The following is a 288,358-nucleotide window of genomic DNA, read 5'->3' on the forward strand; positions in this document are numbered from 1 at the left end:
CACTGAAAACCATGGCTTTCCCATAAAACAAAGTAGTCCCTTTTGATTGCGTTGGAATATCAATTACATTTCAACATTGTCAGCATGAGTATTTTATAAAGATTATAATTTGAAAGATTATAATTCTGAAATATTCAGAACTGACAGAGCCTCTTTACGTTTCTACGGTTTTCTGAGCAAGCTTCTAAAATATTTGCATAAAGTAAGACTGCCACCTATTGGTCCCAATTTTAAGTGCAGGCTTATAAGTCAATATGGTGAAAAAAAATGAAAGCTTGAATTGTTTTCTAGACCTACTCAGTGCTTTTCTAGACCTACCCAGTGAAATAGTTAAAGCGACACTATAGTCACCAGAACAACTACAGCTTAATGTAGTTGTTCTGGTGAGTATAATCATTCTCTTCAGGCATTTTCATGATAAGGCAGTGTTTACATTGTGCCCCCTTGGGACACCTCTAGTGTCCACTCCTCAGATGCTGTGGTGTTCAGCATCTCCACGCTCTGCATGGAGTCACTGAACTTTCCTCATAGAGAGGCATTGATTCAACGAATTTCTATGAGGACATGCTATTTGGCCAAGCTGGCATTTGGCCCCACCTCCTTCCTGGTTTCAGCTAATCCAATGCTTTTAATCTACGCCAGGACGAATCGATCCGTCTAGGATATACATGTGGAGTCTTAAAAGGAATTTGATTTGTTTGTACCACCTAAAATACAGTCTTCTCACTACTGCTTTCATCTCACAGAATACTAATTTTTGGACATTCCTACTAATAAAATTTCAAATTATGAAACCAAATTAAAGCAAAGGAAGGGGCAGGAACATGTTAAATCTATGTATTCAGAAGTCATAACTATATGTGCATGCTGGATAGAAGTACTGCAATTACTTCCTCACTAAATACTGCTATTAAAAGCTTGATCTCGATACCGAGGATTGCAAGAAGTGGTACACGGTCTCAAGATAAAATGTTCTATTTTTATTAAAGGGTAATTCTAAGCACCACAACAACTTTGTGTCATTGCTAACATTATGGTGCAGAGAATACGCTGCTCCCTGCCCAGATTGGCTTATAACGGCAGCAATGAGTAATAAAAGCTCCCCTGGATTAATATGCTATTAAAGGAACATGTATTCCTGACACTATAGGGTTTAATTCTTTAGCTTCTGATTTTACTCATATTTTCTACCATGCCTCCTGCCTGTGGTGTCTATTAAAGTGGTTTTCATTTTGTTTGTAAGCAATATTGCCAAGGTGTTAAACCACGGATGCAAAAAGAATAAAAAGCAAAGGCTTAAGGCAACTTCTGCTTGCTTATTAGTAATAATGGCATCATGCTGCAGGTCTGGCTTATTAGTAATAATGGCATCATGCTGCGGGTCTGGCTTATTAGTAATAATGGCATCATGCCGCGGGTCTGGCTTATTAGTAATAATGGCATCATGCTGCTGGTTTGGCTTATTGGTAATAATGGCATCATGCTGCGGGTGTCGCTTATTAGTAATAATGACATCATGCTGCGGGTCTGGCTTATTAGTAATAATGGCATCATGCTGCGGGTCTGGCTTATTGGTAATAATGGCATCATGCTGCGGGTGTAGCTTATTGGTAATAATGGCATCATGCTGCGGGTCTGGCTTATTGGTAATAATGGCATCATGCTGCGGGTGTGGCTTATTAGTAATAATGGCATCATGCTGCGGGTCTGGCTTATTGGTAATAATGGCATCATGCTGCGGGTCTGGCTCATTGGTAATAATGGCATCATGCTGCTGGTTTGGCTTATTGGTAATAATGGCATCATGCTGCTGGTCTGGCTGATTAGTAATAATGGTATCATGCTGCTGGTTTGGCTTATTGGTAATAATGGCATCATGCTGCGGGTGTTGCTTATTAGTAATAATGGCATTATGCTGCGGGGTCTGGCTTATTGGTAATAATGGCATCATGCTGCGGGTGTGGCTTATTAGTAATAATGGCATCATGCTGCGGGTCTGGCTTATTGGTAATAATGGCATCATGCTGCGGGTCTGGCTCATTGGTAATAATGGCATCATGCTGCTGGTTTGGCTTATTGGTAATAATGGCATCATGCTGCTGGTGTGGCTTATTAGTAATAATGGCATCATGCTGCGGGTGCTGCTTATTGGTAATAATGGCATCATGCTGCGGGTCTGGCTTATTGGTAATAATGGCATCATGCTGCGGGTGTTGCTTATTGGTGATAATGGCATCATGCTGCGGGTCTGGCTTATTAGTAATAATGGCATCATGCTGCGCGTGTAGCTTATTGGTGATAATGGCATCATGCTGCTGGTTTGGCTTATTGGTAATAATGGCATCATGCTGCGGGTCTGGCTTATTGGTAATAATGGGATCATGCTGCTGGTTTGGCTTATTGGTAATAATGGCATCATGCTGCGGGTGTAGCTTATTGGTAATAATGGCATCATGCTGCGGGTCTGGCTTATTGGTAATAATGGCATCATGCTGCGGGTGTGGCTTATTAGTAATAATGGCATCATGCTGCGGGTCTGGCTTATTGGTAATAATGGCATCATGCTGCGGGTCTGGCTCATTGGTAATAATGGCATCATGCTGCTGGTTTGGCTTATTGGTAATAATGGCATCATGCTGCTGGTCTGGCTTATTAGTAATAATGGTATCAAGCTGCTGGTTTGGCTTATTGGTAATAATGGCATCATGCTGCGGGTGTTGCTTATTAGTAATAATGGCATTATGCTGCGGGTCTGGCTTATTGGTAATAATGGCATCATGCTGCTGGTTTGGCTTATTGGTAATAATGGCATCATGCTGCTGGTTTGGCTTATTGGTAATAATGGCATCATGCTGCTGGTTTGGCTTATTGGTAATAATGGCATCATGCTGCGGGTCTGGCTTATTGGTAATAATGGCATCATGCTGCGGGTGTTGCTTATTGGTAATAATGGCATCATGCTGCGGGTGTGGCTTATTGGTAATAATGGCATCATGCTGCGAGTGTAGCTTATTGGTAATAATGGCATCATGCCGCGGGTGTGGCTTATTAGTAATAATGGCATCATGCTGCGCGTGTAGTTTATTGGTAATAATGGCATCATGCTGCGGGTCTGGCTTATTAGTAATAATGGCATCATGCCGCGGGTCTGGCTTATTAGTAATAATGGCATCATGCTGCGCGTGTAGCTTATTGGTAATAATGGCATCATGCTGCGGGTGTTGCTTATTGGTAATAATGGCATCATGCTGCGGGTCTGGCTCATTGGTAATAATGGCATCATGCTGCTGGTTTGGCTTATTGGTAATAATGGCATCATGCCGCGGGTGTGGCTTATTAGTAATAATGGCATCATGCTGCGCGTGTAGTTTATTGGTAATAATGGCATCATGCTGCGGGTCTGGCTTATTAGTAATAATGGCATCATGCCGCGGGTCTGGCTTATTAGTAATAATGGCATCATGCTGCGGGTGTGGCTTATTAGTAATAATGGCATCATGCTGCGGGTCTGGCTTATTGGTAATAATGGCATCATGCTGCGGGTCTGGCTCATTGGTAATAATGGCATCATGCTGCTGGTTTGGCTTATTGGTAATAATGGCATCATGCTGCTGGTCTGGCTTATTAGTAATAATGGTATCAAGCTGCTGGTTTGGCTTATTGGTGATAATGGCATCATGCTGCGGGTGTTGCTTATTAGTAATAATGGCATTATGCTGCGGGTCTGGCTTATTGGTAATAATGGCATCATGCTGCTGGTTTGGCTTATTGGTAATAATGGCATCATGCTGCTGGTTTGGCTTATTGGTAATAATGGCATCATGCTGCTGGTTTGGCTTATTGGTAATAATGGCATCATGCTGCGGGTCTGGCTTATTGGTAATAATGGCATCATGCTGCGGGTGTTGCTTATTGGTAATAATGGCATCATGCTGCGGGTGTGGCTTATTGGTAATAATGGCATCATGCTGCGAGTGTAGCTTATTGGTAATAATGGCATCATGCCGCGGGTGTGGCTTATTAGTAATAATGGCATCATGCTGCGCGTGTAGTTTATTGGTAATAATGGCATCATGCTGCGGGTCTGGCTTATTAGTAATAATGGCATCATGCCGCGGGTCTGGCTTATTAGTAATAATGGCATCATGCTGCGCGTGTAGCTTATTGGTAATAATGGCATCATGCTGCGGGTGTTGCTTATTGGTAATAATGGCATCATGCTGCGGGTGTGGCTTATTGGTAATAATGGCATCATGCTGCGAGTGTAGCTTATTGGTAATAATGGCATCATGCTGCGGGTGTTGCTTATTGGTAATAATGGCATCATGCTGCGGGTCTGGCTCATTGGTAATAATGGCATCATGCTGCGGGTGTTGCTTATTGGTAATAATGGCATCATGCTGCGGGTGTGGCTTATTGGTAATAATGGCATCATGCTGCGAGTGTAGCTTATTGGTAATAATGGCATCATGCCGCGGGTGTGGCTTATTAGTAATAATGGCATCATGCTGCGCGTGTAGCTTATTGGTAATAATGGCATCATGCTGCGGGTGTTGCTTATTAGTAATAATGGCATCATGCCGCGGGTGTGGCTTATTAGTAATAATGGCATCATGCTGCGCGTGTAGCTTATTGGTAATAATGGCATCATGCTGCGGGTGTGGCTTATTAGTAATAATGGTATCATGCTGCTGGTTTGGCTTATTGGTAATAATGGCATCATGCTGCGGGTGTAGCTTATTGGTAATAATGGCATCATGCTGCGGGTCTGGCTTATTGGTAATAATGGCATCATGCTGCGCGTGTAGCTTATTGGTAACAATGGCATCATGCTGCGGGTCTGGCTTATTGGTAATAATAGCATCATGCTGCTGGTCTGGCTTATTGGTAATAATGGCATCATGCTGCGGGTGTTGCTTATTGGTAATAATGGCATCATGCTGCGGGTCTGGCTTATTGGTAATAATGGCATCATGCTGCGGGTCTGGCTTATTGGTAATAATGGCATCATGCTGCGGGTCTGGCTTATTGGTAATAATGGCATCATGCTGCGGGTCTGGCCTATTGGTAATAATGGCATCATGCTGCGGGTCTGGCTTATTGGTAATAATGGCATCATGCTGCAGGTGTTGCTTATTGGTAATAATGGCATCATGCTGCGGATGTTGCTTATTAGTAATAATGGCATCATGCTGCTGGTTTGGCTTATTGGTAATAATGGCGTCATGCTGCTGGTTTGGCTTATTGGTAATAATGGCATCATGCTGCTGGTCTGGCTTATTGGTAATAATGGCATCATGCTGCTGGTCTGGCTTATTGGTAATAATGGCATCATGCTGCGGGTGTCGCTTATTAGTAATAATGACATCATGCTGCGGGTCTGGCTTATTAGTAATAATGGCATCATGCTGCGGGTCTGGCTTATTGGTAATAATGGCATCATGCTGCTGGTCTGGCTTATTGGTAATAATGGCATCATGCTGCTGGTCTGGCTTATTGGTAATAATGGCATCATGCTGCGGGTGTTGCTTATTAGTAATAATGGCATCATGCTGCGGGTCTGGCTTATTGGTAATAATGGCATCATGCTGCGCGTGTAGCTTATTGGTAACAATGGCATCATGCTGCGGGTCTGGCTTATTGGTAATAATAGCATCATGCTGCTGGTCTGGCTTATTGGTAATAATGGCATCATGCTGCGGGTGTTGCTTATTGGTAATAATGGCATCATGCTGCGGGTCTGGCTTATTGGTAATAATGGCATCATGCTGCGGGTCTGGCTTATTGGTAATAATGGCATCATGCTGCGGGTCTGGCTTATTGGTAATAATGGCATCATGCTGCGGGTCTGGCTTATTGGTAATAATGGCATCATGCTGCGGGTCTGGCTTATTGGTAATAATGGCATCATGCCGCGGGTGTGGCTTATTAGTAATAATGGCATCATGCTGCGCGTGTAGTTTATTGGTAATAATGGCATCATGCTGCGGGTCTGGCTTATTAGTAATAATGGCATCATGCCGCGGGTCTGGCTTATTAGTAATAATGGCATCATGCTGCGGGTGTGGCTTATTAGTAATAATGGCATCATGCTGCGGGTCTGGCTTATTGGTAATAATGGCATCATGCTGCGGGTCTGGCTCATTGGTAATAATGGCATCATGCTGCTGGTTTGGCTTATTGGTAATAATGGCATCATGCTGCTGGTCTGGCTTATTAGTAATAATGGTATCAAGCTGCTGGTTTGGCTTATTGGTAATAATGGCATCATGCTGCGGGTGTTGCTTATTAGTAATAATGGCATTATGCTGCGGGTCTGGCTTATTGGTAATAATGGCATCATGCTGCTGGTTTGGCTTATTGGTAATAATGGCATCATGCTGCTGGTTTGGCTTATTGGTAATAATGGCATCATGCTGCTGGTTTGGCTTATTGGTAATAATGGCATCATGCTGCGGGTCTGGCTTATTGGTAATAATGGCATCATGCTGCGGGTGTTGCTTATTGGTAATAATGGCATCATGCTGCGGGTGTGGCTTATTGGTAATAATGGCATCATGCTGCGAGTGTAGCTTATTGGTAATAATGGCATCATGCCGCGGGTGTGGCTTATTAGTAATAATGGCATCATGCTGCGCGTGTAGTTTATTGGTAATAATGGCATCATGCTGCGGGTCTGGCTTATTAGTAATAATGGCATCATGCCGCGGGTCTGGCTTATTAGTAATAATGGCATCATGCTGCGCGTGTAGCTTATTGGTAATAATGGCATCATGCTGCGGGTGTTGCTTATTGGTAATAATGGCATCATGCTGCGGGTGTGGCTTATTGGTAATAATGGCATCATGCTGCGAGTGTAGCTTATTGGTAATAATGGCATCATGCTGCGGGTGTTGCTTATTGGTAATAATGGCATCATGCTGCGGGTCTGGCTCATTGGTAATAATGGCATCATGCTGCGGGTGTTGCTTATTGGTAATAATGGCATCATGCTGCGGGTGTGGCTTATTGGTAATAATGGCATCATGCTGCGAGTGTAGCTTATTGGTAATAATGGCATCATGCCGCGGGTGTGGCTTATTAGTAATAATGGCATCATGCTGCGCGTGTAGCTTATTGGTAATAATGGCATCATGCTGCGGGTGTTGCTTATTAGTAATAATGGCATCATGCCGCGGGTGTGGCTTATTAGTAATAATGGCATCATGCTGCGCGTGTAGCTTATTGGTAATAATGGCATCATGCTGCGGGTGTGGCTTATTAGTAATAATGGTATCATGCTGCTGGTTTGGCTTATTGGTAATAATGGCATCATGCTGCGGGTGTAGCTTATTGGTAATAATGGCATCATGCTGCGGGTCTGGCTTATTGGTAATAATGGCATCATGCTGCGCGTGTAGCTTATTGGTAACAATGGCATCATGCTGCGGGTCTGGCTTATTGGTAATAATAGCATCATGCTGCTGGTCTGGCTTATTGGTAATAATGGCATCATGCTGCGGGTGTTGCTTATTGGTAATAATGGCATCATGCTGCGGGTCTGGCTTATTGGTAATAATGGCATCATGCTGCGGGTCTGGCTTATTGGTAATAATGGCATCATGCTGCGGGTCTGGCTTATTGGTAATAATGGCATCATGCTGCGGGTCTGGCCTATTGGTAATAATGGCATCATGCTGCGGGTCTGGCTTATTGGTAATAATGGCATCATGCTGCAGGTGTTGCTTATTGGTAATAATGGCATCATGCTGCGGATGTTGCTTATTAGTAATAATGGCATCATGCTGCTGGTTTGGCTTATTGGTAATAATGGCGTCATGCTGCTGGTTTGGCTTATTGGTAATAATGGCATCATGCTGCTGGTCTGGCTTATTGGTAATAATGGCATCATGCTGCTGGTCTGGCTTATTGGTAATAATGGCATCATGCTGCGGGTGTCGCTTATTAGTAATAATGACATCATGCTGCGGGTCTGGCTTATTAGTAATAATGGCATCATGCTGCGGGTCTGGCTTATTGGTAATAATGGCATCATGCTGCTGGTCTGGCTTATTGGTAATAATGGCATCATGCTGCTGGTCTGGCTTATTGGTAATAATGGCATCATGCTGCGGGTGTTGCTTATTAGTAATAATGGCATCATGCTGCGGGTCTGGCTTATTGGTAATAATGGCATCATGCTGCGCGTGTAGCTTATTGGTAACAATGGCATCATGCTGCGGGTCTGGCTTATTGGTAATAATAGCATCATGCTGCTGGTCTGGCTTATTGGTAATAATGGCATCATGCTGCGGGTGTTGCTTATTGGTAATAATGGCATCATGCTGCGGGTCTGGCTTATTGGTAATAATGGCATCATGCTGCGGGTCTGGCTTATTGGTAATAATGGCATCATGCTGCGGGTCTGGCTTATTGGTAATAATGGCATCATGCTGCGGGTCTGGCTTATTGGTAATAATGGCATCATGCTGCGGGTCTGGCTTATTGGTAATAATGGCATCATGCTGCGGGTCTGGCTTATTGGTAATAATGGCATCATGCTGCGGGTGTTGCTTATTGGTAATAATGGCATCATGCTGCGGATGTTGCTTATTAGTAATAATGGCATCATGCTGCTGGTCTGGCTTATTAGTAATAATGGCATCATGCTGCTGGTCTGGCTTATTGGTAATAATGGCATCATGCTGCTGGTCTGGCTTATTGGTAATAATGGCATCATGCTGCGGGTGTTGCTTATTGGTAATAATGGGATCATGCTGCTGGTTTGGCTTATTGGTAATAATGGCATCATGCTGCGGGTGTCGCTTATTAGTAATAATGACATCATGCTGCGGGTCTGGCTTATTAGTAATAATGGCATCATGCTGCGCGTGTAGTTTATTGGTAATAATGGCATCATGCTGCGGGTCTGGCTTATTAGTAATAATGGCATCATGCCGCGGGTCTGGCTTATTAGTAATAATGGCATCATGCTGCGGGTGTGGCTTATTAGTAATAATGGCATCATGCTGCGGGTCTGGCTTATTGGTAATAATGGCATCATGCTGCGGGTCTGGCTCATTGGTAATAATGGCATCATGCTGCTGGTTTGGCTTATTGGTAATAATGGCATCATGCTGCTGGTCTGGCTTATTAGTAATAATGGTATCAAGCTGCTGGTTTGGCTTATTGGTAATAATGGCATCATGCTGCGGGTGTTGCTTATTAGTAATAATGGCATTATGCTGCGGGTCTGGCTTATTGGTAATAATGGCATCATGCTGCTGGTTTGGCTTATTGGTAATAATGGCATCATGCTGCTGGTTTGGCTTATTGGTAATAATGGCATCATGCTGCTGGTTTGGCTTATTGGTAATAATGGCATCATGCTGCGGGTCTGGCTTATTGGTAATAATGGCATCATGCTGCGGGTGTTGCTTATTGGTAATAATGGCATCATGCTGCGGGTGTGGCTTATTGGTAATAATGGCATCATGCTGCGAGTGTAGCTTATTGGTAATAATGGCATCATGCCGCGGGTGTGGCTTATTAGTAATAATGGCATCATGCTGCGCGTGTAGTTTATTGGTAATAATGGCATCATGCTGCGGGTCTGGCTTATTAGTAATAATGGCATCATGCCGCGGGTCTGGCTTATTAGTAATAATGGCATCATGCTGCGCGTGTAGCTTATTGGTAATAATGGCATCATGCTGCGGGTGTTGCTTATTGGTAATAATGGCATCATGCTGCGGGTGTGGCTTATTGGTAATAATGGCATCATGCTGCGAGTGTAGCTTATTGGTAATAATGGCATCATGCTGCGGGTGTTGCTTATTGGTAATAATGGCATCATGCTGCGGGTCTGGCTCATTGGTAATAATGGCATCATGCTGCGGGTGTTGCTTATTGGTAATAATGGCATCATGCTGCGGGTGTGGCTTATTGGTAATAATGGCATCATGCTGCGAGTGTAGCTTATTGGTAATAACGGCATCATGCCGCGGGTGTGGCTTATTAGTAATAATGGCATCATGCTGCGCGTGTAGCTTATTGGTAATAATGGCATCATGCTGCGGGTGTTGCTTATTAGTAATAATGGCATCATGCCGCGGGTGTGGCTTATTAGTAATAATGGCATCATGCTGCGCGTGTAGCTTATTGGTAATAATGGCATCATGCTGCGGGTGTGGCTTATTAGTAATAATGGTATCATGCTGCTGGTTTGGCTTATTGGTAATAATGGCATCATGCTGCGGGTGTAGCTTATTGGTAATAATGGCATCATGCTGCGGGTCTGGCTTATTGGTAATAATGGCATCATGCTGCGCGTGTAGCTTATTGGTAACAATGGCATCATGCTGCGGGTCTGGCTTATTGGTAATAATAGCATCATGCTGCTGGTCTGGCTTATTGGTAATAATGGCATCATGCTGCGGGTGTTGCTTATTGGTAATAATGGCATCATGCTGCGGGTCTGGCTTATTGGTAATAATGGCATCATGCTGCGGGTCTGGCTTATTGGTAATAATGGCATCATGCTGCGGGTCTGGCTTATTGGTAATAATGGCATCATGCTGCGGGTCTGGCTTATTGGTAATAATGGCATCATGCTGCGGGTCTGGCTTATTGGTAATAATGGCATCATGCTGCGGGTCTGGCTTATTGGTAATAATGGCATCATGCTGCAGGTGTTGCTTATTGGTAATAATGGCATCATGCTGCGGATGTTGCTTATTAGTAATAATGGCATCATGCTGCTGGTTTGGCTTATTGGTAATAATGGCATCATGCTGCTGGTTTGGCTTATTGGTAATAATGGCATCATGCTGCTGGTTTGGCTTATTAGTAATAATGGCATCATGCTGCTGGTCTGGCTTATTGGTAATAATGGCATCATGCTGCTGGTCTGGCTTATTGGTAATAATGGCATCATGCTGCGGGTGTCGCTTATTAGTAATAATGACATCATGCTGCGGGTCTGGCTTATTAGTAATAATGGCATCATGCTGCGGGTCTGGCTTATTGGTAATAATGGCATCATGCTGCTGGTCTGGCTTATTGGTAATAATGGCATCATGCTGCTGGTCTGGCTTATTGGTAATAATGGCATCATGCTGCGGGTGTTGCTTATTAGTAATAATGGCATCATGCTGCGGGTCTGGCTTATTGGTAATAATGGCATCATGCTGCGCGTGTAGCTTATTGGTAACAATGGCATCATGCTGCGGGTCTGGCTTATTGGTAATAATAGCATCATGCTGCTGGTCTGGCTTATTGGTAATAATGGCATCATGCTGCGGGTGTTGCTTATTGGTAATAATGGCATCATGCTGCGGGTGTTGCTTATTAGTAATAATGGCATCATGCTGCGGGTCTGGCTTATTGGTAATAATGGCATCATGCTGCGCGTGTAGCTTATTGGTAACAATGGCATCATGCTGCGGGTCTGGCTTATTGGTAATAATAGCATCATGCTGCGGGTCTGGCTTATTGGTAATAATGGCATCATGCTGCGGGTCTGGCTTATTGGTAATAATGGCATCATGCTGCGGGTCTGGCTTATTGGTAATAATGGCATCATGCTGCGGGTCTGGCTTATTGGTAATAATGGCATCATGCTGCGGGTCTGGCTTATTGGTAATAATGGCATCATGCTGCGGGTCTGGCTTATTGGTAATAATGGCATCATGCTGCGGGTGTTGCTTATTGGTAATAATGGCATCATGCTGCGGATGTTGCTTATTAGTAATAATGGCATCATGCTGCTGGTCTGGCTTATTAGTAATAATGGCATCATGCTGCTGGTCTGGCTTATTGGTAATAATGGCATCATGCTGCTGGTCTGGCTTATTGGTAATAATGGCATCATGCTGCGGGTGTTGCTTATTGGTAATAATGGGATCATGCTGCTGGTTTGGCTTATTGGTAATAATGGCATCATGCTGCGGGTGTCGCTTATTAGTAATAATGACATCATGCTGCGGGTCTGGCTTATTAGTAATAATGGCATCATGCTGCGGGTCTGGCTTATTGGTAATAATGGCATCATGCTGCTGGTCTGGCTTATTGGTAATAATGGCATCATGCTGCTGGTCTGGCTTATTGGTAATAATGGCATCATGCTGCGGGTGTTGCTTATTAGTAATAATGGCATTATGCTGCGGGTCTGGCTTATTGGTAATAATGGCATCATGCTGCTGGTCTGGCTTATTGGTAATAATGGCATCATGCTGCGGGTCTGGCTTATTGGTAATAATGGCATCATGCTGCTGGTCTGGCTTATTGGTAATAATGGCATCATGCTGCTGGTCTGGCTTATTGGTAATAATGGCATCATGCTGCGGGTCTGGCTTATTGGTAATAATGGCATCATGCTGCAGGTCTGGCTTATTAGTAATAATGGCATCATGCTGCGGGTGTTGCTTATTGGTAATAATGGCATCATGCTGCGGGTGTTGCTTATTGGTAATAATGGCATCATGCTGCTGGTCTGGCTTATTGGTAATAATGGCATCATGCTGCTGGTCTGGCTTATTGGTAAGCATTGATGTATTCTGGTAATTATAACAGCCAATTGTCCAAAATTGGTCAGGACAGCCCTTATTTTGGCCTCGTCCTGCTTTTCCTCAATTTGCTATCGTATTGGGCACTACTAGTAACTTTCAGGGCATCACATGAGCACCACTAGCAGCCTCTCATAGTACTAGTGTAATATCGGTTTTGGCATTAACAGGTTTTATTTGCTCTTGCCTAGCGGTTATAATCTTTTAAGATAAAGCCGATCTGTTGTCATTTTAATAATATTCATACAGCTAAGATCACCAAAATGTAATACAAGTATTGTAGTGACGATACGGCCTTGGCATCTCTGGCCCTGAAGGTTGACCAGTACAGGCCTAGTATCGCCCGTGGGATTCTTTGCATTAGCCTGTACTTTTCCCACTAGCGAAAGCAGCGTCTCTCCTCACTGGCGATTTAGTTGGAAGTCCATGCTAACCAATTGTTAGGAGCATTTAGAGCCGGTGTTACGGGCAGTGGCCCTGCAATGTCATTCTTATTTACTATGTAGCCAGACTGGCAATTTATTGAATAAACAATTCCTAGTGGTACGGTGTTGGAGCTCATGGTTTACACCTCGGCTGGTGCAGGCCAGAATAATTGCACCCTCGCATATCAAAAGTTCCTGGGAGTTGCAACTCAGCTGTCACCTCTGCACAATGCAAGGGATTAGCATTTACAACATTTTTTTTTTTTAAAAGGTAGCTTGATTGTTAATCTTTATTTTGAGATGCAGGAATTGAGTTTTAGGGATGCTTGCAATTCATATGTCATAATGGTAACTGGAATGATCTATAATGGTGTTGGTATGTATATTCTTAAAGAAGGTACGGGTATTTATTTTGCCATCTTTAATAAAGATCTATAGATTCAAAAAGTGAATAATTTATTTTTTTATATTCAGAAGTGAAAACTATCTCTATGTCATTTGAATTCAGCTACTTTAGGAGGGACTCAAGAGATTTGTTAGGGCCATCCCAGATAAAAAAAAAACCATGTCATCAATATCTAAAATAAAGGACCAGGTTCTGTTTCCAAAGATGTTCTTCCCAAATGGTGGAGGACTTTCTGTTAAATCTTAAAAAGATTTGCATAGCTTGCGAACTTGGTCCCCATCATAGTACCCTGTTTCTGCAGATAAAGAGTTTAAAAACAGTATTGCTTAAAATAATGTGATTACCCTCATAAATAAAATCAATCTGTATATCTGACATAATATTCTCTTAGGTTAGTATATTTTTAAAGGGACACTATAGTCACCAGAACAACTACAGCTTATTTAATTTGTACTGGTGAGTAGAATCATTACCTTCAGGCTTTTCTCTGTAAACACTGTATTTTCATAGAAAATGCAGTGTTTACATTACAGCCTAGTGCTAACTTCACTGGCTACTCCTTAGATGGCTGTTAGAGATCCTTCCTGGTTCATGGCTGCCTAAAAGGCATCCAAACATTCAGTATCTCCTCCCTCTGCATGCAGACACTGAACTTTCCTCATAGAGATTCATTGAATCTCTATGAGGAGATGCTGATTGGCCAGGGCTGTGTTTAAATCATGCCTGCTCTGCCCCTGATCTGCCTCCTTGTCAGTCTCAGCCAATCCTATGGGGAAGCATTGTGATTGGATCAGGCCACCACTTCTGATGATGTCAGCAGACTGCTTTTTTTCTAAATCTAACAGCATGCAGAGTTACAGCTTCTGGCTTTTTACTATATTTAGGGAGGCATGAGGGGCCCAGGGGAGCTAGGTGGCGGTTGTAACACTATAGGGTCAGGAATACAGGTTTGTGTTCCTGACCCTATAGTGATCCTTTAATTGCCTGACCGCCATTATGGTGAGGATTAAGGTATAACAGGAGTGAACATCACAAGCTAGTAAGGTGTAATCTGAGTCCCATATGGGCTTTAAGGTAGGACTTAATTATTTTGACCAAGGGAAATAGAAGCTATACAAGATATAATTGGGTGTCCTAAATGCAATTTATCATCTTTGTGTATCTCTGGAAGAAAGTATATCACTGGGATTTTTAGATGACTCACTCAAGAAATGGTGTTTAGATTGCTACTGAGACAAATGATGGAGAGCACAACGGTATCATAAGACGTGCTTCTGCTGTGTACAGGCACTAGGACCCTGCAAGAGCGCTCAAAGTGTTCTTATTTAGGAGGGATAGTTCCTAGGATTTTCAATCCTAAAGTCCCTCTTTTCAAATAGCTCCATATCTTTGGTATGTCTGAGTGTATAACAGAGATCCAATGCAATAATACTCACATTATTGTGTCTTTGCTAAACACATTTTTTGTAATTTAAATCAGTCTGTGTAAGACTTAGTAAGTCACTTAAAATTTCCCAGAACAGCCCTGCCCTTGGCCACACCCATACAATTAAAGTGTCCCTCTATGTCCATTTTAAATGTTTGGAGTTCTGGAGACAGGCCTCTTCATTGGGCAGTCACACCCCATTTCGGCATGGGTCCATCCAGATGCTTCATTGGGGATGGCCTTGCAAGGTCTGCTCACCCATCACTATTTATTACCTCCCAATGTTGCTGCGGGGCCAATCCTTATAAATGGAACCATCTGAGATACTTTTAAAAGGAGCAGAATGGTATAGGACCCAAAAGGGATGGTCTCTTCAAAAGTCCTTTTGAGATGGACTATTGATTAATTAAAATATCGATAAATATGTATAAAGAATCAGAATTTCTGATCTATAATGTGTACTATATTATGGGGGGGGGGGGGGGGGGGTGGGAGAAATAGCCCAGAACTACTTGTATTGCTGTGTCTCTACCCCTTCAAAATCGACATTTAGCAAATTGCTTTTTGACCATAACCATATGCTATTTTTTTTATATAAAGAGTGAATAAAGCATTACGTACAAGGCATCTTTGGTACAATTAATATTTTTTTATTTCTTTCTTGGCAAGATAAACCCTTTTGCATAAATAAAGATATAGATTTATTAGCGGAGATATAATTGAATAGTCGTAATATTGTTTATATATTAGAAGTAATAAGTGACCTGTGCTATAATAGTTTAGCATAGGTATAGCGCCAACACCACAGATTTACGCAACTCCTTTGATGCTAGAAACTACTATACATTTTCTACATATATTCTTTGTACACGTTTAAGGAGTTTATTTTTTGACAGAAAACGTTGCAGGTGCAAAATACTGCACAAGGCCGTGCAGAAAAACTTCCTAAAGCAGTAGACTCGTAGTTTGAATGCAAAATAATATCTTGCATTTTAATACCAAAATGTTTTTGTTTAGTTTGGTTCAAACTTGTAATCTCAGTTCATCTTCAGCATTTAGGCATTTTGGCTGTCTCATTATTTGAATTGGCAAGGCTGGAAGATAAAAATAATTATATGCATACATAGAGAACTAGTCACAAATTCTAGTACCTTGAGTAGCATAAAGGTTACCCAGAAGTGAAGTACTTGTATTGAAACGGGAACATACCTGCATTCTAAGGAACAATGGGAGAATACACTCATCTAAAAAAAAAAACCACCAAGACAGCCTGTGATTATAGTATGAAATGTCAAACTACGATGACCAAGACAAAAAAAAAAAAAAGCCTGAAGCTGGCACTCAGGAGGACTGCACAAGGATAGACATGCCAAGTAAATCTCAGAATATGAATAAATAACTACCCATCCCTTGTAACAAGGTTTAACCAACTGCTACTACACATCATATGTTCAGAACAGATCAATTCCACTTCTTAAAGTTAGACCAACTTCATGTAACGAATCCAGTGGAGGATTCTTTACGTGAAGTTACTGGACTAGGCCAAAGAATATTCACTCTTCCCCTGAAGTCTTTTGTCAATGCTGACAAAAACCTCCGTAGAGATCAAGATGATACATTTTTTATGAGGGATCCAAATGTATCAGAAATGCTTGAATGTTGCTGATATGTTCTCTGCTATTCTTTCCTTTGATTATGGAGAACTAAGGTATAATTTGACATGTTTAGGTTTACCAGTTAAATATCTACAAAAACAAAAATATTTAAGTGCAGAGTATGTTTTCCTGGCACTAGAGTGGTCCTTTAAGTGCTTTACATTTCTGGGAATTGCTGCTGAAGAGCAAGAAAGTCATGTTATGTGTGTTTTTGCCAAACCTTGTTAAATTAATGTCTCATATTTGTCAGGTTATTTAGTACCAGTAGGGTACTAAAAGACCATGTCCAGTGTTCTTAAATGATTTTTTTTTTTTTTGGTACACTGCAATGTGTTTTTACTTTCAGCAAGGGCTGGTGAAGAATTTTTGGTTACACAGGCAAAGATTTTTAAACTCCCCTCCCACCACCACCAATACTTTTCTACCCCAAGTTTGTGTGGCTCTTACACAGATATCATGAACACGTCTAACACTCATGATGTCTATGTACGCAAATGACTTTAAGAAGGCCACCCAGCATACTTGAGCAAAGTAGCCACCCCTACAAAATATTGTTTGTTTTTCATCCTCAACCTGGGTGCCCTAGGCTTGAGGAAGCCCTTCTTTCAGCTTTTTAAAAAAAAAAGTAACAATTTATTTTTTGCGGATAAGAAAATAAATATTCTACTCTATGCCATCTTCACTTACATTGTATCAATCATTTTACCCCATTTATTCTGTTAAATGTAATGAAAGGATTTAGCAAATTTACATCAGAGGGTACAGATTGATCTGAAGTATGAGCAAAAGAAACATGTTTCTCCATCTCTCTAAAATGCTTTTCATATCCAAAAAGAAGAAAGTTTACCAGTGACTAACAAGTAGGCTCTCGGTTTCAGGCTGGGGGTAAATACAGTGATGTGGCTTTCTACATTGCATTCTATGTTTAGAGCTCTAAAATTAATATTAGTGGACTATAGGGATGAGCAAACATAATATTTTCCAGGGTTATTTACTAAAGGGAGAATTCAAAGTGAATTTCAAATTCAAGGCCAGAGGAGCAGAAACGTAAGCACGGGTAACGTAGAGAATTCTTCAAGTTTGGCTATTTGGACCTTAAATGTGAAATTCCCTTTAGTGAACTGTAAAAAGCTACATTTTAAAACTGGCTTTGTATAATTGTTACTCTTCAACAGCTTGTCTAAGGATGATCTACAACCAGAGGTTTAAGGGACACACATCGCTGAACTGTATTTCAGTACTAAATTAATGCTGGTCTATATAATATGAATGTTTGACTCCATTTTCTATTGTATCCCCCATGCAAACGGTCCTAAGATCTATTTAAATGTATTTTGTGTTTATAGATAGATATACAGCACCTCTCTGAATACATAAGGAACATAAATTCTACAAAAGAAATGTTGTCCTTTTAACTGCCCTACTACTTAAGGTCAACTGATCATTTATACTTTTATAGCTATTAAAGGATACTTCTCATACAACATGGCTTTTGTTTTAATTGCATAAACTAGTTATAGATGGAACGGATAATCTAGTTTAAAGTGACATCAGAAGTATATATACAGCCAGTGTGTTAAATGGACAGTGTACAGTGCTGTATTCGCGCCACCACACACATTTAAGTATAATAAATCTCTATTGCATGTTTCCGAAAAATGAAAATTTTAGAATTAAAATTTCTAAGGAGAAATACTATAAAGAAATTATGGTAAATCATATTCATAAGCGATTGCTCGCTTTATAGCACACAACCAAACTTGGCTTCCAGCAGCTGATAAACTATACTTCCCAGAATTCTCTGTCACGTATAGTTCTATAATGGACTGGGACTTAAAACGTTGTAAGCTACAACACACATACAAACACTTGCTTCAATGAAATAAGTATTGAGGTTTTTCTGTGCTTTTACATATGACACTGGTTAATAATGTCTTAGTAGTTTAACACTAGGCTCTTGCTTTATCAAATGCAGTCCTTCTTATATTCAATATTAATTCTTTGCTGCTCACAATTTCAATAAAAACACTTTTTATGCATTACCCAATCACACAGAGCAGTACGCGGATATATTCGCTTGTGATGTTGCACTGTGGTTGCAAAGCAAGAAAGTAAACTTAGTGGCGGTAACGCAATGAGGTAACAAATTAAAAAGAAAAGACTCTGTATAATGTGTTATTCTATGAACCTCCACTGGCAAATGGGAAATGCAGGTCTTTAATTAAATGTTTTTCCCCCTTTATATATGCCAGACAAAACAGAGTGAAATTTGCAAACATATTAAGCTAAATACAAAGCACAGCCCGTATATAAAATCGCATGTATAATAGTGCCTATAGCACGGAGAGCCTTGTTTTAAAGGGTAAGGTCACGTATATGGAAAAACTGTTATGAATCAAACCTTTCTATTCAATCTTCTCTGTTTATAAAAACCAAGAAAACATGTCTGTGACTTTATCAACTTCTAGTCGCCAATTCTTACACAATGATATGGATTAACCTCTGGTAAATACTATATTATATCTCCAGTGATGATTGTTGTTGCTTTCTCTGTATATATATATATTTTCTGCCATAACTTCAGCTTCAGTAGGTTGTTCTGGCTCATTAACTATATACAGCCAGGAAGAATCTTGAATCAGAAATTATATGCAAAGTATCATTTTTGCATACGAGTTCATATTCAGTCTATTCCACATTCTTCCTTAATCAGTCATTATATGTACGAAGGATGCTGGAAAAACTCCTCTCCTATGAAGTTGTCCTTCAATGTAGCCATTCTGTAAAAACAAATGGAGCAAAGAATCAAGTGAGATTATATTGTATATGTTTTTGTTAAACATATTCAGGGATATTTATTAAAGATATCTGAAAGTGACTGTTTTTGTCTATAGTAAAATCCACCCACCACATTTCGTAGAAATCTCTACTTCAGAAGACTAGTACAGTTATTGGGGTGGGGAAAATTCTGCAACTTTTACAGACATAAACCATTCATAAATCCGTTCTGTTGGTGAAAACATTGTGCATATTGAAAAATTAATTTTGGGGTGCAAAAAAAAAAAAAAAAAAAGCAGGAGATGAAAATATGATCCAACATGTTTAGGAAATTGTGCAGAAAATTAGCTGAAATTAGAAAAGATTTATACAATTTGATAAATCTCTCCCATTGTTTGGCTAAAAAGGCATTAAGAATGTTAAAGGGAAACTCCAGTGCCAGGAAAACAATCCGTTTTCTTGGCACTGCAGGTCCCTTCTCCCTCCCACCTCCCATCCCAGGTAGCTAAAGGGGTGAAAACCCCTTCAGGTCATTTACCTGAGACCCCACCGATGTCCCTCGGCGGTGGTTTCGGGTCGGCGTCGCTCCTGCCGCGCACACGCATTAGGTCTTCCCATAGGAAAGCATTGAAAAAGATTTTCAATGCTTTCCTATGCGAAATTGAGCGACGCTGGAGGTCCTCACACAGCGTGAGGACGTCCAGCGACGCTCTAGCAAAGGAAATCTTTGCTATCAACGCGGAAGTGCTCTCTAGTGGCTGTCTAGTAGACAGCCACTAGAGGTGGAGTTAACCCTGCAAGGTAATTATTGCAGTTTATAAAAAACTGCAATAATTACAGTTGCAGGGTTAAGAGTAGTGGGAGTTGGCACCCAGACCACTCCAATGGGCAGAAGTGGTCTGGGTGCCTGGAGTGTCCCTTTAAAAATGCCAGAGGGAACCCCCTTCACATCTGAGAACATGAACAGACATAGAATAGAGTAACCAATGGGCATCTTTTGAAAGCAGACATGTTTAAATGCTCACTGAAGCCTTTTGTACTGGCTGGCAGTAACTTTAGCCAAACTTCAAGAAGACTATTATGCTGTATGAACTCACCCCTACCTTCCCTAAAAAAAACTGGTAGATAATCTATCATTCGTGATCATCTTATACTTACCTTGGAGCTTTATTAATGACACTTTTGGCCTACCACAACTCTTTAAAGGATTACTCAGATCATCATAACCACTAAAGACCGTAGAACCAGGTCTGCCCGAGTCCTTGGTGGTTTTCTGACATGCTTCCAGCTTCTGTAGAGCTGTAAAAGCGGTCACAATTAATTGGCTGAGTGTCGGCTAACCGCTTTCAGCCAATGACTGCCATTCTGTGCAATAAAGTTTCCACAGAATTGATATTAGCCAGCCCAATGATGCTGCCGGAAGTGGAATTACACCTCCAGTAACAGAGGGGTTCAAAGCAAAACTCTGCAGATGCAGACTCTAGGCACCATCACTGAAATAGTCATGTGCTTGGAGTAAACCTTTTTTATTTGGTAACAGACTTGGGAAAAGAATATGAATATGAAGGTGGTGAGTAAAAGTACCTTTGCCTTCTGCTACAAAATAGATATGTTTGTTATACAGGTTACTACTGTTATAAATTGTAATGCTGTTTGATCCCTGAGGAAGTTCCATTTGGAATGAAACGCGTAGGACCGATTGTTCCTCTATTTTATCCTAAGCTGGTGGTGATTGTTCACCTTTTAACCAAAATAAAGCTGCTGAATTGTTTTACCTACATCTATTGGAGTCCTGTGTTACATCTACTACCTTGGAGAGGAAATCAGCCCCCCCAATAACCTCGGGGGAGGCACCTTTGAGCGCTATATACATCTCCATCTTGTGAGTGCACTCATTTGTGGCGCATAATTGATCGTATTTATTGTATTACACTATATTTTGTTTATGTTTCTTTTCTAGATCTGTCCAGCCGTATCCCATATATTTGTTTTGGTTTTCTATATACTGGTAATAAGGTCGTCCTTTGGGTAGCGTTCTTGGGAGGCTGTTTATTGTGATTCTGAGCGAAGTATAATTTATACTTAATATTCACTACATTTACTGACACTGTGGTGATCTACTGTTTGTTGTGTATTGGTTTGAAACATTCCTCTGGTAGTGGGGGAGAGGGATCTGCAAGCTGTGCTTTAACGTACCACTTGTACTAAGGTGCTGTGGGGACCTTTAATCTGTCTTGTGAGCAATGCAGAGGCCCTGCACCTGAGCCACTAGCTCTGATAAGCACAGCCATTTTGTCTCATTCTGTCTCCGCACTACTAGACTAGATAGTCTCTTGCCAATACTGCAGTGTCATGTTCTGCCCTTTGGGAAGATGGAGGAGACAAGTCAATCACCCAAGACAGCACCCATCCCACCCTGCAGCAATGACAGCAGCCAATCTACGGACCCAGTTATCTAAGAGCAGAGTAGGCAGATAAAAGCATTGCAGTCCTTCATGCCTCCGCTTTTCAATTTGGACAGAAATTCAATTAAGACCCTGTCGTGGCCCATTGCCAATCCTGCTACGTGGCAACTAAACTGGAGACTGCAAGCTTTCCTGACCTTCTTGCATATATGGAGGTAAAAAACTGGATCATGTCCAAGACTCCCTCTATACCCCAACCCTTGGAATAGGGTGACGACATGAACATTACTATTTTGGGGACTGATCACCTGGTATATGTTATTTTGTATAATACTTACCCACCAATTCTGGTCCTCCTCCTCTGTGATCACGATTATTTCTCCTATACTAAATGTTAACTCATCTTCCCGATCAGCTGTGCAGTCAAACAACGCCTTCACTCGTCGAACCTTTGGCTTGCTCTTGAAAGAAATTAAGAAGAAAAGAGTAGGATCAGAGCCCTTACTATGATTTCATTTTGAAGATATTTGTGCCTCTTTCATGCACTACATTTCTCAATTATACTCTGTACCAACCTCATGCTAGTTGTGTTACCGGATTGTGTTATCATACCTAAATGGCTCACTCTATAAATACATCAAGTTCAACAATTCCAGTCTTCCCAAACATAAAGATGAAAATCTAAAGGAAACTAAACTCTCGATTCTAGAGATGTAAATGTTTTTTTTTAATTGAAGCATCTCTAGCCTGAAAAACTTTCTCGCTAAAGATGGAATGGGCTGAATAATCTTGGCCAATGTAGAGATACAAACAAATGATACATTAAGGGGTTGCTTCTCACCAGACTCATTCTCCGAGGCATTGGTAACGGAGGCTCCAGACTGGTAACTGGGATATTATATAGCTCATGTTGTGATGAGCAAGGGGAACTGGTGTTACTCTGGGCAGATCTTTGGTTTCCTGGCATTGAATTTCCATCTGTTCTATAATCAACTGAAAAAAAGAGAATATTGGTACTGAACTCATTCTGGTCACTTATAACATAGCAAAATAGATGTGTACAAAGAAGAGATGTGGAAGCAATGGTTATTCTTTAGGCTAAAAAGAATTAAGTTAGAACTTTAACTACCTTTGCAGTTCAGGCTGCTTATTTTAAATCAACATATTAACTTATCGGGGGAAGGCAAGGACAGACGCCTTATACGTTTTGTTTTTTTACCTTTTATGGCACTTCATCAATAAAGGAAGCTTATTGTACTGAAAACATACCGTAACCACACTCTGTCAAACAATTTACATCAATATTATGATTTTATTATTTTAACACAAAAAAAAAATTTCTAGCGTTCTAAACCACAAATTTGGTAGTTGCGGCTGTTAAAAGGTATTCATGACAGTTGTGGTTCCATGTCCAGGTCATACACAACTAGTTTGGCTAGGTTGTGTATTACCTTGTGTATGACCTCGGTTAGTTGACAAGAATTATAACGTCTAGGTCAAACCTTACTACAAGGGGGAATAATCTCGTATTGAAGCAGTGAGGAGCCTTAAATGTAGGACGACCATATGGTGTGACTAAATTTCCATTCTTATTTGTTAAGATATGCGATTATAAGTAGCCTTATAAGATGTAAAACTATTTTTGTATGTGCTCTGTTTTCTTAATGTGCATTTGTGCTTTCACAGCAGCACCATTATTAATAAATGCATGTTCTGGGTGTGCCAGAAGCAGCAGTGGTCTTAAAAATGGTATAGCCATATGCTGTGACAAAATCTCCATATTTATAGGACATTATTTAAAATAGCCTTGTAATATTTAAAATTATATTTCTGAGTGTGCATTATTAGCCTAATGTGTATTTTGGATATATCTTGGTCTTTAGAGCAGCACAACTATTAAGAAATGCAAGATGCGAGTGTGCCCCCTAAATCCCTTTCTAACAAAAAGATTATAAAACACCCAAAGATAAATCTACATTTTTTTAAAGACATGAAAAGCTAACCCCATGAAGATATTATGATATTTCTAAACATACCTTTATGTGGCGTTTCTGGGACTTCATGAAGACTGCTGAGCTTTGGAGAACCAATGCTGCAAATATCACGTTATATAGTTATAGTAATATGTAGGCTGAAAAAGACTCACATACATCAGGTTCAGCCTTTCACATGTCTTTATTACTACTCCTGATCCAAAAGAAGGTGAAATCCCAGAATAATGAGAGAAAAAAATCTGTGTCTCCAACCTGACAGTCAGATTTCGCCTTGGATCAACAACCTGTTACCCCAAATACTAAATATTATATTATATCTCGTAATAGTATGTTTTCTTTCAAAAAAAGTATCCCCATATTTGAAAATCGGAACAAAATCTGATAACGCCCTCTCAAGGCAGAGAAATAAATATCTATTTGTTCTTGCAACAAAGTATGTTTTCCTCTGCTATGCGCAAAATCTCCTTTTTCCAATTCTAATTTTGATATTTATTGTCCTTTGTACAGTCCTATTTATGAGCAGGCTACCTAATATATATTTACATTAAGTTATATTCTCCTTCTTTGCTAAAGGAAACAAATTCAGGTTTTCTAGCCTTTCTTCAAAACACATTCCTCTTCTTAATTATGTATCCGACATTTGCACTCTTTCTAGCTTCATAACACCCATTATAAAACAGGTGAGCAAAACGGCACCATGTATAATAAAGTATTACTACTGATTTATAAAAAAGAAAAAATATATATCTTTGTCCTGCAAATTAATACATTATAAAAATGACCTTCCTGGCCTTAGCAACTCCTACCTAACATTCGATACTGTTGCCTGTGCATTTCTCACCCAAAAATGCATAACTTTGCATTAATCTACATTAAATATCATGACACTTGGCTGCCCATATTCCCCAAATTTTCCAATTCCTTCAGCAGTGAAGCAATATCATACCCACATCGTATTATCGTTTCTGACACATGATTTGCAATGCCTATTGCAAGATCATTAATAAACGGTTTGAAGATAAGTGAACCCAGAACAGGAATTCCACTTAGTATATTTATCCAACTTCAAACATTTTCATTAAAGGAACACCCAGGGCACCAGAACCACTTCAGAGGCATTAGCTCAAGCACCAGTGACAGGCTGAAAGCGTCAGCTAACACTCTCAGACTATCCCTGCCCGCGCATAGCAAGTAAAGTTTAAAAAATTTAATTTCCCTCAAAATGAAATATTCAAGGCTTAACATAGTTTAATTGATCTTCGGATTCTCCTATGTGTCTAGTTGAGTTTAGAGCCCAACTTAAACTGGACAAAATATTAGCAAGCAATTGTCAGAATCTACACCCAGCAATTATTAGATCTGGGTCTCAATGTTTTATGAATTAATTGAAATATGTTAAACTATGTTATGATATATTGAAACATAGTTCCATTGACTCCATGTACACAACTTTAACTATGTCAATAAGTGCATTTTTGTCCAGAATGCAAGAAATTATTCAACAAGGGGGAGGAGAATACAAAACAACACACGCACATTTCACTATTTTTGGTTGGCAATCTACCTGTGGAGAACTATGGAATGCCGAATTGTTATTTTGAACAAAGCCAACATTTTTGAATAAAATAATTTATTCAAAATATGAAAATATTGAAAAATATAAATATTAATAATTTTAAAATGTTAGCCAGAAATATTACATCAAGGCCTATATTGGCAAGAATTCTTCCTAAAATTATTTATTTATACTGTGCATAATCATAATTACCTTGGTCTTCTGGAAACAACTTCTGACTGGAGAAATTTGGATGGGGATGTGCAGCATGACCCGTAATCTGAAACAAAAATCAGTGTGACCCTTTAACCATGGCTAAAAAAACACAACCTCTTCTAGGAAAGTTTCTAGGTTTCAAAACGAAAACTGGCTTAAGTGTATGATCCCACCCAAAACTTAAATTTTTGCACTCACAGCAATTACCTCACACTGTGCTGTATAACTTAAAATATGGCGCATTAAAGTGACACGGCCACAGATTGTAATAATGTTATTTGTGATTCACCATTACAGGATACTTGGTGCCAACATCAAACCCAGGGCTTCCCATGAATCCATTCAAGCCCCAGGTCCAAAATGTATCTTTAGCACTTTTTTTTTTTTAAAGAGCTTTTACTACTTGTCACTTTTAAAATATTGTAAGTGATAAGAGAAAATGAGTGCCTGTTACATAGAATAACTTATTTTGCATGTTTTTAATTGCTCCTTATATATAGAGCCTTTACCAAAATGCTGGCTGGCTTGACTGGACGGGCTGTGTGGAATGACTGGTCCAGGCTCTGAAAGCGCCCTCTTGTGCTTGGTAGTCAGAGGTGATGTAGGCGTCAGCTTCCTTTGGGGAGGTGAAGGACTTGCAGGGGGCGGTGGTGGTGGTGGTGGAACACTTGGCACTTGGAGAAAAATGAAAATTAGTTTATGATCAGCAGATCAGAGTCTCCAAAAAATAAAATAAAATATATAACCAATGATTGTCACCTAGCTAGAGCTGCACTAATGATAAAAGTCAGTGAGTGCCAGTCTTCTCTTTAAAAGAACACTCCACTAACCAAATACAAAATAAATTTATATATTCTGTGACTGTCCAATCACAGTCTTCCTAATGCAATTCAATGAGAAGTCTTTGCAAGGCAGGTGCTCTGGGCAATTGCTGCCTCTTGAGTTTTGCTCCACTAAGCTAACCAAACCAGGAAGTAACAGGAACGGTTGTCTGAATGACAGCCAGGGCAGTGTAACAGGGTTACTTTGTAAAAGTGCCAATGTCCATTGAAATCTGCACTTTTTGCAAAAGAAAAATGACAGGACACACTCTGCTTTAAAGGTCTGGAGTGTCCCTTTAAGAATGTATCAGTATACAAAACACCCCCCTCATTTCATCCATAACTTTACAACCTCCCCCCTTCCCTTCACCTGCTGCTTTTGAGGTTTGTTTATAGCTGTAGTTATGTTTTAAACGGCCAGTAACATATGACGCTCACTACATAGAATTCTTGTGTAATCTATAGGAGATAAATAATATGTTCAACTTAATATTTCCTTTTACCAATTGAAAGATGAGAAATTAGCTCCACTTCTTGGATGTTCTTTTTATTTTTTTATAGAAGCCCTAAGTCTGGATAGCAAAGTGGAGGCAAAGGGTGAAAAATACTTGTAGACTCGCACTGTGGCATTTTCAGTGTTTGTAAAATAACATACTCCACAGACCCACTGTTTTAATGCGCGGCAAGATACCAGTCTTCCCAAGCTTTTGCTGTGTGAGTTGACAAAAGCTGGTGACAGAAATACTGCTCTTTTTTTAACTCTAGTCAAACTGGACTTTGTCATATATTTTAGTTGTTTTATCTTTTAGTTGTCAACGCAGTTTTATTTAGATTCTATATTTTCATATTACTATTTTTGCATGTTGGTTATAAGAGGCACTGATCTATTAATCTTATTTCTAAAATTATTTGAGACTGATACCATCGAGGAGCATACAATGACATATGAAGTTTACAATATAGTTGGCATCATTTTTATTTTTAACATAAGACAGAAAAATAAACATGAACGAATATGAGACGAACGTGCCCACTGTAAGGAAGTGGCAAATTTAAGCCTGTGGTTGGCATTGTAGTAACTAAGATCACATAAACATGAGCCCCCTTGGCCAGGTTGAACCTCACACCAAACCCATAGATATGGCAACATGATTGAACGGAGTGGTTTCCATGTCACCTGAATGGGCCAGGGCCACATCACCTTGTGGGGAAGCTAATTAGAATATGGGGGCTGGAGGCATACATCGCTCCCCTTTTCATTGCTGCTATTAAGCTTGGCACATACATAAGCGATGTTTTGTCTTTGTGACACACATACCTCTGATAGGGTTGCGAGGTGGTAGAGGAGGTGTAAATGCAGAGGTCGGAGTCAAAGTATTTGTTTCAACACAGGATGGTGTCACACAAGCATCATACCGTTGGTCCTGAGACACCTGGGACGCACGTCTTAAAAATGATGTGGGGGGCCCCCTTTCTGAGAACGGAGTGCCTGGAGACTGGAAACAGCTATACGGACGGAACTGTCGTTCCTTCTTAATGGGACCAAGCTGGGGGGAGAAAATAGACTTGTTTTTATGGAACTATATAGAACCTCTAGGATAATGACTTTCACATAAGATAAGCTGAGTTCTCTTTGGCCCCTTTGCTACAAAAAGAGAACATATTTGTAATATCTTTCAGGCAGCAATACTTAAAAGGATCAGGAGATCATTATCAGTCTAAAGGCCACGTTTAAGTGAACTATAGTGTAACTATTCTAGAAGGGTATGTGGAAGACAAGCATGTATTAATTAGGTTTTTTTTTTTATAAACTGAGTAGAATAAGTAGTAGTGTCTGGCTTAAAAGTTATTTTTAAGTGGTCCACAAATATAATACTTCTTAGCCCTACTACTTCGGAGAAAACTAAATAACATTAAACTTAGAAATTATTATAAAGCTCTCAGACTACATTTTGGATATATATGTAGAAGAACTTCTTTTGGCTTTAAATATGCCCTAATGACACCTAATGTCGGAGAATCTACATAACAATTATCAAAATAGCTGTAGCCAGGGGCGTGGTCTGACTGCCGACAGAGATGGCCGCCTAAAGCCGGAGCTCCGCACCAGAGGCTCGTAAATTAGCACTATAATCAGCACCAACCTGATCCAAACTCGCCCAGACTCAGCCCCAGCGAACCCTAAGCTGCCAGCCCGCACCGATCGCGGATGTCCAGCCGCAAACCCGCCAAAAAGGGCCAAAAGGAAGCGCCATCAGTGGCGGAGATGTTCACGGCCCAGAGACCGTCGCCTCGTGGCACTGCTACCGACACGGGCCCCAGTGAAACACACCAGCCTGAAGCAGCCTCCACTGCCGCACTGACAGACCCAGAGGCCTCTTCCCGCGCCATCCTTAAATCGCTGGCGGAGGTAAAGGGATACCTCGCAGCTGAAATCAGCCGCACAGCGGCGGAAGTGAAGGCAGAGATTGCCGCCATTGGGGCCCGAACAACCGAAACGGAGCGCAGAGTAGCCCAGATGGTCACTGCGCAGAACGACACCGCTAAGGCCACCAACACCCTCAAACAAAAAATTTCTGACCTAGAGATCGAACTGGAGGATATATCTAACCGGTCAAGACGCAATAATTTACGTGTTAGAGGCCTACCAGAAGCTGTGAGGGACGAAGACCTGGAACAGGTACTACTACAAACTTTCCAACAGCACCTGCCTAACATACCGGATTACCTCTGGCTGATTGACAGAGCACATAGAGCCCTCAGGGCCAAAGTCCAGTCCGCCAAGGGACGTCATTGTAAGATGGCACTATTTCCAGACAAAGGAAGCCATACTTAAACAGAGCAGAACAAAACCGTTCCAGCATGAAGACGCCGAACTGCAACTGTACCAAGACATCGCGCCTGCAACCCTCCTCAGAAGGCGGGCATGGAAACCAGTTACAGATCTGCTGCGCCAGAAGGGAATCAGATTCGCCTGGGGGTACCCCTTCAAGATCATCGTCTTTCATGGGCCCTCACCATCCATACTGCTACCTTCAACAAATGTCCGAGACTTTCTAAAAGATCTGGATATACTGCTCCCAGAGGATCTGCAACTCCCGGTGACGGGCACCACGGACCTGCCACCATTGCCAGCTAGCTGGGAAGATCGCGACTCCCAAGTGGACTGAGTGATCGGACTGTAGCAAACCAGTAATGTATTAACTGACTCTGGACTTGCACACGCATCATAGCAACCATTTTATTGAACGCAATTTAATCGCTCACGGTTAGAGCAAGTTAAAGGGGTTTTGAGGTCACATTTCGGCCTCGGGGGTTGAGGCTGAGACAGGGGATGTGTGGGAGGGTGACAAGTGGGGTCCACTAACTAAAGAAACATGGGTGGGAGGGGGCGACCAACGGGGCCCCAGGCAATACGTTACCACACATTGTGATAGGCCATAACTGGGACAAGAAAGGGGGGTAAGAAGCAACAGGAGGGAAAAAAAAATAAAAAAAAAAAAAATAAAAAAAAAATAATAAAAAAAAAAAAAAATACCAATGATAATAATGAAAAAAGCATAAAAAGACAAAAAATTGAAAAACAATAATAATAACTGAAATAAAAATAAACTGCATTGATGGGATGGAGGGAAATGCAAGCTTACAGGGAAGAATGGGGCGGGAAGGCAGGACAGTGTCCAGTAACTACAATAGACCGCTGTCCGAAGAGCGGGAATTTCGGGTCAGGTGACCTGGTGCTCCCGCCTAAATCGGAGACCGGAACGTTAGGATAAGAGAAAGGAATAGACGTTACCAAACATTCCAAGGGTGCCTCTTCCCCACCCCCATACTGCATAACCGCACTCTCCCGGAGGGCAGTAATCAGGATCCCTGTTAGCCGCACCTTAACAGACAAAACATGGGTGGTGTACATAGCCAGAACCCGGGAGACTCTTAACCCCGCACAAGGCAGCACACTCCCTGACGCCACATACATAATACATAAGCGGTTTACTCCAAGCTCCGACTGAGGTATCCCCCCCCCCCCCAGACCAGAAAACCGAAATAAGGCGTAGTAACGCAGAGCGCAAAGGGCTTGCTCAGGCAAGGAATATACGAGTGGACGACCCATCCCCCCCCCCCCCCCCCCCCGGGATACTCAGCAGACACAGGTTGTTTATTCTTTGGCCGAGCCTCGGCAGGGTGCTTATCGGCTGAGTTTCCCCCCCGTTAGAGGAGATACCCTCAGCGCGGTGGATGCCCACCCCCTATAGCTCCTGGCGACTGGTAAGACCCGGATAAGTTAAATTTAATTTATTGTTTCACTATATTACGCTCATTGTGAACTTGGTTGGTTCACACTGCATATTGTACTGTTTTAATTAATTATTCATTTGCTTCTTCGTAGGTTGTATTTTCACTACAACCTCCTCTTTCTACCTACCCACTTCAATCTCTCCACCCTCCCCTTTCCCCCGTTCCGCACGAATACACAAGCGACCTAGAGGAGATTGGCACCTGAGGACGCATCTGCTGGGGTGGACGGCACCGGTTTCGACCTGAGCGCGAGATAGACTGACACCTCGCCCTAGGTCAGGTAAGCGGACGCACCATACCCCACACACAGACATGGACCTAAAGATAACCTCACTGAACGTGAATGGGTTAAATGTACCCAACAAACGAAGACTACTTCTGAGAGAAGTGCGACGACAGAGGGCAGACGTCACATTCGTACAAGAAACCCACATACCCAACGGCTCCCACATAGCCTTAACTGACCACGTATATACAAGGGCATTCGCATCCCGAGCCCCATGGAAGAAAAACGGAGTAGAGATACTCATCCATAAAAAATGCCCCATACAGATCACAAATATACAAACTGATACAGAGGGCCGGTACGTGGTCCTGTCAGGCACAATTCACTCCAACACATATCATTTAATTAACGTATATGCCCCGAACACTCCCACTCCAGGGTTCTGGGCAGAACTCGAGACAAGGATCTCCACCCTCCCAAGGGGCATAGTGATACTAGGGGGGGACCTTAATGCGACACCCTGTCCAGCGACGGACCGGGGAGGCGGGCAACACCTCCCACGATCACAATACAGAGGGGGACAGGACAAACTCCTAAACAACTTCATACTCAACACGGGACTACTAGATCCCTGGCGTATCCACCACCCGAGTACACGTGATTACACGTTCTACTCAGCCTCCCATGCCACCTACTCACGCATCGACCTATTTCTCACAAACAAGCTGGGCATGCAGTGGGTCAAAAATTCTGCGATTAACCTAATCTCCTGGTCAGACCACGCAGATATTGAAATAACCCTTAAAACTGCGGGCGCACGCACACCATGGAAGTGGAGAATGAACCCCTCCCTTCTTAAGAACCTACAGGTCCAAGAGAGTGTTAGACGCGAACTAACACAATATTTCCAAACCAACGACACCCCGGACATATCGCCCACAACCCTATGGGCGGCCCATAAGCCCGTTATCAGAGGCCTTCTTATTAAGCTAGCTACACAACACAAGAAGCAGAAATACGACAAGCTTACGGACCTACTCAAGCAATTACGCAGAACAGAGCAGCAACATAAACAAAACGCTACACCCACAACATATAGAGATTTACAGGAACTTAGACGGATGATCAGAGAGCTGATGGTGGACGAGGTCAGCAATGACATGCGCCACACCAAAAGACTCTTCTACGAGAAGTCCAACAAAATGGACACCCTTCTCGCAAGAGCCCTACGACCTAGAGCACATAAAACCACGACAATCATCGTCAAAAACGCACAAGGAACGGTCCTTACCAACCCCAGTGAGGTGAACGATGAATTCACACAGTTCTATACACAACTATATAACCACTCCCCCACCCTGACAGAGTCCAATACCGAGTACATGTCGGAGCTTCAGGCATTCCTAGCCAGGGCCCGAATCCCGAAACTTACCACAGACCTGACAGAGCCCCTGGGAAACGCAATAGAAATGGACGAAGTAGTTGCGGCTGTCGCAGGGCTTAAGGGGAACAAAGCCCCAGGCCCTGATGGATTTGACGGCACATACTACAAGACATTCAAGGACGACTTAATGCCATACCTAACCAACATGTACAAATGCTGGACACAAGGCGACACGCCACACCAAGACCTCTCGACAGCAGACATCACCCTAATCCCCAAACCTGATAAGGATACCACCAGCATCACCAATTACCGGCCCATATCCCTAATAAATTTTGACCTCAAAGCTTACGCAAAACTACTAGCCAACCGGTTGAACCCGCTCCTCACAACATGTATACACCCCGACCAAGTGGGCTTCGTCCCCACGCGACAGCTGTATGAGAACACACGAAGAGCGGTGGACCTCATATGGAGGACGGGCGAGAAACAGACGCCTTCTCTGATCCTCTCACTGGATGCGGAGAAGGCGTTTGATCGGGTCCTCTGGCCCTTTCTCTTCACATTACTGCGCGACATGCACCTACCAGACACATTTATCAACGCGATCCAGGCCCTATATGCGAACCCCAGAGCACAAACACTAGTACCAGGAACAACACAACGCCCCTTTGCCCTTAAAAACGGCACGCGACAGGGATGCCCCCTGTCCCCCCTCCTATTCATATTAGCATTGGAACCGCTCTTGAGGCTCATTAGGGAACACCCGGGGATCCGAGGAGTCAGGGTAGCGACAGAGGAGTTTAAAGTTTCGGCCTACGCCGATGACATCATGCTGACCCTCACCAACCCGAAAGACTCAGTGCCAAACCTTCTTGACCTACTCGACGAATATAACCGCGTCTCAGGGTACAAGATAAACGTTGACAAATCGGTGGGCATGCCCATCGGACTCCCAGACTCAGACATCGCATGGCTGGCCAACACATACCCACTGAACATTAGCAGCCGCCCAATTAAATACCTAGGAGTGGCACTCCCCCCCGACCCTAAGGACCTGTATGCGGAAAACCATAAAAGACTGATAACCACACTGATCAAAGACATTACCAAATGGCATGAAAAACCCATCTCATGGATAGGCAGACTACACAGCGTCAAGATGAATATCTTGCCGCGCCTCCTGTTCCTCTTCCAGGCCCTACCGGTACGGGTCACTAAAGGAGACCTAAAACCAATTCAAACAGTAATAGACGACTTCATATGGGCAGGGAAGAGGCACAGGATAGCGAGACAAACCCTGTATACACCCAAAAGCAGGGGCGGTCTCGGGCTACCCCATCTCCACGCCTACTACCTATCCGCACAATTAGCGCAAATAATAGAGTGGCATTCGCCACCTGACACCCACCGATGGGTCGATCTAGAAACGATGATCATGAACACGGACCTACCGCAATATTGGATCTGGGTCCCCAGGCTGGACAGACCGGTTCTCTCTACGACCTGCCCAGCAATCCTGAACTCGATCAGGATCTGGGACGCCACGGCACACAAACACGCCTTAACTCACCCCATCTCACCCCTAACACCGTACCTACGCAATAACGCCTTTCCACCTGGCCTGACAGCTAGAGATTTTCAGGGAATAGAGAACACGGGCATCCAAAGATATCACCAGCTATACCAGGCAGGTACTCTCAGAACATTCGAAAACCTCGCCACCCTGGCCCCATTAACCACAAAGGACCATTTCAGATATATTCAGCTCAGGGACTTTGCGGGTAAGACACAGGTAAGGGAGGCCGCTCATACCAGACCAACATTCTTTGAAAAATTGTGCATATCCGAAGGACCACGTACCGGCCTAATCACCCTCCTCTACACCCAATTAAGCGCACCTACAGACAAGACATACACTCCCGCCTATGTCACACAATGGGAAACCGATTTACAACAAACACTGGAGGGGGGAGAGTGGCAAGATATCTGGGAAGCAGCAGCAAAAACATCCATCTGTGTACTCCATCAAGAACAATGCTATAAAACTCTTATGCGGTGGTACACCACACCGGTTAAACTGTACCGCATGGGTAAAACACCCATTGACACATGCTGGAGGGGGTGCGGGGAGAAGGGTACGTACCTACACATGTGGTGGACGTGTCCCAAGGCAATGACATACTGGGAAGGAATAGCCCGCCTTATGACAGAAGTACTACACAAAACACTGACCCCGGACCCTTGGTCCTTCCTGATAGCCAGACCAGTTGACGACCTGACCAACAAAGAACAAAGACTGTTCAATAAGATATCCCTGGCCGCAAGGCGAGCTATGGCACATACCTGGCTACAAACTGACATGCCACAAATAGAAAAAGTCATCCACAACATCAAAGAGGCACACCTTATGGATAAATTGACAGCACAAATAAGGGACACATATCCTCAATTCATCAAGACATGGGAGCCGTGGGAGGACTATACTGATAGTTGAGAATGACATAGACGAAGTGACGTTTACTCAGGACCACACGTTTTGGAGATGGCCACCGGTGCCGGCCACCCCGATCTCATGGATGCCCATTCCGCACGAACGCAACCCTGTACTACCCCCCCCCCCTCCCCTCCCTCCTCTTCTCCTCCTAAACTTCTCTACTTCTCACCCAAACCCACTCTCGGGTCATATCATAAAATTGTTCATGTCATGAAAGGGTGTATAAGACACAGTTACAAGGCCACAGGCCGCAAATGTATAGCGTATATTGATACACAGAGATACAGAAAAAAAAAAAAAAAAAAGGTCTACACGTGGACAGCAGCTAGCATCGGAGCTGGAACAGAGGCCGAAGACATATCCTCGAAAAAGACCGATTGTCCTTACCTCACAAAACAAGGATAGTAAACTAATGTATATTGAAAGATGAACCCCCATTACTGTTCATAATTGCATTGGCTAGACCAGTCTTGTGTAACCTGGCATGGAACATCTCATTTATCATTGTATATTTGTACCACTGGCAAGTAATTTTTGTCTGTATAACCATACAAGCATATACCCTATAAGTATGTTATATCAAATTGACATGCATGAACCTATAAATAAAGATTTAAAAAAAAAAAAAAAAATAGCTGTAGCCACTGCCATGGGTAAAGCTAGCAAAATAAAATCAAACAACACAATTTTACTCCGTATAACTTTGAAACCGATGTATGCATCTTGGACAACTAACCAACCTTTTCATCAAGATCATCATCACTCTCATACATGTCCTCCTGTCGCAGTAGCCATTCATATTCCACATGAACACGCATATTAAATTGATTATTTTGAGCCTGGATTAACTACGGAGATAAGGAAGTTAGTCATAGAAACATAGAAAGTGACGGCAGATAAGAACCATTCGGCCTATCTAGTCTGCCCAGTCTGCAAAATCATTAATAAAAACATTCAAGAGAATGGGTCCAAGTACAGATCCCTGATACTGCATTGACTGCAACCCACTGCCTAACCCATTTAACAATATTGGAATCCAAACTTAAAGATTGCAGTTTATTGATAAGCCTTCTATGCGCAACAGTGTCAAAAGCCTTAATTAAATCTTGGTAAGCAATGTTTACTGCACCACCGTGATCCATTTTTTTAGTTACCCAATCAAAAAAAATCAATAAGATTAGTTTGGCATGATCTCCCTGAAGTAAACCCATGTTGTCTCTGATCTTGAATTCCTTGTGATTTTAGATGTTCAACAATCCTATTCTTTAACATGGTTTCTATTACTTTTCCCACTACTGAAGTAAGGCTTACTGGCCTAAAGTTGCCCGACTCCTCCCTACTACATTTCTTGTGAATGGGCACAACATTCGCTAATTTCCAATCTTCTGGAACTACTCTCGTTAACAATGATTGGTTAAATAAATCCATTAATGGTTTTGCTAGTGCACCACTAAGCTCTTTTAATAGCTTTGGGTGTATTCTATCAGGTCCCATTGACTTATTTGTCTTTACTTTTGACAGTTGAAACAGAACCTCTTCCTCTGTAAACTCACATGTAATAAATGACTCATTTGTCATTTTTCCTAACTGAGGTCCCTTTCCTTCATTTTCATCTGTAAATACTGAACAAAAATATTAATTAAGGCAGTCAGCTAGATCTTTATCCTCTTCTACATACCTTCCTTATTTTGTTTTTAATCTAACTAATCCTTGTTTTACTTTCCTTTTCCTCATTTATGTATCTAAAAATGTTTTGTCCCTTTTTTTTTTACTGACTGTGCTATTTTCTCTTCTGTGTGTGATTTGGAAGCTCTTATAACTTGCTTAGCCCTTTTCTGCCTCATCTTCTAGATCAATCTGTCCTCCTCATTCTGGTTGTTTTTTATAATTAGTAAATGCTAACTTTTTTTTTGGGGGGGGGGGGTTACTATTTTGGCCACATCTGAGGAGTACCACAGTAGTTTCTTGAATTTTTTGCTTTTACTGACAAGCCTAATGCAATTTTCTGTTGCCTTCAGCAGTGCAACTTTTAAATAATCCCGTTTCTCTTGGACTTCATTTAAATTGCTCCAGTCTGATAATGAGTCCTTTACACATATTCTAATTTTAGAAAAGTCTGTTTTTCTAAAGTCTAAAACTTTTGTTTTTTGTGTGGTGTGACTCAGTCACTGTTCTTATATTAAACCACACTGACTGATGATCGCTGGATCCTAATCTTTCACCTACAGTAATATCTGATACCAAATCTCCATTTGTTAACACTAGATCTAGTATGACCTCTTTATGAGTTGGCTCCTCAACGACTTGTTTAGACATAATCAAGTAGAAGATTTATACAATTTAAATACATCAAGTGAGAATGGGGGTTCATCATTATTATTCATAGAGTAAACCACTGAATATTAGATCTTTCATAGATTATTTCTTACCAGTTCTTCACAGAGGGAATGCTTGGAATTTTTTGCTATATCCAAAGCAGTTTCACCAAGTTCATTTTCTAGGTTGGAAAGAGAAGTTTCCATAAGAAATCAAGTCCAAAGTTTCTTATGCTACCCATGTCTCCTCCCCCTTTATCTTGTGTACACTCACTTATCTTTAGGTTGACTTTGGCTCTCAAGAAGAGTTTCATGCTTTCTGTTTTGTTGTACATAGAACAGTAATGGAGTGGCGTGTTACCCTTTATGGTCTGTATCACCAGGTTTCCACTGTTGACAAACAAAATATCATAAAAATTTGCCAATTCTAACAGCTCACTGCTACAAGCCAGTTTAGAATGGTACTTTTAGTAAAAAAAAACAAACAAAAAACAACAACACATAATCAAGACAAGATATAGATGGTTGCTCACTGAAATGATTTTGTTATCTATTACAATAAAGTTAATGAAGTAATTCATGGGGGGGAAAGAGGCAAATAAAATGGTTATCTTGTCAATCGCAGCCATATGCCAATAAAAGGCTGAAATGTGATCACGGTTTATTACACCATTCCAATACTTTTTTCATTTTCTTCCACAAGAAAAGACCCAATATATTACATTAACCACTCAAGCTCAATATTTCACAAATCGCACTGATCAACCCATTAACAGAACCATTTTTGCTTATTCAACAGCCAAGATGACTTGATTGAAACAATGTCAACTAATTAACAAACACCTTGCGCATGAGCAAATGTTTACACAAATTATTCAAGTACTGTTACATCAAAATGCAAAAAAAAAAAAAACACACAACAAATGCACATATACAACATACATAAATTGTGTTATTTTAATGTGATAAAAGAATGCACATATAGATCAATGAATGCGGATTTGGAGCAGGATGATTGATACACATCACCTACTATCACCACTTCACTATAAAAGAAGTCAAACTTCTGGCCAGTTTTGAGTAGGTATGATGTCTTATGCCACCATTATACTACCTGTGCAGAGGGCTTTACTCATTTATAGTAACACTGAGCATGTCTATTATTGTTTTTCTTATTTAAATTTAGGGAAAGGAAAGAATAACATTTTGTTTCGAAACTTGTAGAAAGACTTCAGAATGGTTGAGATAGATCCATAAAAATGAGATGTGATCTATAAAATAAAGAGAATTTCTCACCTGTTGTGTACCAGGAAATCCACAATATGGAGTGACGTTCGATCTGATAACAACACTGCCAGGTGTAGGATAGTCTCTCCGAGCTCCTTTAAAAACAGAATCAAATGACTAGTTAGAGGGTGTATGCGTGAGGGACTGTTTGCACTCATCCATCTTGCTTTGCCCCTTTCGCATGCACTTCACAACCTCGGTCCTAAAAACCTCCCCTTTTTCCTTTCAATCTCACTCTCTCCTCTTCCACTTTCGTATGACTGGAAAAAAAAGCCATAATAACTGTAATCAGTGACTTACCTGTGCTGGTTGGGGTATGGGTTCCGTTAAGTCCACCTTTTCTGCATAGGCTTGAACCAGAGCATATATGTCCTTAAACCGAACTGCGTCCTGAAGGTCACACAGCCGTATGTGTGAGTTAGTGCTCCCTCTCTTTGTGTACATCCAGTGCACGTATTTGCAGTTTATAAAGTCTTTCCTGGTGGCCCTGTACATTACAAAGATAACATTTTAAACCAAAATATTAACAAAGCAAGACAGAATTAAAAAGTGGGATCCCTTAAAAAGACCTGGGAAGTTTAACCCCCAGTATTAACTATGAAAGAAATAGGGAAGATAATGTAGTAGTATTCACAGTTTAAAAACCCTGTATAATTTTTTTAAACTGACAAAAATTAACAGATGACGGGAGCGGGGCGGGGCTGGACCGCCATGCTGGCTAGCCGCGTGTCACAACAGCTCCTGATGGTTCTGGACTATATTCTAAGGTTAAACTGAGAAAATCTCATCCAGAACTAAAATAACCACTGAATATACCTCAAGTGACTATCTGGACTGCTAAAGTGACCTGTGCCAGACTCTCTGACCCCCCCCCCCCCCCCCCCTTTGGATCTGATACCTCACTCAGCCTGTGGAGTGGCTCTTTGGGGCAGCCTCATGGCGACTCCTGAGCTCTGTTTCGGCCGAAGCAGATTCTACTTGGCACCAGTGAGCCTCAGCTTGGAAATAGAGGTCTTCGGCAGCTCTTCACCACACACACGACTGGTTCTGATCTAACTCACTGGAGCCTCAAGCCTATTGGAAAGAATCACAACCCTACACCCTGGAGAGCGGTCTGCTGGCGCTGGAAATTCCGTAGGCGCCTCCCCGGGAACGCTGATCCCGGCTCATAGAAGCACCAGATCTGAGAGTATCGGATGTCGGCTCGAATGGAGCTCGGGGCTGGTGGAGCGGATCCTGATAGTCTTGTCAACATGCTGGAACTATTACACCTATTTTACTGTTGGGCATAGCGGAGGTCGAAGTGGGTTGGGAGTCTCTTGCAGGGGACTGTCAGGCTAGTGGTACCTTTACAAGAGCATTGCAGTTGCCAGTATAAAAGAAGCTACAAGCGTGTGCCTATAGGCATTGTTATTAATTTTAAGTATATCTTGGTCAGTAACCCTCTATTCAGCTTCACCATTATTAATGTGCAACTCGTGTTGACAATGTTAGACAGGTCTAAGTGCTCCATTTGATCAACTACTGCAGTTGAGCCTAACCACCCAGTGGTATTTACATTTTGCAAACAACTACAGTTCTATTATATATCTTTTCTCATTCTCTATCAGTTCATACAATAGAATTGTGTTCCTGTTGTTAAATATAAAAAGTGCAGTATTTTCTTTACATTTCCTGTCATACCTACAGCCTTATATGTATTGTCATCTAATCTCCTGTGAAATGAAAAACCAAGCTTGTGTGAGATATAATGCACAACAGAAATAAAGAATGTAAAATAAATAAATACATAAATAAAATCTACTCTTTTGACATATCTAAAAAAAATAACTGACGCAAATGAATAAAAACTTTAAACCATATACAACATGTATAAAGACTAAATTCACAACAAATTTGTGTTTTAGTGAATAACCCTGACATTTGTTATTCTATTTTGTAATGCAGACAGTATATGATTGACAGTACATTTTACAATGCCATTTATAAGGGGGGGGAGGGGGCAAATACTTTAAATGCATATTGCTTTTAGGAAGCCTGTAGACTTCCAGCATCTGTAATCGCTTATCAGTTTATTATTGTAACGAAAATATACCCCAACACGCAGGATTCAACACAACAGAAGACAACACAGAGGGGAGATACGTCTACCGGACCTTAGAATGGCCAGACTCGACGTATATGAGAGGAGTACAGAGTCAGGAGCGATCCGAGGTCAAGGGCACAAAGAGACAGCGTAAACTAAGACTAGCCGGGGTCTGGAACACAGTAAACAGCAAGCCGGCAAACAGAACAGATAAGGATAAAGAGATAACGTAGTCAGAAACAAAGCCAAGGTCAAGTACGAAGGAACACATCTTAACACAACAAGCGCTAAAGGGAACTGAATCATAAACCACGATAGGGCAAGGAACTAAGGGAAAAAGGTGAGTATATATACCTTAACATCTATTTTGATTGGCCCCTGTCATATCCACGCCCCCAAAAGGTAAGTGTATGGGGAGTGTGGCATGACAGGGACCAATGGGAGGCCTTTGCCAATTTAGGCTCCCACTGTCCCTTTGAGCGCGCCCGATAACCGCGGCGCGCTCTTAGAGTCAGGCGGGACACGTGACCACTTCTCGCGGTCACTGCCCGCCTTCCTGTCACAGACGGCGGATGAGCCGCGTGCGTCTCGTGCAGCAGCAGGACCGCGCGCGGCTTGAACAGAGGACCCCGGCCGGCCCCTGGAAAGGGTAAGTACCGCTACAATTATGTAAATAACAATGGAGCTCTGTACAACAGTACAGGAAGAGACATGCACGGATTTACAAATGGATCTGATACACTTTCCTCAACATTGGGAGTTAACCTTACTTTATCAAAATCCCAATTATATGTTTTAGAACACAACAGTTATTTAAAAATCTTCAGTATGAATTTTGATTTCATGATTAAATTGGACTTTACCAACATTTAAACCAAGGATGTCCAAGCTTGGGTTTCCACCAGTGAGCTACATGTCCCGGAATACTGTACCCTGGCACATTACAGCTGTTATATACTAGTAGTTATATCCGGGTACAGGGGAATAGATTCTTGCCCTTAAGATTTACAGTATAATGACAACATTGAAGAGAATAATTATTTATGCCAACATCCAAAAAGTGGACTTGGCAACAGTTCCACACAACAGGCTTGACGAAGCTGTTGTGTCAAATGTTGCCATGTGCACTTGTTGGATGTTTGCATGAATAAGTAAGTAGTTTTGTGCCAAAAATCTACAATTCTATTAACAGCTGTCATGTGTGACAAGGTACATCAGCAGTGTGCATTGTGCGGAAATTCTTTAATTTAATTATAGGGCAGAGAAAGTACGTACCTAATAATATATATTGTTGGTTGCTGAAAATAAGACATACCAAATATGACTTTAAATAATTTTAGGATTTCTGTTTAAATTCAAAATGCTTTTTTTGTGTGGTTTCCTTTAAAGTACAAATAAATAAAATACGGTAACTTGTTCTGCTTGTTCTAAAACAAACTGATAAAATCCGCTTCTAATAGCCATTTTAAGGCCAATGTCACAAACCCTCCACAGACAATACTAGGGTTTAATAGAAATACTATTATTAATAGCTGCATGCAGTTTGCACAAAGATTGTGTCATTGATCCCTTGGTACCCTATTTATCTCCATGGGAACAGTCTGTGATAATCAGACCAAGCAGCGATAACATGCTATGGCTCTCAAGAGCTCGAACGATGAATGGGACTAAAATATGCTTTTGACAGGAAGGCAAGAGCTCAAGGTCCAATACATCGGAATGCCAAAACCAGCGGCTCTAAATTTTTTGAAGCAAACAGAAAACAAGGCAATCTATATTAAAAAAAATATATATATATAATTATTGTTGTTATTATAATAATAACAACCTAGTCCCTCTCTTCTTTCGGTCTTTCAACGTGTCCTATTTGCTTCCTACAAAAATGTTGGTTCTTAAAGCTTCAATCCCTCTCCTCCTTGTCCCATGCGCCTCTGTTTCTGCAGTCACTGCTACTGTTGTCTAACCCTCCCTTTGCCTTCCATCCATCTGTCACACCTCCTGCTCTTTCTTGCTCTCCTTATGTCCCGTCATCTGCCATCCTCTTCTATGCACTTTTCAAATCCATTCCCTCCTCTAGTGGCTTCCCTCGCCCTCTTTTTTTGTTTTTTAGTTTTCATAAACTCAGTGTTGTGTACACAATCTGCTATCTTGTTAAAGCCCTTCCCTATTTTCCCAAAGTGTTTCTCTATATCCACATGCTAAACCGAGGACTCGGTCACAGAGAACAAATCATGAAAATCAAGGTTTACGTTTGCTACTAAAACCATTCGTGTTCCTTCCACGAGTAAATGTACAACTAGGTAGATTTATCACCTTATTTAATACATAATGTATGAATATATGCAGTTAAAATAAAACTAAATATTTAGGTCAATATCCAGATGAAAACATGAAAGGGCCAGTCTAAGAACCAAAACCACAACATCAAGCCTGATAAAAACCCTTATTTGTGATGAATTGTTGCTGCAGGGTTCCAAATAAGGGCACTGCTTTGGGAATTTGTTTGTGCCAGGCCTTCTTCTTTTTGTTATGTCTGCAAGGATATGAAATCATGCCCTGTCCCTTGCGGTCTTTCACAGTTTTACTATGTGGTAGGTGGTTACAATAACCATACCCCCCCCCCCCGCCAGCACTGCAGTCTCTCCATCACATCAATTACACCTGCGGGGCCTGGGGCTAGTATTCCCCTCACTCCACCAAAAGGGCAGGTCTGCTTAGTACTTCCTCTTGGATATGAAAGACCAGGAGAAAGTACTGCATGTATTTTTGTTAAAGGGATACTATAGTGCCAGGAATACAAAGCTGTAATTCTGGCACTATCGTTCCCTCTGCTTTCCCCCTCCCTCGCAGGTAAATAAATGGTTTAAACCCTTTTTATTTACTTACCTTATCCCAGCGCCGATGTTCCCTCTGACATCCTGTGACGAGCGAGCTCTAAAGAGCATGTATGGCAAATGCTGCACGCGCATAAGACCTCCCCATAGGAAAGCATTGAATTAAAGGACCACTATAGTGCCAGGAAAACAAACTAGTTTTCCTGGTACTATAGGGTTATTAGGTCCCCCCACCCTCCCTAATGGCCCCCTCCCACTGGGCTGAAGGGGTTAAAACCCCTTCTGCCACTTACCTTAATCCAGGGCCAGGCTCCCTCGGCGCTGGTGACCTCTCTCCTCCTCCTCCTCCTGCTGACGTCAGCGCCGAAAGAGCCGCACGCGCATTCAAAGCGCCCATAGGAAAGCATTACTCAATGCTTTCCTATGGACGTCCAGCGTCTTCTCACTATGATTTTCACAGTGAGAATCGCAGAAGCGCACCTAGTGGCTGTCATTGAGACAGCCACTAGAGGGTGGATTTACCCTCAGTGAAACATAGCAGTTTCTCGATGTTTTAAGCTGCAGGGTTAAAACTAGAGGGACCTGGCACCCAGACCACTTCATTGAGCTGAAGTGGTCTGGGTGCCTATCCTTTAATGCTTTCTTATGGGCAAAAATCTGATGATGGATGTCCTCATGCAAAACGTCACATACCAGACCAAGGGTCCGTTTCAATCCAGGAAGCCCTCTAGTGGGTGTCTGGAAGACAGCCACTGGAGGCAGACTTAGTGCTGCAATGTAAATATTGCGCTAGAGAGGGCCCAAATTCTTGGCCATTTTTTTTCTTGGCCATGGCCATTTTTACTGCATTCAAAGGTGTTTCCTGTTTACATTTACTTACACAGAAATTGTGGTACAAGTATCACATCTGGGTAAATCTTTTAATCTATACATTTGCTGGGATTTTGTCATCATAATACATCACAGTCTTATAGTTGACCCTGCCATGCACAACATCTTGTGCACTATATATTTTCTATATAAATTAATTTACCATAAATATCAAAACAGAATGACATTTCTACATAATCATTAGTAGATAATTTACTCACATGGGACTGTCTGTGGTCGGTTTGATGGCTGGCGATGGAAGATTAGCCTCTACTATATCATTGAATCCAGAGTTACCAACATTTTTGGCTAGCTGTGAAAAAATGCATTAGATAAAACGTTTTTAAAAATGCTATTTAGAATAGAATAAAAAAAATGTTAGTGACAGATCATATTTAAAGTGGCTCTGTCACGATTGTCGATTTTTTAGTAATACGATACTTTATCACAAATTTAATTACCAAGAGTTCTGAGGTTCCAAGTTTGTCCAAGGAGAGAGATTGGATTCGTGAATGATGCACACCTAGTTCTCTGTGAACCCCAGAACATTCAATGCAGGTTAGGATGCCCAGATTTATGGATAACCACATAGGATCTACGAGAAAAACAGAAATTAATAGGTGAATTTGTTGGCGCTTTTTCAATAATAAATAATAATAGACTTTTTCACCCAGGTTACTGGTTTTCATTCCTGCTATCTCAACACGTGATTTACCCGTCTTCTAATTACTTTAGAGGAAGGTCCCTCCAACATATGTACCAGTTATCGGTGCTGTATGAAGTACAGTAGGTCTTCCTAGGGGTCTGATCTATCCTTTCTAACTCTCAAAGAAAAGACGAAAGTCTGTACACAGCCAATCCATGCCCTTTCATGTTTTTTGTTTTTTTTTGGTGGGAGATTACGTGAATATATGAGGCCACATTGACAAATTTCGAAATGAAATCAAGGACTACCCCATTTGCACAATACTTCAATGAGCATCATCTCATTCACTGGAGGGAAAATTAAAAAATAAAGAGACCTGCTCTTATCCGCAAATGGACTGGAATTGTCTTCCATTCACTTGCAAAATTGTTGATTTTTATTTTTTATTTTTTTAAATCAATGAGACATAACCCGAGCACGAATTGTGTAGTTGGAGGAATTTCCGGTAAACATACAGCTCACTGGGCATATTTCAAGGGCAAAGTGTCTCATTTGGGGTGAATCTCATTGATTTATTTTGTTAATAACAGGACAACTGAGTATGCATATTGAGCCAGGTAAGTTATTTTGTGTGTTAATATGCACTGAATGTCCCTGGAGACTGATTGCGTATGCCGAATCAAACACATCATGCCTGGTTGCCAATTTATAAATACATGTTTATCATGTGACTCTGGACCTCCTAACAGCGGCCAATAATTATTTGGGTCTTAGTGTTTGTGTACTCACCTGGAGCACCGCAGTCACAACACACTGAATTTCCAGGCATACGTGTGATGTCTTCGATAATGGCCTTTGTTAGATCTTCGATGCTGTTCTCCTCACTTGGACGGGCTTCATGAAAAGCCATGTTTAGTGCTTCCTGTTTACTGTTCGTTAGTACAGAAATCCATCTAAAGACACAAAAAGATGATTAATTAATCTGGATATTAGGAATAATTTGTTTCAGAAAATCCACTGAAGACAATCTAGAGCATTTTGTCACTTACTAGAAGCCAAAATGTTATACATTATATAGACAGATAGGCTTTGCCATTAAATTCTGGTATAGATAATTTGGTACTAGTAATATATATATATATATGTTTAAAATGGAATAATGAGGAAAAAGGTGATTCTATGTTAAACTAATTTGAGCATACCTACCCAGAATGCCTTGTGGTAGTAACATTACTGAAAAGGCAAGTCTTGTGCATATCTGATGATCTCACAATATATTGAGTAGCTACTAACTTTAGGTGGAATGTGTTTTCAATCACTTTTTGCCTCACCACGATTTTCTTCTTTTATACACATACAGTGCTATAGGGAATATATATATATATATATATATATATATATATATATATATATAAACACACACAATAAACAAATACAATCCACAACTAGACACTGGCCTTGTATTGACCTTCATATATTTGAAAGAAGTTAAAAATAAGACATGTACATAAGTCCTGCCACAAAGATGATCAAGCCCTCACTAAATCAGTAGCTGAAGTCTGAGATCCTCATTTTAGGTGAAAGTGCTGCAGGGAAGCTAAATTAGATTCTCTCCATGGTTAATATATAAACATAAGAGCCTCGCCATGTGGGAGGCAGAGGGCGAATGTCTTTGACTGAAGTATGCAGACACTTCCTCATGCCATAAATGGCTTGTTTCATTTCATTAAAACGTTATCGTTTTTATTTATTTTTCTATTTTTTTCTTAAAGCAGTTCCTTTCATTGGGGGAAGCTAAATGGTTCTGGTAGTACGAGAAGGCTGGCAGCTCAGACAAGGTATTCACTATGCAGCATCTGACCATGATGCTACCAATACTCCCTTACTTGCCAATTTAAATACACCAATGTAAAAACCAATAGCAAGTGCTGTAGTTGGTTTAAATGGACATTCAGCTGAATTTAATAAGCTTTGTTGCATAGAGTCTGCCCCTTTTATTTTGAGAAACGGTAAGGTTTCAGTGTAAGAACATTACTCTTGTAGAGGGGTTGGCAACCTTCAGCGCTGCAGATGTTGTGGACTACATCTCCCAAAATGCTCTTCCAACCACACTGCTGTCAAAGCATCGAGTTAAATGTAGTCCACAACTTCTGGATTCCTGAAGGTTTATCTACCCCATGGGTCTATTTCCTCCTTAAAGTGACTGTCACTTTTTTGTTCTTTGATGATGACATTGTCACTGGGGATGCTGCAGCAGTAAGTTATGTCTGTAGAGTATCCCACGAGACCACAGGAGCATGCACAGATGCCTGATTCTAAAAAGCCGTCGTTCGTAACTGCTGTGGAAACTGACAAAACTTGCCAGTAGAAGCTCTGCCTTTTATCAAGTAAGGATTTTACCAGAAGACAAAGTAGTCTTAGGATATATTTGACTGTGTTGGAGTTTCAATTTAAATTCCAATACAGTCTTCATCCACATTTCATTAAAATGTTATTTTTAGGACCTGTTCATAAATATTTTTTTCTTTTAATAATACTACTAATCATTTTTTGAAGGGCTTTACATCCAGAGTTATCATGCATAGCATGGTGATGCTAATGTAATCCAGTGCTTCTCAGAGAGAAGCATGGGATTCATTGCTTCTCTAGGAGATGTAGTGAATTGGTGGAGTGTAGCTATTGCTGGGGCCTATTACTTCTGAACTAATAACTGCAATTGAGATTTGGTGTCTGCAGTGAAAGTCTGTTATGGTGCTAGCCAGGTGATTTCTGTGCAAAAATGGTCACTGAGCAGGCTACAGAGGTAATATGCGCCAGTGTCCCCTCCCATCCTCCCTCTGTGCACTCCTTCCACTTAAAGTGATTATATTTTTTAAAAGATTGGACCATGGAGAGGGAACCTGTGATGTTGGACACATATGGAATCCAGTGAAGAGTGCTTTGCTTGGTGCTGGATTCCAGGTAAGTTTTTTTTGCACGCTTATAGCAGCTCCATTTACAGCTGTATCCGCTTACTGACAGTTCCATTTACAGTTGCTATCCACTTACTGACAGCTCCATTTACAGCTGCTATCAGCTTACTGACAGCTCCATTTACAGCTGCTATCCGCTTACTGACAGCTCCATTTACAGCTGCTATCCGCTTACTGACAGCTCCATTTACATCTGCTTAAAAATGCTACAAATAAGAAAAAATTATATATTTGTTTATTGGATATTGTTTACTTACATAAAAACAGTATTAATGAACCCAAATACATACCTTTTATTGAATGGTGGATTTGGAATTTGGCTGAAGTTAGGTATGGGTGGAGATACCCCAAAAGAGTCAGAGTACGGACCAGTTACCCAACATGGGATATTGTAGTTTATTGCTGCCATTGTTATTAATTACACATTTTGCATTGTAATATTACTTTTTGCTACAGTGAAATCTGGGTTACAGCTATTGCTTCCACCACAATACTGCATTTAATACTTGACTTCAATATGTTTAAAGCTACATTAAATCAAAATAGTTTAGTGGTGGTATTTTCTGTGAGATTTCTGTATTAATTTGGGTCCTAGCAGCCAATACCATCATAATAAAGTTTATGAAATTCAGAGTGATCAACCCATGTAGGCTTAGCACGTGTACCTCCTACTTACGCAATACAGTCTTGCTCGTCCTCTGCCAAGAAGTGGTATGTGCGGTTATCTGGAAGTAATTGACAAAACAGCCTTGAGAGAGGTAGAAGGCCTAAGTTGCATGCATGTCTCTCCAGCAAAAAATAATTAAATATATAAAATAATCTATCATAAGGCAAAACACACATTCAAAATAACAAAATGGATCTTAATCTTCGTACCCATACATGTCCCTGTCCTATGTTTAACTCTGTCACTACAAAGTTCAGTTTGTTTAAAACTTATAGCATAACATCAAACAAAACGTATGCTATATATGTGCATTTCATATGCCATTTCATTTGGCATTTCTTTATTGAAATTGTTAAAAAAAAAAAAAAAAAACACTTTAAGAAGTTAAAGGAACACTATAGTCACCTAAATTACTTTAGCTAAATAAAGCCGTTTTAGTGTATAGATCATTCCCCTGCAATTTCACTGCTCAATTCACAGTCATTTAGGAGTTAAATAACTTTGTTTCTGTTTATGCAGCCCTAGCCACACCTCCCCTGGCTATAATTGACAGAGTCTGCATGAAAAGAAAACTGGTTTCACTTTCAAACAGATGTAATTTACCTTAAATAATTGTATCTCAATCTCTAAATTGAACTTTAAATCACATACAGGAGGCTCTTGCAGGGTCTAGCAAGCTATTAACATAGCAGGGAATAGGAAAATCTTAATTAAACAGAACTTGCAATAAAGAAAGCCTAAATAGGGCTCTCTTTACAGGAAGTGTTTATGGAAGGCTGTGCCAGTCACATGCAGGGAGGTGTGACAAGGGTTCATAAACAAAGGGATTTAACTCCTAAATGGCAGAGGATTGAACATTGATGCTGCAGGGGCATGCTCTATACACCAAAACTGCTTCATTAAGCTAAAGTTGTTCAGGTGACTATAGTGTCCCTTTAACCTCATTTAAAACACCTCTCTTGATACTTGTTTTTCTCTCATTTAAAATATGTTCTATATGTTTTTTTTGTTGTTTTTTTTTTAATTTGTATTTTTTTAACTTTAAAATAGCATAGACCGGGGGCGGAGCCTGGGACTGAACCCGACCAGACGCCATCTCTGTCGGCTCCCGCCTGTAACAAGCGTTAACCGCAAAAACTCAACACCAAATCGCTACACGACCACGCCACAACCACTAACCGACTCGGGGCACCGAGGGAAACAGGCGGATGCCCTTCTTTCAGCCCCCAAAGACCGGGAAAGCTAAGCGCAAAATCAAGGCCTACTACCAGCCGACCCTCCGCTCCCTGGAGACATTCCTCGGAGGCTACTGGGGATATAACGAACCGAGAGCCGAGGAGGTGAGCACCGCAGCATCCGCACAAACCCCTACGACAATGAAATGCCGCACACAGAAAGGCCAGCAGAACTCACCAGCAGAACAACCCGATATTGGGGAAATGCTGCAACGTCAGACACAATCCAAGATGGCCGCGGAGGAGGCCTCCTCCGCACCAACGCGGCCTGCACAGCCAGCCCAAGCTCCGGCTATGCAAAGTAATGGGCTACCAGCCCTCAGAGAAATAGGGGAACATAACTTAGCCACCGAACAAGACCTCCAATGCTGGATGCACGAGCTCCAAGAACTAATAGCCAAAGATATAGGCACCATAAAAGCGGAGGTGCGCCAAAACACGGACAGAGTGGGGAAAAAATTTGGATCGGTTCGGCATTCGGCACTTCGGAATTTCGGGACATCGGATGTTCTCTTGCAGCCGCTTAGTAGATCACTCCCTAATTCACACGGTATTAGGGAGCTATCTACCAAAAGGCTGAAAGACCTAAATTGGTTAAAACTTACTTAGTATTCGTAAATAATCTGCCCCTACTCGCTATACTGCGAGTAGGAGCATGTCTATTAAACAGTGATCAGCCTATGGCGGAAGTATCAGAGTGTCCAAATTGCCCGAAATTCGTCCAAATTGACATTCAGAACGAAACAAATTGCACATGTCTAATTAAGACTATATGACCACAAAATTAACAGAAGGAGGGGGTGATCCACTTCCCTACAAAAATCTTGACAATACTTTTAATGTTTGAGTGACAGCAACATTACGATTATTAAATCTTGGTGAACACACAATTGTAATTCCCTCTAGTGCTGCTCTCTACTTACTATAGAGATTTATATTCTAATATTTGGAGATAAAGTCACACAATTTCTATTTTGTGTGCACATTCCATTAAACTACTGTAGAGAATCATTTAGCTCTATTTCCCTTATATAACATAGGTCAGTGAATCTTGCAAACTTGGAACATAGTGAGCTTATCCCAATCCCAGGAGTAATCACAGTACATTGTGCCATCTTTTAGCAATGGTAAAACACTGTGGGGGTGGGGGGGTGGGGGGGGGTTTCAGTCACAAATTATAATAGATTATGGTAAAATCAATTTTAGTTTTAGTGCAGTTGTACATGTTTAAATGTATTATATATTATAGAAAATGTTATAAGACTATTAAGGCAACAGAAACAAGCCTAATGCAGTGGAGACATTTTATTACTTTGCAATTTAAAATAAAATTTCCTACTCTGAGCCTTGATCATTGAGGCAGCTGAGAAATATTAAGTGTTCCATCCAAAGGGGTCATATATCAGCTCGTAGGTGCGGCTACGATGACATCATGTTCCCTGATGTAACTAACAGAATAAAGGGTGTGACCTCATAATGGTTCAACAGCCAAACATTACATCATTAGTTGGGTTTTGGAATCTAATAGTTAGAAAGAGCTCCAATCAATAAGGTCTTTTGCAGGGTTAGTGATAATACATTTTATTAGCTGTTCCAGGGTTATCTAGTAAATTAAATATTAAAAGCATATTCAGCTTGAATGATTTTCTAACATGTGAAAAGCCGAATTGTGACATTTGCCCATTTCAGATCCCTCTGCCCACTTCTGATACTTAAAAAAACAAAACAAAAATGACATGTTTACCATACATAGTTTAAAAAAAAACAAACACCAAAACATTAAAACACAATAGTAAAAAAACAAAACCATGAAAATACACAACAGTATAAACTTAAAGAGATAAAAAAAATGGGATATCCAGAATATCCATATATGCCATTTTAGAAAACAGTTGAAACTTATATTCTTTCCAATTTTCTGTTTGTCTACCTGATTCAAAGAAACCCATATCTGCATACACATTATAAAAAATAAAATAATAACATTAACTATAAACGTACGGGATATGAGGTCGAAGCATTTCTTATCTTCCATATTTGGCTTCACTTGACATGTCAGGAGATTGAGCTTGGCTGGCTGACGGTTTGGCTGCAAAAACATAAAGAGGAGCCATATTATTGAACTATTTACACATCCCGTAACTGCCAAAAATAGGGACAGGGGATTTACCAAAAAACAAAAAAAAACAGAAAAGCATTTTTTGTTTTAGCTAAAATTCTGTAGAAAAATTTGAATGAGGGATGAGGGATTATATTCTCTACATTGTGGGAACACTTTTAGAAAATTCACAACCCAGATCATAAAGAGTGACTTATTTAGTTGTTTTTTTATTTTATTTAGGGGGCCTTTTCACAATAAGGAGCACATGTAACAAGTTCACGACAAAATGGATGCACATATAATACTACTTAGGTTAGATTCTTTTTATTTAGTTAAAACAAAATTGTTTATTTGTTTAAGTGGAAGAAGATACAACCCTGTCATAATCAATGCCAAGGAGGACAAATATTAGATGGGAAGACCAAACTCACTTGGATCGATAGGTGTTCCTTGAAAGTACACCTGTCCCTAGTAGCTGGCTAGCCTTTACAAAAACAAGAGTCCCAGACAGCCAAAGTGAAATAGTCTTTCTAAGGACAAAGCCTGACCCTCCCCCCTATCTGAATCCTACATACAAAGACAAGTCAGTTGGAACATAAACACACAATTTATTCTGGACAACAGGACAGTTCATTAGACTGGAGACAGGGAAATTGATAAATGGACCAATTACTGTTGCCCAGATACAAGTACAGGCTTTCCTTAGCTAGACATAATGACACTCAACATATATACTCCACACCACGTTAGGCCATCAAGGCTGAAAAACTGAAAGGATTTTCGCCACATGGAGTCCAGCTTAATAAAGGTTTACAAGAATTTTTCCAGATCTACCTTCATTTCAGTTTCACGTTGACACGCAAGATACAGGACAATACATAAATCTGTTACATATTAAAACACTACATCTTCTAAATGCCAAATAAATGAAGATGCCTGGCTTAACCTTTATTTTTCAGTTATGCCCTCTTTATTTCCAGTAACATTATATGTCATGACACCAAACTCTGTCCAAAAGAAGTAGGGTGCACCCTAAAGTGGTGGAATATTGGAGATATATTTTTGAAATTCTGTTCTCCTTGTTAAACATAATGGGCAAACTGACAACTGTAATACATAAAGTTTCTGCGCTATTTAGACTTGGGTCCATGGCTGTCAGAATTTATTGTACTGTCCTTGCATTTTCCCTGTCATCCCATAACACATATTCACGACACCCATGCCTTGTGATTTTCCAACGGTGAAACATTAAACAATTTCACTCATTTGTAGCAAATGTTGATGACTCATCAGGCAGAGATCCTATTAGACAAGCCGCAGGAACAGTTATTCTGGGAATTCTGGAAATTACCTCACTCCATTGTTTAAAGGTAAAGGCCACCTAAGGTAGAACTCCAGCTTTTGGGAAACTATGATTACCAGGATGCTTTGCCAGAAGATGTAGCGCTACATTTTAAAAGCATGCTTTATCTGACCTTTGCCTGCAGATGTCTAATATACCAATTAGTATGATCATTACTAAATATTTAGAGATACTCTGGTGAGTTCACGCTTTTCCAAATTTCATATTGGCTGCGGAGGAAATTTGTCATTTAAAGGAACCACTACAGTTTACAGTTATTGACTATGATGTAAGGGTGCAGTCCCTCGAATATTTATAAAACCACAAAAACATTGTTCTGCTGGCACCCACAGCTAAGCCCCACTGCAGTTTCGTATCCACATTAGCATTAGAAATCTGCCCGAATTTGGCTAAACCCACAACTCACAGTATATTAGATTTGGATATAGACTGTATGGGTGATGCAAAAGTAAATGCTATCTCATCCCTTTGGTACTATAATAGATATAGATTGCTAAGGACCAGTGGATGCCGTGATAGATTGCGAAGGACCGATGTCGACAATAAACCTTCTGCCAAAACAGTGACAGCATGGTTATACAGAGCTGCCAAAATAATAAAATAAAATAGAGCAGAACAGGACATGCTGTGAAAATAAATAACGTTGCTCACCGTTCCATGTGCAATGGTCAAGTAACAGTTCTTGACAGAGCATTTCCGTTTTTGCCAAACCTTCCTAAGCCTGTAAATGTGAAATAAATGTAATATAGAAAACGTATATTGAAAGTGAAAAGAAAAAAAAGAAAATAATATTATAATAGAATATATACACACACAAACTGCACAATTTTTATTCTTTTGCAGGTAATCTATACATACATACACTAAATAAAGGAACTATATGAAATTGCTCTCATCGCTGAACCATTACTAAAAAGAAAAATATGGTCTATGTTGCAACTCGAAAATGATTTTCCTGGGTTATTGCTCGGTCTAACTTATTAGCTGGAGTCCAAGGTTTCCTGAGCACATAGAAACCCGCTGAGACCATGGGATATGAAACTAAAACCGAGAAGAGCACGCTGGCACCCTCACAATGAACAGGAGCTAATTTTCACTCTACTTTGATGGGAGAACAGTTACAGAGCACTCAGTGGGCTTGCCTATTGGGGATCTGTCACTTCCCCGGATTTTTTTATATTATGTTTACCTATCCCCCTCTATTTAGCAAATGTGTTTCTGTGAGATCTGAAAAACAAAATTAAATGTAGAATTACACATGTCTATCCTTAAACTGGGTGTCTCCATCTGTGCTTCCATCTTAGCTTCCGTCAATCAAATGGTGCCCTTTACTGCCACTGGACATAGTTGGAGAAGAGGAACCTAAACAATGTTTCTGGTTTGCATGGTGTTCCCTGGCTTTGCCTGTACTGGACAGGATTGTGATGTCACTTGCACAATCTTTAGTACGCATTTTAAAAGAAAATGGTGCGTCACATTATTATTAGTATCATTACTATGAAAAATGTAACACGTTACAGGTGATTTTCCATGTGTTTCCAGAGTAGTGAGCAGAGATGAACTGAGCTGCCCTAATAGTCTGTCATTTTCGTTACAAACCAATTTTACAGAACAAACATTTGTAATGTTACAAGGGTGCAGGTGTGTTTGGTCACCACTTAGACTCGCCCTATAACACTGGTGAGCGCACGTATAAACTGGTTTCACATAATGTAACCTTCTAAACGCGTTAATTGAGGTAATGTCTATCTGTAGAAGTAAAACGTAATCAGCTCTCCAGCGGTCCAAAAAATTGGTCTGTGGAACCAACTAGTCTTTTTGGTCATAATGAACGCCAGGAGAGATATGAATAAACACACAAAAATAAAATCATATTAATGACAGTACAGAGCGGACGGAACATACCCATCACTTTTCTTGAACAGGAATCCATGTTTTTCTGTGCCGTACTGTATGTTTCCTTGTAGCTGATGCATGCTATATACCATTTGCCTACTGCTGATTGAATCCTAGGGACGGGAACACAAGCATTAGTTTCTACACCTGCGGAGAGAAACAAATTAAACCTCAAGTGAAGAAATGCCATGGAGAGACATCACGAGGTGAATCTTACAAACTATCTGGTACATCAATTATTCACAATAACTCTCATGTCACAATGCTAAAGAGACAGAGAATTTAACAAAAATCTGTCACACTTCTATTATAAGTAGGGAATAAAAATGCTGACCATTCGATAGATCATCTCATAATGGTTACATTTTTTTGACAAAGCTTTTCCTATGGGCTCCAGGGCAACCATCAGGACTAGAGATGTTGTGGACTACATCTCCCCTGATGTTGTGTGGGAAATGTAGTCCACATCTGAAGTTCCGATGGTTGTGTACCAACCTCTAGGATATCATGCAGTTTTTCACTGGGGGTATAGCTAAAAAAAATTAGCAAAACCTGCAAATCTCTGGTTTGCAGCTATTGCAAGCCCTCCTCTTCTAACCTGGCCCAGACTTTTTGTGGCTGTCCAATCACAGACTTCCCAATGCAGCTCAGTGAGAAGTCTTTCCAAGGCAGGTGATCTGCCTCTTGAGCTAAACTACCTGGAAGTGACCGGTTGGTGGACAAGCAGCTCTGGTGAGGGGGGGGAGGGTGTGTCAAAGTGCTAACTTATATTGAAATCTGCACTTTTTGTAAATTGACAAAAAGAGGTCACCCCATTCACACATAAAGCACTGCAGCAAGCTGGAGTACTTTAGCGGTCTGGAGTGTTCCTTTAAATAAACTGCATGCATCACAAACTAGAGGTCGCTTAGGCAGTAATGTGAAAGAAAAAAAAATATTCCATTTTATGAGAGCTATTAGAGCCCTTCATAAGAGTTTCTATAGTAAAGCTTTAAATTCCTGGTGCTTCTTCTATGGCCTTTGAAATCAGAATTGGAACAGTGCCAAGGATGCCCCCCTTGTTCCTTTTATTCTGTATCTCTCTAGAGATACTGGATTAGAACGCATCAGAACATTAAAAGTTTTAATGTCTTCGGTGAGTCATTTGAAGTATCTGCTTTTGCAGATGATGTATTGGTTTCTCTCACAAACCCACTTTTCTCTCCTCTACTTCAGCTACTGCAATTCTTTCCTTGATATCGTGATATGAAATTAATATTGAAAAATTGACTCCTCTCGTGAATAATATCTCCCTTCACTATTTAACATCAACATGCAACGTACAGATTCCCAGTAAGCTGAAATACTAGGAATTTATTTGAATCCAATTGCTCAGAACGCCTTGTAAAGACTACTCATTGAGCTGCATTGTGGATGGCCACAGAAGTCTGGATTGGTGTAAAAGGGGAGGACTTGTTAAGGCTACAGACACAAGATCTGCAGGTCTTGACAGTTGTTTTTAGGTATAACCCCAATGAAAAAAATGCACAATTAAATACATGCATGTTTTTATTGAGGTATAGTATTTATTTATATTTTTTTATCTTGATAGTGAAGTGTGCCTTTAAGCTTTCCTTTAATCCCATCCACTGCAATCGGTCATTTTCCCCTGGGCTGTACTCATTTGGAAGATCCCAGCACCCTGAGAGATTGTGGTTTATTTGAAGTAGCCCAAGTTAATAATTTTCAATCATTTTCTCTGAGTATTCATTTGATTCCAGGTGTTTTTATTTGTTTTAGTTCTCCAAATTAAAATATGGGCTAAAACTCTCAAATTTAAAAGAGGTTCAGCATTTCCCTCATTTTTGAATGCTTACTATGCTTACAAGACACAATGCCAAAAGCTTTCATCTCAAATTCTTTATCAATGCCTCTGCTCAGAATCTAGCACTTTGGGTCTCCTGACTTACTCAACCCTCACTTCACTTTACGATATTTCTTCTGGCCTGACCTATAAAGGGTCTGGAGGTCTAAACTGCTACTTTGTCTGCATGAAGCCTGTTATTGGCTTCCCTTTGATGACTTGCTATTGGTGGAGATATCTAACAGTCATTAATATATGATCTTGCTGTTCCCTAATTGGCTGATGTTAAGTACACCAAGCATACCTCTGTAATAATTTCCTGAGCCATAAAATTATAGCTTAGCAGCCCATGGCCTATTAAAAGAGTATGGTTTATGTTTCTATTTATTCATTTTTTTAAATTGTACTTTACTTATGCACAAATTACCATGTTAGAACTAGGATATTGATATCATAAAGAATAAAAAATGCAATCTCATTCTTATTTCTAACAGAGTGCACTACAGAAACCACAAGGAAATAATACATGGAGTTCCCATTTGTTCCGTATTTAGAAGGAGATTATTGACTTTTTGTCAGTGTAGGTAAAGCCCCTCTGAAAATGTCATATAGTGATATTTACAAAATGAGCTTTGTGAGTGGTGGAGAGAAGAAATGAAAAACACAAATAGGATAAAAATCGATTAACTTACTCTTCTGAACTTTGGAAAGCGAGGAGGAAAGATGGAAAAAAGAGCATAATATTAGAAGAGAAATTAGTCCACATTAACCATCTCCATGGCATTATGCTGCCATAAATTAGCCACATCTGACTGACGTTGTGAAGTCCTTTGTCAAATCATGGTGAGGCTATATCCCTTGTGAAACAGATCCTACGAACCTCTTGCTGCTCCACTCTGGCAGAGACAACAGGTGGCAGGGTAGGACATCTTTTATCCCAGAGGCTTAAATGCAGAAGACACAGTGCCAGAGTGAAAGCAGGAACAAAAGGTCTGTACCCTAACTAAGGCCTCAATTTAATATCGTTGAATAAGCTTTCCAAATTTTATTATTTTTGAATAAACTTCTAAAATGATCTACTATTATGAAAATATTTAACATTTTTCATTTTTTTTATATATTTGTTTTATATTTAAATCCAAAAATATTAACTCCTTTATAAAGCTTATCCCAACAATATTAATCTTATGCCAGATTCCAAGTTAAATCTAGAATCAAAAGAAATGTGAATCTTTGATTCCCCAGGGTTTAGGGGCATGATCGCAATAACGAAGCCTGTAGACACCTATATTCGTCCTTCTATTAAGAATGTCAGGAGGATCTCCAGGCCGATCTGCCAGGAACAATGAAACCGCATGTTGATAATCTATTTTGCCAACCGGTGGAGAGGTACCGGTCGACTACTCATAAGTTAACATATCCACACATTTAATTTATTATGTCATTAAAATATCATGTGAGACTTAGACACACGGTCAGCACAGGAAAGTCGGATAACATCCTATCCAGTTATGACAACCGACATGACACGCCAGTCACACATGGGGTACCCGCACCCAACATGACTACATACTACCAAACACACTGAACGCTCCCGCAGCCACACACGAGGAAAAAAATAAAATAAATTAGGCATACCACAGTTGAATGTTTAAACTTGCTACAATTACATATCTATGTTATATCTTAATTCATGTTATCAATGCTCCATGTTTCTCAAAAAGTCTCAATAAAACAAAGATTGACAAAATATCATGTTGCTATGTTGGTAGAGAAAAGATCAACAACGATCTAGAGCAGGTTAAGCTGAACTAGAGAAGAACATGATGACCACTGTACAATCAATGAAAGATGAACTAGTTTGTACAATTCACAAAAGTGAGAATTGTAAAGGATTTCCAACAGAAGTGCACATTTTTTGAAAAAATAAAATGAAGAAATTTGAATTCCTTTGTATGTTTATGCTTTAGTAAGTAACCCAAAAAGTTATACATATAAACTCCTTAAATTCTACGAACTTTATTATCATAATTTGTTACTACGGGACCTGTGTTAAGCAGCAGTATGCCTCGAATGGATAACCAACCACTAAATAACTGCACAGCTGACTCCCTCCAGAGCATCGGGGGCCGATCAAGTAAAAAAGGCTACATTTACTATTTCTAATAGGGAAGCAATAAACTATTAGTTCAGTTTTATATTCTGCTGGTACAAACACTGGTTTTAAACACAAAGTTCCATCAACGGTGAATAGAACACAAGACAGAACATGACATGAGATGTTTACCTCTTTGGGTTCAAGTTGCAATGTGTTCTTAAGTATATCTCGCAGAGAACATAACTGCTTTTTCTCGTCGTCCTGCCGGCTCTTGATCTGATGGTGAGATACAAATACGACAAATATTAAACATTTGTAAAAAAAAAAAAAAACAGGGAAAGGGAGGCATTATTGTCTTTAATTAACTTCCCTGAATCCCATTCATTCCGTACTGTGTGGAGATCAACTCTCCCCCACGTTATCTCTCGCACAAGACCAAGAGCAGAGCAAAACATTGTCCAATTCACAAAACTGAGAATTGTGAAGGATTTACAACGGAAGTGCACATTTTCAGAGAAGAATTGCCCAAGAAAAACTAATTTGAAGTTTTCCAGTTTGTTTGCACGTGTCGCATATTTGCTTTAGTAAATAACTAAAGTCATACATATAAACTCCTTAAATTCTATGAACGTTCCAAAAGGTCATGAATAGAATCATTTATATATATTTTTTCCAGTCTTTTATTTAGTAATCCGTCAGAGTGTGACATTTTCTTTTGAGTAAAGGGAATTAAATCAAGCTCGTGTAATAGCTACTGGATACTTTATTGTATTGGTAAGAGGGAATAGGGGAAATGCTTTGTTCATTGTGTGAAAGAGGCAAATATGTATAAATAGTGAATAGATCATGAGGTCACTCGGAAACGCTTTCTTATAAAAATTCTGCGCTGTATGGTGGGTGATGTAACAGTATATTAAAAACACATAGAAACATAGAATGTGACGGCAGATAAGAACCATTCGGCCCAATTATTCTGCCCAATTTTCTAAATACTTTCATTAGTCCCTGGCCTTATTTTATAGTGAGGATAGCCCTAGTCCTATCCCACGCATGCTTAAACTCCTTCACTGCGTTAACCTCTACCACTTCAGCTGGAAGGCTATTCCATGCATCCACTACCCTCTCAGTAAAGTAATACTTCCTGATATTTTCCCTTTAAAGTTAGTTTATAGTTTGATTGGCAGTGTGGTGCACACACTTTTCAGCCACTGCTGGATCATACTTGTCCCAGCCTCGTTGAGATTAGTGAACTTTTCTGCCATCAGTACAGCCCTATCTTGTTTCTGATATGCTGGGAGAAGGGCTGGGGTAAATGAGAAATAGGGTTAATCTCTGTAACTAGCTTCACTAAATGGATAGGAGATGCATTAAAGAAACACTATAGCTTTAGGAATACAAATGTGTATTCACAACACTATAGTGCCGTAGTCAATGTTTAGGTGACAGCAACACTCGCTGCCAGCTTTCTTTTTTTCCTTTTTAACCCCTTAAGGACACATGACGTGTGTGACACGTCATGATTCCCTTTTATTCCAGAAGTTTGGTCCTTAAGGGGTTAAAGTGATTTTTTAGTTACTTTTTCTCCCTCGCTGTGCTGGTCTTCAGCTGAGATCATCAAGATCAATGATCTCAGCCAATCCAATGCTTTCCCATAGGAAAGTATTGGGAGGCTGGTGCATATGCGCGGCAAAACACTGCGCTTTCTGAGCCAATCTGATAGAAATAGAGGAGTTTTTATTATAGGCAGAAGCACCTCTAGTGGCTGGTTAACCCTACAATGAAAACATTGCAAGGATAAAACGGGGGGCACATGGCACTGAGATGAAGTGAACTGGGTACCTATAATGTTCATTTAAGGACAACAGCTGCTTCCTCAGAGTAGAACTTTCACAAGTTTAAAGCGGCACTGTCATGCCGAATCCCGTTTTTTTTTTTTAACCCCCCTCCCGCCTCCACTACATCGGTGGGTGGGGGCCCTAATAAAACAATAAGGGGGGGGACTTACTGTCCTCCCCCCCTGGCCCCCACCCCTGCGCGGTGGGTGGGGGCCCTAAATGAACCCCCCCCCCCCATCAAGGTGACTAGGGGTCCCAAGCCCCTAGTCACCCCCCACCCAGCATGGGAAAATTGAACTTTCCCACGCTGTGTAAAATGACACAGAACACTGTGATTGGATGGTTTGAAATCCATCCAATCACAGTGCTCTGTGTCATTTTACAAGCATGGGAAAGTTCTTTGGAATTTTCCCACGCTTGTAAAATGACACAGAGCACTGTGATTGGATGGTTTGAAAACCATCCAATCACAGTGATCTGTCATTTTACACAGCGTGGGAAAGTTCTTTTGAATTTTCCCACGCTGTGTAAAATGACACAGAGCATGATGGATTTTTATTTGGCCTTTTGGGGGGCTGAAGAAAGAAGAATTTAGAAAAAAGAAGACGTCAAATGGTAAGTTTAATTTTTTTTTTTACAGGTTAGTTATTTTATTCCCCCCTCACTATTTTTAGGGTGAGGGGGGTAGGTAGGGGATAGAATGTTTTGGGTGGGGGGGTGACTAGGGGCTTGGGACCCCTTGGTTCATTTAGGGCCCCCACCCACCGCGCAGGGGTGGGGGCCGGGGGGGGAGGACAATAGGTCCCCCCTAATTGTTTTATTAGGGCCCCCACCCACCGCGCAGGGGTGGGGGCCGGGGGGAGGACAATAGGTCCCCCCCTTATTGTTTTATTAGGGCCCCCACCCACCGCGCAGGGGTGGGGGCCAGGGGGGAGGACAATAGGTCCCCCCCCTAATTGTTTTATTAGGGCCCCCACCCACCGCGCAGGGGTGGGGGCCGGGGGGAGGACAATAGGTCCCCCCCCTTATTGTTTTATTAGGGCCCCCACCCACCGCTCAGGGGTGGGGGCCGGGGGGGAGGACAGTAGGCCCCCCCCCTATTGTTTTATTAGGGCCCCCACCCACTGCGCAGGGGTGGGGGCCAGGGGGGGGGAGGACAATAGCCCCCCCTTATTGTTTTATTAGGGCCCCCACCCACCGCGCAGGGGTGGGGGCCAGGGGGGGGAGGACAATAGGTCCCCCCCCTTATTGTTTAATTAGGGCCCCCACCCACCGCGCAGGGGTGGGAGGACAATAGGCCCCCCCTTATTGTTTTATTAGGGCCCCCACCCAGGGCAGGGGTGGGGGCCAGGGGGGAGGACAGTAGGTGTCTCCCCCCATCTTTAACCCCCGCGCGGGGGGGGGGGGGTGTTTATTAGTTTTTTTTTTTGTTTTTTTTTTAATTCTTTATTTTTATTGTGCGTTGAGTGAATAACATACAAGCTCGTGGTGCCCCAATAGCATTCCCCGAGCATAATTTGCAGGCATAACAGTGGGAGCATTGAGATTATCGGCACATTTTGAAATATTAAAGTAAAGTTGCTTAGATCAGAATGTTAGTAAATACGAGTTACATTAGCATGGGTTATGATTACAAGAAGTTGATTAACATGTCTGACTTAAGTTAATAGCATGCTGAATAGTACATCATCCTAACCAGCTAATAAGTTGCTTGGGTGTACAGACATTTTTATACAGCAAGTATCCTAGCTAGGGATATTATTCAGATTAAGTAAAGGACTTCGTATATAAAGCCAGATCATAGCGAAGTTATCACCCTGATTAAGCAGAGTTTCCCAATCCGCTTCAGTGGGAAGATTTCAGTGTCCTGGCGGGCTCAAGGCTTGACAGACAGGGGCAGTCCTGTTTTTAAATCCCATACCTGCCCTGCTGGGTCTTGGTTGTATGGGGTGAGTGTCCTTCCGAGCAGGCTGCAGAGCGAAGTTGGTCCGCCGCTTATCATGTGGGTCTCGCAGTGGTGCCGAGGCAGGTGAATGGGCTTGCCACCCTTGGTTCTCCGCAGGCTGGTGTCTGCCCTGATCGGGAGCCGGGTGTATACTGCGGTGTGCTGCCGCTTGCTAAATCTTAACGGTGTGGGCTGGAGTGTTGGTGATTTCCGGGCAGTCCGCCAGTAGAGGAGCCTGTCTTGACGGTTTGCTGTAGATGGGTATGTTTGCTGCTTTGTGTGATGCATGTTCAGTGCAGCTGTTGTCCCTCGCGCACTGAAATCGTGCTGGTAGTGCCGTCTCTGTGCGGTTTGAGTGGGAGGCAGGAGCCTTGGTGGCTGTGAGCGCGTGTTGGGAGCAGGCCTTCCCTTCGCCGTCTGCGCACATGGCGCCCACCATTTTAGGTGCAGCGGCTGGACTCTCCGACCTTAATTGCGGTGTCACGGCCAGGGCCACAGGGTGAGGACCGGGATCACCTCCACCGGTCCAAAGGGGGGGGAACGGGGCCGGGTCTGCGCCGGTCTGCATCCCTAGCTGGGCTCCGTGGTGCAGGATAGTGGGGCAGCGGCCGTCTGCCCCACTCACCGCAGGAGAAGGCCCCATTTGGGGTAGCGTGTTGTCCTCCCCCAGGGGACTGAAGCTCACTGAGCCAGCCTCTCCCCGGGTCCCGTAGTCTCTCAACTTTGGGTGACTGTACTGGCGATCCATATTTTGACGGTAATATATCGTTTATACAGTGTAAATTGCGGTTGGTTGCAGGAGCCGCTCAGACATGCGACCATCCCGCTCGGCGGTCCGGCCCCGCCCCCCTATTAGTTTTTTTTTTACAGTGAGCAGCCACAGGCTGAAAGACCAGTTGGCTGAAAGACCAATTCAGCCTTTTAGTAGATAGCTCCCTGATACCGTAGGAATTAGGGAGTTATCTACTAAGCGGCTGCAAGATGCAGCCGCGGCAATGAATAGGATCGGAGTTTCATTCATTAGAATGAAATTCCGATACAAACAAAGTACCGAATTGCATCCTAACACCAATGGAGAAACAGTGCTCATTCTGTTAGGATGCAATTCGGCAGTTTTGCCGGCGTTCTGTCTAAGTGACAGGACGTTCGGCAATACTGACAGGAAGCATTGTGGGAACTGGGAGGAAAGCTAGGGATCATGGGAAAATTGCTCTGACCAGCGGGAATGAAGCACACTTTGCTCCTCCGCTGGTCTGAGCTGGTCAAGCGGATAAATCCTCCATAAGACAAAGAGTCCCTACTTTGTCTTATGATTTTAAAGAAAACTAAAGAAGACAGGAAGAAAAGAAGAACAGATCCCGAGAGAGGGGGAGAAGAGGAAGAGATTGAGGAAAGGTAAGTTCGGCATGACAGTGCCTCTTTAAGCATTTTCTGGTACATCTCTAAAACCTTAAGGAACCCAAACCATCACGGATAAAAGTCCCAATTCTGGCACTCACATAAACCAAACATCACCATATAAATACCCGGGTGCTTCTCAGCAAAGTAAAGAGCAACTCTCAAGGAAGAGATAGATAGAATATATATAACCCAGGTATTTATATGTCGCTTTAACCCCAGAAATGCTTTAGACTTATTATTACGAGATACAAATTTTTATTGTTTTTTTACATCTACATCACTGGACTAATATGGCTACAATCGCTACTTTAACACTCGTTATTTATGTTTTTTCCTAATGATGTCAGAGAGAGATTTCCAGCGACAGACCAAACCCATACTGCACAGACATTCTCCAAAACGGCTCTATGGAAAAAGGCGTTCCTCCATTTACATCCTCACCCATTCACTGGAAAATGTATTAAAAAATTAATAGGCTATTACTAAGGGAACCTACAAAAACGTGGGCAGTAAATCTATAAAGATTGCAGTTTTACTACTCATTTCGATGCTTCAACATACAAATATTCATTGGATGAAATAGAACATAAAATTCCCCTCAGTCCTCAGGACAGATTTACTTTATGTAACGGAATGAAGCAACAATCTTTTAGATATATAATTGCTGAACTTCTGTCCTGGAAGCAAGCAAAACCAGCTGCCAAAGAGAGGAGAACAGCATTTTTCCCAGCTTTTCCCTATTATCTCTATTTAAGAAATCCAATTTCTTGCTGTGATGTCTGGTGCCAATGTGAATCCTGACCTATACGAGAGGTAATCATTTGTCGGCTTTCTGGAAATTAGATCGTAAGGCACACAAAACACTGCCGAAGGATAATTCACGGGACACATTTACCATAGAGCAAACCAGTTAATAGATCGATTTGTTGAAACCTGATGGCTGATGGCTCTGCAGGACAAGCCTAGTAATTTTAGAACAGTAAGACTATAATCAATGTGTTAATAATAAAAAATATTAACACGATTATTCTCTAAAGTGAGAATTTTTGGCAATACAAAGTGAATTTTAAATTTAACGCCAAAACAACTGAAAAAAGTCTCCAAGTCAACGATACTTCGAGTTTTTCTACTTTGGACTTGCATTTGAGACTCACTCTGGATTCACTTTCAATTACCAACATTTATCACTTTAGTGTATAACCCTGTAAACTGAGGGGCTACTCCCTAATTCAATACCTCTCCTGCCAAAAGCGGGACAGCTAGGAGGCATGCTATTCTGGGGCAGCTTGTAGTGGAATGGTGTGGACTGGGGCAAGCAAGACATAAGCCAGTAATCTGATTTTGCTAATTTTGGATAATGAAGTCAAGCCCAATGCCCATTTCCAAGCCTAAACCTGTGCAATACGCATAAACATATTACAACACACCGCTCTGGTTCGACCTATGTAATCTATTGATCCTAGAGGACTGACCACTAAAGATTTGGTGGACTTGAGCCGAGTCGTACTATTTGTTCCACACTTGGGAGAAAGCTTTAATTTCTCAACCTGATCTGTGTCCAATGCAGATTGCTTTTCTTTCATATATGTTTAAATTGTACAGCAGTTATTCTTTAACAGTAACCACGCTGGGAATTGTTCTCTGTATGGGAAAAATAATCCAATGACACTCAATCAGCCCATATCAGTGCTAGTTGTATGTATTTTATACTATCGTTACCAATTTTGCAGACCTCTCGCCTTCCCCCCTGTTGCCCTTTTGGTGAGGGTTATTTTCCTCATGCTGAGCTCTACTTATAGCTTGGTTTGGGTAGAAACGCTAAATGCATTTAAACACTCACCCTCTTACTATGCCATATTACCGATTTGATTGCAATTAAGGGCTCCTAGCAATTGCGTTGATTTCACATGGAATGTTGTATGATCCTAATTGAAACTTGGGTACATGAAATTGCATATATGTCCATTTTGATTGCGTAACTGATGTCCTCTACGCAATTCACTTTGTGATATTCTCTTTTACCCACCAAAATAAAGAATTAAAAATTAAAATAAAAATGACAGTATGTATAAACTATATAGATGTTAAGGGCTTGGAAAAAATCCTTCTCCACTGATATAAAGCGGGACCTGTATCATTAAGAAACAGCCCGGGCTATGTCGAATTAAGGGATCCTTCAGAGGTTGGTGGTAACTTTCCTTTTACAGAATCCATCAACATGATCAATTATTCCAAAATGTACAGTCTACAATACCTGCAAATTCATATCAGACTGTCCATGATCATTTTAAGCCTCAGCTATCCCACCTCTGCATGGTATTTTAACTCATGTTGTTGCATGTTATTAGAGTGATTAAGGTGGGGGCAGTTCTATGCATCTTTACTCTCTGTAGGGCACAGGTGTTGGAAAGAGAGGGAATGGTTGTCAGCAATGGAGATACCCTAACACGCATCCTAAAGGAAACCGTAAATTAACATGTACGGTCCTAAGGGTGGCCGAAAGACAGATAAACGAAATGACTGCAAGCAGACAGAAAATAAACACGAGACAAGCTGAGGTTTAGAATAACAGGGATACATAGAATCGATAGTAAGGCCAGGGTCAGGATAACAGAGAGCAAGAATAGTCAAATATGTTGAGGTCAGTAAATCCAATACACAGTATAAACATACTTCAGGTAACAAGAACCACAATAGGGCATGCAGACAAGGACAACCAGCCAGTATATTTACCCTATACTGGGTTGTAATTGGCTACAGAGGACCATGATGTGACAATTGTGTATACATCATCAAAAAGTGCCACATACACTGACATCATAGGATACCAATGGAAGGGTTACATGCCATATATGATGTCATAATGAGGCACCAGGAAGCTGGGGATGAGTGGGTCTGCATCAGAACTGAGAAGAGACATAATTTCTGTGATCGCACAGCGCTTCAAAGGACAGTTATCATGACAATGGGAGGACGAATTACCCTCCTCCATGATAATATACTGAGGGAGATGAGATAAGTAAGATCCTCCAGTCATTAAGTTTTTAATGGTTTAAATAAGTTTTTTCTTTTTTGTTTCTCAACTAGTAATTTTTTTCCACATAGGCTTTATAACAATGACATTTCAACAAGCAGTTGAAATAAATCATGGGAAAACTTAAATATAGAACACTGAATTTTCATGAGACCGCCTATATTAAAAGGTGAAATCAGGTAAAATAGACCTATATCAAGTTCTACCTGAAGCCTAACCAGAGACAGTATATCACGTGCCTTGCAGAAAACTGCATGTTTCAAAGGATGCTCATTAAGCGGTGCTGGCTTTGTTATACAAGACTGATCACCATATTATCTACGATTCTTACACAGATGTGCAGAGTGTAGCACTTTACCAGACACTCCAAACATGAGCGTTTTAATAACTGGGACTATATTGAAATGGCTTATAATGAAGGCAATACTAAAACAAAACTTGTATTTTGATTTTTTTCAAAAGAATTCATGAAAAAAATAAAAAAATAAACTTACAAAATGTATATTTCAGAAAAGAGATCCCAGATAACATCATGAACTTATCTGGGATTAATGAATAAAAGAACAGTATAGCTAAGGATTAGCAAAATATTTATTACTTTGGTGCTATATCCTATGTAGTATATATAGAATTCTCTTGACACCAATATGCTTGTTTGCCCTAAAAATTTGGCTGTTTCAATCCATTCGACTGCTCACAGAAAGGACATTCGGTTACACTATTGCAACTGAATTTGGACCTACAGTTGGCTGCAATCTGAAATCAGGTAACTGTTACTATGACATGGGTGATTCAGCTATTGGAAAAAGATCAAAATTGCAACCAAATCGCCATCATACGGTTGGTCAAATTCCACCGATACAGAGCAGGGGAGTTGCAACTAAAATTCTAAGTCCCCTAATCCTAAATCAGTGTGTTTGGCTAGAACAAAGATGGGTTGTTCAAAAAGGTCCATTATTTGAATGTGGATTTTCCTCTACTTGCTATTGAGTAGCACATCAATTCTCATTTGAGCCATTGGTTGTGGTTAGTAGCTTGACACAGTTGTGGGCAACTGGCCATATGGTGTGTCGACAGCCCTCATTTTTCACTTGTGATAGGTGGTGTGTTTTAAGTAGCTGTGGTTGGAAGACATTTTAAATTTCTTTTCGGTGTGTGGTGGACTGCAAACCAACATTATCTACCAGCCAATGACACTTCAACATACACGACATACAAAATTTAGAGAGCTTCAAATATACTTCTAGACGTGCAACTCAAAACCTATTACTCAAGGGTCTTCAATGTACAAAATGTTATTGATGTATCCAATTGGACGCCATGGGATATCTTGGATGGACTGGACAATTAGTCATCAAAGGCAGATTTGAAAAGGAGTATTCTGTTAGTTATGGAATTATGTGTGTGTTTATTTGTATTGCTCAATGAGGTCTCCATTGCATACACAAAGACCAATCAGTTAATTATCAACGGCCTATGTTCAGTGTTGCAATCATTATTTGATTTGATTTGAATTAAATTAGAAAAAAAACAAATCGGAATCCAGCCCTGATTTTGAATGTTATGATAGATTTATTTATTAATTAATCTTGGTTTTCCCCTCTTATTTCTATTTTTTGTGACTTCTTTTAAAATTAAAGGTTTCTTTTAGCATTAAAAGTCAAATTAGGCATGTCCAATACCATTAAAACAGCTCTTTGTACACCATTTATATTAAGGCACGTATAACTCTTTTAAAAAAGACAACCTTTAATATTAGCCTATACTTTATTTTCATTTTATTTTATAACATCTGACATCAGTCGCATATAATTATTAATCCACTAATGCATTTTGCTCACCCCTGCGGCATTCAAAGTCTTAATTACATTTAATATTTTAAAATATACCACTTTGGGCTTCATTTGTGCTTTTGAAAATGGCAGATTTACTGTGCCCTCCTATCAGGTTAAGCCAATTATTATGACAATCTAGTTAAAATCTAGGAAAGAGTCTATTATAAGTGAAAGACTCAATAAACTGGAATTAATGAACAGAAGGTAACCAGTAATTCGACATTTTCTGTATTTTACTGTACATTCCAGATAGATTTTGGAAATCTAAATGGAAAAAGATAACTAGGTAAGAAGAAAACTGCAGATTTTTTTTTTTTTTTTTTTTTATCGAAATGTGATGTATTTATCATGGAACAGATTGACAGCAAATTAAAACCAATAGCCCCATCATCTATGCCCGTTTCCTACTGAACAAAAATCGGCTTTATTCTTTAATTAGTTTCCTGAACTTTATTAGTTCTATCTATAGAGTACATATTATACAAGTAAAAAAAAAATGTGATGTTTCTTTAGGGCAATCTCTTTCCTCTATTTCTTGTTTCTCTTCCCTCTCTGATAAAACTCGAAATAAATGCCCCGTAATCTTAAAACAAATCAACAAACAAACTTATATAATGATTTGGTAAATAAAGAGTTAAAAAAAAATTATACAAAAAAATTTAATGTTTGCAGGCCATGTTTTAATGTAACAAAGAAAGGAGGACAAAAAAAATAGATAGGGAATCAATCGATCTGAGTAATACCCCTCTCTAGCTTTTAGACTATTGAAGCAGCCCCATATAAACTAGTAGATATAAATTAAATATAACTTTTAATTGAGCTTGGGTTTAACATCCCTATATTTTAAACAGTGTTAGAGAACAGGAGGGGGCAAAAGGGAGATTAAAGCTAAACGGTGCTACTCCTGTCAGGTAATAGCACCCATGGCACAGGGATTTTTAGGGTGAAAATATATATATATTGTATCAATTTGCAGGAAACTCAGTTAGATAACGTATCCCCCAACTTCCATCACCCAGTACCAACGTGGTGCAATGGGCCACTTGAATGGATTTGCCCCCCAGGCCTAAAGCTGCCAGCCCTCCCCTGACACGCGCACACATATATATTTCTATATTTACAAAAACCTTACTAAAAGCAACCATTTGAGCTTTTTAAGAATTATAATACCCGTCATAAAAATTATACTCACACTCTGTAGTTCTGTTGTCAGACCCTCGATGTAGGATTTCAGTTTTTCAGTGGCTTTTAAACATTCCTGTAGAAAACTACAAATAAGTCATTATTCTGGATTCAAATCATCAACCTGGCTCTGTACTGAGTATGCTAACCAAGAGGCTAATGCACATTTTCTGGTGAGTCATGTGTCTTTAAATTGATGTTTGTGAAAGTACATAACCTTTTTACTTTTAGTAACTCAGTTTATACAGGTTTTTGTTTTGCCTCATGTTTGACATCACCTTCACCATCATATCATCATATGTAAATGAACTTCTGCAAAGGAAAATGTTCATTTGTATATGGTATAAGATGGGAAAATCATCCATATATTTTCTTTCTTCAGCTCTGTATTGACCGGCATAAATAATAAAAAGCAAGTTTTTAGTTGTTTTTTTTTTCTACTACAGGAACACAGTTTATATAACAATTTCCCAGAAGGCAGAAAAGTGTCCACTGATGGCCTTGCAGCTGTAGTTATCCAATACCTCCCAGAATTTCTGCCTGTTTTTTGAGAATTTAATAATTGAATCCAACAAAAACTGGAAAACCAAGAGTACTCTGAGTCCAACCTTGCATATGTCAAACCCATATGACGTAGCAATTCTCTGCAGCTCACATCACTTTTCAAAACAGAAAACTTCCCCTAACTCGGGAACGCCTTTCAAAAATGGCCTTAATGAGTCCCGTTATTCCCATCTGGCAGCAAGTAAAGCAAGGAATAGAATAAAACTTAAAGGGACACTATAGTCACCAAAACAATGATAGCTTAAATAAGAAATGTTGGTGTATAGATCATGCTTCTGAAGTTTCACTGCTCAATTCTCTGCCATTTAGGAGTTAAATCACTTTTGCTTCTGTTCATATTGCCGTAGCCACACCTCCCCTGGCTGTGACTGAAAAAAGGGGTTTCATTTTCAGCTAGGTGTAACTTACTTAGAAAGTTTGTATCCCCTGCTCTATAAATTAAAATGCAATTACATGCAGGAGGCTCCTGCAGGGTCTGGCGAGCTATTAACAGAGCAAGAGATAAGACATTCTAAATTAAACAGAATTTTAAATAAAGTACAAACATTAGATGACTCTTTACAGGAAGTGTTTATGCAGGCTGTGTAAGTCACATGTAGGGAGGTGTGGATAGGGCTGCATAATTTTAGTGATATAACTACCGTGTTTCTCCGAAAATAAGACCGGGTCTTATATTAATTTTAATCACAAAAAAACACACTAGGGCTTATTTTCAGGGTAGGGCTTAGAGCCAGTCTGTCAGCCGGTGTCCGCGCTGTGTAAGCCCACCAGAGACCCTCACATCTCCCTCCCTGTAATATTCTCCCCTCCCTCCCTGTAATACTCCCCCTCCCTGTAATATTCTCCCCCCTCCCTCCCTCCCTGTAATATTCTACCCCCTCCCTCCCTCCCTGTAATATTATCCCCCCTCCCTCCCTGTAATACTCTCCCCCCTCCATCCCTCCCTGTAATACTCTCCCCTCCCTCCTTGTAATACTCCCCCCTCCCTGTAATACTCCCCCTCCCTCCTTGTAATACTCCTCCCCCTCCCTCCCTGTAATACTCCTCCCCCTCCCTCCCTGTAATATTCTACCCCCTCCCTCCCTCCCTGTAATATTATCCCCCCTCCCTCCCTCCCTGTAATACTCTCCCCTCCCTCCTTGTAATACTCCCCCCTCCCTGTAATACTCCCCCCCTCCCTCCTTGTAATACTCCCCCTTCCTCCCTGTAATACTCCCCCCCTCCTTGTAATACTCCCCCCTCCCTCCTTGTAATACTCCTCCCCCTCCCTCCCTGTAATAATCCCCCCTCCCTCCCCCTTCTTATAATACTCCCCCCCTCCCTGTAATACTGCCCCCCTCCTTGTAATACTCCCCTATCCCTCCCTGTAAAACTCCCCCCTCCCTCCCCCCTTGTAATATTCCCCCACCTTCCCTCCTTGTAATACTCCCCCCTTGTAATATTCCCCCCCTCCCTCCTTGTAATACTCCCCCCTTGTAATATTCCCTCCCTCCCTCCTTGTAATACTCCCCCCTCCCCTCCCCTGTAGCGTGGCCAAGCTCCTCTCCGGTCTGCGACCCGGCCGGACTGACCTGGAAGTGCACACTCAGTGTGCACTTCCTGTCAGTCCGGGCGGGTCGCGGACCGGAGAGGAGCTCGGCAACGCTACAGGGAAGGAGAGGTGAGGCAGTGCGGCAGCCGTCTGAGCGCTCTCTATAGAGCGCTCAGGCGGCTGAGGCATTTAAAGGGCCGGCGGGCGCCGGCCCTGCCTAGGTCTTATTTTCGGGGTAGGGCTTATATTGCAGCCCACCCCGAAAATTCAGCTAGGGCTTATTTTCGGGGTAGGGCGTATTTTCGGGGAAACACGGTACTAAATGGCAGAGAAATGAGCAGTGAGACTGCAGGGGCATGTTCTATACATCAAAACTGCCTCATTAAGCTAAAGTTGTTTTTGTGACTATAAGGTCCCTATCTCAACCACTGCACTACAAGGGGAAAGATGTGAACCAGAACAGGTGCCAGATTTTTAAATGAAAGGAAAAATGTTTTCATCTAGATGATATTACCTCTGCCTACAATGTCTGCACAATGCTTCAGGAGTGATGTGGAATCATTAAACAAAGGGCAGTTAAAAGATTCAAGAAATGTTTCACCAATTTTACAATTTGTAGAGACAGTCCTCTCTGTAACGATATGTTTCAAGAGACCACTGTTTCACTACTTATTGGGTTGTTTACAATTTCATGACCAAAAGTTGCTTTATAATTTTCTTTATCATCGATCGAGGTGATTTACTACTGTAAGAAAGCAGCTTCCATGAATGTCATCATCATTTCGAAGATAATCTGCCCTACGCTGACTTTCACAAGGCATAACTGTAAGCAATATAAAAAAATATGTACGTGTTTTAAGGAAACGAGTGGAAGAAAAATGAAGTGCAGGTGCCTGGAGACATTTATAACAACACTGAACGGGTTACAGAGTTTCTGGTGTAAACGTTCAAATGTCAACATTATACGAAATAATGAGACTTCGGTGCCAGACAACAAACGTCAGGCATATATTTTACACTAGGTGGCAGCCCACTGATCTCCAGACACCTCTTGTAACTCTTGTAAGACCAATACTTTAACACATTGACACTCCTTACAGTTATACAACTAACTATGAATGTATCATAGGTATACACTGAGAAAAATTAAAACCACTCACAGGTGAAGTGAAGAACATCGATGATATTGTTACAATGGCACCTGTCGAGGGGTGGGAAATATTAGGCAGCAAGTGAACAGTCCGTTCTTAAATTTTATGAGTTGGAAACAGGAAAAATGGTCAAGTGAAAATATCTGAGTGACTTTGACAAGGGCCAAATAGTGATGGGTAGATGACTGGGTCAGAGCATCTCCGAAATGGCATGTCTTGTGGGGTATTCCAGGTAGGCAGTGGTTAGAACCTACTAAACAGGGGACAACCAGTGAACTGGCATCAGGGTCATGCCCACCCGCCCAAGGCTCATTAATGCATGTAAGAAGCGAAGGCTAGCCCATCTGGTTCAATCACACAAAAGAGCCACTGTAGCTCAAATTTCCAGCCCTTGTCTCCCAAAAATGATTTGTTAATGACTTTTTGTTTTTACAGGTTATTAGTTAGTACATAGCCTACTGATGAGTATGATGGCAGGGTAAGGATATGCTTACTTGCATTGGGAAGTGTAATGTTTGATGAGGTTCTGCAGCAAGTCTGCTCCCTTCTTACTTTTGATCTCGTTGACTTTTATTAGATACTGAAATACAATCAATAGAAATTAAAACTTAATACCGAAGATCCACAAAACAAAAACCCAATACACATGATATATACACAATCTATATATAAAAGTAGAGAGTTTTTTTTTACAGTAAGCCACACATGCATCATCATAGGCCGCTGAGTGCACATTAATATTTTTACATATTGAGAAATTTTACTTTTGTGGTCCATCTATTTTAACAAAGAACTTCCTGATCCCTTCAGCAAATATTCAAAAAACTTCCTCATTTACAAAATGCCCAAATGTCACAAAAAAAAAAAGGTCAAGAAGGGAGATTTAGAAGAATTAGTGTAAAGCATAAAGACGGATACGTAGAAATACTAATTCTGGAGCAAAGTTCTAAAAGTGGATCAGTTGGCAGAAACATGAAGTTGGCTGCTGTGGTGGTTGCACCAGTTTTACTCCAAAGTTACTCTTTATACCCAGGTCCACACAAGGAATGTTTATAGGGGACATATAGTGAGTGATCAAGTTGAATTAAGAAACAAATCATATGCAATGAGAGGCCTTCGAGTTTCAGATATAGTACATGTGGCGAAACCAACTTCGCCACTGTGAACTGGAGAAGCCTGGTTGCTCGCCTGCTGCCTTTAGATTATGGACCGGCAGCTAAAGGGTTAATTTTGCTGTGCAGACGGATTTATTTCTCCCTTTCTGCACAGCAGTTCGGTAGATTCCATCTACCGAACAAACAGCCATTTACCAACCTCCCCAGAGCCGTGGGAAGCCGGCCGGCGTTGTTAATGGGCCACCCAGAAGCTGGCATGTGCCTCCTATTGACCTCCCTGAAGCCGCGGTTAACCGCGGCTTAACAAGCGTGTGCCGGCAATTGACCACCCAGCAGCTGCGGTTAACCGCAGCATAATTGATTGTGACTGGGTGGTCGCGGTTACCCTCAGCTGCCACACGATGGAGGTGTTCTGGAGCTCCCCGGGCAGCCGGCGGTTGTCTGCCCGGCTTTCATGCACCAAACCCGGACACTTGTACGTGCAGGCACCGCTGAACCTCCAACTCCTGGTTCTATTCGTATGGATTGGGCGAATGCATGTAATTCGGTAGTTTGTTTTATGTGAATGCTTTAACCCAGACAGCAATGCCATGGAGCCTGTTCGTGTAATTAAAGACTTTCGCTCCATGGCAATTAAACTGTATTCGTGTGGTCTGAGTGCCATTCACCTAATAATGTGCACTCAGACCTGAGCTATATGGGGATATGTTAAATGTGTATATTTACTGTACCCTTTGTCCTATTGTATATTTTAAAGTGATATACTGTTTCTGTGTCACCACGTGCATAATTGAGTCTTGCCTTTGTCCTGGGAGATAATTGAATTACTTCTCTGATTATCTCCAGGAAAGAGGGGAGGAAGCCAGGATGCATTGTGGGTAAGTCTTGTGGCTGTGTGTACTAAAATTATACATGTCTGTCTGTTGTTTCAGTCTCCCATTTGGTCCCTTAGGGGAGTGTCCACCAGGTGGGAGACCTGCATAAATACTGGGCAGGTAGCCCTCAGTAAAACAGTTCCTGCTTAACCCTCAAAGCGATGTGTCGTCTCGTTCTTTGGGGGAATTGGATTGTATGCTGACTGCCAGGAGTGTAAGCGGATTGTATGCTTTTCCTGTTCGGCTGATTCCAGGGTTCGTGTGTTTCTAGTTCGGGAGTTGGTGAATTCGTACAGTTTGGAGTTCGGGAGATTGGTGATTGCAGTAGCTGCTGGTCTATGGGAAAGGGGATTATCGCCTAAACAGTTTTTATCCCCTTCTGAGCGAAACGTCCGCAACAGTACAAGTTAATGTAGTATTAAAGGGACACTGGGGTCACCAGAATCACTACAGTTCTGTTGTCTATAGTCAGCCCCCGCAGTCTTAGTGCTATAAACACTGCATTTTAAGTGTATGCATTGCTGCCTAATAACACCTCTAGGGGCAGTCACTCAGACGCCCACACGAGCTGCTTCCTAGTCCAGTGCTGCACTGTGTGACGCTGACGCGGAACTCTTCCCATAGATATGCATTTATTCAATGCATCTCTATGAGAAGACGCTGATTGGCGCAGCGTGCCATTTTGCAATATGTTCCAATGGAAAAGCATTGGATTGGCTGAGATCATCAAGATTGATGTTCTCAGTCATGGAGGAGGGGCCAGCTGTTGGCAAGACTAGCACAGCAACAGAGAAAAGGTTAGAAAAAAAAAAACTCACCTTTTAACGCCAAAGAGTCTGTCACCTAAACATCAGCACTACAGCGATAGCAATACATGTTTGAATTCCAGACACTACAGAGTTTCTTTTAAGGGAAACTATAGTGCACCTCTATCTGGTGGCTCCCACCCACTGTGCACAAGGGTGGGAAGGGTTAAAAAACCCTTCTGACACTTACCTGAGTCCAGCGCTGATGTCTCTCGGAGCTGGCTAGGGTTCCACCTCCACTCTTCCCTTGCCGAAGTCAACCGGCGGGGAGATGTAATGTGCATGTGCAATGATGGTTGTGCTCGCATTAGAGAGTCCCCCATAAGAAAGCATTTATAATGCTTTGCTATGAGTTTTTGCGTGACACTGGATGTCCTCATGCTTAGTGTGAGGACGCCCAGCATAAGTTAGGCGACCACAAGTCAGCTAACAGCCCGGAAGTCCCTCTAGTGGCTGTCTGGTAGACAGCTACTAGAGGTGGAGTTAACCCTAGCAGGCAGTTTCTTAAAAACTGCAATAATACCTCAACTCACCGACACACTCACAAGTAAATCCATGCAACTTGTGCTGTACCATCAAATGTCTAAACGTGCTGTTGCAATGATATCTTTCAAACTGCATGTGCTTTACATGGTAATGCTATTCCTTTTCGTGAGCTGAGAAAAATAAAGAATTAAAAAAAAAAAAAAATTATAATAATTGCAATAATTACCTTTGCAGGATTATGTGACCTGGTACACTGCAACACCCAGACCACTTCAATGAGCTGGAATGCTCTGGGTGCCTATAGGGTACCTTTAAGTTACGGGATACAATGAAGACTCTTAAAAATTAAGACACATTACATTATTGAATTATTTATATATCATGGGACATTGGCTCATATAAAAAAATGCTAGTAGTTGCTTTTAAGTGTTATATCAATAATGGGACACATCAAGTGTCATAGTCATTTATGTTCACTGCATAAATGAATGTCCATGTCTCCCTTTCTCCAATTCATATGAATTGTACCATCTTTATAAACATCGACAAATTCTGTAATACCTGCAGGCCTGGGCTGGCTTTCGCACATGCCAGGTAAATGTCCATTGGGCTAGTAATATCTGAAGGCTGCAGCGGTGGAACGAGTTGGCCTGTTGGCATCATCTTGTCCTTATGTATCTAGTAGGAAATCCAGTCCTTCCTTCCCTGATACACCGTCCTAACACAGCTTCACCTTCACCTTTTATCTAGCAGTTTTCAGATTTGGCGGCACGTCATGTAGTTAGCCTTCACATTACACTGGGATGTGTTGACTCCCCTAGTTCCATAATCTCCCCCGTCAGCCTATGTACCCTTTCTGCTGTTTCTACAAGTACTGTACAGCCAGCAGTTAATATTATCCCCGTCAGCCTATAACGGCAGTTCAGTGCTCCCAAATAATTATCACAAAAATAATTTGAACGCAGGAGAGGAGTTCACATACCAGTGAAGGAGTCCAGATGGAGGTAAGTAGCAGCTGTAAGAGATTTGGGAGGTGGTGAGGGGAGGTGGTTAATGTGAGATAGTGTTTGTAGGATAGTGTGAAAGAGTGTGTGTAGGTTCTTGTGAAACAGAGAGTCTATTTGTAATTGTGTGTAAGTTTGTGTGACTGTGTGTGCAGATTAGTGTAAGTGTGTTATTGAGAGCACATTACAGTGGAAGAGCCTTTGTATATATGTAGACTGGTGAGAGAGTGTGTACCTTAATGTCAGAGTTAGAATATTCCCGCAATATAATGAAAAGGTATGCATCTCAAAAAGTAACTGCTGTTTTATCTGCTATCTTTTTTAACCTTTCCAGCTTATATTAAAGCAGACATTTTAAAACGAAGTAAGGAGGTGAGCTGTTGTGCGGCTTCAAATGCTCGGGCCAATTTTGTGTCCCCGGCCAGCATGGTTCATCAATTATGTGGCTGTACAAAATCTTCTATGGCATCATGCACAGCACCGTACAAGTCTATGCTTAGATTTTTAAAGTCATTTTTTTCTTTCATAATGCATTAAAACTAGGAGTGGGTGCTCTGGATTAAACTCCCACCTCCTCTGGATTTTTTTCAGTACTCAAAAATGGAACACCATACATTTAAAAAAAAGAAAAAAAGCTGAAAAAAAAAAAGAAAAAACTACGAGAAAAAGAAACGCACATCCAATTTTCCCTTTTTTTCTGCACCTTCTGAAGGTAAAAATAACTGGTTGAGTTTCTTAACCAGTCCCGGTCCTACCATGATTTTCTATACGGTGCATGTCCCATAAAAACTTCCTAGCACAACTTGTAACAAGACAATAATGAATCTCTTTGTCAAGGTAAAAGTATAGGCTGCTTACCTCACACATCTGTAACTGAAACATTCTGCGCTCCTTCTCCATTTCCTCGGCAATCTCGCCACCTGCCACTTCATTTCTCACCATCCCATACTGCTTGGCCAATTCCCTCTTCTCCTTCTCAATTTTAGTGCTAATGGGAACAAATGTCGGTTCACTCAGCAGAAACACCATCCATACTGGATCTGTTACATATTAAGACCACTGCTCTACAAACGGTTTTAAAACCCCTCCATGGTTTATTCGTCAGGTGTTATGGGTAGGCGACCTTTAGCACTCCAGATTTTTTGGGACTACATCTCCCCTGATGCTTTGCCAGCACTATGGGAGATGTAGTCCACAGCATCTGGAGAGCCGAAAGTTGCCTGCTACTGCTTAGACAATAACTCCACAAAAAAGATTGCAAGGTATTTCTACTGTACAGTGAAGTTATTTTTTTTTACAATATTTAGTGTATTTTTTCTTTTACTTTTTTTTCTTCAAAACTTTATTTAAATACAACAGAAAAATATGCGTGCGTCACGTCATACCCGTCTGTCTCCAGGAGACATGAAGGATGTTGGGAGGTCTCAGAGAAGTCACTTTTGGAATTAACACCATTGAATAAAGAATTCCAAATCACCTATAGCTACTATTAACCGTTTTTTCATGAAATTATCGGTTTTCTTTTAAATTTGTATTTAAGATTTAGTAAATTATATCATAATCCAGTTCAGACAAGGCAAAGCCAAGGCAAGCATTGCAAATGAAGAGGATAAATAAAAACATTGTTTCATGTCTCCTCAACTCTGTATGTTTTTTCTATGCTGAGTGCCAGGTGCACAGGAGGTCTATAACGATGATTGACAGGGAGCTAAGATGGACGCTCCCACGTGTAGGATAAAGAGGTGCAGATACCTACATTTAATATTATTGATGACCTTCAATTTGTGATACATAACCTCAATGGCGAACAATGAGGGTTTAAAACAAATTGCGCTCTTAATTTCTTTTTATTATTATTTTTATCCGTTTGCATGTGATCATGAGTTATACTGCTAATAACATGAAAAATATTCATCACTTTAACGGCTCACGGTCACATCCTGTTAACTAATCAATCAAGAACGCAAAGTTGCCTCTGGGTGAATAACGGATGTGATAATTGTCGGTTAATTGTGATTACAACTGACAATTATCACCCCGGGGGTGAAGTCATGAGTTGCTGAATAGGAGTCTGACTGCGATCCTAACTTGTGGCTACAGAAGTGCAGTGTTTTTTTATATAAATTATATATTAAATACATTCATGCAGAAATACCTTAGAAAAAAGACTGATATTCCAATTCTATTGACCTGCTAGTGTATTTTATATAGACGTACAAATAATTACACCATTTCCGTCTAGCAAAAGTACTATGTACACCTGTAGAAATAATCAAATGGCAAAGTGTATTGCCCTATTTTTTATATGAAACTATGCTAGCTTTGTATTTAGTCTGTGCAGCAAGCAGTGGTTGTTAGGCACAGTAAATAATAACATTTTCTGGTCTCAATTACCGTGATCCACTATATACATGTAATAACAGAGTGTGCTGTGTAATGGAGGATATTACATATATATGCATCTCCTATTCACTTATATAACAACTCTCCATATTGGAATGTGAATGGCAAAGGAGGCAACCTTTGGTTTATTTGGAGGTATTGTGGACTCTCATGCATGCCCCCCCCCCCCCCCCCCCCCAAAAAAAAAAAACTAAAAAAAAACAAACAAAAAAAAACAAGCAGGCTTTTCATACTGGTAGTCCACATACAGTAAAAATACAGCGAGAAAAAAGAAAATATAAATTAAACACTATTTCTATTTCTCCTTATTTGCAATATGTGGCTCTACCTGGACTGAAATTTATTCCGATGTTATTTTTAAGATCTTTCATTCAACATTTTTAGGTAATGTTTCATTTTCTTTTAAATGTACCATAACAGGTGATTTTCAATGTCATATTCAATGGTGTAAATTTAAAGAAAGTTTTCCCGCAATACTCACTCTCCTCCTTGACACAGGAAATGGAGCTGGCTTAAGCTCCTCCTTGTGTCAGAGAATGTCAGGCATAGGAAATACACATAAGACTGTTTTAATGAGAAATTGATCAGAAATGAAAAAAAAACAGATTCTGAGAGAGGAAGAGAAGAGGAAACAATACGATTCCCCCTGGAACAATAAGGAAGTGGGAACATGACTGCTGCCGAAGATGGTGGGCAGGATCAGGGAAGATACAATGTTGCTAATGTTGGGGGTTTCTTAAAGAAGGGGAGAGGGAGGGGACTTACCAGTTGGCAGGATCAGTTGAGGGCTCCTGACTGTTTTCCCACCCTCCCTCCCTGTGTCTCGTGTTGTTGTTTTTGTGTTGTCACAGCTTGGCGTTTTCCCTGGACAGCGCAGAGGAAGAAAGGAACATTGGGGAGACGACAGCCGGCACGGAGCTGTTGGCGAGGAGCTGGCTGTCGAGGCTCATGGTACCAAATGTGTGTGAGAACTGCCTGTTGGGCAAACACCCAACAGCTGATTTGGACTGAGTTAAATTGTTAATTTAAATAAAGCTGTGGCCGTTGCCCTTATCCACAAGAATGAGGTGTCCCGTGCATCATTGGGGGGAAACGGGTTGTTGGTGGGGACTGGGTGGATCAGCAGTCATGAGAAAGGCAAGACCGGTGGACCGGTGACAGTGCTGCTTTAAGTATCCCGTGAAGATGAATACATGTGCTGCAAACCATAAAAGTACAAAAAAAAAAAATGAACACGTTTTAAACTTACAATTTGTTCTCATAGTCTTTCCAAGCTTTTTCAAAAGGTTTCTTCAAATCCTACAATAACAAAACATAATAAAATAAACATGATAAAACCTGTATCACAGTATAAAATACTGATGTTTGTGTTTATTCACAAAACCAATGTTTATTTTTGTAATAGTTTACGTCAGATTTATTCACACTTTATCTCCAGACAGATATAGATATATATTTTTTTATTTCAGTCACTTTATTAAAGTTCTATTTAGAAATTGACACAATTCCAGGTTATGTTTTATACTTTAAACTTTGAAATATCGCTCCTTGTAACGATTTGCAAATACCTTAGGAATACATGGAGATATCTCATGTTCGCGATAGTAAGGGAGTTGTCCCAGGAAAAGGTTGGAGACCTTGACAATAAGTGGCATGACCTACATACATTCTAATCTCCAGTCCTGAGCAGATTTCTTTCAATCCGATACCAAGCCACATGATTCTAAGAAGAACGTATTTCTTAGACATTCCTGTGAGCCCGCCCAGTTACACTAGCTTCTACCAAGGGGTGAAATAATTTGATGACTAGTAGACATACAAATAAGGCTAATATACATATCCTGAGTTAGTTGAGCATTAGTGATGTTTGCATATCTTGTTTATTGTAATACTACTCCTTCCCCTCCCCCCAAAAATACCCAATATAAAATCCATGTATATCTATGAAAGTCACCAAGACGATTACCAGAATGCCTATTTGTATGCAAATACAGGATTTTGTCACATATACAAACTAAAAGTGTTTAGCCCATTGCTAATATTCCAATGTATGTAGAAAAGATCTGAAAGTTATCAATTTGGAGAGTACGCACAAAAAATGTACTTCACTAGTGGGCTTGAAGGACGATTCTAAGCACCATAAGAGTTACAGGTCAGTGTAGTGGTTATGATGGAAAGAGGCAATTAGTGCGGTCACTGGCCCAGAGCTCTCAGAGAGTGGTCACTATCCATGTTGGCCGAAATTAATATTTTTAACAGAGAAGTGTAAATTTTGCATTGTCAGTGTTGATGAAGAGGGGATAGACTTTTGGAGCCAAAGAAAATCCAAGTTTTATTTTTATTAAAGTTCTCCAAATGAGTTTAACGAAAAGCAGAGGAATGGTACCCATTGCCTCTTTCCTCCTTAACCACTACATTGAACTGTAGTGGTGTTGGTGTTAGCCTGCCACGCAATATGACATTTCAGATACCAAATCAGACAAGTCTTATTGTCCAACAACATGTTACACATTAGCATCCGGAAAATTAAATGGTCTATTTACAAAAAAAAGTAAAATAAGATGACATTTTACATTATTCTTTTTAAACGGTAACATATGTTTTAAAGTTTAATTGAGTAAACTCAATGATGTCTTATTTACTGTGCGGTGGGAATTTGAGATTAATCGTCTACGGAGCAGTTTCATCATAGCGCACAGAATATTCTTGACTTTGGTGAAACACACAAGGGTTCTTTATCTCTCTTATAATTACAAGCTGAGCATTTACGTTAGATCAGCACATGTTATACAATATCTGCAATTTGAACATGTTACTCACCCCTTTAACTTCTTTCAAATCTCCTTTTACAAGCGCATTTAGGAAGTAATTAATGTTGTGATTAAAACTCTGCAGCTGTGTGAGAGAAGCATGCAAATTAATTTTACCAGTGTCAGGAAACAAATTTGGGTCAAGCTCAAAAAAAGGAATGAACATTCCAAAGTAAAAACACAGAAAAGGGAGCACTGCTTTAAATGGAAATAGAAACAGGGAGAAATAAGAAGTTCATGCAAATTAATACTGAAATAATTTTTAAAATGTGCATTTCAATTTTTCTTAGATCAAAAAAATACACACACACACACACACACACACACACACACACACACAAACACAAAGTTGGTTCAAGTAACCTTTGCTGGCACGCCTCCCTCCCAAGGCCAGGTTATTCTGCAGCACAATCCTCCGTGATGTCATTCCTCGTAACCACAGAGGGATGAAAGTCACAGAGGCTAGGCAGAGGAAGACCTTAGGATGGGGGTCATGCCACCATTGGACTTCCAATGCCAGGATGCTATGGGAGCGGACAACAAGCAAAATCTATGCACAGAATTCCCGTTGGTACTCCAGGCTGCTAATGATGCCGCTGGCAAGACAATTTCATATGTCTGCGCGTGCAACGTTTCAAACCGATATGCTGTACATACAGATTCCAAGCACCATGACCACTTCAAATCAATGAAGTGGCCGTGGGACTTAAAGTAACCATTTAATAGTGAGATATACTAATGATTAGCATTGGAGAACATACCACGTTTTTCATGGGTGTCAACAGCTCCTTGGACAGCTCGGCAAATGCATTAAAGGCGTTGCTCAGAGCTTCCTCGCCGTTGTCTCTGCAGTTTAAAGATAATCTTTCCAGGGTGGCAATGTAAACCTCTAGATGTGTAATGTGCTCTGTAGAGAAAGATGGTGTTTTAGTTTATTAAATACTTTAGTACATAATATGGGATAGTCATTCATTTCGGAAGTATGTTTTCCCACCATTATTACCCTTTCAGCCACACATTGTGCCTTAGAAAGTATTCATTTACTTATTACAGTTTGTGATTGCAACGTGCGCATCCCTCATTTAAGAAATACTTTTCATTTCCTGTATTACCTTCCCATGTGCCTACCTACAAACTTTGTATCCCCTGGCGCCCTTCCATTGTGAAGAGGCTTAGCTCAGTATAGAGTGCTTCCGGCTCTCACTAGGCAGTGGTGGAGTTGGGAAGCGGGGCCCGGTGCACCCCAGGTAGTAAGTCAAACCATTCGCAAATGATTTGACTCTACACAATGGGGGAACAAGGACACTCCTGACACTATAAACACCACGGTGCTTGGAGTGATGTTTTAAAATGTTTACATGGAAATTAGTATCTGGGTTTTTTATGAATTATAATTTATAAATGAATTAATAATATCAAGTTATGTAACCAGGGTATTGCTCTTGATTGGTTTCAAAGGGAAATGCCACTGCCCAAATAATAAAAAATAAAAAAATATTTAAAAAAAACAACACGATTAGTTAGTAGTTGTAGATATCCCAAGGAAAACATATATGCATTTAATTTTTTTAATTGTGGGAATATATATAAAAAAAAAAGCATGCAAAAGCTGCAGTTCTTTTGTCTGCAACCTTTGCAAGCCCTGCCCTTCTAACTCCTCCCACACATTCTGTGGCTGTCCAATCACAGACTTCCTAACATCTTAATGAGAATTATTTGCAAGGCAGGTGACCTATCTGGGCAATTTGATACCTCTTGAGTTTAGCTCCACCAGAGATAAACAACCAGGAAGTAACAGGATCAGTTTTATGACAGTCAAGGGGGGTCTAAACAAGGTTAATTTATAAAAGTGTAAAATTACATTGAAATCAGCACTTTTTGTGTAGTCAAAAACAGTGCTTTAGGTTTTTGAAGTGTTCCTTTAAGTACATTCTGGTGTCTAATGTTACTATCACTAATCTTTTCATTAAAAACAATTTAGATACACCTTCAAAAGATGAACAACTGGGGGGCGAGGCCGGACCGTCATGCTAACCAGTCGCATGCAGGAGAGGCTCCGGAGAAATCTGGCCTCTTGAGCTACAAAGAGCAGAGTTGTAAAAAAAAAAAAAAAAAAAAGCGAGCCCACGATATGCCCACGGCTGTGGTAGAGGTTGCAGGCCCCCTGGGGGGCACACAAAGCTTCGAGGACTGCGGCCTACTCGGGAGGGGAGCGAGGTGGACGGCCGATGCCGGATCTCCCTTCACAGCTACCACATGCCAAGTGCCTGAGTCGCTAGCCGGTCCTGTTCCCCCACCCCTTTGGACCGGGGGGGGTCATGCCAGTCCCCACTGGAGAAAGCCCAAGATGTGAGGCGTCTAGGGGGCACAGCGAACTTAAGGCCTACCTTGCAAAATAGCGGCGGCTCGCGGCACTTTGCCATCTACTCCCGCACCATGGAGACCCTGCGAGCTGCAGCCACGCCGTCCGCCCTAGTGGAAAACCGCAAGGAAGGGTACCTGAAAGATCCACCGACCACCTCTGTCGTGAAGAGAGAGACCCTCTGCCCGAAACAGACGCCCAATGATGAGCTGGGTGCAGGAGGCGAGCGATGATCCCAAGCCACAGCGTATCTTTGACAAGGGGACCTCTATAACCACCCACACGCAGGACAAGCGTGGTGCTCCCATGGACATTACGCCTGATAAAAGAAGGAGACCTACCGCAATCAGTAGAGCACCTGAGACACCCAGATGGACTGGAGGGTCCCCACTACCCCGATCGGGCACCTGACCTGCTGGGCTACCAGATAAGTGTCTCAGGGGACCAAGCACTTCTTGCAAGCACAGGGACACTCAAAACGCACAGCACACAGACTTTACCAGAAACAGCAGCCTCAAGTCCATAGCCTGCCGCCCAAGAACTAATGTGCCCTACAATAAATCGCACCCATATATTCTCTTCCCTAAAATTGCTCTCCGCCTGCTTCGCACAGAACCTAATAACGCTACGTGGGTCAACTCAACTCCAGTGGTCATTTATATGCTTGTTTACTCTCATATTTAATAATATACACATCTATTGCTTCATGGTTGTGACTATTATCCTGTACTACATGTATGCTTTAGCTAGTTTTAGCAAGTACAACAATACATTGATTTATAGTGATGTCCTCTCACGCCATAGGCATTCTACACAACATAGTGGAAGCTAGTCAGCTATGTTAAGCCTGTACTGAATATGTTCCTACCCTTACGTATCCACTTAATTAAAAAAAAAAATTGTGCACGTAACCAAGAATACCCCACTGTTACATATGTTTTATCCACTCATGAGGACTGCGGTTGGGGTACCTCACGCATATGTTATATTGAATTGCAGTGCAAAAAAATAAAATAAAATAAAAAGATGAACAACTGAGTTAACTTTTCCAGAAATCAAATCAAATCAAATCCTAAGGCTCCAAGTACCACTTCTCTAGGAAAATCTCCAGGCCAGGTATCTACTCACTGGCAGAGAGTAGCTGCTAACAAGTGACTGCTAGAACCTAAAGTTATGGATCACACTATTAAGAAGTGGGAAGGATACCAGGCATTGGAAGTTTGAGTAATTGGCCCTTAGGGATATCGGGTTTTTTAAGCGTACACATGATTTAGAGTTGCCTTTAAATGCCAAGAGATACAACTTACTATGACAAAAATTTTCAAATGGGCTGGACCAACCATGGTTGATGTGCCAACAACACCGGGGCTGCAGCGGAGCACCAACTACACCATGTGCAATTTTTCGCACCGGGGCCCTGGTTTTCTAGTTACGCATCTGTTTCGACCTACCTCCTGTGGCCACACAACCTATCCTTTGAATCTAAAAGCTTGGCCATGCATGTACGCCTAGCAGCACGTTCATCTATAGCGCCAACTTATTCAAGCCTTAGACATATAATGCAACTAGATTTGGAAGCCAAGGTGGCTCTTTTGAAACCGTTATTAGAATATTCTAGAGGCTCACAATAATATGGGGAATATAAATTATAGTTAGACCATACATCAATATTCCCTGAGGACAACGTTGAGAAAGAATCACTCTTTGCTATACAGGCGTTCTTTCAATGAGACACCAGTGACCTTTATTGAAGTGCCATTATTGGGGTTATTTTGGTCATTCTTCCACGGCAAACTGTTCCAGTGTGCTCTGTACAGGGATTATCACTGAATCTCTGAAACACGGCACAGTCATGCATATTGACAAAACTCAATTAAGTACAAATGTTTAAAATAAAAAAAACAAAAATATGCAGATTAATAAAAGTCACTTATGGGGGGCGTGGCCGGCAGAGCACTGGACCAGACGTCTATCTGTGGAGCTCCGTTAGGAATCCACAAAACAAAGAGAAATAAGCCGAAAAAAATAATCTAAGTCACAGCACGAGACCCACGAACCTCCAGAGAAAGAAATGGGGCGCAAAAATAGACAAAGAGTACGTCCCGAGCCCCCTCGGATGCCAGATATCAGGCTCTCCTTTAGCAGGCCTGAACCGCGGCTGCAGCCTAAGATGGCGCCCGAGGCCCACACAGACCCAGAAGCCTCCGAAGACTCACAGGAGGGAGAGGATTCGATTCCATCCTCCGCCCAGGGGGAGACCCCCCACACCTCGGAGTCAGAAGAGGACTCATCCCCATCCACTAAAGGGGACATTAAGAGGCTGTTAACGGACCTCAGGGAGGTCTGGAAGGCCGACCTGGCAGAGGCCCAAAACGAAATGGGGATTATACACCAAAAGGTGAGAGAGGTGGAAGAGAGAGAAACCGCCAGAGACAGCCACATACAAAGCAACAGCAGCCGAATAGAAGATCTCACCGCTCAATTAGCCAGATGCAGCGAGCAGTGACTCTGCTTGAAACAAGACACAGACAGAGGAACATCCGTATTAGGGGTATCCCAGAGTCTGTGGAGGGAGAGCAATTATTGGAGTTCACCAAGAAAGTGATCGAGGCTTTAGGAATCAAAAGCGGAGCAACCTCTCCCACCATAAAAGCAGCATTCAGGGTGAAAAAGTCTGCTGCAGTACCCAGCGGCGCCCCGAGGGATACAATTGCTCTCACAAGAGACATAGCGGTACGAGCCGCGATCATGGCCAGATCCAGGGAACTACAAACTATACAATATGAAAAATATGCACTGGCGATATACAGTGATCTCCCTTTTGCAGTGCTGGCTGAAAAGAGGAAACTAGCACCCTGTAGCGGTACATACCCTCTCCAGGGGCCGGCCGGGGTCCTCTCTTCTCGCCGCGCGCGGCTCAGCCAACGATAAGATCAGTCAGGCGGGCAGTGACCGCAAGAAGCGGTCACGTGTCCCGCCCGACACTAAGAGCGCGCCGCGCGTCTCGGGCGCGCTCTTAAAGGGACAGTGGGAGACTAAATTAGAATCAGTCTCCCATTGGCCCCTGTCATGCCACGTTCCCCATACACTCACGTTTTGGGGGCGTGGATATGACAAGGGCCAATCAAAGTGAACATTAGGGTATTTATACTCACCTGTTTCCTTTGCTCCTTGCCCTATCGTGGTTTCTGTCCAGTTCCCTTTAGTGCTTGTATCGTTCAGTTGGTTTTTTGGTGCTTGACCTTGGCTTTGTTCCTGACTCCGCTCTCTCCTTATCCTTGCTTGCTTATCCGCTGTTTTGTCCTCTGTGTACCAGTCCTCGGCTTGTTCTACGTTACGCTGTCTCTCAGTTCCCTTGACCTCGGCTTGTTCTAGACTCTGTCTTTCTTACCCGTCCTAGTCCGGCCATTCTAAGGTCCGGTAAGACGAACCCTGGTTTCTTGTCTGTTGACTATTGAACTATTCCTGCGTGTTGGGGTATATTACCGTGACATTACGATAGGGCCATGGACCCCGCAGGTTTAGGACAACAGATGGCCACTCATGAGGCTAGATTCGCAGAACAGGATCACCGTATGGATCAAATGGCTCAAGCCATCCAGACACTGTTATCCAGATCAGCTCCGGTACCTGTACCTGCGCCTCCTGTAAACCCTATACCAGACAGAGCTAATATGCCTAATGCTTCAGCACATCTAACCCCGCCACCTAGGTATGGAGGGGACGCTAAGACATGTAGGGGATTCCTTAATCAAGTGGAATTCCACTTTGAAATGTACCCACGTTCATTTCCCACTGATAGATCTAAGGTGGGTTTTCTTATGCACCAGCTTACGGATAAGGCACTAGAATGGGCAAATCCTATTTGGGAGGCTAATGGGCCTATGGTACACGACTTCAATAGCTTCCTCACAGCGTTTCGTAGAACATTTGACACGACTAAAAGGTCAAAAAATGCCGCCAGGGCATTAATGAGAATAAAGCAAGGATCTAAATCTGTAGCCGATTATGCTATTCAGTTCCGTACCCTTGCCTCACAGGTAGATTGGACTAATAATGGGCTTACTACTGCGTTTATGGAAGGTCTGTCTGAAACTATGTTGGATGAGGTAGCAGCTAAGGACCTCCCTGTACCCCTGGAGGACCTGATTGACTATCTTATCGATATAGATAACAGGATCCGTGACAGGTTATATACCAGGTCCAGAAATAGACGTTTTGTTCCCGTTAACTCACCTAGAGCTGAGACCCCCGAGGGATCTAAAGGTTCTGAGGAGGAACCTATGCAGTTAGGGGTTGCCAAACTTACTGACGCTGAAAAGCTTTATAGGAGAAAGGAGGGACTTTGTCTTTATTGTGGTAGGAGGGGTCATATGAGACAAGAATGTCCCGTGCGTCCGGGAAACTATCGCACCTAAGACCGTATAGAGGACTGGCCTTGGGTGTGACATCACAGTCCTCACATTTGCCTCTTAATAAATTACTTCTTCCTGTTTCCCTGCACCTTGGTAGTAACTGCATAGCAGGGAATATACTAGCCCTGGTTGATTCCGGAGCGGCCGAAAACTTTATTGATTCCAGTTTTGTCAAGGAGAATAACATACCCACCAGAGAGAAGGAGACACCCTTGGCCGTTGAGGCCATAGATGGTAGACCATTATGCTCTCCAGTTATCACACATGAAACTGTTCCACTTCATAAGTCTACAGGGGTGTTACACTCTGAGACCATTCGGTTTCAGATCATTACTTCTCCTTCCTCTCACCTCGTGTTAGGGTATCCTTGGTTACGTACTCATAATCCCACCATTGATTGGGAGTCAGGACAAATAGTTTCTTGGAGTGATTCTTGCCAAGAGTCTTGTATTGTTAAAATCACCCCTTTGAATTCTACTAATATACCTCCCGTGCCTACGGTCATACCCCCTCAGTACCTGTCTCTTAAATCTGTTTTTGATAAAAGGGAGGCTGAAAAATTGCCACCTCACAGGCCTTACGACTGTGCTATTAATTTACTACCTGGTACGATGCCTCCCAAAGGGAGAATATATCCTTTATCTCCTCAGGAGAATCTGGTTATGGAGGAATATATTAAGGAATCTTTAGAGAAGGGATTTATAAGAAGATCCTCTTCCCCGGCAGGGGCGGGTTTCTTCTTTGTATCTAAGAAAGATGGCGAATTAAGGCCTTGTATTGACTATAGGGGCCTAAATAAAATCACAGTCAAAAATGCGTACCCCATACCTTTGATCACAGAACTTTTTGATAGGCTTAAACAGGCCACAGTTTTTACTAAATTGGACCTTAGGGGTGCTTACAATCTCATACGTATCAAAAAGGATCACGAATGGAAGACCGCATTCAATACCAGGAGTGGCCACTACGAATATACTGTAATGCCCTTTGGCCTTTGTAACGCCCCAGCAGTTTTTCAAGAATTTATTAATGATGTCCTACGTCAATATATACATACATTCATTATAGTATACTTGGACGACATATTAATTTATTCTACTGATTTACAGACTCATCACATGCATGTTAAATTAGTGTTGAGAACTCTTCTGGTTAACGGTCTCTATTGCAAACTCGAAAAATGTTCATTTGATCAATCTGAAGTCCAATTCTTGGGTTATATAATCTCTGCCAAGGGTTTTCGTATGGATCCCAAGAAACTGTCTGCCATTATGGAATGGCCTCTACCTCAGGGTTTGAAAGCCATTCAGCGTTTTCTGGGGTTCTCAAATTATTATAGGCGTTTTATTAAAGGGTTTTCTGCCATTGTAGCACCTATAACCAGAATGACCAAGAAGGATGGTAATACTCATGTCTGGAAACCAGAAGCACTCGAGGCCTTTGAATTCCTGAAGGCTTCATTTGCCTCTGCTCCTATTTTACAGCATCCTGTCCCTTCACTGCCCTTTATTCTTGAAGTTGATGCTTCTGAGATAGGGGTAGGTGCTATCTTGTCGCAAAGATATTCACCTGAAAAGCCGTTACACCCTTGTGGCTTCTTTTCCAGACAGATGTCCAAAGCAGAGAAGAATTATGATGTAGGCAATCGTGAACTCCTTGCCATCATTTTGGCGCTCAAGGAATGGAGACATCTGCTAGAGGGTACTAGGGATCCCATCCTCATTTTAACAGACCACAAAAACCTCTCCTATCTCAGTGAAGCAAAAAGATTGTCTTCTAGGCAGGCCAGGTGGTCTCTGTTTTTGTCTCGTTTTAATTACATAATCACATACAGACCAGGTGATCGTTATACTAAAGCTGACGCTCTGTCCAGACAATTCGAGACTACTGACAAACTCGAGGTCGATGTTACCCCTGTCATTCCGCCTGACAGAATAATAGCTACTACTGTTCTTTCTATTTCGTCTTCCCTCTTACAGGCTATTCAGGCTAAACAAAACTTGGCTCCTGGGGAGAGGCCTGCTGATAAGCTATTCGTTGATATACCGGAGAGACGAGACATCTTGTCATTATATCATGACACTAGAACTGCTGGACACCCTGGTATTTCTAAGACATTCTCAGCAGTTTCTAGATATTTCTGGTGGGCTTCCTTGCGCAAGGACGTCACCGATTACGTTAATGCCTGTAGTACTTGTGCCAGTATGAAATCCTCCCACAGAGTTCCTTGTGGGTTGTTGCATCCGTTGCCCATACCCGAGAGGCCGTGGTCCAATATATCCATGGATTTTATTGTTGAATTACCTCCCTCTAATGGTAAAACTGTCATCCTGATGATTGTGGATCGTTTTTCTAAGATGGCTCATTTTGTGTCTCTTGTCAAATTGCCATCATCCAAGGAACTTGCCTCTATCTTTGCCAGGGAGGTGTTTCGGTTGCATGGTATTCCCACTTCGATCGTGTCCGATAGGGGTAGCCAGTTTATCTCCAGATTCTGGAGAACGTTTTGTACAGAGATGGGTATCTCCCTCTCGTTTTCTTCCGCCTACCACCCCCAGTCTAATGGAGCTGCTGAACGTGCCAACCAATCTCTAGAGCAGTATCTTCGTTGTTTCGTGTCCCACCATCAGAACAATTGGGCTGACCTTCTTCCTTGGGCTGAGTTTGCTCGTAATAATGCTGCTCATGAATCCTCCGGTAACAGCCCTTTTTACGTTGTTTATGGCCGGCATCCCGTGGTTCTTCCAGCTGCATTCTCCTTACAGGGCATGCCAGCTCTGGACGAACATTTGGCTAGTCTACGTAATACTTGGGAGCAGGTTCAGTGTTCTTTGGTGGCTTCAGCTGCTCGCCAGAAGATTCAGGCAGACAAGCATCGCAGGGCGGCTCCATCCTATGCTGTGGGAGACCGGGTTTGGCTTTCTACTCGCAATATTCGTCTTCGTGTGCCTTCTATGAAGTTGGCCCCTCGTTTCATTGGTCCTTTTCGTATCTTGCATGTGGTTAATCCTGTCTCGTATGCATTGGATCTTCCTAGGAATCTACGCATTCCTAACGTGTTTCATACCTCCTTGTTAAAACCCCTCCTGTGCAACCGTTATACTCGGCATGTCCCTCCTCCTCCTCCGGTTTCTGTGGAGGGCCATGAGGAATTTGAAGTGGCGGCTATAATTGACTCTCGTTTTCTTCGGGGTCGCCTCCAATATCTGGTACATTGGAAGGGCTATGGGTCTGAGGAACGCAGTTGGATTTCCGCTGACGCTGTTCACGCTCCTCGCCTTGTGCGTTCTTTCCACGCTCGTTTTCCTGCCAGGCCTGCTCCTCCCCGCCCGGTGGGCGTGTCTTCAGGGGGGGGTACTGTAGCGGTACTTACCCTCTCCAGGGGCCGGCCGGGGTCCTCTCTTCTCGCCGCGCGCGGTCCTGCTCCTGCACGAGCCGCGCGCGGCTCAGCCAACGATAAGATCAGTCAGGCGGGCAGTGACCGCGAGAAGCGGTCACGTGTCCCGCCCGACACTAAGAGCGCGCCGCGCGTCTCGGGCGCGCTCTTAAAGGGACAGTGGGAGACTAAATTAGAATCAGTCTCCCATTGGCCCCTGTCATGCCACGTTCCCCATACACTCACGTTTTGGAGGCGTGGATATGACAAGGGCCAATCAAAGTGAACATTAGGGTATTTATACTCACCTGTTTCCTTTGCTCCTTGCCCTATCGTGGTTTCTGTCCAGTTCCCTTTAGTGCTTGTATCGTTCAGTTGGTTTTTTGGTGCTTGACCTTGGCTTTGTTCCTGACTCCGCTCTCTCCTTATCCTTGCTTGCTTATCCGCTGTTTTGTCCTCTGTGTACCAGTCCTCGGCTTGTTCTACGTTACGCTGTCTCTGTTCCCTTGACCTCGGTTTGTTCTAGACTCTGTCTTTCTTACCCGTCCTAGTCCGGCCATTCTAAGGTCCGGTAAGACGAACCCTGGTTTCTTGTCTCTTGACTATTGAACTATTCCTGCGTGTTGGGGTATATTACCGTGACACACCCATAGCAAAGAGACTAAGAGACAACTCAGTGAGATACAGGTGGGGAGCGGACGGGTCACTTTTGGCAATGTCGGGAGAAGGACAGGTCACCCTCACCTCCTCTGAGGAACCAGAACCCTTCCTCCGCAGCCTTAATATACTAGCTGACAGACGACAGCAAACGCCACACGAGCCCACACCACAGAAGAGAGTTGACCCTAAGGGGCAAGACAAACTGACCCCAACGACTCAGGGCTACACTGCATCACGAGGGAGACTGGAATCCGCAGTAATAAAGGCCCTTCCACTACGGAAGCCACGGAGCTCGGGGAACACCACCTGAAATGACCCAGCGAGGATATACATCAAGAGAACAGCAATTTAAGCCGCCACATCAGAGCCGAGAGACCGCAGATGAAACTAAAGTCCAGAGACACTCTATTCCGATCCTAGACATCACAAGTTAAACTAGCAAATTTAACTCATTTCATTACCATATATTCTTAATGTATATAAGTGTGTGAAATATTCGTGATAAGAACCCATACACAGCATTACAAAATGTTTATGTTTACATTTTACTTTATTTTACTGTACCATACCCATATATTGGTCACGTTGTAAGATTTATGTGCAAATGCAAATAAAATGCAAATTTAAAAAAATAAAAAAAATAAAATAAAAGTCACTTATTAAAATATAGAAGTTGAAATTCAATAGATATGCAGACCACAACTAGGGGCGTTTACATTTTCAATCTATACAACCAAAAATGTTTAACATTTGCTAAACAACTGTATCGCAAAAAAAAAAAAAAAAAAAAGGTATATTGAGAAATGATGGTTAAGCAACCAAAGAAGCCACACAAAAAAAAAAGAAAAGAAAAAGTTAATAAATTGCTGCTTGCAACACTTTGATATATCTCGGTCATCCCATTTCTACTTTGCAGTTTGGGGGTCCTAATTTGATACACAGACTACAGTCCTATATTCCTTAATCCAGCTCTTGACAATCTGGGTCACTAACAATTACAACAAAACATCCACACACAGAAATTACACAATATCTACTGAATTAACTTTTTTTTTCCCCCTCTGTATTAAAACAGTCTTAATGACTTTCATAATCAGTGTGTGTGTAATCGATAAAGCAAGCCATAAATCACTGAAGCATGATTTATTTTACGCTTATAATTGGACAACCGTCCACAGATTTGTTTTTATTAATAGCAGCTCGTAGAATATACTTTTTTTTGTTTTACATTTGTTTTCTGTACGGTTGAAAACTTCCTTCCTAAACCCCCGTGTGCCTCCATAAACGTCCATGCTTTAATGCACAGAGCAAGGGTGTGCTTGAATGACTCATAGTAGTCTCATCGAAGAAGAGTTTTGTGCTCTGGGCAAAATAATAATAGAAGCAGAAGAAAAAAAAAAAAAAAAGATTACATAACTAAATGTGTTAAAATATGTGCATCTAAATGAACACACCTACACTTCATCAGATACACTTGTCAATCAATATTGTGTGTTTTGTAGGATATAGTTGCTCATCTTAAAAGAACGTTAACCACAGAGCTAGTTAATTAACTGTGCCAAATCTGGCAGCTTTATTTACGAGAATGTCCTAGAGATCCTCAGGGGGACTACTTTGCATTCACCTTAGAGACTCATTTCTTAAGAGGGTTAAAGCAAAAATCCAGTGGTGGAGCACATGACAGTTCAACATTTTTGAATATTTTATGCTAAAAAAAAACAAAAAAAAACTTCCTTAAATTGAAACCGTCTGGATTCCTACAGGAAGTTCCTAGTCATGCCCTCGAAATTTGTGTTTTTCCACCCACTATAGAGTATGCTACATTTTCTACGTTTTAAAGGAGTATTTATGTGGTAGACATGTGTTTACAAATGCCGGGCTCTGACACGGCCTCGCAAAAAGGAGTCTTATTAAGCAGACAGAGCAATTTTCGAGATGAATATCCCCTTCCTTCACCCCCGTGATGTGATTAGGAGACGCAAGCACAATCAGCACCCATGTCCAGGGATGTCTAATCTGCTCAATATAAGGATATCTTTTAAGAGGCCTCCACCACCATCCAAGATGGTGCCAGAGGACGATGCTGCCCAGAGATTTCAGAGGCCCCAAATAAGACAGTTTCTTACCTCTCCTCAGCCAGCCACAGTATATCAGTCTTCCGAGTCAGATGATGACTCTTCTCACCAAGCTTGGCGATCTTTAGAAGAAAGTACAAGCGGTGGAGGAGAGGGTGGCTTCACAAAACCATCAGCTCAGAGAGACCAAAAGCCAGCTGGAGGGTTTCACTAACCAGGTCTCACTAACCGGGTCCATGTGCTGAAATAGACAGTGCTCTCCCTAGGAACCCGGCATCGACGCAGCAATGTATGCATCAGAGGAGTGCCCAAAATGGTAGGCAGAGAAGAGCTGCTCCCATTTGTGCAAAAGCTCATTGATTCCATGGGTCTCAAGGGTAGCAAAATCTGATACTGCCCCTGTGGTGCCACCTAAATATATTATAGCGGTCACCAGAGACATAACGTTGAGAACCGCTATGCTGAATAGTTCTAGTGAAATAAGCACAGTGAACTTTGAGGGACACTCGATCAGCTTATACAGCGATTAGTCATTCTTCGTCCGCACAGAAAAAAAGGAAACTGTCTCCAATCGCCAAAAGGCTGCGAGACCAATCCATTAAATACTGCTAGGGATCACTGGTGGTCCAATGCAGCGAAGAATCGCTAAACCTCCCCTCCGCCGATGACACTGAGGCATGAAAGCTGGTTCGCAGGAGGAGGCAACAGCTCAAGAGGCGACACTGCCAGAGCCTGACAAATCTGGAGCCACAAGCTTTTAGATATCCAGTAACATGACAAGAAGTAGCTAGCAGGAACATCCCAAATTAAATACAAACTAAGGGCTAAGGTCTGACAACAAATGTGAAAGGGAGCTTTTTTTCATCAAGCTCCGGCCATGATCGCTACAATGCAGCCATCCGCCACATTATAAGGAAGGCCAATTCTTTATGGAAGGAAAAAAAAAAAAAAAGATTGGAAAACTGCTACACCAGAGGATCTCATAGAGCCATTTGGGGTTAAAATAGCCCTCCGGGTCTTCCGGAACACTTTTGGCATATTAACATCTACTCCCCTATTGAGGTCTCAGACAGACCTGGGCTAAGCGGTCATCCTACACCCAGCAAGTTCTTGAAACAGACTTCTAGCTCTTTAATACCACAGCCTTCAAAACAAGCTCAACTAAGACACTCTGACAAGTTTCCTCCAAAACTAGTGACACATTGGCTACCTACATTTGACTAAAGTGGCCTCAAGATTTATTATAACTTCTTCTGTTATCATGGGCTCTTCGAGCTGGACAAGCCATATCGGAGACCTGTTGGACGACAATTACTACATGCTGTATTCAACACAACATTTTCTTTCACTCGTTTGCCGTTACCACCAGACATATTTTTTGCTTTTTTACGGGCCACCAATTTGCCCTAAGCCATTACTTAGTCTGCAAAACCACAGCTAATTACCGTACTTGACAAGAACTCAAGATCTATTATTCTTACACAAAGCAATTACAAACACTGACTTTGCTTCCTGAACCCAGTCCAGAACCAACTATATTATCCTGCTCATTTAGATTTAAAATTATTATTTTGAACACGACAGTGAGCTGTCAAGCAAGTCCTGTAGCACACTGTAAGTCAGGAAATCATGGCACAAGAGGAGGCACAATTGTGTGTATGTGTACCACGGACATTGTTTTACACTTGACTAAGCTCTATTGTAGTGGTGTTGGTAGGTACTGTAGAGAGGGCATGTGCCCATAGCTTTTATCATGTGTACTACGAACAGAAAATCAAACCTCATCTCAACCCAGCAGATACGTCTTCATAAACTCACTCTGGCAGATGACATGTATGACGCATTAATTACTTGATGGATGCAAATTAAATCAGCTAATTACCCAGAGGCAGCCTGACACATCTCTGTGCTCTAAAATATTCTTTTATGAATTATCTAGCAGAAGCGTATGTCTCTTCTCTCACATGCCAGGCCAGAAACATTGTGCTTCACCTTCAAAAAACGCACCAAACCATAAGTTGGGACTAAAGTTCAACATACCGGGACATTGCCCCACTGCTCAGGGTTTATTTTTATTTATCTCTTTATTTTTATTATCATTGTTGTATACTGCTGCCTGAAAAAGTTAACGCCTCACTCTGTGGGCTGATGTACATGAGTGACTACTGACCGATAAGACCCCAGCGCCTGCTTGGAGCTCTCTGACCATACGGAGACAGGTACCTCCCCTCCGCACCCCCCGTTGCCCCAGGGTACAACCGGCACTGACAGCCCCAAACCGTATTTGATTAGATGGGGGAATGCTAACCCGCACAGCCCCCTCCCCCACTAAGGGAACATATCCGCCAACTGACTCACCCCCACAGCACAGTAATTCAACAACTTCTACCCTAGGTGTTACCTTGAGAAACCAGTACCCTGCCCGCCTTAAGCTCCGGCACCCCTCGGTCATGGTGCTGATGATAGACCGCACCACTTGACATATACCAACATAAGCGAGCATCCCCACAATTTATGATTTACCTATCTTCCCTACATAAGCTGCGATGCACTCCGGTCACCTTGCTCATTAGGTTACACCCTGCCTTTTATGTTGAAAATTTGGACCTGGCGGAAAGCCTCAGAGACAACCTCCCTATCTCCGATATTAAAATGTAAAATACATAATGTTGTTAATGCATAAATGGTTTACGCATGGAGGACAACCTCGGCTTACCTCTACCCTGGTAGATTTAAATTGCCTGCTATATCGCGACAATCCAACAGCATGTGTATATTGCTACTCTCAGTTGATATCCAAATCTAAACACTTACTACTTCGCTTGTATATATACTATAAAAATTGTGCACTAGTTCAATGCCATATCTGTGAACTGCTGTGATGTTACTAAGCTTACGTGTGCTGTGGCCGAGTAAGATGCTTTGTTACCCCATGCACTACAAAAAGAAAAAAAAAATACGCACCACAATCCCTAGGGTTAGTATAGTAAAAAGGGGTGGAGGTGTACTGTTTAGATCATTAGATCAACACCTTTATGTCTTTTCACTTCTGTCACAATGCAACCATAAACAAAAAATATAATATAACATGGAGGAAAAAAAATTACACTTTTGTTGTTTTTTTGTGTGTATCTTTGCATTTTCTAGGACACTGTTCTACTGGATTCCGCGTGGGTTGGAATTTAATTCAGAGCACATATCACTCCAACTGTAAACTTTTCCCACACAAATAAAACAACCACAAATGCAATAAAAGCGTACCGACCCTATCCCATACATGAGTACGCTGAGATGTATAAATCATGGCTGGCAGAAGAGCAAGAAACATTTGTGATTACAACCAAGCCACGCACCGTTACTTGCCAATCAATAAAGAATGAAAGGCGGCTGAACAATAGCTGTCAATCCAGAGAAACAGCGGCAAAATAAATATATAAATATAAAATAATGAAAAGTAAAAAAAAAAAATGTAAATGCTCCTTTGTGTCTCATCAATCTCGATCGATAAATACTTTTGGTAGACAGCAGATTCATTCAAAGATAAAAATGATTTGCTCCCTGTTATGTATTATTAACAAGAACTTATTAACGAGGTCTTTCATCAAAAGAAAGGTCATCAAAATTTTTTTTATATAAAATTAAAAACAAAAACACACATGGAGTATGGATCTATGATTTTGGAATTCTATTTTAAAGGGATTCTCCGGCCTAGACCACATTCTGTTTTTCTAATGTAGTATTTCGAGAACCCATTAAAATGTGAAAATATTAATAAAATCATACAAGTAGAAATAAAAACTAAAATGTACTGATCTTTTAATTTCCAACATGTGCTGCACATCTCCAGACTTTCATCATTTGGTGGTTCTGGTCCATCATATTACCAAGACAAAAGATTCTAAATTAGGACAATCTTATGGATACCACACTGTAAAGGGGAGTGAATATATACAACTTCTTTGTACAGGAAGAGGAACAAATAGTAAGGAATAAAGGCAATATACTTAATGAAAGAGATGAACAAGTTTTGTCCTAATCCAAAAATGTAGCATAGGTCATATACAAGTGCAGGACATGCAATAGCCCAGTGTAGCGTTTAGTAGCATGAAGCTATAAGGACTCCATCAGCACGTAACTCCAGACAGCAGTGTGCACCCTACTCACTCACGCTGTATCTCCTGAAATGGCTAAATGGGTCTCACAGCTACTGGAAGTGCCAAACACGCTTCCACATACATACAATAGAGAAATCTGGCGCAGCAGATGACAACTACAACGTAACAAAACGGCAGCCTATTTAAACTGCTCTTAGACTTTCATACAGTGTTCTATAGTGGTTTTGGTTATCCCTTTAGCACGTTCTTCTAAATTTGTGAATATTTCTTGCTTCTGACACAGCTTGTAATATTAACCCAATTTTTTGTATTTAGCTATAACAAAGGGTCATCAACCTTCTTATTTATTTATAAAAAAATTTGCCATAAAAGGATTCATTGAGATTTTTTCAAGTATGTCCCGGGTCCACAAAACATTGCATTGTTACAATTATATCAAGATTAAAAAGTTGGAACCTGATTTGTACAGATAACTGTAGATTTGTTTTTATACGTACATTGTTGTTTATTTTTAAATTGAGGAAAGATTCTATCTGTAATTATGTGGTACAACTATGGGCACCAGATTTGCCAACATTTGGGAGCAATCATATCTTGCTGGCAGTGAAAGGAAGTAAACCCAGTGCTCTGGAAAGATACAATGATGGTGTTATTATATTAAGATAAATGAGGGTTGGTGAATTAGTTAACATTTTTGCGCATGATAATTATATCTATTCTAGAGGTCATTGTGGGAATTGGCTCAATAATAATTCCAAAAGCTTCTAGTGTATGATAAGAAAGTACAAAAAAAAAAAACCAAGACTTAAATGCACAAAGGGAACTTTAACAAGACAAGTTTCTTGTCAAATGCATTCAGTGAATGCTGATCCACAAAAGGAATGGGGGCAGCACCCCTCTATTTGTTTAAGAAGAGAGAGGTAGAATACTTCTACATATCGTAGATCAAAGAAAGCCAAAAGCTAGATACCAAGATATGCTTTGCCAGCCTTTAAAATTTAAATGGGGATCTTACTTTGGGCCATCCTTGCCCCACACGTATGTACTTGATATGTAGTATCTTGGCAAATCGTTTTTTAGTGAACCCCCCCCCGCCGCCGCCCAAAAAAAACAAAATAACTACAGGTTACATTGACTGGGACGATTGTCTCACTTTGTAAATAATTTAGCTCTGTCTTCACCATTCAGTTTAAAAGATAAAGACTCTCTCGATCAAAATAAACAAACAGTAGTCAACAATGTAATATACCCAGAACACTGAAAGAGGAATTTGCATTAAGCCGCAACAAATTACTAGTTTATCTTTTCATTAACATACTGACATTTTTAAATTTAACCTGTCACTTGAAAAGAAGCACATTTAATTACATACAGAACAAGAAAAATATCTTCGTCATGTTAACATCAAAACAGACAGAGAAGCCACAGTTCTACAGATTAATTTGTTTACCTCCAAAAGCAAGCGGTAAGTATTTCAGCCCAAGAGGATGTTCTGAACAGACACCGATGTCAAGTGGCGGAAAAAAATAAATAAGCAAATAGCAGCATTTTGAACTATGACACTAGAGGTGAATGCAGCTAAGGGCACATGTATTTTACGATAAGATAGCGGATAGTGTAATGAAAAATGAAATTCAATGGAGGGTTTCAAATCTCTCCCCTTGGCTGCATCTGTACATGCCCATACTGATAAGGTGCGACTAAAAGAAATGATGGGCGAAAAGTATAATGGTGACCAATCCAACTTCCCAAAACACAGATTTTTCCAATTGGACTGCTGTAGATGCTTACAAGTACAAACATATATTATTTCTCTACATGGACTTTTATCAGATTGATACAAACCCACTTTGACTGTAAATGTAAGCAGTAATATACTGCCTGTGAAGCATGGAAGATTATCGTGCATATTCCTTATCCTTCTGGTGTAATCACATTGAATGAAAAGGATTTCTATTAACCAAGACTGAAAATATCCTAGCACAGGTTAGAGACAGAAGATGACTGTAAGCGATAACAAAAACAGTATAAGTTCCCGATGTATCAGAGTGCAATAACAAAAAAACTTTATCATTCAGCCTTGCACAAATCCAGTTTTCCGAGGGCTAGTGCATAGTATTTAAACCAGGGGTGCCCCAGATATTGTAGAACTACAACTCCCATGATGCTCTGCATGCCTTTAGAATGACAAAGCACCATGGAAGTTGTAGTTTTAAGAAATATGGAGGTCTACCTTTGGGCACCCTCATTTAAACCGTGTACTTGGAAAATGTTCTCATACGATCATAAAATATAGAAAAGAGAGATTTACTGCTTTCGTTTCACTTGGAAGAAACAAATTGCACTTTACAGAAAATTGCTATACTACAATGAAATGATAAGTGAATTATCCATCACAGATGGCAATCTTGTATTTCAGATTATGTCTGTCTTTAATAGAAAGAAAGTCGATGATAGATAGAAGACAGGTGCCAAACGTGATTGACGTGAGCTATGCTCGGTTTGAATATTTTCTCGTCTTTGGTAGTCCTGTAATTTCATGGTACTAGACTAGACATCACAATTTAATAAAGTAGCTGTGATATTATTCTTGCTTTCTTTAATAATTGGTCAGGATATGAGTATGCATCGGTTTCTGACAGCTCGTACTGCTACAGGGTAGCGGCTATGCCCTCTTCTGTGATTCTAGTTCCTGTAATTACATAGATATCCATCAAAGGAGAAGAATATATTTTGCAATACTTGGCACAAATATGATCGAGCTACAAAACGGATTAGCATTCTCGAAATGTATGCAAGTGTGAGAATGCACCATAATCTTCAATAATATTGCCTCCGTGGACGAAAGAGTACAGGAAAATATCATTTTTATTCAAGTCCATGATTTTCAGGGGACAATAAGAAGTTTCAAAGTAAAACAATATATAGTACCTGGCACTGTCTGATTGTATGGCAAAGGAACAAAGGCTTTCAAACAAATGAAAAAGATATTTGGCCATGTGGGTTCAATCTATCTTCGAGATTGCATTAGGCCATTGTGTCCCCAATAAATGGCCACACAGAGCATATTTTGTTCCAACACTTTATTCATTCACTTAACTAGTGATGCAGGAAGAAAAAACATTGATACACCCCGGGAAAGCATTTTTTTTCCCCTTGACTCGCAGTCTAAGACCAACCTACGTCCGTAACGGACTCGTATCTCCACCTGATGCTCAGAAATTAATAACCCACCTTCTCCGGCGCTATGTTTGGATTTTGCAGATTTCTTCATTTTGTTCAGTACAGTACGGTCAGCATCCAGTGCCTAAAAATTAAAAAGAGACAACGTTCAAATAAAAATGTATGAAAATAGGTTTAAAAAAAAAAAAATCCATATTTTACTATTACTTTACTACTGGAGACACTCAAATGTAAATCTTGAACAAACATAGGGATTGCTGGGAAGAGGCTTTGGAAGCGAACGCTTCAGATGTGGGACACTTTAGCCCCAGACCCCTACAGGTAGTGAAGGGAGAGGAGGATATTTGTGTTTGGGTTTTTTTTTTGTTCGTTTTTTATTTTGCAACATACAGCTCCTTTGAGAAGCATGGGGGAAAAAGATAGATCAATAGTATGGTGCCCTGCAAGTCTACTTAGGAAGAAGGATTGGTGTCGTTCATATGAATGTCAGGAAAGGTTGCTGAGGAACATGTATTTGTTGCATACCACTCTAAGAGTTCGGTAGGACGGCAGCATCACATTGTTTATCTGATTGTGTAGTATGTGCTTGCAGCCAGCCATGCTTTCTTTGAGATTCCGGACAGTATCAGTAGTATGCTGTCCATGGGTACAGAGGAGGAGACATGCCATAGAGACGCGTAATGTCAGAACATATCCCCACCTCTCTGTTAGTGCAGCGACAATCTGTCTTTCCTTTGGGGCTCATGCCCCAGGTTTTTCTAAAATATCAAACAATAGCTCTGCGTACAATTGACACAGATTTTGTAGAATAAAATTAACCTGGTAAAAAAATGTTACTGCGTTGTTAATAGATTAAGTTGCATAGTGACAACAAAATCTGGAAGTAGAAAAAAAATAAAATAAAAAATTTTCAAGTACACGATGCCTGGTGGTAAAACTGATTTCTTGTTCTTTTTAGTAGAAATTTGACAGGCCTCTCTGCCATTTTTATGTTAAGAAATGTGTCCAGAAAAGTGTTCCAGACTGTGTTAATGTGATAAGGGGTGTTAATTATAATGTTTAATTACTTGGCACTTCTGATAAAATGTCTTCGAACATTCAACAAATAATAGACATCTTGAATGTTCTGTAGCAAATGTAAGTTGCTTTTTCATCGTGTCGAACAACTGGCCTTTTCAGTCAAGCATATAAATGAGTTATGTTGTCAATCATTTGTGCAAAAGGATTTAAATGGTCACGTGAGGTTTATGAACGAAGCAGGAAGCAGACAGACTACCACAAACTGTATTACTTGTATCATGTGACACAATTAAACTAAGACAAATGTAAATAGGTTAGTGATGGAGAATGAATTATTTTACCTATGCAATGCTTAGTGAATATTCCCCTAGACATACAGAGCTAAAAATATATGCATTAACCTATGGATGTTTTGCATACGGAGACGTGGATTTAATAACCTATATTATCCTGTAGCAACAGATATCTGGACAAGCATCTCTTGATGGCTCCTTTGGTGAGAAATGGCAAGGAAATCGAGGTGAAGAATTAATAAAAGGCCCACAGGTGTAATTAGTACATCTGGAGATACCTTGCCTAACTCTCACCTGGGGCGCCAGAAAAGGGTAATTCTCATAAAAAGGTAAATAATGGGTTAAAAGGCTTATTGTCTTAGTTAAGTCTTTCCACGTCTGCAAGGGTTAAAAGCAAAAATTCTATCCCCTATCTGTTACCTCCCCTTTCTCAGTCTCACAGGTTAAGCTAACCTTCGCATAGTTTAGAGAAGACGTGCTAGACATGCGCAGTAGATTTCCTGTTATACGTAATGTTATATGAATAATTGTACTGTTGGCACTGAATGTCTATGATTGGTTTAGGTTGTCTTCTGTTGGATACACCCCTATGAAAACTGTGTCTGTTTCATTTATACACTGTACCCCACATTAAAAAAAGCACTATTTTTCTGGAACTTCATAATGACTGTTGTACATAAGACATCTGCAATTCGTTTAGCTCCGAATATGAATTCTGACAAATTTCAGGCAATTCGGACATTCGGGTACTTCCGAATGTCCGAAATGCTGAATTGCTGAACTGCCGAATAGGCGAAGTGCCGAAGTCCCGAAATTACCGAATTTCCGAACTGTCGAAGCACAGTATTGCCTAAGAAGGAATATACTTACCCAGTGGAAGAATGAAGAATGTTACACTGTATACAATTTTAAATAAAAAGTATACAAACATAGCCAGGATTCAGCTGTAAGCATTTGCAACACACATTCATATAAAATGTAAGTTACTTAGCCCCACCCCTGAGAGGTGGGTGGGGGCCCTAAATACCAATAAGGGGGGGACCTATTGTCCTCCCCCCTGAGCTGGGGGTGGGGGCCCTAAATAAAAATTTAACCCCGCCCCCCACAGGGGGCAAAAAAAAAAACAATTCATATTCACACATGGATTTGAATCATAACTCTGATTGGTTACTTTCAATCCACCAATCAGAGAGTTATACATCTAATTACACAGTGTGGGAAAATTCCAAAGAACTTTCCCACGCTGTGTAAAATGACACAGAGCACTCTGATTGGTGGATTTCAAGCTAACCAATCAGGGTGCTGTGACAGGTAAATGTAGAGACTTACCTGTCAGTCTCTTCATTTACCTGTCAGAGCACTCTGATTGTTTGGCTTAAACCCACCAATCAGCGTACTCTGAGCCTAATTGTAGGGCGGAGGAACGCTTTATAAGCCTTCCCCCGCCCTGCAGAGCTCAGTCTGCGCGGAGCCCTCCATGGCTGATAAAGGATTATTTATTTCTTTTTTATTTATTTTTTTAATGGATATTATGGATTTTTATTTGCCCTTTTTTGGGGCTGAAAAAGAAGATTTTAGAAGAAAGAAAACATCAAATGGTAAGTTTTTTTTACAGGTACTTAGTTAATGGGTCCCCCCTCATTATTTTTAGGGTGAGGGGGGTAGGTAGGGGTTAGATGTTTTTGGTTTGTGGACCCCTAGTCACCTAAGGGGGGGGGTAAATTTTTATTTAGGGCCCCCACCCGCTGCTCAGGGGTGGGGGCCAGGGGGGGGGAGGACAATAGGTTCTCCCCCTTATTAGTATTTAGGGTCCCCACCCACCGCTCAGGGGTGGGGGTCGGAGGGGAGGACAATAGGTCCCGTCCCCCCATTATTTTACTTTAGGGCCCTCACCGGCCGCTCAGGGGTGGGGGCCGGGGGGAGGACAATAGGTCCCCCAACCCTTTTTTTTATTTTAGGGCCCCCACTCGCCGCTCAGGGGTGGGGGTGCAATAGGTCCCCCTTTAGTTTAAATGACCCCACTGGCATGTCTCGGGATGGGGGACCCCTTTTTTTTTTTTTTAAACAGTGAGCAGCCACTGGTTGCTCACTGTTTAATAGACATGCCCCTACTCGCGTTATACCGTGGGAATGAGGGAGTTATCTACTAAGCGGCTGCAAGAGAAGTGGCGAAGTCCCAAAATGCCGAACCGAACCGCCGAAGTCCCGAATTGCCGAAGTCCCGAATTTCGGAATGCCGAACAGAAAATGTTCCCCATGCACATGCCTATTGTACATTAATTGTTCTCTGCAGTGAACATATACAAAGATTAAGGAAAGCAAGAGGTGTTACCGCATAAATCCATGGCAGCTTAAGGGTTTCCAGACCCTGTAAATTTTGCAGCCTAACAGTCTTGGTAAAGACTGCAGCTCCTATCTATAACAAGTAACAATGCCAACAAACTGGGCAGTAGACTGAATGTAATGTAGTCTACAAGTCCTACCTGTACGGGATATGGTTGTGGTTGTGGTTTTCTGTCTCACAGTTGAATGTAAAAGCTGAAAGAACAGGATGTGATCTTGCAGTTTTACTAACAGACTGGATATGTTTTGACTGGTAACTAAACTAAATATACCTGGAGGAAGTCTACAACTATTATTATTCCTATTTTTTTATTTATTAGATCGGTGAGCCATTTTTGAGGTTATGCCAAAATGTCAAAGCATTAATTTACAGAGTTCCAAACAATTTCTGAAATAAGCATTAGCACAAGAACTGGACACAGGACTTCCATGGTCGAGCAGCTGTATACAAGCCGATCATTAACAAGCACAATTGCAATTGTTGGCTTAAATCGCATGAAACACACTGCCTCTGGACTCTGGAACATTGGAACTGTGTTTTCTGGAGTGATGAATCATGCTTCATGAGCTAGCAGTCTGATGGAACAATCTGGGCATGGTGGACGCCAGCAGAATGCTACCTACCGTAATGCCTACTGTAACGTTTGGTGGAGAAGGGATAGTAACTGTTTGTTCCAGTTTGGCAGTTTCTCACAGTTGTCCTAGGCCCGTTACTTCCAGTGAGGGGTCATCTTAACCCCTTAAGGACCAAACTTCTAGAAAAAAAGGCTATCATGACATGTCACACATGTCATGTGTTCTTAAGGGGTTAAAGACACATGACATGTGTGACATGTCATGATTCCCTTTTATTCCAGAAGTTTGGTCCTTGAGGGGTTAAAGGGACACTATAGTCACCAGTACAACTACAGCTTATTGAATTTGTTCTGGTGAGTAGAATCATTACCTTCAGGCTTTTTTCTGTAAACACTGTCTTTTTAGAGAAAATGCAGTGTTTACATTACAGCCTAGTGATAACTTCACTGGTCACTCCTCAGATAGCTGTTAGAGATCCTTCCTGGGTCATGGCTGCCTAAAATGCATCCAAACATTCAGTATCTCCTCCCTCTGCATGCAGACACTGAACTTCCCTCATATAGATTCATTGATTCAATTCATCTCTATGAGGAGATGCTGATTGGCCAGGGCTGTGTTTGAATTGTGCTGGCTCTGCCCCTGATCTGCCTCCTTGTCAGTCTCAGCCAATCCTATGGGGAAGCATTGTGATTGGATCAGGCTACCACGTCTGATGATGTCAGCAGGCACTGGGCAGGTCTAAAGGAAACCGGGACAAAATATGCAGCTGCAGACTTGAATACAAGTAAGTTTTACTATTTTTAGGGAGGCATGAGGGGGCCTGAGGGGCTAGATGGTGGTTTTAACCCTATAGGGTCAGGAATACATGTTTGTGTTCCTGACCCTATAGTGCTCCTTTAATTAAACAAGATACAAATCTATTTTAAACAACATGGTGCTTCCATCTTTATGGGGGAAGGCCCTTTCCTGTACCAGTATGACCTTGCCCCTGTGTACAAAGTAAGGTCCTTGATCACATAGTTTGAAGATGTTGATACAGAGGAACTAGAGTGTCCTCCACAGAGCTCTGTTTTAACCCCAATGAACACCTTTGGGATTAATTGAAATGACGACTACGAGCCAGACCAACGTTGGTGCCCAACCTCACAAAAAAAAAAATGCTTTTTTGGCTGTATGGGCATAAAACAACACAATCGAAACTCTTAACATTGAGCAGAGTTAAATTTCCAGTGCAACCAATATTTGCAACGGTCACCATTAATTCAGGCTCTCTCCCAATATCAATATGCCTACAAAGAATCTGAGGAGACAGAATCCTTTTGTTTCTGTCTCCTCAGCTCCTGTTTCACTGTATAATTTTTTGATTGGGTTGAATTATATAGCAGCCTCTGCCTGCGAGCATAAATTCTACAAATTTTGTGCAAGCCAAAAATATGCATGTTGCAGCACTCCTGGGAACTCCCATACTACTCTGTGTCAAATAGTGCATTAATAATAATAATGGAAGTTAATGTCACTTAACTGTAAATTATAATGTCTGAACAGAGAGATACACGCACGTGCTATATACCCCTTTAAGGGGACGGCTTCTGAAGCAAAAGGCCAGAATGACGGAATATTTCCGTCATGTGTACCTACGAGGATACTTATTTAGACACATACACTTCATTAAAATATACAGATAATCAGAGAACACATATACACACACTTATACACAAATATCTACATATATTTCAGAAAAGGAAATGGCAATTTTGCTAGTTCGCAGAGTGCTAATCCTTAGAACTCTCTGGGCTCTATGTGTTTGCAATGCAAAGCTCTGAACAATTATTTTTTTTTCCCTAAGGGAAACTGGCAGTAGGACTGTGTGTCTTGGAGGAAGGGCAGAGGAAACTGAGTGGGTAAATATCAAATCTGATGCAATTAAAGACATCCTTGTGAGACTCCCAAACCAATAACTTGCCCGTTCTGGATTGTTGGAGGTGACAGTCACTGCGGAATCTTCACATTAACCTCTCCACTGCTGAATCCTGATTGGCGGTCAACAGTCTGTATGACAAATCACAGTCTGCAGCTTTTCTGGAAATGAACCCTGGCCATGCCTGCTATGATTGACTGTAATACTATTTATTTATTCTGCATGCAGATATAGAATGAACACAAAGATTCAGGACACAATGGAGTAAAAAATATCTATGAATTTCAAACTATGTTAATGATACGAACCCTTAAAAAAAGACACTCGGAGCACTAAAATCACTTTATTTTAATGCAATGATTTGGGTTCATAGATGTAGCTTGGGTTTAAAGCTTCTCATAGAGCCTATTGAATTGGCGAATCTCAGTGATTACCGCACATGAATTATATGCCTCAACTGCTGCTTTATGAGAAGCATTATTTGAGGAGACTGTCTCAGTGCTACAATAAAGGTAAATTTAAAAGGACACTGTAGGCACCCAGACTACTTCAGCTCATTGAAGTGGTCTAGGTGCAGTTGTCCCTTTTGCACTTAGTGCTGCAATGTTAAACATTGATGTTCAGAGAAACTGCAATTTTTACATTGCATCACTAAGTCTGCCTCCAGTGGCTGTCTACCAGACTGCCACGGAAGGTGCTTCCTGGATCCAAACGGACCTATGCTCCAGTAATGAATGCTGGATATCCTCACGCTTTGCATGAGGACATCCAGCGTCAGATCTTTCCCCACAGGAAAACAGTGATTCATTAGCGTCCACTTGTCGCGGGACGTTGGAAGTGTGTCATTTTAATTTTACAAAAAGTATTGGCACAATTATAAATTAACTTACCAACACCGAATGTCAGACAACCCAGCCTGTTACTAGCTGGTTGTGGTTGTTTAGCTTGATGGAGGCTCAACTCAAGAAGCAGACAATTGCCACGGGTAGGCAACCTTTTAGTAGTACAGTGCCAAAACAATTTCTTGAAGTCCCTTGGTGTGCCGGTCCTAATTTTTTTTTTTTTTTTTTATGGAAGTATGTATGGTTCAGTATTGTGCTTGTGTTATATATTGGTGCTGCAGTTGCTTTGTAACATTGTATTTCTGCGTATGTGGGCTGTTGTATGTTCATAAGTAGTTTGTGATATTGCAAATGATACTCAAGAATGTGGACTGTGTATGGGGGCTGCTTATGGAATTGTGTGTGTGTAAATGTCACCTTGTGTTTAGTGGTGTGTGTACATGTATGTGTGAGGCTGCTCATAGTATTACATGTGGGAGGCTGCTTGTGAGTTGTATGCGTGTATGTGGATTGCCAGTGGTGTTGTGTTTGTGGGGACAGTGTGTGTTTGTGTTTGGGCTTTTTATATTCTTGGTCTGAGAGGAAGGCTTGTTCTGCAGCTCTCTATTTAACTAGCAGTTTGAGTGGCTTCCCTGGAGTCCAGTGGGGACAAGGGGTTGCCAGGTACAGGGCAAGGGCAGAAGCAGATTGCTCTACTCCAGTACGGATTCCTGTTATCAAGTGCTGGGAGCAAGTGATCTGAGATAACTTCCTCTAAGTTCTGCAATGTGTAAATTGAGAATTGTCCCTCACCACCTGCAATCACTGCTCTGTTTGCACTAGCCGATATCAGGAGTCCCACTGGGACTGATGTATGGGTTGTATGATGTATACACACAACCCATTATAGGGTATATACACTTCCTGGTTGTTCTGATTTCCTTGCCCTGGCGTGATTTGTTACCAGAGTGTGTTGGATTAACTGCTTTCAAACTCTGCTTGTTTGACTTTTCTTGCTCTCGGTTATCCTGACCTTGGCCTGACTATCGATTCTGTGTATCTCTGTTATCATAGACCTAGACCGGTCTCTCGTTTATTTTCTGTCTGCTTGCAGAGATTTAATTTATTTGTCTTAGGCACTATCCCGGTTACTCTAAGAACCAGTACATGTTTAATGGTTTCCTTTAGGTTTGTTCCTGACAGAAAGTCTGTGATTGGACAACCACAGAAAGTCTGGGCTTAGAAGGAGATGGCTTGCAAAGGCTTCAGGCAAGAGATCTACAACTACAACCGCCGTCCCCTCTGGTACTTAAGAATGGTTGAAAACTACCAGTCACCGGTTACATTAATATCATGAGCACTTTGTCTATACAACCGAGAGCTGAAACATATCCAACCAGGACTTACAAGACACACCAATTTGCAAGATTGAGGCCATGCATGACCACTCACTATCACTTACTTGAACCACCCTGACCAACAACACATATGGTCTCTGTTTCTCAACGCCCACATCAATGGTATGCCACACTCCAAAACTAACCAGGCCTCTACCAGCATAAATTAGGCATATACTAATGTTTCTGCATGTATAAATGAACTGTACTCACAACATTCATAGTATTGTAAAATTGGTGTATGAATATTACTGTACTTATGTTCTACCTTGATTGTAATGTGAAAAATGCTTTATATTCTCATCCTTATACTGCAACCTTGTTTCTATTACGCTATGTAACCTGCGTTGCACATGTATGCCTGCACACGCAGATGTTTTATAATAAAAACAAAATAAACCAAAAAAAAGTAATCTACAGCTTTTGAAAGTGGCATTTAAAAATATCACAGGTAAAAAATAAAAAGATTCCACCCCTTTATTCAAAACTCTGCATCCTCCTTGCTTAGCGCCCAATGCATTACCTTTATAAGGAGCCCACATGCTTCTGCTTTATTCACCATCCACAATGGCTCCCCTTTATACAGCACTTAGTACTTCCTTACATCATCATCATGACGAGCTGGGAGCAGGTATAGGAAGCAATAATGCCCAGGCATATTTTGACGCAAGATGGAATCCTTGGCAAGATTGTCAGGATTACATTTTAGCATTTGGACACATATTGGCACATATTTGTGCCACAGCTGCAAATTATAGGTGGTCAGCAGTAGTGCTCCAATGAATTTGGGTAAATGACTATGGCTGGGGGGCACTAGGAGTTGATGCACTCCGTGTGGATGTACAGAATCATTCTCCAAACCTAACAAAAAAGGGATATAGGATGGCGTCAGTGGATGCCATCTGATCCACTAGTGAGCTATTTACACCACCGGCACAGGTGACTTGGGCAGTCAAAAAGGTTTAATCAGAGACTTCTGGCATCGAGGTAAGGCATGAAAGTTGCCGGGTTTTCCGGGTAAGTAAAACACAAAATAGTTTTCACTGAAAATTATGGAGGGAGGGGGGGGCAGGGCCTGATAGCTGAGCAGGGCAGACATGCTTACTGAGTGCTCTGGCAAAACCAAGCGTAATCAAGGCTTTTTAAGGCCTAAACGTGACTCCTGCAGCTCCACACAAATGTGGCTAACAGAAGAATTGAGTAGGAGCCCGTGGAAACCTGACCCAGGTCTTTCCGTAGAGATTCCCGGGGACCGCACCGAGCAGCAACAAGCGTGAGACCCCGCAACCCCCCCCCCCCCCCCCCTGGACCAGTGGGGGTCATCCCGGTCCCCGCTGGGCAAGGTTACTCACCCGCAACAGACTAATCTTCTGCCGGAACGAAGAGCATGCAACGAGGTTAAAATGGCCGCCGAACCACAACTACCACAGCCTCAAGAGGGCCTGGCAACCAGAGCATGGAGAGAGTGCCTTGAGGCGCGGTTCGACCAGATCTGCGAGGAGTTCTGGCGGCGCCTAGAACACAGACCTCCCCTGCATGCCTTACCTGCTAAGTAGGAGAAAGCAGCTGAATCAGAGGGCCACAGACCCGACTCTGGAACGGGTGCACACGGAGAGGCACGTCCCTCACGCCATCAGAGCGGCTGGCAGAATGTCCAGCTAACGAAGCGCCCTGGGACCCATGCCCGAACCAAGCGGAAAACAAAGACCCTTCGGGATGGGAGACAGGCTCCCCTTCACTCCCGTGAGCGAAAGGATAACTCCAACTGGCGGGCTTGTGGCGCCGGTAGATCATGGGCTCAGAAAACAACCAGAACCAAGCCTGAACACACATGGGCCATATGGAGACTCATGGAGGGTCAGCAACAACAAGTTTATCATGGACACAGCAAGTATTCACTAATGATGCCTGAAACAGGCATAGGCTGACAGTCCCCCTACATGCAATTCATAGCCCTCAGTCTGTTTGCATTATTTACTCCTATTTACTTTAATTTGTATTCACTCTGGCGACATCAAGGTACCTGTCTCTTATTTTACCACCCAGTGGACTTGCGTCTCATGTATCCGAGGATGCAGTGATATATGTCTTGTTTAATCTAATCATAAAAGCTTTAAAATCTCTGCTACATAATTTAACTATCTTAATATTATAAAAATATGTGCAGTTCATCTACATGCCATTAACATACTTTACATTGTCTGTTATTACTATATCTTTACCTACTGTTGTGGCACCACAAGCTTTATTGTCATTACATGCACAACAAAAATAAAGAATTATAAAAAAAAAAAAAAAAAAAATTATGGAGGGAGACATAGTTAATAGTGCTCAATAGGGCATTTAAAAATTTTTTGTCTCTGCAACTGATAAGGTGGACAGGACAGTGCTATACCCTGGCACTCTACCAAGAGAGATAATTAGTAGAAAAAATGTGATGCTAATTATAGACCACTCTTAAAGATGAAATAAAAACAGTGTTTCTTTATGTTATAATACATTATCTCATCTTTTAAATTCATCAAAATTATTAAACAAATCTGTTGGCTACTTTTTCAACTCCCTCTGACACTCCTCTTCATTAACTTTTGGTCGGCATGTCATGTTATCGCTCACGGTTTTGAAATCATCTGTTACTTTTTACATATATTATGTGTACAGCAACTTTTATCTGATAACCTGATCTTTACAAAGCCAAACACTGAAGAAAGGAATTAAAAAATTCCTTTCAGAAGGTTCGAGTTTCACAATCTCAAATATATCTCAAGTAATAAGCCAAAGAAAAAGAAAGTGAGGTTATCGGAAGAAAATAAGGTAGCCTGCAGAAAAGGACATAACTTAAAGATAATAATCTGTAGATGCGATGCATGGAATCACTTTCTGGCATAGGCGGTCGTGGCCAACGTGGTGGAAGAGTTCAGAAAGACGTGGGACATACAAACATTTATCCCGAGCAGTAAACAAAATCAAGGATTCAAAACTGCATTTTGTATACGCAGTGCTTTGGGTATATGTGAAAAGGTCAAACTTGACAGAATTGCCATTTTCCTACCTAAATTATCATAATTTTTAATATGCCATTTCTATGTGAGCAGAAGTAACACACATACATCCTCCTTGAAGCCATAATTATGGGAAAGAAATAAAGATGTACGGGTTATACATTTTCGCCAAGGTTATCTGATGTAGTACGTCCTTTGAGTGCTACGCTATTTGCCCGTCCAACCTTCAAACTGGTAATCATTGTAAATTATCTGTCCTTGTTTAGCATTAAGCAGAGTACTATGCAAAACCACAGAGAGCAGTATTCGACTTTTTAATGGTTAGGCTATGTGTTATCCAGACATTTTGTTTGCCTACGGGCAGACAAATCATTTATGTGACACAGTCGGACCAATATTTTTTTTTGGCAACCTGATGTGTCGAAATCCTACAATCCTGCTGTAGATGAATTGGAAATTTTGCTCAAAGTGCTATCTCACCCGACTGTACCATTTGCTTTGACTGAATCATCGTATACCGAAGCAGAAAAAAAACAGAATATAGTTCGGAGCTCTGCAGTAATATAAATTGGTTTCAGTTTCCCTGTATTTTCCAATATCCCTTATTAGAGTTTTTTAAACTGCATTTTTGTTTGATACACCAGTAAACCAGGGATGATAAATAGACTAGGGCTGCCTTAGTAAAATATGCGACTCCTCTATGTGATAAAAATGTCTCAGGGCATTGATGTAAATTGTAGATGAATGAAGATAAAAAATAAAATGTAACACTCAAAACATTTATTGCAACAAAGAGACTGAGTCGGAAATACATTCTGTATTGCTTAACTGGTCTTCGACAATCCACTCTGTAATACTTTCATGTAGATTTTCTAAATTACTTCTTCAAACCAGCGTTCTCTTATAATAAAATTGAATTATAAAATGGTCTGTACAGTTTCAGTGGCACTTCTAGCTACTTTATTCTGTTTCAGGTATGAACAAAAAAAAAAAATGATTTCAGATTGCTAGCCAACAGGCTCGGCATCAATAGCATTACATAGAATTGTGATTTTACGGTTACAGTAGGGCCCCAACTAGTGCCGGTTTATTTCCAAAGTGTTCTGTATTTCGGAACTGCAGGGAACTGTCCTCTTGGGCAGCTATGCGCGATTGTATCATTAGAATCTCTCATGCTGTGCAGCAGGCAATAGGATCATACAGAGAATGCTCCAACAGAGCTCTCTGCATGGATCTGCAAGTAGGGGGCTTGCCGGAAAACTGCCTGTTAGCATTCTGCTTGATGCCAGCTGACATGCCCCCTTCAGTGGATAGACAGGCGCACTTCCTGGGCAGGCACGCCCATTGTGCATCACCAGTGACACAAGTTGCATCACTGTTGATGACCACTGTCCTTTGCGCTCTTATCTGTCCAATATCATCAGACACTTACACAGGCAGAAATAGACAGGTTAATATCCAAGTTTAGCCATAATGTTTTCCCACAGAATAAGGATACTGAAGTTTTGATCAAACAACTGGAGGGTTTAAACAAAAATGTGATTCAATATAACCATAGTTCGAACATGTGTTTATTTTTTTCACTACAACTTTGGTCAAACACGTGTTTTTTCACTATATGTTGTTCGAACACGTGTGTTTCTTCGCATTATAAAATAGCAAACATTGCAGAGCCATGTTATCCTTGCGAAATGAGTCAGGCCGAAACATTGGGGCTATGCCCTCCACACTCTCCGACATTAAATTGGAAGTAACACTTGAGGGTCTAGAGGATTCAGATGTATCCGGTTTGCTTATATATTTATATATTGTAGACACTATGGGGTGTCATATTTAATACAAATATTTATGTTATTTTAATGTTTATGTGACACTGTACTTTACTAGTTATTGTTATTTAACTAATGAAAACTTTTGTGCGATGGCAATGGTGCGCTACGGTGTTTTAATAATCACAATGACATACCTAGCAATGCTGGGAGGTATGAAGATGTGTTGATAGTCACAGTTTTATTTTAGTAACAGAGAGTTACAGACTAAACACTTTGTTTCCCGAGTGCCCTCATTTTCTTGCAGTTTATTTCTAAAACAGTAAACCTTTACCTGTGTGGTTTGTCTATCCATCAGTGGATGTTGGTCTATAAGGGCAGGAAGGCCGGCTTCAACCATTTTTTTTTTTTTCTTGCAATAAGTTGCATAAATATCTATTGGTGTGTTACAGAAAATATGCTGAGTTTTGATTATACCTAAATATTCCCCCCTCCCTATAGTGAGGACTGTAGATGCTGTAGATGCTGCAGAGAAGCTGAGCAACTGATCAAGTCAAGATTGTGGGACATTTGTGATAAAACATTCCATTCTCTTAGTATGGATCCCTCGGAGATGCTTAGTCTGCTCTATAGTATTTCTAACTTCGCCCATTGGATTTATATCGGGCCTGCAGTTCCTGGATGCCATTAAAGACAAACCCCTTGTATTGTCATAGGGTTGTGTTTGAGTAACCGCATCATGAAGCGGGAGGGGTAATGTTTGGGGTCGCCATGTACAGAAGGGGGTTTCAGATAGCTTAGGCATTCCAAACCTTAAAACGAGATTAGCCCTTCTTTCTTGCAAAACCAAGTAGCTAACAGTTAGCTGCTGGTTGAGTATTTTTTTCATGCAGTTCGGTTTCGACACTGTAGGCACCCAGACCACTTTAGTCATTGAAGTGGTCTGCGTGCAAACTCCCATCACCCTTAACCCTGCATTGGTAATTATTGCAGTGTTTATAAACTGCAATAATTGCCTCTGAGGGTTAAGTCCTCCTCTAGTTGCTGTCTATCAGACAGCCACTAGAGGGACTTTCGGAATTGAAACAGACTTTAGGTCCGTTATCCGACGCTGGGCATCCTCGCACTCTGCATGAGGACTTCCAGCGTCAGATTTTCTCCATAGGAAAGCATTGATGTTATAGGATTTTGAATTATACAGATTTATACTGGTGTACACACTGACATTTTTAATTACATTTTCTAAATCAAGATTTTTTATTTATTTTTAAACGAGTCCCCCCACAACATCTTTTGCTGCACTTCAAAAAAGCAGTTTTCACAACAACTATACTCTTCAGTAAAAGCAACACACAAATAAGGCTGCCACAATAACATACACTGGTTCTCCATCTTAAGGAATACCTACAATCAGCATCCCTATACAAAATATATAAAATAAAATTGACAGTTCTAAGAACACGCTAACTCAGCAACCTCAAAGCAAGTCAAGCAAACAACAAAGTAAAACAAATTAAAAACGTTTAACACTAAATCAATCTAAAAAAACAGAAACGTGTATGAGGCAAATCGTGTTCTGAGAAAATTGTAGGTGATTTACTAATAATTTATGCATCTAAAATGTAATTTAGAACACGAACAGTGCATCTAATTTACAGACTGATTTCTAGATATTTATGGCAGTTTAAAGTCATATTACTGTGAGTATTATTGCTGTGGAACTCTGTTATACACCCAGACACATCAACAATATGGAGCTCCTTTAAAAAAAAAAAAAAAAAAACCAGACAAGAGGGATTTGTCTCCTGAATATAGGCACATTTCGGAGGTATAGAACTGAAAAGCAAATTTTATAAGGTTTTTAGATTCCGATTCAACTGTATTGTCACTGTACCATGTGACAATACAAGGGCAATAAAACACGGTTGCCCTCTGAACAGAAATGCAGCAGAAATTTATAAAATACTATTTAAAAAAAAATGTTCTTCCAGTGTAAGTTTTTCAGTTTATACTTAATACTACAATTCCATAATACTTACCGGGACACTATAGTCACTAAAACAACTTTAGCTTAATGAAGCAGTTTAGGTGTATACACCATGCTCCTGCAGTCTCACTGCTCAGTTTTCTGACATTTAGGAGTTAAATCACATTGTGTATACAGCCCTAGTCACAACTCCCTGCATGTGACTTCCTTAACCCCTTAAGGACTGGACTTTTTTTGCGATGTTGTACATTTGCGACCAGGCATCTTTTTGCACTTTTGTGGTGTTTGTGTTTAGCTGTAATTTTCCGCTCTCTCATTTACTGTTCCTATACAAATTATATATTGTTTTTTTCAGGACAAAAGGGGCTTTCTTTACATACCATTATTTATATAATCTCATGTAATTTAATTTTAAAAAAAATGAAAAAATATGATGAAAAATTGAAAAAAATACATGTTTTTTGACTTTTATGTGAAAAATCTTTTATTCATCTACAAAAGCGAATGAAAAAAACTGCTAAATAGATTCAAAATTTTGTCCTGAGTTTAAAAATACCCAGTGTTTACATGCTTTTTGCTATTTTTTTGCATGTTATAAGGCTATAAGTACAAGTAGGATATTGCGGTTTCAAAACATACATTTTTAAAATGTATCAATAGTGACATTGTAACACTATTATCTGTCATAAATCTCTGAATAACACCCCACATGTACATATTTTTTTTAAAGTAGACAACCCAGGGTATTCAATATGGGGTATGTCCAGACTTTTTTAGTAGCCACTTAGTCGCAAACACTGGCCAAAGTTAGCGTTCATATTTGTTTGTGTGTGAAAAAAGTAAAAAACTAAATTGAACGCTAATTTTGGCCAGTGTTTGTGACCAAGTGGTTACTAAAAAAGACTGGACATACCCCATTTGCAATATCTTGGGTTGTCTTCTTTCGCAAATGGTATGCCATCATGGGGGTAATTCTCATTCCTGGGCTACCATACGCTCTCAAAGGCAACGTAACCAACCTGGCCATTTTCAATGTAAAAATATTTGACCCATATATTTGACCCTGTAACTTTCAAAAACGCTATAAAACCTGTACATGGGGGTTACTGTTATACTCAGGAGACTTTGCTGAACACAAATATTAGTGTTTAAAAACTGGAAAATGTATCACAACAATTATATCATCAGTAAACGTGCTGTTTATGTGTGAAAAATGCAAAAAAAGTCACTTTCACTGACAATATCATCGCTGTGATATGTTTTACTGTTTTGAATCACTAATATTTGTGTTCAGCAAAGTCTCCCGAGTAAAACAGTACCCCCCATGTACAGGTTTTAGGGTGTCGTAGAACGTTACAGGGTAAAATACAGTGCTAACAAATTAAATTCTCTGGACTTTCGGCCTGGGTTGGCAGGCTGGTCCCTTAAATTGCAATCAATAAAATAACTTAATTATGTAAAAATATTACATAAATACGCACGTAGAATTTTAATATATGTGCATAGTTATATATTTGAAGTCTACGTGTATATTTATATAATTATTTATGTAATTTTGTATATGGACATATGAATAGTTCGTATTCTTTTTATTTATTTATATATACATAGATATATATACAATTTCATTCTAAGTGTATTTTGATATAAATATATATATATATTAATATCAAAATACAGTTAGAATAACATTTCGTATAGATATATAATTTTTTTAATTTTTATTATTATTTTTAATTTTTTTAATTTAATTTAAATTATTTATTATTCGTATTTTATAATAATATATATATACAATATATATATAGTTATTATATATATTATATATATATGTGTGTAAATTAATTATAAGTGTATTTTTATATTAATATATGTACATATTAATACAAAAATACACTTAGCATGACATTATATATATGATATATAGACATATATTATATAGGTATAATATATGTCTATATATCATATATATATACACATATATAATAATAATTTTTTTTTATTAACTCTAACTTTAATTTTTTTTAGATTTTACACTGGCAGGGAGACTGCCTGTCAGCACAGACAGTCCCCCTGCAGGCAGATACTTGGACACCTATTGTGACCATGTGGTCGCCCTGTTGGGCGATCACATGGCCACAGGGGTCCTAAACCGCCATGGGGAGACTGTCTGGGCTGCAGGCAGTCTCCCCACAACGGGAGCACCGCCGATCGCCACCGGGGGAACGACGGCGATCGGGTAAGTACATTTTAAATTTAGGACGGTTCAGGACCGTCGTCGGTCGGCAAGGGAAAAATGCAGATGACGGTCCTGAACCGTCTTGCATCCTCAAGGGGTTAATGCTTCCTGTAAAGAGTCATCTAATGTTTACACTTCCTTTATTGCAAATTATTTTTCATTTATAATGTCTTATCTCCTACTCTGTTAATAGCTTACTAGACCATGCAAGCTCCTACTATGTGTGATTAGAGTTCAATTTACACTCTAATTCGGATTGAAAATTTAAACAATTTTGTTTTCATGCAGGCTGTTTCAGTCACAGCCAGGGGGGGTGTGGCTACGGCTGCCTAAACAGAAACAAAAGTGATTTAACTCCTAAATGGCAGTGAATTGAGCAGTGAAACTTCAGAAGCATGATCTATACACCAAAACTGCTTCTTTAAGCTAAAGTTGTTTTGGTGACTATAGTGTCCCTTTAAGAATACAATCCTTTTGCATTAGAACTAATTTCCAGCCTAAAAATAAATCGACTTTATATAGTAGTGCCACCATATAAAAATCCAACACACAACCCTTTACGCTAATCCGAGTAAAAAAATAAGTGTACCAACCGCCATTCAGTTAATTCGTTAATTCGTGCAAATAAATACCCAATTCCATAACAGTATATCTTTTATTTTTTTATTTTTTTTAAGTACCGGTAAATGTGCTTTAGTTCTTTTATTCAGGCTAATGCATTTTTACATTTTCTTTTAACTACCACATGTCCTGTTTAAGTAATTATTTATATATATATACATTTATCTTAGGTTATGTGTGGCGTGAAAGTAAAGAGGAAGGAATGGTGACTGTGTTGGAAGCGTAGGTGAGGAAACAGTGTCCAAATATTTTGGGTTCATCTACACCTGTTGAGTAATACCCCCACTCCCCCACATGTATACTTGCAGATGTAGAGAGATCAGGGGTCACTGGTAGATGCTATGTGTGCGTAACTTACTTCAACACCTGTCGTTATGTTTATAGCAGCAAATAAATATATGTATATATATATATATATATATATCATTAATTTGTCTACACAGTATTTGTACGTCGTGCACTGCGACTGACAACTGCACTTTGAAACTAAAATTATAATATATTATAGTAGATCGTAAGTCAAACTAAAACAGCCCTTTAAATTTAAAGCAAATTTGTTAACATTCAGATTATTAGACGTTCCCTTAAATTATATTACCATGAAAATGAACCAGCCTTTATTCAAGTTGTAAAACTATAACAAAATACAGAAAAGGTTCTCTGTTGTGAATTTGTAGCGAACAAAGAAAATTATCTCAGCAGAAGTCAGGAGCCTGGGAGTAATTGCTGTTTAGTTTCCAAGGTTCTCTCATTATTATTCGGATTCCTGTTGCCTTGGAAACAGCTTCCTCCAGCTGCCGAGTGCTTCCCAAAATGATTGACACAGCGCATTTACGAACCTTTTGCAGAATGTGTTCTTTGTGGTGCATCGTGACACGAGCCAGGCCTGGGAGCATTAAAGAGCTCTCTATTCTAGATCCTGATAAAATACTGTCCGGTGAGGCCTAAGGCAATGGGTGTCTTCTTGTGAGGTAAATGTTAGAGGTCGATACACTTCATCGAAATTTTAAGCATATGACAGAAAAACCTAATAACACACCGTGACTACTGAAACAAAAACTTACTTAATTTACAGTAAAACGAAGGCAGACGCAAGATGCCAAATATTAATACACAGCCTCCACAACAAATGTCTCCATGCACGTACTTTCCTGTTCCTGAAAGGATGCTCACTTACTAAATGTAATATTAATACTAAATATTCCAGTACAAAGTTTGACAGCACATTCACTTAATATCTACTAAGTAAATTTTTCAAACTGGTTGTATGACTGGCGCAAGACTTTAGAATAATTCTAGATAAGCCATTAAAGACAGAAAGGATGAGTGATTAAATGCACAAATGAACAATTACAGCTAGGTTGACAATCAAACACACACCAAAAAAACTATTTCAAATAACCATTATACATTGTGACATTTAAATTTCAAAGAAATGTTAACAAACCTTCCAAAGGCTGCTTGAGAGGAATGTTTAATTTCTTTAGGAAAGTGTATCACCTACACCCTTTTTATTACAGTGGAACCTCAGAACTCGAACGTTCCCATTCTGAAACAATTCAGAAGTCGAACTAAAATTTTGCGTAAAAAATGTCTCGGTACGCGAACGATTCTCGGTACCGAACACATCACATGGCATTCACAGAGGGACGGGGAAGCATGGGATACAAGTGTGAGATGATGAAATATGGGAGATGGACAATGTAAAGGTAGAAAGAGGAATATAGGGAGAGAAAAACCGGATGGCAGAGGGACACAAGTAAAGTGTGAAGGGTTATGGACAGAATTATTATGCAAGGAAAAAGGGGAAAATATGAGGAGAAGGACACCAGAGGACAAAGGGACACGAGTAAGAAGAGGGACTATGAAAATAAGCATACAAGCAGAGAAAAGAGGGGTATTAGATATTTTGAACCTGATACAGACATTTTATATGCTTTTGTATGTAATGCCAGAAGAAGTTACCTATCCCCATCCACATAATTTTGGGGGTCTGGAATGGATTAAATAGATTTACATTAATTCCTATGGGAAATGTTGATTCGGTTGTCGAACAGCCTTCTGGAACGGATTGAGTTCGAGTTCCGAGGTTACATTGTACTTTACAGATTGCTGCAACTACAGAACTATCCTAGCAGAACTATTTTCTTTTTATTTAACAAGTAAACTTTAACAAATAAAATAAAATAAAAAGTTGACCGTGCTGGACTGTGTCCTTCACCTAACCAAAATGAACACCTGTTTTTTGTTTTGTTTTGTTTTTTACAGATTCTTTGCTTGTTCCAGCGTCTATGTTACTATAGGTAATCAGTCTCTCAAGTGAGACCTGTCAACATATGCAACCCTTGAGCACTACCCATTAAAAAAAAAATGTTAAAACATTTTTTTGCAAAGGAATCCTTAACTCCTGGTGAATTACACCCAGCAATGGACTTCCCTAAAAAAAAAAGTATAAAATAAAATACAAAAAAAAAAAAAAAAAAGTACTAGAAATACTAGACTGCAGTGGCAGACTCCTGCAAATCCCTTATGGAACAAATTACTACAATGAAAATATTTCAGAAGCATAGATATGATCCATCTAGAACATGTAAACCTTTATACTATATGTAGTGATGCATTCGTATGGCAAGACTTGCACGCCCTATATCCAAGTGGTTGGTCAACTCCTGAGCATTGACCACGTCGACCAGATGTTAGACCTCCACTCTTCCTACATTCTCATGGTTCAATTTTCTGGTTTGTCAGGAGAATTCCCTAAAAGTAGACTGAACAACTGATTCAAGCCCTCTAAGACATGGGTTCCAAACCCAGTCCTCAAGTACCCCCTACCAGTCCAAGATTTCGGGATTACCCTGTTGTGGCTAAAGTTTTTTTTTTCTTTCTTTCTAAAAACACCTTAGACACAACTGGGTAATCCCTAAATCCTGGACTGTTAGGGGGTACTTTAAGACTGGGTTGGGAACCACTGCTCTAAGAGATGGGTAATCCCAACAGCAGACAGACTGTGCAAAAGGCCAATGCATACTGCAATGTGTTGACGCCTTGCTCCAAACCAGGTTAGGTTACATTTTTTTTTGGAGATTATTACGCACTAAGTGAGCATCTATTTACATACGACCTATTGTGCTTTTGATTGCATGCATGGATTTTGCCTTTACAGGCTATACCTATTTTGTGCAAGTCCTAGATTAGAATTTGGGACATTGAAAGCTTGCTTTGTACATGCATCGTAAGGTTGGGTATCCATTGGGTATCTAAATGGAGTGTGACCAAATAGAATAAAATGTAGCATGCAGTACGCATGGCAGATTGAATACCTTTAAAGGATATGCATCATTTCTGGAAAAACAAAATAAAAAATATAAAAAACATACAGATTTAGAATGTATTTGTATTTTGTTCCCTTTGTAATTTTCTTCGGTTGACTGTTTCTGAATTGGGTACACAAGGATCAACAACAGGTCAGGTTATATCAATATACATTTGGAGAAAAAAAAAATCAGTAGTCTGTAAAGTCTGGACAGCTGGCGATCCACTGGCGACTTAGATTTGGCAGAGACACCATAATATTTCGTCTTTCCAAGGTCAATAAAATGGGCAACATTAAGCATCAATCAATCATATTTGGAAGTGTTGGTAATTGACTAAGAAACTGCGAATGCCAAAAAATGCATCGATTGAAATTGTTGAGAAGTTGGAAGGTTGGACAAGCAATAATGCATCGTCTCCTGCAGTTTTTAAAGACCTAATCTTGGGATATACATCAGCAAACAGTAAATCCCTCCCATAATTTCCTATATTACACTACACTATCACTAAACATTAACCCCTACACCAACATTGATTATTAACGGCTACACTACTCAACGCTAAACATTAACTCTTCACTATCCGAACATGTATATTATATTGCACGATATTTTTAGGTTAGGATAAATGTGTTAGAATAGTTCATGTTTAGCGTTAAGAGTAGTGTAGCGGTTAATATTTAAAGGGACACTATAGTCACCCAGACGACTTCAGCTCAATGAAGTGGTCTGGGTGCCAGGTCCCTCAGGTTTTAACCCTTCAGATGCAAACATAGCAGTTTCAGAGAAACTGCTATGTTTACATTTGGGGTTAAACCAGCCTCTAGTGGCTGTCTTCCGGACAGCCACTAGAGGCGCATCTGCGACGCTGGAGGCATATTATGCCTCCATCGCTCAGAGCGTCCATAGGAAAGCATTGAGAAATGCTTTCCTATTGACAGCTTGAATGCGCGCGCGGCACATGCCGCGCATGCGCATTCGGCTCCGCTGACATCAGACGGGGGAGCGGATGTCGGCGGGGGAGGAGAGGTCACCAGTGCCGAGGGAGCCTTGGGCTGGAACAAGGCAAGTAACTGAAGGGGTTTTAACCCCTTCAGTGCCACGGGAGAGGGACCCTGAGGGTGGGGGCTTTGTTTTTCTGACACTATAGTGATCCTTTAATGTTAGTATAGTGTAGGGGTTAATGTTTAGTGATAGTGATAGTGTAATATAGGAAATGAGGGGAGGACTTTACTGTATGCGTATGTATATCCCAATTTTAGGTCTTCAAAAACTGCAGTAGACGATGCGTTATTGCCTGTTCATTAAGGGAAATAATTGCACAGATGACGTCCCCATCTGTGCAGTACCAGAATAGAAAACATGATCTGCCTGTTAAAAAAAAAAATCAAATATGTATTCACATTCATAGGTCTTTTTATTATATCTTCTTACTTTGCAAATCAATGTTTCAGCTCGCTTATGGAATTTATCCAGATGTGTAAATAATTGTAAAGTGACCATTAATAAACCCTTCCCCCTCCTCCTCCCACCCAAAAAAAGTATATCAAGTTAAATAGAGATTACTTAATTTATATATAGCAAATGAATCAACCAGCTATTTGAACTGGCCGATAAGTTTTAGGCACATGGACTTCGACATCATCTATGCAGTTATCTTCCGTAATGAATAGGGAATAATGCGCACATCATTTTTAAGCAGTCTAGGGATGCGCAGCTCAGGATGAACCTGGATATACATGTTAGGACTACATTCCGAGTGACCCCTGCAACCATTTTTTGTTTGTTTGTAAATTGTCATTTTTGACGTGCTGTGAAACATCACGTATAAGAGAGACACAGATCTTTGAGGTATGTAAATTGACGTGAGATAGGAACACAATAAGTATCCTTCGCAGAGGTACCACGCGAGCATACACATTTACGCAAGAGGCAAAATAGTGAATGACTGCACATTTCTAAGTAATAGCATAAACGGTCGAAGTAAGTGTCTCATATTCAAGAATATAATAAAAACAAAACAAGAAAAACATGACTAACAGACTGTAGTATGAGATGGATTATAAAGGAAGTGTATCCAATTGCTTAGATGTCAATACACCAATATACCATTCAGAGGGGAGTATCGTCAAATAACTGCATGTAGCAGTCTAAATTGCACAAAACAAAAAAAAATCAGCAATAACTGGGTCACACTGCTGCCACATTAGATTGACAATTACGGTGACACTACAACAGATAAGAAACAAAAAGATAAATAACTTTGGGTTTATGGTAAGATATACCACTGGTGGGTGGTCAGCTAGCCCTGTCTAACTTGGACACACATTAGGAGGCATGTATATAACAAACATTTAAACTGAATTGAGGCAGCGCACTACATCAAACGCCATGAAACATATCGCCCTTTACCCACCCATGTCTCATTGCTTTGGCTTCTCTTGGCACCGCAAACAATGTACCCGAAGGCTGTGGACTCCACTTGGAGTCGGTGATACTCCCTCAGGGAGAGTTCCCCTCAAGGCCATCACTTCCACTGGTAGGCCGCAGAAAGCTCTTTGAGGCCAGGCTACTGGTTGCACTTTGAGAAGCTTCCAAATGTAGCTTAGCAAGATACAGGTTGCCCCAGTATAAACAATGCTGTTTGCTCAAGTATAAAGTCGGTATAATAGGACAATTCTTTTCTCACATTCTCACTGAAGCGTGACCGTTCTGTATGGCGGTCAGGCCCCGCAACCCCACATGCAACCGTTTTAGTGATGGCAGCAGAAATAGATGCTTCTGGGGAACGTAACTGACACTAATCTCCAGGAACACTGGGACATATATGACCCAAGCCTGCCCTTACAACAAAGTCCTTCCTTTAACACTTACAATACACTAACAGCAAACATTAACTCCTAAACCCAGGGATGTATTTACCATAAGGCAAACAAGGCATTTGCCTAGGGCGGCACTTTCAGGAGGGGGGCGGAGGGTGCCAAAAAATGCCACCCCAAGCTCCCAGGCAAATGCCTTGCTTGCCTTGTGTTCTGGGGCTGTCCACCTTACTGTGAGTGAGTGAGTGAGTGAAGCCGTCAGTGTGTGTCTGTAAGTGAGTGAAAGTGTGTGTGTCTTTCAGTGAGAATGGGTGTGCCTGTGAGTGTGTGTCAGTGTGTGTATGTCATTTTATGTGTATCTGAGAGTGTGTGCCTGTCAGTGAGTGGGTGTGTCAGTGTGTGTCTATCAGTGAAAGTGTGTGTTGGTTAAACAGTGTGTGCTTATGACTGTATGTGTGTGCCAATGACTGTGTATCTGTCAGTGAGTGTATATCAGTGCATGTATCAATGAGAGCATGTGTCTGTCAGTCAAAAAAGTGGCCATGACATGAATTGACCCCCCAATTCATGTCATTTAGATTTTGGGGGTGCCCGAATTTAGTCGTACCTAGGGCAGCACAAATCCAAAATACACCACTGCCTACACCACCATAATACTAACCTGAAGCAAATATATCCTGTAAAATAAAAGATACACAATAGCTAAAGAGTGTGAGTGGAATATAATGCCATCTCTGAGTCCAAGAGACATTCAAACATTTATAAGACACAACGTTTGGTCTCTTTTAGCATGAACATTTGATGGAATTTGTATACTGTATATAATTATGTATGCACACACATACCCTCATTCATGCATTAACATGCAATCATGTGATCTGCATGAAAGAGTCCTTTGGAGCCGCATTAGGGTCCTTGCCAGCCAGGCTGATCGTTATGCCAATGTGGATGGTAGCAATGCCAATGACTACCTTTTGGCCCGCATTCTGATTTCTGTATGTACCTACAGTCAGGTCTAAAGTCGAAACACGAGGGGGGCGGAGCCAGCAGCCATAACGAGCAGACGTGTGCAAGCAGAGCTCCGCAGAAAAAAGCCTGAAATCAGCAACTTACCCACCCGAAAATCTCCAACCTAAGCCCCTAACGGGTCATAGCGAGATGGGGAAGAAGTCAAAGCACCAAGGAGTTCCGAGACCGACGGGGGCGCGAGACATCGGGGATCTTCTCCTCCGACCCGCACAGGCCCCAAACCACGCCGCACCTAATAACAAACATGGCGACACGGCCTCGGCCTCCTCCGAGGACCTAGCGATGGATGAACTGGATGTATTCCCAAGATCAGGGGGCTTGCACCTCCCGTCTTCCGACGAGGATAATGAGCTGCCCTCCACGAAGGGGGACATCAAAGCCTTGCTACGCCACCTCCGCGAAATGTTTGCCGCAGATGTGGCTACACTGCGGGAAGAAATACAAACAGTGGAGGGGCGCGTTAAAACAACAGAGGGGGAAACGAAAGACCTCTCCGCCCGGTGCACACAACTGGAAGCCCAGAATATGGAGATGCGGCGCGCTCAGTCCCAACTCACCAGCCGCCTGGACGCAATAGAAGACCAGCACAGAAGCAGAAATGTAAAAATCCGAGGTATCCCGGAGACTGTAGCCCCAGGCGACTTGACACACTACGCCGGGAGACTGCTTGCCTCCCTGCTCTCACCACAGCAAACAAAACTAACTGAGATAGAAGGGACCTACCGCATCCCGAGAGCCGCTACAGCACCAGCAGACACCCCAAGGGATGTCATTCTACAGCTCCGAACACGGGCAGCCCAGCTAACCTTTATGTCTGCCGTGAGAAACAAAGCAAACCACCCATTTGAAAACGCTACCCTATCCTTCTATCAAGACCTGTCCAGGCCCACAGTGCTGTGGAGAAGCCGGCTAAAGCCACTCACAGTCAAGCTCCGTCAACACTCCATTCCGTATCGCTGGGCATACCCTAGGAGCCTGATCATCTCCCATGGGGGAGCAACAACCCGCCTAACGGAGGCGGCGGAAATGGACTCAGTGCTGATCGCGCTGGGACTAACGACGAACCAGGTTAGCACCGGCCAAACTCCGAGACAACAACCCCCTCACACCTGGGACATGGCCAAGGTCCAAGCGTTCCAGCCCTCCAGGGCCTCCACCTCGTCCCCTACCGCCTTTAAAGCACAGAGGGCCGTCCGCAACACGCTGGGTACCTGAGGCCCAGACGGTGACTCGGGGACACCAAGCCTAACCATACAACACTGCCAAGTTCAAGGATCCCATCCGTGACTCCCCACTAAAAGTTTATATTCTTATTGTTTACACGTCTACGATTTATCATTTGACTCTTGCTCAGACCACAGCATACCCGCAACCCGCAGCCACCCAAGGCGGGCAACCCTGACCAATAGGACAGGCAACCTCTGACACAAGCAACGAAGACGCGAACCGGGGCACATGTCAGAACTACTCACCTAGATTGCTTAATTTTACATCTAGCGTGACAGAGAATGGGGAACTCCCCAGAGACTCTAAGGTTGAACTATCATATTATGTTATAATGTTCTTCATTTATTATTTGTGCTCGTAATTCAGCATATTAAGTTTAGTTGATGTACTGTCTAGCTACTCGATAGTATTGTGAGCTGTGACAGGAAGATTTAAAATGTACCTTATTATTTTGATTTTATGGAGCGCTGGCAGGTGCACTATATAGGTTACAGAGGAGCGGTGGAAATTATGGAAAGCCACATTGTGTTACAAGCATTTTGAGCAATGGTAGTGCAGCCGATAACCTATTGTCTTCTGTAACATAATAGGAAATACTAGGCATTTAAATTCTATGTGCCAGGAATTTATAAAGTGTTCATTTATAAAGTGTTCATTCACATTACGCCTCTTAAGGTATCACGCTGCTTATTATATATCTCTAAAATTAAAGTGAAAAACCTAAGCAATGTTAAGCCATCCCGTTTATAGCTAGATACTGCTCTGCCTCAATACATGTTCATGTTATACCTTCTCTAGCATAGGTGTTTAAGCAATGTTCAGCAACAAACACCTAGATTTTAATTTATTTTATTGTATTCAATCCCACTCTGCCAACCTCCTGCTTAGTTAAGCATGTAAAACATAAAAGACTGTGCTAATTACTATGCCACGATCTAACTTCTATGTAACCTGACATACGCTGCTGCGACGTCAGTTGATATATTGCGTTCATCTGCGCTACTAAAATGGAGTTCCCCTCATATATTGCAATAACTCAACAGGTCGGCTATGCCGGCAAACCTAAAGGTGTACACCCCTGCTACAGTCTCCTAAACTTATCATCATCCTCAGAATTGTGGGGCTGAGGTCCTTATATGTTGACATTATCATTTTGGTTTCTTCATTTTGTTTCCTTCATTAATCTTTTCCCTCTCAATAATGATTTTACTTAAAGTTAAGTGTACTCAATATAAACATGGGCAATACCACTTGACACCGCTTCTCAGTTAACCAAGAACGGCTGATAAGTGCTGTCGCGGCTTTACTGGCGGGTATGTACCAATATACCTGCAATGCCTCAACAGGCCGGCTACGCCAGTAAACTCAAAGGTGTATACCTCCGCTACAGACGCCTAAACATGTCATTATCCTTAGAATTGTGGGGCTGATGTTATTGTTATTGTATGGTGACATTATCATTTTGTCTTCTTCATTTATCTTTTCTCTCTCAGTAACGTTTTTACTTAAGGCTACGCTTACTTATTATAAAAATGTGCAGTATCATCCAATACCTTCTTACTGTTAACCAAGAATGGCCGGTAATTGCTGTTGTGGCTTTACTGGCGTGTATGTATTAATCTACCTGCACTCAAAAATAAAGAATTAAAGTCGAAACACTATGGACCACAACCATTTCAGCTTAATAAAGTGGATATGGTGCAAGGACCCTCTTTGTGTGATCCTGAAATGTGTTCCCTGGGCACACATGCTGCATTAAAAAAAAAAAAAATTGGGCAGACTATATGGGCCAAATGGTTCTTATCTGCCTTCACATGTCTATGTCCATCACACTTCTCCTGTAGGGGGGAGCTGCAGGTTATCTCTGAGAAAAGCAAGGGCTGATGCAGGGCCGTGTTCACTGACTGAGGACACTAGGCTAAGTTAAGCTATACTAAGATGACACGCTCAGCCAGTACAAGCGACCCTGAAAGAACTGGACTTTCCTTGCAGGAGAACCTTCAAGTAGGCAACTTGGCTGTGAGCACACAGGGTGCCAAGGTAATTTGTCAAACTGTTTTCAAACGGTTTGATAAATTACACTAGGAAGGCACCAGCCCATTGGCGGCACCATAACCACTACATGTAGCTGTAGTGGTTATGGTGCTTGGAGTGTTCCTTTAATTAGCAACAACACTACATGTAGCTGTAGTGGTTATGGTGCTTGGAGTGTTCCTTTAATTAGCAACAAACTAATAAATCAATGCATTGTAGTGATCTATACAATTCACCCCAAATGCTGCAGTAAACATTTGGGAACTGTGGCTACACTGCAGGGGGATTTTCCAGCCTTGTTTCCTTCAATTCCCCAGAATAAATCAAAATGTCTAAAAACAACTATGCTGATACAAACAAAAATAGACTCAAAGATCTATTTGTAAATTTGCCAACACAGCTGTTTTTGCAGAAGATATTTTTCTTCCTAATGTAGCCAGTAGCCCCCCTGCAAACTCGCGAAGGTCAAAGAGGAAGTATATCTGTTTGTATAAGTGAGAAATTGTGTTACATAGCAGCTGTGTCCTGTGTAAGGCTGTTAAAGAAACACTTTGGTTTTAGGAATACAAAAATGTATTCCTAACACTATAGTGTCCCTCCACACCTGCGGTACCCCCCCTTCCCCTTTCAGTCACTTACGTGATACCTGGCTGCACTTCCTCCACTGACATCCGTTTTGCTGTAAAATTCCGTGAAACAACAGGAAGCACCTCTATTGGACACTAGAGGCAGTCTTAAAACTGCAGTGTAAACATTGCAGTCTCTTAAACTGGAATGCTTTACATTGCAGGGCTAGGGAGACAGGAAAGCTGCATCCAGACCACTTCAATGAGATGAAGCGGTCTGGATGCCTATGTTGTCCATTTAATTGTCTTTAAATTAATTTAGCTATATCAAATGAAGTTCTGAATTATAGCAGAAAACGGAACCTTGAAACTGGTCCATCCGAATTGGAGTCCAGTACATTCACTTGATTGCTTTTTATTCAAAATATGTGACAACAACCAACTGCAAAAGACCTAGCGAAAAAAAATAAAAAAATTGTGCGACAGATGGTTGGAAATCTGAGAGAACACGATTTGCTGTCGAAATCTGGAAAGGAACAAGTGAATTGTTTCCAGTGACATTTGCATTAAAATGGGTTTCACAAAAGTGGCAAAAAGATTTCAAAAGGAGCATCAAGGCCTTTATTTTTGTTTTCAAAGTTCCATTTTTTGATAACGCCATGATTAAGCAGTGCAAGGCCTTGCTGATGTGTCAGAAAAAAACAAAACAAAAAAAACATAAGGACATCTCAGTTCTGCAGGCAATGGGGGGGAGGGGGGGTGGAAGTTCCATGCTGGTTGACATCAATAGGCCTGCCCCTATATTTGGGTTTCATTCTTTCAAGTTTTGGGAGGTATGTACTCGGGAAGGAACAGGGTCTCAAAAATATATTCTAATCACCTTAAAAGGATAACTGCCATCGCATTTTACAAGTCTATTGCATTTATTGAAACATAAAGGGTTACTCCAAGTAGATAACAGTGTTTTTGTTAACGCTAAAGCTCACCTCTATCCAAGTTTTCCCTCAGTCAAGGAGGTTCGCCTCCTTGACTGACATCACTCACCTTTTTGTTAGAGGTGGGGGGGAAGTCAGGGAGAATGGACTGAGCAGAGGACAGGGGCAGTATTGTTCCGTCAGATGCCAATTTCGCACAGAACCGTCATTAGCCAGCCCAGAAGTTTGTTCCGGGTTGACTAACAACACTTTTGGAGGCTGAGTTACACATGTGGCAGATAAATGGTTAATCATTTTAATGTGAAACGCAATTCAAATACTTCAGGCACCATGGCCACTTCAAGTCAATTAAGTAGTCATGGTGCTTGAAGTAAGCCTTTAATGGTTTTATTATTATTTTTTATGATGTATACCGTTTTGTTTTTAATTTATTTTAGAAAAGTTAACTTTTTATTTGGATGAGCAGCCTTGTTAGGTCAAACTCGACTGTTATCCGACTAAAAAGCTTCTCAAATCGATCTTGCCTGCTGCTACAGTTTCACGCACAGAGCAAGCAATGCAGCAAGCAGGTTGGTCAGATAACAGAATGTGACCAAATGGCTGCTCCACAAGTTACATTTAAAAAAAAAAAAAAAAAAATATTTATTTTTTATTTTTGAGTCAAGTTCTATCTAATCCAGCTCTTATTTCAAACCATAGTTGTTTTCCTAATATCTAGGATTGCTGTCCACTCTTCATGATGAGGCTGTGCTACCCTTACATTCTAAATTTACCCGAGTCAGATTTACATGTATGCTCTGATCAGATCTCCAGCAAATTTTTTTTTCTCAGTAATGTGTCATACTGCCCATTGAAACTTATATTGTCGTTGTTTCCAAGTGTAAATTTAGACAAATTCTTTGAAAATTTAAACAATAATCAGATATGATAGCTTATCTGGATTTCACGAGTACAAGTGCGATCAGAACTTATCAGACATTTAAAAAGGGGGGGATGTGAAAAAATTTTTTTTTAGAAAATAGGACAGTTTTTTTACCCCAAAACTTTGTCCTTTATCCCCAAAAAGGTCCTAAAAAAATGTCCTGTATACCACAGTATCAACTCAGGAAGGGTGGAGCAACTGTAGAAAGAGGCAGGAGGGAGGTGTATAAAGGGTGCAATTACAGGTACCAGTCAGGGCCCTCCACACTGCCCGCCCTTGGAGAGAGCCAGCCTCCTGTCTGCAGTTCCGCCGAGTGCAGACTGAGGCGTCTCGCGATCTCCAGCCAATAAGAGTGTTGCCCCGGGTTACCATGGCAACACTGGCTAGAGGTCGCAAGACTTACCACGTGGTTTGCAGCTCTGCACCCATCGGAGCTGCAGACTGGAGAACCAGGGAAAGCTACCCACCAGACCAGCAGGAAATAATTTTCCAGCCTTGAAAACTAAAAGGTATTTACCTTTTCACAGCCCCCTACCCACCTTAAAGCCTCCCTACCCACCATACAGTCCCTCTACCCACCTCACTGTCTCTTAAAAGCAGCACCTACCTCCCTACTGCTCATTCACATAACTCAATCATGAGATAAGCTATGTCTCCCTTCCTGATACATATTCTAGCCATGGTGTCCAAGTCGCTGTGTATTTGTCCAATAAGCCTTTAAGCTGTTCCATCATGGCCTCCATGGCACTAATGTCTTCCACTTTAGCCATCCACTTTGGAGGGTAGGCACCACCAGCTGTTTCCAGTGTTGGGGGATCAACAGCATTCCTGCATTCAGGAGGCGCTTTGTTAGAGATTTCTTGTACAATGAGATTGGGGCCTTCATGTGGTGCAATAGCATGGGCAATGGCTGGAAGAGCAGATCTGCTCCGGTGACCTCCCGAACACCATGGATTTGGCTTCAAAAGGGAACTATTTCTAGTCATGTCCACCATATATATAAGCCCGAACCAACCTCTTCCTGGATTCCTTCACAGTTCCTGGATGCACCGGGGAGCTTGGAATGTATGCGGTGCAGGACTTCTGGTATGTGATACCAATTGGATATGAGCTTGTAGCCCATCTCCTGTACTTTGGAGTAAATCGTTCCCTGTTGTGCGAGGATAAAAATCTTCTCTCATTCCTTCTCTGACAGGGTCATCCCTTTGTCAGTTCCCACTGGGAAACACATTGCAAGGGAGCTCTGAGGATCCTATTTGCGAGAAGCGCATATAAGAGTGAAATCCCGTGTACCATAAGTGTTCTATCTTTGCAAAATTATTCAAATTTAGCCATTTCTCTGTGGATGAGTTGTTTCTGTGGACAAGGGGTATAATAGTTTTGTATTTTGGAATACCTGTATCTGTTAATTTCCATACGGATTCCTACTCATACCAACTCCACAATAGGTTTAAGGCCCTTTGCTGCATACCACTGATGGAAGTATACCCAAATTGGTGGATCTGTACCTCCTGCACTTGCACTGTGCTGCCCAGGGACAGTTTTCTGGTGTTCCCATTTACAAATTCCTTGCTGAAAAGATCTTACAATCTAAATATACTAGGGCAAAATTATGCAAACAGGAAATCATAAATGCACTAAATCTCAATGGAATATGTTATGGCTGAGTTCCTGTCAAGACAAAATCTATAAACATTAATAAAAAATAAAAAAAAATGTACATCATTTTTTTTTTCCCTTTCATTGCCAAAGGCTAAATATTCCTACTTTGAAGGATGGTGGTGGTGTAAAACAGCTTACATCACCTTACTGCTTAATTGCCTAGTCCTTGTGGACCTCCTGCCAAGGAAGTAAAGACAGACCCTTTCTAAAGCATCATTAACCTTCTTCGAACGTTCTAGAACACAAAAAAACAAAAACAACCCCAATTTTTTTATTTTATTTTTTAAATATATGACCAATGCCAAACTTCTTTGATAATTCACAGTCACACTGATATAAATACTTTTGACTTGTTCCTGTGTGAAAATGAGCTGTCCTGCATTTTATGATATCAGTATTTTAAAGGTGCTACATATAATAGATAAAATGACACTGAAAATATAATCTCATGATTACATGGAGCCAGACTAACAAAGACGTGAGCAGCGGTACATAATTTATCACCTACTGCGGTAAGTGACGAGCTCTGCTAATTACAACAAAATAGCTTGATGATCTGACAGGTCAGGACGAAGGACTATTATACGCAGCCAGCGTTTATGTTTTCAATGCTTTAAACTCATCTCGGTTACCAATTCTTCCATTTTCACTCCAAAGAAACATTCATGAAATAGAATATACAGATGTTTTCATGCACGATTAGAACTGCAAGATTTGGCTGAATAAAATACACCTCTGCTTTCTTCCTCAGTTTTATTCGTGAAATCCATAAATTCTAGTATCCCCTAATTAATGCACCACGCAGCAAGGATTCTGGCAGGGTAACGATCCTGTGTGCTCATCAGTAATGAATCTTTCCCTTAAATATTGGGCTAACGAGGTGCAACTGGACAATTGAACTTGGATAAAGCAGGTTATTTTTTTTTTTGTTAATTTTTTTTTCTTATAAATGTCACTTCACGTTCATTTTATGAGCTTGTTACAATGAACAGCTATTCTCATAATATTATAACCACTTCAAAAAAAAAAAAATATGAATAACAAAGAAATAAATAATCTAAGTGCCTGGATAGTAACACAAAACTGTGGTTTAATTAAAAACCAATAGAACCTGCTCATGGTTTGCAGAGTCATCTAGATGCACAAATAGCCCGATGGTTTGCTTGCTCGGTTTTTGTTTTGTGTTTTTCCCCGAAGAACATTAAGGGTTAAGAAACTTTTGGCATCCCAGATGTTGTGGACTACATGTCCCTTGATGCATTGCCAGCATTATGGCCGTAGGAGCATTATGGGAGATATAGTCCACAACATCTAGAGTGCCGAAGGTTGCCTACCCCAATTGTTCTCCCTTTGCTACTACGAAACACAATTGGTATAATAAAGAAGTATTCATCGGAGCACGGTGGAAAAATATCACTCTGAATTTATTTTAATTTTTTTAAATACTTCGCTAGCTTGCTTTACACCCTTGTCTCCCAGTTCCAAAAGTATATTTCCCATAATTATTTGTGGCACAGAAGTTTGAGATAAATATAGCTCCCCCATTGGTTTCCCCAGAGACCTACATACTAGCATACTACAGGCATGGGCAAATACAGCTTATCGGGGAATTTCACAAATTGAAATCAATGAAAAAAAAAACTACCGGTATGTATAATTAGAGGAAGGAAGCTGCTTGAAAACATCAAACAGAGTATGGCTCTATTTGCATATGAGTGGTGCTAAAATGTAAGGCTGTGACCAGGGCCGGACTGGGGAAAAAATTCGGCCCAGGCATTTTTTTTATATTACAGCGGCCCACTAAGAAGGGGGTGTGTTTTGTCATCACCAATGGCAAGCACGCCCCCTCTCAAAGTAAGCACATTGGTTCAATGCTCATCCAGGGCAGACCATGAGCAGAGCTCTGCTGAAGAGCTCTGGCATACAGAAAAGGCCCTGTATTTGTTCTGCGCAGCGCAAGCATTTTTATTAACATGCTTGCGCTGTGTTTGCTTGTAACTTGTCTCTGGTGTATCCATAAGTGGGATACCAGGAGACAAAAGGGCCGGGAAAGAGCATGTGTTTGGAGCCTGCTTGTGGGATTGCGTGTGTGTAGAGTGAGCCGATTATGGTGTGATGTTGTGTAAATAGGTCGGTTTAAGTTGTGTTGTGTTTGTGGGATAATATGTGGCTAGGGGTTGTAGATAGTGAGAGTGTGTATAGAGAGTGTGTGTGTGTGTTTAGGGAACCTTTTGCCTGAGAGGGGGCACTGTGCAGCCATCCCTGGTGGTTCTAGTAGGCAGTGTACTCTAGCCTGCAGGCTATAGTTCACTCTCGATAGATCGGAGCGTTGCCATGGTAACCTCAGCAACGCTCCCAATCTTGCAAGAGGAACCCAGCGGAGCTACAAGATAGAGCTCCTTCGGGTCCTCCTCTCCTCTTCCCACCGGCCCATGCAGGCACACAGCAGGGCCGGTGCTCTGATAGCGCCGGCTCTGCATGGGAGATCTCTTGATCTCCCCTGTCGGCCTCGGCCCATGGCGGCATACCGGGCATTTGACCAGTGTGCCCGATGGCCAGTCCAGGCCTGGCTGTGACTAATTTATCAGAGGAATAGGATTGGCTGTGATATCACTGTCTTTTCTCGGTGGAAGAGTACATTTTTGGAACAGGAGTAAGGCCTTTGTAAAAGAAGCATGGGTAAATGTGGCAAAACGGTCATAATCAAAAATAAAATTGTTTACCACTTTTTAAATGTTTTACTAATTCTCAGAATTATTCAAAATGGATGGTGTCTTTTTTAAATATCAATAATACATTAAACTTTGAGAGGGTTTCTTTCCACTAAACTTTGAATTTTCATCTAATTTTAGGTTGAATCTCCAATATTATACCTTGCTATCAATGCTCATAAGTGGGGTCTCAAGAGCTAGCGAGCTAAAATCCCCATGTTTTCCCCTGAACTTGATTGTTAGTGCACACTATGTGAACATTAGAGGGGTTATTCACTAAATATTAAATTTTAGCAAATCAAATTTATATTGCAAAACGGATTTATTATTATACTTGTTATCTCCTAGCAGCAGAGTATATTACTGGCGTAAATTGGGAAATCTATGTTTTTCATAGAGAAACATTGTGGTCCTACAGGGCTATACGTGCCAAAATAATGTTTCTCATAGAAAATATATATTGTAACATTTTTCTACATGATGTGGTTTGAATACTATTATTGCAATAGAATGCCTTTTCTTTTTCATTGTCACAGCTTCCTTTCAGATCTGCAGTCTGATCAATGATCCTTATCCACAGTGGAACGTTTATTCAGAGACAAATGCTCGATAATGTCTCCCAGGTAATTGGTCAAGAGTCTGACCCCTTCTGCATAACATTGTGTGTGTGCATGTGTCTGTAATAAATATATATATCATATGTTTTACTATGGGTTGAAAATAAAACAAATTTCATTTTATTGTTTTGTAAAATTATATACAAGGTGATCATATTCTACACAATGATCTAATTTATTCTACAGAAATAAATGAAAAGGGTATTAAAAAATAAAAAAAATACATTTAAAGGGGGGGGGGGGGGGAAGGGGGCAGCTCTGTGGATCCCAAAGATTGTTGCTTATGGAGACTAAGGCATTCAATCAACACCTACATTACTTGTGCCCATGACTGACTAAATTATTCCACTCTGTATGAATTCCCCATTTGTTTCTGCTCATCCACCGTGTCCAATAGAAATTTTAGGAAACCATAGTACCCCCGGGGGTTCCTTCTTTTCTTCAATATTTTGCATGGGGATCTTTCAAGGTACCTCTTTTAAAACTTTTGTAAAACAAAAACCAATTAATAAAAAGCTGCTTCTCAAACATGCCTGCCTGACTCGTTTCTCAACCTTAATGCACATTGTTGGAAAGTTTAATTTTCAGACATTAGTAATTTTTTCCATCACATTAAATATTTAAGCAGATGAGTATTACTTTACTTATATAAGTATGATTTCATCGGACCTCTTCCTCATATCTCCGCCTATAGGAATTGTAAATTCAAATATAAATTCCTGAAAAAGTCAATTCAATCCACTGAATATTTGAGTATTAGCGGGGTTTCATCCCCCCCACCAGTCAATACATTAACAGCACACCTAAGGAGGCAATTCTAGAGCTAAGTAGTTGGTAAACATCGAGGGACTCCATCCCTGGGGGACGTTTACTGTGGCGCGCCACAATGTCACATGGCTCTCAATAAATTGTTCCCAAATCTCTTCTGGCTCTTCATTAGAAAGCATTTAGTACGTATCTGAGGTGGACGTCGGCTGCGTAAAGCCGATTAGAGATTTGTTAGACAAAGATTAGAGGAATGAACATATTTTGCCTAGAGCTAAAACAACATGAAAGAAAACCTCTAATGAGCATTTGCCAAATGGGAACATCATTTAATTGTTTGATTTAGTAAACTCTTTCGCATTGTAGAACATGACAGCAATTGCAAGGCTGTTCATGAATAATGATTTCCATAGGTGGGTTAACCCTTTCATAGTAAGACAGGTATAAGAATGCACTATACGCTCATTTAGAATTCCCGCAAACAAAAATGTAGATTTGGCCCAGTGTAGTTCTAAGACAGGAGGTATTTCATTCAGATTAGCCGAACCCATCAAGAAAAGAATACTGTAGCACAGTGGCTCCTAAAAGGTAGATCCCCCAGATGTTGTAGAACTACAACTCCCATGATGCTTTGAATGCCTTTAGAATGACAGAGCATCATGGAAGCTGTAGCTTTAAATCATCTGGGGATCTACCTTTTGAACACCCCTGCTGTAGTAAGTTAGATAATTTGCAATTAACCGCGTAAGGACACAACTTCTGGAATAAAAGGGAATCATGACGGAATATTTCCGTCATGTGTCTTCAAGGGGTTAAAACAACGTTTATTCTTGAAATAAAACATCTTTATTATGAAGTCATAAATCCCCAATTGTTTTTTTTTTTTTTAAATTACAAGGTCAAATAAAATACATGAACAGTGAAACTAATAGAATAAGTCAAATACATTTCCCCCCAAACAACACTGGAACAATGGATCCCATGATGTAACCGTGGGTACAATACACTGACCACTTCGGCCCAAAGCCCAAGGTAAAACTGGGCCAAGGAAAAATAGAACAAGTTCCTTGAGTGGACCGTCTAATAAAATAAGAGTTCAAACAAAGGCATAAAAATAGTGAGCAACCACACAATTTTAGTAATTAACTTAGATTTCATCAAGAAACAAAGGCCCATCTACAGTTCTTCAGCTTTATTTACTAAAGTGAATTTAAGACCAAAGTAGCTGAATTTAAAAAAAATTCTCCAAGCTCCTCCAGCTCAGCTACTCGGGCCTAAAATGGAAAATTCACTTTCTCGTGTTGGTAAATAGGAAGGTGATGCCAAATTGCCATTTCTGTGACCAGGCAGAAGGTTGAGACAATGAACTTGCAAAGCTAGGGGAAGTTTCAGAGGTCTCTTATGTGTCTTCAAAATCTGGAAGTCTCAACGCCAACAAAACCTTATCATTTCCAGCCCAGCTGATGGTAAGCCAAGACGTCTCTAGATGCTGCAATAAACTGAGCAAAGCTCTGAAGGAGCTGAACTTTATCTTTATGAGTCAGTGAGTCAGTGAATCTATACATTGATCATCGCCTGATAACATTTTAGTGAGATTTCTTGTATAAAGATAGAGCACCGATTTTAAAGAAAATACTGGATATTACTCATCCGCAGGTGCCCTGCTTTACCCATGACGCAAGACAAAATCGGAGAACTAGTCTCGCAAGTCATCTCTACAGTCTTGTAAGATTTTGAAACCCAGAAAAGACTGCAGTGTGGAATGATCTGTTTTTTGGGGTGAAAAAGCCCATAATGTATATTCAGTACACCAGTCCCAATTCATACCTAATAATCTGACATTTTGCTGGTGTTGCTGGGTATTTCCAGCTTCCAAAACCTGAAGTTAAGATTAAATTATGAATACAATGGTCAACGAAGAAGTAGAATATGTACACAAGGAACGCACGCATTCATGGACACTTCTGGGGAATGTATCCATCAGTCTGTCTGAACAGCCGCTCTAACTACAGAGTCATCCACCAGGAATATGGAATCAAAATCCAATCTTAAAATCAGTTACTTGATATCCTATTTGTCACAAAGTAATCATCTGAGTCGGAGCAGAAGAAAAGATAGCCGATCGTAGTACTGGTTTCAAACCTGCTTCTGTGCATAAATGTTCTTGGATACAATAAGGTCAGGAACTTATTTAGGCAAGTTGCATATATGATGCCATTTTTTTTTACCAAAAATGATACATTTATACTTCTCTTCCTTTCATGTAAAGATGTTATTATTTCATAACTCAACTGTGCTCAGTCATCAACATCACAAGAGTGAAAGAAGCTGAGTTGATCCCTTAAAAAGGACCAATAAAGTCACGCAGATAATGAAGTGGCCTAGGTGCAGTGGTCATGTTAAAACATTGTAATTTTTGCCGAAACAGCAATATTTACCTTAAAGGGTTAAACAAACCTCCAGTAGCTGTTACATTGAGTAAAACCCATGCACGTGATGCGGAAGTCCCCATTCGAAAAACAAGGATTTAAAGGATCACTATAGGGTCAGGAACACAAGCATGTATTCCTGACCCTATAGTGTTTAACCCACCATATAGGTGGCTTGAACCCCCCCTTAGCCTCCCTATAAAAGTTTAAAACTCACCTTATTTCCAGCCCCACGCGGGTCTGCCGGCGCTGGCTCCGCCCCCTTTGTGACTTTTAGCCAGGGAAAGCATTGGATTGGCTAAAATCGGCACGGGGCCAAATGCCGTTTTGCCCAATCAGGACCTCCTCATAGAGATGCTGAACGGCAGGGCTGCTCACTGTGCAGCCCTGAGCCAGGAAGCACCTCCAGTGGCCATCTAAGGAGTGGCCACTTGGAGGTGTCCCTAGGGACAATGTACTTTTCTCTAAAAAAAAGCAGTGTTTGCATGAAAATGCCTGACGGGAGCTATTATACTCACCAGAACAACTACATTAAGCTGTAGTTCTGGTGACTATAGTTTCCCTTTAATGCTTTCCTATCGCAAAGCTTGGATGCATGCACAATGACAACAAGCATTTTTTGACTCAAATCCCTCAGTACGTCTCTTCTATCCTAATGTTCCTCTTTTCTAGGAGCACCATATTGTTGGTGTGTATGAGTGCATAACAGAGCTCCACAGCAATAATACTCACAGTAATGTGTCCTTAAACTTGTACAATAAATGTGTTTAGAAATCAGTCTTTGTAAATAATAAGATACATTATTCTAGATCTAAATTACATTTTAGCTGCAGAAATTGTGGTTAATAAGTCACCTAAAATTTCTCATAACAGTCCTGCCTTTACCCACACCCTTAAATTAAAGAGGAACGGTCATTATTTGAGGGACTTTGCCTATTTTGCAGTAGGGGATCAAGGTGGAGGGCGCCAGGCAAAGGTGAGTCTTACCTTATAAATATTAGTGATATTTTTTTATATATTTAATTTTTATATTTCAGCACAAGTTTCCATGCGTTACTTGATCATGCAAAGCAAGGGTCCATTAATTTTTTTAAGAAAAAAAAGATGGCAAATAAAATGCTTTGCGCTGTAATTACAAGATCGCAATTGGGAGAGGCTGGAAATTAAACGCTTAGATGCTGATCGATCCGGGACTGATTTCCACAAACAGATGCCTGGAGGTAGAATTCATGTATACCATTAAACAAACACTTCAAGCACCAAAACCACTACTATTGATTTTTTCTTTATTTTTTCAAAAATGCTAACAAAATGTAATTCCCGTAACCTGGGAACAAAAGTTCCCTCTTTGTTTTATTTACTTTTGACAAATATTCAGAAGTAAACTGGCACACCACAAGAGCACATATCTAGTGCCAAAAAAAGTCTGCAGTGATATGGTGTTAGAAGTGTCCTGAAACTTTTACGTGTCCTGAAAACTTATTTGAAGTCCACATCACACTATTAAACTTTTCTAGAAGAGCCAGAAGCTCTCTGCATGGAGCTAGCCTAGCGGTGCAGAGTTTAGCTCATTGACTGAGAGTGTTCAACTGACTGTCTGTTCATGCAGTAAAGTCCTGGAACCTTTACAGACAACCGATAGACCCCTGGGGGTCTAACCATTTAACTAGGAGGACGACAGGATTTTGGAACCATAACTAGTACAGCGTAAGTGTGTTTCAGGATGCAAATGGAATGATCTTGATATATTTTTAATCCATATTTTTTCTGGAGATTTTCCCAATGTAATACACATCTTAAAGGAGACTTGTCACTTTCCAGGATAATAATATGATGATGTTTTTTTTTTGTTTTTTTTTTTATTTGTTTTAAATATATCTGAATGGTATATGTTTTTTTTTCTTATTTATGGATATACTATTATAATCCTGTATTATTTAGCTTTTCTATTATCACTGTATTATATTTCTCTTATAAATTCATAGTACTTAAAAAAAAAATTAAAAAAAAAAACGCTTAATAATTCACTAATCTCTTATTTTTTCCTTTTCTGTTGTCTTTTCCTTCTCTATTATTGTTTATCAGTTTCACTTTCTTTATTCTTATTCAACCCACAATCACTAAAAAAGAAAAAGTGTTAATTTATACACAATAAATATTACTTATCAACAGCAACCAACAGAACAACATTATTTTTTATCTTAGCGGTGTTGCAGGCTAATGAATAATAAAAAAAAAGCTTAGGAGGCAGAGGTATGAGAACAGGACCCATTTTCTATGTACGAGGAGTTTCTCTCTTTCCCTTTCCTTTTTTCATTTATGCCTAATATTTTTACCCTTGTTTTCTTTTTCCCTGTCTTTCTCTTTTCTCTTCAATTTCTTTCCATTTATTTTTCTTCCTTTTCCCCTTCCTTATACTTTGGCTCTCTACTTTATTTCTTGGGTTCATTTGTTATCCAAATTAATCCTTCCCCAAAATTGCTAACTATTTTCTCCAGTACACTTAATTGTAATGAGTATGGAGAAGAGGATAAATAATGGAGATATATAATCCTAGTGGGTGAATTTGAATTCTGATCTATTCCATTAGGACTGACTTAAAATACCCCTTTCCATAGTACATTCAGGGCCATCTTTACCGCGGGGGGCCCGAAGCAGATGCACCGTGGGTCCCGCTGGCCTCAAGCATTTCTCCCACCCAAGGAGGCCCACCGGGTGGCCCATGCACTAAGGGCCACCAGGTGGGTTTTCTGACAGCAAGGGCCCGGTCTTGCGCTCTGGAGCTTTAAGAGCGCGACCGTGCCCTCTTGCTTTGCGGCAGCCGGCTGGGAGGAAGTGACGGCCGCAAGTCACTTCCTCCCATAAAGAGAGAAGCTGCGCGGGAGTAAAGGGGTTACAGTGTGGGGGGCAGGGGCCACAGTGTGGGGGGGCAAGGAGAGAAGGGGATACAGTGGAGGTAGGGGGCAGGGAGTAAAGGGGTTACAGTGTGGGGAGGGCAGGAAGTGAAGGGGTTACAGTGTGGGGAGGGGCAGGGAGAAAAAGAGGTTAGTGTTGGGAGGGCAGGGAAAGAAGTGGTTACAGTGTGGGGGGCAGGGAGAGAAGGGGTTACAGTGTGGGGGGCAATGAGGGAAGGGGTTACAGTGGCATTGTCTGGGCATTGTCTGGGGGCTGTGCCCTACCTTTATTAAATTTCCTGGTGGTCCAGTGGGTTAACTCTCCAGTCTGCAGCTCCGCTGGGTGCAGAGCTGCAGACCATGTAATAAAAGTCTTGCGAGCTCCCAGTTTGTTGCCATGGTAACGCTCTCTGTGCTCGTGAAACTTTTATCACACGTTCTGCAGCTTTGCACCCGGCAGAGCTGCAGACCGGAGGTGCTGGGCAGACTGATTGGAGGAAGCCCGGCGGCATACAGGGCAAGCCGACAGGCCCTCTCCTGGTGTCATGGACCAAGGGCCCGACTAATCAGTCTGTTTGCCTGAGTCCCGGCGGCCCTGGATGTGTGGGTCAGCGCGACCCACTGGGAATCGCCCTGCGACTCACCAGTGGGTCGCGACCCACACTTTAGGAACCGTTGCTCTAAAGACTTATTCCACTCATTTATATCGATTTGAATTTTTAATTTCTTTTCCCATTTTTTGATAGCTGATGGGAATATTTATTTTTTAGTTTGTCTAATCAGTTCTTGACATTTAGCGGTCAAGTGACTGTAATTATCTTGTTTTAAAATCTTATTAAGTATCTTAAAGGCCTTATTTTCTGTTGTCAAAATTAGATTAGATTTTATATAACCTTTAACTTTAAGGTACTTAAATAGGTCCACATTTAGAAGGTCGTGTTCATTTTGAAGTTCTTGAAAAGTCTTAATATTATCTCCGGTCATTAAATCTTGAATTCATCCAATTCCTTTTACATACCAGGAGGCTGTATTAATGTCCTCCATTAAGCCACTTAATATCCTGAGGGGAAGAAACGGCAAAAAAAAAAATATGTCAAACCATTTTTATCTTTGAATCTCTTCCAGTTTAGCAAGATATGATTTAAGGGGGAGTCGCTATCAATTAGGAGCATATGGGATTGTTGTGTTTTAGAAGACCAAAACAGTTACAACAGGTCCTGGATCTTTGTCTCATTTTTTTTTTTAGGATGTACCAGTTTTCATTTATTGCTGTACTATTTTGTGTTGCTATTGCATGTGCCAAATAAGCTGCATTTGCATTATCCTGGATAATTGGGATCCCTAATTCTCCTTAATTTTTTTTTTTTTTTTTTATTATTTTTTTTTTTTAATTGTAGGTCCTGTCTTGGTCTTATATCCAAATGTATTTTGTAAGGGCCGATTGAATCATTTTAATCCAATGGAGGGGTATTAATTGAGGAATCACCACGTCCAGTGGTTGCCTTCCATATACTCACCTACCAGATCAGGACCATTCCATCATGCAGGGGTGGGGTGAGATCTAACCTTTTCAGCCATACATATTACGGACTGTGATACTTTTTAATTTATTTTTTTCCACCATTTTTTCTGTATACAGATTTATTTATTTTTCTTATTTTTTTTTTTTTTTTACAGATTTTTCTTTTTTGTTCCTGCATATATTTTAATATCTTGATTTAAAATTGATATATGTCTATAACTGGTAACATCCTCTGGATCTTTACCTGTTTTGAGGATTGGCACTATATTTCCACGAAAAATCTCTTTGGGTATATTTCCTTTCTTAATTAATTAATTAAAAGTCCTTACGAGGTGTGGAGCTAAGTCCTTTGCGTATAATTTATAGAAAAAAAGGCATCAAAGCCATCAGGACCTGGAGATTTTTTGTTTTTTTGCGATTTGATTATTTTGATCACTTCTTCTGAAAATTGACTATTTAGTGCTTTTAATATTTCTTTAGAGGGTTTGGGATATTTTTTCTTATCAAAATAAAATTTTATATAACTCTTTGTAGATAATATTGGTAGATTACACAATTGTTGATAATATATATTAAATAATTGGCCTTTAATCTTGGAAATGGTTCTCTCTTTTCTTTTATTATATAGTTTATTTGATAGTATTTTATCCGCTTTATTTCCTTTGTAATACCAGGATATTTTCAAGGCCTAGATTGATTTATTTTTTCAATTAAAAGTACATTTATCCTTTTTTTCTGATCCGATATGTCGTTAGATCGGAGAACAGTTGGGTTTTGTTTATTTAAATTAATTTGTTGATATAATTTCATATGAAGATCTGTTCTTTTTAGCTTGTGCCCCTAATTTTACAAGGTGTATCCTTATTACTGATTTATAAGCACACCAGATTAGACAGTAAGAAAGGTTTTCAGATTGATTTCCTAAAAGACAATATTCTGTCATCTGTTTAATGTATTCAATATCTTTTTCATGTTTTAGGAGATTATTTTTTAAGTGCCAGTTGGATTTAAATTTTAGAAAATTATCTTTCAGTTCAAGTATTACAGAGTTATGATCTAACCAAGATATTTCTTGTATTATCGTTTCTTAGGTTAACCGCTCCAAAGTTACCAGTTATCATATAAATTCGTGAATGTGTACAATGTGAATTTGAAAAATAAGTATAGTCTATTTACTGTGTGAAAAACTCGATATATATATATATATATATATATATATATATATATATATATATATAAAAGGGTATGTTTATCGAATATCTATTGTAATTTATGTGACTGACAAATAATGTTTTTGTTATGAATCTCACCTTTTTGATTACTCTTATTCTTATCTAAATGGGGATTTAACACACAATTAAAATCATCCATAACTAAAAAAGTGTTCCTTGTTTTATTTTTTCTATTGTGTCCAATATTTTTTAGATAAATTGAGCATATATGTTGATTATTGGTTTGATTATTAAATTCACCCACTAGGATTATATATCTCCATTATTTATCCTCTTCTCCATACTCATTACAATTAAGTGTACTGGAGAAAATAACTGACTCCCCCCTCCCCTTTTTTCTGTGTTTAATGAAGCCGAAAAAAGCAATGGATATTTTTGCGATTTTATATTAATCTTATATTTTAGATTCAAATGTGTCTCTTGGAGACAACAAATATAGATTTTTTGTTTATTCAAATATCGATATAAAATTGATCTTTTATGGGGAGAATGTAATCCTTGCACATTAAGAGTAAGTATTTTAATCATAGATTCTCAGATCTATGCTTCTGTCCCTCATTGTATGCCACATGTCCGCAAAAAAAAAGAGAAAAGAATAAAAAATCATGACAAAACATTACATAACTATATTTACAACCGACAGCCCTGCATATCCCATATATGCAAGCCTGACTCCGCAACTTATACCCTATTGTGCTGATATTGGATGCCATAAATGCTATGGCGGTAGGAGCTGACGTTATAATTTCCCTCCCCCCCCCTCCCCCTTTATTATTTTCTCCTTTTCTTTTATTTTTCATACAATATATTTAGACATTGTTGGAAGTGTTAGTGTATTAGTTGTTGGTCTCCCTTATTTATTTTTTTACACTTATGATGGTCGAGCACAGAGAGAAGGGAAAAGGTTATTTTATTTTTTAAATTACAAATATTTCTCGAATTCCTTGAATAATTCTTCAAATCTCTTTAATAAAGAATAAGCATAATATTACAGATATAATCCTATTTTGTACTTATATCCATCAGATAATTATAGTTACAAAAAAAATTTAATAAAAGGTTTTTCAAAATGTCTTTTCGTTTTTCCATTTCTATTTCCTCCCCTTTAAACATTCAACCTTCCATGAACCTCCTATATTATATTTTATAATTCTGATCTTTTTTTCACAATTACTTCGTAAATTCTGTGTGTATGATCTGATAATCAATTTTGTGTACGGTAAGTGATAATATATTGTATTAAATAATGTGAAGTGAAATGTATTAATATAATTATGTCTATTAGTGTGGTGTAAAATTTATTTTGTTAAGTACAATTTCTTTATCTATCATACCTATTATTTTTATCTTTTTCTTTTAAACGCTCACAGGTGAAAGTCATTACAATCAATAAGATTCAATTAAGTCTCTTTTTTCCTGTACTCCCTCCTCCTTCACTCATTGGCTCCACCGTAGTGTTCTGTGTAACTATATTTTATATATAACAAATAATTATTCTTAAAGTGTTTGTGTAGATTATATAGGTTCATTTGTGTAGGAGGAAGAGCGAAAAAAATCTCTCTGGATCTCTCTGGATCTTTATAACTTTTTCTTATAAAACAAAAAGGAAGAAAAAAAAAAGGAAGAAAAAAATAAAATAAAATTATTCTCCATTAATCTATACTGCTGTCTTGAACTAATTTAATAAACGGTTATCTTCCATCCAAGACTAATTTTTACGGGGTATCAAATACTAATTTTATATGGTCATGTGTAAAGATGACCTTTGTGGGGAATCCCCATCTATAGTTAATATCATTTTTTTCTAAGGATTGCCGTATGGGATGCAAATGTACATCTTTTAGATCTGGTATAGAAAGATAGATCTGGAAAAATTTGTATTTTTTTTATATGGGTCTGCTAATAGGACTCCGTTTATAGCTTTTACAATGTTATCTTTTATTCGTGAGATTATGCAATTAATGAATACATCTCTTGGTGGATCTTCTGTTGATGTTGGGAATTTTCCCGTCCTATGGCATCTATCCCAGATATGGGAATAATCTTCTCGAGTATTGATTAATTTAGAAAATAAATATTTTAAGAAAGGTTCCAAATGCTCATTTGTGATGGATTCAGCAATTCCTCTTATCCTCAAATTGTTCCTTTTGGAACGATCTTCCAGGTCTGTGATTTTCTGTTCCATGGACTCCATTTTTTTTCCAGTTGGTAATTTGTATCTTTGTAATTCTGTATTTGGAACTCCAGTTGTGTCACTTTTTCTTAGTTTTCTTTGACTCTTGATCCTAAAGTCACTAAATCTTTCTTAAGATCTTGTATTTTAAGTTGTGTATATTGTGTATATGTACCAATATGTACCACATATTTTTCCCTTGTTATCTCCTCAATTTCTAGAGGATTTTTTTCTTCGGGGTCATTTTGTATTGATTTCTCCAGTTCTATACTAGTGGAATGTGGTGAAAAAAGGATACTCGCTTTTCAGTCTTGGCGTCTTTTTTATCTTTTTTTGTGGGAGGTTGTTTTTCATCCGTCCTTTTGGATGCCATTTTTATTTGTCTTTAAATCTCTGTTCCTCATGTTTGTTATACTATTTGGTTAGTTGCTGGGGTATAAAAAAAAATGTTCTCTCTTTTTCGCTTTTTTTTCCTTCCCCTCCTTTTCTGTCTATCGTTCCTTTCCCATTCGTTTCCCCTTTTTTTTTTTTTTTTACGTTTTCTTATTTGCCCCTTCTTTGTAATTAACTCCTTCCTTTATTTTTATGGCAAAGTAAGGATTGAAAAATCCTCCCCAAATACCAAGCACCTTTTAAGCAGTTTTTACAGCAAAAATCCAGAGGAAATATTTAGATGTTATATTCGGTTAACATTGCAATTTGAATTAACATTTTCAGCTCTTTTTTTTCTTCCCTTTCGGTCTCCTTTATCATCCCTTCTTTCTCCTAAACTTTAAGGGAGGATTATTCAGAGACCAATTTCAATTAGCTCCTTTAATTCCTTTTTTCCTAAATCCAGATTAAAGGACCACTATAGTGCCTGGAAAACAAACTCGTTTTCCTGGCACAATGTACTCCTTAGGTCGCCCCGCCCTCATGCCACCCCTCCTGCTGGGCTGAAGGTGTTAAAACCCCTTCAGCCACTTACATTTCTCCAGCGCCAGTCTCCCTCGGCGCTGGTGACCTCTCCTCCTCCTGTCGACGTCAGCGCCGAATTCATTCCGCGCCGAATTCATTCCGCGCCGAATTCATTCCGCGCCGAATTCATTCCGCGCCGAATGCGCCTTCAAACCGCCCAAAGGAAAGCATTACTCAATGCTTTCCTATGGACATCAGCATCTTCGCGGGAAGCGGCCTCTAGTGGCTGTCAGTGAGACAGCCACTAGAGGCTGGATTAACCCTCAGTGTAAACATAGCAGTTTCTCTGAAACTGCTATATTTTCAGCTGCAGGGTTAAAACTAGAGGGACCTGGCACCCAGACCACTTCATTGAGCTGAAGTGGTCTGGGTGCCTATAGTGGTCCTTTAACTCTTTATATATTTTTTTTCCCTTATGCTTTGTTAATCTAGTTTCAATTAATGAGTTAACTTTTCAGTTGCAGTGAGATTTTTGCAAATCCACGTATTTGGGACGAACAGATTATACAAGGAAATAAAAAATCCCAGACAGTGCGCGCCGGCTGGAGGGAGAGGGAGCAGCTCTGAAGGAAGAAAAATGGTAAGTTAAACATGTTTATGTGCCTGTGTTTGTGTGTATGTGTATGTATCTGGCAATGTGTGTGAATCTGTGTGTGTATGTGCCAGTTTGTGTATCAAGGTATGTATGTGTCACTGTGTGTGTTTATATGTGTGTCAGTGCATCTGTCAGTGTGTGTGTACCTGTCACTATGTGCATCTGTGTGCCACTATGTGCCAGTGTGTGTGTGTGTGTGTGTGTGTCAGATACAAACACACACAGATACACACTGACACGCAGATACACATACCTTGATACACAGACACACACCAGCACATTTAAAAAAAATATATATAAAAAAAAAGGTTTATGCAATGGTGCAAGATTGTTTGTTTGTTTTTGGAGGGTGGGGAGTTCCACGATGTTGATCCACTATGTCAAAAAAAATTGGGAACCACTGCTTTAGATAATCTAAATAGAAGAGGCAAACACTATAGCTTTGTATTCCCAAATTTACAGAGTCCCTTTAATGTTTCGTTAAGGACATCCATTCCAGAGAGGTGACAGGCCCTTTTCAGCTTCATATACACCTTAGTTATGATAGAGTCCTTTTAAATCACAGTCGGTCTCGCAAAATAAACTAAAGGATTTATGTCTCACTTGCGAGAATCTAGTTCTTGGCTGAACTATGTTAAAAAAAAAAAAGCTAACAGCTGTATCCATTACACTTATTTAAGGCCATGTTCCAAATAAAGAATACAGCTGCAAAATAAATAAATACATACATATTATAGCCATGGTAACGAGGTCTAACTATTTTTTAAATGCCAAAAAAAAAAAAAAAAACATGCACTCTAATATACATAACCAAATATTGATCCTTCTCCACATATACCTCCCAGCATTGGGGGTGGTCTTATGGGGAGTGCCAGGAATGCCAGTTGCATTCCCATGGCGATGCCCAAAATGTAAAAAGGTGTAGGCCGCCCAGTGATGGGGTGGGTCAGGCTTTCTGACAACTTCTCTAGCCTGGACGCAGTCATGAGAAGATGCTGATTGGCCAGGGTGGCCTTTAGCTCCACCCCTAGTCTGCCTCCTTAGCGGAGATCATCAATTCTCATGTCAGCCAAGGAGGCGGATCGGGGGGACCCGTGTGGCACTGGAAAGAAGGAGAGTTTTACTAGCTTTAAGGGTGGCGAGGGGGCCAATCTGTGATTTTAACAGTATAGGGTCAGGAACAGTGGCGTACATACCGGGGTCGCAGCTGCGACCGGGCCCGGCCCACCAGGGGGCCCGGCCGCCCTGCGACCCAGGTATGTATGTCACTGGGCCAGCCTCTTCTCCTGGGGGGCCCAGGAGGCGGACACCTCAGGGCCCCACGAGGCTGGCCCTGCTGTCACCCGGCTGGCCGGTCCTGCGGGCGCGCGAGGGAGCACTGTCTCCTGAGTTCTTCCTCTTCAGCTCCCTCGCGCACCGCACTGATACCGGAGCCGGAAGATGACGTCATCTTCCGGCTCCGGCATCAGTAAGCGGCGCGCGAGGAAGCACTCAGGAGACAGTGCTCCCTCGCGCGCCCGCAGGACCGGCCAGCCGGGTGACAGCAGGGCCAGCAACACCACTGGACCCCAGGGAATCCCCTCAGTTTTCCCACAGGTAAGGAGGCTGGGGGGATTAAAAATAAATAAATTTTAGTGTGCGTTTGTGAGTTTATGTTAGTGTGTGTGTGTGTTTATGTTAGTGTGTGTGTGTTTATGTTAGTGTGTGTGTTTATGTTAGTGTGTGTGAGTGTGTGTTAGAGTGAGTTTATGTTAGTGTGTGTGTGAGTGTTAGTGTGTGTTAGTGTTAGTGTGTTAGTGTTAGTGTGTTAGTGTGTGTGTGTGTTAGTGTGTGTGTGTGTGTTAGTGTGTGTGTGTGTTAGTGTGTGTGTGTGTTAGTGTGTGTGTTAGAGTGTGTGTTAGAGTGTGTGTTAGAGTGTGTGTTAGAGTGTGTGTTAGAGTGTGTGTTAGAGAGTGTGTTAGAGAGTGTGTTAGAGAGTGTGTTAGAGAGTGTGTTAGAGAGTGTGTTAGAGAGTGTGTTAGAGAGTGTGTTAGAGAGTGTGTTAGAGAGTGTGTTAGAGAGTGTGTTAGTGAGTGTGTTAGTGAGTGTGTTAGTGAGTGTGTTAGTGAGTGTGTTAGTGTTAGAGTGTGTGTGTGTTTGTGAATGTATGTTAATGTGTGAGTGTGTGTTAGTTAGTGTTTGTTACTGAGTATGTGTGTGTGCGTCTGTTGTATGTTTGTCTGTCACTGAGTGTGTCTGTCAGTAAATGTGTGCGTCTGTTCATGAGAGTGTGTGTGTGTGTCTTAAGCACTTACCTTTCTCCAGCGCTGGACTCCCTTGGCGCTGGGAATCTCTCCACCCCGATCCGCCTCTCAGCTCCGAATGCGCATGCGTGGCAAGAGCCACGCGTGCATTCAAACCGCCCATAGGAAAGCATTACTCAATGCTTTCCTATGGACGTTCAGCGTCTTCTCACTGTGATTTTCACAGTGAGAATCGCAGAAAATCCTCTAGCGGCTGTCAATGAGACAGCCACTAGAGGCTGGATTAACCCTCAGTGAAACATAGCAGTTTCTCTGAAACTGCTATGTTTTCAGCTGCAGGGTTAAAGGGACACTCCAGGCACCCAGACCACTTCTGCTCATTGGAGTGGTCTGGGTGCCAACTCCCACTACCCTTAACCCTGCAAGTGTAATTATTTTTTTTTTTAAACTGCAATAATTACCTTGCAGGGTTAAGTCCTCCCCTAGTGGCTGTACTAGACAGCCACTAGAGGGAACTTCCTGGTCCCTAGCACAGATTATCTGTGCTAGAGCGTCGCTGGACGTCCTCACGCTGTGTGAGGACCTCCAGCGTCGCTCTATTCCCCATAGGGAGGCATTGAAATTCATTTTCAATGTTTTCCTATGGGGTGCGCTAATGCGCATGCGCGGCATTACCGCGCATGCGCATTAGGTCTCCACGGCCGGTGGGCAGGATCAGTCTCGCCCACCGGCCGACAGAGAAAGAAGGTGGAGCGGCGGGGAAGAGCGGGCAGCGACGTGGGACATGTCGCTGCCTGAGGTAAGTCACTGAAGGGGTTTTCACCCCTTCAGCAACTGCAACTGGGGATTGGGGGGTGGGAGGGACCCTCCAGTGCCAGGAAAACTGATAGTTTTCCTGGCACTGAAGTTTCCCTTTAAAACTAGAGACCTGGCACCCAGACCACTTCATTGAGCTGATGTGATCTGGGTGTCTGTAGTGGTCCTTTAAGTGTATGTGTTTATGCATGCACTGCAGTACATACCATGTGTTGCGGCCCCAGCCCGCGCAGAGTAAGCGCGCGCACGGCGGGGCCCACGGATCAGTTTTCGCACCGGGGCCCCATGGGTTGTGTGTACGCCACTGGTCAGGAATACATGTTTGTGTTCCTGACCCTATAGTGCTCCTTTATTAATTTGGTATTCATTATATTATCCATAATGTGTAATTTGACATTTCAGATCTAAGGCACTATCATCATGATATTCTGATGAAGAATGGAAGAACAGGGTATGACCCATCATATTTCTGGTGTAGGGTAGGGAGGGGTGTCGGCGTCTGCCCAAAATGTTTGCCAGTTACATCCAGTTTCCACATTTGAGAACAATTCAATCCTGTATCAATCATAGTTTAATCACATGATTAATTAGGTCAGTAGTACTCTATATGCAATGTAGCTCAGTAATTCTATAGACCTCCAATTCCAGTAATGTGCATTCAATCTTACAATATTCAGGATTTTGTTTCTAAGAATTATTGCTATGCATTATGGGACTTGGGTTCCTCCATAACTGCAGAGCCAACGGTTGATTAAATCCTACCTGCTGTCTATTAATTGCTTTACAGGGCTTCATTTTCAACCTATACAATCAGATTTTAAAAAGGACAGGACATTTATATAAATGGCAAAGCTGTCTCAACATATAATGTTTCTTAAATGAGCAAAATTCTGTAGAATTGGATGTGCCACTTTGTACAATGTCATTTTCAAACTCATCATTGTCATATGTTGTAAGAGCTATACTGGGTAATGTTTTGACAGAGATGCCAACATCTTTACTTGATTTTCAACTACATCTCTGGAAAACTCTCTCACTATCTAAACAGTATGTTCCTTTGAGGTCGGACTCCCGTCAGCAACATTTTTCCGCCTTCAGCAACTCAACTGATTAGCAAGCCTCGTCTAAGCAAATATGCAACCATGAAAATGCTTTTCCAGTTAATAGCAAACATTCAACAAGTTTGAAATAAATGCTTGAAAATAATTCCCTCTACAACGGAACCAAAAAATTAATAACTTCTGACGTTGAGCAACACTTCAAGAACCATAACCACATCAAATTGCAGTAGTTATGGTGCCAGGAGTGCCCTGGCACCACACCAAGTACGAAGGCTAGTTTAGAACAGTATGACTTCTTATTTAAGGTCCATCAAGTGTCACTCCCCACCTCCATTACAGTGCAGGGTTATGCTTATGGCTCATGATGAGAGTCTTCAGATGACTCTCTCGGTCAATGAGACAGTTCTACACTGTATGATGTTTCTGTTTTATGGAGAGCTGGTAGGAGGCAGGGAGTGAGGTCCAGCAAGCCCCAGAAGTCAAACCGCACTTTAGTGGTAATGGTGCGTGGAGTGTTCGTTTATTTTTTCAAATGTGTACATTTGCAAATGCACTATACAATGGAAGACGCAAGTACAAAATAAGAACCTCAATGCAATCTTTTTAGTAAAACACTTGTACGCTACATAAACTAAGGCAGCAGTAAATAGTTTGAGCAAATTAATGTTTTAAATGAATGTGACATTCTCATCCTAGCTCGAAACATACAACGCATGCACACACAACGATTTTGGTGATTGTATATATAGTCTATGCGCTCATTTGCCTCCGAGCTTTTTAAATGAATTGTTTACAACCAACAGACTTTCTCGTTTCCAAATCTCTAATTGACCAATTTCAATACAGTTTTTGCGATTAGCACTCCAATAATAGATCCAAAATGTCAGTAATCGCTATTAATTCAGATCTACTTTTTCCCCTGACTACCCGTCTGCATCTCCACAAGCCTCTCCACCATCTCTAATTGGGTATCCATCCACTTCTTGAAACTTATTTTCCCTAATGCAGATCTTTTCGTATTCCCTCCTACAATGACTAACCTTTTTCTGTAAATCTTCAATCAAATCTTTGGTGCGCCATTATCCCTACTGTGCATACCCACGGACTTGCCTTCATATTTGACTCTGCTACTTCTCACACCAGGTAATTTGTCACAAAAAGCAGCTTCCATTTTGAAATCATATTCACTACTTACAATCTCAAAACGGTTTATTCGCTAACCTCCAAAATTTCCCAAATTAAATCCAAATGGAAGAAATGGAGGCAAAAAGCAATCACGCTGCGATCGGCTAGGACTGAACAGGAGAATTTTACAGATCAGTTATTTTTGCCCTGGTTTTTGATTCAGATTTCAATCTTATACAAATACAGAGCTTAGCAAAAAAAAAAAAAAACACTTTTGGTACAATGTATAGTCAGATTTCACTTTGTCAGATTTATTATACACCTTTTTATTGCAGAACAGTTGATATTCAAAACATACAGCTGCAGAAAATATTTTTAAAATTTAGTACTCAAACAAATACGCACTAATTTATATACGATTTGCCAACTTAAAGGATCACCCCACGCCCATAATGCACTACAGTATGCTTTATGGGTAAGGAGTATCCATTTTTAACACCAGTTTATAAAAGTGCTGATTTCTACGAGAAAGCGGCACTTTTACAGATAAATTATGGAACCCCCTCCTGGTTGTCAGACAGCCAGGTAATAAGTGTCAAGCACACTAATTGTAGTGTGCCTGCCTCCCCCTACATATCTCCTTCTCAGATCTCAGTTTAGATGGCTTTGCTGTGCGCATGCAATCAGGCACACATGCACGGCAGGAGACCTTCGGATTCTTCTTGATTAGAAGCCTCTGATAGGCTACTTCCTGTGAAGAGTGTGAAAGTGTCTTCTGGGAAAAGGGGTGGGCTTGCTAAGCTGTGTTCATAAGAACTGCAGCTTTTGCAAGCTCTTCCTATACACCCCAAATGAAAACATGCATGTATATCTACTAAACTGTGAATTATACTTTTTTGCCCATTTGGGCAGTGGAGTGTTTCTTTAATGCTTGATTATGCTCTCATCACCTCCCGTCTCAAATACTGCAACTCACTCTTCATTGACCTTTAAAGTGACCTGAATTATACTTTGCAATAATTTAGTTGTTAATTTAAAATCCTAGAGCTCTCCTAGAAATCCTTCTACAAATGTACCACCTTACCATTGATGTAGTTAGCATGCAAGCAGGTTTGGGCACGGCCATCAGTCACTTCTGGTTCCTATTTGAATAATTATTTTTAATCTACCAATAATATTATAGATAGAATGATTATAGGGAAATTGTCAAGATTGTGGAATTTACATAGTTGAATACAAAAATGAAAAAAATATAATTTGAGTTACCGTATATACTCGAGTATAAGTCGAGTTTTTTGGCACATTTTTTGTCCTGAAAAACCCCAACTCGACTTCTACTCGAGTCAATGTCTGTATTATGGCAACTTACCGGGGACCGGCACATGACGCAGAACGGCTACAGGAACAAAATGATACCTGTCCGGCACCGGTGCGCTGTGGAAAAACTTAAACTGACCATGCGGCCTATACCAGAGCAGAGCCTGAGGACCAGGGGAGGCGGCCGACCTCCCGGCACGGGACACGCTCCTAAGCAGAAGCCCATTACAGCCCTGCTATCCCCCCCCCTCTGGACCGGTGAGGGACATCCCGGTCCTCGCTGGGGACGATTACCCACACATGCATACCTGACCAAGCGACAAAACATTCAATCAAACGGGACCTGATAGGCCCAGCCAAGATGGCGGCACGGACGAGGCTTGGAACCAAGCACACATGCCTCAAACCACCCAAGCACACAGGGGCTTTCATTGACCGGCTACGCACCTACTTCTGGGCACAACTTAAGGCCCGGAGACGACCCTACAGGCTGGCGATGAGAGAGGTGGCAGCGTGGATACGCCCGACCACCCGGCGTACCCTACAATGGAACCTCCCTCACAACGCCGGAGCGGCCTCCAGACTGCACCGGAGCCAAAGCTCAAAACGGCGGGAAATAGTGCCGGGTCCCTCGAATGCCGAAACCCACGATCACAAGCCACAGAGCAAGGCCCAACCTACCCCTCATTCAATGGTCCTAGTAACCGAAAAGGCGACATATCCCTCGGGCACCAGCACTCCCCATCACCCGAGCCAGGGTGGGACCACCCAAGCATCCGATTTGCCAACCAACTAGCGGCATTGGATACCTCCGACCACCACACGGGACTCACTGACTCCCGAGCTCCCTCTAATGAGAAAAACCTGACCTCTGCCACGAGCCCCCGAGACACGGGTGTACAACATAGACCCTCCGCGGAGCCTGGGGTGAGAGAGCGGTTACACGGAACCCTAACACCGCAACGCAACATCACGGGCAACAGCAGCCCCAACGAGGCATCGGGTAAATCGGGACACTAGCTTTCCTGGCCGTGAGGCCTCACACAGCGCCCAACGCAATAGCAGGAACTCACGACCTTGGGGGCACATCTCACTAACTGCCGACTTGGAAAGAGCGGGACTTACGCCTGAGGGATCCCAGGGGACATTATGGATTTGTTTAGCAATGTTTGATTATTATTTATGCCTCACACGTGCTACACCATACACCTTCAACCCTAAGCATAGCCTTTATATCTGTAAGCACAGGTAGCTCAGCACCTTCACCACAACGCCCATCATGCCAGCAACAACATACACTCATCGGGAATAGGGTGAACAACTCGGACTCCAGAGTGCTACCAATCGCCAGGTACCAGTTACAACCCGGTATAGCCAGTGTGAAACCTTAAACGGCTATGGGCCAGCAGAACCCCCAAGCTTGTATGCCACAGTTAGGCAAAAAACGCCCCTAGAATCGTGTAGACAGATCATCTTATTGCTTAGTTATTCAGTATGCTTTAAAGCTGACTGGCGAAAGTTTTCAATGGCAAGCTCATAACATGAAGCATGCATACTTTTGTTGATTTCAACCATTACTGCATGCAGGTTTTAGTGCTGCTAATCCCATACAATCTGCTACTAAACTCTAGAAAAGCGCTAATGTTTCATATGTTATGTCAAACCCACAGTTATAACGTCCTCTTAACTAACTTTAAAAAAAATGTGTGCCGTTTATTCCTATGCAATGCCATGCCTGTTATGTCTGTTACTATACAACTTGCGACTGCCGTTGGGCTTACTGTTACTTCATGCACAATGAAAAATAAAGAATTTTAAAAAATAAAAAATAAAAAAAATAATAAAAAAAAAAATAATGTAAAAAAAAAAAAAAAAAAAATGCGCACCCCCACCAAGGCTCTGCAACACATACACAAACACACACTGCATCACACACACTCACACTGCACTCATACACACTGCACTGCACTCACTCACTGTAAATAAATATTCAATTAATATAATTTTTTTAGGATCTAATTTTATTTAGAAATTTACCAGTAGCTGCTGCATTTCCCACCCTAGTCTTATACTCGAGTCAATAAGTTTTCCCAGTTTTTGGGGGTAAAATTAGGGGCCTCAGCTTATATTCGGGTCGGCTTATACGATAACCTTTTTTTATTAAATGCGAGAAATTATGTTAAAATTTATATTAAAAGACTTTTACATCACAATGCAGTTCAGAAAAGGCAAATCTAGGGCAAACACTGCAAATGAACACTGAAACGATCGCCTGGGGTTGCTGTATCTCTCATTCAGAGGGAACTTGCTGGCATTTCGGATCTGGACTGCCCGTATGGGTGGGACCAGTCTGATATGTTTCAGAGATGTTCTCTCTGTAATGGCACAAGATGAGCTAAAACCAGCTTGCGATCTGAGCAGGGACCCACCGAAGGGCAGGCTATTTCAGCTGCTGCCTGTTCTCAGTATTCTCTTGCGCCCTATTTTTTGCTCTCCATAAGTTTAAAGGGTAATCCAGATGCCAGATGCAAAGGCTTACAAGAATGTCTGACAGGGTGCTAGGATAGTGGGCCCCTGTTGCAGGATGTTTTTTAGCAGCAGCAGACTGGAATAACAGTAAGATTTTAATATAAGCTAGAGAAACGAGGGGGGGGGGGGGGTCAGATGGTGGGTTTAACACTATAGGGTCAGGAATACATGTTTGTGTTCCTGACCCTATAGTGTTCCTTTAATTAAGCAGTTTTGGTGTTTAGATCATGTCCCTGCAGTCTCAATGCTCAATTCACTGCCATTTAGGTGTTAAATCACTGTATTCATGCACCCTAGTCACACCTATCTGCATGTGACTTTCACAACCTTCCTAAACACTTCCTGTAAAGAAAGATCTGATGCTTAAACTTCCTTTATTGCAAATTCTGTTAAACTTAGAATTTTGAATCTTCTACTCGGTTAATAGCTTGCTAGACCCTGCAGGAGCCTCGTGTGTGATACAAGTTCAACTTACAGAGCAGGAGATAAAACATCTGAAATAACATCTGATTGAAAATGAAACCATTTTTTTTCCATAGGCTGTGTCAGTCACAGACAGGGGAAGTGTGGCTAGGGTTGCATGGAAACAGAAGTGATTTAATTCCTAAATGGCAGAAAATTGAGCATTGAGACTTCAGAAGCATGATCTATACACAAAACCTGCTTCACTAAAGTTGTTTTGGTGCCTATAGTGTGTCTAACAATTGGCAGTGTGATTCTCAAGAGAAAGGTCAGGATTTCTGCCAAAAATAGAACGGGTTTGTCAATTAATAGACTTCGTTAGATGCTTTACCCTAGGAGATTATGAAGGAGCTCCTGTACTCTGACCGAGTACCTCCGCCAAGTCCACTTCCCCACTGTCACAGGGGACCACTGGAACACTTCAGACGCAGTCGCCGAAGCTTGACTGGGGTCTCTCAGGAACTCCTCCATCTGACCAGGCTGCAGCTCTCTTTTTTTCAGGAAAGTATTGTCCCCTCTGTCTTTGCATCTTCAATTTCATTCCCAGGCAGGTATCCACACATCTGCCTGTAATGTGATTAGCTCATGCCTTTATAAAGGCACTCCTGGCTCTCAGGCTTAACTCTCTTTTTTACTTCTTCTGGCTACAGGGACCTAGCAGCCATTCAACAGGTCTGAATACTCTGTTACTGGGATCCCTGAACAAATCCACACAGGCACAGTTCCAAAAGGAACAAATAACACTCAGCTTTATTTTACTTATTTAGCTCAGGACTAGCCCATACGCGCATAACATTTAACTTGCTGTGACAAACTGAATATATTAGAAATAACCAACTCATATCAGAAAACATACAGGAAATAATAACTTAAAGGGACACTATAGTCATCAAATCAACTTCATCTGTATGAAGCAATTTTGGTGTATATATCATGCCTCTGCAGTCTCACTGCTTAATTCTCTGCCATTTAGGAGTTAAATCTCTCTGCTGATGCAGCCCTAGTCACACCTCCCTGCATGTGACTTGCACAGCCTTCCAAACACTTCCTGCAAAGAGTCATCTAATGTTTACACTTCCTTTACTGCAAATTATTTTTAGTTTAGAATTTCTTATCTCCAGCTCTGCTAATAGCCTTCTAGACCCTGCAGGAGCCTCCTGTGTGTGATTAAAGTTAAATTTACAGAGCAGAGTTAAAAACTTACATTTTTTTTCTTCATGCAGGCAGTGTCAATCACAGCCAGGGGAGGTGTGGCTAGGGCTGCATAAACAGAAACAAAAGTGATTAACTCCTAAATGGCATAAAATTGAGCAGTGAGACTGCAGGGGCATGATCTACATACCAACACTGCTTCATTCAGCTAAAGTTGTTTTGGTGATTATAGTGTCCCTTTAATAAGATTCATAAAGGGTTGGGAAAAACAACAACACAAAATAGCTCCCCTGTCTGCAGAATTCATAATATGTAAATAAAAAAAGTCTTGCTATTCAGGTAATGCTTCAGGATCCTTACAAACAGCAGATGGTGCTGTACAGGCTCCATAGCCAAATCCACCTAGTTGGTTGAGCGAATCAGCAGGATAAGAGGACACAACATTTTTTTTTAACAATAATATACACCCTGCACCTATAATGGGCACAGGGTGACAAACAGTAATAGACATCTGGTAAATTACAAGAGGTGCTCAGCCTGATGGGAGTCAGAATTCCCAATCTGACTCCCTTCTCTCCTCCCGTCTCGGTGTAAGCTGGGAGGCGTGACCGGGGCTGTCACGTGCTCCCAGCTCTGATGTAATCACAGGGGCCCGGTCGCGCTGTTAAAGTGCCACAATGCTGACCAGGCCCCCTGGAAATTAATTGCCATCGTGTGGCCCTAACAGCAAGGACCACCCGATGGGCCCCTTCAATGCGGCACCTGCGATTCTGCCGCATGGGCCAGAGCAGCATTACTTAGCAGTCGAGAACCCGGTCACAGTGGTCCGCAGGGCGGGCGGGCCCCTGGAGTGAAAAGCCCGGTCGCAGCTGCGACCACGGTAGTTCCGCCACTGGTTCCATAACTCCTTATAACAGCAAACCCAGTCACATGTAATCCCAGCCCAAGATGTAGCAACTCTGGGGAAAATGGAGACCAACAATTACTAAAATTGCTTCCAGTGAGAAGGGCAGCGTTTATAAAGTCCCAGCGATGGTGACTACCATCACAAAGTTCCATCCACATGCCTGTTGGCTATCAGTCCCAGGCCCCCTTTTATATATTTTCAATGAAAGGATCTTTTTTTCGTGGTGACTCTACAAACATGGAGTATGTATCATCACCCGTATTAAATTCTTCATGGATAGTATATCAGAATACTAGGCTATTTGTTTTTCATGAAATAGGAATATCATACAACATCAGATATCGTCGTCTGCTACCAAAACAACAGTATATGCGATATACAGTATATTACGCATAGTCTAAAAGCTAAAACCTCTTCCTTTTTTATGCAGGAAGGAAAGATGTGCTAATCCTGCCAGGAGGCCAGTCTGTTTCTCAATCACTCGATTCAGGGCTGTTGAAGCTTGACAGTTTGCTGTTTCCTAATGTGTAAAGTCTTCGATTTGTCAAGCTAATACAGAAATCGTAAAGCAGAAGTTTGTGTTCTCGTTTACACATAGCCTGAGGCTGCACAAGTCGTATACAACAACAACAACAACAACAAAAAACCCTGTTTAAAGCACCAATGCCACAATGTTCAAAAACTCCCCAACAGTGCGTGTTTTCATAACAACCAAAAAAAACAAATTAGCCAACTGTACTGTTACAAAAGGTTGCTTATGAAATAAATCCTGCAACAGTGCCAGGAAACATTACAGTAAATATGTTTCTTTATGACATTTCCCTGTGTAAAACACAACTGGATTGAAAGCAGCAGCTCTGTAGGTTTGGTGATTAAAAAGTTATTCACAAAATACAAATCGCTGAGGATAACCGGCAAAGGAATTGTAAACTAAACTGTGTACCAGAATTCGAGAAGATTAACCCCTTAAGGACAAACTTCTGAAATAAAAGGGAATCATGACATATCACACGTCATGTGTCCATAAGGGGTTAAAAAAGGGTTTCCGCTATTTTTTCAACTAGACTATTTTGTCCTAAAATATCAAATTACTCTTTAAATTCTCTGTAATTCCAGGTTTAGAGAAGAAGCCAAAATATATATTTGGATCTGAAGACAGTTCATCAGGTTAGGGCCATTTATAGCGCTATGGAATTTCGCTGCCGCTATAGAATAAAATAATATTAATTTCAAACAATAGCAAATTAACCCCGTAAGGACTGAGCCAAATGTAAACGTTTTGATCAAAATTAAACGTTAACAAAACTTGGAATTTGACTATATGTCTGTTCAACCGTAATTCACCTCTTTCATATTAACTGCACCCACACTTATTATATATATCAATTTATTCGGGAGAAATAGAGCTTTCATTTAACATCAAATATTTACCTATGAAACATAATTTAATATGAATACAGTATAAAAAAAAAGTGAGACATTAAGAAATTGTTATTTTTTTTAGCTCTGCATGACATTCTAACTGTGAGTGTCATAATACTGTTCGCTTTTACTGCAATAAAACACAGATTTGTATTCAGCGATGTCTCACGTGTGAAACAGTACCCCCTGTGGACAGGTTTTATGGTGTTTTGGGAAGTTACAGGGTCAAATATAGCATGTTACATTTTTCAGTTTATTCACATTGAAATTCGCCAGATTGGTTACGTTGCCTTTGAGAATGTATGGTAGCCCAGGAATGAGAATTACCCCCATGATGGCATACCATTTACAATAGTAGACAACCCAAGGTATTACAAATGGGGTATGTCCAGTCTGTTTAGTAGCCACTTAATCACAAACAGGGCCGGCCTTAGGCCTTTAGGCGCCCTGTGCGAAAAATCTTCACAGCGCCCCCCGTTAGTGTGCCTGTTAGTGAGAGTGTGTGTGTCTGTTAGTGAGTGTGTCAGTGAGTGTGTGTGTTAGCATGTGTGTCTGTTAGTGAGTGTGTATTCATGTCTGTTAGTGAGTGTGTATGTTGTCTGTTAGCTAGGGTATGTGTGTCTGTCAGTGAATGTGTGTGTCTGACACTGAGTGTATATGTGTTTGTCAGTGAGTGTGTACGTGTATTTAGAAGGTGGGGCGGGGGGCTGAGTTTTGTCATGCCTAGGGCAGCACAAAACCAGGATACACCACTGACCTGAGCAGGAATTAATCCGAAGGGCAAGATACTATGTTTTTGTCCATTCTCAAGGTTCTAAAATTATTATTTTTTTACTGAAAATATTCCCTGGTTTTAAAGCAATAGAGCCGACATAGTTTTAACAGATCGGGCTATGTGCCAGAAGCATAGTAAGCAATCCACAAACAATCATTTTGTCTTATGGCATAAACCTGGAGGAATCAATAGCAGGGGACATGATTTTATATGTATAATCGAAAATATCCAAGACGTATGAGCACTCACAGGTCAGTAAAAAGATTAACGGCCTGGATCTTTATCCCTTTCTCCCTCTTTTTTTTTTTTTTCCGATTCTTTATTTTAGGACTAAGTGAGGTCCGAAATGTTGACATTTCGCTATTTACATGGAATAAATTCTATTGATATGTTTTTGCAAAAAGACCCTTTAGTGTCCATACTTTGTGGATCTGTTCAATGTAAATTATAATCGCATGTATGTTAATCTCATAATAGCAGGCATTAGGTTGCTAGAATAGGAACTGACAAAAAATGGGGTACATTGGCATTGTGGCAGGCTTATACAATGTACAATTATATACTCTAACCCAGTGGTTCCCAAGCCAGTCCTCATGGCCCACCAACAGTCCAGGATTTATGTATTTCACGGTTTTATTCCAATGGAGATACTGACAAAATCTGGACTGTTGGTGGGTCTTGAGGACTGGTTTGAGAAACACTGCCTTAACCAAATACCAATTATAAAAGCCCTTATCATATTAACAGAACGTTGGAGCCCAAAATAATAGGAAAAAAAAAAAAATTCAAGTCTGCTGACCCCTAAAACTTGGATATTCAGCAACATTTAAGAAAATTCATAGCAATAATCAGAATGGTTCATTTCACTGTGATGTGATGACCACTAGCCTTCAAGCAAACCACTAGGCAAAGTCATACTGTAGGACATCAGCGAAAGTACAAGAACTTCCTCTAGAAAATGTCAATCTAAATAAATCATGCAAAATCTGGTGTGAAGACCAGAATACACATTTATCAGGGCAATGATTAGCAACCAAGCAAAAATCAAAGAATGTGTTTATTTCTGTTACTAATGATATGCTAATCGAAGTGCATCTCTGCTCTGTACACTATCCGTAGGGAGTTTATTTATCACCTTACGTTGGGTAGATAATAAATTCAGAGACAAGATAGATATAACCTGTTTTTGCACTACAGGTTGGACAAATAATTTTTTGCCCCTGAATAAAAAAAAACAAAACAATACTTTTCCCTGTACTTTAGCCATCCTCTTTCACCGACAACCCATGTGTTAAAAGGGACACTATAGGAACTCATAGAAACATAGAATGTGACGGCAGATAAGAACCATTCGGCCCATCTAGTCTGCCCAATTTTTTATTTTATTTTTAAAACTTTCATTAGTCCCCGGCCTTATCTTATAGTTAGGATAGCCTTATGCCTATCCCAGGCATGCTTAAACTCCTTTACTGTGTTAACCTTTACCACTTCAGCTGAAAGCCGATTCCATGCATCCACTACCCTCTCAGTAAAGTAATACTTCCTGATATTATTTTTAAACCTTTGTCCCTCTAATTTAAGACTATGTCCTCTTGTTGTGGTAGTTTTTCTTCTTTTAAATATACTCTCCTCCTTTACTGTGTTGATTGCCTTTATGTATTTAAATATTTCTATCATATCCCCCTGTCTCGTCTTTCCTCCAAGCTATACATGTTAAGATCGTTTAACCTTTCCTGGTAAGATTTATCCTTCAATCCATGAACCAGTTTAGTAGCCCTTCTCTGAACTCTCTCTAAAGTATCAATATCCTTCTGGAGATACGGTCTCCAGTACTGCGTACAATACTCCAAGTGAGGTCTCACCAGTGTTCTGTACAATGGCATGAGCACTTCCCTCTTTCTACTGCTAATACCTCTCCCTATACAACCAAGCATTTCCTGCTGCTCAATTACATTGTCTAACTACCTTTAAGTCATCCGGAAATAATCACCCCTAAATCTCAAACCACTTTATCTCATTGTTCCTGTTCCCTTAACCGTTTTAGAGTGTTAAGACAGTCACAAGAGACACTTCCTGTTATATTACGGAGTTTGACTCTGGATGTCTTCACGATTTGCATGAGGATGTCCAGTATCTTCTAAATCCCCATAGGATAGCATTGAGTCAATGCTTTCCTATGGGGAAGACCTAACGCAGCGGTGGAGGAACCCGACCCAGCAACGGAGTAAGGCAAATGGGCACACTGACATAGGGACACTTTAGTAGGGGTTCACTGTTTTGGAGCAGACACAGGAGGAGAGATAAAACTATATATATATATTAAAAATAGTTTGACAAGAATTGGAAGAGGTGCACCCAACTCTATGTACCCCCAAAAAATGAACGGTTGTAGCTATGGTGCTTAGAACTGCCCTTTAACCCCTTAAGGACACATGACATGTGTGACATGTCAGGATTCCCTTTTATTCCAGACGTTTGGTCCTTAAGGAGTTAAAGCAGCTCTGTCATCATTTGTGGTGACAAGGTGACATTGCCGTATGGTGTGTGGTTACCTGGGGGTGCAGTACAGGTGAGATATACTTATACTCCCCAGCGTCCATGCATGTGTAACAGTACAACTCTGATGTCTGTGGAGCAGGGGTTCTCAACCCAGTCCTCAAGGACCCCCTACCAGACCAGGATTTAGGGATTACCTGGGTGTGTCCCACCTAAGTGGGAAGAGTTCATTCACGGATTGTATAGTCACCAAGGCAATGACTTTAGTGATTTTATATTCCTAATCTAAGGAAAAGTAACAGCTGTCAGAAAACCATATTCTGAAGTTTGATTTTTTTTCTGATTCTATAGTGGTCACAAAATGCCTTTAAATGTCCAGATGTCAAAGTTGATTGTGGTTTATGTTAAATTGCTGGCCATCCCACCTGAAATACAGATAAGCCCCATATAATTACATATGTTGCCATACAACAAGTACAACAGCTGTGAAGGGTGTATATTTTGGGACAGTGGTGATGTCACCATGTCAGTGCAGCCATCAAAGGTGTCACTACCTCCAGAGTCAGAAATATAGAAAAGTATAATATTTCAGTAATTAAAATAAATTTTAAAAAAAATAAAAGTTGTTGGGTGCACGTATACTGCAAAGGAGGGGTGCTAAAGGTCCCAGATGTTGTAGAACTGCACCTCCCACAGTTTATATAGTGTAATAGGCACACTATCGAAAGCATAAAGCATCAACAATAATTCATTCCATTCTAAAAATACAATAAACATCAGTAAAAGCGCACCGAAACAAAATTCGTGAAAATAAAATGTGTCAAATAATTTTCCACAGTTGTCTACCTTACTGGTTCTGATTATTTCTCTCCAACACATGAGTATTTTTTACAGTTATTATCATTTATACAGTACCAACATAATTCACAGGGCAATACAATACGTGGACTGACAAATCGTAACAACACAAACTGGATGTACACGAACAGACTGTGATTAGGTCCTTGTTCAATACACTTTCAGTGGAGAGTGCAGTATAATAAACGACTAATGTACAATGCATTTTGTGCATGGTACAAACTGGTAGCAAGGTGAGTTTACAGTAAATGAGATCTTTAAATGATGCAGTTGGCATAACAAAAAAAGATAAACAAATAAGTATGGAGACAGGTATGGGAAGTATGATTGTCAGTGCTTAATTGATATGTATTCTTGAAAAATTAATTTCTAACGGAACAAAGAAGGGCATTCCATAGAAGCGGTGCAGTCGTAGAGACGTTTTGAAAGTGAGAGTTGGAGATGCAGGTGTAAGCAGAGGACAGGCACAGGTCGTTCCAGAGTGGAGGAGCCTAAATGGGACATTTAAAAAAAAAAATGTTATCATCAAATTAGCCCTTTATAATAACGTACTAGGGTTTTAAGTTGAGCCATGAAACTTGTAGAAAAATAGCGTAAAAGACTGACAGACGTGAGGCGTGCAAGATGTGTTTGATCAGGAAGAGGAGAATGACAACGTCATTCATTAGGGATTGTAAAGGGAAAATATGGGAGTTAATAAGACCAGTGAGGAGGAGGGCGATGCAGTAGTGTGGCAGTGGGAGGTGAATCAGGTGGATTAGCCCAAGCAGCAATGGGTGGCAGTGGTCACAGTCACCCATTGTTGACACTATGCATCCAGCGACCCTCATTCAATATTAAATCATTCCAAAATGGTTCAACACTGAACAGGTTACAATAGTGCAGAGATTAAAGAATATCAAGAGTGGTGCCAACAATGTGAGTAGATAAATTAGTCAATTGAGTCAAGGCTAGTGTACTGCACAACTCTGGAGGTATCAGAGCTATTAGGGATGTTCATGGCTATATTAAAACCCCAAATAATGTTCAAAGTGCTAGTGGAGAGGATGTAAGAAAGCCAGAATGGGAAGAAAAAAAAAAAAAGGATAAATACAGCAATTCTTAGAGCAGTGCTAGGAGTGGTTAAAGGTAAAGTGGGGGGAGAGTAAGATGCCTACTTTGTTTCCATTAATAATTATTAATATGTTACTGAAATAATTTTTTTTAAAAATCACCATACAAAAAGAAAAACAATAAAAGTGTTGTAGAGGTTTTTTTTTTTTTTTTCTCTTGGCTCTGGTTGTTAAAAGTATTAATTGTTGTCCCTGTTTGAGAAAGTCTTGCCTTGCTATGTTTGAAACAAAAACATAAATGCTTTTCCTGTCTGCTGTGTCTTGAAGACATCAGTGTTCTATCCGCTTCAGTGATGTCACATTGTCCTTGTGATGTCACTATGCAAACCTATCCATAGCTAACACAGCTCAGGTCCCTGCCAGTCTATCCCAGACATCGACAGATCAAGGACAAAGGAGGCACCGCTCAAAGACACTGAGGGATACAGCTTTCTCATAGTTGATTTGGCAGTCCTTTGACCATGGAGAATGGCTGGTGATTTTAAACCTACCGCTAGTGTTAATAAGGTAAAAGAAACAAAACAAAAAACAAATATATCTTTTCATGTCATAAAGCTATTTTTTGTCATGTCGGATCACTCCTTAGGCCTAAGAGGTCAACAGGAGAAAGATGGTAGTATGTGGAGAGCTCTTGTTCTCATGAAGTTATTACAGTTTTTACCTAACCCAATATTAGCGCAAGAAGAAAAAAAAAAAAGATTTAAAAAAATATTGGAAATTCCTGTAATATATACCCAGTCTGTCCCTCTCCCATTCAACCCGCCCTATATATTGTCACATCAATTCTTACAATAGAGATCCAGGATCTTGTGTTCTCATGAAGGAACATTTTAGCAACTGTGATCGTGTCTAAACCAAATTAATATGCCATCAGTGGCATTTCTTGCGGCTATAATTATGGAACAAGGAAAGGAGTTGATATATAGGAGCCATATGGCAATGCAGAGAACTGCTGTTATGCAAAATATATGGTTTATAAAGAATATGGAATAAAACTCTTTGCTTATAGTCAGCTCAAGTACTAAGTATTAAAAGTATTAAAGTAGTTGCATTTCTCTCCCAGTGTCATCATCACCCCTTTATCCCAGTTTTTGTAAAGGGTACTTGTCATGGTACCTACAACTTATGTTCTTTGTAAAGAAATGTAATCTATACAATGCACAGTCAGATTTAATAGCAAATTTATAGATTAGGAGAATGCGCTAGAAGATCTACGAATGGGAGTATGCACTGCGGTTGCTATGGTAACTCCCTAGACGATGCTGCTGGCACTCAGGAGTTGGGATGCAACAAAGCCAAACTGTCAGCATCACAGATTGCCAAAGCAGAGCTAATCAAATAAGACTGCAGGAGGAAAGACAGCAGACAAGAGGATGGTGTTACAGAAGGGTAACACCTACAAAGCTGGAGATAAGGTAAGGTGACTATATCTTGAAATTTTACATTGAATGTATTATGTATCTCTGTCATGTATTATGTACTCAATGCACTTGGAGCCGATTTAAAGGGAACCTGTACACCCAAAATTAACAGTTGTTATTTCGGGACTATTGCTTCTCTTATCCACCGCCTTTCGGATTTAAAAAAATGTAAATTAAAGAATGATTACTCACCTCCTCTCCAGTCCTAGGACTTCTCCAGCAAGGTCAGCATCCAAGTGGACATCACCCGTGTGATGATCTCTAATCGGAGGTATGCAAGTGCGGCCAGCTCTCCCTATTTAAATGCTGCTATCAGACAATCACTAGAGGTAGATTTAACCCTACAATGTAAACGTGGCACAGTCTAAAACACTGTATTGCTGTACACTGCTGGGTTCTGCACTGCAGTGGACCACTGCACTGATATGGAGAGGTCTGGGTTCCCTTAATGTTCCTTTAAAATTAGCATGATCAAAAAAAATACTGTCTGATCAGAATAGTTTTAATTCAAGACAAGATTGGCCACTTGCCATGACTCTGCCATTCTTCGAAGGCCCACAACAGGGCAAAAAACCTGACTGTGAAACCAAGTTGAGCATTCGGCCAACAGGGGGCAATGTTCCGCTCGTCTGACTGTGATATGGGCTCAATGCACCATACCCTTTCTTAGTGGCATGTGTTCAGTGCTATTGAAACTCCTGTCCCATGGCCCAACACCCCTTCTCTTTTCTCAGAGGTTCCCCTGGCTCATTGGTAGCGTTTGTTCGTGAGGTCAATCCAAACAAACCTACTGAACAGCGCTCTCCTGGCTTGCCGCGAACAGAAGCAAGCTTTCGCATAGTTTTACAGTTGTTCGCGCCTCGGAGTACCAGACACTCAACGACCAAGTCCCGCTGCCTGCTTTTGTGCCACACAGAGAGAGTACTTCAATTCTTGCAGTTTCTTTGACTTTAATGAGCCAGGGGTTGGTCGGTGTTCGGTGCTTTATAATCCCTAATGGTAGGAGGATAAGAGAACCAAAGTTTAAACAACTTCACGAACTGAGGAGGCGAATGGCTCTTGGGAAGGCAAAATAGGGGTTTTGTCACGAGTATGCACTCATATTTCATATAGATCGTCTAACTTCATGGGTGTATAAACTAGGGTGGTGGGGAAGTGGATGGGAGGCAATCGGAAAATCTGGTGCAGAATTTAAGATGATACATGGGTCTGGGTTTATCAAAAAAAAAAAAAAAAACACCAACCCAGATTTTCTATGGTCCCTACACCGATGCATAGCTTGATGTTTTATATCATATGCAATTATGTGCTCACACCTTTATGGCATTAAAGGGACACTCCACTGTCCAAATAAAAAAAAAAAAAACATGTTTTTAAATCATTGTTTAGTAGATAGACCCCCAATGAAAGCATGAATGCATTACATTTTTTCATTGGGTGTATATAAGAAAATAGCTCGCAAAAAAACTTCAGTTATCTTGTCGGCAGCCTTTGCACACCCTTCCCTTCTTCACCCGCCCAGACCAATCACAGATTCCCCAATGCAGCTCAATGAGTAGTCTTTCCGAAACAAGTGCTGGGCAATTGCTGCCTTCTGAGTTTAGCTCCATTGAGCTACCCATTAAGTAACCAGGAAGTACAGGACCAGTTTAATTGACAGCTAGGGGATGTAACAAAGTCAATTTTTATTAATAATAATAATAATAATAATAATAATAATAATAAAAGGTAAGACGCCATTTGAGTAGACTTTCTTACGGATTGAGAGTTAGATCTCTCAATGACCAGTACATTTTTGGGGGATTATTTTGCTTATTCAAACAGAGTTTAAATGGATAAGTAGTTCAGTCAAACTGGCTCAAGCTCTGTCCAGAGCTAGAGGAGAAATGTGAGGGAATGCCGTCAAGGGCAAGCTGCACCCACAAGTTGTATGAAGGATGGACCACAAAGGTAAAGGTAAATTTTAGGTAAAATTACTGTTTTGATGTCACATTCATGAGACAGTCTTAAAGCAACATTGAACAGGCAGACAGGGTGCAGGGCACTCTGCATCATTAACCTTCAATAACAATGATACCAACGACCCCCATGCAGTTATTTGTGACATAGGTATCTCCAGCTGTTAAGATTAGAGTGGAATAGACAATAGAATAGCTGAAGACTAAAGTAATTAAGTGCTGCAGAATGACTGGATAAGGGCGCAGCACTATGTAAGGTTTTGGCCTCCAAATATGACTGCTTCTACTCTATCTTAGAACTTCCGGATAACTTATTCCACCTGAAGACACGGATTATAATTTACAAGTAATGTCTTAAAGTAACACTATAGTCACCAAGACCACTTCATCTTAATTAAGTGGTCTGGGTTCAGTGGTCCTCATGTTTTAGGCCTACAAAGATTGAATTGGATAAACAAGCTTGTTGAAAAAGAGGACACATGTAACTCCCAATGTGGAATAAAACAACTGTCCAAGACACCTGTACGCAATATCAATATACGCAGGACAGACAAAAACAAGTGAATCTCGAAACAGAACTTTAATACTCGGCACAAATGGTTGATCTGGGTTCAATGATGTTGAACAGAAGAATATTTTATCAGTGTTATCTGGATGGAATAGGGATGCAAACACTACTTTTACAAAATAAAAACGATTGACAAGTGCTATACATTAAATGATAGGCGCTGGTAGTGTAATGAATGGCATGGGACCAAAAACTTTGTTGTGCAAGTGATCTGTGATGATTAATTTGTTGACAACTTACTGTGCGTGTTCCCTTTAGTAGTCACTGATGGGGTCAAAAAGATGTTATAGACGATACGCATAAAGAAATGACAAGATAAGCACTTGTTTTTTTTGGAAGAAAATGTTGCACGTCTCACGCTTGCTCAAAATAAATTCCCTGTTTGTTGCCACAAAAATGTAATAAAATAATTATTGCCGGTAACCTATAATTACAGCTATGATTGTTTCTTTTAGTCCATTTTCAAAAAAAACAAAGTACTGAACAGTGCCTGATTTATGTAGCAATCAATTTCCAGTCTGGAGACAGAACTATTGTTACATGGAGGCCATTTGTCTTTGACCAAAGGTTAATGTACACTAGGAGGTGTAGAGTGCTCTGGATTCTGTTCTTTTGTTGAGCTTTTTGTATTATTATTATTATTATTATTATAGAGGCATGTTCTGGTTGACAAGACAGTGTTTCTTATTGATTAATACATTAAACTATGGCTTTTGCTACACAAACGGTTGTATATCTATTGTTGTCCTTCATAACTCAATCTTGGAAGTCAACAAAGCACATGTTATGGTTGTAAAAACTCAGGCTCAGATTAACCTGCGTGTAACTGCGGACATATATATCTTTCTATGCCACTCTTGTTAAACTTGATATTAGTCATAAGAAAACTTAGAAGATATAGATTTTATTGAGTGCTTCTTATTAGACTGCTTATTCTTGTAGAAGGTTTTCTGGGCACATTCTTTGCAATGGCGTATATATACACACACCTCCCAACATGGACAAAGAGGGACACTTATTTTAGAGGTGTAGGTGGGGGTGGGTTGTTCCAATAAATTATGGTTGACCAACTTTTAACAATTCATGTCCTTTAGAACAAGAACAATGCATCTTAGTTACACAGACGGATTTCTAAACACGTTCATTGTAGTTTAAAGACAAATAACTCACATATTAAAATTCGGGGAATTCCTGACACAGTCGGACCATCAGAATTACCATAATACTGAAGGAGGCACACGGCAACAATCCTGCCACACACACAAGCTAAAAAGCTGGAATTTGACAGCCATTTCCGCATCAACAAGGCCAAAAGGGCACCTGCATCGGCTTCAAGAGATGTCATAGTCCGATGCCACTCAATGACAGACAAACGTTGCATACTAGCAGCGGTGAGAGACAAGACACCTTCGAAGCCTCACAACTCACTTTTTACCAAGATATCACGAGGAGCACCCTGCTCTGGAGAAAATCCTTGAGCAAAGTAACGGAACAACTGCGGAAAGGAAAAGTAGAGCACAGATGGCTGTTACCAAGAACACTGGTTGTCATCAGCGGAACAGAGGTCCTAAAACTCACTTCACTCTCGGAGGCCCCTGCACTTCTCCAAAAAGTAGGACTTACACAGAATTCCTCAACACCGCGAACAACACCAGCCCCCCACTCATGGGACCCAGAGAGAACTGTTCCATTCTTCCCCATGGGCAACAAGAGACAGGAGGCAGGGACCTGAATACCACATAAAATGTCTACCACTAATTTCCATGCCCTGCTGTTCTCCTACTATCTAAACTCACTCTAAAGATCTCTCTACACTCCAAGTTTATTAATGTCTCCCCCTACATAGACCGTGACGTGACCCCCCCCCCCCCCCCCGCGACCCTCTCAGGTTAAGGGTTGAAACTACTCACCATTCCACGTATAACATACCCGACATACAACCTACACTAAGGCACCGACAAACACCAGGCCCACACCGAGGCATACACGCCAACCCAAACCGCAATGAGCGATAAAACTAACCACTTATGCCCTCCAACCACTCCAGAGACCCTACTACCACCTATGCACTCGACCTATTTCACTACACCCAAATCACCCTATGGGCACCAACACCATAGACACACTCGACTCACAGAAAAAAAAAAAAAAAGAAAAAGTGCATACACAATTCTACTAAGCTCTCCCTGACTACATGGACACACGCGAGCCCCTACGACTGTTTACCTGAAAGACAAATACAATATGCTTGTTACCTACTCGTTCCTATCGATATTCACATGTAAAACGTATTGATAATCTTTGTACTATGTTACTGACAATGCCTTTCTTTAATTTGCCTAAGCTAATAAGGCAACACAAGTATGTTTTGTTACAAACTAAATGCACGGAAAATAAAGAATTAAAAAAACATTTAAAAAAATAAAGACAAATAACTAGGAGTTTTAGGTCTGTGTAGCTCTGGTATAAAATTCAGAAAACCCAACAATCTGGAGCTCCTGGAAAAGAGGGACATTAGGACAGATAATAGGAACAGAAGGATTTTGGCCTAAATTGGAAGCTGTCCTTCCTATATAGGGACAGTGTGGAGGTGTGTTTATAGAAGGTGTGTACGTACCAATATATAGCTTCAATGTCAAAAGACTTCACTAATTCACTGGATAACTTTGTGGTGCATTCGACACTTTTTAAGACTCTTCCACTACATAGAATGCCTTAAAAAGCAAACAAAAAAAAAAAACCTACTTGTGACATCACAATATGATCTTCTGACTGTCGTTCAGCGTCTCCACGCTCTGCAAGGAGACACTGAATTTTCCTTATAGAGATGCATTAATTCATTGCATTTCTAGGAGGAGGTGCTGATTGGCCAAAACTGCATTTGACCCCGCCCTCATCCCACCTCCTTGCAGATTTCAGTCACTCCAATGCCCTATGGAAAAGCATTGGATTGGCTACAAATTGTAAATTCTGAAGAGGTCACCAAGGGGGCGGATTGGGGGAAGCCAGCGCCAGCAGGCCCTTTCTAAGGGGGGCAAGCCACCTAAATGGTGGTTTTAACATTGTAGGGTCAGGAATATATGTTTGTGTCCCTGATCCCATAGTGTTCCTTTAAGGTGAAAGCAGCAAGGTGAACTGTGAGTAGAACTCACCTGAAAGGTCTGCCATGGCATTGCATACCTCCCAATAATTGGAAGAATGGAATAAGGATGTGGTGGGCAGGGTCTCGAAGAGGCATCACCAGTGATGCAACCTGCATCACTAGCGACGCTCATAATGGGCTTGCCGGACAGGCCTGTCCACTGACAAGTTGTCTGTCTGGCCCTTAGCTTTCAGGACCATGCAGGGAGCGCTGCTGGATTGCTTCCTGCATGGTCCCAGTGCCCACTACAAAACCTGTGCACATCTAATGAGGTGCTTGCTCTGTGCTTACCGGGTACAGTTCCTTGGGAATAGGACCCCAAAATTGATACTGTTCTGTTGAAATCAGGACTGTTGAGAGGTCTGACATTGACAAATGGACTTGCATTTTAATCACTCTTGCAGTGCTACCGAAATAAAAACAAAACAAACTGGGGGGGCGGAGCCAGCAGCGGAGCTGCATGGACGCAAAATCAGACAGCTCCGGCTGACTTACTAAAATCTCGCCTAAATCAAAGCCCATACACCCCATCCGCACACCTAACAACCGGCAACAAGCACAGAAGATACACCCGCACCGATTAATGCCCTTCTTCCTCCACAAAAACGCGCCGAGGCGGAGACGCAGGCACGGGGCCTACACCACGCGTGAGACCCCGGACTGGGGGACCCTCCTAAGCGGCACATACGACAGCTGGGACGAAGCTTACCTGCCCGGCTCACCACCGGAACCCGAACCGGTAGCTCAGATGCCAGCCATGGGCCGACGCTCTCAGAAACAACACCCCCCGGCTGCTCACCAAGACATAGGAGCCCTGCTCCAGAAACAAGCGCCGCCAAAGATGGCGCCCACGGTAAGCACCCAGGTCGACACACAGGCCGATGCACCCGAACAACGGGACCAACTGGAGAGGGGCAAAACACTCCCCACACCTCAAATGCCCACAGACACTGCAGAGGACACCAGTCCCACAACCAAACACGACCTGAAAATTCTGCTTCAAGACTTCCACAAGGTACTAGCAGCTGAACTAGCAATATTGAGAGCTGACATGCAAAACACGACTGACAGAGTGAGGGCCACTGAAGAGGACATAGTGGACATCAAAGCTGACCTCTCCCAGGTACATACAGAGGTGCAACAGCTTACCAAATCCCACCAAGCACTAGCCCTGCAGCTCACCTCACTAGAGGACAAACACAGACGCAACAACGTAAAAATCCGTGGCATACCAGCCACTATCTCACCCGACGAATTGCCTCATTATGTGAGACGGTTGTTGGCAAGCATCCTACCTCAGGCCGTTGCAAAGAAGGTAGCAATGGACGGAGTGTATAGAATCTCAGCCCCGTCCAGGGCCTCACAAAATACAGACCGAGACGTCATACTGCGCTGCACTACATCCCAGGACAGGGGTCGCATCATGGCCGCGCTAAAGGGCAAAACGCCACTGCCATTCGAAGAAGCACAACTGACCTTTTACCAAGATCTGACAAGATCGACCCTACAATGGCGCAAAACCCTAGCACCGCTCACCACACAACTGAGAGCAGCTGGCGTACAGTACCGATGGGGAGCTCCAGGAACTCTCATGGTGTCCCACCAAGGACAAACTCACACCCTCACCTCTCTCTCCGAGGCACCACCACTCCTCACAGTCCTGGGACTACAGACACCATCTTCCGCTCCAACGAGACCCACCTCTACAAAGTTCGGGGATCCCGCCACAACCAGACCATTCACCCCAAGAGCGGCAAACGAAAATCAACCCACGACCTGACGGTCGGGAGGGCCATATCGACACGGACTGACACCTGAAACTTACCGTGGCAGCTACTGCCCCAGTTATCAATACCTATGATGTATACACATATGATGTTAATGTTTGTTTACTTGTTACTTTACCAACACCTCATAAACCAAGCCAGGAGCCCATCACACAAGCTCCTTTAGCACTAGTAGTAACACTACCAGGCGAGATACCCCTCCCCCCCCCCGCTACCCCCCATAGGTTAGGGGTACTAATCGAACCAAGTGCATACACAAGTGGGAACACACGGATCCATCAGGGTACTAACCCCCTAGACTAACAGGGCTTACTAAACCCCTTAATCACTTGGCCCCTATTCCCCTCAGTGACAAACCTACAGTAAACTGAATACCTACCTACCAACACTGAGCCTTACCTCTCGAACATCTACCTACCCTCTTGTAACACCCCACAACGCACAACTCTCAGTACACAACTTGTTGAAACCTCTTCCTAATGTACGTTGTATAACCCTGTTTAATATAAAAATGTAAAGCCATTTTCTCACGTCATAAGACAAACTAAAGTACAAAACTACTAATTGCATTTTGACATAATTGAAGCCAATGTTGTATTTCTATGGCACGAAAAATAAAGAATTTAAAAAAAAAAAAAAAAAAAAAACCAAACTGATATTTAACTGTAAATTGAGAATTGCAATATTGTGCAGGCAACAATTTTGGTTTTAGATTTAAACTGGGATTGTAATCCTGTTACCCTTATAAAGAAAATAAAAAGTCACCAGGACAACTACAGCTCATTGAATTTGTTCTGCTGAGTAGAATCATTCCCTTCAGGCTTTTTGCTGTAAACACTGTCTTTTCAGAGAAAATGCAGTGTTTACATTACAGCCTAGTGATAACTTCACTGGTCACTCCTCGGATGGCTGTTAGAGATCCTTCCTGGGTCATGACTGCCTAAAATGCATCCAAACATTCAGTGTCTCCTCCCTCTGCATGCAGACACTGAACTTTCCTCATAGAGATTCATTGATTCAATTCATCTCTATGAGGAGATGCTGATTGGCCAGGGCTGTGTTTTACTTGCACTGGCTCTGCTTCTGATCTGCCTCTTTGACAGTCTCAGCCAATCCTATGGGAAAGCACTGTGATTGGATCAGGCTACCACTTCTCTGATATTGGGAGACAGCAGACAGTTTCACAGGCAAACCGGGGCAGAGGTAGCAGCTGCAGACTTGTATATGTATATATATGTCAGACACAAATAAATTTACTCAATGTATAACACCGTTCATTGACACATCCCCATTTTGGAACCGATATTCCGCAATCCCACATTCTACATTCAGAGTCTTGCTACTCTGGTATTTCAAAGACATATGGTTATATCAGCAAGCTTAGCTGATAAGTGATTTTTTTGACTTCATTAAAAAAAAAAAAAAAATAATATGACTACACAGCCAGCTAAGATACATTTTCAAGAGGTCAAGTGTTCCAGTGTCACAGACCAAACCTCCTGATTATTATACATCTATGTATGCATATAAAAATAAAAAAAATTGAATTATTTTTTTTTCCCCCCAATGTAAAATGCCAGAGCATATGATACCTTAAGGAATTTCTGTAGCATACAATACATGCCAATATCTAACACTACTCGAGTGTTAGGAGTACCACAATCAGAAATTGTCCTATTTTTGCTAATCCAGATTTGGCTGGTAACATCTTCTGACCAACATTCTATCGCAGGCATAGGCAACCTTCGGCACTCCAGATGTTTTGGACTACACCTCCAATGATGCATTGCAAGCATTATGGGTGTAAGAGCACTAAGGGGGATGTAGTCTACAACATCTGGAGTGCTGAAGGTTGCCTACGCCTGTTCTATCGCATGATAGAAGGCAGCAAAGACGTCTAGCCTGCAGCTAGTGCATGCCATCAGGAAGATGCAGCAAACTCTGATCACTGTGCACGAAGACTGTATTTGGCATTACAGGCCCCAAAGCTGCAGTGTTGTCAGTTACAATAACATCTCTTGAATAGCTCAAGCCTGAATGCCATGCTAATTTGATGGATATTATTCATTATAGGGATGTTCACCTCTATGATTGAAGTAAATGTTAAAATTGCATGCAGCTGTTTCATACTCATTGCTGTGAGCAGACACTGGACAGCGGATCAGGTTAATAACTGCTTAAAGCCACAGTGTGTGCCCCATCCAATTGGCAGAAGAAGTAATAGGGGCTATATGGTAATATAGCATATAGTAACGGTTAATTGCTATTGAAGTCATAGACAGACCGTATCTACATTTAGACACGGTTCTCTGCATCAATGATATGTAAACATAAGCCGTAATGCACAGTAGCTGCATACCTTCCACGGAAACATGGTGACATTTTGATCGGGAAATATTGACATAGCACGTATCTATAGTACATGCCACTTCATCATCTGATTAAATGCATATATGTTTTAAAGGAACAGTATGGTGTAAGGAATACAAACATTTATTCCCAATGCTATAGTGTTCTACTAATTAGATGTTCTTCCCCTACCCGCATGTTCATGGCTCCCTGGCCAAGATAATCAACATTGATGATCCGAGCTAATCCAATGCTTCACGATATGGAAGCATTGGGAGGCTAGTGTGCATGTACGGCAAATCTTCGTTCTGCACCCATCAGCATCTCCTCAGAGACATATTGCATCAATGAATCTCTAAGGGGAGCATTCAGTGGTTGCTGAACGTATAATCTGCAATGACTGCAGGATCTTATCCAGGAAGTCCCTCTAGTGGCTGTCTGAGTGACAGCCACCAGAGGTGGACTTGGGCAGCAATGCAGGGACAGAACTACTACATTAGGCTGTATTGGTTCTGGTAACTATGTTCTCCCTTTATCATTTGCGACTAAAAGAAACAAAAAAAAAAAAAAGATTGCTAATTTTAACTTATATACATGCTTATTTTCAGAGGGGATACATTAAAAAAAAGTTTCTACTTTTGGGGTAAAAATGTAGTGTTTGCAAAAACAAAACAAAAAAAATTATATATATATATATATATATATATATATATTTTTTTTTTTTTTTTATTACAACATTTGTTTTATGTCTTTACATTTTTAATTGGAAATAAGAAAGAGAGAAGACATCCATAATCCGAGAAAACAATCCTCCATTTGTATAGTAACACAACTTGGGTAACATAAATAACATTGCTATTGAAAAGACAGTGTTTCCTTAAGTCATGAGAACTAGTTCAGCCAACGGTCATCGTCAGATATGTGGCGTAATTTATTTTATTTTATTTTTTTCAGAAAGGTTTTGTAATGATGGCGGCATGAATGTATGATAGGGGGGCATGAAAAGGGGTGGAATGTGGAAATTACTGAAACATTTCGATCTCCTGCCTCCTGGAACTGTCCCCAGCCAGCATTAGATGTGCTTTCTCTGTGCCAAGGGCACTAGGATCATGCATAGAGCACTTCAGTAGCACTTTGTGTTCTGTGTGGCGAGTAGAGCCATCCGGGAGGCTGTCAGGCACCCTGGTGTGCAGTCATACTCTTTGTGTTGTTGAGAGAGGCAAGTTGCGCCGCTGACGGTTCATCCAATATCCTATATATGTCATTCATCCAATATATGTCATGAAGTTGCAAAACTAATTTTAAAAGAACAACAGGGCTATTCACAAAAGCGAGAATTTAAGACCAAAGCAGTCAATCTGGAAACATGGCCGACTTGGATCATTTCTAGAGTTCAGCTAAGTTTGAAAATCACTTTGAATTCACTCTGATTCCCAGTAGTTCTCAATTTAATTAATTAATTACCCTCTCGGTATATTTACCCAAGAAACAAGGAAAACAGTGGTTTTGGTCTCATATTACTCTGTAAGGCCTGAGTTTTCATGTTAACGTTTACAGGATTATTTACTAAAGTGTAGTTTGTCAGAAATTAAAAGTGAATTTAACATTTCAGGACAAAAATAGTTGAACTAAAAATGTAGGTGACATTTTTTTCCCCGCCTCAGCGGTCTGTGGTCTAAGATCTGAAATTAATATTAAATTAACAACAATTCCAGCTATAGTAAATAAGTTTGATTGCATTCTTTTAAACATCGCCTCAATAAGTCTAGCTTATTTATGAGAAAAATATGCAAAAAAATATATAAATTACAAAAATCACATGTTTTATGAAACAATAGTTGCACATACAGAAGCCTGTCATGTTTATCTATCCATCACAAGCATGTCTTTACCAGAATGACACAACTTTCCGCTCATGCAAAAGAAACTTGATAAAACAGAAAAAAAACTTGCAAAACAATTTCACTGACCCTAGTTACAAGTATAATGTATATACTGAATAATATCACCATATGTTAAACCCATGAGCGGCAATTTTACCATGGCTTAGGCATTGGTGTCATTCTTCAGTGTAAATGAGCTTTTACGTTTTAAATATTGAAAATAAGCAATGTTTATACTTGCATAAAACAAAAAAAACAAAAAAAATATATATATATATATATATATATATATATATATATATATGTATAATAATAATGTTGCATTTCATACACCTCCCCCCCACCCCACCCACTTTCCCCAACAGTTCCAAATTCAGGGTTCTGTCCCACAAACCCGATCTAGTTCTCTCGTGTACCACATCCACAGACCTGTCCTCAGAAATCACAGCGCAAGTCGCATCATGGCCAAGCCCCCCCGGGTTAAACCTTATACCTCCCAATAACTGCACATCAGATCGGCTAATGCAAATAGAAATATAGACAAGTTAGGAGGTTTTTTGTATTTTTTTATTTAATAGATAAGGATACTAAAACGGAAATATGGTAGAACACTTTGATAGTACACTTACTATGAATTGGTTTGCAATTAAGTATGAGAGCAGCTTTGGATATTATGAAAGTTAAGTGTATGCACTAAATCTACACAAGAAATTTAAAATAATGTTAAAGTTAATAATTGGGAGAATGTTTTTTTTTTCTTCTTTAGACACGTTTATAATTAATGATTGGATTTTGCACTGAATCTACATATGAAACTTAGTTTTAAGAATGTGTGATAAGATTTTATGTTTGGATATATTTTTATTTTTTTATTTTCAATCTTAAAATAGAAATTAGGATTAAATTGTAGACGGAGCCTTTGGTATAATATGGTATTCAATAGTTATTGAATAAGACAGATGGCATGTTTATAAGCTAGAGTTGAAACTTTATACTGAGACTGCATAAGATACTTAAATACAAAATAAGAAGTGAGACATAGTATGTAGATAAAAGCTTTAATTGGTAATTGAGAGATGATGTACATGTCTTTAAATTTCTAGCTTAGGGAACATACACTGAAAAAGATCTAACAAAATGAAACGATTTGTAACTGTATATATTTGATAGATACAGTATTAATAAGTATATACTGCTCTTCATCGTTTTCAATAACAAATTAGTCAGAAATTGGAATTAAAAGGTCTGAATTTTATAACCAGTTGATACAATTCTAACAGGTAACAACTCCCTCTCCCCCTTACCTTTTCAGACCTAGAGCGAGTAGTTAAATAAATAAAGAGACTTGTAAGTCTCTATCTTATCTTCTCTGCCGGTTGGGTTGTCTTCCCCCATAGGGTACACAAGAAGGTACCCAGACCTTGGATCACATCCGGTTATCCAAGAGAATGTCGAGTATTTTTTGGGTAATGATTAAGATAAATGTTATTGTATGCATAAAGTATGTCCGAATGATATGGGTTAAACTCATAAGCAGTTTAATATCTAAAACGATATATGATTAGATTAATTTCCATAAATGCGCAAGGCTTAAACTCTCACGTTAAAAGAGGCTTTCTATATGATGTAATGACCAGAGAGAATGTTAAAGTGGGATTTATTCAGGAGACTCATTGGTTAGCAAGTAACAAACGTTTATGGCACTTTAAAAAATTTCCAACAATCTATAATGCATCCCAACAAAAGAAAAAAAAAAGCGGAGTATCTATTATTTTTTCTAAGGATACAGTATTTGAGTGTCAATATCAAAATGCAGATTTGGAAGGTAGATTTATAATCTTGGTTGGCCTGTTAAATGGGGTGATGTATACACTTGTAAATGTATACTTACTAATAAACACCCGATCAGGTTATTAACTCAGATCTTGAGATTAATTGAACAAGTGAAAAAAGGGAAAGTAGTAGTAGCGGGGGATTTCAACTGTATACTTGACCCCATTATGGATAAACAGCTGGGTATAAATCAAAAAATTAACCAAAATTTAGCAAAGCAGGCTAAAGAAATGAACAAATTAGTGAATAAATTTGATTTAATTGATTGCTGGAGATTGTTGCATCCCAATGAGAAAAACTATCCTCACAGATCTTTCCCCGACGGCTCAGCGGCAAGAATTGATTTGATTCTTGGAAATATAAATTTTTCGAAATCTCTAATCTCAGTTAATATAATAGAGAATACGTGGTCTGACCATGATTTAATATTAGTCGAAGTTGCAGAAGGAATAAAAAAAAATTCCACCATTATGGAGACTAGACGATAGCCTCTTAGAAATAAAGTCAAATATCGATCATATGACCAACTTGATTGATTTATTTTTTAAAGAGAATTCAACAGATGAGATCACTAAAGAATGCCTTTGGTGTACATTTAAAACAGTGATAAGAGGGTATTGGATTAAGTTTGCAAGTCAACATAAAACAAAAAGAGAGGTTAAATTATCAGATATGTATATTGAATAGTATAATTTATCAACTTTGAATAAAAGTAATTTTTCTAGAGAAAGATTAGAAAAGATTAAGATCTGCGAAACAAATATAAATAAGCTAATTGAGGCTAGAATTCAACGAAATTTAAAAAAAATTGAAAGAAAAATTTTATTATAAAAACAACTCTCATAGTCGACTCTATGTTAACAAATTGACTAAAAACAACATTTGGAAAGAAAAATTTATAAGATAATAGTAGGAGGTGAGAATATTACAAAACCTGAAGATATAGCCAAGACATTTAGGAAATTCTATGGCAAACTATATAATTTAAACTTAAATCCCCCAATAACAGCCATGGAAAGATATTTATCAAAGATAAAAATGCCGAAAATCTCAATTGATCAGAAAAGGAATTTAAATAAGCCATTTACAACAGAAGAATTAGAATGGGCAATTAACAATTTAGTAAAACAAAAAGCTCCGGGTCCTGACGGATATACTAATCAATTTTATAAAAACTTTAAATTTCAAATTATTCCAGTGTTAACAGATACATTTAACGAAATATCAAAAGTAGGCCATGCTTCAGCAGATTTTCTAAGAGCACATATTAATCCTATATTAAAACCGGGCAAATCCCCGACAGAATTATCAAATTATCGTCCAATATCATTAATAAACGCTGATGTTAAACTTTATTCAGCAATTTTGGCAAATAGACTCCAAGCAGTATTGCCAGAAATTATACACAAGGATCAGATAGGTTTTGTAGCAGGGAGACATTCCAATAACAACACTAGAAGAATGATAGAGATAATGGACTGGGCCCAAACAACTGGTGTGCCCCTGCTGACCCTGTCGATTGATGCCGAAAAGGCTTTCGACAGGGTCAGCTGGAATTTTCTAAAACAAACCATGTTAAAAATGGGTTTTGAATGTTGGTTTACAGGGGCAGTGGAGGCTCTGTACTCGGAGCCGTCAGCTAGAATTGTAGGTAGGGACTTAAGATCTGAATGGTTAAAAATTCTTAACGGCACGAGACAGGGCTGTCCACTCTCACCGCTTTTATACGTAATTTCAGTGGAACCCTTGGCATGCACAATTAGACAAAGTATAGGTATAAAAGGGATTTCTATCCCAAATGAACAACTTAAAATCTGTCTATATGCAGACGATGTTATATTGACTATTACAGAACCAGAACACTCGCTACCACTGTTAATGCAGGAGATAACATTATATGGCGAGGTCTCCAACTTCAAAATTAATATTAATAAAACATTAGCCTTAACTATAAACATAGGGAAATCACAGTTACAAACGTTAAGACAAAGTTATTCATTCAACTGGTCAATTACACAACTTCCATATTTAGGCATTTTGTTAACATCTGAAGTTGCTTGTTTAACGGAAATTAATTTTTTAAATCAACTAAAAGAAATGAATAGAATGCTTAGGGAATGGAGGTTTCATGAAATATCATGGTGGGGCAGAATTAATACGATTAGGGCTTATATAGTCCCAAAATGGATCTATCTGTTCCGCATGATCCCTCTTAAGATCGCACTACACTGGTTAAATTTAATACAGAGAAGTTTTACAGACTTTATATGGAGGGGCAAGAAACCCAGAATCAACTCAATAACATTAGCGAATAAAGCCTATCGGGGAGGTCTGGGATACCCATTAAGAATAAATACTTATCAAGCTATTATGATGTCACATGCCTTAAATCTACAAGCTGCAGATTGTAAAGAACAAGCGTGGTATAAATTAGAACTATATAGAGAGGAGTTGTCTAACCTAGAAACATTACTCTGGGCAAATATTGGTAAAAGGGTTACCATACCAGAATTTAAATCCAAGATTATTTCTCATACAATAAATGAATGGTATACTATAAAAACAAAATTGGGAATAGTTGATTTAATCCCAGATACTATATCTCTGAAAATGGTGGAAAATATTATGGATAATATAAGTCTGGAAAACTGGTATGATGGCTCTGATATCTGTATTAAAGATATATATGACAATGATCATTTGGAAGACTACCCCACCCTAAAGACAAGACTAGCCTTACCACCTAGAGAATTTTTTAATTACTTACGTATTAAGAGTTTCCTAAAGATGCACCTTATAAAATATAATGGGGATAAAGGAAATCTACTTAGAAAGATTCTATCTGTAGAAACTATGAAAAGGAAATATTCCCTAATACTTGATTTGTTAAATTCTATAAAGCAACCTAACATCCCCACAGCTTTTAAAAAAAATGGGAAAGAGATCTTGACATCGAAGTTGACTTGAATTCGTGGTGCCTTGCATTTCAAAAAATTAAAAAACATCTCCATTGCTTAAATATACTGGAAAACTTTATTAAAGTCAGCTATAGATGGTATATGGTTCCAAGGAGATTAAATAAGATATGTCAAACTAATCCTCCTAATTGCTGGAGATGCTTTAACTTAGACGGCTCCATGTTACACATACGGTGGAGCTGCCATAGAATCCAACCATTATGGGACCTTACATATAAAATAATAGCTAAGATAAATAATATTTATCTAAACTTCTCACCAGAAACAGCTTTTTTACAAAAACAAGCTAGATAAAAAAAAAAATGAAATACTAGTTATACATTGTCTTATGGCTACAAAGCTCCTGATTGCAAGATCGGAAAAAAACAGATATTCCAAATATGCATCATTTAAAGGGCCAAATTCTGACTCAATTAGAGATGGAAAAAGGAATAATCTGGCTTAATGCTAATAAAAAAAAACTCAATAAGAGAGATATATAATACCCTTATAGTAGATATAAACCACATAGAAAGCTAAAAAAATAAAAAAAAAAAAAAAAATAAAGTACTAATAATTTAAGAACGAAGAGATAACCCATTCTATGTTTCAATGGATGTTGACGTTTGTGTGAATGTAGATTAATCATAGATAAGATGAACAATGTATACAAAATAAAGAACGCCTATATTGTTGCTATGATTTTGGTATGAATATTTTTATGTTTGATTCTAAACAGAATCATTGTTTTACTGTATGTATAGACAAGTTAGATGGCATCAGGAACCTTAAAGCACACCTACAGGCCCCCCAACTATCCCGATCTGAGCAGGACAGTGCTTGTTTTAGAGTCCTGTCCAGCTGTTCCAATTTAGTTTCCTGGTGTGTCATAACCAGTGGGAGCACATTATTAGACATTCTCGTTTTGTCCTAAGGACAATGCAGCAGCACTCACTGCATGGTCTTCTACATTGAAGACAGGCCTGGAGGAGGTGTCTTCCTAGCATGCTTCATGCCAGGCCCGCCACCTTTTCTCCAGCATCCCAGTCTCCTACTTCCTACCTTAAATTCACAGAAAGTAAACCCTCAACCCTCTGGGCAGTATCTTAGCTGTTCCTATATCTGCACTCTTCTGGACAGCAATCTCAGATGTCCCACCTGGAATCTGTTGAAGCCTCTCCCCCAAGCCACAGCCCCAAGTGCTCCTATCACAACCGGGACTACTACAGTCTTCACTATCCACATCCTTTCTAGCTTCTCTTTCAGTCCATGTTCTTTCTTCTTCCTGGTGTTATAGTCACTGGGTATTGCCAGACCCACCTTCACTGCAGTCTTCTGGTCCTGGTCTACCACCACAATGTCAGGTTGGTTGGCCAGTAACTGCTTAGTATAAAATCAATTTGTGGAGCAGCAGCAAGGCAATAGGTCCACAGCTTGAAAGTGACGTTCTCAGTCAATAATCTAACAGACGTTCCTGCTTAGCTACTTTGGGCTCTCCTGAGTCAAAAGTGTCAGGGAGCAAGGACCAGTGGACCCCAGCTAAGAAGTCGAACTAGTTTTACTATTTTCACTAATTACAATAGGAATGAGCTCTAATTGTTAAAATGATTCAAGTGTTCCCTTTAAAGCAGTAACATACTTTAGCCAGCAGCCAACATTTTATTATTATTATTATTGGTATTCCCCTTAACAAAACAGGGCATCAAAACACAATTACCGTATACATGATACCTTTGTTTTGTAAAGCACAAAGATTGTATGTGACCACGCCACACAAGGAATGGCTTAGCAACATAGCAAACTATCTGATCATTCTGATAGAATCCGAAATTCTGGCGCACACCGTAAAATGAGTAGGCACAAATGTGCTTGATAATTGGAGAGAAAACCGCCGCACCACTTTTTATACATCTCCTACATTGTGTCAAAGGAGAGTTCAACTGCAGCCATTTGTATCCTATTATCACTTAATACACACCTAAAAGAAAAAAAAATATATAAAGCCTAAAATTAGCCACAGCCACTGGCCTAATTAGGTACCAAATACCATCTCACTGCTGATGATCTAATAATAAAAGGTTTAGATTTTACAAGATTTCCAAATATATAACCTACTGTTAGAGGTGTCAAACTCAAATCACAAGAACACCTCCAATAAATGCTAAAACAGACTGGTACCATGCAAAATTATTTTAGCCCACGGGTTGACATTTATTTTACCCATCAGTATATAACAGGCTTATATTCACCCTCAATGAATGAATTCCGAAATATTTAGAGTTGTAAAAACAAACCATTTAGAAATTATTAAGACTGGATTAACCCTTCAGTGTCAAAAGATCTCACTGCTTTGTGATAGCATACAGACCTCCCTGATGGGGGGGAAAAAAAACTGTTTACATGTTTATTAAATGTGCTCTTTGTCATCTCATTACATTCACACATTTGTATTATTTTGAGCTCAATTGCATTTTGCTAACAGGTGACACTATGCGTCAAATTTAATTATATATGCATAAAAATGCACTCTAATTAGTTCTGTTATTTTAAAACAGACAGTGCTAGGCTAAATTTAGGGAACTTCTGTTTATTTCCTTATTTTTGACACAGTCCCCAGCAATTTAAACATTAGTGATACAATCTTGTGTTGGTTTAATAGAGTGAGCAGATTGTGAACAAACAGTAAATTCTTAAATGAAAGAGGGGCTGGTAATATAATTTTAACCCTGCATCAACGCAATGTATATTTTCTGAACACACTAGTCTTTTTGTTCACTGGGTGTCAGCTAAATACACTTTAAAAAAAATGTATTATACAGGTGCCCCAGCAATTACTATAATGGATCACCAGGGACCAGACTTTTAACCCACAGAGAGACAATCTAAAATTCCAGTGAAGGCAAATGATTAATCTTCTAGCAAAGCACCATTCATAACATCTACAAAACTCTTAGCAGTTGCAGAGCAAAACAAGGAGTTACCCAACAGATGAGTCAAGATACAACATAGAACTCACTGGTCAACAAAAAGGAGTAACATATACAAAATGTTAACAGCACACTTCCCCCTTAAAAAACAAGTATTGTACCCTGCCCAAGTCTTAGATATTTCAATTTAAAATAGCCAATCGAGAGAGTGTCAGTTTTTGTAAAGTACCATCCATCACTCAATCCCAAAACCAAACCGCTTCAATAGGGTCCTCAGTGCCCCTGTATACATTTACCATATCTCATCAGACACAGATTCACCATTAAGGCACAAATATACTACATGCTGATATGGTCAAATCCCAATTAACCCCTACCCGTGGGAACTGATTTAAGGGGAAGGGTGGGCAATGTGTTTGATCCAGCGCTAGAAGGGTTAAGTCACAGCACTATTACACTGCATTCAGAGCAGGTGACTTGGAACCTAAACTCCATTTAGAATGTCCCTAACGTTCTATTATTTTTGTCTAGGGAAGCCCATATTTTATGTTAGGGCAACCCTGCAGGAAGTCTGCTTTACAAGCGTTGTTGATTAAAGGGACAGTATACTGGCACCACACTTACCTCTTCTATGGTGCACACTGTGTTTCTGCAGTTTACCATCTTGGTTGTAAACGAGGACGTGGTTGGGGAGCTGTGATCCTCCAGGGTCTCTGAGATAAACTCACTGACACTGATGAGCTCAGGCATGTTCCTGGGGAATTTGGGGTGCCCAGCAGGGATATGGGCACTCTGTGTATGTGCTGTAAGAGTCTGTGTCACAGTGTTGTTTTGTATTGTATTGTGTTGTTGTTGTTGTGCTAGGTTAGTTAGAAGGTGTGCTGCTTGCAGTTTAGAGTATGTCACAAGATGTGCGTGTGGCTAAATATTTACAATAGCCATAAAATATCCCAGTGAGTGAAGTTGTTGGCTATTATGGTGCAGTGTTTGCAGAATTTGTGTATGTGTGAGCCTTGTGACATCCAGCGAGGCTCTGTGTGTCTGGTTTGTTTATCCCAGGCTGAGTATATAGGTGAAGATCAGCTGGGTGATAGCTTGGCTCTTTTGCTGCAGCCTCCTTCTCTGTGCAACTGAACGAAAAGGGGAACTGACTTGATCTGCGCATGTGTCAGCTGCACGAGGGGGATAATTGAGAGGGGGTAGATGCTGAAGAAGAGACAGAAAAACGTTTGGTTTTGAGAGGAGAATTGATGAGGGTGTAGGAAGGAATATGGCTTGGAAGGAGAGAGAGCTGGCTTTTATGAATTAGGATAGATGGCTAATATTGCAACAGACAAATAAGGTGTGTAGTCCTAACAGGAGAGAGAAGGGTGTATTTTAAAGAGAAACAGATTTTTTTTTTTTTTTAAATGTATTGTTTTGTTTTTTTCATGGTTGTAGCAGTTTAATGTATTCCTTGTAGTTATGAAAGGGGATTAGCCATTTCTGCATGGCAGGTTTTGATAACCTTTACTTTAAGAGTGCTCCCCACGGCAAAAAAAAATTAAAATAAATTAAAACGAGAAAATAAACCGCAACCTGGGTTTTGTGGTGTCATGCATAGTAATGGGCATCCTTTCTTAGCAGTACTGAATGCCTAGGTCTGGGGTGCCTGAAAGGTAGAACTACAACTCCCATGATGCTTTGCATAGCTTTAGAATGACAAAGCGCCATGGAAGCTGTAGTTTTAAAACATCAGGAGATCTACCATTTGGGCACCCCTGGCCTAGATGGTACATAGAATATAGACAAAATATCACGTATTTACAGCTTATTGTAGTGGTTACGATGTAAGGAGTGCCCTGGTACCCCTCTTTCCCTTACTGTAAGCAGTCAAACTGTTTTTGAACAATTTTATGTCTTACCTAGGGTCCTCTGGTGCCTCTACTACTCATGCGGGGGACCATAAATTCCTAAGCAGGGAATTCAGTTAGCTGATTGGCTGAGAACGTCAGCTGACTACTTGCGCATGCTGTAGTGATTTAGCTGTTCAGCGTGTTTCTTTAATAATGTTTTGATTTACAATATAACAAGCTCTGTTTAACTCTGTTCACGGATTGCAGGCGGACAGTCTTCATTGTCCTTCATGTTGTTGATATATACCAAAATTCTGATAGAGGAAAGACATTGGCCATTGCATGTAGCTACACGCAGGTTGATAGTCTTATGCACACTGATATTTGGCACACTTGTTTTTCAGATGCCTACTTTTTCCCATTTAATTGTGCATAACACTGTAACCTTACTTTATTGTGTGAAAGCATGTCTAAATGTAATGAGTTAATGCAGAAATCTACAGTGCAGTAATGAAGCAACATCAAGCATAATTGATCATGTTGCGTACAAACGGACTACTTTCCGTGCTTGTAAGAGGGAAAAAAAACACAACTGGAAAATTGACACAGCACTAAGAGGGGATGACACGCTGGAGTCTGGTGTCTTGAAAAAAATGGATTTCCTTGGCATGTTACATATAGCTAATTTATATCAAGTCGTGCCAGCATTCCCCATCTATTGTCAACTAAAATAAAAAAAAATGCTCATTTCAGCCTTATTGTGTGGACTCAAATTACTCTATTATAGAGAAAGAAAGGCCTAATTACATTTCACATCCAACTGCACTCATGAACAACCCCGTCATTGATTTGTCACTACAGACAAGAGGAGATACAATATGTATTTCTTCTCTCCTCTGAAAACGTGGAGGCCCACAGTTTACACACTAGTTGGGAGAACTTGGGTCAAGGTAATCTAAGGGCAAAACAGCCACATAAAAAACAAAATTCACAAACCAACTCAGCCTAGTTTTAGATATTCTTTTCTTCTTTGGGTTTTTGAACAATGCTTATTGTCTAAAATCTTTAATGGAACGTTCCAGAACAGCTTAATCGAAATTAAAGGGACACTCCAGGCAAATAACAATTTCATTGAAATTAAGTTCTCGTGATGCCAGAAAGTTCCTGGCACTCTCTTACGTTAAGGGGTTAAACTGTTCACAAACAATTAAATCCCAAAGTCCGCTCTGCATTGCCATTTCTCTCTGTCCCGCCCACATCCACTTTCAGAAATTCTTCTAAAGGAAGTCTCAGCAGGATAACTGCTAGTTTGCTTAGACCGGTCAGTTGGGGGTCTAAGCCAATCAGGAGCTCCTCATTCATTATTATTATTTTATTATTTATATAGCGCCAGCAAATTCCGTAGCGCTGTACAATGGGTTTACTAACAGACACGTAATTGTAACCAGACAAGTGAACGCTCAGGAACAGAGGGGTTGAGGGCCCTGCTCAATTCATAAAAATGGTTTGAAAAAGACTTCCTTTACATGACTGCAGACCACTTACATTCCCGTTGCCCCCCAATAACTACAAGACACCTGAGTATTGGATAAGGGCAACGGCCACAGCTTTATTATTCCAACATATCAACTCAGCCAGCTTTTATCACCACCTGTCGGCTGTTGGGGTGACTACCCAACAGACAGATATACCGGATAATTCCAAGCGTCCGTACAGTCTGCCTTCTGCCATCAGCCCTGGCAGCTGCGACTCCCCAAAGCCTTGTCTTGCATTACTTGCACTGGCCAGGATCTCCGCCATAGCTGTGACAAAAAGAAAATAGAAACAACAACACCGCAAAACACAGAACCACATACATAATCATCCTGAAGGGAGGGAGGGAGGGAAGGGAAAAACCTGTTCCAGCCTTCTTTCTAGGAATGGTGAGTACCCTCCCCTTGCACACATACTTATACGGTCCCATTTTGGCACAATTGTATCCCATAAGTCCACACCCCTTACTGTGTGTCAGCAGTCATGCCTCCCCTTCCTTACAGTCCAGGGGATCCCTTGACTGCAGACCACTTACATTCCCGTTGCCCCCCAATAACGACAAGACACCTGAGTATTGGATAAGGGCAACGGCCACAGCTTTATTATTCCAACATATCAACTCAGCCAGCTTTTATCACCACCTGTCGGCTGTTGGGGTGACTACCCAACAGACAGATATACCGGATAATTCCAAGAGTCCGTACAGTCTGCCTTCTGCCATCAGCCCTGGCAGCTGCGACTCCCCAAAGCCTTGTCTTGCATTACTTGCGCTGGCCAGGACCTCCACCACCGCGGTGCCGACCCTGATCTCCATTTGTCGGCATCGCGCCCCCCGCAGACAGCGCCGTTTCAATCCCACCTTGGATACCCACGTTAAGTATATCCAGCCCAATCGGATTCAGATGAACCCCATCAGCCCTCATTAAACTCCGGGTGTCCCCTTCCAACTCCGTGTGTCGAACCGACACACCGCCAAGGCATCGAACAAACCTCGAAATCGCAACATTAAACTTCCGCCTAGCCCTCTCCAACCCTTTTGCATGCGGCAAGACTTGCCAGCACGGATGGGGGGCAATCTCTGACCACACCAAACAACACTCTGCAAATAATGTCATGCACCGAGCCAAGTCCCGCCATACATCGTGTATTAAATCCACCGTCCTTACCCTCCCTAGGTCATTACCCCCTGCATGGATTACAATGACCACCGACCCAGACACAAACCTGCTGAGAGAAACGCACTCCGGGTAGATTTGGCACCTTGACAGACCCCGGATACCCCTCCAATGAACCCTTGCTAACTCGGCTGGGATCCCCAAATTTCGACCATAGGAACATGACTCTGCCCGTCGAGCAGCCCAATAGATGAAAGAGTGTCCTACAATCCAAACATACCTGGAAGAACACCCTAAAACAGAGGACAAGTTACAGTAAATGAGGCCGCACGTACAGCTGATACCTACGAGATGACCATCTACCCAAGCGCTGCACCTGCGACCCCGAATATCCCAAAACACTAGCCTGTGGCTGCTCCGATCCTAAATGAATGAGGAGAGAAACCGGTTGGATACCGACCACAATACTGCAACGCCTCACCCAGCATCGATGCGAACTGAAAACGCGTCCACGGAGACCCATCCGCATGAACCAGCACAGCCACAGACGACGGCCGAATAGCCAGATACTGACCAAACAGCCGCACTGGGCACAATATCCCACCAGTACGCCCCACTCGCAACCAAATGCCTCTTGCTGACTGATCCGTCTTAGACCTACGGATATGCAAGTCCACAAAAATATCAGACCAGCGGACATCCGACAGCAGTAAAGGGGGAATCGCCCGCCGGGAAGGGGCCACCAGCTCCCCCACCCTAAGTGCGCCAAAGAAGCAAAAGGAGAATGCCACCTGAAACAGCAGACACTCACCTGGTGATACACAGACGGCCCGAAGAGCCGCCAACAATTGACCCAGCAAGTCGAAGGAGATCGGCCAACGTCTGTCCGGACCTCTCGGACTCCTCCAACCTCGCATAACCCTCTGTAAGCAAAACTCTCTGGTGATGTCCCTCCATCCAAGAAACCGAAAAACGCATTGTCTGCCGCCGAACAAGACCTACCATTAGCGAGTAACGCATCCAGATACCTTAAAGTGATCTCCACCCGGGCCGCCTCAGATGAAAGCCGCACTGACCCATCCACCAAAGCCAACCAACCAACCCATACCGACCTGTGTGCCTTCTAAGTAGGGACTCACAAGGAGTCCGACACCAAGGACATCAAGCCTCCAAAATTAGGTCCCATAAGTAGGAAGGGCAGCGAAGACCCTCACGATCCGCCTCTGGAGCCGACTCCCGAAACCAACCGTCGCCAACGACAGGCGTAGACAGAAAGCATGCCCCTTAGGTAGTACGCGACAAGCGAAAGCTAGATGACCAAGCAACACCTGTAACGTTCTGAGCTGGACCTTCCTAGCCCCTTTTACCAGATCTACCATCCTCAACAGAACCACTAATTTTTCGTCGGGCAGGCGGAAAATCATACAAATCGAGTCGATTTCTATACCAAGAAACGACAATCTGGTAAGCGGCTTCTCTGTCTTCTGCTCCGCCACCGGCACACCAAACATGTGCTCCACTGCATGGAACGCCGACAATAACTGGGCACACTCCACCCCTTCCCGAGGACCCACAAACAAAAAATCATCGAGATAATGCGTAACTGACGCAATACCTGAGAACTGAACAACTACCCATTCCAAAAACTAAGCAAACATTTCGAAATAAGAACAGGAAATGGCACAACCCATGGGAAGGCACATGTCATAAAAATAAGACCCTTGAAACTGACAACCCGGAAGGTGAAATCGTCAATAACCGGAATGCTGATTCAATATCCAATTTTGCCATGAGTGCCCCTACTCCCGCTTGTCTAACCAGCAACAGAGCCCGATCAAAGGAGGCATACCGGACCCTGCTGAACTCTCTGTCAATGTCATCATTCACTGAACTCCCAGCCGGGTAGGACAAGTGATGAATCATCCGAAAAGAGCCAGCCTCCTTTTTTGGGACAAGTCCCAAAGGGGAGACCCGCAAGTTAGAAAAAGGGGGAAAATCGAATGGCCCAGCCATGCGACCCATCGCTGTCTCCTTAGACAACTTTGCGCCCAACAGGGGCTCCTTGACCTACCGGAGATTGTCAGCCAAACGCGGCTCCGGGGAAAAAACAAAGGGGATCCAAAAACCCATGGAAAACCCTTCCCCCAGCACCACTGCGTCGTGGCGTCTAGGGTAAAGCTCGAGCCACGGCAACATCCTTGCCACGCTCACTGGAGTCTTCCCCCTTTGCCCCGTCGTCCCGCCTCCCCACCTTAGGCACAGGCTGCCTCGCCTTCTTAAAGCACCGCATTGCGGGGTGAGCCCCTCCACAATGCGAGCACTCATGCCTAAACCAGCAGGAGGAGTACCACCTGCAGTGGCTCTCGTTAAAGAGCCAGCACACTCCTTTCTTTGGACCAGCCGGTGCCCCTGAAGGAGCCCCGGCTGCTCCTGAAAAGGGGGAAGGACGACTGGGAGTCATTATCAGCAGCCATAGGCTACCATCCTGGGTACTAAAATCTAACCCGGGGCACGCCGCCATCTTTTGGCGGAACTGCTGGTCATACCGGTACCAGCTCTGACCGCCATAAACCTTCTATGCACCCCCAAATAAGGTCTAGGTAGCCGAACAAGGAAGGCACCCGCTCTGGAAAACTCCTGGTTAGGATAGTAGCGAACACGGCAAAACCTTGCAACCAATTCCCAAATGTCCGTGGGAGTTGCTTACTCTTCTCCGTGTCCTGGGGATCGCCACGACGTGGCCTATTCACGGAGTCCTTCTCAGGAGGGACCAGTAAGAGGAAATCTATAAACTCTCCCTTTAAAATTTTATTACAATTCACAGCCGGGTAGCGGAGGGCGGAACACCCCTCCCCATGGTGGCATTGCTGGGGCCTGCACCCCCAGGCCCCTATGTGTCTCACTGTGTGCAGCGATTGGCAACCTGTCTACTACCTCCCTAAGCAGGCGCAGCAAGTCCCCTTGATCCTGATGTGACCCCCCCAGCTAGGCTACCCCAAGCGCTAGCGCAGGCCAACTCACCGCTGACAGGAGCAGCCACGTGAGCCCGCTCTCCAGGGCAGTCGCCACAATCTCCTTGTTGGTCCTGGTCATCTGAGTCATGGGATCCTGACTCCGACTCCTGTGGGTCAGCTGGCATCGGGCCAATTCGCCAGTTGCTGGGTCCACTACCAGCTGGGTTGCTGGTAGTGACCATTCTTCTTCTTCCTCCAGGGCCTTCAGCAGCCAGGGGCCGCCCCCCTGCCACATTGCCTCTCCGGTGCCTCCTTTCACATGTTGTAGCTCTCTCCTGGCTCTCCCGAGCCTCCCGGCGACGAATTTGCCCCACTTCTGGGTTCATTTGCCCCACTTCCGGGTTTTGCGGCATATGCGCACGTGACGTCATCACGTGCGCGCCGCACGTCACTGCCGGCGCGACCACGCTCTGTCCCGCCGTCCTGCGTGAGCGCGTCATTTCCGGTGCGGCCGGAAGAGAAGGAGGACTCCTCGAGCGCTCTTCCCGCGCTCCGCCATGTTGGGCCCGACTCACCGAACTCCTCGCAGCCCGCGGCCACCTCCTGGGAGCCCGGGATCCACCGCTCACCACGCCATCAACGATCCTGGTGCTTCTCTCGACCGGACCAGCCACCTCACCGCCACCTCGTCTCACTGGGCTTGGTGAAAGACGAGTAGGAGGCCTAGACCGCCTAGGCCTCCTACCACTCGCCAGCGATGGGCTCTCTGCCTCCAGCAGGTCCTCTCCTCTCACCTCCTGGGGTAAACCGGCCATCACTTCAGCCAGAGAGCCAGCTCCATTAGAAGAAAGGTAAGCTTGCAGCATCCCAATCAGGGCATCCTTAGACACTGCAGCCATCTTAAGAAATCAGCAATCAGGTAAGACAATCAACTCCTCAAATCTTCTGAAAGTTTTTTTTTTCTTTTTTTTTTTTTAGTATATGGAAAGAAGGGAAACAAAAGGGAAAAACCTGTTCCAGCCTTCTTTCTAGGAATGGTGAGTACCCTTCCCTTGCACACATACTTATACGGTCCCATTTTGCCACAATTGTATCCCATAAGTCCACACCCCTTACTGTGTGGCAGCAGTCATGCCTCCCCTTCCTTACAGTCCAGGGGATCCCTGACTTCCTCTAGAAGATTTTTTGAAAGTGTATGTGGACAGGAACATAGAGAAATGGTGTTGCTGAGCAGATTATGGGGTTAAAATATTCGGCAACAGTTTAACCCCTAAAGATAAGGAAGTCCAAGAAACCTGCTGGCAATATAACAACTTCATTTTGATGAAGTTGTTATGGTACCCTTCATCTTCCTTTATGTTGTTGTGGGACAGGAGTCCCTGGATGCTGTTTTATCTCACAGTGGTTAAACCATCTGTGAACAGTTTACCCCAAAGTTATTCCATTCCCCTGGCGTCCATCAACGCTACCTCCTCAGTCCTCCTCTAGCCACCGCAGTGATTAGGAAGGTTTTGCCATGTGCGCCTAATATGAGGAGACAGGGGGCAATGCTCAAGGATACATGTTGGGAAATTTCAGGGTTAAACCATTCTAAAATTCTTTAACCCCGTAAAGTAAGATGGCATTCAGTGACTCAAGCTCCCATAACAAATCCATTTAGATGAAGCTGTCATTGGCTTGGAGACAACTCAGAGTATTCCTTTAAGAGCATCTGTAAATTTTATTTGTTTCAGGCCTGAAATCAGAATTTTTCCATTTTGGCAGTAAGAAAAAAAGTAATTATAAAAAAAATTATTTTGACACTCAGCCAAATATAAATAAGATGATTATTAATCCATTTGCGTGAAGCTGGTCTAACCCTGCTATATCAAGCTGGAAATGTGTCAGATGGCAGAATGCCTCCTGATGAACATGGGCCAGGCGAAAATAAAAAATATATAATAATATAAATGCATACTATAATAATAATACAGATTGTCATGAAAAATGTTTAAACACAGATATTTACACCTTCTAAGCAGCATGTGCTTCTCGGTAGGAAATAGTTATAACATTGAAAAATCTCGCACCTTGGTATTTTAGGATATATTAAATGCTTGCTTGTGGTTTTCCTGCAGATTAGGATGTTGGAAGCACCTACAGTAACTTCACATTTACAGTCATAGGTAGAGAACAGGCCATTAACCCCTAAATAGGTTCTTTAATGTAATCAATGTCCTACCTTCCTACTTTCATTCATTGTGAGATCTACATGCTTTAATTGGAGGCACATTAACATAAATGTATTTGGTTTTGCATATATGATGTATGTGTGTGTGTATATATATATATAAACGCCATTTTTGAACAGTTTAACCCTGAAGTTGTTCCCCTGGTACCCATCAGCACAGTGTTGATGGGTGCTGGGGGAACATATACAGGGAGTGCAGAATTATTAGGCAAATGAGTATTTTGACCACATCATCCTCTTTATGCATGTTGTCTTACTCCAAGCTGTATAGGCTCGAAAGCCTACTACCAATTAAGCATATTAGGTGATGTGCATCTCTGTAATGAGAAGGGGTGTGGTCTAATGACATCAACACCCTATATCAGGTGTGCATAATTATTAGGCAACTTTCTTTCCTTTGGCAAAATGGGTCAAAAGAAGGACTTGACAGGCTCAGAAAAGTCAAAAATAGTGAGATATCTTGCAGAGGGATGCAGCACTCTTAAAATTGCAAAGCTTCTGAAGCGTGATCATCGAACAATCAAGCGTTTCATTCAAAATAGTCAACAGGGTCGCAAGAAGCGTGTGGAGAAACCAAGGCGCAAAATAACTGCCCATGAACTGAGAAAAGTCAAGCGTGCAGCTGCCAAGATGCCACTTGCCACCAGTTTGGCCATATTTCAGAGCTGCAACATCACTGGAGTGCCCAAAAGCACAAGGTGTGCAATACTCAGAGACATGGCCAAGGTAAGAAAGGCTGAAAGACGACCACCACTGAACAAGACACACAAGCTGAAACGTCAAGACTGGGCCAAAAAATATCTCAAGACTGATTTTTCTAAGGTTTTATGGACTGATGAAATGAGAGTGAGTCTTGATGGGCCAGATGGATGGGCCCGTGGCTGGATTGGTAAAAGGCAGGGAGCTCCAGTCCGACTCAGACGCCAGCAAGGTGGAGGTGGAGTACTGGTTTGGGCTGGTATCATCAAAGATGAGCTTGTGGGGCCTTTTCAAGCTCAACTCCCAGTCCTACTGCCAGTTTCTGGAAGACACCTTCTTCAAGCAGTGGTACAGGAAAAAGTCTGCATCCTTCAAGAAAAACATGATTTTCATGCAGGACAATGCTCCATCACACACGTCGAAGTACTCCACAGCGTGGCTGGCAAGAAAGGGTATAAAAGAAGAAAATCTAATGACATGGCCTCCTTGTTCACCTGATCTGAACCCCATTGAGAACCTGTGGTCCATCATCAAATGTGAGATTTACAAGGAGGAAAAACAGTACACCTCTCTGAACAGTGTCTGGGAGGCTGTGGTTGCTGCTGCACGCAATGTTGATGGTGAACAGATCAAAACACTGACCGAATCCATGGATGGCAGGCTTTTGAGTGTCCTTGCAAAGAAAGGTGGCTGGTCACTGATTTGTTTTTGAATGTCAGAAATTTATATTTGTGAATGTTGAGATGTTATATTGGTTTCACTGGTAAAAATAAATAATTGAAATGGGTATATATTTGTTTTTTGTTCAGTTGCCTAATAATTATGCACAGTAATAGTCACCTGCACACACAGATATCCCCCTAAAATAGCTATAACTAAAAACAAACTAAAAACTACTTCCAAAAATATTCAGCTTTGATATTAATGAGTTTTTTGGGTTCATTGAGAACATGGTTGTTGTTCAATAATAAAATTAATCCTCAAAAATACAACTTGCCTAATAATTCTGCACTCCCTGTATAAAGGGTTTTATTAACAAGAATGAAAAAATTGATTAAACATATCTGATATTGATAGTCATTCCTTCTCTTCCACTTTGACCTACATTTGTGCATCACCTGCATATGTCAAGATGGACTTTGGAAAGTCCCCTTGGGAACAGAAATTTGAGAAATCTTGTTTTTGCAACTATCCCAGAATCCTCAGCTTGACATGCATTTGGTGGTGCTTTAAACACAGGTCTGTTTTTTAAAACTGTGGCGTGGTTTGTGATCCAGAAGGACCAGTGACCAGAAACCAGCCATGAACTATACATTTTCCACCTTCAGAATCGCATCAGCATGGCGCTTGTTCTGGTCTGGAAGTTGATATCTCTCGCTCTGAAGGCTTCATTGGTTTCTTCTTCATATTTCGAAATGCAGACACCTGTGCCACAACAGTTCAAATTCAAATAATACTTTGGAAGAATGACACAGTTATTCTCATGTGACTATGCACAGATTGTTATTGGATCTTCTAACAAAAAAACTGGATTCAAGATCCATTGGTTTTAAGAGACACCTGACAAGTGTGGCAAGTGCCACCCTAGTTATGTCTGATCTAAACAATACTGAGTAAAAAAACACCCTAATAAGAATATATAAGGTGATAACAGATTATACTTATCAATATCAGCCTCCCTCGGATCACCCCCAGTCAGCAATCCCACATCACCAAAGAAATATATGCAGAAAAAATATATTTTGTATATCTCTTTATCCTTAGATATCAGCCGGTACCCTCTTTTTTCTGTATATATTTCTTTGATCTAAACAATAGCATCTTTGATGTAAAAGGACCATCAGAGGATATGTTTTTTTGTCCATTGATAAAGCTTCTTCTTCATCCTGCATCAGTAGTGAACAGGACCAACACAATAAAGTAGTCCTCACAACAGTAGTCCAGCACCATCTTTAGTGTACGAAAAGTACTAGGAGCGTTTTGAGATAGCATTGAGGGCACGACAAATAAAAAATAGTGGGTTTGATATAACTGCGGTGATGAAAACAACGGTGATAGAAGGGGTATAGAAGGAACTGAGTATGTTGGGCTAGAGTGAACAGGTTATTAACTGGGAAATAGTGATGTCCCGAACGGTTCGCTGGCGAATAGTTCCTGGCGAACATATGCGATGTTCGGTCCGCCCCCTATTCATCATCATTGAGTAAACTTTGACCCTGTACCTCACAGTCAGCAGACACATTCCAGCCAATCAGCAGCAGACCCTCCCTCACAGACCCTCCCACCTCCTAGACAGCATACAATTTAGATTAATTCTGAAGCTGCATTCTTTTTTTTTGTGTGTGTTTATTATACATTATCCTCCATAGCCAGTAACCTGTGTTTATTATACATTATCCCCCATAGCCAGTAACCTGTTTTTATTATACATTATCCCCCCCATAGCCAGTAACCTGTGCTTATTATACATTATCTCCCCCATAGCCAGTAACCTGTGTTTATTATACATTATCCCCCCACAACCAGTAACCTGTGTTTATTATACATTATCCCCCCCATAGCCAGTAACCTGTGCTTATTATACATTATCTCCCCCATAGCCAGTAACCTGTGTTTATTATACATTATCCCCCCACAACCAGTAACCTGTGTTTATTATACATTATCCTCCCCATAGCCAGTAACCTGTGTTTATTATACATTATCCCTCCCATAGCCAGTAACCTGTGTTTATTATACATTATCCCCCATAGCCAGTAACCTGTGTTTATTATACATTATCCTCCCATAGCCAGTAACCTGTGTTTATTATACATTTTTCTCCCCATAGCCAGTAACCTGTGTTTATTATACATTATCCTCCCCATAGCCAGTAACCTGTGTTTATTATACATTATCCCCCCATAGCCAGTAACCTGTGTTTATTATACATTATCCCTCCCATAGCCAGTAACCTGTGTTTATTATACATTATCCCCCCATAGCCAGTAACCTGTGTTTATTATACATTATCCCTCCCATAGCCAGTAACCTGTGTTTATTATGCATTATCCCTCCCATAGCCAGTAATCTGTGTTTATTATAAATTATCCCCCCATAGCCAGTAACCTGTGTTTATTATACATTATCCCCCCATAGCCAGTAACCTGTGTTTATTATACATTATCCTCCCATAGCCAGTAACCTGTGTTTATTATACATTATCCTCCCATAGCCAGTAACCTGTGTTTATTATACATTATCCTCCCCATAGCCAGTAACCTGTGTTTATTACACATTATCCTCCCATAGCCAGTAACCTGTGTTTATTATACATTATCCCCCCCATAGCCAGTAACCTGTGTTTATTATACATTATCCTCCCATAGCCAGTAACCTGTGTTTATTATACATTATCCTCCCATAGCCAGTAACCTGTGTTTATTATACATTATCCCCCCCCTATAGCCAGTAACCTGTGTTTATTATACATTATCCCCCATAGACATTTATCGTTGGACCTAGGCAGCATGATGTCTTAGGCCGACCCAGAGAGTGAGTGAGTGAGTGAATAATATAATATATATGTTCAGAAACATATTAGTAATATATGTAAATCGGGTTCATGCAAAGAGGGTGAAAAGGTATTAAAGAAAAACACACTTATTGCATCAAATTTACAAAGCCAAACTTTTAAAAGCTTTCCACATTTCTTTCTCGGGTTGAGGAATATATCGGTTGTAGACTGAGGATTTCCATCTGCTCAATCTTTTAATAATATGCACTGGAGTGTCAGTGTTGAAGGAGACTGAAGCTGCCCCAATTCTAAATGAAAGACCCGAGACATGGATACAACCCAATCTTAGGAGTAGTGTTCTGATGTAGAAGATTAATTTAGCCGTAGTCAGAGGGATTCAGTGAGAGTAGTGGTGAAATGTGTGTGGCATGACTGAGTGTGGGTAAGTAAGAGTCAAGTATTTTAACTGGGCACTAGTTCTAGGTGGGATAAAGTGGTATAGCGGATGGATGAGTAGTTTGGTTCGTTTTAGAGGTTTGTAGAGAAAGTATATAGTGATCATGATTTTTAGCGATATCCAATATTTTTAAGGTGGTCTCAAACAAACATAAAATGCTATATAAAATTTGTGGGAATATCGAATAATCGTGTACAGTAAATCAGAGAGGGCTCAGAATATCGAACCATCGATCGGTAACCTGGATGAAGTAGGGGGTCTATCTGTTTTATTAAATACGCGGTAATATGCTTTTAATTGGATAGGACGTTAGGAAAGGTGTGTGATTGGGATAAGTGGTTGTGGCTGTATTTACCTTATCCTGGGACCGACCTGGCTCCCAAGCTTGAGCCGCGCGTGGCTGGATCACTCCTGCCTCCACACGAGCCGCATGCGGCTTGATCTCCTCTTCTGACTTAGCCGCGTGCACTGACCGCAGTGATCGGTCACGTGGCCCGCCTGGCACTAGGATCACGGCTCGAGTCACGAGCTCGCTCTTAAAGGGGCAGTGGGAGCCAAAAGTTGATTTAGGCTCCCAATGGCCCACGTCATTCCAGCACCCCCACACACGAACGTGTTGAGGGCGTAGGCATGACGTGGGCCAATCACTGGTGTAACAGTAGTGTACATAAAAAAAAAACCTAGAAATTTGACTGTGAAATCACAGCCGTCAGTTTCATTCACACGTGTGCGTTTCAGGGCCTGCCAGGACACAGTGTCACACCACTGCAACTCATATCTGGTGTAACAGTAGTGTACATTTAAAAAAAAAAAAAATACAGGGAGCTTGTTGTCACCTTTCGGGGACCCTTGGTGTTGTACGTGGCTGGGTGGAGGAAGAGACCTTCAATGACATCAGTGAGGACAAGGAACGGGACATGGCTAGCTTGGTATCCAACCTTGTGCAAATGGGGAGTTTGCGGTTGTGCAAATGGACTGTTTGCGGTTGTTTGCGGTGCGTTAAACGAGGAGTTTGGTCTGTCACTGTGAAGCGGGCGTAACCCTTACACTACCTGATCGATACAACATCATACTTGATGTTTTAAAGCACATTATTCCAAACAATTTAGGAATGTTAGGTGATTTATGCCCTTTATGGATTAAAACCAGACTCTGCATCAACTATGTAATTTTCCATGGGAGTTTTGCCATAGATCCCCCTCCAGCATGCCACAGTCCATGTGTTAGTCCCCTTGAAACAACTTTTCCATCACTATTGTGGCCAGAAAGAGTCCCTGTGGGTTTTAAAATCCGCCTGCCTATTGAATTCTATGGCGGTTCGCCCGGTTCGCCCGTTCACAACATTTGCGGAAGTTCGCGTTCGCCATTTGCGAACGGAAAATTTTATGTTCGCGACATCACTACTGGGAATAGGTGAGGAAATATCCAGTAGAGGCAGAGGAATTCGACATAGCACCAGATGCACAGTTCTCGTGTTACTTGGCCCACCATATCTATAGAAGCCTGGATTATTCCTTCTACTCCTTGGATGTCAAAAGGTACATTTTTCCATAAGAATCAGGTGGAGCTTTTATCATTGGACATCCTCATTAAGTCCCGGAAAGAAGATTGCGACTGGGAAATTTAACCCCTTAAAGACACATGACGTGTGACATGTCATGATTCCCTTTTATTCCATAAGTTTGGTCCTTAAGGGGTTAATTTCATACTGTAAAACCAATTATGTCTACTTTTTTACAGGAAATATAGTTTTATTTTTATTGAAGTATTTTCGGAAAAAGGTTATAGATTGGAATGTTTAAGGAGGCCTCACAGGTCCCCGACACTCCAGCACGTTTTACAATAAATAAATAAACATCAGTGTTGCATAGTAGAATATTAATGTCCGTTGCTTAACAATCATCATGAAATAACGGTAATGAGCAAACTTTAAACCATTTAGTGTATGCCATAACAACTTTGAAGTGAGACGATCTCATGTCCGATGTGTAGCTCAGATCCCAGCTACATGTGTATTATAGGCCCGGAAGAGTTGTGGCAAAGCTGATGCACATGTAGGGCCAAACATTGTAAGATCAAGCTATTTAAGTGTCCATTCAAGACACACTTATGTGTAAGGAGACTGAAAGCTGGACACCTACCTCAACTCCCATCTCATAGTCAGTGGGAAAGGTGCAATTGTATCCAGGGATGCATACTTTTTTTTTTTTTCTTCGTAGAGGTGTAAATATATTCCAATTTGAACAAAAACCACCAAGCAAAGTTGGCAAGTGAACATTGAAAATTAACAAACTGTACATAAAGAAAGGGGGGAAGGAAAAAGACAGACTAAACCGTCGATAAAACTCTGCACCAGACGCGAAACACGTTCAGTTTCATCAGGCATGAGGAATGTCTTTCTTCTTCCTCTTTTTATTTGCTGTTCATCTGCCGGTTTTGTTTCATTTTATTTTTAAACAAATGGATATTGAATAAAGAGAATATTTTTCTTATGTTACCAGGTTACTTAGATTGTCGATTCTAATGCTGAGTTGAGAATATGGAGTGTCCATCACATCCTACAACATGTCTACTAATATTATACGGCACGACAGTGACACTATTTCATGGAAGTGTTTTGTTGTATTTTTCAGCAGTTAATTTTTTGTATCCACACCATATTGCAAATGTCTTGCTTATTAACAAGCCTATTTAGCTGCTTGTTATCAGGTTAAGTCTTTAACAGATGTTTTCAACTCCTTTTCAATTTCCCAATGACCTAGGGCATGAATGCTTAACCTGTTAACCTGTTAACATAAATAAGGCATTAATTTAGAATTTTCATACATTTACATACATATTCTATGACGTAATATATTTTGGTCAAAACCCAGCAACAGAGTATTCCGACGGTTTCCTCCATGGAAAAAGCATAGTTCCTTGAAATCTGTAGACTTCCTGTGTGGTCCTCCTTATCACGGTTATTGGCTGATGCGTTTTGCAACAGATGAAAAGTACCACTTATTGATTGATGACTACTTCATGTGCTCAGCAAACATTCTAGAACACATCTGGCTGAAGTGTATGCCAGTGAGCACACTCCTTAGGCCCCGTGGAGCACACCTCATCCCAGTGCGCCAAGCCAGCCCCAGAGGCCCCTGCACCAATCAGAACACGGCCAAGAATACGTGCACGGTTGTAAATTCTGCCCTGCTTTACCAGGAATTCCAGAGTCAACGTCTGCTCCTGCACAGCTTTGGGAGAGGCTTCAAACAGGAATGGAGCGTTCCACACCGGGCTGGATCCCGAAACTGACCGCGTCTCTTTCATATCCTTCAACTCACCCTCCTGAATCAACCGTATGCTGACAAAGTGATCCGGCTCAGGCTGTGTGTGGTAGAGCCAGTCAGTCCCTGTGTGGTTAGCCGTTGCCTGCGCTGGAGGTTTCAGATGGTGATGCCCAGGATACCTCGTTGGTCTGGGTCAGCTGCTAGGTGGTTTCAGGCGGTCAGAGCAGAGGTGGAAAACGGCTGGTTAAGGAGCTGAGAGGGTGAGTCTTTGACATTATTGTGATTGTCTCTGTTACTCTGAGGTCGTGGCTAAGAAGGGACTAGAACTGGATGTCGCCGGGTCACGTGGCTTCCATTACAATCTGCGTGCCTTCGTTTGGTGCCTGAGGGAGTGGGTAGGGTCTCTGCGTCCACTGTGGGGTTACTGCCACTGACCTGTCCTGCCAATCGCTTAGTTGTTGGTTTGTGAGGTTGCGTTGTTTGTGGGATACTTTGTGTTGCAAGCCGCCGCCATCTTGAGAAAGCGAGTTGCAATAAATTTGTTCCTCTTGGTACTCTGAGGGTCTGAGTCAGCCATAGTGGTGAGCTCGGTGTCATTTGCGTGTGGTCGTCGGTTTGTGGGTCAGTTTGTTGCAGGCTGGGTGGGAGGCAGGTAAGAGGTCTGTCTCCGCACAGTATTAACCCCACTTATCAACATGTTAAGTCCGTTCTGGCGGGAAAAGACGCTGGGTATTTTCCCCTGTACCGCTGTCGTCGTCGCTGGTTCAGATGGTGGCGGGGGTAAGTATCTGCCATCACGCTTCCTGCCATAGCAGGAGTTAGTTGCCGCAGCTTCAGCCGTGGGCATGGAGAGGGTGCAGGTCCTCCCTCCGACTCCCGCGCACATGGCGCCCGCCATCTTGGACGGAACGGTCGGTTCCCCTGCTTCCGCAGCGTCTCTGTCAGGGCCACAGGGTGAGGACCGGGATCACCCCCCCGGTCCATAGGGGGGGGAACGGGGCCGGGTCCGTCCGGATTAGTGCCCCATGCCGGGTACTGTGGTGCAGGATAGTGGGGCAGCGGCCGTCTGCCCCACTCACCGCCAGAGAAGGTCTCAGTTGTGGTACCGAAGATTTCTCCTCCAGGGGACTGAAGCCCGGTGGGCCAGCCTCACCCTGGTTCCCTCAGTCTCCCTGCTTTAGGCTCCGTTGCTGTCGGTCTGCTTTTCGTTCAAAAGGCCCGTTTTTTGTCGTGTTTTTGCAGGAGCTCCTTTTGCCTGCGGCCGTTCAGCTCGGCGGTCCGGCCCCGCCCCGATGCATACTTTTTTACCACCAGTTTGTGTGCTTTTTTTTTTTTTTTCTCAATTTCATATACATTGTACAAGAAGCCATATTGCTGTAATGCACTATGATAAAATGACTAGGTCAGACAAATGTAGATGCAGTAGCGCTAAAAGAACAACAACTGGAACAAGGGTTTTTGAAATAAAAATAAAGCAACATGTTATAACAAACAGCAGAAAAAAACAGGAGCGCGTGTTGTGCCTTGATTTTAAATAATGGGAAATACTCGATCAGCTGTGGTTATGTGGCTATGGAACTCTGGGAGGAAGCTGTGCAGAGCTGGAATTAGGATGAGTGCTTTTTAAAAAGACATTTAACACCCCGTTCTTGCTGGATGTGTAGCGGGCGGTGCAAGCGCAAATGCAAGGTCACATTTTGCCACTTGCTAGGGATTTTTTTGTTGACGGCAGCTAACGGCATTTGCTAACTAATGTGCAGAACGATTAAGTCAATTTAAAGGTAGTGAGCATCAAAGAAAAGCAAATAGCTTGCTTCTACTTGCATGTAAAACATGCAGATTTCAATTTACAGCCAATTAGAGGTCAGCTAATTAGCAACTGCTCCTTCAAATATACCAACTACATAAGCCCATCAAATATTTTATTGTCTATTGTGCAACCCAACGCATAAGAGTAAAGAGTGGAGGTGTTGTAGTACGTACCCTAGAAGGAGGAAAGAATTGTTACACTTTACATACACTACAAACACCCGTACACACACATACACAGGATGGCACAAAAGTAGGTATACAGTGTAGTTTATTTGCATTTTATTACAGTATTTATTACATGTACATTTGTTTAACACTATATAAGCTCATAAGTGCTCGAAATGTCTTCCATCAACGTTGCAACATTCCTCTCCGACATTCCAACCACCACACTGATCTTGAAATGCCTGAAATGTAACTGTCACTTTGTATGTGTATCCATAAAATCTGCCGTGATGCATTTCATTGATTTAACTGTATATCTACTTTTGGGCCACCATGTGTATATACATGCTTTTACGCACAGCACATATTTAGGTTTTCAAACAATGCGCATCTGTAAGTGGAAAGGATTGCTTGTATAATACGATGGTAAGAGAGAGCTAGGAATGCTACTAAGAAAGGTACACTGCGGACAGAAGAATGGGTGACCACTTCACAGTTAAACAAGGTGATGTAGCCATAGGTACACTAAGATTTCGTCTAAGGCAAAGGAAAGGTTGTTTTACTGTAAGAACAATCAGGATGTGGAATTCTCTGCCTGAAGAAGTGGTTTTATCAGAGTCCATACAGATGTTCAAACAGCTACTGGATGCATACTTGCAAAAACAGAATATTCAAGGATATAATCTTTCAATGTAGGGTAATAACTGCTTGATCCAAGGATAAATCTGACTGCCATTCTGGGGTCAAGAAGGAATTTCTTTCCTAGCTTGTTGCAAAATTGTGCTTCAAACTGTTTTTTTGCCTTCTCTTGGATCAACAGCAAAAAACAAATGTGAGGAAGGCTGAACTTGATGGACGCAAGTCTCTATTCAGCTATGTAACTATGTAACTATGTAAGTTGGGACAAAGGGGAAATCTCAAGAACATAAATGACATCCAGAGGAAATCGGATGGTTAGGTTTATTCTTGACAATAATAACGCTCTCGTGTAATGATCCTGTGAAATTGGATCTGGACAAGACAAACATAATTATAGCAAGCTTTAATTTTTAATAACATTTATAGAAAAAACATTACAGGCAATGATGAGTAAATTGTTTTCTAGAAGGAATCATCAGTTAACAATGAGTTGAGCTTCCTTGGTTTTCGTGCCGAGTCGCTTTCTCTCACAATTGAACCGAATATAAGAATCCAAGGATTGGAATAATTCCACAGTTTTTGTAATAAGGAAGTGAGTAGCAGGGTTCTAGAAAACAACAGGGTTGGGAGTCAGATAGGAGTAGTGTTGTAGTGTAGAAATCATGCTGTATAAGTGGTATTAGAAAGCAGATCTGAAATCCAGAAACTAGACTTAAAGGACCACTATAGTGCCAGGAAAACATACTTGTTTTCCTGGCACTATAGTGCCTTGAGGGTGCCCCCACCCTCAGGGACCCACTCCCGCCGGGCTCTGGGATGAGGAAAGGGTTAAAACTTACCTTTATTCCAGCACTGGGCGGGGAGCTCTCCTCTTCCTCTCCGCGTCCAATCCTCCCTTTCGGCTGAATGCGCATGCGCAGCAAGAGCTGCGCGCGCATTCAGCCGGTCTCATAGGAAAGCATTTACAATGCTTTCCTATGGACGCTTGCGTGCTCTCACTGTGATTTTCACAGTGAGAATCACGCAAGCGCCTCTAGCGGCTGTCAGTGAGACAGCTACTAGAGGATTTGGAGGCTGGATTAACCCTATTATAAACATAGCAGTTTCTCTGAAACTGCTCTGTTTATATAAAAAAAAAAGGGTTAATCCTAGAGGGACCTGGCACCCAGACCACTTCATTAAGCTGAAGTGGTCTGGGTGCCTAGAGTGGTCCTTTAACTTTAATGGGGTGTAAGATCTGGATAGGAAACCAGAGAGCCATGTAATCAGCAGCTGGATCAGAAGCCAGAAATGAGAGTTATTCATGAAGAGGAGCGAAGTTGGATGTCGCAGATCACAACCAAAAAGACATGCAATCCAAGTCAGGAACCAGGAGAAGGAATAGTCGGAAAACATAAGCCAACTTTTCAGTAATCAGAAAATCAAACTGACACAAAAACAAAAAAAGTGAAGTGAAAAATGAAATACGATTCGATAAAATAAAAAATAATGAAAAAGTAAATAAAAATATTGTGCAGTTTACACAAAGGTAAAAATATTAACAACCACATGAAATATATAATACTTAAAGAGGAACTGTGACATCTGTGGAAATTACACAATTGATTAACACCTATAAGTTGTGTTGTAAATCTTTTTAATAAGATACTCCATTTTCTTTTAAATTTACAAAAAAATCTTTTTTTCTCCCAGCTCTCAGTCAGACACTAAAGGTCGAAGCATTCACTTAATAGGGAGAGCAGAAAATACCTCTCTCTTCTCTCCCTTGCTGTAGCCCCATCCAGTCGAAACCACATTTTAGGACGACGTTTCAGGATTTTCTCTTTGCGTCAAAATAATGCACTTGCCAATTTGGAAAAAAAAATATCCACTATTTCTACTTGATGTACCTTCGTGAAACTATCCATGATAAATCTCCCAAGACCCAGTTATACTATGTATTTGCAAAAAAAAAAAAAAATTGAACTACTAACAAATGTTATTTACCTGTCAAATCCTATTCTGATTTTTTGTCCCACCCCGTATAATCAATCATTCTTCCGCCACACACCTACGTTGTTTACTGTGAAACAGAAATATATGTATCATAATGTGGGTGGATGACAATTTTAAGTGGATTTTCTTTCAATGTATACAGTTATTTTTTTTTTTTCTTTGAAAAACTCACAGCTAAAAACAACGAACACGCTCACTTTCAGAAGAAAGATTTTAGCTTCCCGCAAATAAAATGCCAATCTTAACTAAAGCACAGCTGCTGTATCTATAATGACATTTCGCTTATTGTTTGAAAGCTCTATTTCTGTAAATGTTGCGATCCTACCATTGAATGACAGATTTATTTCTGAGACAAGAAAACATATGGAGAATCTTTGAAAACAGGGATCTAAATAAAACCATAATTTATACATTGCATTTGGGCTGAAAATGGCATTGCTACATTTGTTTTACATCAAAGTAGACTCCGTGGCTATGGATAAAGAGGGTATGTAACATTTACACTGAGATTTGAAATATGTATTTAAAGGGACACTATAGGCACTATAACGACTTCATTTCAGTGGATATAGTTCATGGAGTCACCCGTCTGTTCAGTTTTAAACCACTTTCATTATAAAACAGAGGGAAATAGATACAACGGTAGCAATGGGGCAGGAGACACTGATACTAGGGAAATCCTCAATAACAAAACTGGCAAACCGAGGAATACACAAAATGAAAACCGGTTGCGCCTACTGGTAGCAAGGAAAAACACAAGGCTGGAAATTCAATTAAAAAAATATTTTTGAGAAAATATATATATATTGCCTTAGTTCTTTGTAGATTGGATAGTTCAACACTTCAGCAGATAAAATATGGAAAGACAATAAACACAGAAAAAAAAAACTTTTTTCCACAATCAGAGATATGGAGGGCAGAGAAATCGTCCGCCTCCCTCACGCCGGTGTTGCCAAGTAGGCCACAGATGGGCCACCCTAGCAGGAAGCCAACAAAAGGAAGCAGAGCTGTCACCAACAAACATAGATTGTGTGCCCACATGATTGCATTATATCAGCAGGAGCATCAGAATTAATTGAGGTGGTCAGAATGTTGTCAAAAAGGCTCAACATGGCAGTCAAACACAATCCCCCATGATTTGATTTTTTTTTATTAAATCCCTTGATAAAATTTGCATTTAAGAGAATTTGTCCCAAGATTCATGTCATTGTGATCCAAAGTGAAAAGGACATACATTACCCAATTGAACCTATACAAACCATCATTCTCGAATATGTCTACAATGTTTTACAAGAAGTGAACACAAACCTAAAGTAGTAGTATTCTTCACTCTCCGGATCCTGTAATTTACACTTTTTAAAAAAAAATTCTACAAATGCCTAGTTATAAAGAAACTGACAATTTTAACTTTCAAATACATTAAGAAAATTGAAAGTATTGAGAAGATGACCAAAAAAGAATGATACTGCACCCCTTATTACTGCTTGAGGCAATAGGCTCAACAAGTTTCAGTATTGTGCTGCCACTAGCCATATCTAATGAGGGGTGAAATAGACAAATCAAGTATCACCCTGTTGACTATACAGTCCATTTGTCAAGAATTTGCAAGATGCACAATTTCTCTTAAATTTCACAAGCTGTACTGCCTTAGAAAACTTATGTATCTTAAATGTGGGGGAGATAATGAAATGGGTGAACATTAACTTCAATATGTGGCATATAATTATGGGGTCCAATCCTGCTGTACTACATGCATGGTTCTGTAGCCTGCGGGCCAGCCGGGAGGCTCTCTTCCCAGACAGGCTCGCTGTTTATGGGTGCTGCCATTGACGCTAGTTGTGTTACTAGTTATGCCCCCCTTGAAGGCCACCCTCCCATCCCTATCTCAGACCTCCCATTTTTAGGAGTTATGCATAATTCTGCAATACCCCAATATAGTGGATGAGACCAGTCAGATTGAGTAAAACAAGGTAACTGTTTATTGCAGGGAAAACACATGTATTTATACCCCTACACACAACAGAGGGTCTTTAGCCAGAACAATGCAAAGCTCTACCTGGTGTCTTGGTGTCGAGGACATAATTAAGTTAAGGCAGATCATTTAATTAACCGCTGGACACCAAGACGCATTGCACAATACAGGTTTACAACATAAACATATTTTCCACAATAACTTCATGCTAACACAACATTTCCCCACTGGCTATAAGTAATTTTAAAGCTGGTAACCAAGCGGCTATACTGTCCAAAAGTCGCCGTGATCGGAGACGGTGTGTCCGAGTTAAAGCTATGTTAAAGTTTTACCGGGTCACGGCTATTCTCTGATCTGCCTCAGAGTTCTAGTCGTTTCATGGGTTGCTCCCAGTCAGGTGCTCTCCGCTGTACAGCGTCTCCTGGAAGTCCATGGGGCAGCACTTTGGGCTTCCCTGGCTCATGGTGGTAAGGGCACAGCATTAAAGGGGTATTTAGAGGTGATATAGTCTTTCAGGGAGGAGATGACTGAGAGTCCTGCGCCAGTTGTTAGAATGGCAATGTGGGAAAAACAATATAAATCAACAGGGAAAGGGATCTCTGAGACAGGGCCCATACTCTGTGGGCAGGAGGCTATCCTTCATGCCTCTCCAAGAGGCTGTGACATGGGGGCTTCCGTGACAGAATCAGTGTGGCATATGGTTTCACAAGAATAAAACAAGGCTCTCCTGAATCCCAAAACCCTTTGCGTACCATTCAGATAATGAAAAGGGCTCATTTTGGTATTTTCCATCAAAAGCCTTTGGCCTTTGGACAGTAATGATAAGCTAAAAGAACAGGGGATGGCTTAGCCCAATGCTTGCAATCATTACTGCCCAAACCTCGAGATATAATAACAATTTAAAGGAACACTATAGTTATGCAGAAGACTTCCTCTCAATACATTGGTCTTGGTGAAGTGCCCTGTCCCCTTAACCCTGCAAAGTAAAACACTGCGGTTTTTGAGAAACTGCTTGCTTGTTTACATTGCAGGGTTAGCTCCTCCTCTAGTGGCTGACATACTGGCAGGCTCTAGAGTTGTTTCTACTGCACAAACTGAGTAAAACTCGTCATGTGGCACAGACGCCCCATAGGACAGCATTGATTCAAATGTGAACGTGCACGTGGAGCAACCGCGCATGCACATCCTCTATGAGGAGCATTGGAGAGGACCATCAAGGAGGAGTAGGAGAGGAGAAGTCAGCAGCGCCAGGAGAGCCTCAGCACTGGTAACACAATAGTAAGACTTATTTTTTTACGCGGGGGTGGGGGGCTGACTATGGACAGGGACACTATAGGATGAGGAATACAGGTCCTAATGCTGTAATTGTGTTCAGAAGTCAGAAATGGCTTAAGGCCTCTTGAGTGGCTGTATTTCTCATGGAACAAGGGCTGTTTTTTAACAGAATTGTTTTCTGAGTCTGCAAGTTTAATTAAACCTTAGTTAGATAATGTAATGCTATTGAACGTTTTCTTCTTTGTTTGCTGATTACATGAATGTCGATAGTGGAATTTTATGACTGCGTTATCATCATATTCCGTTTTTCTCACACTTTGGAGAATCATGTTTTGTGTTCTGCTCTGATCAGATTGCATTAATTTGATAAAGAGCATATTGTATTTCTTACATATTTATCTGATGACTGGTGTTGAGAAACATTAGTCTGTAAATTTGACATTTGCAGTTCCTCTTGTCATTATTGCATTGCTTCTATACACAATTCACTTCAAGAACTCGTTATTTTTTCTCTGATGGATGTGCAGTAATCAAATGGGGAGAAGTAAGTTCGTAAGCAGAGTTTTGCAACTTCCTAAATCATGTTAAAGGGACTGTGCCACACATAAGATGACAGTCATGTCGTTTGGCTATTTTTTTTTGCAAATTTATATATACATTGCTATTGTAAAATGTTTAGCAAATGCATAGTTTTGCAGACAGAGTAACAAAAAGTACTGGTATATGTTTAAAACATTGTCATCAAAACAGTGCATTTTAAATGCCATTAGTCACACCCTCTGTTGCTGTCTGTCCAGCTTGGCTTGTTGCAAATACATGTATGTTAGTCCACCCATTGTACAGCTGTACGGAATTTGTTGGTGCTTTAAAAAATATATATGGATGTGCACCTGTGGGCCCCAGGCTACCTGTATACTGCAGAAGAAGCAGTGTGTGTTTGTGTAGTGGATATACACACATTCTGCATTCTCTATACACACAACAACCGGCCACTCCAGATCCGGCCCGGTAATACGTTTTAGGGTTTCTGGTATTCAGAATTTGTTTCTGCGTGATGGGTATCAGACTATCCTGACACTTTGAATCATAGCTATCTATTGGTTAGATCGTTATCTGAATTTACTCTATGATTTGCATATAATTGCATATGTCGTGATATTAAGGCAGAATGCTCTGGGGTTTAAATTGTATGTTTCCCTGATGCTCCCCCGTTTGACATACTGATATTTTATTGTTTTTCATTGTTGCCTGTATGTAAAGTTACCTATATGGTAAGTTTTACTATGTAGTACCTGCGTTACTTACAAGGTTATTTTCTAAAGTGAAAATTGAAAGTAATCAAAGGGAATTTCAAATTTAAAACCCGAGTAGCCGAACTGAAAGGATTGCTGACTTAGAGAGTTTTTCAAGTTCGGCTGGTCTGACCTTAAATTTGAAATTCACTCCAAATTTATCTTGAATTTTCACTTAAGTGAATAACTTTGATAGCATTGTACTAAGTGTCTCCTATTCATCTGTACGGGAGACACTACATCTTTCAGCAGTGGTTGATAACCAGTCATTAACGATTACATTTTGCATGATGGAAACAGACAGTAATTGCCAACAGCAACAGCTAGTAGCTGATCGCAGCAGCCATTTTAGTTATTATCAACTTGTTAATAAATGATTGTGACAGGCATTGAAAGGAGCCCTGTGTGTTTGTCTCCCTCAATTTTTATTTGAAGGGGGTTCAGCCATATAAAGAGACAGCCCTTATACTCCCAGCCATCATATTCTATATAATATTTTCTATCTATATGTTTGTAATAATATTCTCCAGTGCTTATGCATGTGTATGTGTGTGTGTGTGTGTGTGTGAATGTCTTTGGATGAGCATCTGTGTAGGTGAGTGGTCTGATCTCAATTATGTGTCTGTTAGTCCACCCATTGTACAGCACTACGGAATTTGTTGGCGCTATATAAATAATAAAATAATAATAACATGCGTAAATCTGTGTGTGAGCCTCTTGCTTTATGTATATGAGTTTGCCAGCTTGTCACTGTGTGTAAGCATGTCTACGTGTGTGCGATCCCTCGCCTGCGTGAACATTTTGTATGTTTGTGAGTGTTTGTAAGTGTGATTGGGTCCATGTGTGCACTTGCACATCAGTGTGCATGTTCGTGTGTGTGCAAGTGGATGTTTCAAACAACAGCGATGGCTTGTAGGGAGGGGGTCCTGCAAATGTCCCTCACCCAGGGGAGCCCTCTGGATAATAACAAGGTTACATAATTTCTTTTTTTCTGTTGGTGAGTTATTAGGTGATAAAATCTGTGTTGCTGACCATTTTCCTGCCAGGTGAGAGGGAAATGTCATTACAATATCACACCTCTCTCATTTGTACAGCTTCTTATGGTTGAAAATTAGATGATAGTGGTTGTTATTTGTTTAGCATCATTATTCTGACAGCACGAGCCTTGGGTTACGTACTGTTCTATATTTCACCAATCTGAAGCTAAGCTGAATGTCACAACTGAATGGACAAAAATGCGAGGATGTATGAAGAATATTTACCTCGGGGGGGGGGGGGGAGGGAGGGAGCTTGACGGCAGAAGTGACTAGATGCCGTACTGTTGAGTTCTGGATAAATTTCAACAAATCAAGAAACTATCCAGTAGCATAAACCAGAGACACACCAACTACCTTCATCTAGATATCCTACCTTGTCAATGCCTTTCTGTTTTGCTCCGGTGGTGAAATGGGGGGAACTGCAAAGCAGGGGCCAACTTAACCCCTCAACTCGCCAACTTTGGGAGCCTTACAGCAGACTACAGTTATCACACAATTGCAAGCTGACTGCAGGAAGCCGGTACACCTTACCGTTGGTCAGAACAACAGAGCTGTTCTTTAGAGCTCATCTCCACAGGAGGTTCCTACGTTACTTAAGGCATTGGGCTTTACCACGACACCACTGGATTCCTCAGGAAAGACTGCCCATCAGACATAGGACTTATCAAGATTAGCCCCCTTTGCACCAGGTGGAAACCGGGACTCGGATATTGGGACTTGTCTTTTATGAAACACGTTGTCACACGTTGTCACATTCACCTGTCCCAGGGCACCTGCAACACCCTGGCTGCTGCACCCCAGTCTGCCTCCTCTACATCTCGATTCACGGCCAGGGAACTCGCAGTGATTGCTCCGGCATTCCAAGATGAGGAGACTGGTCTGCAGGTCAGAGGTAGAAGGAGGTGTGGCAAAAGGGGCAGAGCCAGGACAATGATGCATCGAAGATGGAGCTGAGTCCCACAGTCAGTCACATTGACCTTAGGTAACCCCTCTTACAGGTGAGACCAGGTTATATGATTGAGCCACTCCTTTATAAGCAGAGCACAACTTTCAGTCAGTGCTGGGTTGTTTTGTTGCCTGCCTCAGAACGCCTAGTGTTTGTTTCCCTGTGTTTCCTGTCCTTGCTGGTTTCCTGACTTTGCCTGCTCTCTGAATTTTGCTGATTGCCGCCTGCCCTGACCTTTGGACAGTCTGACTCTGATTTGTGCCTGACCCTTCTTCGTATACCTTGCATTGGATCTTTCTGTTATTTTATTAAAGCCCCCGTGCCATTACTGACAGGACAGAATCCTGTTCTCAACCTCTGGCTCTCCATGGATCGTGCCTGTAAGGGAGAGCTGTTACTGCACCTGAGTTCCAGGAATTAATACGACCCTAGTAGTTTGTTCGTTGTTTTTTTCAACTCAAGAATTGTTGTGTTATAATATGTTTAGTTTTCTTTTATGTTATTCATTTGATTTTGATCTCATGCTCTACAGTTGGTCAAAGGTCCACGTTAGAGACCAGTGTCTTTGTGTCACAACTCTAACCGCCATTGCCTGCCTTATTTTCTCGCCCCTCCCCTTCCCCTCATAGCCCCATGGTTATGGATTTCCCACCACATTGAGCCTTAATTACGCACAGAGAAATACCCCTCACACATATTATAGTTGAATCCAAAGTATTCTACATGAACCTCTTATGCTCCTGTATATGGTGGGCTAAAAGTCCATTTAACCAGCCTGGTTACGCTAAAGGGTATTTTAAGAGGTTCATACACCAATTTTGGTTTAGCAATCTCATGTGGACCCTGGCAATTCCCTTCAAGATACTAGTGACCCACACTAATTTTTGTGGTTCTTCTTCATTTCTTTACTAGTTGATGGACAAGTTTACCACTCTTACTAAGATGCTAGATATTGACTTACAACTCTTGAGACCACTCTCCTTCAAAGTGCATCATCTGTCTGTTATATATGGTTGTTAACGATGTTCTTGTAGCTGTGAAATGTTACTTTAACAGAATCTTCTACTTAATCAAAAAAACATTTAAAGTATGTATACTCTCTGTGAATTATCATCATATCATTCTGTTGTGCTGTACTACTACTACCATATAGTGAATGACTCTCAAATATCTCAATGAAAATGCAAATTGAAGAAAATAATATTATCTTCATTAAAGGACTGCACATGATCCAGTAGATGTGATCTGATTGCAGACAGCAGGGAACTATTAAAAGCTTAGATTACCGAGCACAGGTACATTAAAAATATTCCACCTTCTATTAACAAAGTTGATTATTTATTATTAATGCTGCTGTATGGCGCCACTGTGCAATAAGAATTAAGCAACAATAGCAGCTATTGCTTTTGGAGACATACATTTGTCTCTGGCAGCAGTCTATAATTAAGAGATGGCAATGCTTGTGTTAATATACCCATCTGGACTTTTCACTAAATTATATGGCTGGGTTATAATGTATAAACACTGCTAAAATCATTGATAAAATGACTGCTTGATTCGACTACAGTGTATGTGAAAGTAATAGTTTATGTTGGCCACAATAATTCATGAAAGAAAATGTCACAGATCCTCATTTGAACATGGACCACAAAAAAGGGCTGTTGTCACTATGGGAATGTGGTATGGGAAGGTGATACAGAAACACTCATTCTGCCTCACAGGTGGAATTGGGGACCTATAGGTATCGCCTAGACCCATCCTGCACATCGAGCACATGAGCAGGAGCTACTCTGGAACTGTACGCCGGATCGGGACTGTGATGCGATCCGGTGAATCTTTGATCGAGTATTGCTTGATTCCCCAACCACCAATTAGGGCACTATTTGGATAGTAAATGTGCTCAGTGACAAGCTATCCAAGGACATATAATGCATGGGGGTGCTGTCCTCCCCAGAGCTCCTGGAACCCCGCTTTGTGAGACCAGTACTAACCATCCGCACGCCTGTAACTTTATGCTGGATCGGAGAATAGTCATGACCTGTAAACGGTTAACATGCTTCCACTGAGGTGGATTCTCCGATCAGGGCGCTAATTGGACAGTGTAGGTGCCGGGTGACGAGCTATCCATGACATATAATGTGTGGAGGTTTCTATCCATGGAAAGGGGATTCTGGGAGACATTTTGTACATCTTGCCTTTAGGTCTGGGAAGGCACAGCGTGAGTCTATCTTGTTAGACCCCAGATAGAGTGGTGCCAGGGTGAGACTACTTTGTCTCAGTATATCTGTGGACTGGGTTAGAATGTCAGTGAAATTCCAACACAGTCAATATGAATATTTCATAAAGATACTATATTTGTGAAATTCTAATTTTTCATGGGGGGTGGTAGGGGTGACGGTGCTATTTTACTCTACAGCTGCATCCTTTGCGTCCATTAAGAATTATTTAATTTAATACATTATTAGTGCTATATTATTCCGTTCTCCTCATGCAATGTTACACATGTGGAGAAAAAGAGTGAATGTAAAAGAAGCATTCATTTTACAAAACACTGCTCTCGCTACATGTTGATCACTTATGCTGTTAAAGTGGATACATCTGCTAAGATTATTGCAATTACAAACAAATAGGGCAGAATCTAGAAGCAATTCAGAAACATACAAAGTAACCGTATGTACTTGATTGCTCACAAGGAGGAAAATGTAGCCGGGTACTATAAACCAAACGCAAAATAAGATTTTGGTGCTGCTTAAAGGGACACTGTGACTGTAGTCACCAGACCCACTATAGCTCAATGTAGTGGTTTTGATGCATATAGTCTGTAATCTCACATTTACCCTCTCTCCCCTCCCCCCCCCCCCCCCCCCCCGTTGCCACCATACCACCAGCGATGATGTAATCATCGGGGAACTTTGCAAATTTGGCAAAATCCCCAGACGGGGATAGTGCTGCCTTAAGGCTGACTGGACTACAGAGTTCACTGACCATGATTTCTGATACTTATCTCTGGACCAGCTTACTTAAGCTCCGAAAATGCACATTATAAGTGCTCTAGGTGCCCCTTGATACTAGATGTTGCCCTGGGTGGCAGACCTGACAATTTTAGGGAGAGGGAAATTTTAGCAAACATAGCAGGTAGAGGGGGCTTGGGGAATGGGGGGGAGTGGGGGGATGGGGCCCTGGATGGGCAGACCAGTGAAGAAATTGCAATCAATAAAGCTACAATGCATGACGGCGCAGAAAGAGTGCGATCTGTGTACATCCTTCCTGCCTGTCACTCAGGGTGGTCTGCCACTCACCATAGTACACTTGCTGAAGTACTCACATATGGGCTGAAATTCCCTGTAACCACAACCTAATGCTGTGTTAGCTTATTAAAGGATTACACCAGAAAATACAACAGAAATCAGAACTTTTATATTAATTCGCTGAATGAGGGGAGGGCTTGCAAAGTCTGTAGCTTCTGCAAGCTGTTTTTCCATATACCATATGTCCTTGCCACCCCTAGTCCAGCAAGTAAAGCATTGCAGTTTTTAGAGAAACTGCAATGTTTAAATTTCAGTACTAAGACTGCCTCTTGTGGAGGTTGACTCTGTGAAATAACACTAGAAGTCCTCACTACCTGCAATATCGTAATGTGTTGGCTGTGGACAGTTCCCTGGTGACCCGAGCTGTAGTGGTTATGGTGGCAGGTACTGCTCCACACTCCCACTGCAGCCAACAGAGAGCTGGAAGTGGTGCAGATTTTTGATTGGAAGTGATTAGCTGATGTTCTCAGACAATGAGTTAGTCGTGCATTGCAGGGCTTAGCTCAAGAGAGCTAACAGAAGATCCCTAGCAGTGGAGGTGCAAAGTCAAACGGTTTTAAAACTACCACTTACAAAGGAGGAGAGCGCCACGGTATTCCTTGCACCATAACCATAACTACACATTGTAGTGGTTATGGTGAGTGGAGTGTTACTTTAAAATGTTTGTGGGGACAAAATTAGTTTTATTCATTCTGCAAATTTATGTTGAAGAATTTCCCCCGAGTACTGCACATATGACAAACTAAATTACAGATGTTACATCAAAGAAAAATAACAAGTACATGATCATTAAACTGGCTTCCATTTTTTCGAGATGCTAAGCATAAATCTCACAGTGTATGAATGCTTTCCGCAGGAAATTGTTTTCTTTGAAAGTACCGCAGAATCACTAGCTGGATATTTGTAAAGGGATTATCACAGTCGCAGTGACCAGATCTTAAGGAATTGGCCATGGCATCTTCTACAACTATACACATTCCACAGTTATTTTATGCTCTTTAATATTCACAGGATTATCTTCTTTTTGTGGGGGGGAGTAGATTCTGTTACCATTTATCTAAAAACAATATTTCGCATTCCATTAAAAAGAATGATAGGCTTTCGATGGTTTAATATCCAGAATTTATAGGGACATTGCCCCACACAGCAGCATCTGGTTTTCTAGCTTGGCCCCACTGAAAGCAATTGCAACTATCTTGAATACAGTGGGACAGTCATAATTTCGGGTTCCCTTCCCACCACCTCAATTTTGTTCCTTGTGTCCTCGGATGCCGTCACCAGCCTGCGCAGTGTGCGCACATCATTAAACATATTTTTGATGTGCAGATGGCACAAGGACCATCTAGAACACGGGTGCCCAAAAGATAGATCCCCAGATGTTCCACAATTCTTTGTCATTCTAAAGGCATGCAAAGCATCATGGGGGTTGTAGTTCTTCAACATCTGGGAATCAACCTTTTGAAAACCCCTGATCTAGAACTTCAGTTGCATACTCTGCATTGCCTAACTTGAGAGGGACCAGCGTGTGAGACAACTGACATGCCCCCTCTTTGGGTGATTCACCCCAACTGGCATCACTGGGACGCCTCTTTCGGCCTATCCCTCTGCGTCCTGATTATCATACCTCCCAATGTTGGTATGAATTGGTGTAGCTACTATACTTACCCAGAAAAACAGTAGAGAAAATGGCAGCCCCCATCTAAGGGGATAGAGGAAGTGATTACTATTTACTCTGTTACTCTGTGCTCTATATACTATTTTAAAGGTTGATTCTAGGATGTCTTTACGTTTGAAGCTCATTCATTTTATATTTTAACCATGCAACATTACATTTAAATAGCATTTTATTACAACTCATTTTTGCTAAACAGATTTAAGACCCGTGTAGATCAATCTGTTTGTGTAAGTGCTTCATCTGTTGAGGGGGTTGTCTCCTCACTTGGAAACAATATATAAAAATAATTTATCACATCCAGTAATTTAAATTGAACTCCTTTAATTATATGGTACACAAAGTGTTAAATTAAAAACCGCTAATAGTTGTTTAGGTTAGCAGTCATTGTAGACACTAGACAGTTTGTATGTTCGTAAGTGGACCATCCACAGCCCACAGTGCAATTAATCTTCTGTAGAAAATGTATATATTTTGACACCTGTATCTCTTGTTTCAGTTTATCTTACTTTGTTGTCTATCTTTCTCCACAGCAAATAAAAACATTATAGTTGGTTAACTACAATATATATTTAAACCAAAAAATTGGAGTCTTTTCAATTGTATTATTACGACAACTCCATTGTCATGCTTCTAAGATCACTAGCATAAGGGACACCACAGTCACCAAAACAATTTCAGCTTAATGAAACAGTTTTGGTGTATACATAATGCCTCCGCAGTCTTGATTCTCATTTCTCTGCCATTTAGGAGCTAAATCACTTTGTTTATTTTGTCCTAGTCACACCTCCCTGCATGTGACTTGCACTGAATTCCTAAACACTTCCTGTAAAGAGAGATCTAATGTATAAACTTCCTTTATTGCACAGTCTATTTTATTTTGAATTTCCTGTCTCCTGACCTGTTACTAACCTTCTAGACTCTGGAGGAGCCTCCTGAGTGTAATTAAAGCAGAAGATGAAACTTTCTAAAGTAAGTTAACAGCTGACTGAACATTAAACCATTTTGTTCATGCAGTTTGTGTGAGTCACAGCCTGGGGAGGTGTGGCTACAGATACATAAACTGAAACAAAAGTGATTAACTCCTGAATGAGAAAGAAGTGAGCTCTGAGCCTGCAATGGCATGATATATACACCCAAACTGCTTTATTAAGTTAAAGTTGTTTAATGCTTATAGTATCCCTTTAAGTTGGGAAATTATAAAGAAAATCTTTGAAAACGAATAAAAAATATCAGTGACATACCTCACACACTTTTAATAAGGCTGACTTTGGTATCAGGCTGACATATTAAGTAGTAGCTGTTTCCTACTTGAAGCTGCATATTATGGTATGACGTTCTATACCTGAAAAATGATCTTGTTTGGTATCCTCATCAGAGTGGACATCAGAAAGAAGTGGTTTATAAGAGAATTGGAAATTATTCATTATTTTATTTTTCCTCAAAGGGGCTGGACCTTTGGAGGTGGTAGGAAACACCTGGAGAGAGCTGGCCTTGATTAATGCTGGACGTTATGATGTCATAGAATGGCATTCTTTCTAAAGCTATGATTGGATTCTGAGATTAAGGGAAAGACAGATGAGCGTTATGATGTAATAGTGTCTCCTGGCAAATACTCAGAGTGATAGAACAGTGGTTCATTCCCTGTGAGAAATGGTTACTAGTAAGTGATATATAGATTGTTAGAATACTCAGCTTTTTATATTTGTCCTTAGAACAATCTTCACAGGAATACATTGTGCTGCTAAATTATTGTTTTTATCTTAAGGAGTTTATCTGTTAGTATTTATATTAATACTTTCATAAGGAATATTTATTGGTGAAAAAAGTGTACTATTCAATTTTATTTGTTATCAGAGCTTGTCTTTACATTGTGAGTTGACTACATACTTTTGGGCAAAGTATAGCTCACTTAGTGCACCAGCTCTAGAACTTTTTCAACTTTTGTCAGAAGTGCTTTGGTGCCCCACCCCTGGTAAGTAGTCCATCCATTTGAGAACAGTATGACAACCTACAGGCTCACAAGGTGCTCAATGCCATCTCTTTTACATTCAGAAGATCCAGGCCTGTGCAACCGTTAGGCAAACTGCTGCAGGCACCCACCAGGATGTTTCTTGGTGGGCTGCCTGCCCCTGTGTGGGGCAGCAGCACTGGGCAAGCGGCTCTTGAGCCACCCCCAATGCCAGGCTGATCCTCAAGGCGCCCAAAGGTGGGGGCGCCGAGAGGAACACTGTTACAGGGCTGGCCACCTCAGGCCGCCCCCGAAGCCGTGCTTGGTAAGGCAGAGCAGGTGCCTGCTCTACCAATAAATGGCGGTGACCTGAGGAGAGGGGGACGGAGAAGCCAGGTGGTGAGGGAGGCTGTTCTTGCAGCCTCTCACTCCTCCCTCGCGCGCCTTCTGTGATGCCGGGAGCCAGAATATGAACTAATTCCGGTCATGGCATACTAAACAGCGCGCTGGAGGAGTTAGGAGCTGCCCCACACTGGACCCCAGGGAGGTAGGAAAAAAATTAAATGCCAGCAGCAAAACTAATTTCTAAATAGTGCCAAAAACGCAGTTTGTTTTTGTTGGTTTTTATTTAGGGGGAGGGGGGGGGGGGCTTCGTTTCTTTTTAAGGGTGTTTTTCCTGGTTTCATATTTTAAGGTTCTGCAATTTGATGTAAGTCTTGGTATTATTTCACATTGAAACTGCAATTGTTGGATACTGTATTTTCACTGATGTTTTTCTCTTCACAGAAAACATTTTGGGAATTGGTAACTCCTCGTTCTTGGTCATGTCAGCTATAGTTAATGAATATTGTACTGTTTAGCGTTCTGTGAAACATTGAACGCATATGTGTTGCATTGGAAATTCCGTAACACTACATGCATGGGCGTAGGAACCCCAAAAAATCTGGGGGGGGATAGCATTTTTACTCGCCGGGTATATTCTTATTCCGTAAACTAGGAGTTGTTTATCCCATTGTACAGCGCTACGGAATTTGCAGTCGCTATATAAATGATTAAATAATAACATTAAAGGGTCACTACAGGGAAGGGGTTTTACTTACCCAGATACAGCGCCGGGATCCTCCTGATTAGAACCACCCCTACCCTTCCCATAATTATTAGTATCACCCCTACCCCTTCCATGCACAAAAGAACCCCACCTACCCCTTCCACGCATATTATCCCCCTACCCCTTCCATGCATATTAGTAACCCCCTAACCCCTTCCATGCATATTATAACCCACACTACCTCTTCCATTCATATTAGTACTCCCCTAACCCCTTCCATGCATATTAGTACCCCCTAACCCCTTCCATGCATATTAGTACCCCCTAACCCCTTCCATGCATATTAGAACCCACCCTACCTCTTCCATTCATATTAGTACTCCCCTAACCCCTTCCATGCATATTAGTAACCCCCTAACCCCTTCCATGCATATTAGTACCCCCTAACCCCTTCCATGCATATTAGAACCCACCCTACCTCTTCCATTCATATTAGTACTCCCCTAACCCCTTCCATGCATATTAGTAACCCCCTAACCCCTTCCATGCATATTAGTACCCCCTAACCCCTTCCATGCATATTAGAACCCACCCTACCTCTTCCATTCATATTAGTACTCCCCTAACCCCTTCCAATAATTGTTCTACATCCCCCCTCCTCCCATCTATATTATTAGCCCCCCTAAACCCTTCCAATTATTTTTCTACCTACCCCTCTCCCCCTATCCTTATTAGTAGCCCCCCTAACCCTTTCCAATTATTTTTCTGCCATGTTAACTAACGCCAGTGCTGGAGTGCCGCCGTGTTTACATTAAAAGGCCTGCAGAGACAGGCTATAGACACCAGAACCACTACATTAAGCTGCAGTGGATCTGGGGACTATAGTGTTTCTTTAATGTGAGGTAAATTAGAGATTAGTGCCACGAATAATATGCTAGATTGCCTACTTACAACCAGATGAGGATGATGATGGGCTCTAGCTGCAGTCTGACTCCACTGGTCTGGTGTAGAACAGGCTCTCTGGAGGCTTTTTGTAACTGTGGTCACAAAAAACAATGTTCTGTGAGAACGGGAAGCAGCTCCATTTTTTGGGGGCCCTTTACACAGCTCAAGGTCTGGGTCCCAGGGTCCACCTTCATGTTCCACCAATGAGTTTTTTCACAGGGGGTGGAGTGTGTAGGGGATGTCCTGATATGTGTGTAAGGAATGCATTGTGTGAATCTGTGTTTGTATGTGTAAGGGCTGCAAGGTGTGTTTCTGTGTATGTACGGGATGCTGTGTGTGCGTCTGTAAGGGGTGCATTGAGTGTGTGTACGGGGTGCATTGAGTGTGTGTAAGGAATGCATTGTGTGTTTCTGTGTGTGTAAGGGTTGCATGATTGTGTGTGTGTGTGGTGGATGTCAATCTCTCTCCCTCCCTTGTCACCCTCTTTCTCCCCCTCCCTCCCTCCCTCCCTTGTCACTCTCTTTCTCCCCCTCCCTCCCTCCCTCCCTTGTCACTCTCTTTCTCCCCCTCCCTCCCTCCCTTGTCACTTTCTTTCTCCCCCTCCCTCCCTTGTCACTTTCTTTCTCCCCCTCCCTCCCTTGTCACTCTTTCTCCCCCTCCCTCCCTCCCTTGTCACTCTTTCTCATTCTCCCCCTCCCTTGTCACTCTTTATCCCCCTCCCTTGTCACTTTTTCCCCCTCCCTCCCTCCCTTGTCACTCTTTCTCCCCCTCCCTCCCTCCCTTGTCACTTTCTTTCTCCCCCTCCCTCCCTTGTCACTCTCTTTCTCCCCCTCCACCCCCCTTGTCACTCTCTTTCTCCCCCTCCCTCCCTTGTCACTCTCTTTCTCCCCCTCCCTCCCTTGTCACTCTCTTCCTCCCCCTCCCTCCCTTGTCACTCTCTTCCTCCCCCTCCCTCCCTTGTCACTCTCTTTCTCCCCCTCCCTCCCTCCCTTGTCACTCTCTTTCTCCCCTCCCTCCCTTGTCACTCTCTTTCTCCCCCTCCCTCCCTCCCTTGTCACTCTCTTTCTCCCCTCCCTCCCTTGTCACTCTCTTTCTCCCCTCCCTCCCTTGTCACTCTCTTTCTCCCCCTCCCTCCCTCCCTTGTCACTCTCTTTCTCCCCCTCCCTCCCTCCCTTGTCACTCTCTCCCCCTGCCTCCCTCCCTTGTCACTCTCTTTTTTTCTCCCCCTGCCTCCCTTGTCACTCTCTTTTTTTCTCCCCCTGCCTCCCTTGTCACTCTCTTTTTTCTCCCCCTCCCTCCCTTGTCATTCTCTTCCTCTCCCCTACCTCTGTTGTAGCGTGGCCGAGCCTTGTATGGTCCGTGGGTACAGGGAGATTTTGTTTCCTGTACCCGGCCGGACTAAAAGGAAGTGCACACTCAGTGTGCACTTCCTGTTAGTCCGGCCGGGTACAGGAGACAGATGCTCCCTGTACCCGCGGACCATACAGGGCTCGGCCACGCTACAACAGAGGTAGGGGAGGGGGGAGGAAGAGAATGACAAGGGAGGGAGGGGGAGAAAAAAGAGAGTGACAAGGGAGGCAGGGGGAGAAAAAAAGAGGGTGACAAGGGAGGGAGGGAGGGAGAAAGGGAGGGGGAGATGCACCCCTTGTCACTCTCTTTCTCCCCCTCCCTCCCTTGTCACTCTCTTTCTCCCCCTCCCTCCCTCTCTTGTCACTCTTTCTCCCCCTGCCTCCCTCCCTTGTCACTCTTTCTCCCCCTCCCTCTCTCCCTCCCTCCCTCCCTTGTCACCCTCTTTTTTTCTCCCCCTGCCTCCCTTGTCACTCTCTTTTTTCTCCCCCTCCCTCCCTTGTCATTCTCTTCCTCCCCCCTCCCCTACCTCTGTTGTAGCGTGGCCGAGCCCTGTATGGTCCGCGGGTACAGGGAGATTTTGCTTCCTGTACCCGGCCGGACTAAAAGGAAGTGCACACTCAGTGTGCACTTCCTGTTAGTCCGGCCGGGTACAGGAGACAGATGCTCCCTGTACCCGCGGACCATACAGGGCTCGGCCACGCTACAGTGAGGGAGTGACAGGAGGGAGCTCTGAGCGCTTCCCTCCTGTCAGCCCCTCTCCTCATGCTGCGCCCGGGCGGTGTGCCCTCATGGACGCACCAGCCCGGGCAAAGCTTCAGCCGTCTGAGGCTTTCTGCAGAGCGGCTGCAGCATGAGGGGGGCCGGCGGAGCTGGGGGGGATTTCCCCATAACCTGTCCCCCCCGCATGATTTGCTGGGGGGGATGCGTCACCCCTATCCCCCCTGGTTCCTACGCCCATGACTACATGGCTGATTATGGATGTATGTCCTTAGTCAGGCTATATTATCCCTATCTTCTAGATGTAATCTGTACTGTTGTAGAAATCAAGGTAGCAGCATTCCAGTATTCTTTGTGACTATCTCTGTGGACTTTGGAGAGATCTTGAGTTTGTCTAAGTTGTCATTTACACAGAATGCAGAGTTACAGAGTTCTGCTTCATGGATACATTGAACCTGAGAAGTGTCTTACTTGGTAATACCAGAAATTATATAAAGTGACAATGCACTAGATTACAACATATCTGAAACAAATTTCTTAATGGAATAACTGGCTAATCTACACAAACTAATGTTCACTTCACTAAATCATTCTCTGCACCTGTCCAGAACCCTTTAAGGTGGGCTATGGGTGGGCTATGGGCACAACTTGTAATAGCTATCTGTCAGTGAGTGTGTGTATGTCTGTGTGTGTCTGTCTGTCAGTAAGTGTGTGTGTGTGTGTGTGTGTGCCTGTCAGTGAGTGAGTGTATGTCTGTCAGTAAGTGTGTGTCTGTCTGTCTGTCAGTGAGTGAGTGTGTGTTTGTGTGTCTGTCAGTGAGTGAATGTATATCTGTCAGTAAGTGTGTGTGTGTCTGTGTCTGTCTGTCAGTGAGCGTGTGTGTGTGTTTGTCAGTGTATCTGTGTGTCTGTCAGTGAGTGAATATATGTCTGTCAGTAAGAGAGTGTGTCTGTCTGTCAGTGAGTGAGTGTGTGTTTGTGTGTCTGTCAGTGAGTGAATATATGTCTGTCAGTAAGTGAGTGTCTGTCTGTCTGTGAGTGAGTGTGTGTTTTTGTGTCTGTCAGTGAGTGAATGTATATCTGTCAGTAAGTGTGTGTGTCTGTCTGTCTGTCAGTGAGTGTGTGAGTGTGTGTGTGTGTGTCAGTGAGTGTATGCCTGTGTGTGTGTCTGTCAGTGAGTGTATGTATGTCAGTGAGTGTCTGTCTGTGTGTGTGTGTGTGTGTGTGTGTGTTTGTCAGTAAGTGTATGTATGTCAGTGAGTGTCTGCCTGTGTGTGTGTGTCTGTCAGTGAGTGAGTGAGTGTATGTCTGTCAGTAAGTGTGTGTGTGTGTGTGTCTGTCAGTGAGTGAGTGTATGTCTGTCAGTGAGTGTGTGTCTGTCAGTGAGTGTGTGTCTGTCAGTGAGTGAGTGACATGAGGGGGCAGCAAAATGGATCCTTGCACCGGCCGAGAAGATCCCTGTGCTCACTGGTTGAGAGCACTTTGGGTTTTAGTTCAGGATAGCTCCCGGTGGATCCCAGATAAGCTACCAAACCATTCTCAAACAGTTTGACTACTTATCCTGACAGGTTGTAGTGGTTATGGTGCTTGGACTGTTACTGTAACATGAATGAAGTCCAACCCAGCTTTCCCTTCTGAAGTTGAGAACACGAATATACTTTAGTTGTACAATGTAACATCTATTCACACGCTGTCAGTTTTATTAAGTGCTAAGAACATGTGCTAAGTGATACGGTTCCCTTTGGGGAAAACATTGGTATATTGGTGGATAGTTATTATTGTTCTTAAACATCAAAGTCATTCATATCCCATTTTCGTTTAGCAGGTACTGTATTTTTTTACAGTTTTCTCATTCTCACATTGTCAAAACACTGGTGATGTTTAAGCGTAGGTTATGTTCTGTATTTTTCCCTTTTATTGTAGCATGCTTTAGTAATAAGGTTTAGCTATTTTTACAAGGCACTCTCAAAACCATTTTTTGAATTTAACAATTCTAATGTAGCACCCTTATCCAGAGCACTTTACAAAGATTAAAAATGATATAATAGCTGTAAAGTGTTGTAACGCAGTCATATAATAAATGAATAAACATTAAAAGAACACTTTACTGTTAGGACTACAAAGCTGTGTTCCTAATGCATAATTGTTCCTCTCTCCCCACCCCCACCCCCCTTCCGCCTATCCCACTACTCCCATCTGCAAATAAAGGGTTTTTTACACTCGTCTTATGCAAGCGCCATGTGACGGAATGCCGTCACTGAGTGCAGGGCCGGACTGGGCATTAAAAGCAGCCCTGGAAAAAAATTTTTACCAGCCCCATATTGCGTCACGCCAGCATAGTGTGCAGATACAGAGTTAGAAAAGAGAACTTAAAATTAAAAATTATTACTCCAACGTAAAAAAAAGCACTCATATGCTTCAAAATAAACAAAAGTGCTGATTTATTTTAAGCAGATGTGCCTTTGCATGTAATCAATGTTTCAGTCCAACTACCATGACATATTAAGGAAAGCTTGGTAATGGGACTGAAATGGTGAATGTATGTTGGGCACAACTGTAAAAAATTGACGTTATCTTGTTTACTTTGAAGTCCTGTGGGTGCGCTCTTCACTTTAAATATGTTATTGTGCTGGAGTATGCACCTACCTAGCAACAAGACTGGGCCAATATCTGCTCATTACATATGGTACATATTAATGACATTTCTCTGTGTATTATGCATATATAAATGTACATTAATATATGTGTAAATATAATAGACATAATTATATATATATATATATATATATATATATATATATATATATATATAATTAACTAATACACACATTAATATACATGTCATATACCAGTGGAGGATCCAGAGCCTGATCCCGGGAGGGGCAGTTGTAGATTATTTAAAGAAAAAATCCATGCACAATAACCACTACTGCTCTGTGTAGTGGTTATGGTGCAAGGAGTGCCGGGACCCCCTCACAGAGTAAGCTGTCAAACCGTTTAAGAACAGTTTGACAACTTACCTGGGGTTTGCTGGGATATGGGGCTGTAGTAGGGTATAGGAGCAGTGGTACAATGTGTGAGGGGTGCAGTGTGTGTGAAAGGTTCAGTGTATGTGTGTGTGGGGGGGTGTAGTGTGTGAATGCGTAGCGTGTGTGGGGAAATGTGTGTATGGGGGGCTGTGAATGTGTGTGTGTGTATGGGGGGCAATGTGTGCATGGGGGCAGTGTGTATGGAGGCAGTGTGTGTGTATGAAGCAATGTGTGAATGTGTATGGTGTGTGTGGGGGCAGTGTGTGTATGGGGGGCAGCGTGTGAATGTGTATGGTGTGTGTGTTAGGGCAGTGTGTGTGTGGGGGCAGTGTGTGTATGGGGGGCAGTGTGTGAATGTGTATGGTGTGTGTGTGGGGGCAGTGTGTCTATGGGGCTAGAGTTCACTCTCAACACTGCGACCACCAGGAATTCGTGGTGAGAGTGAACTCTAGCCCATAGCTCTAGGGCTAGAGTTCACTCTCGTGAGAGCCGGAGCATTGCCATGGTAACCGCGGCAACGCTTTGTGCTCGTGCGAGAAGGCCGCAGAGGAGCTGCAGGCTGACCTCCCGGGTCTTCTCTCCCTCCCTCCCCTGCCGGCTGCCCGCACGGTGCCTGTGGAAGGGGGAGGGAGATTGTCTGGCAGGGGAGGGGGGGGGGGTTCCCCTCTCCTTCCCAGTCTCTCTCTTCCCCCTCTGTTTCTCTCTTCCCCTCCCCTTGTGTGTCTCTCTCCTTTCTCCCTCTGTCTCTCTCTTCCCCTCTGTCTCTTTCTCCACCCGTTCCCTTTGTCTCTCTTCCTCTCTGTCTCTCTCCCCCCTTCCTCTCTCTCTCCCCCTGTCTCTTTTTCCTCCCTCCACCATCTCTCTATCCCCCCTCTGTCTCTTTCCTCCATCCTTTCCCTGTGTCCCTCTGTTTTATTTCCCCCCTCCCCTTGTGTCTCTTTATTTCCCCCCTCCCCTTGTGTCTCTTTATTTCCCCCCTCCCCTTGTGTCTCTTTATTTCCCCCCTCCCCTTGTCTCTTTATTTCCCCCCTCCCCTTGTGTCTCTTTATTTACCCCCTCCCCTTGTGTCTCTTTATTTCCCCCCTCCCCTTGTGTCTCTTTATCACCCCCCTTGTGTCTCTTTATCCCCCCCTTGTGTCTCTTTATTTCCCCCCTCCCCTCCCTTCCCTTCCCCTCCACCTGATTGAGTGGGGCTGGGGCCGGCCGCATTCCGCGCTGGAGCCGCCGGACTGGGTGGCAGCCTCGCCGGTCCGGCGGCACTCCTTTCACTAATGCAGACTCGCTGAAGGCTGATGGAGGAGGGAGGAGCATGTCTCTGTACCATGCTCCATCGCGGTTCCAGTGCTGGGAATTGTGGGAACCGCGAGGGAGCATGGTACAGAGACATGCTCCTCCCTCCTCCATCAGCCTTCAGCGAGTCTGCATTAGTGAAAGGAGTGCCGCCGGACCGGCGAGGCTGCCACCCGGTCCGGCGGCTCCAGCGCGGAATGCGGCCGGCCCCCTCAGATTGTGTGCCACCGGACGGGCCACCCGGTGGCACATACTTGCTTAGAGCAGCCCCCAGGTGACGCGGCCCACCGGCTCTGACTGAGTGCCATATCCTCATGTGCCCGCTGTCTATCTCTCTGGGGGGAGATATGTGATGGATGGCCTGATTTGTTTGGCGTCGGCCACAAGCTTGCAGCACCATTTTTGTGACTGTTTTCCATGTGTCTAGATGTCGCTGTGTTGTGTGCCTGCATTCTACATAGAGAGGTGTGTGTGTCTGTAAATGCAGCTGTGGGTCAACAAAGTGGGGGGCAGAAGCTCTATAGATTGTACAATATAAATATAGTTAAGTGAATGTATGGCTTGCAGGCCCGGACTGTCCATCGGGCACACCGGGCAAATGCCCGGTGGGCCGCGGTGGCCATGGGCCGAGGCCTGAAGTGGAGGTCACAGGACATCCCCTGCCGGTCTATGCAGGGCCGGCACTATCCAAGCGCCGGCCCCGCTGTGTGCCTTTATGGGCCGGTGGGGAGATCAAAGATCTCCCTCACTGGCCCATTTAAATAGACCTGGGGCTGGGGAGGGAGAGGAGGACCTGGCGGAGCTCTATCTTGCAGCTCCGCCGGGTTCCTCTCGCGAGATCGGGAGCGTTGCCATGGCAACGCCCCCGATCTCGCGAGAGTGAACTCTAGCCCTTAGGCTAGAGTTCACTCACCACTGGACCACCAGGGATCATGTGCGAGTGCTGGTCCCCCCTCTCCCAGGTACCACCATGCCTGTCCCCCTCTCTCAGGCTAAAGGTAAAAAGGGAGGGGGGGATTTAATGCCTGCTTAGTTTTTTTATTTGTTTATTTACCCCCCTAGTTTTTTTATTTGTTTATTTAACCCCCTAGTTTTTTTTATTTGTTTATTTACCCCCCTTAGTTTTTTTATTTGTTTATTTACCCCCTTAGTTTTTTTTATTGTTTATTTAACCCCCTAGTTTTATTATTTGTTTATTCACCCCCTAGTTTTATTATTTGTTTATTTACCCCCCTTAGTTTTTTATTTGTTTATTTATCCCCCCTTAGTTTTATTATTTGTTTATTTACCCCCCTTATATTTTTATATTTGTTTATTTACCCCCAACACACAACATTTACACTCAGCACTCACACGCATCATACTCAGCACTCTCACACACATCACACTCAGCACTCTCACACTCAGCACTCTCACACTCAGCACTCTCACACTCAGCACTCTCACACTCAGCACTATCACACTCAGCACTATCACACTCAGCACTCTCACACACATCATACACAGCACTATCACACTCAGCACTCACACACATCACACTCAGCACTCACACACATCACACTCAGCACTCACACACATCACACTCAGCACTCTCACACACATCACAAACAGCATCCTCACACAAATCAATCACATACAGCACCCTCACACACACAGTACCCTCACACACACAGCACCCACAGCACCCTCACACACATCACACCTCACACACATCACACATCACACCTCACATACACACTACAACCCTCACATACACACACAACCCCCCAGATACACTGCATCACACACATACACAATACTTCCAAACATATTTATATAATATAGCACCCCTCACACACACACAGCACCCCTCACACACATACTGCACCCCTAAACACATTACATTCCAGACACACACTAGATCCTTTACCCAACTCTGGATCATCTACACACATACACACACTAGATCCCTATATACACTCTGAATCCGTTATATACGCACACTCACTAGATCTCCTATACACATTGTGGGTCCTTCAAAAGACACACTAGACTCCTATACATACATTTTATATATATATATATATATATATATATATATACACACACACACACATACACTCTGGATCCCCTATTCCTTGTAAGCAAACACATACTACAGCCATAAACACACACTCTCTACAAACACTACATCACCTATACACACACACACGCACACACTATAGCCTGTATGCACACACTTGCTACATTTCCCTATACACACATTCTCTACAGTCCCTAGTCACATATGCATTACATTACACCGCAAACACAACACGACTAAAACTGACCTTATTACACAATACCACACCACAATCAGATCACTCTACACACCTGCAATCCCACAAGCAGGCTCCAAACACATGCACAATACTCTTTCCTGGCATTTCTGTCTCCTGGTATCCATTTATAGAGACACCAGAGACAAGTTGCAAGGAAACACAGTGCAAGCATGTTATTAAATTTGCTTTTGATGTGCAGAACAAATACAGGGCTTTTTTCTCATGCTAGAGCTCTTTAGCAGAGTTCTGTGCATGGTCTGCCCTGGAAGAGCATTGAACCAACATGCTCACTTTGAGAGGGGGCGTGTTTGTCATTAGTGATGACAAAACACACCCTCTCTGCCCCGCCCCCTTCTTAGTGGGCTGCTGTGATAAAAAAATGCCCGGGCCAAATTTTTTTCCCAGTCCGGCCCTGATTGCTTGTCTGTGCCTCTCCCACTCCTCCTTCCTTTTCCTGTCACAGCAGGACATTGTCCCTCTTCCATCCCCCATCAGCTTCTTGGGATGGAAACCCCTGTTGTCTTGTGTTGGAGACCCCATGTAGGGGACTGTGCATGTAAAACCGTGTGTGACGAAATAGACAGAGTCAGTCAGTGTTGTACCTCCAGAGCTGTGTGTTGTCCAGTTACTGGGGGGAAATGGGTCTCTTGATAGTCTAAGTGTTTCGTGAACGGCTGAAGGACGATATTAGCAGAGGTAACTGGTCGGGTTACCCGGGGTCCGTTACACGCCAAGGTCATTCAGCACTTGCTCCGTCTCTGCCAATGTCCGCACTGAGAGGAACCTAATGCGCATTTGCGACAAGCACTGTGTGCACATTAGGCCTTCCCCTTAGGAAACCATTGATTTAGTGCTTTCAAATGGGCAGTTGAAGATGCTGGACGTCCTCATGCAAAGCGTGAGAACGTGCAGCCACTAGAGGCAGACTTAACCTGCAATTGCAACATTGCAGTTTCTCTTAAACTGCAATGTTTTAGATCCCATTGTACAGTGTTACGGAATTAGTTGGCGCTATATAAATAATAAAATAATAATAATAATAATAATTGCAGGGTTAAGGGGACAGTGCACCTGGACCACTGCAATGAGATGATGTGGTCTGGGTGCTTATAATGTCCCTTTAAAAGGGAATTGTTGCTTCACTAAAATTTACACTTTTGAATAAAATGAGAGTCACCTGTAACTTTTTTCATTAGGCTTTCTATTTTCTTTTGTTTTCTATTAAAGACTTTAAAAATGACATGATAATTCAATTTACACAAGGCAAAACAAGGGCAAACAAAGAGGAGAAATCGAAATAATCACAGTGTCATTTCTCTCAAACGCTATGCAAAGTATGGCGTTTATAGCAATGATTGACAGGGAACTAAGATAAATCCCCCCCACCCCTCCCATTTAAAGGATAAGGTGATGTGGATTTCAACAATCAATCTTTCTTATTTTTCACACTTTACAAAAACACATTTGTTAAATGATTATTGTAGGCACCACAACCTCTACACCACTATGTACTGGTTATGATACCTTGGCATCATCCCATGATAAGCTGTTAAACCGATTACAAATGGTATGGCACTTACGTTACTCTCCAAAAAAAAAAGAGGAGAAAAGCACTGGTGAAAGCTGGTAATAATCTCCACTAAAACTAGCTTCAGAAGTATGTACTATTTCTCTCTTTGGATAGGCAGAACTTTCCTCATATCGCAGTTCAGGTAGGTGATGGGTGCCAGAGCCCCAAATTCTGGGTTAAACCGGAGCAAAATGGCTTAGCTTCTGATGATAAGACTGTGTAACACTTCTGCTACCATGAAATCTTATGGAACACAATAGCAGTAGGAAACCAAATGTGTATTCCACCGTTATAGTGCCCTAGTCACCGTTTAGGTGACTGGACCAGTGCCACCAGGGTTTAAAATGATTGTTTACTTAATTTTTTTCCCTTGCCATACTGGTTGCCTTGCTCAAGTTCTGCCTCTTTGGCGTCTTCAGTCTTGGCACACGTTTTTCTGCAGCACAGATACCTACAACTACCAGCCAGCTCAGGTCAAACGGGGATGGCCAAATGGGGAGAGACCCTATTGCATCACCCACATGGCCGAAAGACCAACCGCTATCAGTGGCAACATACTATCAGGGCCTCCTGTGTCTTCCCTTTGGGAACAACTGAGTCTGTGGTTCAAGGATGCTGGACTGTAATCCAGCCTGGGGCTGGAGGGATGCTTCGCATCGCACACAGTGTATTGTAGCCACTTCGATCCTCTGCATATATGTTCTCTTCTGCCTGGCCTCAGGAGTAGGTTGACTGTTATCACACCACCCAACTCTTCTGACCGTTGTCAGCTTAAATAGCAGTGTTCATTCCATATCTGAATATTATTGAATATTATGTCCAGTAAACATGTTTCTTTTATACTTTGCTTGGCACGGCACAGCCACAGCCTTCATCTTTAGATAAACCCACGTGTAGATTAACCCTGCCGATTGTTTCCTCATATATATGAGTTTCTGCCTAGACATGTTTAACATATCTTGTACACACACATTATTGTTTCATATCACTGTGTCCAATGGATCCCTTAGTTTAATAGTTGTTTTATGTTTACTGCTTGGGCACAACTACCTATCCTGTCTTCTAATCTTGTCATATATTCTTAAAAAATGTGCAACTTACCTCGACATGTCGTGTTTCAACATCACGTATATATATATATATATATTTTGTAAATTCTCTATTTTTAGATTTTATCAACTGTAAAAATGGGGTACAGAATGAAGAAATAGGGGTGGGGTACGATTCTTTTTCGAGTCGAGTAGAAGAATGACATCAATTGCGTTAATGGTGACATTATCTAAACAACAGCCAGGGCATTACACTTACTAGTTGGATATTATTGTAGCTAAGTTTGCATCTTTATGTCTTTGAGTTTGGATTTGTGAACTGTTGTAAATCCGTTGTTTGTCAGTGTTCTATTTACATATGATTTGCATATCAATGGTAGGTTCCAGAAACAGGTAGGGTGTGTGGGGAGGGGCGGGGGGTGTAATGGGTTCATGTCCATTTAGTGGGTAGGTTTAGGTTACACATATGTGTCCTTAGTCATTATAGTCTGTTGGCATCTGTAGTTATCGGGTCGTAAGCTACTCATCTTGGTGGTCCGTGAAGTTTTAGTCCTGGTGGGGGTGTCTTCTTTGATTGTAGGACCTATGATGAGGGTCAAGGGGGGGGGGGAATGAGGGCATTGGTCGTTTGTGGGGGCCGATGGTCGTGTGTCCGGTGTCATTGAGGGACGTAAGTACGTTTGTTTGTATTGGGTGTTGGTGTGTGTATGTGCGTGTGGTAAGTGTTTCTCCTAAGGGGGGGGGGGGTGTATCGATGTTGGTATCTTTAGTAGTTTTGTCGGTTGTCTTCCTGGTGTGGAGCTCTTAGTAGGATGTAAGGGGCGGGTTTAACATCACGTATATTTTTAACAACACTATATACACTATATGTCATTGTATGTGTATGTGCCACTGCACTTGAAAATAAAGAATGTCAAAAAGGAATGCAAACATATACAACGTTAGAGTGTTATACTAGCTACTTAGATAATTGGGCCCAAACCTTCAGAAGTAAGAAAGAATATAGGCATGCTGGTCTGCTGCTGGTTGCTGCTTCTCCTCTGGCTAAGATCATCAATACTGATGATCTCAGCCAATCAAATCCTTTCCTATAGGGAATCATTGGGGGGGTCTTCGGCGCATGTACGGCAGTTGACATCCGGTTCAGGGGTCAAGTCCTGGGTAAAAAAGTGCAGGAACTCACCCAAGATCCATGAAGGGATCAAGGGAAGGGATGAAGGGAGCAGGGGCTGATGAAGGGAGCAGGGGCTGAGGAAGGGAGCAGGGGCTGAGGAAGGGAGCAGGGGCTGAGGAAGGGAGCAGGGGCTGAGGAAGGGAGCAGGGGCTGATGAAGGGAGCAGGGGCTGAGGAGGGGAACAGGGCCTGAGTAAGAAGACAGGGCTTGAGGAGGGGGGCAGGGACTGAGGAGAGAGACAGGCACTGAGTAAGGGGACAGGACTTGAGGAAGGGAGCAGGGGCTGAGGAAGGGAGCAGGGGCTGAGGAAGGGAGCAGGGGCTGATGAAGGGAGCAGGGGCTGATGAAGGGAGCAGGGGCTGATGAAGGGAGCAGGGGCTGAGGAGGGGAACAGGGCCTGAGTAAGAAGACAGGGCTTGAGGAGGGGGGCAGGTACTGAGGAGAGAGACAGGCACTGAGTAAGGGGACAGGACTTGAGGAGGGGGGCAGGGACTGAGGAGGGGGACAGGGACTGAGGAGGGGGGCAGGGACTGAGGAGGGGGGCAGGGACTGAGGAGGGGGGCAGGGACTGAGGAGGGGGGCAGGGACTGAGGAGGGGGGCAGGGACTGAGGAGGGGGGCAGGGACTGAGGAGGGGGGCAGGCACTGAGGAGGGGGGCAGGCACTGAGGAGGGGGGCAGGCACTGAGGAGGGGGGCAGGCACTGAAGAGGGGGGCAGGCACTGAAGAGGGGGGCAGGCACTGAGGAGGGGGGCAGGCACTGAGGAGGGAGACAGGCACTGAGGAGGGAGACAGGCACTGAGGAGGGAGACAGGCACTGAGGAGGGGGGCAGGGACTGAGTAACAGGACAGGGCCTTAAATAGGGGGACAGGGACTGAGGAGGGGGACAGGGACTGGGGAGGGGGACAGGGACTGGGGAGGGGGACAGGGACTGGGGAGGGGGACAGGGACTGGGGAAAGGGACTGAGGAGGGAGACAGGGACTGAGGAGGGAGACAGGGACTGAGGAGGGAGACAGGCACTGAGGAGGGGGGCAGGGACTGAGTAACGGGACAGGGCCTTAAATAGGGGGACAGGGACTGGGGAGGGGGACAGGGACTGGGGAGGGGGACAGGGACTGGGGAGGGGGACAGGGACTGGGGAAAGGGACTGAGGAGGGAGACAGGGACTGAGGAGGGAGACAGGGACTGAGGAGGGAGACAGGGACTGAGGAGGGAGACAGGGACTGAGGAGGGAGACAGGGACTGAGGAGGGAGACAGGGACTGAGGAGGGGGACAGGGACTGAGGAGGGAGACAGGGACTGAGGAGGGAGACAGGGACTGGGGAAAGGGACTAAGGAGGGGGACAGGAACTGAGGAGGGGGGACAGGGCCTTAAATAGGGGGTCAGGGACTGAGGAGGGGGACAGGGACTGGAGAAAGGGACTAAGGAGGGGGACAGGAACTGAGGAGGGGGACAGGGCCTTAAATAGGGAGACAGGGACTGAGGAGGGAGACAGGGACTGAGGAGGGGGGCAGGGGCTGAGGAGGGGGGCAGGGACTGAGGAGGGGGCAGGGACTGAGGAGGGGGGCAGGGACTGAGGAGGGGGGCAGGGACTGGGGAGGGGGGCAGGGACTGGGGAGGGGGACGGGGACAGGGACTGGGGAGGGGGACGGGGACTGGGGAGGGGGACGGGGACTGGGGAGGGGGACGGGGACTGGGGAGGGGGACGGGGACTGGGAAGGGGGACGGGGACTGGGACTGGGGAGGGGGACAGGGACTGGGGAGGGGGACAGGGACTGGGGAGGGGGACAGGGACTGGGGAGGGGGACAGAGACTGGGGAGGGGGACAGAGACTGGGGAGGGGGACAGGGAGTGAGGAGGGGGACAGGGACTGGGGAGATGGACAGGGACTGAAGAGGGGGACAGGGACTGGGGAGGGGGACAGGGACTGGGGAGGGGGACAGGGACTGGGGAGGGGGACAGGGACTGGGGAGGGGGGCAGGGACTGGGGAGGGGGACAGGGACTGGGGAGGGGGACAGGGACTGGGGAGGGGGACAGGGACTGGGGAGGGGGACAGGGACTGGGGAGGGGGACAGGGACTGGGGAGGGGGGCAGGGACTGGGGAGGGGGACAGGGACTGGGGAGGGGGACAGGGACTGGGGAGGGGGGCAGGGACTGGGGAGGGGGACAGGGACTGGGGAGGGGGACAGAGACTGGGGAGGGGGACAGAGACTGGGGAGGGGGACAGGGAGTGAGGAGGGGGACAGGGACTGGGGAGGGGGACAGGGACTGGGGAGGGGGACAGGGACTGGGGAGGGGGACAGGGACTGGGGAGGGGGACAGGGACTGGGGAGGGGGGCAGGGACTGGGGAGGGGGACAGGGACTGGGGAGGGGGACAGGGACTGGGGAGGGGGGCAGGGACTGGGGAGGGGGACAGGGACTGGGGAGGGGGACAGGGACTGGGGAGGGGGACAGGGACTGAGGAGGGGGACAGGGACTGGGGAGATGGACAGGGACTCAGGAAAGGGATTAAAAACAAACAAAAAAAAACTAAAGTGCCTTCCCCCCTCCCTGAGGCTTACCTTGGGCCAGGAGGGGTGGGACAGGATCTGGAACCTGCAGCCTGCAGTCAGTGGAGTAAGCCGGCCTCTCCTGATGATGTCAGGAGGAGGGGGCGTGGCTTTCTATGCTCCCCAGCGGTCCTGTGAGAAGAGCAGAGAAAGTCACACCCCCTCCTCCTGACATCATCAGGAGAGGCCGGACGACTCCACTGACTGCAGGGGGAGAGGTGAGTTTAAAAATCCGAGTCCCCAGTCAGAGGCAGGGGATTCGGATTTGTGCTCCCCCTGCTCTGGCAGCCGCTTGTGCCAGCCCTGGGTCCTGCAGGACTAGTAATGGGAACGGCGTTCCTGCTGTGGAAAAAGTGCAGGAACGCCGTTCCCACGCGTTCCTGCAGGACTCGAGCCCTGATCCGGTTCCAATGAGCGTCTCCTCATAGAATTGCAATGATTCAATGCATTTCTATAGGGAGCATACAGCATCTTTATTCTGAATGTTGGTTCTGCAATCTTTGCAGGACAGCATCAGGAAGCCACTCTAGTGACTATATGAGTGATAGCCACTAGAGGTGAGAAAAGGCAACAATGTAAACATTGCCTTTTCTCAGGCCCAGTCACTTTTCACCAGAACCACTACATTAAACTGTAATGGTTCTGGTGCTTTGAGTATCCCTTTAAGTTGATATGAGTTGGAAATGTTTTTTGAAGTCTCATAATAAACAACTTAATTTGATATATAATTTCTGAATTCTTGCTTGTAATATTAATTTTGTCTTTTAACCATGAAATGCAATTTTCCTGGAGACATGAAACAAAATTCACATAGAATTAAGTTATCTAAAATAACAGAGCAGCAATGTTTGAGGAAATGTTAGAAAAGAAAATTATCTGTTGTCTAGCCAGTCGCATTTTATCACTGTCACGAAATGAAAGGATTGTGGTCACTGTGTTATACAACAACTCTGTATCAATCATAAAATCCAATATATCTTTTAAGATAAACCCGATTCAGAGACTCTGATTCCCCGAGGTATAAAAAATAGATGTTTTTATTATATCAGACACAAAAGCCTATTTCCGTGAATTCTGTATCCAGAATCTATATGTTACGAATAATGTGGGTTAAGTTAAAGTTGCGAAGCTGCATTAAAATATTATCAAAATATCCTTGTAACAAGATTAGTCCAACATCGTTCGACTAAGTAGTTCAGTCTTTAGGTTACTTTTGTTACTGTTTCTGATCCAAAAAGTTAAAGAAACCGAATTTCAAACAAATTCCGATTTTGTTTCGGAAAGTGGAAAAATGCATGATAAATTCCCCCCAAAAATGTTTATATTAAAACTGTCCAGCTCTTATAACCAGGAAAGGCATATTTCCTGATAAGGCATTTAAAAAAAAAACTTACCGGTATTTGGCACAATTATACAGGCAGTGAGTCCCAAATCTGCGTAATTTTCCTGTGTAGGATAAAACCCCATAGAGGAGGCATTCATAGCCTATACAAAAACTTAGTTTAAATTAATTTTGTGTGGACAGACTAACAAAGGCTTAAACTGGCAGGTAATGCGTGGAACTACTTTTGGGCATACAGAAATTGCTTCCTTAAAGGGTTACTCCAAGCAACACTACTATTACAGCCCGCTGTAAAGGTTAAGATGCAGGGGGGGAGAAGAGGCCCCTGGTAATTAGGCAAACCATCTATCAACATTTTGCTCCCTTACCTGGATCCCCACCAGGCTCCAATGCGCCCTGGTGGGCCAGTGATGTGCTTCTGGCTTGTAGAGAGTTGCAGAAGCCAGAATCCATTGGCGTCGACATTAATTGGCTGAGAGCATCAGCTGACCTTTCTAAGCCAATGACTGTGCATAACATAAGTGGCATTCTTATGATGCTGTTGGAGGTGGAGTTACACCTCAGGCAGCAGAGGGGTTAAAAAAAAAAAAAGCAAAATGCTGCATATACAGGCCCCAGGCACCATCACTACTTCAAATCACTGAAGTGGATATGGTGCTTGGAGTAACTCTTTAGTTTAAGTAATTTGTCAAAGGGTCAAAGAGAGAAGGGTGGTCTGATTAATGTTGCAAGGATCAATGCAAGGAATAAAAACATACAGAAAATAAACATTAAATGTACCAGAAGTTAAGATTTTTTTTTCTGATACTGTGGTGGAATCTCGGTAAAAAAATAAATTTAGTAGGCCGAGATTACCACGTGGCATGTGTACGTGCATATGCTGATGTATCGATCAGTTGGTTGCACAAGGCAAGATACGATCAGTAGTGTACGGAGCATGTGCAAGAATACAGGATATAGTATTCCCCCTCCTCCATTGTGCTGGACAAGCCATGCGGTCAAACAGGAAGTTAATTCTTATTTGTGTTGATTGGTTAAGAGAATGTGCGGGTGGAGCTTAATATGGGAGGAGTTATGTGCCTATATAAGGAGCCTGCACTATTGTCCGGGGCTCAGAACTTGCTGTATTTTGGTGACGTTAGTCCCTCTGAGTCCCGATCGGTGATCCAATAAAGAATCTCTTCCTTCCTGAAGAAACCTGTGTCCATCTCTCTGTGCTTGGCTTCCGTCAGTTTCTCCGGTATCATTTGGTGCATTGGCCGGGAAGCTCATCGTTCAACGGTAGCTGAGAGGCAGAGGCGTGAGACGGTCTATCTTTGCCCACGTTCTCTACGGCTGCACCCCTGAACTTCTGCGTGGACCTCCCTTCGTCTCCACTGGTCTGTTGTCCAGGAGATCATCGGCCTCTACGTGAGAAGTGCTGGGGTGTCCCCGTCGATGAGTGTGAACTCAGGTTCAGGAACGAGGAGGTAAGACAACTGCTGTTTTAGACGGCAGGACCCACTAGGGGTATACCGATTGTGCGGTAGGCCCAAAGGGGTTTTGAATCTGTGTATCTGCCCCCTCTGTCGGAGGGAAGGAGCGAAGGCGCACCGCTCGATCGAACGCTCTTTAGTCAGACCGTTTGATTTTGTTAGTCAGGCGGGGTCCTGGTGTAAATAGCCCTAGCCGGACACCGGTGTCTTGTCTAGACTAGCGTTCTAGGGTGTATATTACGTTCGCTAGGTCGGAGGGACCGGGAGACTAAGCGGCGCCTGTGTAAATTCGGTTCGCTAGCTCTCAACCTATCTGGGCTAAGTGGGAAGGCGTGTAAATTTGGAACCCACTAGACTTTTGATAGTGCGACTAAGAGGCGCCTGTGTAAATTCGGTTCTCTAGCTCGCTATATGTGGTGATTGGGCAGTGTGGCTAACCAAAACGGGTGTATATAGTTTTAGGTAGTCCATCAAGGTACTGGCCAATAGTTTAGTTGGGAATTGTAAATGTGTTAACGATTGTTTAGTAAAGTGTATATCTTGTTAGATAGCGCGAGCTCAGCGGTCTAGCGAGAGTGTTAATAGTGTGTTGCTGTATTATAGTGCACGGTACCATAACCCTGTATATTTACTGACACTGTATATAAGTACTAATCATTGTCGTCCATTGCATGTTTAACACCATAACCACTAATAATTGTATTGTGACCTTAACTTGTGCTTTGACCTATGCTAACCGTACTGTAACCGCTATTTGTAAAAGACGATGTTACTGGGGTGTGTTATAGACGGGTAATTCGTATATAGAGAATTATAGCGTGGGTGACTGTATAGTTACGCCAAAGGGCATAATATTGATTATATAGTGACTGGTGTAGCAGCTGCGTGTGTACGGGAATTCCCTGAGTGTTTATTGTTATTGTGTACGTTTCACTTGGTAACCGTACCACGTGGTGCTGTTGCCAGAGGAAACGGGTGTGACTGTTGAATAGTACGCGTGTATAGTATTCGTTGTCGACGACGTTCCATTGTTAAGTATGGGTGCGTCGCAGTCAACGATCCCGGATCCCTTAGGTTGTATGGTGAAGAATTTTAAAAAGGGATTCAAAACTTGTGATTTTGGGGTTAAAATGTCTCCTGTACGTTTGGTCACTTTGTGTACTAGGGAGTGGCCTACTTTGGTTGCGGCATGGCCGCCACGTGGCAGTTTGGATCCAACTCTGGTACAGCGCTTACACGTGGCTGTATCAGGTAGGCCTGAACTTTACGGCCAGTTTCCTTATATTGATTGTTGGAGACAGGCCGTAAATGACTCGCCAAAATGGCTCCGGACATGCCACGAGGAGCAATGTCGCCTCATGGTAGCTAGGACTTGTTCGTCCACTAGGACTGGTGTTAGGCCCATTTTGGACACGCCCCCTGAGTCCGAGATCCCTTTGCCGCCCCCTTACTTTCCGTTAAGAGGAAGTGACGCAAACGCAGGAAGTCCTGCAACCCTCCCCTCATTACCCCCATCCACTTCCGCTTCCTCCTCCAGTACAGGATCCACCCCCCCTCGTACTAAATCTCCCCTTCCGGAATCAGAACCAACCCCCATTAAAAACGAATATCCTGATTTGGCGCCACTTCAGACTTCCGGTCAAGCTTCATCTAGCTCGACTCGAAGCGTTCTATTTACAACCTTTTCCCAAAACCAAGCTCCCACATCCCCATACCCTATTTCTCCCCGACTGGAACCTATGACTGACGCCCCTCCACGTAGCCCCATACAGACCCGACAGTTGACCGGTGCCCAACAATTAAGACACTATCAGATGCCTCTTCGTCTGAATCCTGGGCCAGCCTATATCGATGCCGCAGGCCAAATGGCACATGCTGACCCAGTCTTTGTATACGTCCCATTCACGACAACCGATCTTTTAAATTGGAAGACCCACAATTCCTCGTATACTGAGAAACCACAAGCTATGACTGATCTGTTCACCTCAATAGTACAGACACATAACCCGACATGGGCTGATTGCCAGCAGTTATTAATGACTTTATTTAACAATGAGGAAAGGACAAGAATAAATCAAGCAGCCATTAAAGCACTAGAGGATAAAGCCCGTACTTTAAACCAAGCCAATCCATCAGCATGGGCCGCAACACATTATCCCAACACCGATCCCGATTGGAACGTAAATGGTGCTGATATGGCTCAACTCAGAGCCTATAGAGACGCTATAATTGCTGGCATGAAAGCCGGAGGAAAGAAAGCTATTAACATGTCGAAGACAGTTGAGGTGATTCAGAAAAGCGATGAAGCGCCCAGTGTCTTTTATGACCGATTATTGGAGGCATACCGCTTGTATACCCCCTTTAATCCGGAAGACGCAGATAATTCCCGAATGACCGACCGGGCTCCATCCCCCTTGGTCGAGCGGAGCCTATGGTCGATGTATCAATAGGGGGAAAAAGGAGTGCGTTCATGATCGACACTGGTGCTGAACATTCAGTGGTGACTAATCTAGTTGCTCCTCCATCTGGAAGGACTATTACTGTGATAGGAGCAACTGGAAGAAGTGCTGAAAAACCGGTTCTTAAAAGTCGACTCTGTACATTGGGAGGCCACGTAATAAAACATCAATTCCTTTATATGCCTGAATGTCCAGTCCAATTGCTGGGACGTGATATGCTATCAAAATTACAAGCGCAGATTACGTTCCTACCCAATGGAACAACATCTTTAAAGTTTAATGGACCTTCAGGTATCATGACATTATCCGTACCAAAGGAAGAAGAGTGGCGACTTTATACAGCGTTGACTAGCCAAAACCCTAGGAGTGATGAGACATTATTTAACATACCAGGAGTTTGGGCAGAGAACAACCCACCAGGACTGGCCCGCAATATTCCACCTATAAAAATTGAACTAAAACTTGGGGTTTATCCAGTGAGCCTAAGACAATACCACATCCCGCAGAAGGCTAAGAAGAACATTCAATCCTATCTGGATAAGTTCATACGGTATGGTATCCTAAAATTCTGTACTTCCCCCTGGAACACCCCATTGCTGCCTGTTCAAAAGCCCGGTACAGATGAGTATCGACCTGTGCAGGACTTGAGAGCAGTCAATGATGCGGTTGTTAGTATACATCCAGTTGTACCCAATCCATATAACCTGCTTGCTTTAATTCCGGGCGGGGCTACTTACTTCAAAGTCTTAGATCTCAAAGATGCCTTCTTTTGCCTCCGAATTGCCGCAGAAAGTCAATGTATTTTCGCTTTCCAATGGGAGAACGCTGTAACGGGCTCAAAACGCCAAATGACTTGGACAAGACTACCCCAAGGGTTTAAAAATTCACCTACCCTATTTGGTTCAGCCCTAAGTCAAGATCTACTGGATTTCGAGTCCATCCCAGGAGAGTGTGTCCTGTTACAATATGTAGATGACTTGTTGATAGCAGCAGTTACAAAAGAAATCTGTCAGCAAGCAACACACGATCTACTGCACATTCTCTGGAAGGCAGGATACAAGGTGTCTAGAAAGAAGGCTCAGTTGTGTTTGCCAACTGTCAAGTATCTGGGATTCCATATCTCTGAAGGTCAAAGAATTATGGGGCCAGAGAGAAAAGAAGCTGTCTGCCAAATACCAATACCCAAGAATAGAAGACAAGTGCGAGAATTCTTGGGGGCAGCAGGCTTCTGTAGGATATGGATTCCCAGCTATGCGATACTAGCAAAACCCCTGTACGCAGCTATCAAAGGTACAGAGCACGACCCCTTCTTATGGACCCAAGAACAGCAAACGGCATTTGAAGATGTGAAGAAGGCTTTGATGAGTGCCCCAGCATTAGGTCTACCTGATCACACACGACCATTCTACTTATATGTACACGAGCAAAGAAGAATGGCTGTGGGAGTATTGACACAGTACTTGGGATCATGGCAAAGACCTGTTGCCTATATGTCTAAGCAATTGGATGCAGTGGCCAGCGGACTTCCACCTTGTCTAAGAGCCGTAGCTGCAGCCGCCCTGCTAGTAGCTGAAGCCGATAAACTCACTCTGGGTCAAGAACTTTATGTACGAGTCCCACATGCAGTACAGACGTTGTTGGATTACAAAGGAAATCATTGGTTTAGTAACAGCCGTATGACCAAGTATCAAGCAATGTTGTGTGAAAACCCAAGAGTGCATTTAGAGACTGTAAACACCTTAAATCCAGCTACCCTTTTGCCACAACCTACTGAAAGTCAACATGATTGTTTGGAAGTAATGGATGAAGTATTCTCAAGTAGACCAGATCTTCGTGATTTTCCCATCCAGAACCCCGATGTTCAATATTATACTGACGGCAGTAGTTATGTGAAAGAAGGGATCCGCTATGCAGGATATGCAGTAACAACAATAGACAAGGTGATAGAAGCTCGGCCACTGGCGAAAGGAACATCAGCACAAAAGGCAGAATTAATAGCACTAACACGAGCGTTACAATTGGCTGAAGGTTTAAGAGTGAATATCTATACGGACTCTAAGTATGCGTTTTTAACCACTCATGCCCACGGAGCTTTGTATAAAGAAAGAGGACTACTGAATTCAGAAGGAAAAGAAATCAAGTACGCAGCTGAAATCCTACAACTATTGGAAGCAGTGTGGGAGCCGAAAGAAGTCGGTATCATACATTGTCGAGCGCATCTGAGAGGAGATGGTGATGTAACCAAGGGAAATCGGATGGCAGATAGTGCAGCTAAGCGTGCTGCTGAATCAGGAAGACAGGAGTATGTGGGGCATATAGCTGCTCTTATACCAACTCCACTGTCCCAATGGACTCCAGTTTATACAGCTCAAGAAGAGGAGTGGTTAAAGACTGAACCGGGAAAGTATCTGGAGAACAAGTGGTATCAGCTAGAAGATGGAAGAATAGTCATACCAGCATCACTAGCGGTAGAAATTGTCCAAAATTATCACAACGGGACACATTCTGGGAGAGACAGTACTGAAGAATCTCTCAGAAAACATTTCTACATACCAAGATTGTCCAACTTGACTCAGGCCATTGTACGAAGATGTGTAACGTGTGCTAAAAATAATGCAAGACAAGGACCAGTAAAGCCACCAGGAGTCCAGTTTATGGGAGGACTCCCCATGTCCGATCTACAAATAGACTTTACAGTGATGCCTAAATCGGGTGGACATCGTTACCTGCTGGTAATTGTGTGCACCTATTCAGGCTGGGTAGAAGCATGTCCTACTCGTACAGAGAAAGCAGGAGAAGTTGTAAGATTCCTGCTACGAGAAATAATACCCCGATATGGACTACCCTGTTCTATAGGATCGGACAATGGTCCAGCTTTTGTTCATCAGTGCCTACAACAACTGACTCATATGCTTGGTATAAAGTGGAGGCTTCATACTGCATATAGACCCCAGAGTTCTGGTAAGGTAGAGAGAATGAATAGAACTATAAAGAACCAGTTGGCTAAAATGTGTCAGGAAACCCAACTTAAGTGGAACGTTCTCTTACCCATAGCTCTATTGCAAATCCGCAGTACCCCTACCAGAAGGATGGGCCTCTCTCCTTTTGAAATTATGTATGGGCGACCACCTCCCGTACTTGGTAACTTAAGGGGGGATTTGAGTCAGTTGGGAGAAGGAATTACCCGGCAGCAGGTTGTAGAGTTGGGTAAGACTATGGAGGAGGTACAGAAATGGGTACAAGATAGATTACCTGTGAATATTTATCCCCCTGTTCATAGTTATCATCCAGGAGATCAAGTGTGGATTAAAGAGTGGAATAATGTACCGTTAGGGCCCAAGTGGAGAGGTCCTTATGTTGTTCTTTTGTCTACCCCTACAGCGATAAAAGTAGCCGAAGTGACTCCGTGGATACATCACTCCAGGGTTAAGCCAGCAGCAGTCGATTCTTGGCAAGTTACAGCAGATCCAGAGAATCCCTGCAAGATCCGGTTAAAACGCACTACTCAGTCGGAGTAACGAGGAATCGTGTGGATTACAAATTTTATTGTTACAGGGATTTGGTGCGTGAGTGAGAAGGCCATAATAAAGCCTGTCCGCTTACCAACACATAGTATATAAGCCAGGAAAGTCTCGAAGGGACACCTGTGAAGACGAGCAGAACTCCATTCCCTGCAGCCCTCACATCCTGGAAGCTGAGGCGCCTTCGCACGGACGAAGACTGAGGATGACGGCGAAAGATGTGCTTTTGATAGTGTTTATTTATATGTGTTTTTATATTCAGGAAGGTAGAGGTACCGACACTCCTAGCTGTGAGGTATGCATTAAGACTACAAGAACAGGTAACCATATTTCCCAAACCCTAATCTGGCATTCACAATATGAGTGTAAAGGAGATGTATCGAGATGTAGATACTTAAATATAGACTATAGTGTGTGCCATTTAGGAGTAGGAGAACCTAAGTGCTTCAGTCCGGAGTATCAACCTCGTACAATTTGGTTGACTCTCAGGAATGGAGATCCTCAGGGGACCCTAATTAATAAGACGGTGTTAGAATCCGTACATTCTTCGGGTGTTCTGCTATTTGATGCGTGTAAAGCGATATCGAGTGGTAGAAAGCCGTGGAATGTATGTGGGGATCTTAGATGGGAGAGGACGTATGGGTCTAATGATAAATATATTTGTCCCAGTAGTAAAAATAAATATGTAAGTCCTAGATGCCCAAATAAAGACTATAACTTTTGCCCATATTGGTCTTGTGTGGGGTGGGCGACTTGGGGACAGACAGTAGACAAAGACATGATAGTGACTAAGTTGCCGACTAGCCCATATTGTAAGTCTATGGAATGTAATCCCATCCATATACTTATAAATAACCCCGATAAGTTCTTAGACAAATATGGCAATTTATTTGGGTTTCAAATATACGGGACGGGTTTAGATCCTGGGACATTACTGTTTATAGGGATAGAGACTGATACGGTATCCTCCCAAACTCATCAAGTATACCATTCCTTTTATGAAGAGATGAGTATAGATAATAAGATCCCCCATAATGCTAAAAACCTGTTCATCGATTTAGCTGAAAGTATTGCCGGTAGTCTTAATGTTACCAACTGCTATGTGTGTGGAGGTACTAACATGGGAGACCAATGGCCTTGGGAAGCAAAGGAGGTAATGTCCGGTTCTGAGGCAGTTGACCAACTAATATCTACACAAGCCGATTATCATATGAGTGTTAGAGGTAAATCTGAGTGGAGATTAAAGACCTCCATCATAGGTTATGTTTGCATAGCAAGGAAAGGAATAATGTATAATACTTCTGTAGGAGAATTAACTTGTCTAGGGCAAAAAGCTTATGATGATGATACAAAGAATACAACTTGGTGGTCGGCTTCAAATGTCTCAGAACCATCTAACCCGTTTGCTAGATACGCCAATTTAAAGGATGTGTGGTTTGATTTATCCATCACATCTACCTGGAGAGCCCCAGCAAATTTGTACTGGATCTGTGGTAAGAAAGCCTATTCGGAGTTGCCACAGGACTGGGAAGGGGCATGTGTGTTGGGTATGCTCAAACCATCCTTCTTCTTGTTACCGATTGAAACAGGTGAGACTTTAGGTGTTAAAGTGTATGATGTGAATCATAGGAAGAAAAGGGGACCCATAGAGATAGGCACCTGGGAAGATAATGAATGGCCTCCCCAGCGTATTATAGATTATTATGGGCCAGCCACGTGGGCTGAGGATGGTACCTTTGGTTACAGAACCCCTATTTATATGCTCAACCGTATTATAAGATTACAGGCGGTGGTTGAGATTATCACTAATGAGACATCACAAGCGCTCAATCTTCTAGCGAAGCATAACACCAGGATGAGGACAGCAGTCTACCAAAATAGATTAGCCTTGGATTACCTTTTGGCAGTAGAGGGAGGTGTATGTGGGAAGTTTAACCTGAGCAATTGCTGTCTTCAAATAGATGACGAAGGGCAAGCAATAGCTGAGCTTACTAGCCATATGGTTAAACTAGCGCATGTGCCTACTCAGGTATGGAAAGGGTATAATCCAAGTAGTTGGTTTGGTAGCTGGTATGAGTGGTTTGGAGGGCTTAAGGCAGTGGTAGGGAGAGTCCTACTAATTTTAATGTTGTGTCTACTCCTGCCGTGTCTTATACCCCTAGTAGTTAGGTCTGTGCAAAGCCTGATAGGAAGTATAGCAGAGAGGAAGGCTGCTGCACAGATAATGGCGATTTATAAGTATAAGGCTTTAGATCAGGGAGAACCAATGCAGGAAGATGAGTGTTAAAAGATTCACATCATAAGATAAGTCTGGTCTGGTTCAAGGTAACTTGCGGTGTAAGCAAACCAAGGTTAAGTGATGCCTCAAGTAATTGTAAAATATCAAGAGGCATCAAAGGGGGGAATGTGGTGGAATCTCGGTAAAAAAATAAATTTAGTAGGCCGAGATTACCACGTGGCATGTGTACGTGCATATGCTGACGTATCGATCAGTTGGTTGCACGAGGCAAGATACGATCAGTAGTGTACGGAGCATGTGCAAGAATACAGGATATAGTATTCCCCCTCCTCCATTGTGCTGGACAAGCCATGCGGTCAAACAGGAAGTTAATTCTTATTTGTGTTGATTGGTTAAGAGAATGTGCGGGTGGAGCTTAATATGGGAGGAGTTATGTGCCTATATAAGGAGCCTGCACTATTGTCCGGGGCTCAGAACTTGCTGTATTTTGGTGACGTTAGTCCCTCTGAGTCCCGATCGGTGATCCAATAAAGAATCTCTTCCTTCCTGAAGAAACCTGTGTCCATCTCTCTGTGCTTGGCTTCCGTCAGTTTCTCCGGTATCAATACTGGGGCGCTTGGTAAAATTCTAAGAGAAAAATGTATATTTTTTCTAATAGCAGCTTTTGTACTCTCTGGGTTTTCCTATTTACCCAAAAATCCAATTGTGAACAAAAACACAATGTGCTAGAACAAGGTTTAGGTAATACTACCCCTTTCAAACACAACAGTGTATAGTGCAGCGCTAAAAAATCAAGGCTTACCCATACGGCATGAAACGTTTTCATATGTGTACCGAAAAAAAGATAAATAGAAATATACAATGGTGCTATATCGTTGTCAATTGATATAAATATAATCACATTTTAAAAAGGAATGCTCACAATTCTAGAGCCTTTTCAACGTTATGGCTCTGAACGTACTGACTTTCTGTGCCTTTAAGGTAGCAACAGGAACCTTCTTGCTTGTATCCATTTACAGACTCCAATGAGATATGTACATGACAGGAGACACAAAATGCAGAATAACAGTGCAGAGTGTTGTTAACGGTTCACAACTGATTATGCATTGTATGTTGCTCACCTGGTTCTGAAGCCCATATAATACTGGCTCCAAGTTTTTGCACCTGCTTGCCAAATATGGAGTGGCAAGGACCCCCTCTTGGTGTGGGTGGAATAGATATTTATCCAAGAGGACTCAAATTATTTTTTAAAATAATTTTAATTTTGATCAAATTATAGACAAATAAAGAAAACTCCACTAGGGAGATAAAAACATAGTTTATAAAAAGTAGAAATATATAGTCCTCCTGGTGTCCGAGATGCATCTCGCCCGGTATACAGGCTTTTTAAATTGGTATATTGCTTCCATTCATGTTCCCTGTTATAAAAAGGGTTCGGTAGTTCATTCGTCCAATGAGATGCTCATTCGACAGGGGTTGTGGAACGAAACAGGTGTTGTAAATGTTCATTCTTGCGTCCATCTGTACGAATGGCGCAAATGATGTATCGGGCTAAATCCAAGCGTTGTGCGCATGCCCATCATTCGCACGAATGGCGGAAATGATGTATCGAGTAATTCCACTCACACTATCCATTCGTATTAACGAAAAGGATACATTGATAATTTATTTTATCGAACGAGCTTCTCATTGGAAGAATGAACTACAGAACCCCTTTCATAACAGGGAACATGGATGTAAGCAAATTACCGATTGAAAAAGCCTGTGTACCGGGCGCAACGAGTCTCAGACACCAGGAGGAGTATATATTTGTACTTTTTTTTTTTTATCAACTTTGTTTTTATCTCCCTAGTGGAGTTTTCTTTATTTGTTTGTAATTTAATAAAAGTAAAAATTATTTTAAACAATATTTTGAGTCCTCTTGGATAAATATCTATTCCATCCACTCCATGTTTGGCAAGCAGGTGCGAAAACTTGGAGCCAGTATTATATGGGCTCCAGAACCAGGTGAGCAACATACTATGAATAATCAGTTGTGAACCCTTAACAACACTCTGCACTGTTAAGTAGAAAACTGTCAAGAAGGGAACCGGAGTTGGACAGTTAATTTGGCAAACCGAGGTGGCCACCTATTCACCAGGTGAGAAGCCTAATCTCTAGAATGTATTCAATATACTCCTAAGCCCTTAGAATATACAACATTTTCATTGTGCCTGGTAGCAAGATATGGGATGAGAAGTCTTGGATGATAAGTACAGAGACATATTTATGGCATCATCAAAAATAACCACATGCACAGCTATAAAAGAGAATGACTACAAGAGCATAACAAATAGTGCCTAGACTAAAATTAAATCACATCTTTCTCTCAACTTCAATTTTTTGGTACTAGAGAAACTTGCTTCATATTTCTACGTTTGATGGTGATTCAAAGAAATCAAGCCCTCCTTTAATCTTCTCTTTCTCCACTCCTCCGGGTAGACTTTCTCCTTAACTCGGTGGTTGCCCTTGTTAAATAGGAAACCAAGAATGACATGGTCAATCTTGAAGAAAACTGGAATGGAACCTTTGTCTCTACCGATTTCTGGTGACTGCCACTAGAGATGGTCATAGGCAATAGTGTAAACACTGCCTTTTCTTCACACTGCTGATCTTACACGGACAGGCTGTATACCCCAGAACCACAATATGAAGATGTAGTAGTCCTGGTGGCTGTAGTGTATCCATTGCTTCAAACTATCCAAATCCTTCATTAATGCTAACATGGGAAATGCAACAGGAGACATTCCTTAAATTTAGTCTTGCCTGTGATCACTTCTCATGGGAACATGGGATGGAGGGATTGGGTGGTCAACTCAAAGGAATCAGTTCAGGACTCTAAATATACACAGATAAAAAAAGGAAACTAGACTCACGCCCAGAATATGCATTTCTCAAAAGCAGTACTACTGTAAAGACCAAAATATATGCAAAAAAGGAAGCCGTGAGCAAACATACAGTGCAAAATCGTCAAACTTCTTCAAATCTCCTTTTTTTTTTCTGAGATAGTGGATTTTTAGAAGCCTTGTAAGACAGAAATTGGTTGAATTCAAAAGAAAAATGAGAGCGAAGGTTGGGATTCGGAAGAATGATAACGAGCGACAATGAATGAGCAGAGAGGCAACCGTGTGTGCATTGGTGCAGAAGTAAATAAAAAGCAATTGAGGGAATGGCTCATTAGATCTATAGTGTACAAGGATAAAATCAATGCCTGCTCTTGTAAGACACAGCCAAGATGTGTGTTTATGGTGCCTGAGTATTGAGAACAACCTAATTAAAATGAATGAGTTTATTTCATGAAACATTCTCTCGGTATGGTTGTCCCTGAGAAACATAAAAAAAAAACATGCAAGGCAGATTTACGGGGGTGTTAAAGTTTGTGTAATTCTTCAACACTTATCCTTCGGCAACAGATCACAGTTGGCAATGCTTCTCTTATATTACCTGCACACTATGTGTTCCTACTGGGTCAGATTACTTTAGTTACTTTAATGTATGTTTACAGTAATTGTTTATTTTTTTTTGCTGGTTTACATTTGCTACAAGTCCGATTTATAATATATAATATAATGTTATTTAAATGATGGAACGGATGTATCCGGCTTAGGTTTTGTTTTAAGAACTAATTCATATATATATATACATACAACAATGCTTTTAAAGGCACTATAGTCACCAAAACAACTTTAGTTTAATTAGTAGACATGTGCATGGGGAAAATCTTCGGTTCGGCATTCCGAAATTCGGAACTTCGGGACTTCGAAATTTCAGAACTTCGTATTTTTGGGACTTCGGCACTTCGGGACTTCTTTTGCAGCCGCTTAGTAGATAACTCCCTAATTCCCAAGGTTTTAGGGAGTTATCTACCAAAAGGCTTAACCCCTTAAGGACCAAACTTCTGGAATAAAAGGGAATCTTGACATGTCACACATGTCATGTGTCCTTAAGGGGTTAAAGACCTAAATTGGTCTTTCAGCCAAATTTACTATAACTAAGTAAAGATTACTTAGTATTAGTAAATTATGCCCCTACTCGCTATACCGCAAGTAGGGGCATGTCTAGTAAACAGTGAGCAGCCTGTGGCTGCTCGCTGTTAAAAACAAAAAAAGTGCCCCCCCACCCATGCTGCGCGAGTGGGGGCTTTTAACCCCTTAAGGACCAAACATCTGGAATAAAAGGGAATCATGACATGTCACACATGTCATGTGTCCTTAAGGGGTTAAACTAAAGGGGGGACCTATTGCCCCCCGGCCCCACCCCTGAGTGGCAGGTGGGGGCCCTAAAGTAAACAAAGGAGGGGGACCTATTGTCCTCCCCCTGGCCCCCACCCCCCATGAGTGAAGATGGATTTTTTTTTGTGCTCTGCTTTTTTTTTTTTTTTCTAATTGTGACGGTCATTATGGATTTTTATTTGGCCTTTTTTGGGGATGAAAAAAAAGATTTTTAAAAAAAGAAGACATCAAATGGTAAGTTTTATTTTTTACAGGTACTTAGTTAATAGTTCCCCCTCATTATTTTTAGGGTGAGGGGGGTAGGTAGGGGTTAACTTTTTTTTGGGGGGGGGGATACTAGGGATTTTGGGACCCCTAGTCACCTGGGGAGGATAAATTATTATTTAGGGCCCCCACCCGCCGCTTAGGGGTGGGGGCCAGGGGGGAGGACATTAGGTCGCCCCGCCCTTAATGGTATTTAGGGCCCCCACCCACCGCTCAGGGGGATGGACATTAGGTCCCCCCTTATTCTAATTTAGGGCCCAACCCACCGCTCAGGGGTGGGGGGCAGGGGGAGGACTTTAGGTTCCCCAACTTATTGATATTTTGGGTTCCACTCACCGCTCAGGGGTGGGGGCCATGGGGGAGGACATTAGGTCCCCCCCTTATTGGTATTTAGGGCTCCCACCACAACTTGATTGTTGTAAGTGTTGCAAATGCTTACAGCTGAATACTGGCTATGTTTGTATACGTTTTATTTAAAATTGTATACAGTGTAACATTCTTCATTCTTCCACTGGGTAAGTATATTGGTACTTAGGCAATACTGTGCTTCGGAACTTCGGCAACTTCGGCACTTCGAGAAAATGTGGTGTTCAGACCTGCAGTGGTTATGGTACTGCGGTCTTCTATTCCTTTCCCAACAGCTGAGCCTAAGTGATTATAGCTACAGCAGGGAGTAGAGGAATAGTATAGATGAATACAGCTTCCAAGATGATTCTCCCCAGCAAATAGAATATTCCCCAAACATGAGCCTAGACTTCATGAAGGGTGTAACAGGAATGATCTTTATTGAAAACAGGCTGGCTTTTATGAGAAATCCTCCTGCAAGAGGACCTCCCACAGCAAACAAATACATTAGCCAATCATTATACAGTTTTGCATTAATACACGCCCTCCCTCTGCCTGGGAGATATTGAGATAAGTTAAGGAATAAATCAATTATCTCCAGGCAAAGGGCACACATTTTCCCCAAAAGTTAGAACACCCCTTTCCCCACAAGGTATCCGATCTGGGGGACAAACATGTCCAAATTTCACCCAGATTGGTTCAGGGGTTCTTAAAAAGTGTGGAAGTCATGTTTTACCGACCACACACGAGGATCCTGCCCAAAACAGTTCCACGAATTCAGCGTGTGCGGTCGGTCAATTAGGAAAAAGTCGAAAAACGGGCAAAATACCGAATAGATCCTCCTGGCTCATAGTAGCGATTGTTCCCCTTGTATGCACGAACATAACTACCGAATGCCGCTCTTCTGGCTGTTCGGTAAGGGGGAGAACCCGGCATTCGGTAGTTTTCAGCAGTGGTTCGTGAGGTTGAGTGTCCGATTTTAGTTCCAGACACTCGACGACCAAAACCCGCTGACTCCCCTCGTGCGAACAAGATGGCCGCCGTTTTCTTTTCCACGTGGCGTTCGGCTTTACGAACAGCGGCCACCCAGGGAACACTTAATCAACGGTTCTTTTGAACTTAACAAGCCAGGAGGGTGGTCGGTGTTCGGTAGTTTCAAACTGCCGAACTAATATCCAGTATTCAGACAGTAAAAGGGGAAACACGCAAATACAAAAGAAAATGTTAAAATAAAGTCCATTTTCTTCACATTCGGCACTTCGGAAATTCGGCAATTTCGGAATTTTGACAATTCGGGACTTCGGCATTCAGCTATTCGGACATTCGGAAGTACCCGAATGTCCAAATTTCACAAAATCCGTCCGAATTAGCATTCGGACCGAAACGAATTACACATGTCTATTAATTAGTTGTTTTGTTTTTATAGATCATGCCTTGCGAAGTTTCACTGCTAAATTCACAGCCATTTATGAGTTGAATCATTTTAGTTTATGCTTATGCACCTCTAGCCACACCTCCCCTAGCTGTGACTGACACAGCCTGCATGAAAGCAAAATGGTTTAATTTTCAGATGTGACTTACCGTAAATGTTTTTATCACCTGCTCTGTAATATAAACTTTAATTACATACAGGAGGGTCCTGCAGGGTCTTGCGAGCTATTAACAGAGCAGGAGACAAAACATTCTGAATTGATCATCATTTGCAAAAAGGAAGTGTAAACATTAGATGATTCTTAACAGGAGGTGTTTAGGAAGTCTGTGTAAGTCACATTCATGGAGGTGTGCCTATAGCTGTATAAACAAAGTGATTTAACTCCTAAATGATAGCGAATTGAGCAGTCAGACTGCAGGGGCATGATCTATACGCCAAAACTGCTTTGTTAAGCTAAAGTTGTTTTGGTGACTGTAGTGTCCCTTAATATAAGCATACCTGGAACCATGGTAAGGTCAGTTTCAGATCTCCCCCTACCTATTTCTAATAGACCCTGTCAAACAGATAGATGCCACACACAAATAGACAGGGCTTGCTGTAAAGTGGTTAGTTTCAGTCCAAAAGTAGGTTTGATGATCCCTAAATGTTGATGTTCTGGGTGATGGTTATACAAAGCTAACATTCACACAGTGCTTTGAAAAGACAAGTTTGACCTAGAAGTCTGACAACTATGTAATCGACCAAAGAGCTCAGGGTCAAAATCAAAAATACGCAGCTGTGAATATAACTTTCATCCTTAATTCTGATTTATTGTCCATTGGCTTTTTACTTTACATGTGCATTGCTTGACTTGTTGGTTTACAAAAAAGAAAATTAAAATAATAATAATAACAACAAAAAAACACACAAACATTGCAATATGATCAGTCCATTAAGGAACAAGTTACATTCTAGAATGGCTTCCATTTCCCATAACGTACATTCCGTTCAAATGTTCAAGACATTAAATACAAATAACTGGCATCTTCATTCGGAAGTCTTTTAATATATTAATTAGAATTATATCACCTACTATTGTGCAATAGATTGCGCAGAAAAATATAATTATGCTGCGAACATTTTAGCTTGTTTTTAACCTATTCAGTGCCAGGATGTGGGCTGTAGTCTTATAGGGACCAGCCCTTAACTCCTTGAGTACCAGGGAGGGTGATAATTTATGAGCAGTTCCTTAGTTCTAAGGATAAGTAAACAAAGAGTAGGAGTCTCCATATATACAGGTAATGTCCATGGTGTCCCAGAGGACTATCCATTAATAATCTTCTCGCTGATGAATCCAGGCATGGTGTAGAGGATAAGGACCAAGAAAACCGTTAGGATGGCTATAATAACCAGAGCAATAATGTACTTCTTGTACTTCTTCCAGATGAAGAAGACAAACGTCTTCAGGGGATTGACAAACCAGTTGAAAGATGTTTTGGGACGGCTGTAAAAGATGAAAAACATGGACTATAAGTAAGTTGAAAAACACATAATCAAGTAAAAAAGAAAAAGTAGCCTCCTTTTTATAACATTAAAGTTCATCTGTTTTCTATTACTCCTTCTCTTGTTTCATGTTTTCTTAATTAAGAAGAGAAAAAGTGGGTGAAACCGTATTTCATTTGCAATGTCAACGGTACAACTGCTTATTATTCACAATTTTTGAAGACGTTATTATATACGATGTATCACTTATATCTGACATTCACAATAAAAAACGATATTGATAAAGAAAAAAAGGTGCTAATACACAAGTGAATATCCAATTTTAAAAATGTATGTGACAAGATAGATATGATTGAAAGCTGCACCTAAAGAGTGAGAGAGCCCAAAATACTCCCTTATAAGTAAGTTGACTGTGTGGGTATGTGCTACGTAATATAAGTAAATACTATCACAGAGTATAACCCTAACACACAGAGTTTAGGATCACAAGGAATGGACTAAGGAATTATAAACGTCTTACCGGGCCTTATAGTGGCCGGACTTAACGTTAGTCAGAGTAAAGCGTAGTCGAAATACAAGCCGAGGTCAGGGTAACGGAGAGACAGTGAAAACAAGAACTAGCCAGAGTCAGGTACATGGTAATAACCAGAAGGGCACACAAGACAGGCAAGGGTTAAAGAGAAACTCAGAGTCTGGAAACAAAACCAAGGTCAATACCAGAATACAATACTATATCACAAGAAACGCACTAAAGGGTACTGGAAACAGAAACCACAATAGGGCACAGAATCTAGGGTCAGGTAAGTTTATATATGTTTATTGTTAACTTGATTGGTCCACGTGATGCCTGCTCCGCAAAACGTGCGTGAATGGGGGCCCCGGAATGACGTGGGCCAATGGGAGTCGACTGCAAGGTTAGGCTCCTATTTCCCCTTTAAGAACGTGCTCACGAGGCAAGCAGCATCCCAATACTGTACCGGCCGCGCGCCCGATCAGACTGTTCGGCGCACGCGGCCCGCCAGGAGTGTTCGAGCCACACGCAGCTCGATCGGAGGATCCCTGCCAGCACGCGGACCAGGTAAGTACCGTTACTAATACAACATAAAACAGAATGCTAGCCAAAAACTAATAAGAAAACCAGAGGGCTACATTCACCTAAAGATACACAAACAGTGACACAAACACACACTGTGCGCACAGACACCTACACATCCTATGTACACATTCTGTGAACATACCTACTTATTGACACATCCCATTATACCTTTTATATGCTGACCCAGGTATATATACACACTAATTCACTTATGGTGGCACCTCTTTCTTTTATTAATCGAATAGCTTAGCATTAAGATTACACTTTCTGGCTTATTTCCGCTGAGGGACACTTATACCAAACATAATTAAAATGGCTCTAAAAGCAATGTACATACTTTGGTTTATCGAGTGGTTCTGGTTCTTTGCGTGCCAATCCTACTGGATTCTTCTCAGCCTCTTCAACTGTTACCAACTGGAATTCAGCCTCAACTTTCCCCTGTGTGCAAAAACATCAAGCAAATATTAGACATGTGCAGTTCGTTTCGGTCCGAATTTAAATTCAGACGAATTTCGGCAATTTGGACATTCGGACATGCTCCCGAATGGCCGAATTACCGAATTTCGGAAGTGCTGAACCGAACCGAATTGCCAAAGTGACAAATTTCAGGAGTGCCAAACCGAACTGCCGAAGTGACAAATTTTGGAAGTGCCGAACTGCTTCGGATTTATGAAAAGTGGCAAACCAGGAGAGGGAGGGAAAATTAAAGGAATGATGACAGGAATCTAACCCTACCCCTAATCCAAAGGGTTAGGCATTAGGTTAGGGGTTAGGAGTAGCGTTAGGGGTAGTGTTAGGGTTAGGGGTAGGGTTAGTGTGAGGGGTAGGGTTATGTGGTAGGGTTAGGCTTAGGGAATTGCAGAAGTGCCAAAGTGCTGAATTTTGGCAGTGCAGAACCGAACCAATTTTTTGCCCATGCACATTCCTAGCAAATATTACATCATCTCATCACTTTTTACACACTGCTTTAAGGTTACTTTAGAAGATGTGATGTTAGTATTGTGCATTTCTAAGTTCGGAAGACAAAACTTAAGCTTGGATAAATTATGATAGCATCATTGAGAGCCATGTAATGAATTTATGTACATAGACATAGCCTGTTTGGTATTGTCACACTAAAATACATGCTACAATCATGCACCAGTAATTATCCAGTGTTCTGTGGAGAAGATCATATAACGAACAGAATAGCACAATAAAGAACTTTGCAGATGCCCGAGATACAGTTAGAAGGTCAATGCCTACCGCCAATATGTAGGTGTTTCCACTCGGGTCTACAAACTGCACATCGTCGGGGTTCACAGATCTTTTCTTCTTCTTCTTTTTTTTCTTCTTATCATTTGCTTCCCTTTCCTCCCGCTCTATATCCTCTTCAGTTTTGAGTTTAATGAGTGGCCACCATCCTCTCATGCGCTTGTTCCTAATAATCGAGAAACGAGGAGTTGCTTTGTCCTTAGCCATCTTGATAGTGCACTGACCGGCAGTCTTTGCTCCGCGAACCATGTCGCTCAACTTCATCTCTATTGACCCTTTAAAACATAATGTAATTTTGGAAATTAATGCGGAGATCCATACTTTACAACATTTGAAATGTTCAAATAGAGACAGTGAGGAGGTAAAGAAACATTACATGTTACGTACCATCCATAATCACATATTCTACACATGAAGACATTTCATTTGAATAACATTATTTCCAGACTGCTTCTTTGTATGTTATGTGAAATACCAACCTACAGGTTATTTTTTTTTTTTTTTTAAATTCTTTATTTTTGGTGCAGGTTTGCAGGTTAGTACACACATTGTTTTAAAGACTTTTGAAACATATGGTACATTTAAGTCAGGACATAAGTAAACATTGTGCATATAATCAGACAACGTGGTATGTTGCACTTTTTGTATGTTTTGGTGGTCTGTCATGTTGTATCGACATGGGTGCTATGTGGGTATGATCCCCCACTATGCATGCAATCAAGTGGATGACGTGCCGTTGAGGTGTATGTGTGTTGAGGCTCCATGTGGTGATGTAGGGGGGTTGTTAGTCGGGAGTCTGGTGGAGTTGGTCCATGGGCTGGTTGCTATTGAGTCTTCATTGTCTATGTAAGTCCCTTTAGTGCTCAGTCAGTCCCTCTCTGGCGTGTCGGGTAGTACAGGGGGGGGGGGGGGAGTTTCCTAAGCGTTGTGTGCGCGTCGTGTGTGTGTCCTTGGGGATGTCGGCTGTATTAGGCGCCTATGTGAGTGTATTTGGATGTCAAAAGTGGAGTATAATATGTGGAACTCAAAACGTGAAACATTAAACATTGAGTAGCTTTAAGCTAATAGAGTTCTCAGGAATGCCCCTTCTGCTTGGGCTATTAGGGTACGCTGTTCTATTCAGGTTTTTGGTCCCCCAGTTCTCCGGTATTCAGTGATGGATGTGTCTGAGTCAGTGTCCGTGAGGTGCTGCATGTCCAGTGGTCCTTGGGCTGGGCTCTGCTGCGGGTGTATGTCCAGGGCTGTTAGGAGCGCAGGAGTGTCCGCTGGGTCTGTGGCTTTGTAATATTTCTCTCCCTTGGTGATCCATATAGTTTGCGGCGTCGCCCATCTGTATGTTAGGCCTGCCTTCTGCAGAGCTTGTGTGAGAGGTTGCATGGCTTTGCGCCACTGTAGTGTGGCTCTACTAAGATCTTGAAAAAAGGCTATTTTACAGTTCTCAAAGCCGTATGGTGACTTTCCTTTCATCGCTGCTAGCAAGGCTAATTTGTTGGACATCGTTTGGCACCTGAGTATAATGTCTCTCGGCGCGGTTGCAGGAGCTTTAGGGGATTTCGCTATTCGGTATGCTCCATCAAAGGAGAAGTATTTAGCCTCTTTGGCTGGGAGTAGTGATGCCACTAACCTTCTTATGAAGTGCGGTAGCTCTTCCAGGGGTACGTTTTCAGTTATTCCCCTTAGCTTTATGTTCTTCCTCCTGCTCCTGTCATCAAGCAGTAACAAGTGTCTGCTAGTTTCTGCTTGTTGAGTCTGTATGTGTTGCACCCTGTCGTTCAACTCTTTAAGTCCTTTTTGCAGGTCTGTCACGTTGTGCTCAGTGGCCTGTGTGCGGCCCTGGACTGACCGTACCTCCATTTTGAGGGCCTCCAGATCTGCCTCCCACATCCGTCTGAGGTTATTTTGGAGACCGGTTAACATTTCTTGCAGCTCCCGTTTGGACGCCGGTGAGTCCGCACTATCCGGGCTAGGAGGGCCCTTGTCCGACATATTAGGGCCTTTCTGTGTGGTTTTGCTGGCTATCCGTACCGGTGAGAGGGAGTGCTCCCGGGCAGGTGAGGGCTCCCGTAATGATGGGGTTTTTGCTGGTGCCGGTTGCTGGAGCATGTAGCCGATGTCGTGTTGTGGCTTGGCTGCGGGCGCAGTTTGTCTTTGGGATTTTCTCCCCATGCCGCCCGTAAGCAGGTCTAGGTAGTCGGGATCGGAGTCGTCCCAGTCTAGGTCTAGTGGGCCTCCGAAGACTGCTGGAGTGTGCCGGATGGCGCGGTAGGCCTTGGTGCCGCGGGTCTGGATTTTCTTGCCCGGGGTGTGAAAAAAAGGCATCGGCGGACTCAGGGTGGCGTGCTGTGGCTATGTTTGACACTCTGTTGTCGAGTTTCCCCAGGATGGTGGAGATATTAGCTGGATTTTATGATTCAGCGCACGGAGCTCAGAAAATGGCGTCTAGTCGGTTGTGCTGTCAGGCTCCGCCCCCCAGGTTATTTTTTTATATAAATAAATGTTGTGCTGTATATTTTTTTTTTCATTCAAGAAAAAGGTTTATTGATACAGGCTCATAAATAATAATAATAGTCATTGTTGATTTGTTACAGAGTACAGGGAGTAGTATTGAGACATTAGTAAAGCATATGTCATGTAGTTTGTAACAAATTAGCGTGTGGGTCTGTATAAGCATGCAGGCTGATACCAACATACCCTTGGTTATTACCAGCTCATTCGCATAGTAAATTGGTTGCTTGTTGGCAGATAGGCTATAGGGGTAGATAGTAGGAAAAAAAAAGATCAAATGAAAATGGAGATACCCCCAGTATCTACGAGAATGTGCAGTGTATTCTATCTTTCTGTGTTAACAAAAATGTGGTGTTGGGGGATTGAGTGGTCAATGAGTATAGGTTGGCACTGGTGAGAGTGAGAGAGGAAAGGGGGAGGGGGGACAGAGAGTAAGAGGTGCGAGGAGAGAGATGGTGCAGAAGAGAAAATTGGGATGAGAGAGGGAGAGGAAAAACAAATCGGGGAGAAGTAGGAAGGGTAGGTTGGTGGATGTTGTCCGCCCCATCTCTCCACTCCCATAAAGCAACCACCGCTGCGCTGTGTTGGTCATCAGGTTGAGGGGGGAAATGGTCCAGGTCCAGCATTACATGTTGTTATGAGGTCCGAGGTATGGTTGGAGCTGTTGTGTCAGTAATTAACGGTCTGAACTCCAGGTTTAGTTATCTGGTTGTCAGGCATTGCATCCAATGAAAACAGATCCTCTGGTACACCTGAGTCCTCCCACCCGCCATCAGTACAAGTTCCTCTATGCTCCTGATATCTTCCACTCTATTGATCCAATCCTTGATGGAGGGGACTGAGATCTGTTTCCAGAAAGTCAGGATGAGGCTACGTGCGGCGTTAATCAGATATAGAGTTATTTCTTGTAAGTAGCCAACGGTAAGGGAGTCAGGTGGAGCAGATAGCTCTCTGGAAAGAACTCAACTGAGTCATCCATGAGTGTGGATACTACCCAGTGTACTTCCCTCCAGTATGGAAGGATCTAGGGGCACTTCCACCAGATTGTGCTGTATACACCTTGTTCCAAATTATTATGCAAACTCTATTTAAGTGTCACAAAGATTAAATATTTAGTTTTCCAGTTTAACTCATGGATGGCATTGTGTCTCAGGACTCTTTTGATCACTGAAAACAATCTCGGACACCTGTGATAATTAGATTGCCAGGTGAGCCCAATTTAAGGAAAAACTACTAAAGGAGGGTGTTCCACATTATTAAGCAGAGCACCATTTTCATGCAATATGGGGAAGAAAAACGATCTCTCTGCTGCCGAAAAGAGTGAAATAGTTCAATGCCTTGGACGAGGTATGAAAACATTAGATATTTCAAGAAAACTTAAGCGTGATCATCCCACTATTAAGAGATTTGTGGCTGATTCAGAGCACAGACGGGTTCGTGCAGATAAAGGCACATTGAGGAAGATTTCTGCCAGATCCATGCATCGGATCAAGAGAGCAGCTGCTAAAATACAATTACATAGCAGCAAACAGATATTTGAAGCTGCTGGTGCCTCTGGAGTCCCACGGACATCAAGGTGTAGAGTCCTCCAGAGTCTTGCAACTGTGCATAAACCTTCTATTCGGCCACCACTAACCAATGTTCACAAGCAGAAACGGCTGCATTGGGCAGAAAAATACATGACGACTAATTTTCAAACAGTCCTGTTTACTGATGAGTGCCGTGCAACCCTGGATGGTCCAGATGGATGGAGTAGTGGATGGTTGGTGGACGGCCACCCTGTTCCAAGAAGGCTGCAACGTCAGCAAGGCGGTGGTGGAGTCATGTTTTGGGCCGGAATCACGGGAAGAGAGCTGGTCGGCCCCTTTAGGGTCCCCGAAGGTGTAAAGATGACCTCTGCAAAGTATGTGGAGTTTCTGACTGACCACATTCTTCCCTGGTACAGAAGGAAGAACTATGCTTTCTGTATTAAAATCTTCTTCATGCATGACAATGCACCATCTCATGCTGCAAAGAATACCTCTGCATCAATGGCTGCTATGGGGATAAAAGGAGAGAAAGTCATGGTGTGGCCTCCATCCTCCCCTGACCTCAATCCTATTGAGAACCTTTGGAGCATCCTCAAGCAAAAGATATATGAGGGTGGAAGGCAGTTTACATCCAAACAGCAGCTCTGGGAGGTTATTCTGACATCTTGCAAACAAATTCAAGCAGAAACTGTCCAAACACTCACAAGTTCAATGGATGCAACACTTGTGAAGCTGCTATCAAATAAGGGGTCCTATGGTAAAATGTAACATGACCTGTTAAAATGTTTAAAAAGTTAAAATGTTGTTATAAGTTTGATTGAAATAGCTTTTGATTTCAGTAAATATGCTGCAAACACAACAAATGACAATTTTCAGTTCTTTACAACTTATAAAGGGTTTTGAAAACTTACTGTGCGTAATAATTTGTAACAGTGCATTGTAAGTGTTTTATGTTTAAGAAAAATATAATTTGCATAATAATTTGGAACAGGGTGTATTAAGCTACTTGCAACATAACCTATTGTTTAGTGGGAATTTTGACAATATACAGTAAAGGTTATTAATAGTGATGTCGCGAACATAGAATTTTTGGTTCGCGAATTGCGAACGCGAACTTCCACAAACGTTTGCGAACCGCCATAGACTTCAATGGGCAGGCAAATTTTAAAACCCACAGGGACTCTTTCTGGCCACAATAGTGATGGAAAAGTTGTTTCAAGGGGACTAACACCTGGACTGTGGCAAGCCGGAGGGGGATCCATGGCAAAACTCCCATGGAAAATTACACAGTTGATGCAGAGTCTGGTTTTAATCCATAAAGGGCATAAATCACCTAACATTCCTAAATCACAATGGATATGGATTGACACCTGACATATGACATTTGACACCTTGACATATGGATTGACACCTGTCCTCAGAGACCCTGATACACACTGACACAGAGCAGAAAAAGGGACTGTTACCCCTACATAGGGTCACTTGGCAGATATGGATTAACACCTGTCCTCAGGGACCCTGATACACACTGACACAGAGCAGAATAGGGACTGTTCCCCCTACATAGGGTCACTTGGCAGATATGGATTGACACCTATCCTAAGGATCCCTGATACACACTGACACAGAGCAGAATAGGGACTGTTCCCCCTACTTAGGGTCACTTGGCAGATATGGATTGACACCTGTCCTCAGGGACCCTGATACACACTGACACAGAGCAGAATAGGGACTGTTCCTCCTACATAGGGTCACCATTTTTAGCCCAAGGCAGCTCATCTCATCAGGCCTTTTTTAGTCGAATGTATCGCCCACTGTCAGTCCCTTCGGGATCCATCCCTCATTCATCTTAATAAAGGTGAGGTAATCTAGACTTTTTTGACCTAGGCGACTTCTCTTCTCAGTGACAATACCTCCTGCTGCACTGAAGGTCCTTTCTGACAGGACATTTGAAATGGGGCAGGCCAGAAGTTCTATCGCAAATTGGGCTGCCCCATTTCAAATGTCCTGTCAGAAAGGACCTTCAGTGCAGCAGGAGGTATTGTCACTGAGAAGAGAAGTCGCCTAGGTCAAAAAAGTCTAGATTACCTCACCTTTATTAAGATGAATGAGGGATGGATCCCGAAGGGCTGTGGCGATGCGTAGGACTTAAAAAGCTCCGCATGTCCTCCATCAACAACACGTCTTTAAAGCGTCCTGTCCTTGCCGGTGTGGTCGTGGGAGGAGGAGGATTACTTTCACCTCTTCCCCTGTTAGATTCCCGTTGTGCTGTGACATCACCCTTATACGCTGTGTAAAGCATACTTTTTAATTTATTTTGCAAATGCTGCATCCTTTCTGACTTAATTTGGTAACATTTCAGCCACTTTCTGCTTATACCGGGGGTCTAGTAGCGTGGACACCCAGTACAGGTCGTTCTCCTTCAGCCTTTTTATACAAGGGTCCCTCAACAGGCAGGTTGGATGCCGAGCTACTCATTTCCCGTTCCTCCTCCTCCTCAGTGATCTCAATGAAGGTATGTTCTTCCCCCCAGCCACGTACAACACCACGGGTACCAGATAGGTGACAACGAGCACCCTGGGATGCCTGTTGTGGTTGGTCTTCCTCCTCCTCCTCAAAGCCACATTCCTCCTCTGACTCCTCTTCCTCACAATCCTCTTCCAGCGTTGCCGCAGGTCCAGCAAGCGATGCTGATAAGGCTGTTTCTGGTGGTGATGGTGACCACAACTCTTCCTCTTCCTCTTCACGCTCATCTATGGCCTGATCTAGCACTCTTCGCAGGGCACGCTCCAGGAAGAAAACAAATGGTATGATGTCGCTGATGGTGCCTTCTGTGCGACTGACTAGGTTTGTCACCTCCTCAAAAGGACGCATGAGCCTACAGGCATTGCGCATGAGCATCCAGTAAGGTGGCAAAAAAATTCCCAGCTCCCAAGAGGCTGTCCTAGCACCCCGGTCATACAAATATTAATTAACGACTTTTTCTTGTTGGAGCAGGTGGTCGAACATTAGGAGTGATGAATTCCAACATGTCGGGCTGTCTCAAATCAAGCGCCTCACTGGCATGTTGTTTCGCCGCTGGATATCTGCAAAGTGCGCCATGGCCGTGTAGGAACGCCTGAAATGGCCACACACCTTCCTGGCCTGCTTCAGGACGTCCTGTAAGCCTGTGTACTTATGCACAAAGCGTTGTACGATCAGATTACACACATGTGCCATGCACGGCACATGTGTCAACTTGCCCAATTTCAATGCCGCCAACAAATTTGTTCCGTTGTCACAAAACACTTTGCCAATATCCAGTTGCTGCGGAGTCAGCCACTTTTCCACCTGTGCGTTCAAGGCGGACAGGAGTGCTTGTCCGGTGTGACTCTCTGCTTTCAAGCAAGTCAAACCCAAGATGGCGTGACACTGTCGTATCCGGGATGTGGAACAGTACCTGGGGAGCTGGGGGGTGCCGTTGATGTGAAGCAAGACTCAACAGCAGAAGAGGACTCAGCCGAGGAGGTAATGGAAGAGGATGGAGTAGGAGGAGAAGAGGAGGTGGCAGCAGGCCTGCCTGCAAGTCGTGGCGGTGTCACCAACTCCTCTGCAGAGCCACGCATTCCATGCTTGGCAGCTGTCAGCAGGTTTACCCAATGCGCAGTAGGTGATATACCTGCCCTGACCATGCTTTGCAGACCAGGTATCAGTGGTCAGATGGACCCTTGCCCCAACACTGTGTGCCAGACATGCCATTACGTCCTTTTGCACAATCGAGTACAGGTTGGGGATTGCCTTTTGTGAAAAGAAATTTCGTCCGGGTACCTTCCACTGCGGTGTCCCAATAGCTACAAATTTTTTGAACTCCTCAGACTCCACCAGCTTGTATGGTAAAAGCTGGCGGGCTAATAGTTCAGACAAGCCAGCTGTCAGACGCTGGGCAAGGGGGTGACTTTCTGACATTGGCTTCTTACGCTCAAACATGTCCTTGACAGACACTTGACTGTGGGCAGATGAGCGGGACACAGCATGCGTTGATTGGCGTGCTGTCGGGCTGACCCCGGGTGCCGATGCATGCTGTATGACTGTGCCACTAGCTCCTTGCGACGACCTCCCCCTGCTTCCAACTCGTCTCCTCCTCCTCTCTGTCTCCCCATCTGAACTTTCGCCCTGTTCTTCTTCTTGCCGAGCGGGCACCCACGTGACATCCATGGAAGCATCGTCATCATCAACCGCTTCACTTGTATCTGACAACTCAGCAAAGGAAGCAGCAGCGGGTACAACATCATCATCATCATCACACCGTACGTACATGTGTGTAATGCTGCCTGACTGAGACATATCCCTATTATCTACATCCTCTAGCAATAATGGTTGCGCATCACTCATTTCTTCAAACGGATGTGTAAATAACTCCTCTGACAGATAAAGTGAAGCGGCTGTGGTGCTAGTGTTGGTGGTGGCGGCAGGCGGGTGAGTGGTATCTTGAGAGGTGCCCGAAGCTAAGCTGGAGGAGGATGGTGCGTCAAGGTTCCGAGCGGAAGCTGTAGAAGATTGGGTGTCCTGTGTTAGCCAGTCAACTATGTCCTCAGAACTTTTCAAGTTCAGGGTATGTGGCCTCTGAAAATTGGGCATTATTCTAGGGCAAAAGGGAATCACAGCACCACGACCACGACGGCCCCTGCGGGGTGGCCTGCCTCTGCCTGTCATTTTTTTTTGGATTAGTGGTAATATGCGTGCAAGCTACTGTGAGACCAGATATGAGTGGCAGAGTACACGCTGTAGGCCTGACACCCGCTTGAAGACAACTAACTGCTATTCAATCTATAACAGTGAAAAAAGTTTTTTGGTTTTTAAATGCAATCTTTTGCGACACTAGATAAGAGTGGCAATGTGCACTGGCAGAGGTTGGCAGAGTACACGTTGTAGGCCTGACACACCTGCTTGAAGACAACTAACTGCTATTCAATCTATAACAGTGAAAACGTTTTTGGGTTTTAAATGCATGCTATTGTGACACCAGATATGAGTGGCAATATGCACTGGCAGAGGTTGGCAGAGTACACGCTGTAGGCCTGACACACCCGCTTGAAGACAAGTAACTGCTATTCAATCTATAACAGTGAAAAACGTTTTTTGGTTTTAAATGCATGCTATTGTGACACCAGATATGAGTGGCAATGTGCACTGGCAGAGGTTGGCAGAGTACACGCTGTAGGCCTGACACACCCGCTTGAAGACAACTAACTGCTATTCAATCTATAACAGTGAAAAAAGTTTTTGGGTTTTAAATGCACGCTATTGTGACACCAGATATGAGTGGCAATGTGCACTGGCAGAGGTTGGCAGAGTACACGCTGTAGGCCTGACACCCGCTTGAAGACAACTAACTGCTATTCAATCTATAACAGTGAAAACGTTTTTTGGTTTTAAATGCACGCTATTGTGACACCAGATAAGAGTGGCAATGTGCATTGGCAGAGGTTGGCAGAGTACACGCTGTAGGCCTGACACACCCGCTTGAAGACAACTAACTGCTATTCAATCTATAACAGTGAAAAAAGTTTTTGGGTTTTTAAATGCAATCTATTGCGACACCAGATAAGAGTGGCAATGTGCACTGGCAGAGGTTGGCAGAGTTCACGCTGTAGGCTTGACACACCCGCTTGAAGACAACTAACTGCTATTCAATTTATAACAGTGAAAAAATTTTTTGGTTTTAAATGCACACTATTGTGACACCAGATTTGAGTGGCAATGTGCACTGGCAGAGGTTGGTAGAGTACACGTTGTTGGCCTGACACACAGACGCTTGCAGACAACTAACTGCTATTCAATCTATTACAGTGAAAAAAAAGTTTTGGGGTTTTTAAATGCACGCTATTGTGACACCAGTTATGAGTGGCACTGTGCACTGGCAGAGGTTGGCAGAGTACACGCTGTAGGCTTGACACACAGACGCTTTCAGACAACTAACTGCTATTCAATCTAGTACAGTGAAAACATTTTTTTTTTTTTTAAATGCAAGCTATTGTGACACCAGATATGAGTGGTGGCACTGGGCAAGTGGGCACAGTATCCACTGTGAGCCTGACACAGAAGCTGGCAGGCAGGCAACTGCAATTAGATTACACAGGAAAAAAAAGCAGACTGATGTTCTAGCCCTAAAAAGGGCTTTTTGGGGTGCTGTCCTTACAGCAGAGATCAGATGAGTCCTTCAGGACTGTAGTGGACACTGAATACACTAGCCTAGCTATACATTTCCCTATCAAATGATCAGCAGCTACACTTTATCTCCTCTATCTAAGAATGCAGCTTCAGAATGAATCTAAAATGGATGCTGTACAGGAGGTGGGAGGGTCTGGAAGGGAGGGTCTGCTGCTGATTGGCTGGAATGTGTCTGCTGACTGTGAGGCACAGGGTCAAAGTTTACTCAATGATGACGAATAGGGGTCGGATCGAACCGCGCATGTGTTCGCCCACCTTGGCGAACGCTAACACGCTATGTTCGCCAGGAACTATTCGCCAGCGAACAGTTCGGTACATCACTAGTTATTAACCACAGTGGAAATTGAAAGTGAATTTCAAATTTACAACCAAAATAGCCAAACTGAAAGCATAGCTGGCTTGGAGAATTGTTCCAGTCCTTAAATTTATAGTTCACTCTTAATTCACTTGACAACTCACACCATAGTGAATAACCCTGAAAATGTGCATCTCAATAGGCATATTCTCAAAAAAATACAATAAAATAAAATAAACATGAGCGTGGACTACATTAATATAAATTTAAAATTAAAAGGAGCATAATACTGCTACAGCCTTTAATCTGTCATCCTAGGCTCAAACCTATCAGGCTCATTGGTAAATACATTTTGCTTTGTACCACAATCTCATGGTGAGGAGTACATCTGACTGAGTTGGGTGGTAGCCATATGTCCCAAGCTCCTTCCACACATTCACAAGTCTTTGGGATGGGACTCATGGGAGTAATCAAATCTAATTGGAATTTCACCTTTTTAATATTAATGTCTCACAGTCAAAACATTTTAATCTTGAATTATGACTTACCTAGAAAATCGTTAGCAGATATGCGGTCATAATCCCAAACTTGAAGGACAAGCACAGCTGGTTCTCTAAACTCTGACTCTTCTAATGAAAAAAAGGATTCCTTCTTCTTGAAGGTGATTTCTTTCTCTGTGGGGAGGTAGTCAAAACGGAAGACAAACCTCCAGTTAAAGTTTCCTTCTCCAGTCAAGGAGTTAAAATGTACATCCGTTTCCTGCTTGTCACCATCCAACCCACGTATCCAGCTGCAAAAATAATCCATCTTTAGTTACCAATTCAATATTAAAAACAAACTGAAGTGTGCGATTCTATCATTGTGCTTACATATTCATTATGTGGAAGGGTAATCCATCTGGAAGCCTTGGGTCCTAAGGAGTAGTTATTTTGCCCCTTGCCCTAATAATAATTTCACTTTATTTCGCACATCAAAGTTCCATCTGGGGACCTCATGAGTAGTTCTATTCCCCATGGCCTGAAGGCGGTTTTCATTGTATTACATGACTCAGATGACATGATTTTATTAGAAAACTGGTTGACCGTCATAAAATATAATGTTCTATAGCTCATCCTACACAATAGCTATTGAAAACTTTTGATCAGTTTTTTAATTGCTATATCTCAGCTTTATACAGAACTCTCTGTCTATACTGTCTAGCTATCATAATCTATAATATATAGTGGAAGGAAAAGGGTCAGTAAAAACTGTAATATGCACAATACAATGTTACATATAGTACATACCCTTTCACATAAATGTCACTTGATGGTGTACCGGTAAAAGGATTCACGTCATCAAGAATTACATCATCAGTATTCCAAATGATGACACGCAACTCATAGCTACAATTAAAGAATAAAAAACAAGTGAAGAAAACACAACAGGACATCAGCATTGTTAGAGAATTGTACTATAGATATATTACAAGTAATACATGTAACGAACTTAATTTCAGTTCTCCAATTGATATCAATAGAATTTTTTTTTTTATTCATTACTATAGATAGGCTTATCTCTTACATTGGCATTGAGCCATGGGAGAGAGCATGATATTGTGAAGAGATGGGTGATGTTGGAGCTACCATTATTTTAGCAAGGTCATGGAGAAGCAGTGATAAATGGATGGGTAGTCTATCACAAACATTACATAGTTCATAGTCTACAGGCTAGATTCTACAGGCTAGATTCTAAGAGTTCAGCTTATCACTGAATAGAATTCCTTCTACATACATGCTATTCAGTTACTAGAGTTCAATTTAAATCAAGTTAATAGAACTCAGCCCTATGAGCGAGCCAGAGTTTCTTCAACAACATGTATAATTTTTACCTGACTGGTTCACGTGGTTTAATGTTTACAGCCGGAGGTGCAGGGACATCATTGGGAAACATATCAATCCACATGTGAAGAGAACCCTGGAAGGCAGATGTTCACAAGTCATTTACAATTCACAAGTCATACACTGAATAGCAAAGCAGTCACCTGTCACAAATAAGATCACTATAACGTAAAAACAATACTTTTCAATTCTCATGAAAAAGGTAAACAACTGAGGACTAGTTTCTATTATAAGAGCTGTAAAATATCAAGGGGCATGGGTGAGTGGCAAGTTATTACACAGCATCTCCTCTTCTGTACCATCACTTATTGTAGCAAGTTCAAGCAGGACCAAGGCAGGAAGTGTGTATATTTCTCTGTTCAGTCTGTCATTGGAGCTCAAAGTGGCATGAGGAGCTCAACTATAAGACCAGACAGAGGAACATATGGATCTTTATCCCTAATGTCCCCAAGTTTTCATCCAACTCATGTGTCCTTTATGTCATTTTTTATTCTTAATATATCTCCAGACAGGGGTCAAGTCCTGGGTAAAAAAGTGCAGGAACTCACCCAAGATCCATGAAGGGATCAAGGGAAGGGATGAAGGGAGCAGGGGCTGATGAAGGGAGCAGGGGCTGATGAAGGGAGCAGGGGCTGAGGAAGGGAGCAGGGGCTGAGGAAGGGAGCAGGGGCTGAGGAAGGGAGCAGGGGCTGAGGAAGGGAGCAGGGGCTGAGGAAGGGAGCAGGGGCTGAGGAAGGGAGCAGGGGCTGAGGAGGGGAACAGGGCCTGAGTAAGAAGACAGGGCTTGAGGAGGGGGGCAGGGACTGAGGAGAGAGACAGGCACTGAGGAGGGGGGCAGGCACTGAGGAGGGGGGCAGGCACTGAGGAGGGGGGCAGGCACTGAGGAGGGGGGCAGGCACTGAGGAGGGAGACAGGCACTGAGGAGGGAGACAGGCACTGAGGAGGGAGACAGGCACTGAGGAGGGGGGCAGGGACTGAGTAACGGGACAGGGCCTTAAATAGGGGGACAGGGACTGAGGAGGGGGACAGGGACTGGGGAGGGGGACAGGGACTGGGGAGGGGGACAGGGACTGGGGAAAGGGACTGAGGAGGGAGACAGGGACTGAGGAGGGAGACAGGGACTGAGGAGGGAGACAGGCACTGAGGAGGGGGGCAGGGACTGAGTAACGGGACAGGGCCTTAAATAGGGGGACAGGGACTGGGGAGGGGGACAGGGACTGGGGAGGGGGACAGGGACTGGGGAGGGGGACAGGGACTGGGGAAAGGGACTGAGGAGGGAGACAGGGACTGAGGAGGGAGACAGGGACTGAGGAGGGAGACAGGGACTGAGGAGGGGGACAGGGACTGAGGAGGGAGACAGGGACTGAGGAGGGAGACAGGGACTGAGGAGGGAGACAGGGACTGAGGAGGGAGACAGGGACTGAGGAGGGAGACAGGGACTGAGGAGGGAGACAGGGACTGAGGAGGGAGACAGGGACTGAGGAGGGAGACGGGGACTGAGGAGGGAGACAGGGACTGGGGAGGGGGACGGGGACTGGGGAGGGGGACGGGGACTGGGGAGGGGGACGGGGACTGGGGAGGGGGACAGGGACTGGGGAGGGGGACAGGGACTGGGGAGGGGGACAGGGACTGGGGAGGGGGACAGGGACTGGGGAGGGGGACAGGGACTGGGACTGGGGAGGGAGACAGGGACTGAGGAGGGGGACAGGGACTGAGGAGGGGGACAGGGACTGAGGAGGGGGACAGGGACTGAGGAGGGGGATAGGGCTTGAGGAGGGGGACAGGGACTGGGGAAAGGGACTAAGGAGGGGGACAGGAACTGAGGAGGGGGGACAGGGCCTTAAATAGGGGGTCAGGGACTGAGGAGGGGGACAGGGACTGGAGAAAGGGACTAAGGAGGGGGACAGGGCCTTAAATAGGGAGACAGGGACTGAGGAGGGAGACAGGGACTGAGGAGGGAGACAGGGACTGAGGAGGGAGACAGGGACTGAGGAGGGAGACAGGGACTGAGGAGGGAGACAGGGACTGAGGAGGGAGACAGGGACTGAGGAGGGAGACAGGGACTGAGGAGGGAGACAGGGACTGGGGAGGGGGACAGGGACTGGGGAGGGGGACAGGGACTGGGGAGGGGGACAGGGACTGGGGAGGGGGACAGGGACTGGGGAGGGGGACAGGGACTGGGGAGGGGGACGGGGGCTGGGACTGGGGAGGGGGACAGGGACTGGGGAGGGGGACAGGGACTGGGGAGGGGGACAGGGACTGAGGAGGGGGGACAGGGCCTTAAATAGGGGGTCAGGGACTGAGGAGGGGGACAGGGACTGGAGAAAGGGACTAAGGAGGGGGACAGGAACTGAGGAGGGGGACAGGGCCTTAAATAGGGAGACAGGGACTGAGGAGGGAGACAGGGACTGAGGAGGGAGACAGGGACTGAGGAGGGAGACAGGGACTGAGGAGGGGGGCAGGGACTGAGGAGGGGGGCAGGGACTGAGGAGGGGGGCAGGGACTGAGGAGGGGGGCAGGGACTGGGGAGGGGGTCAGGGACTGGGGAGGGGGTCAGGGACTGGGGAGGGGGGCAGGGACTGGGGAGGGGGGCAGGGACTGGGGAGGGGGGCAGGGACTGGGGAGGGGGGTAGGGACTGGGGAGAGGGCAGGGACTGGGGAGAGGGCGACAGGGACTGGGGAGGGGGACAGGGACTGGGGAGGGGGACAGGGACTGGGGAGGGGGACAGGGGCTGGGGAGGGGGACGGGGGCTGGGACTGGGGAGGGGGACAGGGACTGGGGAGGGGGACAGGGACTGAGGAGGGGGACAGGGACTGAGGAGGGGGGACAGGGCCTTAAATAGGGGGTCAGGGACTGAGGAGGGGGACAGGGACTGGAGAAAGGGACTAAGGAGGGGGACAGGAACTGAGGAGGGGGACAGGGCCTTAAATAGGGAGACAGGGACTGAGGAGGGAGACAGGGACTGAGGAGGGGGGCAGGGACTGAGGAGGGGGGCAGGGACTGAGGAGGGGGGCAGGGACTGAGGAGGGGGGCAGGGACTGAGGAGGGGGGCAGGGACTGGGGAGGGGGGCAGGGACTGGGGAGGGGGGCAGGGACTGGGGAGGGGGGCAGGGACTGGGGAGAGGGCAGGGACTGGGGAGGGGACGGGGACTGGGGAGGGGGACGGGGACTGGGGAGGGGGACAGGGACTGGGGAGGGGGACAGGGACTGGGGAGGGGGACAGGGACTGGGGAGGGGGACAGGGACTGAGGAGGGGGACAGGGACTGAGGAGGGGGACAGGGACTGAGGAGGGGGATAGGGCTTGAGGAGGGGGACAGGGCTTGAGGAGGGGGACAGGGACTGGGGAAAGGGACTAAGGAGGGGGACAGGAACTGAGGAGGGGGGACAGGGCCTTAAATAGGGGGTCAGGGACTGAGGAGGGGGACAGGGACTGGAGAAAGGGACTAAGGAGGGGGACAGGAACTGAGGAGGGGGACAGGGCCTTAAATAGGGAGACAGGGACTGAGGAGGGAGACAGGGACTGAGGAGGGGGGCAGGGGCTGAGGAGGGGGGCAGGGACTGAGGAGGGGGGCAGGGACTGAGGAGGGGGGCAGGGACTGAGGAGGGGGGCAGGGACTGAGGAGGAGGGCAGGGACTGGGGAGGGGGCAGGGACTGGGGAGGGGGGCAGGGACTGGGGAGGGGGACGGGGACAGGGACTGGGGAGGGGGACGGGGACTGGGGAGGGGGACGGGGACGGGGACTGGGGAGGGGGACGGGGACTGGGGAGGGGGACAGGGACTGGGGAGGGGGACAGGGACTGGGGAGGGGGACAGGGACTGGGGAGGGGGACAGGGACTGGGGAGGGGGACAGGGACTGGGGAGGGGGACAGAGACTGGGGAGGGGGACAGAGACTGGGGAGGGGGACAGGGAGTGAGGAGGGGGACAGGGACTGAAGAGGGGGACAGGGACTGGGGAGGGGGATAGGGACTGAAGAGGGGGACAGGGACTGGGGAGGGGGACAGGGACTGGGGAGGGGGACAGGGACTGGGGAGGGGGGCAGGGACTGGGGAGGGGGACAGGGACTGGGGAGGGGGGCAGGGACTGGGGAGGGGGACAGGGACTGGGGAGGGGGACAGGGACTGGGGAGGGGGACAGGGACTGAGGAGGGGGACAGGGACTGGGGAGATGGACAGGGACTCAGGAAAGGGATTAAAAACAAACAAAAAAAAACTAAAGTGCCTTCCCCCCTCCCTGAGGCTTACCTTGGGCCAGGAGGGGTGGGACAGGATCTGGAACCTGCAGCCTGCAGTCAGTGGAGTAAGCCGGCCTCTCCTGATGATGTCAGGAGGAGGGGGCGTGGCTTTCTATGCTCCCCAGCGGTCCTGTGAGAAGAGCAGAGAAAGTCACGCCCCCTCCTCCTGACATCATCAGGAGAGGCCGGACGACTCCACTGACTGCAGGGGGAGAGGTGAGTTTAAAAATCCGAGTCCCCAGTCAGAGGCAGGGGATTCGGATTTGTGCTCCCCCTGCTCTGGCAGCCGCTTGTGCCAGCCCTGGGTCCTGCAGGACTAGTAATGGGAACGGCGTTCCTGCTGTGGAAAAAGTGCAGGAACGCCGTTCCCACGCGTTCCTGCAGGACTCGAGCCCTGTCTCCAGACAACTAATAGATCATGTCACAGTTATATTCTTCCCCAATCAGTACGTCCATAACAGCCCTCAAAAAAATGAAGAATATTTTTTTTAAATCCACAGTCTACATCTCAAATTTATCAGCCTACTCATGTCCTGAATCCTCACCTGCTAACTCCCATCCACCTCCCTCCAGAAGTCAATTCTAGTTCCAGTAATTGCTGGCAATTTTATGACTCCAGCACCCCACTAGCTAGTTCAAGGTTCCACATGCTTAAATACACCTTGACCATGTAGTACTAACTAATTCTCATCCACCCAGGTCCTGGTTCCAAACATTGTCGGTCTAGTTCATGACCCCAATGACCCACTTTCTAGTTCGTGTCCACTCCCCACCTCCCTATATGTATGCTCTTACCCAGTTTAAATCCTTATTTTCAGTGATTTCATGCCATCAGACTGTCTCCCTCCAGTCCATGTTTAAATTGTCTTCCTCAGTTAGTCCAACTCCTAATTTCTTCCCTACCGTATCAAGTCCCCAATCTTAACCCTATATCACATTTCTAACCACTTCAGCCAGTTCAATTCCCCATTTTCTTCAACAGTTTATGTTACAAATATTTATTTGCATACATGGCATATAATCATGCAAGTTGGATTCCTTACCTGCCCCAGACCTGGGTTTTCTTCATTATACAGAGTTCTTACTTCCACATGTTCCGGTACTAGTCTGTTTCCATACTCTGGCATTTCATCCCAGTGCTGCAGAACATACAAAGCTTGATGTTCATCGTACTCTGCCGATACCTCCCCTTCCTCTGTGTTCTTGTCTTTTATAGCTGCCTCTGAAATTATAGAAAGTAATTTAATACCTAAATTCTCTTTTAGGCTTCTAAAAGACAGTGCTGTACATGCGCACCTCTTATTGCAGATTTAATGGACACAGATATTTCCTGTGTGACTGTTTCTGAATGATATAGTTGTTAGCTTGTGTACGAGCATGTGTATTATGTAAACATTTGAGCTATTTTAGATGCACTCAGTCCAGGATCTTGAATTAAAATTGGCGAAAGCACAAAAGTTCACATTTTGTTTGCCACATGATACTCTTTCTCTGTTTCGAAATAGTTTTCAGGTTGATTGGGAAAACACTCCGTCTTTGCTGGGCTTTTGGCTGACCAAAGACCCCTACAGACAACTTCAAGTAAACATTTAGAAATTTACATTTTGGAATAAATAGGGTACTTGAGATTAGGGATGTGCATGGGGAAAATATTCGGTTAGGTTCGTCATTCCGAAATTCAGAACTTCTGCACTTCGGATGTTCTCTTGCAGCCGCTTAGTAGATAGCTCTCTAATTACCACGGCATTAGGGAGCTATCTAGGGGCATTAGGGGTATGTCTAGTGAGCAGCCTGTGGTGAGTGGGGGCCCTAAAGTAGAATAAGCAGGAGGGACCTATTGTCCTCCTGAGCTGCGGGTGGGGGCCCTAAAGTAGAATAATGGGGGGGGGACCTATTGTCCTCCCCCCGACCCCCACCCCTGAGTGGCAGGTGGGGGCCCTAAATTAGAATAAGGGGGGGACCTATTGTCCTCCCCCCTGGCCGCCACCCCTGAGCGGTGGGTCGGGGCCCTAAATTCCAATAAGGGGGGGACCTATTGTCCTCCCGTCCAGCCCCCACCCCTGAGCGGCGGGTGGGAGCCCTAAATAAAAATTGTACCCCCCCAGGTGACATGGGGTCCCCAAACCCCTAGTCACCCCCCTCCCCAAAAAAATGAATAAACCTACCTACCCCACTCACCCTAAAAATAGTGAGCGGGAAACAATAACTAAGTACCTGTAAAAAAATAAATAAAACTTACCATTTGATGTCTTTTTTTTTCTAAAAAAGAAGATTCCCCCCTCCCCTTATTCTGATATAGGGCCCCCACCCGCCCCCGCTTTGAAGTAATTCAGGGACCCCACATGTGCGTCAGGGGTGAGGGCCAGGGGGAGGACAATAGGTCCCCCCCTGTTTTTATGATTTAGGGCCCCCACCCGCCGCTCAGGGGTGGGGGCCGGACAATAGATTCCCCCCTCCCCCTTATTCTGATTTAGGGCACATTTAGAGCCTCCACCCTCCGCTCAGGGGTGGGGGAGGACAATAGGTATAGCGAGTAGGGTCACAATTTACTAATACTAAGTAATTTTTACTTAGTATTAGTAAATTTGGCTGAAAGACCAATTTAGGTCTTTCAGCCTTTTGGTAGATAGCTCCCTAATACCGTGGGAATTAGGGAGTTATCTACTTACTCATTCCCATCCATTGACTGTAACTTGGATTTTATACGAACGTGTTACTTAATTGTTGTAAGTGTTGCAAATGCTTACAGTTAAATCCTGGTAATGTTTGTATACTTGTTATTTAAACTGGTATACAGTGTAACATTCTTCATTCTTACAACGGGTATATTAGTACTTCGGCAATTCTGTGCTTCGGAACTTCGGCACTTTGGCTATTCAGCTATTCGGACATTCGGAAGTATCCGAATGTCCGAATTGCCCGAAATTAGTCCAAATTGACATTTGGAACGAAACGAATTGCAAATGTCTACTTAAGAATCTATCAAGCTTAGGTGAGACTATGGCAGTGAAAATATCAGAACTACTGAAATTAGTAGTTAATATAATTTATGTTTTTCAGAGACTTCCAATTTACATCTTAAATTCTACGTTCCAATTAAAGCAAACATTTTTTAATAAGTTTACGTTGGATAAAAAAGGCAAAAGTGAATCTAAAACTGTTGTATACCTGATTTAGGTGGGAAGATCGACCTTTACGATTGTGAAACAATATTATAAAGCTGTATTATAATATTTAAAGGTATTCAAGTGCATTTTCCTCTGAGACTGATTAATTGGGCTATAAAATATAGAATGGCTAATAAAGATTTAAAGAGACATTCTACTGCCCAAATAAAAATACAAAATCACTGTTAAGTAGGTATAACCCAATGAAAACATGTTCACATTTAATTATGCATTTTTTTAAATTGTGGAATATCTAAAAATGATCTCTCGTCTGAAGCAGGGGTCAAGTCCTGGGTAAAAAAGTGCAGGAACTCACCCAAGATCCATGAAGGGATCAAGGGAAGGGATGAAGGGAGCAGGGGCTGATGAAGGGAGCAGGGGCTGATGAAGGGAGCAGGGGCTGAGGAAGGGAGCAGGGGCTGAGGAAGGGAGCAGGGGCTGAGGAAGGGAGCAGGGGCTGAGGAAGGGAGCAGGGGCTGAGGAAGGGAGCAGGGGCTGAGGAAGGGAGCAGGGGCTGAGGAGGGGAACAGGGCCTGAGTAAGAAGACAGGGCTTGAGGAGGGGGGCAGGGACTGAGGAGAGAGACAGGCACTGAGGAGGGGGGCAGGCACTGAGGAGGGGGGCAGGCACTGAGGAGGGGGGCAGGCACTGAGGAGGGGGGCAGGCACTGAGGAGGGAGACAGGCACTGAGGAGGGAGACAGGCACTGAGGAGGGAGACAGGCACTGAGGAGGGGGGCAGGGACTGAGTAACGGGACAGGGCCTTAAATAGGGGGACAGGGACTGAGGAGGGGGACAGGGACTGGGGAGGGGGACAGGGACTGGGGAGGGGGACAGGGACTGGGGAAAGGGACTGAGGAGGGAGACAGGGACTGAGGAGGGAGACAGGGACTGAGGAGGGAGACAGGGACTGAGGAGGGAGACAGGCACTGAGGAGGGGGGCAGGGACTGAGTAACGGGACAGGGCCTTAAATAGGGGGACAGGGACTGGGGAGGGGGACAGGGACTGGGGAGGGGGACAGGGACTGGGGAGGGGGACAGGGACTGGGGAAAGGGACTGAGGAGGGAGACAGGGACTGAGGAGGGAGACAGGGACTGAGGAGGGAGACAGGGACTGAGGAGGGAGACAGGGACTGAGGAGGGGGACAGGGACTGAGGAGGGAGACAGGGACTGAGGAGGGAGACAGGGACTGAGGAGGGAGACAGGGACTGAGGAGGGAGACAGGGACTGAGGAGGGAGACAGGGACTGAGGAGGGAGACAGGGACTGAGGAGGGAGACGGGGACTGAGGAGGGAGACGGGGACTGAGGAGGGAGACGGGGACTGAGGAGGGAGACAGGGACTGGGGAGGGGGACGGGGACTGGGGAGGGGGACGGGGACTGGGGAGGGGGACGGGGACTGGGGAGGGGGACGGGGACTGGGGAGGGGGACAGGGACTGGGGAGGGGGACAGGGACTGGGGAGGGGGACAGGGACTGGGACTGGGGAGGGAGACAGGGACTGAGGAGGGGGACAGGGACTGAGGAGGGGGACAGGGACTGAGGAGGGGGACAGGGACTGAGGAGGGGGATAGGGCTTGAGGAGGGGGACAGGGACTGGGGAAAGGGACTAAGGAGGGGGACAGGAACTGAGGAGGGGGGACAGGGCCTTAAATAGGGGGTCAGGGACTGAGGAGGGGGACAGGGACTGGAGAAAGGGACTAAGGAGGGGGACAGGGCCTTAAATAGGGAGACAGGGACTGAGGAGGGAGACAGGGACTGAGGAGGGAGACAGGGACTGAGGAGGGAGACAGGGACTGAGGAGGGAGACAGGGACTGAGGAGGGAGACAGGGACTGAGGAGGGAGACAGGGACTGAGGAGGGAGACAGGGACTGGGGAGGGGGACAGGGACTGGGGAGGGGGACAGGGACTGGGGAGGGGGACAGGGACTGGGGAGGGGGACAGGGACTGGGGAGGGGGACAGGGACTGGGGAGGGGGACGGGGGCTGGGACTGGGGAGGGGGACAGGGACTGGGGAGGGGGACAGGGACTGGGGAGGGGGACAGGGACTGAGGAGGGGGGACAGGGCCTTAAATAGGGGGTCAGGGACTGAGGAGGGGGACAGGGACTGGAGAAAGGGACTAAGGAGGGGGACAGGAACTGAGGAGGGGGACAGGGCCTTAAATAGGGAGACAGGGACTGAGGAGGGAGACAGGGACTGAGGAGGGAGACAGGGACTGAGGAGGGGGGCAGGGACTGAGGAGGGGGGCAGGGACTGAGGAGGGGGGCAGGGACTGAGGAGGGGGGCAGGGACTGGGGAGGGGGTCAGGGACTGGGGAGGGGGTCAGGGACTGGGGAGGGGGGCAGGGACTGGGGAGGGGGGCAGGGACTGGGGAGGGGGGCAGGGACTGGGGAGGGGGGTAGGGACTGGGGAGAGGGCAGGGACTGGGGAGAGGGCGACAGGGACTGGGGAGGGGGACAGGGACTGGGGAGGGGGACAGGGACTGGGGAGGGGGACAGGGGCTGGGGAGGGGGACGGGGGCTGGGACTGGGGAGGGGGACAGGGACTGGGGAGGGGGACAGGGACTAAGGAGGGGGACAGGGACTGAGGAGGGGGGACAGGGCCTTAAATAGGGGGTCAGGGACTGAGGAGGGGGACAGGGACTGGAGAAAGGGACTAAGGAGGGGGACAGGAACTGAGGAGGGGGACAGGGCCTTAAATAGGGAGACAGGGACTGAGGAGGGAGACAGGGACTGAGGAGGGGGGCAGGGACTGAGGAGGGGGGCAGGGACTGAGGAGGGGGGCAGGGACTGAGGAGGGGGGCAGGGACTGAGGAGGGGGGCAGGGACTGGGGAGGGGGGCAGGGACTGGGGAGGGGGGCAGGGACTGGGGAGGGGGGCAGGGACTGGGGAGAGGGCAGGGACTGGGGAGGGGACGGGGACTGGGGAGGGGGACGGGGACTGGGGAGGGGGACAGGGACTGGGGAGGGGGACAGGGACTGGGGAGGGGGACAGGGACTGGGGAGGGGGACAGGGACTGAGGAGGGGGACAGGGACTGAGGAGGGGGACAGGGACTGAGGAGGGGGATAGGGCTTGAGGAGGGGGACAGGGCTTGAGGAGGGGGACAGGGACTGGGGAAAGGGACTAAGGAGGGGGACAGGAACTGAGGAGGGGGGACAGGGCCTTAAATAGGGGGTCAGGGACTGAGGAGGGGGACAGGGACTGGAGAAAGGGACTAAGGAGGGGGACAGGAACTGAGGAGGGGGACAGGGCCTTAAATAGGGAGACAGGGACTGAGGAGGGAGACAGGGACTGAGGAGGGGGGCAGGGGCTGAGGAGGGGGGCAGGGACTGAGGAGGGGGGCAGGGACTGAGGAGGGGGGCAGGGACTGAGGAGGGGGGCAGGGACTGAGGAGGAGGGCAGGGACTGGGGAGGGGGCAGGGACTGGGGAGGGGGCAGGGACTGGGGAGGGGGGCAGGGACTGGGGAGGGGGACGGGGGCAGGGACTGGGGAGGGGGACGGGGACAGGGACTGGGGAGGGGGACGGGGACTGGGGAGGGGGACGGGGACGGGGACTGGGGAGGGGGACGGGGACTGGGGAGGGGGACAGGGACTGGGGAGGGGGACAGGGACTGGGGAGGGGGACAGGGACTGGGGAGGGGGACAGGGACTGGGGAGGGGGACAGAGACTGGGGAGGGGGACAGAGACTGGGGAGGGGGACAGGGAGTGAGGAGGGGGACAGGGACTGAAGAGGGGGACAGGGACTGGGGAGGGGGACAGGGACTGGGGAGGGGGACAGGGACTGAGGAGGGGGACAGGGACTGGGGAGATGGACAGGGACTCAGGAAAGGGATTAAAAACAAACAAAAAAAAACTAAAGTGCCTTCCCCCCTCCCTGAGGCTTACCTTGGGCCAGGAGGGGTGGGACAGGATCTGGAACCTGCAGCCTGCAGTCAGTGGAGTAAGCCGGCCTCTCCTGATGATGTCAGGAGGAGGGGGCGTGGCTTTCTATGCTCCCCAGCGGTCCTGTGAGAAGAGCAGAGAAAGTCACGCCCCCTCCTCCTGACATCATCAGGAGAGGCCGGACGACTCCACTGACTGCAGGGGGAGAGGTGAGTTTAAAAATCCGAGTCCCCAGTCAGAGGCAGGGGATTCGGATTTGTGCTCCCCCTGCTCTGGCAGCCGCTTGTGCCAGCCCTGGGTCCTGCA

General features: G+C 42.6%; 2 protein-coding genes across 2 annotated transcripts in view; both read right to left on the reverse strand.

Moving 5' to 3' along the window:
- Nucleotides 1–17,803: 17,803 nt before the first annotated feature.
- LOC134611655 (arf-GAP with SH3 domain, ANK repeat and PH domain-containing protein 2-like) lies at nt 17,804–191,630 on the reverse strand. Its single transcript, XM_063455760.1, has 28 exons — nt 191,119–191,630; nt 103,060–103,132; nt 83,584–83,729; nt 82,833–82,907; nt 81,262–81,311; nt 78,468–78,597; nt 73,818–73,903; nt 70,088–70,163; nt 59,035–59,121; nt 54,914–55,017; nt 53,660–53,729; nt 51,546–51,633; nt 48,319–48,367; nt 45,460–45,623; nt 44,486–44,619; nt 44,246–44,337; nt 38,535–38,721; nt 38,244–38,329; nt 37,222–37,337; nt 37,062–37,129; nt 35,373–35,480; nt 27,545–27,773; nt 25,915–26,079; nt 25,403–25,469; nt 23,677–23,732; nt 22,482–22,633; nt 21,979–22,101; nt 17,804–19,237 (listed from the first exon to the last, which is right to left on the reverse strand). The coding sequence occupies exons 1-28, from the start codon at nt 191,242–191,244 to the stop codon at nt 19,163–19,165; spliced, it is 2,982 nt and encodes a 993-aa protein (XP_063311830.1). The 5' UTR covers nt 191,245–191,630; the 3' UTR covers nt 17,804–19,162.
- A 69,671-nt stretch (nt 191,631–261,301) lies between these two features.
- The window catches only part of LOC134611650 (fer-1-like protein 4), a 192,427-nt gene continuing 165,370 nt past the window's right edge, over nt 261,302–288,358 (reverse strand). Inside the window, exons 39-45 of the mRNA XM_063455751.1 lie at nt 282,047–282,225; nt 276,759–276,844; nt 276,175–276,273; nt 275,437–275,678; nt 264,341–264,624; nt 263,433–263,533; nt 261,302–262,000 (exon numbers count right to left, since the gene is read on the reverse strand). Coding sequence (XP_063311821.1) covers nt 261,820–262,000; nt 263,433–263,533; nt 264,341–264,624; nt 275,437–275,678; nt 276,175–276,273; nt 276,759–276,844; nt 282,047–282,225 — 1,172 coding nt within the window. The 3' untranslated portion in view covers nt 261,302–261,819. The remainder of the gene's footprint in view (nt 262,001–263,432; nt 263,534–264,340; nt 264,625–275,436; nt 275,679–276,174; nt 276,274–276,758; nt 276,845–282,046; nt 282,226–288,358) is intronic.

Source organism: Pelobates fuscus, chromosome 5, assembly GCF_036172605.1.
Source record: "Pelobates fuscus isolate aPelFus1 chromosome 5, aPelFus1.pri, whole genome shotgun sequence".
NCBI lineage: Eukaryota > Metazoa > Chordata > Amphibia > Anura > Pelobatidae > Pelobates > Pelobates fuscus.

Bases quoted from the DNA above. Each gene is read 5' to 3' on its own strand.
- LOC134611655 (XM_063455760.1), bottom strand. From the start codon at position 191,244: ATGCCTGAGCTCATCAGTGTCAGTGAGTTTATCTCAGAGACCCTGGAG. The intron at 103,133-191,118 runs GTAAGTGTGGTG...TTTAATTTTTAG, and splicing joins CAGTGTGCACCATAGAAGAG to GCACTGGATGCTGACCGTAC. The intron at 78,598-81,261 runs GTAAGTTTAAAA...TGTTCCCATTAG, and splicing joins AAAGACTATGAGAACAAATT to CACTAAAATTGAGAAGGAGA.